Source organism: Chaetodon auriga, chromosome 10 (genome assembly GCF_051107435.1).
Source record: "Chaetodon auriga isolate fChaAug3 chromosome 10, fChaAug3.hap1, whole genome shotgun sequence".
Taxonomy (NCBI): Eukaryota; Metazoa; Chordata; class Actinopteri; order Chaetodontiformes; family Chaetodontidae; genus Chaetodon; species Chaetodon auriga.
In genome coordinates, this window is record NC_135083.1 from 27,473,984 (window position 1) to 27,741,491 (window position 267,508).

The 267,508-nt window shown below is 41.2% G+C and overlaps 7 protein-coding genes and 3 pseudogenes across 13 annotated transcripts; 5 read left to right on the forward strand and 5 right to left on the reverse strand.

The window, feature by feature from the left end:
* Positions 1-1,132: 1,132 nt before the first annotated feature.
* On the forward strand, positions 1,133-21,390 carry rcc2 (regulator of chromosome condensation 2). The gene is made up of 13 exons (XM_076740592.1): positions 1,133-1,287; positions 4,278-4,492; positions 5,114-5,207; positions 8,274-8,417; positions 8,612-8,743; positions 9,077-9,165; positions 14,374-14,488; positions 14,866-15,032; positions 16,084-16,264; positions 16,476-16,581; positions 18,047-18,119; positions 18,261-18,338; positions 20,315-21,390. The coding sequence occupies exons 2-13, from the start codon at positions 4,292-4,294 to the stop codon at positions 20,417-20,419; spliced, it is 1,485 nt and encodes a 494-aa protein (XP_076596707.1). The 5' UTR covers positions 1,133-1,287; positions 4,278-4,291; the 3' UTR covers positions 20,420-21,390.
* A 346-nt stretch (positions 21,391-21,736) lies between these two features.
* On the reverse strand, positions 21,737-24,103 carry LOC143326749 (large ribosomal subunit protein eL22). Of its 2 annotated transcripts, none has more exons than XM_076740599.1 (4): positions 24,050-24,103; positions 23,269-23,379; positions 22,866-22,990; positions 21,737-21,937 (listed from the first exon to the last, which is right to left on the reverse strand). In XM_076740599.1, the coding sequence occupies exons 1-4, from the start codon at positions 24,059-24,061 to the stop codon at positions 21,793-21,795; spliced, it is 393 nt and encodes a 130-aa protein (XP_076596714.1). In that variant the 5' UTR covers positions 24,062-24,103; the 3' UTR covers positions 21,737-21,792. The 2 variants fall into 2 exon arrangements, with proteins under 2 accessions (XP_076596714.1, XP_076596715.1); XM_076740600.1 differs by having other exon boundaries at positions 23,269-23,376; positions 24,050-24,087.
* A 5,273-nt stretch (positions 24,104-29,376) lies between these two features.
* On the forward strand, positions 29,377-35,721 carry LOC143327436 (THAP domain-containing protein 6-like; annotated as a pseudogene).
* Positions 35,722-38,254: 2,533 nt separating this feature from the next.
* Positions 38,255-45,507, reverse strand: icmt (isoprenylcysteine carboxyl methyltransferase). Its single transcript, XM_076741468.1, has 5 exons — positions 45,269-45,507; positions 44,298-44,386; positions 43,751-43,920; positions 41,933-42,150; positions 38,255-41,761 (listed from the first exon to the last, which is right to left on the reverse strand). The coding sequence occupies exons 1-5, from the start codon at positions 45,485-45,487 to the stop codon at positions 41,582-41,584; spliced, it is 876 nt and encodes a 291-aa protein (XP_076597583.1). The 5' UTR covers positions 45,488-45,507; the 3' UTR covers positions 38,255-41,581.
* Positions 45,508-46,173: 666 nt separating this feature from the next.
* rtel1 (regulator of telomere elongation helicase 1) lies at positions 46,174-98,288 on the reverse strand. 2 transcript variants are annotated; one of them, XM_076740587.1, is made up of 33 exons: positions 98,006-98,288; positions 85,281-85,479; positions 79,291-79,384; positions 78,940-79,021; positions 78,639-78,699; positions 78,308-78,383; positions 75,154-75,238; positions 74,734-74,799; positions 74,252-74,408; positions 74,050-74,088; positions 73,861-73,936; positions 71,211-71,308; positions 68,403-68,458; positions 67,806-67,877; positions 67,607-67,688; positions 67,105-67,237; positions 65,665-65,778; positions 65,246-65,286; positions 64,872-64,957; positions 64,661-64,738; positions 61,268-61,345; positions 58,602-58,748; positions 58,272-58,387; positions 55,143-55,266; positions 53,786-53,945; positions 53,512-53,669; positions 53,215-53,310; positions 51,855-52,065; positions 51,272-51,409; positions 50,477-50,608; positions 47,557-47,745; positions 47,314-47,436; positions 46,174-46,814 (listed from the first exon to the last, which is right to left on the reverse strand). In XM_076740587.1, the coding sequence occupies exons 1-33, from the start codon at positions 98,105-98,107 to the stop codon at positions 46,744-46,746; spliced, it is 3,540 nt and encodes a 1,179-aa protein (XP_076596702.1). In that variant the 5' UTR covers positions 98,108-98,288; the 3' UTR covers positions 46,174-46,743. The 2 variants fall into 2 exon arrangements, with proteins under 2 accessions (XP_076596702.1, XP_076596703.1); XM_076740588.1 differs by lacking the exon at positions 85,281-85,479 and having other exon boundaries at positions 98,006-98,263.
* A 1,375-nt stretch (positions 98,289-99,663) lies between these two features.
* On the reverse strand, positions 99,664-116,421 carry ndufb11 (NADH:ubiquinone oxidoreductase subunit B11). The gene is made up of 3 exons (XM_076740598.1): positions 116,222-116,421; positions 100,939-101,069; positions 99,664-99,865 (listed from the first exon to the last, which is right to left on the reverse strand). The coding sequence occupies exons 1-3, from the start codon at positions 116,393-116,395 to the stop codon at positions 99,736-99,738; spliced, it is 435 nt and encodes a 144-aa protein (XP_076596713.1). The 5' UTR covers positions 116,396-116,421; the 3' UTR covers positions 99,664-99,735.
* A 41,054-nt stretch (positions 116,422-157,475) lies between these two features.
* On the reverse strand, positions 157,476-163,832 carry LOC143327445 (tubulin alpha-1B chain-like; annotated as a pseudogene).
* Positions 163,833-167,318: 3,486 nt separating this feature from the next.
* On the forward strand, positions 167,319-167,933 carry LOC143327447 (tubulin alpha-4A chain pseudogene; annotated as a pseudogene).
* Positions 167,934-181,301: 13,368 nt separating this feature from the next.
* On the forward strand, positions 181,302-263,842 carry LOC143326775 (paired box protein Pax-7-like). 5 transcript variants are annotated; one of them, XM_076740652.1, is made up of 10 exons: positions 181,388-181,577; positions 181,718-181,786; positions 182,471-182,706; positions 183,048-183,192; positions 183,301-183,429; positions 214,765-214,964; positions 223,932-224,097; positions 228,286-228,479; positions 248,774-249,041; positions 259,922-263,842. In XM_076740652.1, the coding sequence occupies exons 2-10, from the start codon at positions 181,732-181,734 to the stop codon at positions 260,035-260,037; spliced, it is 1,509 nt and encodes a 502-aa protein (XP_076596767.1). In that variant the 5' UTR covers positions 181,388-181,577; positions 181,718-181,731; the 3' UTR covers positions 260,038-263,842. The 5 variants fall into 5 exon arrangements, with proteins under 5 accessions (XP_076596765.1, XP_076596767.1, XP_076596769.1 ...); XM_076740654.1 differs by adding an exon at positions 258,126-258,160 and having other exon boundaries at positions 181,388-181,786; positions 259,922-260,009; XM_076740650.1 differs by having other exon boundaries at positions 181,302-181,786.
* On the forward strand, positions 240,537-244,013 carry LOC143326976 (uncharacterized). Its single transcript, XM_076741069.1, has 3 exons — positions 240,537-241,471; positions 241,784-241,985; positions 242,165-244,013. The coding sequence occupies exons 1-3, from the start codon at positions 240,537-240,539 to the stop codon at positions 243,869-243,871; spliced, it is 2,844 nt and encodes a 947-aa protein (XP_076597184.1). The 3' UTR covers positions 243,872-244,013.
* Positions 263,843-267,508: the final 3,666 nt, after the last annotated feature.

Sequence of the window (267,508 nt, forward strand, 5' to 3'; positions counted from 1 at the left end):
ACTTGAATGGTTTGCAGCATACAACCATGAGGCCGCACTAATCAGAGCTAATTACACTACGCCTTTGATTAGTTTGGAATGTGACATATGATATGTGTCATGTGACACATGATTTATGTTGATTGTAAGCATGTTTAAGCCCTTCCCAGATCCTGGCACACCTCACCTCAAATGTTTCATCATTACTTTGTTCCTTCATTTTTAAAAGATGTTTCAAAAAAATTCTAACTTGTAATTCGCAGTTTTGTGGAAAAAACACCTTGTATAATGTAATGAAAACAAAGACCCTAAACTGAACAGAACAAAAAAATGACATAATGATCAATTTGTGGTCTTTTGAGTACATACGTATATTCTGTCCCCAATGTGTGTGTCTATACACAAATCACACGAATCGACAGATACATGACAACATTCAAGAGAAAGCTTGTGCCAGATACTGGATGCTATATTAATGACATAATATCTGCATAGACATAAAATAATGTAGGTGACAGCTACAAAGTTACAACAAACAAATACCACATTCAAGTGATATGTAAATAGGTGCCCATGACATAACTTTAAAAAAAAAAAAAAAGGTGTCCCATTAAGGCTGAATCTTTACCGCAGTGACCTGGGCTTGAATCGGGCCCCCTTCGCTGCATGTCATCCCCTCTCTCCCTCTACTGTAATGCTTGTAGCTATGGGGCACCTTTACATGAGATATTTTCAAGTTCTTTCCACAGCATTTTAAGATGGCTCCAGTGAACAATTCAGCAGAACAAGAAAGTGAAATGTCTCTTACGAGCAAGAGATTCTTGTCCTGACGCACCGTTTTCACATTAACAGAAAATTTTGCAGACACATGTCAGACTGAAGAAAATGCAAGAATGGTCAGAAATTGTATCACCAAGTAAGTAGCAAAGAAGACAAGCAGGTCTGAGAGTGAAACAGTCAAACTATTTGAGAAGCTTAGAGGGGAAACCACCTTTTTGTGCAACTGGTAACAACTCATTGACATCTGACTGCCTGTTTTTTTTTGTTTGTTTGTTTGTTTGTTTTTTGGCGGGGGGGCGTTTGTCGGTGTCAGTTATGTTGAGGTCTTATTTTCAGTATAGTCTGTAATTGTTGACGAGCTCCCCGTTTTTGCGTCACAGCCCTGAACGGCCAGTTGTATGAGGTTGCTTGGTTTTCTCTATGAATACTTAATGAAACCCACGTGGTCTGAAAGCAGACTGCAGCTTCTTTTGTTCAAATCAATCAAACCGGAGACGGCAACAGAGCTGCTGAATCAGGAAATCACCGGTACATTTATTTATTCCTAGCTTTATCAAATTACAAAAAAAGCGTGTTTTCTAAATCACAAAGGTTAAACGTGCGCTAATGTAAAAAGTGTCCTGTTAAGAAAATATCGAAAAAGTTTGTGTTGTAGCATCGTTTCCTTTAACGTTAGTGTCTAGCTTTATTCTGAATCCCTGTTAGCTTACAGTAGCGAGGTAACGTTAGCTTACTGAATACTGTCAGTCGGCTGTTAAGCAAATTTCACTCTAAATTTTTAAGCTATTCCACTCTGTGTTGAATAGAATCACCCATTTCAGTATACTGTACAAACTTCGTCTTGCTTCTTTGTCTCGCGGCAAACTATATAACTTCACAAGTTGAGCTTTAGCGTATCAGCTAGCTTGCTACCCAACATGATGTGAACAAAGAACGACGGTGGTTAGCTGCTTAGCCTAATGAAGCTAGCAGATAGCTACTAGAGGGACACCGGTATATGTCTTAGCTAATGTAGTCTGCTGTTTGTTTTTGGTTTGTGGCCCTAGTTTCCACTTGCATTCCATTAGACTGCCATTGAAGAACTTAATTTGAGAAGACAAGCTAAATTTAAAAATTTACCTGCTTGTAGTTGACAATAAAGCTACTCTGCGCTAACGGTACTTTAAATCAGCTAGCTTACATTAAACTTGCCTTTTAACGTTAGCTCATCGAAAGATACAGTAACCTAGTCCGTAGCGTGTGAGTTCAAGCGTGTTTTTACAGGTAGTTAAATCTGAGTTGTTCACTTGCTTAAGTTTGTAAAGTTAATTTAACGAAAAGCAGAAGTGTGAAACTTATTGCTTTAGAAATATCCATTGTTCCACAGCTTGCTCATGAGTTGTAGTAGTTGGTATCTGCATTAGTTGATGTTTAAGTACGGAAGCCGAGAACGGCCGTGCTTGCAATTTTTTAATGCCATTGTCTTGAGCTCACGAGTTAATTAGGTCATTATCTCGAGATAACACCTTATTTTCTTGTGATAACAAGTTAGTTCATCGTCTCGATAAACAAAAGGCTGATTTCTTGAGATTCTTGAGCGAGAATTTTTCTCAAGAAAATGACGTTTCTCTGCTTCAGCCAGCGTTTGCTCAAATAAAGCCTCTTACAGTGACAGAGTTAAAAACCTTATTAAGGCTATCCGATTTGCAGTGAGACTTGAAGGCTGTCCAACTTTACATATGGGGCTTCTCCATTGGTACTTTTGGCTGGGTTAATTCAAACCATGCCACATTGATTTATGATTCCATCACCAGTTTAAACACGGGTTGCACCCAAGAAGGATCATTCTGGAGTCTGGTTGAAGCGTGCCTGACTGCCTCCAAATGGGTTGTGGTGACATCATGTTGGTTTTGTTATCATTAATGGACGATTCAGTGACATGTTTTAATAGCCTCTGCTGCTGTTGCCAGACACAGAGTTTTAACCAGTTTCAATCATCCTGTCTCTCTTTGAAACGGTAAGCAGCAGATGCTAAGCAAAATCGTAACAGCCTGAAAAGCCACGATATGTAACTGGCGACCAACAACTGTTGCACAGTGTAAGAGTTAACAGCCCTGAAGAGGGTGCCTTTCTATAAACCCCATGCCTCAAGTCAAGCATGATCAGATAAAGATACACCTTCAATCTGGTGTCCTTGTAATGGTAAATTGTAAATGGACTGCATTTATATAGCACTTTTCTAGCCTTACCGATCACACAAAGCACTTTACAACACAAGTCAGCATTCACCCATTCATGCACACATTGAAACTCTAGAGGCAGAGGTTACTATGCAAGATGTCGCCTGCTCACCAGGAGCTATAACCATTGACATAGCGATGGCATAGCATAAAGAGCAATTTGGGGTCCAGTATCTTGCGGAAAAGTGATTTAGATATGTAGACTGAAGGGACCAGGGATCAAATCAGTGACCCTCTGATTTGTGGACGAGGTGGAGCGGGAAATGCAAATCTGTGCTGTGCTACGCTGACGCACCAGGTGAAATAGAGTTGAGCCAAGTCAGCACATATGTATTAAAAAACCCCCAGACACCGGGTGACCAGAGACTTTTATCAACAAATTTATGGCATAACCTTTTTAGCAGGGTGTTTTGTGTACTCAAATGAAAATGCATTACATTCACACTCACTGAAGAGATGACAGAAGATTGATGATGCCAAAGTATTTCAGCAAGCTAACTTTTGATGCGTTTTGGTAATGGTAAAACTAATGGGTACTCCCTGATCTGACATTTTCACCTTAAGTCAGTTGCTACAGTTGACAAGATCCTATCTGTGTGATGGGATGGCATTCCTGATCACTGATAAACAGATGAGGAAACAAGCTTTTGTTTTTTCAAGACAATGAAATGATTAAATTGTGATCTTGAGATAATGGCATAAAAAAATGATTGCAAGCACGCCTGTTTTTAGCTTCCGTAGTTACGCAGGCCTACTTAAAGTATTCTCACCTGATGTTTTTAGTATGCTATATGTAATATCTCTGTTTTGTTCTTGGTACTTTTTCTTGCTGTGACTCAAGAGTGTCATTCAGAATTCCTGGTAGCTTACAGCAGCGAGGTAACGTTATCTTACTGAATACTATCAGTCAGCTATTAAGCAAATGTTACTGTGAACTTTAAAGTTATTTCGGTCTGTGTTGAATAGACTTTCTTTATAATGTACAAACTTTATCTAGCAGCTAGCAATATAACTTCACAAGTTGAGCTTTAGCATATCAACTAGCTTGAGACCCAACCATGATGTGAACAAAGAATGACGGCGGAATGACTGCTAGTGCTGTTATTCTCACCTGATGTTTTTATTATGCTATATGTAATATCTCTGTAATATCTCTGAATTGTTTTTCCTTGATTTGGCCCAAAAGCTCCCTAGATCATTACATTTTCATTGTTTTGAGTTCTGGTATAGTTAGTCTTAACTGCACATTATTGTTATACCCTGTATAAACTGATCACTTCCTCTTTACCACAAAAACAGCTTCTGATTGAAAAATGCCACGTAAGAAGGTGACAGATGTCTCAGGGAATGGTGGGATGAAAAAGAAGAGGACCACCGGCAAAAGGAAAGAGAGGGACTTCAGTAGCGACGATGAATTTGATTACGAGCAGGAGAACAACAAGAAACCTGGCAAGCCTTCTACCAAGAGTGGTCTCCAGCCTGTTACTGTGGCAGATGACATCAAAGAGAAAATAGTGGGTTGTATTCACTATCTGAAAATGAATTGGCTTAAAAAAATTTCATTTTAAAATGTTTCTGGAGTTTATCTATTGCATGATCTCCCATTTATGTGTTTAAAATAGGTTTATGCGGACAGGAAAATCTCATGATTCTGATTGAATATTGAATGAATACCTCAGAACAACAACTTCCAGCTAGCCAGTCAGCCGCTTTTTTGTCTGTACCTGTATTTGTGTTTTATTATTGTTTTCCCCTTCATAGAGGACAGTCTGACCCTTGGAAAGTTTCTTCAGCATCTTTTATCTGCTCGCTAATAAAAGGAAATATTCACTGGAAAAACTTTCATGTTCACTTAAAGTGTCTTCCAGAAACTTAATTATATCCAAAGTATCTACAAGGATTGAATGCAGAATGTTGCTTGCAGTGTATTGATTTAAAAGAAAAAAATCCTTGTTAAAAAGATAAATGGGCATGTCTTTAAACTGCATGATCAAGATGGCAAAAGTGCTATTTTGCAAATTTCAGACTGACAAATTGCAGATGCTGTGATCCAGCTGTTGTTGAAATAATTTGCTTTTTGGGTTTGGAAAACATAAGCTTTTTTTGTCACTGACCTCATTTTGTTCTTTCTACAGAAACTTGAGTGCCCAAAAGTTAAAGGTCAGCTGCTCATCTTTGGAGCAACCAACTGGGACTTAATTGGAAGAAAGGAAGTGCCCAAACAACAAGGTATTTTTATATTAAATAGCTGGGTTGGGTCTAGAGTAGGACCTGTGGCTCTTAACGTCCCATTTTTGTATGCACCTAAATTTTTGATTTACATACTTTCTTACTGTATGAATTTTCACAATAAGAATTGTGTATGTTTATTTGAAAATAAGCGTGAGAGAGATGAAGTGCAATATGATGTGGAAATATATGAATTCCAATTAATTATATGGCAATATTAAATACATTTGAATCAGAATCAGAAATACTTTATTGATCACAGAGGAGAAATTGTTTTCATTACAGGTGCTCCTTGCAACAATAGAAGAGATCGAAGAGATTTAACATGTAGTGCAATTAGAAGAGAAAAAAAAAATTGTGTGTTTGTGTGTGTGTATATAACAAAATATATATACTGAAAACTATCAGATATACACATAGACAAAATGGCAAAAATAGATAATAAAGAGTATATACAGTTAAAGAATGCACTTTGTTTTGAACAATAGTATACTGATATTGTACATGCTTGTTATTATACATATATACTGTAATAGAATAATTATTGCACAGGGTAATTGCACTGTTGGTTATTGCACATGATTATTGTATTAAATCAGCAGTGAACTGCAGTATAAATATGAATGATCTGACAGGGAGTAAAAAAGTCCAAGAGCCATTCAGAGGGAGGAGTTCTACAGTTTGATGGCCACAGGCAGGAACGATTGCCTGTGGCATTCAGTTGTGGATTTTGGTAAGATGAGACTCTTGTGCCTGACCAGCACATCAAGAAGTGGGTGTGAGACGTTGTCCAAGATAGTCCGTAGCTTAGTCAGCATCCTCCTCTCTGACACCACCGTCAGAGAGTCACACTCCATTCCCACAACGTCACTGGCCTTGCGGATCAGTTTGTTGAGTCTGTTGGCATCCGCCTTCCTCAGCCTGCTACCCCAGCAGGCAACAGCATAGAAACTAGCCACCACAGACTCATAGAAAATCCTGAGCATAGTCTGGCAGGTGTCGAAGGACCTCAGTCGCCTCAGAAAATAGAGACGGCCCTTCCTGTAGAGAGCGTCAGTGTTCTTTGCCCAGTCCAGTTTATTGTCAGTATGTACCCCCAGGTACTTGTAATCCTCTACAATGTCCACACTGACCACCTGGATGAAAACAGGGGTCACCACTGCCTTGGTTCTCCTCAGGTCCACTACCAGTTCCTTAGTCTTTGTCACGTTTAGTTGCAGATGGTTCTGCTCACACCATGTGGCAAAGTTGTCCACAGCAGCCCTGTATTCATCCTCATCACCCTTACTGATACATCCAACTATCTTAGAGTCATCAGAAAACTTCTGAAGACCTGCCATCTTCAGAAGTTTTCTGATGACTCTAAGATAGTTGGATGTATCAGTAAAGGTGATGAGCTTAAGGGTGATTTGAGTAAGGGTGATTTGAGCTTTGAAGACACAAAAATAAATTGCATTGCCAATCTATATTAGATTGGAAAATACAGCATTTACCTGATATAACACAATTTCCAATATAAATATGAATTAGGGGGACTTCAAGTCTCTAAATACAGAGACAGATCATTTTCTTGGTTACATGAATACAGATAACGATGTCTCTGTGCACCTATGGATTACACAACCACGATTCATATTAATCAGTGAGCAGTAGAGATGTTGGTAGGTGTATTTTTTGAATTGTCCTGAGTCCCTCTCTGTACTTAACACACAGACATGAAATTTAGATCCATCCTCTCATTTCACACTTAAAGAAACGGAACAAAGTCAAAGTCACTTTTATTTGTCAATTTCTTCACATGTACTTAACATACAAAGGAATTGAAATTGCGTTTCGCACTTTCCCGGCATAGACAAGACAACAGTAGGTGCAGAAGCACGACAGGACAACAAGACAACAGGACAAAAAAAAAAAAGAATCTAAACCCTAGGTAATATTAAATAAATAAGTTGTAATTAAATAAATAAGTTGTAGCAGCAGTAGTATAATAGTGTTGCAATGGTAGGGAATAGCAGCAAATGTGTGCAATTTGCATGTGCAATAAGTGTATTTCCCTGAATATTGAACTGTTGTGCTTTTATTAAACGAAGAGACTGACTTGCACTGAACATCTTGTTCATCACAACCAATAACCAGTAACCTTGTTACCTTGTCAGCCTGGTATGAACAGTTGGCTATTTTGACAGATTTGTTCACCAGAGAACGTGGTGGTACAGTACTTTCACCACTATGATGTCAATTGTAATGTGGTGTTCACTGTGTTGTGATGAAGTGTGTCGAATATTGACCTCCTAGAGTGAGATGTCTCTGTGCACCCCTATAGATTACAGAGACACCTGTATTAAGTTATAGGACACAACGTGAGGTTTTGATTTGAGTCATTGATTGTCTATATCTACACATGTATACACTCCTGTATTTTCCTTAACCCTGAACGGGTTGTAATGATAAGATGTAGGAGGTTGTACAGCCAGACAGAATCAATAAAAGATTAAGATTTTTTTCCAGTGTGTCTGCAGCAGAGAATGAAATAACTAAGGATGACCACACAGTAGTCGTGCACGTGTCTCTTTGTTTGGGTTGCAAGGGCCACATAAGTGTTACAGACTGTAAGACTCCATAAATTAATTGTGACAGTAATATCTTTGTAGATATGCTTATTCTGTGCTGCCCCCTGTTGCTGGCCCACTGATGCCTGGGGCAGGCTGTTGGCTGCCTCACTACTCTGGTACACACTGATGAATCTGCACTGATGACATTGGATAGGGGGGGTGGGTGTCAGCAGGAACAGCTGCATAGACAAAAACCATCCCTGGGGGAGGGGTGAGATACTGTGCCTACCAGAACACTGAAAATGCGTTCCAATAATTCTTAACATGGTTTATAGCTCATCAGACATGTGGCAATATACCAGGTCTGTTTCATTCATTGACTCTGGTCATGTTGTTCTCTCCTCTCTTATGCAGTGGTCAGGGAACGAAATAGTAAGAAGAAAATAACATGAGACTGGTGTTGAGAGATGGTGTGTGTATTAAATAGATATTGTCATGTTTTGTGTGTTTCCAGCTGCTTTCCGCAACCTGGGCCAGAATCTGTGGGGTCCTCACCGCTACGGCTGTCTGAGTGATGTACAGGTTAGCTGTGTGGTGTCTGGTCCCTGTGCAGCACACAGTCTCCTCATAACCACTGAGGGCAACCTGTGGAGCTGGGGTAAGTAACATGCTGGATTCAGGCACAAACGATTTTCCAACTAAAAATATCGCCTAAGACACCCCCAAAGGTTGTGGATTTATTCTATGCAAATACAGCTCTGATTACTGACTGTAAGTGGATTTGCATGTAGGTTTGTGTCACACAAACCAGCAGCTATCCATCACCAAGCTCTTGGTTTCTGGCTTCCCCAGGTCGTAATGACAAAGGGCAGCTGGGTCATGGGGACACCAAGCGTCTGGAGGCCCCCAAGCTGATTGAGGCCCTTGCGGATCTTGTGATTGTTACTGCAGCCTGTGGACGCAATCACACCCTGGCACTCACAGGTAGGCCAAGTCATGATGTACGTTATCATAAGGGGTGTCTGTGTTTTCATTCAAGCCCAATACTACATCAGCTGATTACAGTAATTTAGTTCCTGTAGTTAGTGAAATCTTCTGCTTGTAGTCATTGGTTCGAATGAAAACCAGCATAATCTGGGGTCATAATAATTCAACAGAAAATAGATTTGTTGCATTCGTTGTCACAGGGAGTCTTCCAAAAATTATGGAATCCAGTTGTTATTTCTCTTCATTTTCAAATGTATCTAAACCACAGTGGACAGATTGTGTGAGTTAGTATGTGCTGCTGCCTTTGCTGATGTCACTCTTTCTCCTCAGAGGATGGCACTGCATACTCGTTTGGTGAGAACAAGCTGGGCCAGCTCGGCCAAGGCAGCCAGACCGATGCGGTCCTCAGCCCAGCACCAGTAAGCCATCCCTGTCACGCCTAGCACACACTGAAATTCCAGTCACTTATATATCTGATTATAGACCCCATTTTCTCATGTTTTTGTGTCCAGCTGACTAATGGAGACAACACTTCTTGAAGTTTTTCCAGTATTTAGTTGGAGTGCTGTCACGGGCAGCCACAAAACAGACTGCAATGTAATCCCCTTGGGCATTTTTGCACTGTCCGTGTAAGTCCACAAAAAGTTCTTGCCACTGACAGGCTCAGATAGTTATTCTAAGTGTCTGACAATATTATGGAAAGGATCGCAATAGAGACTGACCTTTTTGTTGATGGGTAAGATCAGTTTTGTGTAAAAAATAAACAGCTGTTACATTGCTCTCACTAAAGCCACCAGAAAGCCTCTATTTACAGAAACTTTAATTTTATCATTGTAAAATACACTTAATTTGAAAGTGACAGAAACAAAATAAAACTGGTCTAGTACATAATGCAGTAAACAGTTTAACATAGGAATACATTTATATATTCACATAAATGTTTGTGTGTGGAAGTTTACCAACACAGATGTACTATGAACTGTGTTTGTCTTTGACCTCTTAAAACCTGTTATTGCTTGGTATATTGCCACATTTGACATGTATACAGTGGTACCCAAAAGTTTGGGTAATGTTGGTCAAAATTAAGGTTACTGTGAATAGCTGAGAGTAGAGATGACCTAATGTCCAGTCAGAATAAAGTTAAAGATTACCCATTTCTTAAATGTTTTAAACAACATTATCTATCTACAGTTTTAAAATAACAAAAAGGAAAAGGGCCTAAAGCAAAGGTTTGGGTACTCTGCATGGTCAGTACTCAGTAACACGCCATTCGGCAAGTATCACAGCTTATAAATGTTTTTTGTAGCCAGCTTTGAGTCTTTGGCCTTTTCAGTACAAAAGCTTCAAGTACAGTGAGATTATTGGGGTATGTCGCATGCACTGCTCTTTTAAGGTCTATCCACTCATTCTCAATGATGTTGAGGTTAGGGCACTGTGAGGGCCATGTTAAAAACCTTCAGCTTGTGCCTCTGGAGGTAGTCCATTGTGCATTTTGAGTTGTGTTTAGGATCATTATCCTGTTGTAGAAGGCATCCTCTTGTCATCTTCAGCTTTTTTACAAATGGTGTGATTTTTGCTTTCAGAATTTGCTGGCATTTCACTGAATCCATTGTTCCTTCCACCAGTGAAATGTTCCCCATGTCACTGGCTTCAACACAAGCCTAAAGCATGATCAATCCATCCCCATGCTTAACAGTCAGGGATAGGGATGGGAATTGATAAGATTTTTACGATTCCGATTCCATTTTCGATTCTGCCTAACGATTTGATTCTTTATTGATTAATAGTTAGTAATAGCAGGTTTTACGATGAGGCAAATGGCACTAACATAATAGGCAAATGTTCTTTTCATCAATTTTGATACCCTTTTTCTCTGCCCATTAAAGCCAAAAAATTCTATTTTAACTTCATCTGTCCACAGGACTTGTTTCCAAAACGCATCAGCCTTGTTTAGATGTTCCTTTGCAAACTTCTGACACTGAATTTTGTGGTTAAAATGCCAGAAAGGTTTTCTTCTAATGGCTCTTTCATGAAGGTTAATTTGTTTTTGCACAATAGAACAGTGCATCACCACTCCGGAGATTGCTTAATACAGTGTGTGTGTGTGTGTGTGTGTGTGTGTGTGTGTGTGTGTGAGAGTGTGTGAGAGAGAGTGGGAGAGAGTGAGAGAGAGCGAGAGAGAGAACCACTCAAAGTGCTTTTACAGCACAAGTCCACATTCACCCATTCACATGGTCTTTACGAGCGTTAACCGTTCACACACACACTCACACACCGATTGCACAGCATCTGGGGCAATTTGGGGTTCAGTATCTTCAATATGTAGACTGCTGAGGCCAGGGATCGCTAGGAGGCTTAAAACTGGGTGAGGAACAGCCAAACTGCTACCAAGGTGAGGTTGTGGAAGACAGTTTCATGTTACAGGTCATACACCATGGCAAGACTGAGCACAGCAAGACACGAGATAGTTACACTGGGGAAAATAAGTATTTGATACAACACCGATTTTGCAAGTCTTCCCACTTACAAAGAATGGAGAGGTCTGTAATTTTCATCGTAGGTACACTTCAACTGTGAGAGATGGAATCTAAAAAAAAATCCAGAAAATCACATTGTATGATTTTTAAATAATTATTTTGCATTTTATTGCATGAAATAAGTATTTGATACAATATAAAAATTGAACTTAATATTTGGTACAGAAACCTTTGTTCACAATTACAGAGGTCAAATGTTTCCTGTAGTTCTTGACCAGGTTTGCACACACTGCAGCAGGGATTTTGGCCCACTCCTCCATACAGATCATCTCTAGATCTTTCAGGTTTCGGGGCTATCGCTGGGCAACACAGAGTTTCAGCTCCCTCCAAAGATTTTCTATTGGGTTCAGGTCTGGAGACTGGCTAGGTCACTACAGGACGTTGAAATGCTTCTTACAGAGCCACTCCTTAGTTGCCCTGGCTGTGTGTTTCGGGTCATTATCATGCTGGAAGACCCAGCCACGACCCATCTTCAATGTTCTTACTGAGGGAAGGAGGTTGTTGCCCAAAATACATGGCCCAATCCATCCTCTCCTCAATACGGTGCAGTCGTCCTCTCCCCTTTGCAGAAAAGCACCCCCAAAGCATGATGTTTCCACCCCTATGCTTCACAGTTGGGATGGTGTTCTTGGGATTGTACTCATCCTTCTTGTTCCTCCAAACACGGTGAGTGGAGTTTATACCAAAAAGTTCTATTTTAGTCTCATCTGACCACACAACATTCTCCCATGCCTCCTCTGGATCATCTAGATGGTCTTGGCAAACTTCAGACGGGCTTGGACATGTGCCGACTTGAGCAGGGGGACCTTGCACGTGCTGCAGGATTTTAATCCATGACGACGTGACTGTGGTCCCAGCTCTCTTCAGGTCATTGACCAGGTCCTCCTGTGTAGTTCTGGGCTGATCCCTCACATTTCTCATTATCATTGATACTCCACAAGGCGAGATCTTGCATGGAGCCCCAGTCCGAGGGAGACAGTCATCTTGAGTTTCTTCCATTTTCTAATAATTGCACCAACAGTTGTTGCCTTCTCAACAAGCTGCTTGCCTATTATCCTGTAGCCCATCCCAGCCTTGTGCAGGTCTACAATTTTGTCCCTGGTGTCCTTAGACAGCTCTTTGGTCTTGCCCATGGTGGAGAGGTTGGAGTGTGATTGATTGAGTGTGTGGACAGGTGGCTTTTATTCAAGTAACGAGTTCAAACTGGTGCAATTAATACAGGTAACGAGTGGAGGATAGGAGGGCTTCTTAAAGACGAACAAACAGGTCTGTGAGAGCCAGAATTCTTGCTGGTTCGTAGTTGATCAAATACTTATTTCATGCGATAAAATACAAATTAATTATTTAAAAATCATACAATGTGATTTGTGGGTTTTACAGACCTCTCCATTATTTGTAAGTGGGAAAAACTTGCAAAATCGGTGGGGTATCAAATACTTACTTATACCACTGTATACTGCATCAGCAAGGTCTCTCCCACACAAGGTGTGCTGTTCAAGCTCTTTTGAAGAAGCACAATGAAACGGGCAACATTAAGGATCGTAGACACAGTGGTTGGCTAAGGAAACTTAGTGCAGCAGATGAAAAACACAAGCTTATTTCCCTTTGAAGTCGGAAGATGTCCAGCAGTGCCATCAGCTCAGAACTGGCCGAAACCAGTGGGACCCAGGTATACCCATCTACTGTCCAGAGAAGTTTGGCCACAGGAGATCTTCATGGAAGAGTTGCAGCCAAAAAGCCATACCTCCAACATGGAAACAAGGCCAAGCGACTCAACTATGCACGAAAACATAGGAACTGGGGTGCAGAGAAATGGCAGCAGGTGCTCTGGGCTGATGAGCCAAAATGTTAAATATTTGACCACAGAGTGAAGGCAAGCAGTTAACAAGTGCTCAGCACCTCTGGGAACTCCTTCAAGATTGTTGGAAAATCATTCCAGATGACTATCTTGTGAAGCTGATTGTGAGAATGCCAAGAGTGTGCAAAGCTGTCATCAAAGCAAATGGTGGCTACTTTGAAGAATCTAAAATATAAAACATATTCTGGTTTGTGTAACACTTTTTTTTTTTACTACATAATTCCATATGTGTTCCTTCATAGTTTGGATGTCTTCAGTATTAATTAGGTGTGGTGTGTCCAAACTTTTGACTGGTACTGTATACACACATACACATTTTGTAAGAACACATGCTGCTTGGTATACATGAACATTACAGTAGTCCAACCTGCTGGAGGTGTAAGCATGTATTAACTCTTCTGTGCCTGTCTGGGAAAACAGAAACAGTCTTATATTTTAGTTACGTGACATTTAGTAATGCAATGTTCAAAATTTAGGTTGGAGTCAATGATTACACCAAGGCTTTTAACCTTTTCCTTGGTGTTTAGTAGTTGGTTTAAGTTAGTTCAAGTACTTTTAGCTGTGTCTCTTTCTGAGCTTTTGCTTCCATAACTAGGATTTCAGTTTTGTCTTGATTTAGCTGTAAGAAGTTCTGAGTCATCCACAAGCTAATGTCAGAAACCCACATAATAGAGTTGTTAAAACTTATCTTTTGAGCTTACAAACAGATATAGCTGATCAGACAGCACATATGTTATCATAAACTATAGTTCAGAAATAGCATCACAACAGCACTCAGCCAACACAGTGGTGTCAATTCACAATCCCCGCATGTACTTAGATGATGATAGACACATGAGTGCCTCTGTATTAACAGCCACAGCCATAACAGTAGCCATAATCACAATAGCAGCGCCCATATCTATATCCATGCCAGTCTACAGCCTTGTTGCAATCACAACCATGACAGAAGCCATATTATATAGAACCCATAGTAAAAGGAACTTGATAGTTGTTCAGTTGATCTCGTAACATTAGCTTTAATGATACAGGCTGAGTTACATACCATGACCATGGCTATAGCCTGTTGTGGTCACAGTCAGAAATGTGGATCAGAGGGAATGCAAAGTGATTTTTTTTTTTTTTTTTTACATAAAACCTGACCATAGTAAATCATTGTGACCTTTCAGATGCTTCATAGTAAGAATGTTAGTGTACCTTGTTTATAGTCTGCCTTCTCTTTTTCCTTCAAGATTTCATACAATGGCCAGCCCCTGGTGAAGGTGGCTTGTGGTGCTGAATTCAGCATGGTGGTGGACTGCAAAGGAAACCTGTACTCCTTTGGCTGCCCAGAGTATGGACAGCTGGGTATGCTCACAACATGCAAACACATCTATTGTTTTTAATATATCAGTTTCGTTTAAAGTGTGTTTGAATAATGGTCAGCTATTTTACAAAACAAGCTTATCACAGCTCTCTCTGTATCAGCACCTGCACATCATCTAAGGTCATTTAGAAACAGTGTCTCCATTACAGTTTGTCTGCCTGAGAGCACTGACAAGTTGATTTGTATATTTTTTTATGTGAAGTGTTAATGTTATAAATGCAATTATTGGCCAATACATCCTATTTTTAAAACTGAACACAACATTGGCATCTGCCTCAATAATATTGTATTGGTTAAGTTATTTTGTTTCATGTCTTAATATTTGTATAATATTGACCCCTCATCTGTCTCATTGCAGGTCACAACAGTGACGGGAAGTTCATAGCACGCGCCCAGCGTATTGAGTTTGACTGTGAGCTCATTCCTCGCCGTGTCGCCATCTTCATCGAAAAGTCCAAGGATGGCCAGATCATGCCTGTGCCCAACGTTGTGGTCCGAGATGTGGCCTGTGGGGCTAACCATACAGTGAGAAAATGCACTTTTTGTTTTCATCAGAGTCAAATCAAATTATACAGTTTTTGTTTCCGTACATGTCCAGTCAGGCTGTATATAAACTTTTTTCCCACGTAGCACTGATGCTACTGAGGTTGAAAATTTGGTACCACAAGAAATGCAATTCATCACTTAAAACAGGCATGTAACTAGCAGGACATAATGTTGCATATAGGGCACACAAAATCCAATCCGCTGCTTGCTATATAAAACACATATATATCACGCTCCAAATCAACAGTACAAAAGACAGTATTTCTATCATGTACACAATATTAATTTATATTACATTTTATTTTGATCATACAATGTAAGTCAATGAAGTGTTTTTTCTCTTATTGGTGATTTACAAACAAACATGGGAAGTGGTGTAACAACTAAAAGTAGAATCCAAAAGATTTCTTGGTTTTCAAGAGAATGCAACAGATTTAAGTCATTGGCTGCAACTGGGGTCTGTGGGCAGACATCACAGAATTAAAGGATACTCACTGTGTAACATTCATTTCCTCAAATCTTTTCTGGAGCCATGCATCAAAACAAGAGTTTCTGTTCCTTACTGAAGTTTTCTTTTTATTTCACATTTTTATTTCTTAGGCGTTACTGTTACTGTCTAAATAAGAAAATATTTTGGTATGAAAAACCACATTTTTCAAACAAGTATCCTGTATCATAAAGACATGTCTAGCATTTGTAATAAACCCAGTTGGTTGAAAATTGAGTGAGTTAAGATGATTTTAATTGTGGATAGACATCCTTCCTCCTTGCACAGCTTCCCGGACCAATATGGTGGCTGTGTTGCCACATCACTTGATCTGTGTGTATGTGTCTATGGACTCACTGAGTAAACAACATAGAGGCAACCGGAATGAAATGAACACATCACAAAGCTGTACTACACAGGCAGCACAGCTGTAATTTGGTTCTTCGCACAGACCTGTATGTCTCACTGTGATTGGTCTAACAGAGTACACAATCTAATGCCATTATTCACACTGAGCATTAAATCTTACGTTTGTGTTTGCAGCTGGTACTGGACTCTCAGAAGCGAGTGTTCAGCTGGGGTTTTGGTGGTTATGGGCGTCTGGGTCATACAGAGCAGAAGGACGAAATGGTTCCACGACTGGTCAAGTTGTTTGATTTTCCTGGACGTGGGGCCAGTCAGATCTGTACAGGCTACCAGTGTTCCTTTGCTGTCAGTGAGATGGGTAAGAAGAGATCATGGTGAAAAGACATTTCTGGATGCAGTCTCACTCAAATAGGCTTAGTTACATTGTTGTCTAATATATGTAGATTCCTTAACTTTTGCTGATGTTCTAGCATATAATGCTGAATATCAAATGTCAAAGTAATAATTCTAAATAATCATGTTTGCATGCCTCTGTGTTTGTGGATGTCTGATCAGTATTTTTCTTGCAGGGGGACTGTTTTTCTGGGGGGTGACAAACACTTCCAGAGAGTCTACTATGTACCCCAAAGCTGTGCAGGATCTGTGTGGCTGGAAGATCCGTAGTCTGGCCTGTGGGTAAGTGCTCACATTACCTGTCCCCACTGTGCCAGAGTGTTTTTTTTTCCCCCATTCCCCTTAAGGGTCAACTCACCCAGGGTCATGCGCACGCACACACACGCACACACACGCACACACACGCACACACAGTTATTATTAGTCAAGTGAAGTACATTATTTGGTGAGGCTGTGGCTCGCAGGGTCGAGTGGTCATCCACTTGCCAGAAGGTCAGTGGTTCAATCCCTGGTCCCTAGTCTACATATCAAAGAATCTTTGGGCAAGATACTGCTCCCCAAATTGTTGTGCCATCAGTGTGTTAGTGTGTGTGTGAAAACTTGCTGCTTGTAATGAGCAGGTGGCACCTTGCTGCCAGTGAATGAATGTATGTGTGAATGGGTGAATGCTGGCTCATGTTGAAAAACCTCTTTGAGTGGTCATTACGACAAGAAAAGCGCCACATAAATCCAGCCAATTAAGTATATTGACACATCTATAATAATGCATGCATGCAACTTTAGCATAATGTTTCATTGTTAGTGGTAAGTGTTCACAAAGAATCTATGTTGCATCATAAGTGATTATTATGTAACACACCAGAATACAGAGAATTTCAAGTAAATTTTGTCTGCCTTTGGAATGGAACCATTGTTTACTCTATTGGGGGATCTACCATCCCCTGAAAGAAACAAAATATTTTATTCATGTTATGCTGTATATTTGGACATTTATGTTCAGGCACCTTTATTTTGAAAATCAGCATGAGAGTCTTTACTGTGTTTTGCCCCCCAGATATGGCTTGTAATTCTCTGCATTTTGGCATGATCACTGCATCACTTATGATGCAGTATAGATTCTTTTAAATGCATGAAAATGCATTAGATCAACAATGAAATGTTATTATGAAACATGCATTATCATAGATGCATCAATATGTACTACACATACAGTGACCACATATGATATCACATGGGCTACTATAGCATACTATGAGTCCTACTACAGTTGATTGCTGAGGTGACTATCGGTAGTCATAATGGATTGCAAGTCAGTCAGCTTCTAGTTTATAACTAGTCAAGAGTGTCCATAAGACACTTGAAGTTGTAATTAATTCTAATTCACATCTATAATGTTTCATGACTATTGATGCAGTGCATCAGAAAGCATTGTGTGTTTTTGTGTGTAGTCATGAAGCATTATGAATGCATTATAATTCACTTTGAATGCCCCTGTAGCACACTATATATGTGGTTCATAGAAAGTGTTACCAAAATGTTTTCTAGACAAACTCTGCTGTATAGGCACTGGGAGACACTGTTGTATAAATACGATCGTACAAGGACAAAGTATGTAATGGGCAAGGTAAAGTGTTGGTAAGTCCTTATGGGGCTCTTTAGTGACTACTAGTTTTCCCATCCCTAACTCTATATATACATGTGCAATAGTTCCCTCACTGTGGAGTTTGAATGTTTTTGTATTTAACAGGAAGAGCAGCATTGTTATTGCTGCAGATGAGAGTACAATCAGCTGGGGTCCCTCACCGACATTTGGAGAGCTGGTAAGACCTGAGGCCTCAATAGTGGCTAAGTCATTACAGGATACACTGTTCCTCATTCAAAGTGGTACAATACCATTGACAGGAATATTGGCCGTTAGTCAGGATCTCATCGCTGATTGAATCTTATCATTTGTCTTTAAGGGATATGGAGACAACAAACCCAAATCCTCCACCACCGCCCAGGAAGTCAAGACCTTGGATGGCATCTATATTGAGCAGGTAAATGGATATATGAATCAATGGTTTTGACCATATCAGATGAGGGGGACTGTAAGTACATCACACATCACCTAGAGAGTGTCCACACTGAGTCATCTAAATTTAAGATGCAATTTTCTCTCTTTTGCCTTACAACCACACTAGGGCTGGAAAGGAAACTTTTTGAAAAGGCTCAAATGAGTGGATGAATCTAAACAAGAGTCAACAGCCATGCCAGCAGTTCTATAAGGCGGTACTTAACCCCAGCGGTGCTTTGAGCTAAATGCTAATGTTAGCATGGTAACATGCTCACAATGACAATGCTAGCATACAGATGTTTATCAGGTGCAAAACTGAAAATCCTCACCATGTTCATTTAGTGTGTTAGCATACAACACTTTGCTAATTAGTATGGAAGCCTTATCAGGTTTTGGGGCTTTCCTGTCTATTTGTACTGAAAATAGATTCTTTGGATATGATGAGTGATCAGAGGATGAGGGAGGAAGCTAAGATGGTTTGTTGAATAGAGTGATGGCCTTAGGGAAAAACTGTTAAGTTGTCTATTAGTCCTGATCCTGAAGGTGCCCAACCTGCAGCTGGATGGTAGCTTTCTGAAGAGTAAGCAGTGAGCCGGGTATGATGGGCCTGCCACTACCCTACTGGCCTGCTGTCTAGCTCTAGCTTCATGCAGAGCACTGACAGGCACTTGATCCTGTCATATGATCCACCTGGCTGTTGATATGATTCGTTCCAGTCTGTGTTCGGTGTGGGCAGGGGATGCAGGGTACCACACAGTGAACTGGGTCAGAGGAAGAAAATCCTCTGGTGAGCTTGCTTGATTACATGAGATAAGCTTGCCGGTGATTGTGGCGCCCAGAAACTTTAAACCACCATCTTTACCACAGTGTTGTTGATGAGTAGTGCTACAGCTGCAGGTACCCCACCTGCAGCTGTAGCAGCTTGTTGTGCAGATGGTCAGGGAGGATAGCATTTGTACATTTCTTTGTACACAGCACTGGGTCTGTAAATGGCTCAGGCCAAGCAACAAAGCACTGTTTCAGCATTCAGCAACAGGTGGTGCCAGTGCTCGTGCACAGGACAAGGGGAGAAAGAGGGGAACAAGAGGCACAGTAAATCTGGCACATGTTAACATGTAATTGCATTGTGAAGAAAGAACGGTTATGGTCTGGCCAAGGCGACGGAGCCCTTTTAACATTGGTGAGGCTTTCCAGTGGTGGAGAAACATCAGAGAGCTGAAAGGCATGTAGGTGGATGTTGAGGTCGCTCTGTTTTTCTGCTATCTTTGTGATTTGTGGTGAGGTAACGTTGAATTACTTGCCCAGGGACACTTAGTTTATTTATTAGTTTGCTGAGATATGTTGCATGTTACATGCCAATGTTAGTGCCAGGAGAGTTGTGAGTATCGCTGTCTGTAGCTGGTGTGCCGGTGTGTGAAAGTATCATGTCCTCTGCATGTTAGCTGTGCATCTGTGAGCTTTGGAGGGTGCATTTGTTTGGATGTTGTTAAAATATCACCTATTTTTTCCAGAATGGCTCAGTCTACCTTAAATGGAGAAATCCGACTGTAACTGAAGTGCATTTAAGCGCACCAAATGAAACATTTCCAGTTTGAACTATTTTTTGCACTGCCCAGGAAAAATGTGCGTCTGGTCAAGTTGACTTATATCTTTGCCTTAATTTTATATCCTGTCATAGAGAAGTTGGCTTTGATTTTGTTTTGTACAGTTTTTAGCCTCCAGCAGTGATGGGTCAAGATATTGGCCTAAAAGGCACACCTGTGATCTTCAGCAGAAAAAGCATGACTGCTCTACTTTCACTTAGCAGAAGTGTCTATTCATAGTTCATTAGACCTGGTCAAGAAGGTTCCAAGGAATAAAATATGAAAGTGAGATGCTTTGTCAGAGTTATAGGTTGAAGAAGCAAAAAGTACTGGTGCTATGGAAAACATTACTGAGTGTCGTGTGTTGTTTTTGCAGGTGGTGATGGGCTACTCTCACTCGCTGGTTATTGCCAGACAGGACACTGAGCAGGAACAGGAGAAACTCAAAAAGCTGCCTGAATACAACCCCCGAACAATCTGATTGGGCCCCGAATGGCAACACCTCAACCTTCTTCACTTGAGCAGACCAGCAATGCTCAGCAGGAGAACCTGCCAGTCTCGGTGGTGTAGTAGTGTGATGGCTGAATTCAGGGGGGAGGCGCTCACAGGTTTGAAGGATATCCACACATCTCAACTACCAGAAAATAGCTCCACACCAATTTGGACACGGAAATCAGAGAAAATGGAACTGGAGACAGAAGTCCAGGTCTCACAATGAACGGCCAAAATATCTTCACTTTCCACCTCGAGTGAACCTGCAACAGTTTGCTCCGAGCACTTCACACCTAGCAGAGTAGTGCTTCCCAAAAAACCTTTTCTATTTTGTAATACAGCCAAACATTCATGTCTTTGTGTATCTTGTTTTCTTTGTTGTGGTATTTGAAATGATAAAGTTGTCACATTTACGGGTGCTACATCAGGACCCTCAGTCTTTTCTTACTGAGGGGTTTTCAAAGACCAATACTCCATACCTGTGCCTTTTTCTACATGTTCAGGATATGGAAGTCTTGTGTGTGTTCAGAGGATCAGCTGAACATTATGATTTAGTTTATATGGCAGTATGAGCAGCCATGTGTGGGCAGCTGCCAAAGACTACAATCAGTATTTGGAACATGACTTAATGCACTCCATTCAATGTTACATTCCCTTTGTTGTCCTCTTCAGTGTTTGGATCAAGGATGCACACCTCAGTCCTTCCCAGACCACCGTCTCCTAGCTTTTGTCTTTGCTAATTTGAGTAATAATTCCAATGCTTATTGGTTTCACAAGCAGGTCATAATATTTAGAACCAACAATGGAATGTGAGGGAATGGTCAGTGTGAAATGAAGGCATGTCCTTAAAAAAAAAAAAAGTTTTTTTCCTCCTACTTGTTCTGCATTCTTTTTTATGGTGAAAATTCTCTGGGTTACAATTTTGTTTTCATTGAAAAATAAAGATTGACATGAATTTGATTTTTCTCCCTTTATTCCTACAATGGTACCATTTACTTATGTCTACAGTCATGTTTATTTTTAATACTTGAGTGCAGGAAAAGATGGTGGGAGTCTTCTGAGTTCACAACTCTGTCAAAATCAGTAACTGATTAATATATCATCTAAATGCCTTTTGGTTTCTAGTTGAGCATGGAAGTTACTTCTGTACCTTGGGAATAAGTTTATGTGGCTCAAATTCAGCAAAGAGATAATAGGTAACAATTACAATTAAGACCAAAATGTTAAACCTACTGTAAGGTTTAGGTTGTCCGCCTGTACTCAGGTTAGCCTGTGAGCCATGCTGACCAAAAACTTGCAGGACAAGTTTCTGTACCGTAAACAACATTTATTTAAATGTACAAAATCAGATGAATCGTCAATTTAATCTTCATCTTCCTCCTCCTCTTCATCCTGGTTGATCTGGAAGTAGCGGAGCTCGTAGCTCTCCTTGGTGTTTGCCACAACGCGCAGCCAGTCACGAAGATTATTCTTCTTGAGGTACTTCTTGGTCAGATACTTCAAGTATCTGCAACAGGAGACAAGAGCTGTCATTCACTTTCACATGAATCACTTTCAGTGCTTCAGGTGGGGACAGTGATTACAATATCAAAGTCTGATTGCTCTGTTAGTTTAGCGCCATCTCACCTCCCCACTTGTTATTTATTCTAATATTTACATGCCTTTAATAACAACAATAATAACAAACAACAACACATTAAATACACTAATGTACAAGGCGACCAATATTCAAACCTGTTATGTTTGCACTCTATAAAATCATTTGTGCTCTACTGTAAGAAGGTCATTAATGTATTTGGCCCCACTAATCAATGATTCAATCATCCCATCAAGTCCATTCTCACCTGATACTAACATGGGAACTGTATCTGGATACTGACATCTGATCCACTGGTCTTTACATTCACAGCTACTATCATTAAGTGTTGTTGTTCATTCTGCTCACATGTTTTATTATGCAAATTAGCTAGGCGGAGCTGTCAACAAGCAGAGCCTCACAGGTCAAAGGAAGCAAAATCACCGACAGACATGATCAATTTTGTGCGGGAAGACAAACTAGTTACTGCTGCTACTTGCAGCTTTTACCAGCCATCTTAAGCTTCAGGTCAAGCTGGCTGATCTAACCAGATTTTAATTATGTGTTTAACTGCATTTACACCTGCATTAACATGTCTTTTTCCTGATCGAGATAGGATATTCAGACACAGAGTGCGTGTTAACACCAGGTGGAAATGGGCTCTGTATGATCATCAATACACACCTATTGTGGCCAATAGGGCTGCACTAGTGTCCTCCAAACTCTGCATTTCTGAACACTGCATGTCATCAGATGTCTGGGATAGCCTTATCAGCCCATGCGGACGTATTAAGTTTAAAGTTATGCTGTGACCCTTGTACATTTTACCACAGAAGCATAATCTACATGTGTTTCTAACCTTTTGGAGAAGGGCACCTCAGAAGAAACCGTAATCTTGCTCTTGCTCCTCTCTATGGAGACCACACCACCACCCAGGTTGCCGGCTTTTCCATTCACTTTGATGCGCTCCTGAAGAAACTGCTCCTAGAAACATGTTTACGGAAACATCACACACAGACCACTGACAGCCATTTGTACACTACTTCGAGATCAATATGCTCATTCTAAATACCTGCAGTCAGTGACACATATCACATATTCATGGATTACTAACACAAGCAAATTTTAAGTCTCCATTAGTTGGTTTTCATATTTTGTAACATTCATTTCTGCCTGGGAAAAGTCGGCATTAATGTGGACAGTATATGATTTGTGCAAAACAGACTAAAATACACTGAGAACGTCTGATGAGTGGGGCTTACAAAGTTGGCAGCGTCCATGATGCCATCTTCAACAGGGTGGGTGCAGTCCAGAGTGAATTTCAGGACCTGCTTCTTCTTCTTACCACCTTTGCCGGTGTTCTGCTTTTTCTGCTAGAAAACAAACAAAAAAAAAATCTATTTGGCTGGAGTGTGGGGTTAGCTACAACTACAGGACTTCACTTTTCACAATTCCAAACGCTATACTGGAGAACGTCACGGTAGACACCATTTAAAGTTAACACACTGAGGGTTTCTTGCTTGTTACAAGTCTTACAGAACATTGTTGAAAATATACTGTAACGAATCAGAACGTCAAGAACAAATCTATACATTCGGTACGTGTTATGAGGCGCGTTGACTTGCCAGTAAGACAAACCATATCACTAGATCTACTTTCACTGTTCAACGTTCAAGTGTCGGAGGCACAGTATAAAAAAGGAGCAAACATTTATCTCATTAGAGATCAACCGCTTCCTCAACTACATAAACTGGGCAACTTGTTAAACAAACTGCTGTCATGCAGCAATCCGGACATGCTAGCCGAGTGAACAACGTGGAGAACCGAAGTCCCTACCGACGCTAGCTTGAAGGCAGTTGTAGGCCATAGAAAAAACTCATCTACATATGTGCTCATAAAACCACTTCCAAGCTGAACCCAAACCCTGCTTTTTGACCATGACTACTACAGCAGCACTGCCAGTCCATCCTGCTTGTTTTCTCTGGCTTTCACACTGGAACGGCTACAATGTAGGTAGAATTATCGACACGCAAGTTTACTTACAATAGGCGCCATGACGGAGAAGCTAGCAGAGAGGAAGAGCAGACAGTGCGCATGCGTTACATTTACAAATCGAATGCCAAATTATTGATTGAATCCGTGCATCTAAGGTCGATTAAGTTTTTGCCACTAACCGTAAAAGCGTGTGTAAGGCCAATATTAAAGAATACGGAGACCTCCTTGGGTCAAGGCGAGAATTTTTTATAGTGTTCTCGTGCGATACCGTTCTTCTTCAATTCCTTCCGAGACATATATTTATTTACATATGTATTTTTGACATTTATTTGGAGCAGGCTACCATTCCTCCAATAAGAGGAATCTCTACGAAAGCAGTGTATGGAGTTCTGGACAGGTCTATTGACCTCAAAGATAACAGTTGAACATCTGAATTATTCTTTAACGCCATTATCACTCAATTGCCCCAAAAGCATATACAAGATGGCTAAACCTTCAATTTAAATGTAAGTTTTTATAGATGGGGTGGTTATATTAATTGCCATTAATTAATTTACCTGAAATTACAATGAAATACTGATGTAAGGAAACCTCTTGTTGTTAATTAGCAAATTATTGCTATTTTTCGAATTACTTTGTAATTTTGAGGCACAGTTTTCTAATTGAAAGAAGGCATTGTAATTCATGTTGGATAACATGAAAAAATCATGTATGACTTACTATCCTAGGATGACTTACATGAGACAGCACAGGTGTGCCCTTCACACATGATCAGGCCATCAAAAAACATCAATGATCCAAGTGGCAAGCCGAGTCTTATGCAATGCCAGAGCTTTACGGAACCAGGGACTACCTTTCACCTGCCAATGATAGAGATCTGCAAATCTGCAGAGCTGCATCCACCTTTCACCAAAGTGTTCCATGCGACCAACACATGTATGACATATGGAACATCATCTGGGCAGATTCGCATCTGGTTAGTCCAAGAGACGCATATGAGGCAATGCACTTATACATATATTTCAATCAGGAGACATAAGTGAATGATGTGAAGATAATTTGTTAATTATGACAGATGATAATTGATAAATAAGTCTCATAAGAGAGTCTTTGGTGCTTACACTCCACAAGGAGATTTTGTAATCAAGGGGCATCACCCTGAGCAGCAGCAAGATAAATCCCCCCATGGATTGGTGGTGGTGGTGGCTTATGACTGTTGACTGATAGACTGATGAGGATGATGAAATCATGAAGCCGAAGATCTGCAAAGACAGGTCACTGACAGGGAGGTGGAGGGATGCGCATAACAGCATCATGAAAGAACTAAGACAAAGAGAGTCATATTCAAAAATACGGCAGCTACATAATAGGCTAATGATGAAGGTGTGTTGCTGTGCCATTGGATAAATGTGACCACCTGATGACAACAGCTGATATCTTAATTGACTGCCCCAGACAATGACAGCAAAGAAATTATGAATGACCATGTGAGTGTAGTGAATTACAGGCCTAAGCATGTAAAAGAATAGTCTTCCTGACTGAACTTCCACTAGAGCTTCATCTGAGAGATGTTATTCTTGCTTGTCTGTGGCTGTGTGTGTCTATTAAAGCTACCGCATATACTTGAATATACTCTACTCATACTTACTAAATGGCCTTGCAATGTTATGTAGTTGTTTTGCAGATGTCGTGGAGAATTTCCTCAAAATAGATTTCTAAATCTGAGTGTACAGTGCTTGAATCATGGTGATGAGATTTTAACAGTGTTGACCAAGGAGACTTAATTGAAATCTTACATAACCACAGCTAGAGGATGCCAACAACCAACAGTGTCAATGAAATTATCCAGGAGTTTGCCCATGCAAGCCTTGTCCAGGGGCTGCCTACATAATCAAACAATGGGCAAAAACACTCAGCATCGCTGAGCACGGCCTTCAGGACATCATAACAGTATGCAAAACCCTGCAACCAACAATGAGAAATGTTGTGAAGTCTCTCACCTCCCAAACACAATGAATGTCCAATAGAAGGATATTCAGAAGTACCTGATCAGATGCTTGAGGAATACTGATAGGCAGCATCTGCTTTTGCTCCTAAGATTCTGCAAAGGATCACATCTATTCCTAGGGGAGAATGTAGTTATTGACATTACCCAGATTCAAGGCTTTCAGGACCTGTGGCTCATATGTGTGCCTGTGTGCTGGAGTTGTCAGTCCATTATGACAGCTATCCATAGTAAAATGAGATGTGGGACCATGGTCTCTGAGGAATGGGCAGAGGATGACAATGAACAATGATAGAAAGTAAAACATACTGAAATGCATGAAAGTAAGTACTACAAAACAAAACAGGAAATGCAGTTAACTATAGTCCATGCAAGTTGTCATAGGCACACCCAGGATGTTTCTTATCTGCTCTCTACCCAGCCCTCCTGCCCCTGCAGTCTGTGCTGCCTGGGTGCCATCATCATGTCACTCCATTCTCTGATTCTGATGTCCTTGTGCAACCAAGGTAAGAATATCCAGCCAAGGATCACATTCAAGGGAAAACAATTTGCATCTTTATTACACATTCTAAGCCTGATCCTATCTATATTATGTATCTGTATTAAGAAAGGAATTCTGCAGTAGTAATGTTTGGAGGAATTCATTCACTTTTGGTTAAGAAATCATGTGTATTATGTTAAAATCTCAATCAAGAAAATCATGTTTGTATAGTTTTTTTTTTATTATTAATAGTAGGATTATTTTAGATATCGTTTTCTATTTCAGTGTTTAATGTGTCATGGTGGGGGACTGATAAGCAACTTTTGTGTGTGAACGGAAAGATGAATGGATGAATCGATTATCCAATCCATTGCGTAAAGTTACTTATAGTTACTATAGTTATAGTTACTTACAATATATCTAAGAATCTTTCAAAAAATAAAAATTTGGAAACTGTCACAGTTCTTGAGTGAAATCAATGTCTTTTCTTCTTTGTTTTGTTAGGAAATGGCAATGTTACCATATTATTGTTGTATCTGTTAGAACTGTTGCCATGTACTGTGTGGTAATGTTCTTTTGTTAGCAACGTTTTGAAAAATTTAGTAGTGTACAGATGTAGTACAGATGCATTCAAGGCATGTGCAAGGTAACCTACAGGTGCTGAAAAATGCTTGACCCTACTTTCTCTGATTTAAGATCACGATGCCATAAACAGTAAACTGTGGATTTGTGGATTCATCAATTAATCAAATCAATCAAACTTTATTTATATAGCACTTTTCATGCATATTAAAATGCAACACAAAGTGCTTTACAACAGTTAAAAACAATATAAATGAAAACAGAACAACAGTTAAAACCCATCCCTCCCACCCTCTGTATGTACTAAGATATACCCTCAGCTACATACATAAACACACACACACACACACACACACACACACACACACAAAGATACTCTCACCACAGACAGTTGTAAGAGTTGCGAGACATGGCAAGGCAGCGAGGATCGAGGAAAACGCCACCTTTGGGGCCATCCACACTGAGAGGAGTCTTCACAGACTATGAGCACAGGGGGTGCCGGCACCCGGGCCCCCCCGACCCTGACAGGCAGGCGGACCTCCACACCAAGGTGGGGAGCCCCCCCGATGGCCAGGCTGAAGGGACCCAAGGACAGCATCCCCAGCAGCAGACCCGACACTGCTCTCAGCATGGAGGACCCCCCTGAGGAAACACTGGAATTTCAAAAAAAAAATAAATAAATAAAAAATAGATAAATAAACAAATAAAATAAAATGAAATAATTAATTACATAGTTAAAAGAAGAGAAATACATAAGATAATAAGTAAAGTAGATAAAATGGAATAAACTAATACAAAATATGAAACAGCAAAAAATAAACGGCATCAACATAGATAGATAGATAGATAGATAGATAGATAGATAGATAGATAGATAGAAAACTTTATTGATCCCCAAGGGGAAACTGCTTTGCCACCCGATAAAAATACATACATCCACTTAACAAACAATACAAACAATTCCATACCATTGCACAAAAACAGCTGTATCGACATGATTGGATACTTCATATGACAAAGTACTCAAAACAAGTGAATTAAATTGATACAGGCAAATTAAAAAAAAAAAAAAACAAAAACAACGAACAACCACTAGTTAGTGATGTTGTTAAAAAATCTGACTGCTGCAGGAACAAAGGAGCATCTCAGTCGTTCAGTAGAACACTGAGGCATCACTAACCGCTCACTAAATGAGCTTTTGAGCTCCTTAAATGTATTGTGGAGCGGGTGGTTTTCGTAGAGAAGGACTGTTTTCAACTTGGTCCTTGTTCTCTTCTCCACTATTACCTCAAGCTTGTCTGGGTTAAAACCAATCACTGAGCCAGCCCTCTTGATCATCTTATTAATCCTGTTCTTGTCGTCAATAGATATGCTGCCTCCCCAGCACAGAACAGCATAAAATAAGACACTAGCCAGGAAGCCCTGGTAGAAGATGCCCAGCAGCCTTGGGCTGATGTCAAAGGATCCAAGTTTCCTGAGAAAGAAAAGCCTAGACTGAGCCTTCCTCAATAAGACCCCAGTGTTTTCCTTCCAGTTGAGCTTATAGTCCAAATGGACACCAAGATATTTGTAGGACTCGACAAGTTCTATTTTTTGATTATTAATTGTCACTGGGACAGCCTCCTCTCTTTTCTTCCCAAAATAGGATTAGGTTAAGGTCTTTTGTTTGAACATTCAGCTGTAAAAAATTTGTATCGCACCATTTGGCAAATGAGTGTGCCTCTTTTCTGTAGGCCAGGTCATTGCCATGCTTAAGCATGCCCACAAGTGCAGTCTGAAAACTTCTGTATTAGAAAGGATGGCTGACTATGTCTGTAATCAGCTGTATAAAGCGAAAATAAAAAAGGAGATAAAACTGTCCCCTGTGGAGCTCCTGTATTGGTTAAAATGATGTCTAAAGCTTTGTCAAGCCTGACATACTGGGGACGTGCTAGAAGATAATCTAAAAGCCAGGCAATGGTTTTGTTATGCAATTTAAAATTACTTAATTTATCGGCTAAAATGTGTGGCTATATTGTATTAAAAGCACTTGAAAAATCAAAAAACAGGATCCTGACAGAACTGGCTGTGGTATCGAGGTGACTGTAAATGTTATGCAGCATAAAAATTAAAGCATCATCTACTCCCACACCCCTTCTATAGGCAAACTGTAAACGATCCAAAAAAAAAAACAAAAAAACAGACACCTGCCTAGTGAGATGATGCAGGACCACACTCTCAAAACACTTCATGATATGAGACTTACGGGCTATTGATCTCAGGTTAGCAAGGTCACATGACACATTGGCTTTCTTAGAAATGGGAACAATGCAAGAAGTTTTCCACACAGCCGGAATCTTAGAAGATGGCAGTGACAAGGAGAACAGTGAGGTAAGAACAGAGCACAGCTGATCAGCACAAACTTTTAGGGTGCGGGGATGAATACCATCAGGGCCAGCAGCCTTGCTGGCCCTAATACGCTTTAATTGCTGGCGCACCTCCTCAGTTTTTAAAACAATACATGGACTACAGTCCTCAGAAGTAGAAGTACCCTGCATAAGAGAAGAGAAAATTGTGTGTCTCAGAAAAGTCAAGATTATCAAATCTGGCAAAGAACGCATTAGCATCACTTACTGTTATGCCTGAGCCACACAACCATGATTGCTTGTCTCATAGCCAGTGATGGACTTCATGCCGTTCCAGAGCCCTCTTGTGTTGTTTCCTGACACGAGCCCTTCAACTTTAATCTTATATTCACGTTTCCCCTGTCTGATTACTGCTTTCAATGTTCTTTGTGTATCTCTGATTCTGTCTTTGGCACCGCTGTTAAAAGCTGCTTTTTTCATGTTAATAGCAGCTTTCACTTCGCTTGTCACCCAGGGTTTGTTATTAGGGAATATTCTGATTTTCTTACAGGGAATGACCAAATCGACACAGTAGTTAATGTAACAAGTTATGGCAAGCCGTTCCTGCCAGAAATACGCCACATTCAGTCGCGTTTCAACTTCATTACGGCGCAAAAAACGCCGTTTTTTCAGATTTTACGCCGTTTTTTACGCCGTAATGCGCAAAAAGAACGCCGCTTTTTACGCCGTAATGAAGTCCTCCAAGAACGCGCGTAAAAAACGCCGTTTTGCGCATCAAAACGCGCACCACAACGCGCGTAAAAAACGGCGTTTTCCTAGTATGATAATAATCTCCACCCTTCTTTTCTCTCAGCCACTGAACTTGAAGCGTCTGCGCCCAATCGCTGATCAAGACAAGCAGACCAAATCAGTTCAGCACAGATCTCCTTTGTGGCATAGTTTGTCCTGACTTACCTTGTAGTTTCTCGTAGGTTAATATTTTGGGTGATAGGCAGGAACACATCCCATAAATTAACTTCGTCATCCTCTTCCATGCGTACGTATGTATGTACGTATGTACGTATGTATGTACGTATGTATGTATGTATTGGTCAATGCTTCTATGTTATTGTTGATTTTCACTGGTTTACTCCCTGGCCAATGAAGTGAAGAAGTGGTACAGTGGTTAGAGCTCTGGAGACACACACACACACACACATATGTATGTATATGTATATGCAGCCAAAATATATGTCTATATATCCTAACAATGCATGGAAGGGGAGTTTAAACAACGACAGAAATGAGAGGAAGTACAAGTACACACAGGCTTCTGCCACCATGTTTACTAACACAGGGCTGCAAAGTCAGTGGGTTTACATCCAAACAAATACATACAATACAAAGGATTCGAGTAATTAATGCCACTCGCACCTGTAAGCTAAAAGGTCTCTGTTTCAAAGTCCTGAGCTCTAACCACTGTACCACTTCTTCACTCCATTGGTCATGGAGTAAACCAGTGAAAATCAACAATAACATAGAAGCATTGACCAATAAATAGATAGATAGATAGATGGATAGATAGATATGCATGGAAGAGGACGACGAAGTTAATTTATGGGATATGTTCCTGCCTATCACCCAAAATATTAACCTACGAGAAACTACAAGGTAAGTCAGGACAAACTTTGCCACAAAGGAGATCTGTGCTGAACTGATTTGGTCTGCTTGTCTTGATCAGCGATTGGGCGCAGACGCTTCAAGTTCAGTGGCTGAGAGAAAAGAAGGGTGGAGATTATTATCATACTAGGAAAACGCCGTTTTTTACGCGCGTTTTGATGCGCAAAACGGCGTTTTTTACGCGCGTTCTTGGAGGACTTCATTACCGCGTAAAAAGCGGCGTTCTTTTTGCGCATTACGGCGTAAAAAACGCCGTAAAATCTGAAAAAACGGCGTTTTTTACGCCGTAATGAAGTTGAAACGTGACTGAATGTGGCGTATTTCTGAATGTGGCGTATTTCTGGCAGGAATATGTCAAGCCGTTCCTGCAAGGTACGGCAGGAATATGGCAAGCCGTTCCTGCCAGAAATACGCCACATTCAGTCACGTTTCAACTTCATTACGGCGTAAAAAACGCCGTTTTTTCAGATTTTACGCCGTTTTTTACGCCGTAATGCGCAAAAAGAACGCCGCTATTTACGCTGTATTGAAGTCCTCCAAGAACGCGCGTAAAAAACGCCGTTTTGCGCATCAAAACGCGCGTAAAATACGCGCGTTTGTGCGCACCACAACGCGCGTAAAAAACGGCCTTTTCCTAGTATGATAATAATCTCCACCCTTCTTTTCTCTCAACCACTGAACTTGAAGTGTCTGCGCCCAAACAGACCAAATCAGTTCAGCACAGATCTCCTTTGTGGCATAGTTTGTCCTCCTGACTTACCTTGTAGTTTCTCGTAGGTTAATATTTTGGGTGATAGGCAGGAACATATCCCATAAAATCACAAAACAGCGTTTTTTTTACGCGCGTTTTGACGCACAAAACGGCGTTTTTTACGCGCGTTTTGATGCACAAAACGGCGTTCTTTACGCGCGTTCTTGGAGGACTTCATTACGGCGTAAAAAGCGGCGTTCTTTTTGCGCATTACGGCGTAAAAAACGCCGTAAAATCTGAAAAAACGGCGTTTTTACGCCGTAATGAAGTTGAAACGTGACTGAATGTGGCGTATTTCTGGCAGGAACGGCTTGCCATACGGGGGATTACTTTTCTCAAGTAAGACTGAACATTACTATTGGTCGTATTTTGTGAATTGAATATTACTGTACTTTATGCCTACCAGCGAAAGCTAGGCTATGTTTAGTGCCAGTGTTCACCCGTCTATGAACTGAGACTTTATAAGTCATATTCCATAACACTGACTTAGATTACAACTGACACAAGAAATAAAACGCAGAAATAAAACAAATATTACAGGTATAATATTGACCAGCAAATTTTACACAGGTGGCACAGACTGTATTATTTACATGTAATTCACCCTAACAACAGTAAGCTACCTCTCATGTCTCATACCCAGCCCACTTACTTAAAAATACAGACAACTGAACATCTGACTGTAGAATAGTTTGCAAACAAGCTTATTCACAGTTTTAGCAGTTTTGGTTCATTATTAACAGATATGCATCAAAATAGGAGTTTTGTTGAAGAAAGGTTGTAAGAAACTTGAAGGAAGAAAATAAGCTTGACCTCCTTTGTAAAATGTTTTTGTGTAGACTCTCCCAAATCTTCCATTTTCATTTTGAAGGTTTCCCAAATACAAAGATGTAAGGAAGAAATGGGAAGTGGCTTTGAGGAGGGAAGGATTCACTGCAAGTAATTCCTCAGTGCTTTGCTGTGAACATTTTAAGCAGGATGGTTTTGATAGGACAGGTCAGATTGTCCGACTCAGAGATGGTGTTATTTAGGTGTTATTTATATCCATCTTTAGCTTCCCAGTTCACCTCCAAAGAGTAGGTGTATCATCATAAATGTAAATATTCTATTATCAATCACAGGGCAGGGTGAGATACTTACCCCTGTATATTGTTTTTCATTTTAGCTGGAAAAGGGCAAGACTACTGTGACGGTTTGCTGTGGGCATGTGAGGGGGAAGTTTCTTTTAGGGCGCCAGCCAGGTCTCTCTCCTGACATATAAGATGTTTGACTTAGTTGGTCAGTTAAGTCTTTACCTATTGTTATTTTTCATTTAACCTGACACATTTCTTTTCCCCACATCAACACACACAAAGGCAATACATTTAACTATGCACACCTTCACTCATGAAAATAACCTGAGCAACACAAAATCACAACAGCACAAAATATCAAAGTTAACGCAAACACTGTATTTATGGATCTCAGAGTCACAGTGGCAGTTCAGACAGTTCAATTCAGTCGAATATATATATATAGGCGCTTTTTGTTCTTTATGAATTTTTGCTTATATATATATATATATATATATATATATATATATATATATATATATATATATATATATATATATAAAGAACAAAAAGCGCCTCAGTCCGAGTAAAACTCGGGACCAGAGTGGTATTTGTCACAGTCAGTCTTTGTCTTTGTTTGAGGGCTTTCAAACTGCTCCGGAGGGGTGGGGTTGCTGAGAGCGAGATGCAGAAAAAAAAAAGTGGAATGAGGAAATGAATGAACTGAGGGAATAAGGGCACTCACTAACTTTTAATAACGGAGATGAATGAAGACATCAGGTTACCTGAGAGGTTATGGCAAAAGGGACGGAAATATGAAGATGTGGCAGGAGTGGATGTCGGATGAGGTCCGGGTCACAACTGAGAGGTGAAGATGTGGATGAATGAATGGATTGCCGTTTGAGGTCCGGGTCGCAACTGCAGACGGTGCGGGAACGTAGCGGTACGAGGGGTGAGGATTAACGGCTCACTTTTCTGCACAGGAGTTCCGACACTTTATGCTTCACACTATCTGGCATCAAACTAACTCTGGAGGTGGAGATTTTTTATGAAGCGGCGCCATCCAGCCTCGGCAAATCGGTGCCGCACAGTGCTTGGTGGTTACAAGGGCATGGGCAGGCTGGTCGTCACACTACATCTACCTCCAGAAGAGCTGAAGAGAGCCTGTCGCCTCTCGGGATGATCCAGAAACTGGAACCTCACACTCACAACCTCAGCCTAATGATGTGAGTATTTCTACTGTAAACATAATATCATAATGGTCCTGGACCTATTAAAATCTCACTTGTTTGCTGCCACTCATGTTAAACACACTCACACATAAAGCCATTCACACGCAATTGAAGACATGTTGAACATGCGCACACACACACACACACGGTGCTGGCAGTGGCTTTGACAGGTGATGACTATAAGAAAGAAGGTGGGCCATACACTAGTGGTGTCAAAGTGATGTGTGTGAAGTGGAACATCACTCAAGCCATGTTCATCCCTTCGTCAGTGCACAATAACATCCACTCAAATGCAAGTTGAACTGATAACCTGATCACATCTCACATTTTTCCTCTGTTTTCATGTGCAGTTGGCATTTTTAAATCACCTCAGTGTGTGTGTACTGTATATACCATAATGTATATAACACGTGTGCCATATTTTCTTGTCCTCTGACTTCTTGCACTTGTAAGGGAAATTCTCCTTGTTGCTCGTTGAGAGTTGCTAATTCTCAGAAGAATTACAGACTCGGTGTGATGAATCAGGTCTACATGCAGCATGGAGGGAAGACTCATGTAGAGTGTTCTCTGCAGATCTCCACAATGTCTTGGCTTTTATACTGTTTGGCAACAAAAAGGACGACTGGTTGTAACATGGACCTGGTATTGGTAAATCAGTCCCTTAAAACAATGGCGGTGGGGAGTGCACTCATCCTGTTTCCCAGGGTTCATACTATACCATAATCACACCTTAAACTTACCCCGTCATCCTGTTTCCCTCATTGAATGTCCTTTTGTCCTCTTTCTCACCTTAGTGAGAAAGGGCCGCAAAGACTTTTACAATTCATAGACTGATTTCTGGGAAAAGTAAGTCATCTAATTCCTACACACTCTGTCTTGTTGTTGCTGTAACATGTGAATTTCCCCCATTGTGGGATAAATAAAGTCTGTTTTATCTAATCTTATCTCTAGGATTATGACTATGCTTTGCCTGCTTCTCCTGCCGCTCTTAAGTCCAGACTCAATGAAGCCCTAGCAAGAGTGGAAAGTCTGGAGCGAGAGAAGAAGAACGCCATGGCCAGAGAAAAGAGGGCGAAGACCACAGTAGAGAGTCGTTTGGGGGATTTGAGGGAAAAGAAAGTCATTAATGAAGAGCTCAAAGAGAGGCTTGAATTCTACTCAGGTAAAACGAAATTAGCACTCCTTAGTTATTATCTGAAGGGGACTTATTAATTTTTGCTCATAAAATAGATTCAATAAATAAACTTCATGGCAAAGCAGGGCCATGAGTGTACAAAAGACTACAGGGAGTTTGCGCTTACGCTCCATCTACATGGTCCAAAGGCATACAAGTACCTCAGAGAGACTCAACATTTTCCCCTCCCACATCCACCTACATTACAAAGGTAGTCTTAATGTTGTCCAGTTGAATTTTTGGATATTACTGATGCAAACACGTTAAATAGCTGGTTCTCAATTTTTATTATTTTTTTTACAGGTGGCTGCGTTCGGTGGATGATAAGCCTGGCCTGAACAAGATGATGCTGGATATGCTGGAGAGAAGACCAGGCTAAACATGGATGTGTTGCACTCATGTTGGATGCCATGGCCATCAGAAAACATGTGCAATATGATCCAATATGACCCAGTCAATATATGTATGAATTATATTGATACTCTATATAAGATATATATATATATATATATATATATATATATATGATAAATTTCTCTGATATATTGATTATATTGATACTCCATATGATTTATATATATCATTTTCTCTGATATATAACTTTTATCTATTATATATATGTATATGAATGATATTGATACTCTATATATGATTTATACATGTTTTCATTTTCTCTGGGCCATGGGGGCCCCCCCCACCCCTCTGATAGTTGATGTAAGGTGAAAAAACATTATAGTTACTGAAAGTAGCATGCCACTAACATGCTTAATTCAGTCCATACTTGCTAATAATACCACTGTGTACAAATAACATAATTATGTATTTATGTATATATTTTTGTTTGTTTTTTACAGCTGGCGTAAGAAACTATTTGAGCACCAGTCAACAGCAGCTGCCAGTGAATTCAGCACACCGGATGAGCTGTCTTCTCCACGTAGCTACTTTGCCCAATTTTTTGATGACGATCTGTTCCAACATATTGCTGAACAGACAAATCTGTAGTGGAACAGTGGAAAGAAGAAGGGAAGGCCTTCTAAGGGAGGGGAGGAGAATGTGCACAGCCCCACCAGATGCATACAAAGGCCAACAACCCCAAGACCCAAGGTTGATGTCCGCCATGATCAAGTGGATCACTTCCCAGCTTTCACAGACAAGGGAAGGTGCAGGCTTTGCCCAGAAGAACAGACAACAATCTACTGCACAAAATGTGGTGTTCGTCTGTGCATCGCCCCTGGAGAAAAACCCACGCAACTGCTTCCAAGTGTTCCATAAAAAATGATAGATGATGATAGAGATAAGATTAGAGGCCTTTTTCACTCCAAGTGGTGGTGTATTTGGGTGTATATAGTTATGTAATTACTGTATCTGTTGAGTCTATTGGTTTTTGTTTTTGTTGACCTGTATCGCCTCCCTGAGGGCAGAAGTTCAAAAAGGATGTGGCCGGGGTGGGAGCTGTCTCTGGTGAAAAATCTATAAAATATTCTGGAAATATAGACAGCAAAAAAAATAAAAGTTTCTCCAGTGTTCATTGACAAAATGAAATTGCAGTGTTGTTTTTTATGTAATCTTCAATGCACAAAAAGTTCATATGTTCATCATGAAATGTTCAGTTTTTGTGTCACTTTTTCATGAGATTGTTTTGTTACAAGATTAAGATGGATTGGTAAAAATGAACAAAATCAACTTTAAAAGTGCTATGTGTAATGTAAATGACCAAGGAATACAACAATTTATAATTTATCCTCATCAAATTGAACAATAATATGTTTATCATTTTGGCTCTTAATAGGGCAACGTATCCTGGGAGATACAACTCATAAAATCCAAATATTGAAAAAAAAATAAATAAATATAAATATATATATATATATACACACACACACATACACACACACACACATATATATGTATATATGTGTATATATACATATATATGTATACGTGTGTGTGTATATACACAAACAAACACACACACACACATACACGTATATATATACACACATATATGTATATATATATATATATGTGTATATATACACATATACACACACACGTGTATATACACACGTGTGTGTGTGTGTGTGTGTATATATATATATATATAAATCGAAGATTTACACAAGTGAAAAAGTTACACTGCAAACAGGTAATAACACCTTAACCCTAAACCAGACAGGAGTGGAAAAAAAAGTTGCAAAAAATAATACATGTAGCCCACATTTAAACATTTAAATTACATCAAGGTTTAAAGTTACGCATAATTATGGGCTTGGCTGCTTTGAGTGACAGCAAACCGCTAAGTTTCAGCAACCTGGCGTCATTAGGCTCATCTCAGCAAATGCGTTTTTGCATTTAGCCAGGAGTTTGACCTGTAGGAGTTAGGCACTGCGAAGATGGTGAGGGCCGGAGTCTCTGTCACCGAGCTTCACTATGGCTCTTCAGAAACCTATAGGTGACGTCACGGAGAACATCCATGTTTTATCAATTTCTAGTCTTGTCCAAAAGCAGCTATGTTGGCAGTGGGGTCTGTTACGGAGCAGTGACCTCCGTAGCGCATTCTGACGCCTTAATTAAAAGGGGTTTTCCTAAAAACTCACATTGACTGAAAACTGTGTGTGTGTGTGTGTGTGTGGACCAAAGGGCGAAATACATAGAAAAAGTTGCATACCCTTACATGTGTAGACTACACACAAGTCATTATTTTGAGATACTAACACATTATTTTGAAAACCGCAGTCTTTTTTCCCCATCCCATTGGCACAAATGGTCTTCCATAAATGACCATGTTTGCTTTTTAATACTTTGACAAAATTACCATCATAGTCATCCATCATTATAGTGCAATGCAAGAAATGCACTGGATTACATTTTATAGTAACCGTTACTATTGGTCATGTAGATTAAGACTTAACCATCAAACAGCAGCCAGCTTGAAAATCATTTCAGCATCATGAGAGTAATACAGACAGAGCCTTAATAATAACTGCTTTTATTTCACACAAGAGCTGTTGAGAAAATCTTTGTGAGTAAATGCACAGTAGTCCATCAACAGTTTTCACTCAGTGACTGTTAAATACAGGGCTAAGCTAAATGGTATTCTATACTGTAAAGTACAACATAACCAACATTAAACTCAGGTTTGCCATGTCAGTCTGCTCGTTATCTCAACACCTTGCATAAAGATGTTTCATCATCCACCCCACTTCACAAATGTGCTACAAGTCTGTCACTTTAAACTCTAACTACACTGTTCATCTCTCCAAAACACACACACAAGCACGCGCGCACACATTATATGAACTTGACATATTCTTTTCATGGAAATTAGGAATCTAGATAGGTTATTTGGAAAAGAACAAATGCAATGGAAAGATATTTCTCCTACCCCATATGGTCTGGCTAAATGCTGAGATTCTCACAGTGAATCCTGTAATGGCGCCTTCAATATTTGCCAGTGCTAACAAACTTCTTCCTTCAGTGAGGTGTGTGATGAAGCCTTTCTAGTGTTTTTGACAATTTCTGTCATAGCTTTTGGCTGAAAATGTTTGAAAACGTTGAGGGGTGCAGTGAGACACAGAGGCTGAGAGGACTGGTTTTAAGTTGAACGAAGAATGATTAACCAAAGATGTTGAACCAAGAGCAGACTGTTGAGGACTTTACAGTGCAAATTCAGAGAATGGTGTTTTTACAGGTGAGTACATCCACTGCATTGTCTTGCAACATAGAATTGTGTTGTGCGGTGTGTAAAAACTATGCAGCTCTCTTTGCTTTATTGTGTGTTCATGGCTGCAGCTACTACCACTTGCTGCTGCTCTTAAAGGGGCAGTTAAATCAAGTCTTAACATAAAATTAATGATTTATGTTATGGGGACTTGCATTTTGTCCCCCAAAGAAAGGAGTACCCACAATGCGACTATGCAACAGATTTATGTCCCCACGAGTAATACAAGCCCACTCATTAGTTTGATCACGTTTGGGGAAATTGCATACTTACATTCTTTTCCTGGAGACTTACCCTAACCCTATCCCCAAAATAAAATAACAATTTGTACCCAATTGCACAAGCCATCCCCAAGTAACTGGTCTTGAGTCTGAATTGTGTCCCTGAAAATGCTCTCTCTCTCTCACCAGTTGAATTAGTTGTTGTGTTAAGTGTGTCACAGTAGTCCTGAGTGTTGAGACAAGTAGCATTTAGCAAGCTCTTCAGCGTAGACTTTGTAGTGATAGTAATTTCCATGTTAAAAGTGTAGCTTACAGAACTTTATGTGATAAGTTTGTGGATACACAAATATTGAGTGAAACTCAATCACAATCATTCATACAGGAGTTGACCAATTGGACAATCTTTAAATTCCTAAACATTCTGAATAAGAAAATTAATTTTCTTAAACTCAACCCTGTGAAGCATTTATTGTTCAAACCTCCACCCTTTATTTGTATTTTACTGAATTCTTCACTGCCTGTCATTGTGTGAGATATACAATGACACTTGGGTTTTGAGAGCAGATAGCAGCTCTACGAAGCAACTCAGACAGGTGTGAGTATGTGTGTGTGAGAGAGATACACAAAAATGAACTGATGCTGATAGACATGGTAGGACATTACTGTTCAGCATGGTGATTTATCACAACTATTGATTTATATATTAAATGGCAAAAAACACAAAACAGGCTTAAACAAGAAGTGATGTCAACACTTCCTTTCCCATAAAGATAATGTGCAGGAGGTGAAAGCAAGTCTTATTTTCTCCACTGAAACAACGTTTAATCTTTTACCATGCCTCATGCCCCTGTGTACACAAAGATCTCAATGAAATGACAGAGAAACAAAAAACATTTCAACATATTGTGACTTAAGTGTTTTAGCCTGAGTGTTCAATGAGGAAGTGGCCATCAGGATTAGGTATAAATCAGGCCACTATTAGCCCGAAATTAAATTAGCCTGTAAATGATGGAGCTTCCTCACTAACTGCATTCAACAGTCTCAAAAACCTGATAGAAACCTTTATTTTCTTAAGATGTTGTATTAATTCTATCATAGATAAATAATGATTCTGTGCATAAATTCTTCAATAAAAAAATCTAGTGTCACCGTTTGGATGTACTGGTTCACCCTGTGTTCAAGAGCTATTAACTCCTTTTGATTCCTTTTGGTTTGATGGACATCTTTAGCATACCATGGTCCATTCTATTAAGGTGGCTTTTCCACCTTAAAAAAAGACAGAATTATTAGGGACAGTTAAGGGAATACTTATGGAAAGTATTTGGATTCGTATGTTAACTGGTTCATAAATTAACGCTAACACACAACATGTACCAGAGCTTTTGGGTTATGGGGAGGTGATGTCATGACAAAGTCCAGGTTTGGCTCTTAAGCAGTGAAACCAAAGCAGATAATGCTGCAGGAACTGCCACCTTCTCCAAAAGAATAAGATACAACTTTTCAGAGAGGCCTTTCAAGACTGCACTGCAATTTAAAGAACTGTACCTATCCAAATTGGTCCTGAGGATACAAACTCATGTCGTTGATTCTGCACATTTCACACTTTCCATTGGCCTCTTAACGATGAGCCACAATCTGAGACCTGCAGCAATACAATGGGACCTTACCAGAACCGATCAGACTGAATATCATTTTGACCCATCTTGTCTCATGTCCATTGATTTATACAGTGGACCTGTGAAGAGCTCAGCTGCAGCAGATCACTGATATTTGAAGGAGAGCTTCAGAGGACTCCTTTAAGCATTTGTTTGTTAGGCTAAACTACTGAAATTTGGAATAAACTACAGATACTGATGGCAGCTTCATGAAAATATTGATAATTCTTCTAAATATTGCTAATGTTAACATTTGAAGAAAAACAGTGAACTTGGCAGTTTCCTGTGAAACTAAAACATCTCAAAAGGTCTGCCCTTAAAAATTCAAAGAATGGTTATTTAACTCTCTGTTGACATATGATCCCAAAGGGCCCAGTGTAGAATCATTTTTCAAATTTGGTCCTCAGTGAAAATACTAAGCATGGTCAAAGCATGCAAACAGAAACTCAACTGAAACAGATGGCTCTCATTGGAATAAATGTAGTGCAGTGGAACATGTCCGGTCCTAGCTGGATTTTGGAAGTTGGGTAGAAAATCAGCAGCCCTGCAGCTGTCACTGTCCCTTTCTGTGAGCTACAGGCTCTCAGCCAGCTGCAAGGTTTCGCTCCAGAGGGCATCTACCATGGCAGATGTCACACACCCATCAGGTCTGACCCGCTTTAGTGCTTTAAGTTTGATGCATCCAGCATCCAGCTCCTTGGACTAGTTGACACGGATGCCTGAGATAAATGGCAGCCCAGTGGGGACTTTCTTCTTGTACTCCACATAATCCTCAGCAAAGAAATGGATGAGGGAGAGCTCCTCCTCTTCAATCCGCTCACGGAAGAATCGCCAGCTGGCTATCGTGTAGCCCAATATACACACCGGGTTACACAGCATGACCTACAACAAGACGGTAGTCAATCAGTCACAAAGCAGAACATGTGGAAAAGGTCTGTTCACAACCAGACAGAGTGTCTGAAAAACGTACGTATGATATTAAACTATTCCACAGCCATACTGTATATGGAGAGTGAATCAAACATGAGGCGGAGCAATGCTGTTGTAGCTCACCTGTGTTCCTGTGCTCCAGTAGAACCAGCCCACATAAGAGGGGTGTCTGAAGTAGGAGTACACCCCGCTGGTGACCAGCACATGGCTCTGGGCCTTCTCATTCTGGACAATGTGGTTGAAGTTGGAGCCTGCCGTCAACATGGCCGCCTTACGCAGGCCCTCACCACACAGTACCATGAGCAGACCCACAAAGCTCAACCAGTTCAACTGTTTTAGTCCTGAGGGGGAGGACATACTGATGAAACACTGGTGGGCAAATGAAAGTCTCACAATGCAGGACCACAAGAAACTCTAAATTATACGCGCACATGCACAAACAAAGAGGAAGAGGTCATATCATAATGAGAAATATTAGCTGTTTCTGGGTGAATAAAAGTTAATGTTCTGTATGAAAAGTGAAGATTAAAAAAAGGAGGGAAGAATGCTGAGCTTTCATGGTTCATTAGGAGTAAACACATGTCAAGCACATCATGTTTAGGAAAGTAGTTTACAAGCATGCATGCAAAAGGCAACCATTTACTGAATACTGCCATTTGAACCGAGTACAATTAGCCTAATCACACAAGACTGAATGTATTTCTGTGCAAACTTCACAGATTTTGGACATTTTTGCCTCAACATCCTACCAGTGTCCATTGGTTAGCTGTGCTAATCCAGTTGGAGAAGACCATGGGAATGGCAAGTAGATCATTTTTAAAATGCCAAGATTTCTCTTTAAAACACTGTTAATTCAATATATAGCATTGGAGAAAAAAAAATAGTGTACATTGCCTGTATGTGTCTACAGTGAGTTAATAATTCATTTATTAGCATGTTGGGCTAAATCACAATGATCATTAGGAAATGCCACAAATTTCAAAGCTTTATAAATACTCTGACTCTTCAAACCTTGTCCCAACAATCAGCACCTCTACACAGCTGACTAACACTGAAAATGAAAATAATTCAGCTGTACAAAGCAGAAGGCTATTAAAAAACAGCAAGGCATTTTCATGTAGCTGTTTCCTCTGTTGGTAATATAATTAAGAAATGCCGGGTGGAGGTCAAGCTGAGGTCTGGAAGAACAAGAAGACTTTCAGACAGAACTGCTTGTAGGATTGCTAGAGGCAATTCAAACTCTGTTTGACTGCTCAAGAAGTTCAGGAGATTTAGCAGACTCTGGGGTGGTGGTGCACTGCTCACTGTTCTAGCAACACAAATATGACCTTCATGGAAGAGTCATAAAAAGAAAACTTCATCACAAAATTCAGCATCAGAAGGTTGCAAGAACTTTTTCGGTTTGGCTCTCGGCTACAATGAGCAAAGGTATGTTTGGAGAACAAAATGGTGCAGTAGAAAAGAACACCTCTCCAACTGTTAAGCACAGTGCTGGATCAATAACATTTTGGGCTTCTGTTGCAGCTGTTGGCACAGGGAACATTTTACTGGTGAAGAGAGAAGGGACTCAGTTAAATACCAGCAAACCCAGGAAACAAACATCACATTGTCGCTAAAAAAGCTGAGGATGAAAAGAGGATGGCTTGCAGAACCGGATAATGACCCTCAACACACCTCAAAATCCACAATGGACTACGTCAAGAGGTGCAAGCTGAAGGTTTTGCCATGGCCCTCACAGTCCCCCCAACCTAAACATCATCAAAATCTGAGAACAGCTCTAAAAGAGCAGTGCTTGTAAGACAGCCCATTATGCTATTAACTTGTCCATGCTCTGCATGTCCAGTCTGCCCATGTCTTGAGCCACATGTTACTTTATCAGAGGTTACACTGACAGGCAAACCTTGTGTGTGCCATTGATGATAAGACCGATGATTGACCAACCTGGAACTGTCAGCTTCTCCACTGTGAACTCCACCCATGACGACACAGCAGCCAGGGTGTACTCCACACTGTGGTTGAGCAGGAACGAATCAAGTGACAGACTGCGAGGGTTGATGATGGCTGTCACCAGGTACTCAGAGTAATGGAAGAATGAGAGGGAGCACATATACCTGCAGAGACGCACATTACCACACACGTTCAACTGCAGCAGGCCTAGGTTACCAGATAAACACGGCTCTCAAAATATGATACATGCCCTGATTCATTGTGTATCTCTCTACAGCTGAACAATTATCCAAGATCTATATATCAATCAGACATACATTTCAGTCAAATTTAATTCACTGTCATTCAGTGGTGTTGTATGATATAAAATAAAACAGCCTGGTGAATATTAAGGGGTGGGTACTCTTTATAAACATGAGTATAAATAAAGGCCAAACTATACCAATTTAATAAAAAACTAAGAATGAAATACATCAGTAACTTCATGTTACGTAAACTGATCATACTAAACGAAAAGTAACATCTGAACATATTTACATACCAGCCAAAATGTGTCCAGGTGGTCTCAGAGAAGCTTATAATTAAGCCACAGCCAAAAGTAACTCCCAGAAAACAGGCTCTCACAGCAACCTAGAACGAGTTGGGACACTCAGGTTATCCCTGATCGAAAAGCAGCGTCACCTAAACAAACCCAAGTTCTATCTGGCTAGCCTTAAGACCAGTTGGCCACATTGCTAATTCACAAAACTAATCTGCGGCCTACACTGCGGATCCCGTATCCGGTAGCGCCCGCGGAACTCAAGCTAAATATCTGGCATTTTGATTATGTGTTACCTGTTGATAAAACTCCGTAACTAGCATGTTAGAAATTTTAGCTGAAGAGAATACACTTTTGAATTCGGTTGCTTTTCTCACCATCTTCAAACAACAATTCAGAGCAAATCAACTCTAGAAGTTTAAGTACGTAATTTTTTTTTGCCATAAACATAAATAGTGTGTGTTTTAATCAGTGGATCACACCGAATGGTAAATCATCAATAACTTACGTCACCTCAAACCTTATTACAGAAGCAAATTACATTCTGCACAAAGCAAGGCAACACTGAAACACCATTTTTTGGTTTGGGTTCTTGGCCACATTCTTTCACAGCACATTAAGAACCTGTCAAGGCTAATTATAGAATAAAATTAAACATAGCAAAAGACAGGAAAGGAGTTAACGGTATCCACTGCAGCTTTACCTGGCTTAGACCAGCTGTCTCGATCCTCTTTAGCTAATAAGATTAACTAACGCAAACGTAAATAGGTAGCTAATGTTAGCTAGCTCGGGCATTCACTTAGCCAACTTTAGCCGTACAACGTTCAAGTTTAAATGGCGAAATAAGTTGTCATACTCCGCAAAATTAGCTTATAGTAGATGAAATACTTTGCTTCTGGATAGTAACTTACTAAAACTCACGTGCACTTCACTCAACATGGGATAACATCAGTCACAAGTCAATAAAAGCTTACCTTGTATAGAGGTCCCCTGTATATGATTAGCAAGAGGCCGTTGATAACTGCAATATGGACACAAATCGCTGTTTTCCCCGGAGTTTCCGTCAGATAATCAAACACCCAGTCAATATGTCCGAACCAGGTTCTGATCAATGGGATTAAAATCACGCTAAGCCCTAATATAAAAGCGTTTATACTTATTCTTCCTTCTAGCACCAACTTACTGCCTGCCATGATGAAAGTACTGTGCTGAGGGAACTCTCGCGATACCTAAATGACAACCTTGTGACGTCCTTTTCATGGCTTTCATATTTTGCCCGCTAGAAAAGCACAGTGGCAGGATTCTTTGGGTTTGTATATATTATTTTGGAAAAGGCCATGGACACTAGGTGAAATTTATTTATTTACTTAAATAAGAGTTTTGACATGTTTCAGTGAAAATCTCACGGGATTTTTAACAACTCTGGCTGAATGCAGGGACACTCCTTGAGGAGTCTACCCTGGAATGTATGAGAGGATAAACTCCAGTCAAATGTCCTTATACTATAATTGGTGGTGATATATTGTACCACTATTCAATCACTTGTGTTGAAAATAGTGGCGAAGTCATGTTTGCCCTGGCATCCCTTCGTGGGTTAATTCAGTCCTCAGTATGATGCACCATGGCTGGGTGTGCTGGGTCACCAGAATACATCAAATTCCATGAAAAGGCTTGCGTTGTTCAGCCATGTTTTTCCATCGATCAAACCCAACATTGAAGAGTATATCAAAATATGGTGTGGACTAGTTTGAAAGTGAGACGTACAAACAGGGGTCTGTCAGTTTGGAAAAGGAAGATGCCCCTCATCTACAAATCAGCAGGCTACATTATACAGATAGTAAAGCACTGTGGTCACAGAAAAAGAAACCAAAGGCATATGTAGATTCAATCATTTAATTACCTCAAAAATACATAAACATTTTTTTCTGCATAGTACATTTTCACTTTTCGTGACATTAATTTTATACAGAACAGGATTCATTTAGCTGTTAGAGCCTTTGTGCCAAAATTCATTGTAAGTTAGTAGTGATATACTCTGCTTCATTGTTTACACGGTGTTACTCTCTCTAGATAGAGAAAAACACAATATTGTGTTTTGGGTACTGTTGTTCACTCTTGAGTGCTGAGTTTATGAGACATCAATGTTAGTTCAGTTTGCTCTTAAATACATTTTTCTGCAAGTAAAGGGATAGTCTGCAGGAGTTCTTTCTTCTCTTATACATTCTCATTTCCTCATATGCTCCGGTCGTTAAGAAACTGAAGGTGTGCATGAGTTTTTATGGTTCATATCATTAATTCAGCCTGCCAATGAACAGAGTCCATCCCAGTGTTCAGTGTTCAGATACCTACACAGCCAGATTACTGCACCAGAACAATTATGTTTATGGTTTTTGTCAGCATTAACATTAACTTTTTGAAGTGCATAACCAATGATGCTGTAGTTCAGATCCTACTTTCTTTGGCTGCTTGAGAAAAAACTGGAAATCTTGCTTTGTGTCTTCAAGGTAGGTGATGATGAAGCTGAAAAAAACAAGCAAAATGTGTTGTAAGGTCTCACAGGTGTCACTATTGTTGTGTCTGTTAAAACTAAAACATGTGAGAAACACATCATCTGCAACGTTTTTTTCTCCCCACAATGTTGAAAATATCCAACTTGTACCCCCCAGTGATGGTGTAAAAGGAAACACAGTGGCAGGCTGATGTATGTCTTTAAAAGGAGTACAGCAAGTCTGGCTATATTTTATATTTTTCTTCTTGTAAACAAATCTCTCAAAAAGACCCAAAACAACACTGAATGCATCTACTAGTAAGTATTATGTGTACATCAAAGCCTGATATATCTTCTTACTGATATATCTAGCATAGAGCTACATACAACACATACCAAAAAAATTAAAGAAACATCATTAAGCCTAATGGTTTCAGTGACCTTCGGAGGACGATACAAAAAGTATTAGGCAAGATATGACAGAAATACAAACACCATTCTATACTTTATACTATAATACACCAGGTTTACCTTTTCTTTGTTGATCTTCACTCACAGCAGGAACATCAGCAGCAGAGACTGTCTCACCTACCAAAGCATCCACCATCTGTTTGTACTGTGTCTTATGGTGAGGACGAATAAACATGCCAAATCCTTAAGGAAAGAAAGATGAAAGATGTATTTGAATAGTGACAACTGATCACAAGAAATTCTTGTTCAACCCTCCAAAATTTAAAAGAATGTAAATATATGTTGTGATTTGAAAGAACTTACTGACTAGAAGGGGTAAGTCCTCATCTCTCTCTGTGAATAGGCTCACCACTATGGTCACCAGGTTTTCATAGTTGTCTGTCTTTTTGTAGCTGTAAATGGCCTGAAAGAGCTGAGCTGATTTTTCTTCTCCAAGGGCTTTTTTCACATCAGCCAGAAAAGTAGTGTGGACTTCACTCTTTGGAGCAGAACCTGAAGAGAGTACTGGATTTTATTTCATGCTTTATAACCATTCATTTAACACATGGAATACACTTTGTGTCGTTATGCTCACTAAACTACATTATTCTTCAACCAAAGTATACTAAAACTCACTAGTTCATAGACATGTGTATCTACATTGACGCTGTGTGATATGAGAACATGTGGAACATGTTTGTTGGCTGTGTCTACTGTGTTTGCAGATATATATCTGTATTCCAAAGATTGACAAGACAAATTTCTTCATGCCTCTATAATATCTTCTAAGTGCTTCCATCTATAATGCTTCTATAATATCCTTGTTATGTGCTCAGTATACTAATTTAGAACATTCATCCATTCATCTTCTATACCGACTATCCCTTTCGGGGTTGCGGGGGGGCTGGAGCCTATCCTAGCTGTCAACGAGCGAGAGGCTGGGTACACCCTGAACCGGTCGCCAGTCGATTGCAGGGCCACATATAGAGACAGACAACCATTCACGCTCACACTCACACCTAAGGACAACTTAGAGTCACCAATTAACCTAATGAGCATGTTTTTCGTCTGTGGGAGGAAGCTGGAGTGCCCGGAGAGAACCCACGCATGCACGGGAAGAACATGCAAACTTCACACAGAAAGGCCCTGCCCGACCTGGGGATCGAACCGGCGACCTTCTTGCTGTGCGGCATAATTTAGAACATGAGGACGGAAATGTATTTGTTTTTTGCCTTTACTGGCCATAGTGATGAAGCAAATAGGCAACAAGAGAGGAGAGAGAGGGTGGTATGACATGCAACACAGGTCCCAGGCCAGAGTAGATCATGGACCATGGTTATGTGACATGCACTGCAAGCATTTGGCCACCTGCATGGATATTTAGTCTGTAATCTGAGTGTGTATGACAAAATAATCTCAAATCAAGGTGCACTTACTAGCTTTTTTTTTTGGAACAATTGTATTTAAGGTTTCAATATATATAACATCCAGTACATCAAACACTAGATCTTTGCACCCATCCTGCTCAAATAGGGAAAACAACCAAACAAAAAAGCAAGCCAAAAGATGGACAGCACTCAAATTATTAGCATATTTGCCAATGATACAGGCTTTGCAGAATAAGGTAAGCCACAGGAAAGTCTGTGATCTTTCAAAGTCTTTCAAAGGAGTTTAGAGTGTATGTCCTTATCCAGACCATCAAAATGGTCCCCAAATCTAGTTTAATTTTTCCAAAGGGGCCAGTAGTGAAGTTCCTCCATCTATAGTGAGAGCCATCTCATCCAGCCACAAGTAGATTTTCAGTTCTTTATGATCAGGTTTTCTGGTTGAAACAATTACAAACATAGTTTTTTGTCTGTGCATGAACAGGCTGCAACAGAGGAAAGAACCAATTCATAGTCCACCTTTACCCTTCTATCATAAATAAAATAACACCAGTGAAAATGTCCTCCCCATATGGGCAAGTGTGTGTGCCTTCCAATACTTTTTTCATTATTTTTTTGGGCTTTTTTAGCCTTTATGATAGCGACAACTGAAGGTACGACAGGAAAGGGGGCAGAGAGAGCGAGGGGACAACACGCAACAAATGAGCCGCAGGTGGGAGCAAAACCTGCGGCAGCTGCAGAGGACTGACAGCCTTAATACATGGGGCGTACACCCTACCAACTGAGCTATAGGGGCGCCCCAAGTTTGACCTCTTTCCCTCTATCACAGATAGGCCATACTGCTGAATATATTAACAATGAACCACTTTGATTCACTGAACATGTATCCTTTTGAAACCTCCTTTCCAAACACACTTTTTTGCTCCATGGCACTTTGAGATGATCTGTAGAGGTAAGGAAGCAAGCTAAGAAAAGTGACACAAACTGGAAAAATGTAAAAAGTTCATGCTATAGTGATATTATATCATGAAAGTAGGGCATTTAAGTAGAAGCATGCAAGGGTGATTTCGAACTGCTCAGAAAGCAGACATCAGCCACAAAGTTGTCGCCCAGTATGCGATTCAGGTGTCTGCTTTTTTTTTTGCTTGCATCTGTGGAGAAAAGTTGTAATCTCCTCTCTGAGATCACAGAAACGCTCCAGTGCTCTGCCTTTGGACAGCCATCTGACGATGTACAAAGTTGGTGTGCAGTAGATGTTTCTAACAGAAACTGGGGGAATAAGTGGTGTTGGAGGCTTGATGTGGAGCGAATAAAATTGATTGTGGCCATAATGTTGTCTATTGATGTTTTAAGCTGCCTGCTTAGCTTTGCACACAATACCGTTTGGTGCACAATGCAGTGTAAAGATGTTAACTGAGGTGTAATAGCGGACCAATAATACTTTACCAGCCATGGATGGAGCCCCATCTGTCACAAGCATGCATACACACTCCATATCCAGACCACTGTCCTTGAAAAATGCTGAAACTTTCTCAAAGACTATCTTGCCAGTTGTGTTGTCCTTCTAACAGCAGTAGGTCAGGCAACTCCTCTCGGAAACTTTTGCTGTCAAAAAAACTGATATGCATGCACAATTGTGCAGTGTCACGTCTGTCTGTGGACTCATCTAGCTGGCTGGCTGGACTGTGGGCTGGGCCACTTGCGGGTTGTTTCAGGGCTGCATGTGGCTCACGGGCCGCTATTTGAGTAGGCCTGATCTAGATTGTCTTCACATAGTGAAAGTCTTATAATTAAAACTGCAAGTGCATTGAATACTTCATAATGACTGTATTCAAAGGTATATGGATGTAATGTCCTACCAGTCTGAGGCTCTCTCAATCCTTGCTGGTTTAGGTGCTGTCCTCCTTTGTTGAGCTGCTCTGTATTCAGCTGACTGCATGTAGATGTCCCACTGGAGGATGTTAGATCCAAAGTTGTTGGTCTGTCTGTAGCTTCAAGACAACAAAACATATCAGTTAGAGAATTTGTCTTCCTTTCCTCCAGTGCTGTCGGTTAACTGTTAAGTCAACAGGAATCAGTTAAGCATAGATAAGCCCTGTTCATCTGTTCTGCTTTTAACAATTAAGAATGATACAAACACAGCAATGCACAGCAATGCCAGCGACAATGATGGCTTAGTACATCAATGATAATGATACATATATGTAGTAGTAGTATATAGCATGATATATACATATTTGATATACTTTTGTATGTAATATATGTACATATTTGTAGCAACTGGTCATACTAGACTAAATAAGGCTATAGCAGGAAAATGGTGTAGGGATTCTACTTTTTAAAATCAATTAACTGTCATTTAAAAGCCAAGCATTACAAAGTGAGAATTTTTTCCTCTTCTCTGCATTATTTTATTGTAAAGTAAATGTTATCATTGGAAATGACATATCTTTGAGTTTTTGTATGTTGGTTGGACAAAATCAGTAACATCATATCATCCTAGACTTGATGGAGTAATGCTCATTTCAGAGACAGGCTCAATTATTAGTACTTTAATTAAAAAAAATAGTGGACAAAAAAATATTGCGTCTTTGAACCAGTATTCTCTGTGAAACACATTTCGTACACATAAAGAAGAGTGCAGTGTTTCATACTATCGTGCATCGTGAGTGTTGTCCTCTTGTCCTTAGTCAGTGAGTGATCAGGTTTGTATCCACAGCCCTGCCCAGTCAGCTCCTGGCATTTCTCATCAAACCTCTTCTTGTGATGTGGGCGAACAAACTGGTACATGCCTGTGACACAGTGGCTGCATGAGAGCTCAACTAGTGACAAAGTCAACATGGAAAGATGCACACGCATACATATTACCATCCTTTTAAACTAGCACTCCTTCTATCTCCTCTTGTGTCATTTTTTTCTGTTTATTATCTATAAGCACAACAGGTCTTCAACACTGAGCAGTGATGAAAACGGTCTATGCATGCTGAAATGAAATGAATCCAATACAACAGACTGAGAGACTCTTTGGCTTTACTGAGGCACAGGTTGGTGCTGTGAGCTAAATGCTAACACATCTTAGTTTAGTGTCAGACAGAGCACCCCTGCTAGTATGAGACTTTGTAGTCTGTTATTTACCACAATTTAAAGCTCACTGATAGACTGAAACTGTGTGCTTATAAATCACAGTGTAAAGGTGGAGGTTACATAAGATATTGTGTTGTTGAGCAGAACTCTTACCCCGGAGCAGTCTGTGAGTATTAGCATCTTCAGTTAAGACAGCTGTCTCAGTCAGCAGGACATCCAGGATGTCGGTCTTCTTATAGACCTGCAGAGCGTGTACGATGTTGTCAAAGCTGACCTGGCTCAGTGACTTCTTCATCTCTACCAGGAAAGTCTTTGCCTTGGTGGCTTTACCTTCCTCAGACACATCCTCTGCCCCACTCATTTTCTTAAACAAGGATAGAAAAAAATTATCAAATAATTATTTTATCTTAATGTGCAATTTTCAATTATCATGTGCAATTTAATTCCATATAGAGCTGCTTTTTCTCCAACAAGATGTTCAGAAAAACTTCAGGGCTCAATGAAAAGTGGAGAAAAAGTCTGACCAGTAGATTAACAGATGTTTAACAGTTCAGTTAGCAAATAACTGAATTGAGTGAGGACTACCATGGAAACAAAATGGATGGAACACATTTGGACTTTTAATATTTTGTAGAGCCTGGAGAGCACTAATTATGATCAATTAGTAAGCTAATAAATTATAAATTAATTAACTAAACTTGAGAGGCTGATTAGTACTCCTGATAACGAGTCAACTGACCTGTACTACACTTTAATACACATCTCATTAATTGATTGTAAAACCATTAAACTAAAGATGATATTAAGTGTGTCAATTATCATTAATCATTTTGAAATGGAAGAAAATATAAATTCTAATGGTTCTGCTAATATTCCATCTCAGTTCATTTCTTTCCTGCTTTAACATTTACGGAAATTGTAAATGTTAAATCGTGTTGTGATTATTTTATTAGAAGACAGCTCTCTACCATTTAAGAATGTGTAATACTATATAGCGCTTTTGTAGTCCAAATAAGTCTGCATTCACCAACTCACACAGTAGGTAGCTAGGCCACCTGCTCATTACGAGTGTTAATCAACATCAGGAGCAATCTGAGGTTCAGTATCTTGCCCAAGGATACTTTGATGTGTAGACTGCAGAGGCCAGGGCTCGAACCACTGACCTGATAAGTGGACGACTGCTCTACCTCCTGAGTCACAGCTGCCCATCATCCCACAAAGTAGGATGAGAGGAGCAGCGAGGAGGTGTGATTGGTCAGGGGTTACATGCTGGGTCAGGCCAGCATTCCAGCCATTATTACCTTAGTAATTGTGTTTGACAAGTCAAATTTTTAGTTGATATCTTAAAGTGATATATGAATATGTTCAGAAGTGATAAAATGCCAGCAAGTTGGCTGACAGTTGTCAAGGTACCTGCATGTTATCATCCTTACCCCCTTGTTTAAAAACAGTTCTAAAAACAGGGAATTTAAAATCATCAAAAACTGTTGCTGTTCTTTAACTTAATACATACCTCTTCCTGGACCAATTTGATTTTACGTTTGCCTCCCCGCAATTCATCATCCATCCTCTTGTCATACTGCAGGGATAGTGCGGACAAACGATTTGCCTTCAAAAGAAAATGCACAAGTGAATATTAACATTGTGGTTTCATGGCATCAGTAATAGTTGTATTGACCCACCATACATTTACCACAATTAAATAAGGTACTGCCTTATTTTTTCACAAAGCCTCTCTTTTGACATGTACAAACAACGGACATGTCAAGGAGAGTGCAGAGGCCACAGTGTCTCACAGACAACAAGCTACCTTTTCCTCTCCCACAACAGCATCATTGTCCTCTCCACTGCAATGGTCACCTCGCTCCAGAGCATCCAGCAGGTTGACTGGTCTCCTCTGACTCTCCTGCACCTCACACTCATACTCAAAACAGACCCTGGCCATCCCATGTGCTCCAGTGTGTTCATCTGATCACAGAGCCCAGACAACAGCCAACAAATTAATCAAGAACTAATATTTGCTTTTTGACATGTTTCAGGATTTAAAGCTGGTGTGGAAATGGTCCCTTTATCTTTTTACTCACTGAGTCTCCTCCTCTTCAGGCTGGGAAGGTGGGCTTCCAGCACCTTGGCCTTCTTGGTGTGGGAGCTTTGGGAGGATGAGCAGGAAGGGAAGGATTGAGTGTTTGGTAAACACACTGTCCCACAGGTCTCTGCTGCAGACATCTTCGCTACCATAGGCCTCTGGTACATTCAAAAACAACCACAATCAGCTGACAAATGAAACTGTAATCACCTTACATAATGAAGTGCCAACAGACACTGAGGTCTGATGTTTCGAGACTGTTGTAGGCACAGAGCTTTTCAGGTGCACATGTGATGTATTCCACCACAGACACTTGCGCACTTGATGTCACATTGACATGTCATTTTAGCGTCTGCAGTGTGCATCTCTCTCATTGCAAAACATTTTAGGGAAGGTCATATTATTGGAACTTTTGTTGTGATTAGGCAATATAAAAACTGAATTGAATCACATCAAGTCAAAATTAACACTGTGCAGTCAAAATATACATTCTTTAAACTTGGTGAACTGTTACCACCTGCAAACTGCACCTATTGAGGCTTCTGTCACCTGCAGAATGTGGCTGGATTATCACTCCCACACTCACACAGTGCAGAATCTGACTGCAGAATGAGCTGCTGCCTGGCTGCAAATTTATTTGCACTTTGTAAATGTGGCCCTTAATATACTATCAAGCACATTTTTTCCATAGTTGTTAAACTTCTTCGTAGGACAGATATCTTCTATTAGAGGAGTCCATAATTCACTGAGCGGACATTTGTTCTACTATGCAACACTAAAAAAACAACAAGAAATATGTCACTGGAGCTCATGCTTTGTCACTGTGGTGGCCACGGTCAGCATTCAGAGACCTGACAGACTGAGACCAATCCTGCAACCAAGGACTTTACACTTAAATTGGACAAATAGGCACATGTATTTGTGTGTACAGAAATAATACAGCTGATGAGTGTACTTTGACAGCAGAACACCAATCTCTGGCTATAATTTTGTAAACCTTTTTTTATTATTGTAACAACATGATATGTCAGCAGATGTTGATGTTGCTGATTCAAATATATAAATATAAAATATATATTTCAAGATATATATTTTGTGCTTTCAGCACCAAAAATCAGATATCAGAAAAAGCTTTATTGCCAAGTACAATTTTAAACAAATTCCTCGTATGTGTAAAATCGTACTTGGCAATAAAGCTTTTTCTGATGTCTGATTCTGATTTCTGATATAACAGTCCATTGATGTCATAGTAGTCCAGTCACCAGTCCATGCAAAATCACAGCTGTTTTGTGTTATTACAGCAGGACAGTTACTGCGTTACTGCAGTTACTTACAACTGTGTGAGTAGAGCATACCTTTTTCTGTGCAACCCTGAAGAATTGAGAGACATCACGGACCACATTCCCAAAACTGTCATACAGACGCATGTAAGGCCTGACCCATGATGGAAGTTGAGCCCTGGCATCAGGGTTTTTAAACCTGAGGGAAAAAAGTCATATATTATTCTAGTCATGTGAAGCTGGTAAGAAGTGGGCATTTAGGTGGCAGGACTGAATGAAAGCCACTATCCAGTTGCATTGTGGGAAATATAGGACCCAGTAGCATTGTGAGCTTGACCCATACTTGACACTATGGCCTTATTCAGACTGCCAGCCCAAATATGTTTTTTGGTACATTCGAATTGTATCCAGATCTGAAAATATGCAGCAAAAATAAACCACAAGAAATAAGATGTTTGCAAATTGACTCCAAGCCACATTTGTAGGTGGTTTGAAATGCGATTCCAATTGGATTTCCACAAATGTGTCTCCATCTGCATGCTCTGTCCAATAAAGGTGTTTTGTGTCAGTGGCAATGAAACACTCAAGGCCAGTGTGACAGAAGTGCATCAGACTGACAAAGCAGAATCCATGCTTCTACTAGCAGAGTGGTATGGAAGACAACACAGAGAACAACAGTCCATGGACTGTAATCACTAACAAATATTAGTACAGATAGTCTGTCTTATAGATCAGACTTAAGAAGGAAGTCTGATTTGACTTCACTCTGAACAAAGCCTGAAATTCAGGATTTTTCTGCTTCATCCCTCTAATATCATGAAGTCCAACTCAAAAGGACTTTGTTGGAGAACTCAGTAGAAAATGTGGTTAGCATTAAGCCTTATTGTCCATAAAATATGCTGCAGAAGCACTAACCTTGAAAAAAATTGCTTCTGTAAGGGGAAGAAACAACAGGTACAGGTGTGGGTGTGGATGAACAGACAGGGACGAGACAAGATGGTTTACTTAACTGTCTGCTCTAACACATCTGCAAGTAAGAAGAATATGCCCATATTTGGCAATAGGGGGTAGTGTCCATAGATGTACTCGGAATTTGGGTTTTATGATGGGGTGACTGAGGCTCAATATGTAAAGTGGGTTGTCCACAAATCAGATGATTGGTTGTTTGATCCCTGGCTCCTCCAGTCTGCAAGTTGAAGTGTCCTTAGACAAGATGCTGAATCCCAAATTGTTCCTAATGGCTGTGCTATTTGGTGTGTGGCTGTAAATGCAGTCCATTTAGGACATACAATGTGTCCAGATTGGTCCCCATTTCAGGGTATTCAAAATTTTAAAAAAACTGTCTATCAGCTATAGAGCAGCGTGCCAGACGGGTCTTTTTGTGTGTGGCTATATTGTTGGTGGGAGAGGCAAATCGAGTTGTGAGAGGGACTGGGCCAGGGCCAGTTTCAATCCTGATGCTGTTGTTTATGTTAAATTTTAGCTAACCCGAGAGGGTTTTGTTTTGGATTGTTTTTCGTTTATTAGTTGTAGCTTCAGAGAGTCCTCTTTTGGGTTTGATTCTTTTTTTTGATTTATCAAGCTCTCGCTGGCCCAGTTCCTTTTAGTGTTGCCTCAGTCCTTGGCTGTTAACATAATTTTCCTTACCTTTCTAATAAATAATTTTGCTGTACCAATTCCAACTGGTCTATGTTACTTCCCTTTTTCCACCACAAGCTAAGGGTCATAACATTCTGGTAGTAACACAATCTTCCAGGATTGAAACAAATACAAGAAGCCTAAAGGGTGCAGGGTGGACATTAGGACAATGTCATGCTGGCAGTACCACAGCACCACCTGAGCTGCACTATCGCAGCATGTAGATGTAGTCATGCCAGTCCTGACATGAGGCATCATTAACATATTAGTAAAGAACAAAGATAATGAAAGCTGATTTTGACACCTTTCAACATGCCAGCTGTTGAAATCAGAGGACAAAAACATAATAGATTAAGTAGTATAGTGGTATCAGACAACCCTAAACAATATTACAATAAGTATTAACATTAAAGCTGCCAATGACGTGGCAGCCTTAACAGAGGATGACACTGGACAGAGACCAGCATAAAGACCTTGAGCAGCCAGCTGATGGAGTGAGAGAATGTCCCTAATAACCACAGTAAGCTGCCATGCCAAAATATGCTAATGAAATCATAAAATCAAAAACTAGTAAAACAGCAGCCATGGTGATGATATGGTGAATAGAAAATTAATTTTGCATTACATATGTTGCATATTTTATTTTAGTTAATTTAAGGAAAATAATAACTAGTACTAATAATAACTAGACTCATTCAGGTAGTATGATATCTGATTTTGTCCTCTAGAGATACTGAGGCAAACTATCTGTACATGACTCATACAAATCTGACCCAGTTGAGAATTTTGCTTGGTGGGGCAGCAGGTAGTGCGCGTGCCTCACAGCAAGAAGGTTGCTGGTTCGAACCCTGGGTCGGGCAGGGCCTTTCTGTGTGAAGTTTGCATGTTCTTCCCGTGCATGCGTGGGTTCTCTCCGGGCACTCCGGCTTCCTCCCACAGACCAAAAACATGCTCATTAGGTTAATTGGTGACTCTAAATTGTCCGTAGGTGTGAGTGTGAGTGTGTGAGTTGTCTGTCTGTGTGTCTGTGTATGTAGCCCTGCGATCGGCTGGCGACCGGTTCAGGGTGTACCCCGCCTCTCGCCCAATGCTAGCTGGGATAGGCTCCAGCCCCCCGCAACCCCGAAATGGGATGCGCGGGTATAGAAGATGAATGAATGAATAACCTTATGATTGTATTCTGGATTAACTGATTAATTATTACAATGCACAAAGTGTCAAAAATTTCTGAAAAACTGATGATCAGAATTTCATACAGCCCAACATGACGTCTTCAAATTACTTGTTTTTTCTAACACTCCAGAACCAAAAGATATTCAGTATTATAATGTAATCAACACAGTGCAGCAGCTTAACTAGTGAATGTGGTATTTTTGGCATAAATGTGACTGACACTGATTATCAAACAATTTTTCTGCTGACTGAGTAATTGACCAATTGTCAAGATCACTCATCTGTGCCACTTAAGAACTGATCTGTTGGTAAGAGTGGTGCTTGCACGAGGTCTGAAGTTCTATGAAGGTCCTCAGGAGAAGTAAAGATATGACTGACAGCTCCATGTCTGACCTCTGATCACACAGGAAGATGGCTCCATAGTCCTCCCTGTGGCGAATGACTCTCCCAATGGCCTGGTTCACGGCTCGGAAAGCCTGCTGTTTGTACCACTGCTGCCCGGACAGGTACTGCACACACACACACACACACACACACACACACACACACACACACACACACACGCGCACACACACACGCGCGCACACACACGCGCACACACGCACGCACACACACACATGCACACGCACAGACAGACAGACAGACAGACAGACAGACAGACAGACTGAACCACTGCAACAACATCAAGCCTGTTCAGTGACCGAGTGAGCAGTTTCCTCTTACCTTTAGCCCAGGAGTATTCTTCTTGCACATCTCATCCAAGAACTGCATCTTCAGGATGACTCGAGGGTCCATCTTGGGAGGATAAGGAAGGCCAGTGATGACAACACCCCGACCAAAGATGTCTGCAAAATCCAGACCCTCGCTAGCCTGACACAGGAAGACAATGAAAGAAGTGCTATGACTGGGCAGCATTTGTGTAACCATACATGTCATGCTGAATAACAATGAAATCTGTGACTGTGATAATGTTACATATTTTTACTGTAATATATGAGATAAGTGAAGCCATAAACAATTTTCCACAATAACCACAATAACTGTGATCATAACCATAACCATTCTCATAGCCAGAAATGATAATAATCATAACCACAATCATAATTATAGCAGTACCCATGATCTTAACAATAAGAGTATCCACAACCATAACATCACCATAAAAATAATCATAAAAATAATCAATCATAACCACAACCACAACTAATCATAATCCTAACAATAATCTTACATATAACCATAATCATAACCTTAGCTGCAAGAAGGGAATCCAAGAGGTCTGGGAGAACACAAGTGAGCAGCTCAGTGGGCCAAACTTAAAGTCACAAGCAGCAATGAGCAGCATTCCGGCTTCACAAAGGGGAGTAAAGTCACTTCAGTTTTTTAATTTTGTTAAGCCAAGAAGTCAAACCAATCACACACTTGTTCATCATCACAAAGCCTGCAGCATTTCAGCAATTGTGCACTCAGTGGTCCACCATTTTTCCCTTCATCAAATTTGAACAAAAAGCAGTAGAAATGTTGTGGTGGTCTCCAGTGAGTTTAAGCAGGATTGCTCATTTTGAGGCATTGTGAGTTATGAGCAAGTATGTGATAGACTGGTGATTCTCAACTGGTGGGTCACAACCCAAAAGTGGGTCACGGACCCGTTTTCAGTGGGTCGTGAGCCTTTGTCTGGGGAAAAAAAAAAAAAAAAAAAAAAAAAAGTTAAGAAAAAAAATCCTGTGCTTTTAATTTGAAGGGCATTTTTTTATGCAGTGGAGTGCCGTCTATTTGTGTTGCGGAATGGGTTGCAGCTTGTCATTAAGGGGTGATGGTGAGTCCTGAAGCCAGACCAGTTGAAAGCCACTGTGATAGACTACACCCACTTGCAATCAATATGGATTTTTATTAGTGTACCCAGACCATAGGTCTGGCACGGTGACACGGTGGCAACACTGTCGCCTCACAGAAAGAAGGTCCCGGGTTCGATTCTCGCTGCCTGCTGCTTGAGGAAAAAGGCCTTTCTGTGTGGAGTTTGCATGTTCTCCTGGGGTATCCTCCATAATAAATATACCCCCACTAAAAAAACATGCAAGAAGATCACCACCTGACCAATGGTGACAAAGGAACTGGGTCCCCGGGCACCGGTTGGATGGCAGCCCACCGCTCCTGGTCTGCCGCGGAGGAAGGACGACCAGGATGGGTTAAAGGCGGAAGATAAATTTCACCAGTGCATGTGTGTGGGCATGATGCATGTATCTGTGTGACGAATAAAGGGGATTGTCCCTCTGATTCCATGCACACCAGAATTGGTGAAATTCTGTTTTGAGAAACACACTTTTGTTTCTAGTGGCGCCTTCTATGGGTTGGGTTCAAAATGTTTCATTAGGCCTATCCCACACATGGCCTGAAGATATCTATCCAGATTTATGATGATTGGGCAAATAGTTAATGAGTTATTGCCATTTCCCCAATACGCTCCACCCCTTGAGACTTTCTTTGGTTGATGATCTTCAACCAATTTGGCTCATTTATATTACAATATATTGTATCTCAGTCCCATGATGCTGTATATCCATTTTGATGTTTACAGAGTCAAAATGCTGTTAATGTTTCTGTTTTCAAAAAATTCGAAATGCTGGAAAACCCATCACTTTTATAGTGCAAGAGGCTTTATTGTAGAGCACATTGAGCTGGACATCTGTGTCCAATTATAAGTCAATCAGACTTATGGTGTGAGGGGCATGGCCTTTCCAAAATTGCATTTTCAGGGCTTAATTAATGGGTCCCTATTTGCCCGATTCTGCACATATTTCTGGACAAGCACATGCACATTATTTTCAGTTACTGAGTTTAACTCTAGCTCATTCATGCTCTAAGAAATTTGGGCCACAGCATAAGACAACAACAACAACAACACCAACAACACCAAATAATAATAATAATAATAATAATAATAATAAACTGGCACAAACACAATAGAGTTCTGTCACTTCAGGGCTTGAACCCTAATAATTTTTATCATGACTGTAATCATGTCTACAACTGTAAACATAACAATAACCATACTCATATCCATAACCAAAATCATAACAATAACCAGAACCATATTAATAATATTAATAACCAGAATCATACACAGTAAGCCCAGTGACAGTTTTTGTGTGCTTAAAGACTGTCCAGAAGCAATAAAACAATGTTTAATCTCATTGTAACACAAGAAGAAAAGTGATGGGACCAGTGGAGACATGATATCGCCTCTAGATGTCATGCATAATCCATAATACATTTCATGGCAATACACTCTATTTATCTGAAATGCTCCATTTGACCATGTTGTCAGAAAACCTTTAGTTGTAGAAAGATTTCAGACTTTTCCTGACTCCATGGGCACACATTAAGCTCACCTTCCCTCGACACACAGCGAAGAAGGTTCCTCCTTTGGATGCTGGATCATTGACTTTGTTGTAATATCCGTCAATAACCTGAGAATGGAAAGAGATACAAGATCAGCTGTTGTTAGCAGTTATGACACTGACAAGTCCTTCAAGGATGCATTTCTAGCTCATACCATAATTGGCTGTGAGACCTATAAAGAAAGCTGGAAATTGTGTCAATTGAGGTTTCATAGTTGTACCATGAATCAACACGGATGCTTATAAACATTTAGTATCTTTTAGTGATAAATGAATTTACCCTCCCTGAAGTTGTGGTCCACATGGCCTCTGAGTCAAGGAACAGGCTTGCAAGAATCATGGTGGATGAACACAGGAATGCTGAGCCCTGGTTTGGCAGGTGGGGACCTAAGCCAGTTTATTAATTTATGACCTACTTTCACAGATCAGTCCTGATACCAACCTACAACTGACCCTTTTAAAAACTACTATTCCATGATCTGGACTTAATCAAGGATGTACATGTGAAACAAAGGACAAAGGAACTGATTTTGCAATGTGCATTAATTGATATGCATGTTTCATTAACTACATAAAAGGAAAGTCCTAAGTTTTGTTTCAACAAAGATGCTGGTACAACAAACCCACTCAACTGACAGGAACGGTTTCCTTATGTTAAGGTGTGAAGTCTTTTTACAAAGCGTGGCCATTTTGTTGTAGTTGAAGCAAACCTATTTTTCAGTGATATTGTTGATAATTTGGGAAACAGTTTTATTAGTGTAAGGCCTTTCTTCATCAATATTCTAAATTGATGTCTATTTTTGCTTAACCTCAAACATATGTCTCAAGGTTTCTTTATGTCATTATAATGCTTATGAAGTTAGATACTACTAATACACTAATTTCATGATCTTTTTGTTATTCATTAAGGTGAATAAGCTGAGCCTTTAAACATGGAAGCATTCAACATGTCATAAACCTTGTTAATTCTTTAGGAAAGAAATTGGAAGAAAAGAGAAGAATTACAAGATAGGTCTCGTGACAGGGGTGGTAAAGTTTGGGACCTCTGAAACCAGACATCTGGCACCAGGCACTGACCCCTCTCCACAGAGGACTATGGCAAGCAGAAGCAGAGGCAAAAACTTCTTCAGTACATGCTTTATCTGGTCCGACTTCAAAACTCTTCAGCCTCGTCCCTGGCAAATGGGCTGCTGACCCTTTCATCCAGAGACGAACTTCCACTGCGCACAGATCAGCTGAATCTGAAGCCACACCGAGCAAGACAATTACCAAGACATCCAGCTAACTTAAAAGAAAGAAACCTTCTTGGGAGTGCTCCAGTCCACTCAATGCCTGAATTTCTAACTTGATCAAAGTTTGAAAAGTCAGAACTGTGACCACACTCCACTGCACACAACTTTGTGCACTGTGAAGAGGTTATCACATGTAGTTGAACTTATAGATTGATAGAAATAGTTAAGAACAATTTGACCAAAAATTAGGACTTCCCATCAAGATAGTTACAATATCTTGTTATTTCAGACAATTTATTTTGGGCTTCCCAGACCTCTCTGCTGCTTTAAGCCTTACTTCAAAGTTTAATCTCACAACATTTCCACTGGTTCTTTGGTGTTTCCACAAATTGGTGCATTCATTAATTATTCATTAATTGTTCATCACAGTATTCTTTGTATTTATTCATTGTAGCATATCACCTATTAATGGTCTCATTCATTTGTTCATTTATTTGTATATGTTGTAGTCACTAGTTGTATGTGTAGTCTGTAGTTAGAAATAATTGTGTTTTGCATCGTTATTGTGTGTGTAGTTAGTAGTAACAAAGATTTCATTTATAAAGACACTAGTAATATAACTCAGTGTTTATGAAGCTTTATGTACATGAGTCAAGAACTCCAACAATATAGTAACCTTCAGATGGAAACTGAATTAATTAAATGGCTATCAATTTTTACCCCTTCAAAGGAAAGCTCCCTGAGGTGAGTTTTCTGCAATTAAATTATGTTATTTAATCTAAATACTGATTATTTATGTTAGCTGTGGGTGGGTGGGTGGGAAGTGAGTGTAAATCCACTAATTCTTCATAGCAAAATAAGGTTATTTGCTGTAACAATTTAAAACTGTTCAGGTAAAATATGCTACATAGTCCTGTAGCTAGATCAGGGGTTGTCAAATGTATTATTCAAAGGTCTGCATCTGGTTTTTATTCAAGGTCAGAGGTCGGGAACAATTGTTGAAAACAACATAACATTTAATCAAATAATTGACATAACATCTCTTGTGACTAGGCCAGCATGGAACTGAGCTGAAAAACACTGAGTTTGGATTTTTTAAATTTTCTATTTTGTATTCTATTCCTTTCTATGTCTTTTTATACTTTATACTGATATTACTGTTGTCTTATCTTATCTTAGTCCATATTCATTTCTGATTTCTGACATATTCTTTTAACTACATTTACAGAAGTTTTTCTGTACTAGAGAAAAAGAAATACATTCTGCATCTGTGATTTAGGAACTGATACCAAATTCTCTGGTGCGAGATTAATGTGTGAACTCAACTGCAACAACACACAACACTCTCTCCAGCAGTTAACGTCATCATTACAAAGATGTCAACAATAGGGAAATCAGCTACATGAAAGTCACATTCATTTGGGGACAAGATCACAGTGAATGATCTCCAGCTACACTGAATATTCAATGCCACTAACAATTTATTGATCAATGGTAAATTTTCAAATTAGAAAATATTACACTTAATAATGTATTGTAGTCAATTTATAATAATAGAAGGTGTGGCAGGGGTCCTCAACCTCATTTGTCCAAAGGCCAATTTTTCTGTGGGGGCTGGACTTTTGGAATTTAATGTAAGTTGTAAGTATATGTAAGTATGTAGTATGTAAGTAATGTAAGTATTTTTATATATATAAATACACAGAAAATGTCACTTTCTTTGAAAATTAACGTTTTTTTTACGAGTCAATATCAGTGTGAACAGACTCCTTTCTGCTCTTAGACTTCCACCAAGGAGGCAGTTTGTGCTCAATACAAAACAGTTTAACTACCAATGAATGCGTCCTTATCACAACTAAAAACTCCTCTTCTGGGACTCAATACAACAGTTGCCAAATGAAAATAAACCCTTGTGACACTTCTTGCATCTAATCGACGGACAATTTGTGAGTCTTCAGGACTATCCACAGAACAGATGAACTACTAATTGGGGCTTTGTGGATGTGTGTGTGGACGGGAATGTGGCGGGCTGGATGTGACCCACGGGCCGCCAGTTGACAAGGGCTGGGTCTGGACTGACTTGCCGTCTGACCTTTGAGAAGCCCTGATCTAGATATTTATATAAATTTTCTATACTAAATAAAACACTCACCTCAGTGAAGCTGCCCTTTCGTTTCGGTTCAACAAATATGGGTTTTATGGTGTCAATGCGATCTGCATGTCCATTAGCCTGGTGAGACGACACACATGTACCTGATTTTATACAACATTCAATCCAGAAATCATTTGGAACATCCGAAATAAAAACAATGAAAAAATACCCAACAGTATAATGACAGGGATTTTACTGAGTCTCCACTTACTCTCCAGAAGTCCAGAGTTTTTTCCATTAAAGGGAAAGAGGGAAAAAACACTAAGAGACCATGAGGAACCACACGGCTCAGGTTGGCTGAGGAGAGAACACAGTAACCAACACATTCATGTTACGACCGAGACAGAAATGATGTAAAATATCTTACTAGCATCCTACAGACACAATTCAAACTAATGGTAAAAAGCTAATAAGCCTCCTGTTCAAATAGGACATGTGTAAAATGTAAATAATTGGATCTCATTATTTCACCACAAAGTTAACTCCAAACAATGACGGTGATCATGTCAGATAGAAAAACATCTTCAGAATGAAAACTTTTATTATACATATTAAAGAATACATTATAGAATTGCCTGATCTTACCAACAGTGTTGCCTAAAGATGCCATGTTTTCAGGAACAAACCTGTTAAAGAAGAAAGGTTTATTGGTTATATTTACACCATCACAGTAATAAGTTCAACAATCTGTAGAGTAAAAGTATTTTACTATCAAAGTTACTGCTCCATGTCAGATGTAACAAAACAAACACATAGGATATAGTTAGTATAGAAAGAGATGTCTATTTCCATTTTAAAGTCATGCAAGCTCAGCAAAACAAATCAAAAGATGAGAAGAAATAATATCAAACCCACAAGAGGAAAGATTACAAAACAATGTGTAACTCTGCCCAATAAATTAGCCACTTGTTAGCCATGTGCCTTCCCTTATATTTGAACAGACATATCAAAAGAAAAATACAAAAGGAAGCAATTACTTACATGTTGTGAAGTGTAAAACTAACCTTCTATCAAAGGCTGAACTTAACTGCACTCCATCTGGGCCTTGGTCAATGACGCTCACAAAGATTTGGTCCCGCTCAATCACATGGCTGTTCTCCAGACTCACTGGGAAGTCTCTAATCCAACAACAGCAAAACACACTGGATCAAGGTTGACTTGCTGTTAATACAACAAAAATAATGTCTTCAAAGAATAATGTTTATGGTTTGCTTAAACCTTTAAAAGGTGATATTTTGGAAGACATTTCCCAAAATGCGGTAGTATCTGGTGTGAAAATTCTTTATATTCGAAGAAGAGGAGCATAAAGAGTTACACCAGATTTGGTTATGAATAAACATAACTGACAGACATACCTGCATGAAATTGTTTCATTAAGAGCTGCACATTTTTCCTGAAATGGTTTGAATACAAAACGTGATGCAGAGCAATGCAGCTGTGTGGTGATCATGCCTGTCAACACTGGGATTTGAAAATAAAGAGAAATTTTCCTGCATCTCATCCTGAGCCATCCCACCACATTTATCACTGTCCACATAACCCTTACTTTTAGACTAGGGTCTAAAAATACAGGGAAATCCCTGGAAAAACAGGAGAGTTAAGTCTGGTGGTGATGTGTTCAAGACCGTCGTGTAAAGACAATGGTTCAGACTGTACTGCATTTCTAGCAAGTGCCAGTTGCTGGTATCTCGTCAAGTGCAGCTTCGACTGCATGTTATCAGGCTCAGCTGTCTTTTGTCAGTTTTACTATGTCAGTTTCATATCTAGTCTCTGCTATTTCAGCCTGGACCAGTGTGTTGGACTGCCAGGCAAACTGACATAAGGATGGCCAGGTAGAACAGCACCACTGTCTATTGACCTACCAGTGCTAAAAAGCACACTGATCTGTACTTGGAATCAGGCAAAGAGTAACTTAACATTAAATCCACTTTTTTTATTTTGTAAATTATACTGTATGCACAGTCCCTATATTATACTTTTGATTAATTCTGGCCCCAGTCTATAGTACTCATTGCCATGATAGTCAATTTTCTTTTCCCAGAGTGAATCCAAATAATTTGTCCACTAGATGCTGCCTGGTATTCCACATGACCCTCCACATGGAAGCGCAAGAAACACAGGCCCTATTTTCATTGTGAAAGCACAAGACAGGTGTGAGGTGGTATATCTGTGTGGAGCATAGCCAATGTCCTCAGGAAAATACCAAACTGTCAGAGCCTCGTTTGCACTGGTTGTGAAAAATTGGGCAATCACTTATCAAGACATATAGAAATAGAAATCAGCTGTAGGTTTTCCATTCTTCCTAACTGCCAAGATGGTGGAAATCCAGGGATAACATACCATCTTTAACTTGTACCACACATATTACTCAAGTCATTGGTGAAGAAATGTTATTGTGCAACTGTGTAGGTAAAATGTGCTTTGAGGAGTGAGAGGTAACTTACATCCTCATCTCAGAGGTGAATGAGGACAGAGGAGAGAGGGTACCACTGGTCAGAATGATACAGCGAACACCTTGATTTACCAGATCGTGCATGCTGAAGCCAGGAGAGAAGCACCAGTAACTCAGAATGTTGCCTACAAGGTGCAAAGAAAGACATAAAGACCATTTAACCAGTTTTACTCAGAAAGTGTGCAGCTCAATGAGAGAGAGAGCAATGACAAATTAAAGACAAACTTTCAAGGGCTCCGCCTATGGGTCTGATATCCACACAGAGAACTTTATGACAGTATGGTCATGTATTAATTTTGAGATAATTTAAAGAAAGGCCGGTCTTGCAGTATGAGTGGTTAATGCTTAATACACAATACTACACAACTGGAAAAAATAATGGTATTCAGTATCTAACTTTTCTAACTCAGTGTCTGAGTAAAGGGCTCAATGATTCCAATGCTGGAACTATGTGAGTACTATAACCCTGCATGTCACAGACGGTGTATCATCACCTTGTTTCTTTGATGAGGACGAAGACCACACATCAGTGCTCTGTTTTTTCTTATGATAGCTGGTGTCTCGATGGATATGAACCTGAACCACACAGACATATACCAAAGCTGACACTGTCATTGGATCCATAATGAAAGAGTGTGTGGAGATGCACAAACATTTCAACATGGCTGCCTTTGGCTTTTAATGAACACACACCTTAAAATGAGCTGTGTTGGACTGCATCTGCTGTTGTCTGTCCTTTTCTGATGATTCTCCACAGAACACCAGCTACAAGAAAGGAGGAATTAGTGTTGCTACTGTAAAACGAAAATGAACTGCTGTTCATGCAATTGATTAAGGATACGTCCTAACATCAGATGCAATGTAGTGCAGGAAGTCCTGTAGGCTACAATAAGTCATTTTGGGAAATATGCCCAATTGCTTTGTCCCCCAAAGTTATGCTTTTGTGCAAGTTACATATTATGTGCAATTTCTTAAGAAACAATGGTGCACTCATCAACGCAGCTCTTCTGTTCAGTTTATCCAGCTACAGTACACTTAAGCTACAATATCATGCTTTTTTAAAAAAGTATTTCTTGTATTTTCTTTTTCCCCCTTTCTTCTGTTATTTTCAGCTGGTGGTATTGTTGTTTTGCTCCTATATATGTTTGTGTGTGTATGCAGAAAGAAGAACAAAACAAGCTGTTTTTACGTTTATGTTTGTGTACAGGTTAAACAAACCAATACATGTTAATCAGTAAGCTTTAAAAGTGTAATTTTGAACTATTCTGTTAACTTCACCATGTAGCATACCTGTATGATATCAGCCAGCTTCTGTAGTCCACTTGTGTTCAGGAATATTCCTGGTTCTGAGAACAACATACAACTTTTTTGTTGATTATACAAATGACTACACGTGATTTTGTACTGTCACAAGGTCTGTATGATATTCAGAAAGGTAGAGCGGTCATCTGGCCTCAGCAGTCCACATACCTAAGTATCCTTGGGCAAGATACTGAACCCCAAAACTGCCGCCAATGCTGTGCCACCAGTGTCTGGACTCATATGTACGTCGCTTTGGATAAAAGCGTAATTGTAATTGTAATTGAACCATGAACACAGGAGCGGGCCTACATCCTGTGCATGTGAATGTGATGTGAGGCTGCCTGATCACCACATGATCGGAGTATGACTTTGTGGCAGTTGGATAAATTTTGAGGTTATCAATAAGTTAATGAAGTTAAGGTCAGTGCATGCATACCTCATGACTTCATACTAACTCAAATGTTAGTTCTTTGTCTAGATGAAGACAATAGATATGGTCTCAAACACATTAAGAAGGCAAGGAATTCCAGAAATTAACTCTTGACAAGGCACACCTGTCAACTGAAAACCATTCCAGGTGACCACCTCATGAAGCTGTTTGAGAGAATGCCAAGAGTAGGCAAAGCTGTCAACAAAGCAAGTGGTATATATAAAACATATTCTGGTTTGTTTAACACTTTTTTTGTTTACTACACAATTCCATATGCGTTCCTTCATACTGTGGATGTCTTCAGTATTAATCAACAATGTAGAAAATTAAAAAAATAAAGAAAAACCATTGAATGAAAAGGTGTGTCCAAACTTTTGACTGGTATTATATATATACACACACAACATAAAAACATTAGTTTAAGAATTTATCATACACTTGGTCGTAATACGATCACCACTTCAGTTGCCAGCAGCTGTCAGAAAGATCTTCAAGGTCCAGCAAAAATTCTGCATGAAAAATATGGCGATGCTGCCTGTCATACAATTGTTGCCTACATGGCACAGAAGGCTTTCTAAGGCAGGAGCTTTAATCATGTTTCTCTGAGGTCCTTGAGGAAAAGGATCTCAAAACAATTTGAGAATAGAATCAAAGAAGCTAAAATACATGCCTCAAAAAGGGTTAAAAGTAATTGGTCACAGCAGCTTGTAAGTTTGAAGCTGTGGAAGCTTTTAATGTATTAAAGCATTTGTTTCCTTGCACAAGGACAATGCACATGATGATTCTGGTGCAGCTGACTCTGAGAACTCTTGTTGATGTCCAGGAGGAAGTACAGAGGGGAAAATAAGTATTGAACGCGTCAACATTTTTGTCATTAAACATATTTCTAATGGGGTTATTGAAAAGAATTTTTCATCAGATGTCAGTAACAACCCAAGTAATCCACAAATACAAAGAAATCAAAACAAATAAGTCCATAAGTAAACATACAGGTAGGTGGAAATTCCTGCTTGGCATTTCTGCCTGTCACACATCCTCCAGGAAGGAGGAGGCTCTTGGACAACTCTTTGGATTATTCTTTTGACTCCTCTGTTAGAAATCTTGCAAAGAGCACTTCGTCATGGCTGATTTAAGGTGAAATGATGTTCTTTCCACTTCTGGATAATGGCCCCAACGGTGATCACTGGAACATTCAGAAGTTTAGAAATTCGTCTATAACCAATGCCATCACTATGTTTCGCAACAATGAGGTAGTGAAGGTCTTGCGAGAGCTCTTATTTTCTTACTTTTAATACTTTTTGCCTGTGTCATTCCACTTTATTTCACATAACTTAATTTACGGACTTATTTGTTTTGATTTCTTTGTATTTGTGGATTGCTTGGGTTGTTACTGACATCTGGTGAAAAATTAATTTCAATAGCCCCATTAGAAATATGTTTAATGACAAAAATGTTGACACATTCAATACTTATTTTCCTCACTGTATCTGGATTGGAAGGCCTATTTCTTGCTCCAATGACAGAATGCCCAAATAGACCTGGAGTGGTTCAGCATCTTTATAGAGCACGGAAGATAATGGAGCTATAAGCTTCCAGATCTTAAGAACAATGGGAACACGTGTGCTCCATAAAAGATGGTCGTGCAGGGCAGACCCACTTGAGTAGAACTGAAATGCATTTGTGTGACAAAAATGGTCTTGCCTGGGGTGAGGTTAAACCAGCCAGCTGGGATTTAACTGCTCCATGGCCTATTGTGAATGACTCTCCTTACCAAACTCAGCTGGCAACTTTACATCCATTGGCAATGTGTCTGTGAATAGACTCTTTGGAGACAGGAATTAGCCATCACAAAGGTCAAGACTGTCAGTGCAAGCCTCAGAACAACAAACAAGAATTTCAGCGGGATTATAAAGACAGCGAATATTCTATTTCCTCAGTTGGAGAGAAAAAAAAAAGTGGTAGAGCATCATTCAGTTGTGCTCTGGCAGCACTACATGTACAATCTTGTTGGTTTCTGTCAACAACATGCTTTTTCTTAGTCCATTTAATCAACTGAGCATTACAAAGAACTTCCAAGGAAGAAGTCGCCTACAGTAAGTTTTGAAGGACAGCCGAAATACACAGTGTTGTCTCTCTACCCCTCTTCTTGCGGTGTGCACAGGCAGTCAGTGTGGCAATATCAACCGGCGGGTGACTGATCAGGGCATCCTTAATCAGGACTAAAGCATAATACAGCTGTTTTACCTAAAGATCCTACTTCCTACCACAACATAGATGTGAGTATGATGGAAGCTGAAATGTAACAGATACTAAAACAAGTGACATGTTGTGTGAACAAAAATATGAAGAAATCAAAGCATACTGACGTCCTGCTATGTATCCACTGATCTGCTCCAGAGCTTCATGGACTGCCGTCTTACTGCTGTAGGTCAGGTGGGCTCTCTCCAACAGCTCATAGATGAAGCTTTGACAGGCAGAGAAAAAGATGGACATAACATAACTATCAACCAACTTTCCCTTAGAAGTCAAAAAGAAGACAGTGCCTACAGAATCCCCCTTGAACTTTTAAATACAACAACAACCTGGAATTCAAATAGACTTTTGGTGGTGTTTACCATTTGATTAATTCAACAGGCATAGTGCTTTGGTGATTTTATCTTATCTTTGAATGTGTAAAATACTTACGACAAGACAAGAAAACAGACAGCATGTTGGATGCATGCTCTACCATGTTGACTACCTAGGTGAAAATAGCTCAAGCTACGTCAGACGAGATGGATACACATACTCATGTAGTCTCTCACATAAATTGCAGAGCCACAAAATGACGGTTACACAATGGACCACTTTTACTAAAAAATGTATACTGCTTCATTCCCTGAACACGCCTTGTACACTCACATCACTGCATTATACAGATGGTCCAGACATACAGACAGTAACTGAAGAGGACTACACCATCTGGGACTACATTATGGTAATGGACTTCAGCAGCAACTGACAAGCTTAGGGACTGCATACAGCACACTGACTGGGAGTCTGAGAGGCCCTGAGGACAACAACACATTTATAAACACTGTATGCTAGTACATTAATTTCTGTGAGTGGGTCTACCATTGAAAGGTACAATTACCATAAGCCCTGGTTAAAATAAACACCTCAGAGAACTCAGGTGCCACAAGGAATAGGCATTCAGGCAGGGTGACATGCATACATTCTGGCTGGCTAGACAGAACCTCAAGAAGGCCATCAAATCAGCCAAAGAGGAATACAAACGCAGGCTGGACTGTGATTCAAGCACCAACAATCCTGTAGCTGTCTACACACATAGCCTGAATGACTACACACCTATTGCTCTGACATTTGTGTTGTGATGAAGTGAAAGACTCATCCTGCCCTTCCTCAAACCAGTCACTGACCCCTCTGTGGACTCTTCATAGTTTGCCTAAAGAGCCAACCACTCTGTGGATGATGCTGCCAACCTCAGCCTCCATCACATACTTCAGCATGTGGACAAATCCAGCACCTATGTCAGAGCTCTGTCCCAGGACTTAAGTTCAGCCTACTATCCTCCCTGACCGTCTGCACACCAAGGTGCCACAGCTGCAGGTACCCTACCCCATCTGCAAGTGGATTAGGGACTTACTAACCAACATGAAGCAACAGGTGCAGCCTGGAAGCCCCCGTCTGCCCCCTTCATCACCAATATCGGAGTTCCACAATGTTGTGTCCTCCCACCATATTTGTTCTCCCTGTGCACCAATGACAGCAATTCCATTCCAGCCAGCCTTCCATCAGCTAAAGGTGGCAGAGTCTGTAAAGTTTTGACGATTACCAGCGACCTGATCTAATGTCATCAAGTGAGCTCACCAGAGTATGGTCTTTCTGAAACTGTTCCAGAAGATGAAAATCTCAGAGAGGGTCCCACCTCGGCATGCACCTTGACAACAGACAGAACTGGAAAACCAACATCAACGCTGTCTACAAGAAGGGGATGAGCAGACTCTATTTCCTAAGGAGGTTCAGATCATTCAATGTGTGCAGCAAGACGTTAGAGATTTGCTACCAGTCTGTTGTTCCCAGCGCACTCTTCTTCGCTGTAGTGTGGTGGGGGAGTAGCATTGGAGCTGCAACAGACTGAACAAACTGGTCAGGAAGGCCGGCTCCGTTATTGGCTGCAAATTAGACACCTTTGAGGAGGTGGTGGAAAGGAGAACACTGGAAAGACTGGTTTCCATCATGGATAACCCTCAAGATCCTCTTCACCACCTCCTGGACAGGAAGCAGAGCTCCTTCTCCAACAGACTGCTCCACCTTCGCTGTCACAAGGACTGCTTCAGGAAATCATTCCTGCCATGAGCCATCACACTGTACAACAGCAACTTAAAGAGTTCATCTCCATCAACCTCACAAACTCCAACAGTTCATATTTGTACTACTGCAATATTGCAGTATATACTTAGTTGTATTGTAATATATATTATATAATCCGAATTATATACCATGAGACATATTATAAATTATATTATTATAATATAACAATTCTATAATTATATACCTAGTTATATTTAGTTACATTTTTAAGAATTGCTGTTGCTATGTTTCTGTATTTAGTTATATTTCAGAACATTCTTTTCTCTTTGCTTTAGTCTCATCCTTATTCTTCTTTATTATATATATTTTATGTGTTTGTTTAACCTGCTGCCGCAACAAAAGAATTTCCCAAATTGGAATCAATAAGGTGATAAAGAGTGTCCTCCATCACTGCATGGTACCACATACTATGCTCACACCAGACACTGGAAATAATGAGACTAATGCAGGTCAAATGACATGTCATATAAATTAACGTGTAACTGTGTGAGGTATATCACACCTGGGAAGTGGTGTCAAGATGGACTGGAAAGGGTTTTGTGGAAGTTGATACCAGATGTCATGCAATCTAACCGGTAGATGAAAACATTTGTTCTGGAGCAAGGCCAGATTGAATACACTGAATACCACACTCTCACACACATTCCAGGTTTTGTGATTCCTCTGTCATTTGGAACATCATAGGAATCGATGGCAGCCTCCAGATCCAGCAGTATCTCTATAAAAGCAGGTTGTAAAAATCCGACAGAGCATTGGTGAATGGCTGAAACAAGTTCATGAGATACTAAAATGAGGCTTATTTAACTTCTTTATATCTTTAAGAATACTTACGTTTGATCTTAGCGATGGTGGTTATTTCCATTTTCCAACCTGAAACAAAACAATACTACCACCTGAAATACTGGTTGGACAGCAATGTAACATTCAGATATGGTTTCAATTTTGTGTCGATCAAATACTATAATAAATTCAATGCTTTAATTCCTTTCCCCATGTGTGTAACCTCAATGACTGACACAAATAGCATTCTGACCAGAGTTGAGGGAGTCTACATTGAAGTCTTCAGTGACAGAGTCTCCACGGCTGACATTTTTAGCCTGCTCCACCAGCAGCCTGTCCACAGCATTAATGGCTGAAGCCACATCATAGGGAGTCAGGTCAAATGATGTTGATTCTTCACATGTCTTCTCCTGCAGATAACAGAAACATCATTCTAGGGTTTCGGTAAAATGAAACACAGCATCATTAGATTTTTATGGTTTGCACCTCCACTGCAGTTAATGTGCATTAGACTATAAAAGTCGCTGGCATAAACTTGTGCAAAATGGACAATTCCCAGCGTGTCAGTTCTTAGCAGGTGTGTGAGGGCTTGTATGAACAATCAAGTGCAACATCATGACTGTCATATATATATACACACATATATATTTAACATAATTAATGCTGACTGTTTAATGAATCCCACGCAATCTTCAGTGAAGAGTGAGAGTAAATATGTCCAAAACAAGGTCTTACCACATTGTGAGCTTCATCAAAGATGACCACAGCTCCATTTAGCTCAATGTTGTGTGCCCTGCGGCTCTATAGAACAAAGGGAGAGAACAGAGTACAAGCATTTATTTGGATATGTAATGATGACACTAAAGTGTTAATGCAATTTATAAAATCCTACACTGAGCATTAAATCAATTCCTGCCACAGAAGTGGATAAACATATATCCAGCTTTAGCTTTAACACTGTCAGATGTGATTTAACAAGAATTTGTCATTATTACCAGCAGTGGACAGCATACCATGCACAATTGAAATGTTTGTGTCTTATTTCACAAAAGAAGGTGAACAAAGATGTCATCTGAATCTTTGCGTTTTTTCATAACATTTAGTTACTTTAAAGTACCAAAGCAGAAAATGAACAACCTCTGTGAGTGAGCTCACCTTTGGATCCAGCAAATAGTTGTATGGCATAAAAATTACATCTGCTTGCTGTTTCAAGGAACGGGAGAGGTAGTAAGGACAGACCCTGCAGAAAAATGTTCAACCTTGAAGTGAAATGTGCACACTGCATGCAAAAATTAAGACTGGGATTATTCAATTTAACTTGTCCTTAACAACAGAGATGCTGCACAAAGGATGAAATAACAGCATTGTTTGTCCTGCAACATCAGCAATGTTTAGCAAAGTCGCTAAAATACAATATATAAGATTACTGACATTAAAATACAGAGTGAAGTCTAAACAGAATGAAGAAATTAGTCACCATCACTCATTCATCCTGTTCTCCGTCCTCTCTCTTACAGCTGTTATGGACTCACTGCCTGGCAGGTATGAGGCTGGTGAAGGGAGGAAGGGCTGCTGCCTCAGCCAGAAAGTCTACAAGAGTTTCCTCAATTTTGAGAGACGTGGCTAAATAGCCACGTCTCTCCAAATTGCATGAGCAGTCTATGCATGAGCACTCTATGCATGAGCACTCTATGGCTAAATCATAGCAACAGTGAATAAAGGACTGTAGACAAAACAGTAAAATGGTTTTACTGCATGTGCGATAAGAGGCATAGTTGTTATTAATTGGAATAATATCTTTCTCTTCACCTGGGTTTATCCTCTCGTCCATGGCCTCTCTGCTGTGCTGTCCTCTGTATGTATGATGGAGGAGCTGAGCTCCACCCAACACAAACACAGAAAGAAAGACAGGGCTGGGATCACGACCACAAATTACAACAGGTTTCTGGGGTGGTAGGGGGTTGCTAGGGTGTTTGAGTAGTTGCTGAGGTGTTCAGGTTTGCCAAGTGATTGCAACAATACTTAGGTTGTGACCACAGTTGGGGTGTTGTGCCTGCTTGCTAGGTATTTGTTAGTGGGCTAGAAATGTATTTGGGGAGGCTGATGGGGTATTGCTAGGTGGTTACTTGGGTAAAATAAGTAACTGCTACATTGATTCTTGCTTCATCATTGCGTCATTTTGCTGGCTCCACAGTTGATTACATAATTGCTATGGCACTTCAAGACTAGTTTGATTTCAAAAGGAAACTAGAGCATTAATAAAGTCTAGTTTGCAAAGCTTGTACCTACCTGGATAGGCCTTTATACAAATGCACACATTTTCTCTCTGTATTGACAGCATTTTGTTACTAGTTACATGCGCTCATAACTAAAGCTTGTAAACTTCAGTTATCGCCCCTTCAGGTTAAAAGGGCATTTCTGTCACTTTTCAAATACTTTTATTCTTCCTTCCTTCCAGCCAGAATGATTATGTCTTTAAAATGTAGTTTGTGAAATTTATATAGTTTGACTGATGATATCAATATCGATATTTGTGAGAGTTTGCAAAATCCAATGACAACATATGGGTTGATTTTAATTTCTGGATTAGGATCCCTTAATTTGGCTATTACAAAACTTTGACAAAGATTTGTATTCCACCCAACATTTCACAGTGTAAAAATAAGACAAAACTTCACGTTTCAAATTACTGCCAATATATCTTTGCAGTTTCTGCACTTTGAGCAGCCAGCATGTGCGCTGACACTAGGGCTGTCATAATCATGAAATCTTAGTTGACAAATAACTCTCATACAAAAAATTGTGAACAATGATTTTTTTTTTTTTTCTGTTCATTTTATGTCACACAGGTGTTGTGTTTGGCTTTGAAACTAGGCCTAAATCCATGTTGTAAATTGGTACTCAGTTTATCTTCAGTATAGTTTCCAAAACAATGTTTGATAGAAATAACCTATTGTTGGTAAAATAGTTAAAAAACGTGGACCACATAACAGAAACCCCCGATCTGGGACTTAATGAAGTAATGAGCTTTCTTGTTGCCACTCCACTAGAACTAGAACAAATTAATTTATGTTAATTAACATAAAATTAATAAGCAACTATTATGATACTCAATTACAGGGTTATAGGTCTTTTTTTTCTTGTGAAAAATGCCAGATATCATAGGATGGGATAGAATCTGCTGGTTTTCTTGATCTCATTTGATAGTACAATTTTGATGTATTTGTTGGATTCAACAAGTTGTTTTAAGAAGTCAAGTCGGGCTATCGAAATTGTGATACTTTCAGTGTTTCCTGACATTCTATAATTCAAACACTAAATAATCCATCCATCCATCCATTTCCACCCGCTTTATGCGAGACCGGGTCGTGGAGGCAGCAGTCTAAGCAGGGACGCCCAAACTTCCCTCTCCCTGGACAGTTCCGCCAGCTCATCCGGGGGGACCCCGAGGTATTCCCAGGCCAGCCGAGCGACATAGTCACTCCAGCGTGTCCTGGGTCTTCCCCGGGGCCTCCTCCCAGTGGGGCATGCCTGGAACACCTCGCTAGGGAGGCGTCCAGGGGGCATCCGGTAGAGATGCCCGAGCCACCTCAGCTGACTCCTCTCGATGTGGAGGAGCAGCGGCTCTACTCTGAGCTCCTCCTGGGTGACAGAGCTCCTCACCCTCACCATCACCATCTCTAAGGGAGCGCCCCGCCACCCTGTGAAGGAAACTCATTTCAGCCGCTTGTATCCGGGACCCTGTTCTTTCGGTCATGACCCAAAGTTAATGACCATAGGTGAGGGTAGGAACGTAGACTGACCGGTAAATCGAGAGCTTCGCCTTTCGGCTCAGCTCCTTCTTCACCACGACAGACCGATACAGCGACCGCATTACTGCTGCCGCTGCACTGATCCGCCTGTCAATCTCACGCTCCATTCTTCCCTCACTCGTGAACAAGATCCCAAGATACTCAAACTCCTCCACTTGAGGCAGGATCTCTCCTCCGACCCGGAGGGAGCAAGCCACCTTTTTCCGGTCGAGAACCATGGCCTCGGACTTGGAGGTGCTGACTCTCATCCCAGCTGCTTCACACTCGGCTGCGAACTGCCCCAGTGCATGCTGAAGGTCCTGGCTCGATGGAGCCAACAAGACAACATCACAATAAATAATAATTTATAAAATAATTTATAGCTGCAGCCCAACACTATGCACAAAACTATGGGACAAACACCATGCACCAGCTGTTCCATTGGTATTCCAATGAATTAGGACAGTGACTGGTTAGTTAAATAGACAAGTAAGTGATCATGAATACATCAATCCCACCTTTGTTTGTTGCCAAATTTGACCAAATCTTCCACGTCAAGGATAGAATTCACCAAGTCTCTGTCAGTGTTCTTCTCTAAAGAAGAAAAGGCCATACAAAGAGATTCAAGTAGCATTTAACAAACAGATGTTATGTCATTACCAGATGACACTTTAACTCCACTGCTGGAAGAACACCAGTTGTGTTCTTTCAGAAATGACCCAATAATCTTACTGTGGTACTGATATTGGTGTTAAAATAGCACATGTAGTTTTCAACTCATTTGTGCTGTCATGTGCTGCCTTTTCAGACCTCTACTGTATGTGGTTCTTCCAGGTGTTAAACCATTACCTTCAAAGTTATTATAGAAGACACATGACCTAGTGGAAACTTTTCCTCTGCACATATGGACCTGAAAAAGAGTTGATACCATCTAATCAACAGTGTGGAATAGTTTCAGATCTGTACAGCATAGGTCATTACCACCTTTTCATCTCTACTAGAGCTACAATGTTTTGCGTCTGACTTGCTGCTTCTTCAAAGAGAAATTGCAACACTTACTCACCCAATATCGATTTTGTGCGTCAGCAGTTACAATTCACTGGAAACTTACTTGGAGTCTTATGACAAACTAATGTTGATATTTGCTTACCTTGACGTGGTTGCTCTCCTGACGGATCACTTCCTGGTTGATACACAACTGCTCTCTTGATCCCAGCACACACACTTTTGGCCTGAAACAAGACATTGGGGTTACACTGATATCAGGGTTTAACAAAAATGGCCTAAAACTCTGAACTCAGCTGAACTGCATTGTACATCTGAAAAAAAGGTACTGCGTTTCAGTCAATTTCAAACATTTTCATGTTGGTTAAGGATCAGCAAATCATCAAAAGCAAAACTTAGTCTGAAATATACTTAATCCTGTTGACTATACACATGACCATACATAAGCCAAGAATATATCTAATATCCCGTATGGTTTATAAATAGCGTAGTTTACCTGTATGAAGTGTTCTTTAACTCACTGATGACCTGTGCAAGCTGAGAGTGTGTCCTGGATGCATATATGATCTTTGGAACATCTGTATAGTTGGCTGGAAGACAAGAAGAAAATACAATGATTACATTTTGTACAGTTACATGAAGCACAACAGCGAAGAGATGTAGTTGTGTCAGTGGCTAAATGACCAGTTCTGGCCCTGTGATATTAGTCCATTAGGTTCATAAAGGATTTTCAATTTAACTGGAATCCCATGAAGCAGTCTCTTCATTGATCTTTACACATAATCTATGATTTGGTATAGCATCCAACAGTGACTTGGGATGATGTAACACATACACTATTTCATCAATCTGTTTACAGTATTAAAGTCTAAAGTAATGACCATCATGAGTTTAAGATACACTTGACCCATTTCTTATAGTGAATTAAGTGAGAAATTTTATCATCAATTTCATCATTTATTGGAGAAATCAGCGGCCTACTTTATAATGTCTTACAGTGCACAAACATAGAATAACAAATTCTTAATTTGGGGCAATTCCTATTTGCTCACATGCTATATGTAATGTGCATGGCCGGGTATCCAAAATTGAAAATGGAGAGAGGGAGTGCTAGCCACAATGGTCTGAAGGAACAATACACCGAAATAAAGGCATGCCTGTCAATATTGGGATTTAAAAAGAAGAAAAATTTTCCTGCATCCCATCTCCAGCCATCCCACTGCTCTTACCACAGTCCACATACCCCTTATATTTAGACAAGGGTATACACAGTGAATCCTAAAAAGACGGCAATTACGAAAATGGATGGCAGTATAAATGACAGTTTAAATGCAGTCATTGGTGGAGCATATGTTTATGCCTCTTGGGCATACTTAGTCAGATCTGTCACTATTCCCTCCATGTGATACACTAATATCCATGTGGCATATTTAACAACAGTATGAATGACTGACATTGCCCTTTCTGAAGTACAGGCATGCCTCCTCCCATCTGGTCAGATAATTTCACAGCTGTTTAGTCTTTTGACAGGTACTCCATCCCTCGCCTACTCCTCCATGTCTCCTCCTCCTCCTTCTTCCTCTTTGTTGCCTTCTTCTTCTGGCAGGTGCCGTTTGACTTCTTGTTAGTAGACGTTACAGCACATTCTCCACATAACTACATACTGCCACCTGCTGTACTGGAGGGGAAAGCTTAAAAATAGGGGAAATTTACGTAAAAATACTTTAACAGAAGGACAGTGGGAGAGAAGGGTAAAATGTGGCAGAATCCTTGGAAAAACAGGAGGGTTGACAGGTCTGAATATGTATGTGTATTTTCTATCTCTATGTCTAATATATTTACTGATTCAACCAGAAGGTTTTCTATCAGGGTGAAGTTAATTTATTATTTGATATTCCAAAATGTGTTCACAGTTTTGATCAACTCGGAATCACCAAATATGACCATGCTGTTCGGAGTGCAAAAAATGGAATGTCTACCCCACGCAATTGTCAGTGCAGGTGTAGTTAGGGACTGTCATAAAAGTGCAATATGATCCATTTCAATTTTCAATAAGTTTTTTGTTTTTCAGCATAGAAATCTCAAGCCATTGACATTATACAGATGGATAACCCTTAAACATTTTACATCAATAAGTTTGTAAAAACAATGATACAAAATATGGTTATCTATTTTTATTTCAATAGCTTGCTCATTTATAAAATATACTGACAACAAGCAGTTACTCCAGGATTCCATTAGGCACAGCTGTTAGCGATCACGGTTTTCCAGTCCTCCAGACTGCTTCAAACCCCGCTGTGAGTATTTCAGAAGAGGAGCTTGTTGCCTGCCAGGCTTTGTTGCCATTAGGAAATTCCTCAACATCATAATCAGTGACTTACTGTCTAAAAATGCAGTTTTCAAGGTTGGAATTTCAATAGCTTGCTCACTTATGAATATCTTCAAATCAAATCACCTCTCATATGTCTTGACATCCTCTCACACTTTCACAGCAGTTGGTGAAAAAGCCCATCGGAAATCCGTTAACATTATTGTTAGTGATGTATTGCCTAAAATATGCATTCATGCATATATGCATCAATATGCTATTCAATGCTGTAATTTCAACAGCTTGCTCATTTATATGTATATATTAACATCAATTTACTCTTCAGATGTCTTGGACCTCCACTTCATACTTCATACTGCAATCCTAAGTTTGTAAAAACAAATAACAAAGTAAAGCCAAAAAAAAAAAAAAAGCCAAATCATTTAATACAATTACCAGTGCATACATTTCACAGTCGTAATTTCAATAGCTTGCTCAATATTTGTATTTCTTGTGATGTTAAGTTTGCACATTATTATGGACAACTTATAAAAGCCAAATAATAAAATAGAATGTTCTGATTGTGGGACCCATGACCTCATAAGGAGCCCTTCTGATCAGCAGGTTTTTTGTCCTAAGCACAGCAGGGTAACCTATTTGGTGTGCTGTGCATTTTCCCTCTAAGTATTTTTGTACATATTTTGTTACTCATTTTTGATTACTCATGTTGTGCATTGTATGTACCAGTTTACATAAAATAAATCAGCATTGTACCAAAATATTACCTATATTTTATTTTCACTGGGACTGAGGTAGGGACTCACACAAACATTTCATTGACAATTTATGTCACTGCCTCACTAACTCACAGTGGATCGGCCCCATATTTTTCAGGGTTCTCACACAAAGCATGAGAAGTCGTTTGATGTTCATATATTGAGAAATGAGCAAACTCTTGAAATTAGAATCTTGAAAAGGGCATATTTTACACAATAGATCACTGATAATGATGTTAATGGGTTTCCTAAGGGCCTTTTCACAAACTAACAGCTGTGAAAGTTGTGACACGATGTTCAAGCGTGAAATCTTCATAATTAAGAAAATATCGTAAATGGACTGTATTTATATAGCACTATTCTCCTCTGATGACCACTCAAAGTGCTTTTATAACACAAGTCTGCATTCACCCCTTCATACATACATTCATAAGATGGTGGCTAGGCCACCCTCTCATTATGAGCTTTTATCCATTCACACATTGGGAGCAATTTGGGGTTCAGTATCTTGCCAATATTTTGCTGTTTTTAAATATATTTACAAACTTATGGATGCAAAATGTTTAAGTGCTGTCACTGTGTATAATGCCACTGATTTTAGAGTTCTATGTCGAAAAATAAAAAGCTATTGATTGTATTGCACTTTTAAGACTGTCCCTTACTATGCTTGTACTGACAGTCACGTGGGACAGACATTCTGAGCTTCAAACTGTGTGGTCATCTTTGTGATTTTTAAATGATCAAACCTGTGAAATGTCTGTCAAATAAGCTCTCCAACATATCCCACAAGTGCCGGAAATCCAGGCTTTGACATAGACCTATTGAAGGTAATAGCCACAAAAAAAAGAGAGAGAGACTGGGAACAGAGGCTTCTCCATGACTAATGTAGGAGTCCTGAAATTAGGACTGATGTGGTACTCATTAATGTCTTCTAACTCAGCTAGTTAGGAGCCACTATTTTGTACGTTTAGCCTTACACTTGTCTTATGAATACAAACTCTAACTTGATAATATTGTTCTTGTGACTTGTGCTATTCAGGCATAAGATAAGTTATGGTGCAAGTCTGAGAGAGGCTATAGTTTCAAGTGTTCTACTGGAATGCATTATACCGTTGGTGTTGGGTATAGTGGAAACACCTTAGCATCATTGGCACACCATTGAGGCAGTCACGGTGGGGGCATTTAGTTTGTTGGTTTGGTGGCACAGTGGCACGGTGGCAATACTGTCGCCTCACAGCAAGAAGGTCCCAGGTTTGATTCTCGCTGCGGGCACCGGGGGTGTGTCCTCCACTATGCCTTCGGTGCCTGCTGCTCCAGGAAAAAAAAAGGGCCTTTCTGTGTGGAGTTTGCATGTTCTCCCCGTGTTCACCTGGGGTATCCTCCGTTAAATATACCCCCACTAAAAACATGCAAGAAGATTACCACCTGACCAATGGTGACAAAAGCTGGGTCCCCAGGCGCCGGTCTGGCTGCCCACCGCTCCTGGTCTGCTACGGAGGAAGGACGACCAGGATGGGTGAAATGCGGAGGACAAATTTCACCTTCGTGTGCAGCGTCTGCATGATGTGTGACAATAAAGGGGAATGTCTCCCCCGATTCTTCTTCTTCTTTGTTTATTGAGGTTTGTTAAACATTGCGGAGGAGTCATCCACTCCCTGGAAAAGACCAGCTTCTATCATGACAGAGAGATTTACAACAGAGGACTGGTGGGATTAACAGGATTCATTAAAATTGACTATTTGCTTCCCCAGAGAGGAGAGAAGAAAGCATTAAAAACAGTGGAAGCTTCACTGAGGTGTGAACTATTACTATTACGGACCCAGTAGGTAGGACAATAAGTATAAATCTGCTGGCATACCAACAGTGACTTGAACACTAACACCTATTCTTTCAATACATGTTGGAATATAGAGTAATAATTTGCAATTATGGCAATTCTTTGTAAGAGCTGTACAACTCCCTGTCAGAGACCAGTCCCAATCCACAGCTTGTGAAGAAACCTTTTAATTTTCTCTAGATTCCCTGCCACAACTCACGCCGACTGCCATAGGCATGTACCCTGAAGCTGCAGTGGAATCAGATGGAGCAGACTCATCTATTTTTGATAATTCCTGATCTACCGCAGCCAGCCAACTTTGGTAGCAATGTGCAAGTCAAATTGGGTGCCCAGCTGGACACGGTCTATGGTCATTCATGCAAGTTCATTGTGACACCACCCGCACTGACTGAGAACCCTGTTGATTGCCTCCATATCAATGTAAATCAGACCTAGTCATAACACAGCAGGCATGCTCAACTGTCCAAGGACCAGAGCTTTTTCAAGCACGCTGTGGGGACTGGACTTTCAAATAAAAGTAATTTAACTGATTAAGGCACAATTAGCCAATTATTGTTTAATATTTTTACTTACAAAATCCATGTTATTTTTATCTGCCTATAATAATGTTACAAAACAATTCCTAAAAAAAAAGGGAAAATCCATAAAAATGCTTTCACACCTCTACAAGCACTCAGTGCTCAACACAAAATATTTGGTAATAATGCTAGGAGGAATTCATTCCCTTTTGGTTAGGTAACCGTGTGTTATGCTGAAAGTTGTGAATGATATGCCATCAAGGAAAATACTATTTTGTATTGTATTTGTTTTTACAAGTGAAGTCGTTGCAAAACTGATTAAAACTCATTATAACATTTTTTTTTTTTTTCTCATTACCGAACTTTTGCTTCAAGCCCTTTGAAGGTTTTCCTTCATCCGGCTAATGCAAAGTCTTTCATAAGTTATCTAGCTAAAGACAAGAATAGTAAAATTCATTCATTCATTCTCTACACTGACTATCCCTTTTGGGGTTGCGGGTGAGCTGGAGCCTATCCCAACCGTCAACGGGCGAGAAGCGGGGTACACACTGAACCGGTCGCCTGTCGATTGCAGGGCAACATATAGACACACGCTCACACTCACACCTAAGGACAATTTTTAGAGTCACCAGTTAACCTAATGAGCATGTTTTTGGTCTGTGGAAGGAAGCCGGAGTGCCCGGAGAGAACCCACGCATGCACGGGAAGAACATGCAAACTTCACACAGAAAGGCCCTGGGGTTCGACCCGGGGATCGAACCAGCAACCTTCTTGCTGTGAGGCATGCGCATTACCTGCTGTCCCACCGTGCCACCCGAATAGTAAAATAGTATGGTTATTTCACCATCAACCAGCAAGAAATCCATGGAGACAATACATCTTCCTATGACTGCCTACATGACCAACCAAGCTGTACACTGTCAGGTGATGCATGAGCTGAGCATTTCCAAACTAGCTGTGGTGTTCACATGTGTACTAGGTGCTGAAGAAGACAGCCATTGAAACAATTCAAACTACACTGAGCTGTCAGGTCTGACATGAACATACTTGGTGTGTCACCATCTGTAGCTGCCATTCCCCAGGATGACAGAGGTGTGGTTGGGAGCATCTCCTCACTGCCCAGCCTCTCTGCTATCTTGCGGGCTGAAATGGTGTCCTTGCAGTGCTCTCTCCACGCCAGGGTAGCACACAGAAGGCACAGGGTTTTACCGGTACCTGTGGGACTCTCCAGAACACCGTTCACCTTCTGGAACAAACAGTCAGACATGTACACTGGTTTCATTTTTTGGACGCAGATTCTACCAAAGTGATGTTTTCTTGCTTATTGTTCAATGTTAACCCCAACTAGGTATTTTCCAGACTATAAGTCGCACTTTTTTTCATAGTTTGGCTGGACCTGCAACTTATAGTCAGGTGCCACGTACATATCAAAATATATATAATTTAACATGTTTTTAAATGTTAATTCATACTGACTGACATGAACCAAGGAGTAAACATTACCGTCTACAGCCACGAGAGGGCGCTCTAGGCTTGTGACAACTATATGCTGCTCCTGTACCACTGAAAAAATTAACTGAATGCTGAATGCCGAGTTTGACGACAGCCGCGCGGAAGAAGACGATGCTTCATCTTCCTCCGGAGTTGGCGGAATTGTTCAGAAGCGACACTGAGGATGAAGAATTCAATGGATTCAGTGATGCAGAATGAGATCAGGAGCTTGGTGAACTTGCTTACCGGTAACTTGCTTGTTGGACTCGCTGGCTTGTTATGTTAATTTAGCCTACTCTGCTAGAAAAACCAGCATAGACCAGCATGGAAATTATGCTGGTCTATGCTGGTTTGGTGCTGGTTTATGCTGGTGGATCAGCATGGTGATGCTGGTGATGCTGGTGGACCAGCATGGTCCTGCTAATGAAGCTGGTGGACCAGCATGGTGTTGCTACTGATGCTAGTGGACCAGCATATAGTCTATGAACTATTGGGCTTTAGTTCCGCAGAGAGTCAGTGGCAACCGACAAAATGATCCATCAAACTACACAAAAACAAAATAGTACTCCTCCATACTGCTGGCCTTCACAAGTCTCTTGCTGCACTTTGAGGAATAACAAACTACTCCGGAGTAGGCCTATTCAACAGCATGAGGGTGAGTCGATAATGACTGAATTAAATTTTTTGGTGAGCTATTCCCCGTCACCGTCTGGCTTGAGGAATGTCTGATGTTGATTGTAATACGCACACCTCTCCTCTCTGACGTGGAAGCTGTGTCGCCAATTCTTCCCTTCTTCATTACCTTCACTAATTTAGCTACTCTGGTTTGTATGTGGTTCTAGTATACTGGTATCCCATCCTGTGCCATATCCCATCCCATGCTGGTCACCAGCATAGACCAGCATAAACCAGCATAAACCAGCATAGACCAGCATAGACCAGCATAGACCAGCATCAAAACACAACAAATGCTGGTTTTTGCTGGTGACCTGCTATGCTGGTCTGTGCTGGTTTTTCTGCTATGCTGGTCTATGCTGGTTTTTCTGCCTAATATATTCAGCCTCCCAGGTATGTTCTTTATGCTATTGTGTAACTGAATAACTGCTAATGGGTTACGTTAACATACCGGACACCTATTCAGCCTGTTGTTCTCTGTGCTCTTGTGTAGTTGAATAACTTGCCTTTCCAGATTAAATGTCTGTTCTTGGTCTTGGATTTTGTGAAATAAATTTCTAAATAAATGCGACTTATAGTCCAGTGCGACTTACATATGTTTTTCCTCTTCAAGACGCATTTTTTGACTGGTACGACTTATAGTCCGGAAAATACGGTACAAAGGATGATCATCGCTGATTAATGCATTCAGAAACTGAGTACAATTAGCTGATAATTAGCCTGATTAGATACCGTCATTTAACAATACAAACACACATTATTAGACTGTAAACCACTAATTAAACCAATAACCAACCACAGACTGACAACCTTACCAGACTTTAGCAGGTACCTTGTGTTTCTGGTGTGGTGACAAAAAATATTAAAAACTAGAGACACAGTCTCAACGGAAGCTCCCTGCACTCTCTGGTGAAAATACCACATCTTACTCCCTTTAAGAAATACCATATATTAATAATTGCTCACATTTCAGCAAAAACTCTACATTAAAACTAAATTACTCTCGAAACACAAGTCAAAACGTGCCACATGTCAACAGTCTTCTTGTCAGTTCAGCATCAATATCATCCACAATTACGATTTTGTTGCCTCGACTCCTGACCAGCCTCTGTTGGGAAGCTGTGCTATTTTTGTGGGAGATGAGTGAGGGAATAAGAGGCTAACTCAGACAAACATTTTCTGAAGAAAAGAAGGCCAGGTTCAGTGTTCTCCTTACACAGACAGTACAGAGACGAAAACTCAAAGGCAATTAAAAATATGCTTAAAGCTGTCACGCACGCTGTCAGGGACACAGTAACCATCTCCAGCATCACTGCCCAGAGTTCAAAAGGAAATACCTGGATGAATGACGAAAATATGTTAAGGAAAAGACACTCTCCTACTGCTGCCTAAAACCAGGCCACAATGCAAAAGATTGTCACCACTGACACTCATGTGACAGCTGTAAAGGAAGACATCCTATGCCTCTTCATGACGACAGCTACACTAAAACAACATAACAGTCCCAAACCAGAATGGCACAGATGAAGCAGCAATAACAATATCTCTCAGTGTGGAGACCAAAGAGCTGCCTAGCACCTCAATGACTGTACCAGTATGGGTTTCCTCCATCAGCAGTCCAAGCACTGAAAAGTTTGTATACGCTCTGCTTGACAATGACGCAAACTAACCAAGACACATCCTGGAAGGCTGAAGCTAACTACAATGATCAGGATCTTATAATCACAGATGGATGGACTTTACTACTCAGAGCTACATTACAGTCACAGCTCATGTTATTAGACTTAGACTCAACTTTATTGATCCCAATTTGGGAAATTCTACACATAGAATAAAACGAGAAAAGAGTGTTCATAAAAAATACAAATAAGTATATAAACATAGAATAGCAGCAATTCTTAAAATACAACTAAATATATAAGCATAGATTAGCAGCAATTCTGAAAATATAACTATGTAAAATATATAAAATACAGCTAAGTGAATAACAAATATTAACATCAGTTCTTAACGAGAGAGAGAGAGTCAGAGCTATAAAGTATGCCCCAGAAAAAATATGTGCAAGCTGCAAATGATAAATAAATGTTAACAATAAACAGTATTGTGCAACACTGCAGTAGCGCAAATAATATATAAACACTGAATATTGGGGTTTGTGAAGTTGTTAAGAGATTAATCGTTTAAATTACTATTGTACAGTGTGATGGCTGAATACACAGTGGTTGTGTGGTCATCCTGTTCCTTCTGAAATCAATCACCACCTCCTTGGTCTTGGCCACATTAAGCAGCAGGTGATTTCTACCAGACCATTTCACAAAATCGTCCACCACTGCTCTGTATTCCTCCCCTCGTCCATCCTACCCACCACCGTCAAGTCGTCCGAAGACTTCTGTAGGTGGCAGTTGTACTGGAAGTCTGAGGTGTACAAGGTGAAGAGAAAAGAAGACAAAACAGTTCCCTGTGGCGCTCCTGTACTACTATCCATGGTCTCAGATTGTGGACAGTGGTGAGGTGTGAGGGGGAGGCTGAATGCAGGGCCACTCCTGGCTATGAGCTAAACCTGTTGAAAAAAGGGGTTTAGCTTATTGGCCCTTCTCGAGGCTGCCAGCTGCTGGTCTGTCTTTTGCCTTGAGTCTCATGATCCCCTTCATTCTTGTCACTCCTGACGCATCCTTCACTCTATTCTGCTGGAGTTTGGCCTCCAGCTTCCTCCTGTGGGCATCTCTGCTCTGTCTCAGCTTCTTCCTCAGCTCGTGCTGAACACTCCTCAGCTCTTTTGTGTCCCCCAACCTGAAGGCTTGGTTCTTCGTATTTAACAGACTTTTCAGGTCACTAGTGATCAGGGCTTGTTGTTGTGAAAGCAGCGTACAGTCCGGGTTGGCAGTATGGTCTGTTCACAGAATTTGATGTACTCTGTGATAGGGATGTCCCGATCCAGCTTTTTGCACTTCCGATCCGATACCGATATTGTATTTGCACTTCCGAGCCGATACCGATACTGGTGGCCGATACCGATACCGGCCTATCCGACCGAGCATGTATTAAAGTTTAAAGTTATTTAGCCTTCTTACTTAGTTATTAGACTCATATTGAAAAAGTACTCTTGATAACAACTAGCCAGCTGACTTAAGTGAGTTTGAATACACAATGGTTGGTAACAAGAAACTGACCTGTTTATTCAGGGATAAACAGAAAATAGACAACATTAAAAATAACAAACAAGGATGGCATCAGTGGTCAGTAAAAGTGCAAATCAGACTGTAAACTGTATGGAAAAAAAAAGCAAAACACACAAATAACCTGTGTGTAAAATAGTCTATTAACTCAGCATCAGTACTCTGCTCTTGAGCAGGTGTAAACCAAGACTTTAAAAATCAGTGCAAATAATATCGTTAACTATTTAAAAACAAAAATGCCTTCTACTCCCCAATCTCCTCCACACTTTTTGCTCCATCTCTATCTACACACTCCCTTCAACTGTTTGCCCTGACTGCAGTCCGAGCATGGTGGGGAAATTCTTTTTTACAAAGACAAGCATTTCAAGATGCTCAGGTGTCAGCCTGCTCCTGTGTTCATCAATGATGAGTGAGACTGCGCTAAAAAGCCTCTCACTCTCAACACTGGTGCAAGGAGCACTGAGGAACTTGGCTGCTGTTGCTGCCAGGGAGGGTAGTCGAGCCTGATTGTCTCTCCAGTAGTGAAAAGGATTGTTCTTACGCCCAATTGGAGGCTCACTGAGGTAGCTCTCCAACTGAAACAGTGCCCCTTGGGTGATCTGCTGCTCAGACGGACCTGCTCTGCAGCTCTCCTCCAGTATCTCGTCAAAGTAGCTGCTCAGGCTGCTGGTGGAGCTTCCAGCCTCCATTCCTGGTGTTCGCATTACTGTCTCAGCCTCAGCAACACCTTCTCCAGAGTGCATGGTCTTCAGTTCTTGTTCCATTTTCATCACCTCTACCTTTAGTGCCTCCTTTGCCTGATCCAGGTTGGTAGCATTAGTGAAGAACCTTAATATTTGGATAAAATGTAATAAAGATGTATCTATTATTTTATATGGTTCCAGCCAGTCTCCACATATTAATGATCAATGACAACAAGTAACACACAAAATAGATCACAAATGATCAGCAAATGATCAACAGTGACATTAATGTCCTCATCAATCAGATAACTGAAGAAAAAAAAAAACATTATATACCTTATATCTAAAAAAGCCAATATGCTAGGCCAACTAAAATACTGACAAAAAATAAATGCCAGCTTTAGAGTAAAATATTTTCAATATTGTACTAAAGCTTATAGCATGTTCAACAATTATAAAACACTTACTTACTACTTACCTACGTCTTTGTAGCGTGGATCTAGCATTGTTGCCACAGCGTAGAGGGGCTCAGTTTCCACTTCGTCAAAACGTGTGTGAACCGCATCGAGTAATGTGGCCTTCATGGTTTGAATCCCTCGGTGTTCTTCGCTCTCATTGTCCAGGAAGCGTGTCAGCGCACGGACAGAGGGGATAACATCGGCTGCTGTGGCGGAAGCTGCACTGACCTCGGCTGTAAGCTCTTGGAATGGTTTAAGGACCGTCGCCGTTTTCTCTAGCAGCGACCATTGGTTGCCTGTTAAAGTGGCTGGCAGATTGCTGGCGCTATCCGATGCATAGGACTGCAGTGCCCACTTACAATGCAGCAGGCTGTCGATCATCATCTTCGTGCTACTCCATCTGGTCTTTACGTCCTGTTGCAAACGCTTCGGTTCAATATTCAACTCGTCCTCAACATCCTCGAGTTCAGAGTAGGCCTTGGAAGTGGGTCACTATTTTTCTCCCGTTGGCAATGGCATCACTTACAGCTTGCTGTGCCAATAGACCATGTTGGACAACGAGCTGTAAGGTGTGCGTAAAACATCCCAGGCTGGGCACTCCAAGCTGATCCATTGCCTTTTTAATATTGGCCGCGTTATCTCTCAGAAATACATGGACCTTCTTTTTGTCAATCTTCCAAGCACGTAGCATATGTTCCATGGCGTCTGTGATGGCATTCGCTGAGTGTGTGCCTCTAAACTCACGTGCATGTAAAACAGCGCTCTTTGGGGAGAAGTCCGGCCCAATCCAGTGTGCAGTTAAACTTAGTAAAGCTAAAGGGCGGTGATCACAGCTCCACATGTCCGTTGTGAAACTAAGAGCATTTGTACTCTCTACTTGTTTGGCAATGTCATCTCTAACATCTTTGTGAATCTGGGGGATAGTTTTCTCAAGGATGTAATGACGGCTGGGCATGTTGTACCTTGGTTCCAGGTGTTGAATGGTGCGTCTAAATCCCACTTTACTCACGAGAGATAATGGCTCGTCATCTAGAATGATTTCCTCGGCAATGACTCTTGTTATTCCCTGGGCTTTGGGACTGTTCAGTGCCAGTTTGTCACGCTTAGCAAAAGTTTCTGTCAGTGTTAGCTGTGTAGCTTTCTTTTTGTCTTCGGTTTTCTTAAGATACTCGTCATGTTGTTTATGGTGGTATTTCGCTAAATGCTTGATTAGATTGGTTGTATTAAAACTCCTTACAGCTTTACCACCACGCTTGACTTTGCTGTGGCATATGTTGCACTCCACCTCTTCGTCTTTGTCGTCATATAAAGTAAAATGATCCCACACAGCTGACATTTTTGCCGATAAACTTTACATAAAATGTAGGCGATGCCTCAGGTAAACTGGGAGACGCTAATGCTGGTGTGCTGGAAAATGCGGACTGGATTTTAGGGAAACCACAGCAAAAAACTGGAATGGATTATCTGAATCGGTGCGAAAAAAAAAAAAAACCCGGACCGGACTTTTTTTTTTTTAACGGATCAGATTTTTTTCCGTGCCGCCGCGCCGATACCGATACGCATTTTTTTGCCAATATCGGCGGCCGATCCGATGCCAATATTGGATCGGGACAAGCCTACTCTGTGAGGCTACTGATGTCCTCCCCATGTGACTCACACAACACATCCCAGTCTGTTGTCTCATAGCAGTCCTGCAGTGACTCATTAGCCTCCTGAGTGCACCCCCTCACTATCCTCGTGGACACAAGCTCCCCCTGGACAATAGAGACATACTGAGGTGTTAACAACACTGTACTGCATGCATACTCTGCATTAGCATACAGTACGTCCAGTGTGGCGTTGCCTCTGGTGGGGCAGCTAATAAATTGGTGGAATGTTGGCAGAGTTCTGTCCAAAGAGTTGTGATTAAAGTTCCCAGTAATGACTACAAACATATTTGGTTGCTGTGTTTGTAGCTCCACTACGTTGGAGTGCATGACATCACACGCTGCTTCCCCGTCAGCCTTCGGAGGGATGTAAACAATGATCACGATGGCAGACGTGAACTCCCAAGGCAAATAATAAGGCTGCATCCCCACAGCTAGTAGCTCAATGTCCGGGCTACAGAAACGTTCCTTGACGGTAACATCCATTTTATTTGCCAAGGAACCCATGATGATCACCGGAACGGACGGTCTGTATCTCCATGCCTTCACCCTCCGTTGGACTCCAGCTCTGCAGCCCCGACGTCGCCTCTTCAGCTTATCTAGGACTACAATCCTCTCTCCAGATGACAGCGTGGGTTTACACAAAGCGATCAGCTGCTTGCATGTGTAGACAATGCCCCCACTCCTCTCTCTATGGCCCTCCGTTACGAAGAGTGCAAAAAGTAACAGTAACAGGGCCACCAAAAACATTGTAAAACTGCACGCAAATATCGCGACACAGTTACCAAAAAGCACAGTTAAAGGACAGAATTAAAAAAAAACTGAAAAAACACACTGAACAAAAATGAACGCAAACAATAGCGCTATGCACTATGACCAGCGAATGACACAGTAGACTCATAAAGCTCGATATGAAGAGTAACAATAATCATCACAGTTCTGCTGTCATTACAGACAATGCCCAAATATGGATGTAGCGGTGAGAGAGACCAGACCTTGCAACAAAGCGAGTTTGAACATAGGCCGTGTGATTGGTAAAGTGAGGCATGTAGCAGCATTTTTTCACCACAGTTCAACTGCCAGAGTTGTGCTGAGCACAAATCAATGATTGGTGGTCAATGCTGGCAAATGAATCATTGAACCATGTACAATTTCAAAAATGCATTGTAAAAAATGATGAATACAAAATGCTGTATATACTCATTTATTAAAAAACAGCATTTTTTTTCAAGTTTTTTCTTTCCTTTTTTTAATATCTTAATATCATATCGTGGCTTTTATATTGAGATATTATCGTACCATGGGTTTTTGGTATTGTTACATCCCTAAAAATAATAATAATAATAATATTACAGAAAATTGAATAAAAAGTTCCTAAAAAGATCATGGAAACATACAAACCCATATCCATGCCCTACCCTGCAGAAAAATACTGATGCAAATATGGTTTTTACCATTACAGATTCTACTTTGAAATTCAAAAAGTCAAAATGATTTCTTATGGCAGTGCTGGTAATTATGGAATTCCAGTACTTCTATTGTTAAATGGTAAATGGACTGCATTTATATTAGCACTTTTCTATTCTACCAAGCACCTTGAATAAACCATGAGTTTGGCAAATGCTGTGGTATCTAAAGCATGTTTGGCTGGAGTTGCTGGAGTAAAGACTTACCCAAAACAGCACAACTGAGCTCCTATCATTACTTGAATTGTAAAATAGCTGCATTTTGCCTCACGGGTTGATATCTGTTGTCAGTCCTAATAGTGAATCTGTGCCAACATTTGCTGCTGACACGAGAGTAGATAAAGACAAAGTTTAATTTTGTCAGGTTTTAGGTTTCTGAAGGACTAAAAAAGAAATCATGCCACCCTCCAAACTCTCCAGATATCAACTGCGTTCAAGGCCCAATCCTCTGTCAGGACTGGGGAAAAAAACGTAATGTAGCATAATCATCACATAAAACCAAGTGGGGGAAAAAAAAAAAAAAACATTTGGCACGTTGCTAATGTTGTCAAACATTGTTCAATGAAGACAGGCCAAAAGAAAGGGTGATGTTGAGCACAGAGGAAAAAGTGGGAGCATAATTATTTCTTTGTGGAGTTTAAGGGGAATGCCACCTGCAAATAAAAAATTGCCGTGCTTAAGGAGTAGAACCTCAAGCAGCATTATTCAACCAAACATGCAGAGCAGTATGCAAAGTACCAGGGGAATGAGCGGACACAACGAGCTGCACAGCTAAAGAAAGGGCTGTCATCGCAACAAAATTTCTCAAAGAGAGCAAGAAAGGAGGCCGATGCGGCACTTGAAGCAAGTTATGTCGTGAGTGAGATGATCGCCAAAGTGGGAAAACCATTCACTGAAGGTCAGTTTCTGAAAGACTGCACGCTGCAAGTTACAAATATTGTCTGTCCAGAAGAAAAGAGTCAATTCACCAACACAGTGGTAGAGCAGATCACTGGATATCAAGTGACATTTATGAACAGTTGCGTGACAAAGGCAAAAGTTTCAGCGCATACTCTGTGGCCCTGTTATTAATGACATGGCTCAGCTTGCCATTTATGTCTGCAGCATTAATGAGAAGTTCGAAACAACAGAAAAGTTAGTAAGTATGAACCAGATGCAAGGCCGTACCACAGCCAAGGATGTATTTCAGCTGCTGTGTGACTAAATTGAGCATGTTGGCCTCTCCTGGAAGTCACTGGTAGGAATAATGACAGATGGTGCACCGTCAATGATAATGAGGAATAACAGACTGGTAGCGCTTGTTCAAAAAATTGTAGGAGGAAGGGGCAGATTCTGCAACTGCTCTGCACTGTAAAGCCTGACAGGCCTGCCAGTGCATAGTTTGAATTACGAAGCTACAATTAGACAGCTGCTATTCAGAGGGGTTTTGTAAAGGGTCAGTTCCCAATGACATTTCCATCCAACGCAAAGGAGACTTGAACATGACAAAACTCCACACACAGCTGGAAATGCTCCTGAGCCTTTGAACATTCCAAAAATCTGTGCTCAATTCTACATTCACAAAAGTCACCAAAATCACCACCCTTGTTGTTGTTCTGCGGCAGGTTTTTTTAGTGAGGTGGATATGCTACTGTGTCTCATCTACACTGTGCTGATGTCCTTGATCGAGTTTCTCAAGTCTCCATCATCTGAAGCTATGTCATTGGCATCTTACTGTGTATAGTACATACGGACAGTATTCCAAAACGGATTAAATTCCATTTTTGTCTCATCAATCTACACACAATATCCCATAATGACAAAGTGAAAAAGGTTTTTCAGAAAGGTTTGCAAATTTATCAAAAATAAAAAACTTAAGTATCGCATGTACATGTATTCACACCCTTTACTCAGTACTTTGTTGAGGCACCCTTGGCAGCGATTACAGCCTCAAGCATTCTCGGGTATGCTACAAGCTTGGCACACCTGTATTTAGGGTATTTCTCCCATTCTTCTCTCCAGATCCTCTCAGGCTCTGTCAGGTTAGATGGCGAGTGTCACTGCACAGCTGTTTTCAGGTCTTTCCAGAGATGTTCAATCGAGTTCAAATCTGGGCTCTGGCTGGGCCACTCAAGGACATTCACAGATTTGTCCCGAAGCCACTCCTTTGTTGTCTTGGCTGTGTGCTTGGGGTCGCTGTCCTGTTGGAAGGTAAACCTCCGCCCCAGTCTGAGATCCTGTGATTGTCATCTCAGAAAGAGCTCTTTCTGAGATGACATGTATCTTAGATACACTATCTTTGTAGACAGGATGACTTTGTTCTATCATCGGAACAATGTCGACACAATAGACACGTCATAATCTGTTGTACAATCAGGGACAAAAGGTTCACTTAATCAGCGCATAATAACATATGTGGTGTCATGGTCAGCAGATTATGGCACATGCACACACCTAATCATTTGATATGATTATTCATTTGGCTTTAAAACAGTGAATGCTTATGATTGAGTAAAAGAGAAGATGAATAATAAGAATTTCTATTACAAAAGTTAACCTGGCTCATCAAATCCTAGTAAACTTCTACCGCTGCACCATCGAGAGCATCCTGACCAACCGCATCTCAATATGGTACGGCAGCTGCACAGCCTCCGAGCGGAAGGCCCTGACAACCACCCAGTACATCACCGGTGCCCAGCTAACTGCCATCGAGCACTTCCAGCGCAAGGGGTGTCTAAGAAGGGTGTGTAGCATCAGCAGAGACAGCTACAAACCCAACCATGGACTGTTTGGCCCCCTCCCATCTGGCAGGAGGTTCAGGAGCCTCTGTTCCCGAACTAGCAGGCACTGGAACAACTTCTTCCCCAGAGCTATTACCCTGCTGAACTCCGTCCCCCAGTTGATGCACATAACTCAATTGAGAAAGGATTTTCAAAAGGCTTGGTTTGTTACAAATGCCAGACATATTTTTTTTTTTAATGATTTAAATAAAAATTTAGGTATTTGTACCAAAATTCTTATGTAGATAGTAGCAGTAATATTCCTATAATATTTAAAATTAACTTATCCCTCGTAATTAGTTTCAAAGTATATTCTTTTTTCTGAATTCATGTAAATTGGCTCCTGTGAAATAATTTTGCTCATAATTTAGGAAATAAATGAGGACTTAATAAAAAAAAATGGACATAATTACAACAAACACCACAAGATTGTTAAAGACAGAGTAAATTTCTGGTAGGGTTCACTGCTTTTAATTGCACTGAAAAATAGGACTGGGAGGAAAAAGGGGACTGTGTACACGGGGCCTCATATGACAAGTGCCCACAGAGATAGCAGAATGAATAGCCATAGAACAAAAACATTTTTCAGTTTTATACTGTATGGTCAATATGAATTTAATAAATATAATACTGTATGATGATATAAAGTTAGTGAGATTTTTACTGCTCATCTGAAACATAATATAGGGATGGTATATATAGCAAGGGCGTTGTGTCCCTGAAATGTACGATTATGGGCAAATAAAGAAAATGCTTCTTGTTAAGGTTCGAATGGTGCCCCATATTCAACAGTAATGTTCTTTGCCAGTCCCATGCCTGTTTTAGATGAAGTGTACTATTTGAGGTTGTTTATATTGAGGGTAACAGAGGTTATATACTAGTGCCACAATTTTGAGCTTTGTAATACAAAACTTTCAGCTTCTGTAGCACCACAGCTATGTGCAAACAGTTCAGCTGCAACCATTGAAAACCCAGATTCTTTCAATGGTTTAAAATATCTGAAACTTAAACCTGAAGAGAGCGAGGGAGAGACAGCGAGGGAGAGAAGTTCGGAAGAAAAAAGGAGTAGATTAAACAAAGTACAATTTTACAGAAACACGTATATCTCACGGTAGCCGGCAAGAACAAATAGGCAAGAGCCGGAAGCATGTCCAGTGTGAGAAACGTGCCGCAGTTTCAGAGACGATGCCAACCAATATACAAAAATTCGGGGGAAAAAAAAGAACATGATAAAAACGTGCTGCCGAATGGCAAATACATCGACATCAAACACACTGAGAAGTCTTCAAAGTCTAAAACACACAAGTTAGACATAAAAACGCCTCTTATCGAGTCAACAGAAAGTGAGTTCTCCGGGCCTCTAGCTACATGAAACAGCTCTGCTGTTTTCGTTAGCAACATTAAATGTAAATACTCACCTTCTGAAGACATTCAATCACTTTGCTCATGTAGTCCTTCTGACAGTCATATGGAGGAAAAGGGAAATTGACCGTCACTCCATTCAGAGTCAGTAAAGACATCGTGTTAGCAGCAGCATTAATTAATGTAGTGTTAAATGACACACTTCACGTTGGCTTGACTGTCAAGATGTTAAAAGTCTGTGAAAAGTGGTCAAACTAACAATTAATAGAGACCGTCCAGCCAGACTTCTCCTGCCGTCTCAACAACCCCGTGCTTGCCGCCTCACTCTTTCAGTCCATTGCTCATGCGTACTGTGATGACGTAGGCTGGTGCGTTCAAGTACTCACAGAATAATGAACCTCACATACCACCGGGACTGTCGACGGTTTTTCAAAGTAGACCATAATGGGCCATATAAATATATATAAATATAAATATATATATATATATATATATATATATATATATATATATATATATATATATAATATTTTGGTAACAGTTTAAAAGGCCAATAAATGAACCACATCAACTGTGCTTCAATGTGTCATAGATGGATTAATACTTGGGATGAGTGAGTACACCACTATCTGTATCTGTATCTGTATCTGTTCAACCATCTAAATTATCTTTATCCGTATCTGTACTCAGAGTGGGCGGGGCCTAACGGAAATGGGTGGGGCTTAAATCGGTACATTATTTTAAGTCTGAAATTGATATACAAAAAAAATATTAATATCGGCTACTTTGTGTATTCAGCTATATGTGTGTAAGTGTGTAAGTGGTCTGTAAGACTGGTTATTTTTCAATGATCTGTGTGAACTTGGTGATTCATGCAAACATCCAATGATGGCAAACAGGGAATAATATGTCAGCTTTGTTCACTGTATTCTTCTCAAAAGCACCGCGTTCAGTACGAGCCGTTTTCAGCTCTGTCTTGTCAAATGCACCGCGTACGTTACGAAACAAGTTCACCAAGTAACTTTAAATATCATACAAACCGAAATAGAGGCGCGCTGAAGAAAACCTTAGGAGTACTGAAGAGAGCAACGTAAGCTAGGGACGTATCCGTGTAGGGAGGGGCGGGCGCTGTGTGACTGGCCAATCACAGAGCGCGAAGACAGTCAGTTACCCAATGAGGATTTTCCTTCAGCACGAGCACGGATAGTGACTGGTTTTACTCGTATCATGCTCGTACTCGTCAAAAATGCTTTATCCGTAACGGATACTCGTCTGAAACGAGTATCCGGCTCAACCCTAAGTAATACATTGTGCAAAAAGGGTAACTGACAAAAGCTGTAACGCACACTAGTTCAGGTTCACACAGACCATTAAATAGAAACACCTCAAACCTCTTCCACATATTCAGAAGGCAAAATGCATCTTATAGTTTTCTGAGGGCTCTATGACTGGAAGTTGTAACATAACAAAAATATTGACACTGTGAATATGGCACATAGCATAGGTTTTTGAATGATAGTTATCATTTGTAGGATTGGCTATCAGTTCTTTGGTACTAACCACAGAGAAAACTGTCAGACACTGAAAGAAAAATTAAAAGATTATATTAAATTAAAAAAATTAAAAATTAAAAGGGTTCAATAACTGCAGATTTGCCTTTTTTTAGTCATTCAGAAACACTCAAACTGTATGTTAATAACACATTGTCCACATGTAATATTCACATAGTTTATTTTATCATAGTGAAATGCAAGTCATTAAATGCTGCAAGTAGATGCCGGACATCTTATGCCTCTCCAGCTGTGGGCAGAATGATCTTGTTTGGGTCATAGTAGTTCTCCTCAATGAGAGGAAGATCTTCCTTCTCTCTCTGCTGGATCACACGCTCTGCCTCCCTTCTGGCCCACTGGCGCATGCTGGAACACACAAACATGCACGGGACACACACACACACACACACACACACACACACACATGTATTAAGAATTTCACACTGTATTCACATGTATTAAGAATTTCACACTGAAAAACTCAGTTAAACTGCATCATCAGGAATGTGTGGGTGTGGTTTGATTAGATCAAACAACCCACCAGCTGATGTGGGTTGTTTGTTGCTAAGTCCTGATTGATGCCTGGAAGTACATGACATTACCTTAAGTCATGCCCCTTCAAATCAGTGAAAAGAGCAAGGAGACAAAAGTAAAACAAAAATCTGATATGTGAAATAACCTAAGCTGTTCTGACTTCAGGGGAAAATGTTGAGTTCAAGAAGTCTATCACTCATAGCGAGAAGCTGATTTAGAAAATACATTTTCGGAGCCTTTAAATAAACATTATAATATTCATTTTCGGTATGGCATCAGGGTGAGAGGCAGCATAGGGTGAGAGCTCCCAGACAGGTCTACTATAGTCTCCTAAATTAATTTAGTTATACACATTTTGTAATTAAAACATAAACATGGAAGGGAAAAAGCAACTAAAGGATAGAAGCAAAGTATCCCAGAGACTTTAAGAAAAATTAACAGACAGTGGAAAAAGACAATGACCACAACATTGATGAAATCTACGCTGTGCATCAGCGGAATCATGGTCAGATTTAAGGCTATCCGTTAGATATTCCTACATGTTTAAACACAATGAACCTAGCTTGCTCAGGGCTTGAACTTTGGCCAATTGAGCTGCTTCCTTCTGTAGAACGAAGGGTTTGAACCCGGAATTGACTCTTACTTCTTGATTTATTTTTGGTCAAGAAAAGTAAAACAAGTCTGCTTTTGATATATGTAGTTATGTGATGTAGTCAAATATTTCTGTATAAAGAAAAGCAAAAACATGAAAAAGAAAAGCACAAGACTTATACTCTGCTCACTGACAGAAAACCACAGCTTGGCTGAACCTTCATGATGGTATGAGCCTAAATGTCTTGTCATCTCATGTTTGACAGGGAACCACAAATACCACAAATGAGAAGATGGAAAAACTGAGAACTCACCCATGATCTGGTAAATAGTGGATAAATGTTCCTCCTATAACAAGAGCCACTGAAATGCCAAAGAAGAAGCCCACCCTCATGTTCCACACATCCACCACAGGGTCACTGGAAAAGCCATGGTAATCAGGATTCTGAAAAGCACAGAGGGGGACGAATTATAGAAGAGAGGTTTCACTGACATGTTTTCCATCTTTATTTTTGATTAGTTATGCCAACTTGGATCAAGACAGGACAGGAACATCCTCTGATTTACGAATAAAAGTAAGACACTCTCTCCCATTGGCTGATTCAAGACCCAAAGGGACAAAAACCCTTTTGTGCTTGTGCTGCTTAATTATTAGACAGAAAAAGCTAGGAATGTGAAACTCGGCCTCATAAATGGAAATGCCGTTTGTTTGCGTCCCAAGAAATCTGAGCCGAACTGGCCAAATGGTGTTTCGGTCATTAAGGCCCACAAATTTACTTTTGAAAAGGCCATACTCCTCACACCATAAGTCTGACTGACTTGAACTTGGAATTAGAAGTCCAGCTTGATGTGCTCTACAACAAAGCCTGCTGGGCCATAGAAGTCCACCATGATGGATTTTCCACCATTTTGACCTAACTAAAAAACATTAAGATAACATCAGATAAGATAGACTTTAGACAAACTTTGTCATTCAGTAAACAGCAAGTGTACACCAAGCGAAATTTCATTGCAACAGGCTCAGCACAGGATAGAGAATGTTTAAAATAAATAAATAAATAAATAAATAAAAAATATATATATACACACACACACACACACATATGTATGTATACATATATATATATATATATATATATACACATATATACACATATACACACACACAGACACACACACACATATACATATAGATATACAGATATATATAAACATCCCTTCTCGCCCCTCGTGGGCCGGTATTGTGCCTCCTTCAAGCTCGGGTCCTCTACCAGACGCCTGGGAGCTTGAGGGTTCTGCGCAGGATCTTGGCTCTTTCCCAGGAGTGCGCTCTTCTGAACAGAGACCTCAGATGTTCTTCCTGGTATCTGCTGGAGCCATTCTCCCAGCTAGGGGGTTACCCCTCCAAGTGCCCCGATCACTACTGGGACCACTTTTGCCTTTATGCCCCACATTTTCTCCAACTCCTCCTTGAGACCCTGGTATTTCTCCAGCTTCTCGTGCTCTTTCTTCCTGATGTTACTGTCACTTGGGATCACTACATCCACCACTGTGACTGTCTTCTGTTCTTTGTCTACCACCACTATGTCTGGTTGGTTAGCCATCGCCAGTTTGTCTGTCTGGAACTGGAAGTCCCACAGGATCTTGGCTTGGTCGTTCTGGCGTCTTCCACCTTGACCCGGGGATTTCCAGCCCATACTCTGTACAGATGTTCCTGTGTACGATGCTAGCCACCTGGTTATGGCGCTCTATGTATGCCTTCCCTGCCAGCATCTTACACCCCGCTGTTATGTGCTGGATTGCCCTCATTGTGGGATAAATAAAGTCTATCTTATCTTATTGTCTCAGGGGCATCTTTGCACAGCCTGCACCTGGGGTCTTGTCTGCTGTGGTAAATCCCGGCCTCTATTGACCTTGTGTTCAAGGCTTGCTCTTGTGTGGCCATGATCAGTGCCTCTGTGCTGTCTTTCAGTACAGCCTGCAAACCACCTTTTTCCGGTCGAGAACCATGGCCTCAGACTTGGAGGTGCTGACTCTCATCCCAGCTGCTTCACACTTGACTGCGAACCACCCCAGTGCATGCTGAGGGTCCTGGCTCAAGGGAGCCAACAAGACAACATCATCCACAAAAAGCAGAGACGAAATATGCCGGCTCCCAAACCGAACCCCCTCCAGCCCCTGGCTGCACCTAGAAATTCTGTGCATAAAAATAATAAAGAGAACCGGTGACAAAGGGCAGCCCTGGCGGAGTCCTACATGCACCGGGAACAGGTCTGACTTACTGACGGCAATGCAGACCAAGCTCCTGCTCCGGTTGTACAGGGACTGTACAACCCTCCACAGAGGGCCTCCAACCCCATACTCCCGGAGCACCTCCCACAGAATGACGCGAGGGACATGGTCGAATGCCTTCTCCAAGTCCACAAAACACATGTGGACTGGTTGGTCAAACTCCCATGAACCCTCAAGCATCCTGCGGAGGGTATAGAGCTGGTCCAGTGTTCCACGGCCTGGATGAAAACCGCATTGTTCCTCCTGAATCCAAGGTTCGACTATCGGCCGGATTCTCCTCTCCAGTACCCTGGAATAGACTTTCCCAGGGAGGCTAAGGAGTGTGATCCCCCAATAGTTGGAACACACCCTCCGGTCCCCCTTTTTAAACAGAGGGACCACCACCCCAGTCTGCCAGTCCAGAGGCACCGTCCCCGACTGCCACGCGATGTAGCAGAGGTGTGTCAACCAGGACAGCCCTGCAACATCCAGTGACTTGAGGTACTCAGGGCGGATCTCATCCAACCCCGGAGCTTTGCCAACGAGGAGCTTGCAAACTACCTCAGTGACTTCAGCCTGGGTGATGGATGAATCGACCTCCGAGTCTCCAGTCTCTGCTTCCTCCACGGAAGACATGACAGTGGGATTGAGGAGATCCTCGAAGTATTCCTTCCACCGCCCGACAATATCCCCAGTCGAGGTCAACAGCTCCCCACCTCCACTGTAAACAGTGTTGATAGAGAGCTGCTTCCCCCTCCTGAGGCACCGAACGGTTTGCCAGAATTTCTTCGAGGCCGACTGGTAGTCCTCCTCCATGGCCTCCCCGAACTCCTCCCAGACCTGTCGCATGCTTGGCCTGCCGGTACCCGTCAGCTGCCTCAGGAGTCCCATGAGCCAACCAAGCCCGATAGGACTCCTTCTTCAGCTTGACGGCATCCCTTACTTCCGGTGTCCACCACCGGGTTTGGGGATTGCCGCCACGACAGGCACTGGCGACTTTACGGCCACCGCTACGGACGGCTGCATCAACAATGGAAGTGGACAACATGGTCCATTCGGACTCGATGTCTCCAACCTCCCTCGGAATCTGGTCGAAGCTCTCCCGGAGGTGGGAGTTGAAGACCTCCCTGACAGCGGGTTCCGCCAGACGTTCCCAACAGACCCTCACAGTACGTTTGGGTCTGCCAAGTCTGTCCCGCTTCCTCCCTGCCAGCGGATCCAACTCACCACCAGGTTGTGATCAGTTGACAGCTCAGCCCCTCTCTTCACCCGAGTGTCCAAGACATACCGCCGAAGGTCAGATGATACGACTACAAAGTCAATCATTGACCTCCGGCCTAGGGTGTCCTGGTGCCACGTGCACTGATGGACATCCTTATGCTTGAACATGGTGTTCGTTATTGACAAACTGTGACTAGCACAATAACAGAACAATGCTCCAGTTCAGATCGGGGAGGCCGTTCCTCCCAATCACACCCCTCCAGGTATCACTGTCGCTACCCACGTGAGCATTGAAGTCCCCCAGCAGAACGATGGAGTCCCCGTTTGGAGCACTTTCCAGTACCCCTCCCAGGGACTCCAAGAAGCCCGGGTACTCTACACTGTTGTTTGACCCATAGGCCGAAACAACAGTGAGAGACCTATCCCTGACCCGAAGGCGCAGGGAAGCGACCCTCTCGCTCAGCGGGGAGAACTCCAACACATGACGGCTGAGCTGGGGGGTTATAAGCAAGCCCACCCCAGTTTGTCGCCTCTCACCACGGGCAACTCCACAGTAGAAGAGAGTCCAGCCTCTCTCAAGGAGTTGGGTTCCAGAGCCCAGACTGTGCGTAGAGGTGAGCCCGACTATCTCTAGTCGGTACCGCTCAACCTCCCGCATTAGCTCTGGCTCTTTCCCCCCCAGCGAGGTGACATTCCATGTCCCCATAGCCAGAGTCGTTGTCCAGAGTTTGGGTCGTCGGGGCCCACGACTGCCACCCATAACACAAAGCCTTTCTGGTCCTTCCTGCGAGCGGTGGGCCTACGGGAAGGCGGGCCCATGTCGCTCCTTCGGGCTGTGCCCGGCCAGGTCCCGTGGGCAAAGACCCAGCCACCAGGGGCACGTGACATGCAGCGTTTAGGTGTATGTCCTGAATGGAGGGGAGAGATGTCCAAATCTGCTGTCCTCACCACTCTCCTCATATTCTTTCAGTCAGCGGAACTGCAGCCTCTACACCACACAGAGATGCATTTGGTCAAGATACTACTCTATGGTGCTTCTGTAGAATGTAGTGAGGACGGGCGGGGGCAGGTGGGCTCTTTGCATCCTGCGCAGGAAGTGCAGACATTGCTGTGCCCTCTTGACCAGTGACACAGTGTTCACAGAACAGGTGAGGTTGTGATGCGCACCTCAAGGAAATTGGTGCTTCTGACCACTTCCATAGCTATGTTTGTGAGGAGAAGTGGAGCGTGGCTGGGCTGGTTCTTCCTGAAGTTGACAATGATCTCTTTGGTTTTGTCCACGTTCAGGATCAGGTTGTTGTCATTGCACCAGCCCACCAGCTGCTCCACCTCCTCTCTGTAGGCCAGGTCGTTGTCGTCCCTGATGAGGCCCACCACGGTTGTATCGCCCGCAAACTTCACAAAGTGGTTGGTGGCAGCCCTTGGTGTGCAATCAAACGCTGAACTGAGGTCCAGAAACAGCATCCGCACGTGAGTGGTCTTCTGGTCCAGGTGTGCAAGGCTCAGATGGAGAGTGGAGGAAATGGCGTCCTCAGTGGAGCAGTTAGGCCGGTAGGCAAGCTGGAAGGGGTCAAACATGGGAGGGAGTCTGGAGGTGGTATGCTCCTTTACCAGCCTCTCAAAGCACTTCGTGATCATCATAACGGGAGTGAGTGCAATGGGCCGGAAGTCATTGAGTGATGTGATCTGACGTTTTTTGGCACTGGGATGATGGTGGCAGACTTGAAGCATAATGGGACTTTGGCTTGATCCAGTGAGGTGTTAAAAATGTCCGTTAGAATGTAAGCCAACACATTCCCTTAGCCAGGTGTATTGTCAGGGCTCGGGGCATTCCGTGAATTGACTCTCCTCAGAGACCTCCGTGCATCAGCTGTGTCAAGACAGAGTGCCTCTTTATCTTGCTGAGGAACAGTTTTCTCCACAGGAATGCTGTTTAGCGCATCAAACCTCCCAAAGATATGATATTGAGATCGTTGAGGAAGTCTGCATCATCATCACATGCAGGAGGGGCTATCTTGTAGACCCGTATGCCTTGCCACATATTCCTGGTGCTAGTGCCATCATGGAAAAAATCCTGGATTTTTTTTGCTGTGGGCACGCCTTGCTAGCCTGTTGGCACAGTTTAAGTTGGCTCTCACTGTTCTCAGTGAGCTTCTCAGAGCTGAGGTCAGGGCAGGGGGCTGCTCTGAATGCATCCTTGATGTTTGTGTATGTCTTGTCTACTGAAAAAACCTGGCTTAGACCCCAACAATTTCAATAACTTCCACCCCATTTCTAACCTTCCCTTTATCTCCAAAATACTTGAAAAAATAGTTGTCAACTCCATTTCCATCTTACCGAAAATAGCTGTTACGAACAATTCCAGTCTGGTTTCCGCCCTCGCCATAGTACCGAAACTGCTCTCATTAAAATAACGAACGACCTCCTCATGACAGCTGATTCCGGTCTACTCACAATCCTCATCCTCCTTGACCTGAGTGCAGCCTTTGACACTATTTCCCACACTATCCTCCTCAATAGACTCTTCTCCATCGGTCTCACTCACACCCCCCTTGACTGGTTTTGTTCTTATCTCTCAGGCCACACTCAGTTCATCTAACTCAAGACTTTCAAATCCCAAACCTCCCCTGTCACTTCTGGTGTGCCCCAGGGCTCTGTCCTACCTCTATCTCCTCCCACTTGGTAGCATTTTCCGCAAATTTAATGTCCACTTCCACTGCTTCGCGGATGACACCCAGCTCTACCTCTCCACCAAACCCAACTCCTCACTCCCACCTTCTGCTCTCATCAACTGACTATCTGAAATAAAATCTTGGGCCACCTCAAACTTTCTAAAATTACACAGTGACAAAACTGAAGTCCTCCTCATCGGCAGTAAGTCCACACTCTCTAAGTCTGCCAGCTTCTCCCTTACAATCGACAGCTCCTCAGTTTCCCCCTCCCTTCAGGTGAAGAGTCTGAGTGTCATCCTCGATAGCTCACTTTCATTTCAATCTCACATTAATAACATTTCCCGGTCTGCATATTTCCATCTACGCAACATTAATCATCTCCGTCCCTCCCTCACCCCCCATACTACTTCTATCCTCGTTCACAGCCTTGTCACTTCCCGTATCGATTACTCTAATTCTCTCCTCTTCGGTCTTCCTCACAAATCCTTCCATAAGCTCCAACTCGTGCAGAACTCAGCCTCTCGCATCATCACCAAAACCCCCTCTTTTCACCATATCACCCCCGTCCTACTGCAACTCCACTGGCTCCCGGTCAATTTCAGAATCAAATTCAAAATCCTCCTGTGTGCATTCAAAGCCATCCACAACCTCGCCCCTCCCTATCTGTCTGATCTCCTCCATGTTGCCACCCCCTCCCGCTCCCTCAGGTCCTCCTCCTCCATCCACCTTACTGTGCTCCCTGCCCGCACCATGGGGAGCCGAGCTTTCAGCCGCTCTGCTCCTCGACTCTGGAACTCTCTGCCACCGGACATCCGTAACATTGACTCTCTTCCCCACTTCAAATCCAGACTCAAAACCCACCTGTTCAAGAAAGCATACTCCCTCTGATTGCACTGTCGAATTTTATAGCTCTTATCTGTGTATAGCTTTAGTTGTTGTTTTACTGTACTTGCTCTGCGTTTGTAAAGTGTCCTTGAGTGTCTAGAAAGGCGCTTTTAAATAAAATATATTATTATTATTTATTAGTGTGTTCACTCCCCTGGTTGCACAATCCACATGCTGGGGGAAATGTGGGAGAACTGGCTTCCCTGGTTAAAATCCCCAGCAGCAATGAAGAAGCCCTCAGTGTGAGTGGACTGGAACTCACTGATAGTCCAGAAGAGAACACACATAGCATCCTTTGTGTTAGTGCTGGGGGGCACATAGACAGCAGTGATGGAAACTAAAGTAAATTCCCTGGGCAGATAGAATGGTCTACAGAGTACAGTCAAAAGCTCAATGTCTGGTGAACAATAGCTTGAGACAGACTTAGCATTATTACACCATTTGTTGTTGATTTAGATATATTATAGATATTTAGATATCAATCACCATCTCCTTCGCCTTGCTGGCATTTATGTGTAGGCGGTTCAGTCCACACCAGTCAACGAAATTGGTTACAATCTCCCTGTATTCCAATTTGTTCTCCTGTGATACGCGCCCAACAATGGCTGTATCATCGGAGAACTTCTGGATGTGGCAGCTGTTGGTGTTGTGTCTGAAGTCCAATGTGTAGAGGGTGACGAGGAAAGGGGAGAGCACTGTCCCCTGTGTAGCTCCCATGCTGCAAACTACCACATCAGATAATATGAATAGAACTTGACGGGTTTTGATGGCACATGGACTAGCACCAACTGGAAATTCAGCACACAACACGACTTTCATTGAGTGAAAATATAATGTAGTGAAAAGTTCAACAACTGTACATTTTTTTATTTTGACCTCTTTATGCCAATGTGCTTGCTCTTTCTCATACTAGCTGGCTGTAATGACTAAATTTCCCCAGTGTGGGATCAATAAAGTCTTATCTTAACAACACAGTATAGGACCTTATTTTATTGATTTTATAACGTGTAGGTAAGAGACGTGTATACAAGTAGCATCACTCATTTTGTATTATCATTATTATGCCTTCTTATGGGCATAAAGAAAAAAAATTTCAATTCAATTGTGGAAATTAATATTCAACTGTGAAAAAAGCAGCACTACCATGAGAGCTACACATACAAACCAGTGTGCAGCTACCAGCCCCAGCAGTGCTGACAACCCTATTGTAGTCAATCAGATTTGTGTACTGCAGCATACACCATAAGAGTTATGTGCGTGAAAATGTCAGGGGTCATATAGAACGGTGTGCACTCATTAGACACCAAAAAGTACATTCAAAAACCTTGCATGCCTGTATTCCCTGAATTTGGATGAATCTCATGATATAGACTACACCATCTGTAATTTTTTTTTTCAACATTGCAAACTATGAGAATGTACTTTTTAAGTTAATTTGACTCTATCTTCTGGGTTTGAAGAAGAGGAGGAATTATCCTTTGCAGCTGTTTTTATAACTATCGTTATTTCTTGTCTGACGTGGTGGGTCATATGTGCCGTCACCCAGGGTGAGCTAGAAACATGAAACTCTGATCAATAACTAGAAATGATGTGCTTCCCAAGATGGCCAGACAGTGGTGCTGTAATTAAAGCCCAAAAATTAAATTTTGGAATGCCCACGGCCCTCACACTGTAGGTACACTTAATGTGAAACTGGACACAAACCCAGATCAATGTGCTGTGTCAAAAAGCCTCTTGGATACACACCCTATGAATAGATTTTGTTGACAGGGAGGAAGTGGAGGGCAGCCGAGGCAGTCCAGCAGGCTGAAACTCGACTGAAGCACTGCCAGTGCGAGGGAAAGGCAGAGGCTGGTGCAGGAGGAGGTGTGAGCTTCAGTCGAGGAAGAGCAAACCAGCAGAGCAGTGGCCATGAGGCAGCATTGCGCATGGATGAAGTGGGAGCAGGAGATGAAGCGGAGTGTCACCTGGAAGGATATCTGGAAGTGGAACCCCCAGAGGATCAAGTTCTTGATTCAGGGGGTCTATGATGTCCTCCCAAGCCCATCCAACCTGTGCAGATGGGGCAAAATTGAAACACCTGCCTGCCCTCTGTGTTCCAAAATAGGGACACTGGAACACATACTGAGCAGTGCTCCATGGCGTTGGGTGAGGGCTGGTATTAATGGAGGCACGACCAGGTCCTCAAATCCATCGCTGAAGCAATCAGCAAGGGGATCAAGGGAAGCCGATACACCCAAGCCACAGCAAAGGCCATTTACGTTGTCAAGTAACGACAAAGGCCGGAGAAAACATCAAAGAACTGTTCTGCTGGTTTGCTCTACGGCCCGGGACTGGGTGATGACAGTTGACCTGAAGAGGCAGCTGAAAATTCCACCACACATCACCCAATCCAGTTTGAGACCTGACATCATCGTGGTCTCAGAGGCCACAAAACAAGTCGTCTTGCTGGAGCTAACGGTTCCCTGGGAGGAGAGGATGGAGGAGGCACATGAAAGAAAGAGGGAGAAGTACCAGGAGCTGGTGGAGGATTGTCGGAGGAACAGGTGAAGGACCAGGTGTATGCCAGTGGAGGTGGGCAGTCGGGGATTTGCTTCCTGAGCAAGGCCTTACGGCACACTGACCATAACAGGTGCCAACCAGAGAGGAGCCATAAGCAACAACATGGAGGCAGCAGGAAAAGCCTCCAGATGGCTCTGGTTGAAGAGGGGTGACCAGTGGGGGCAATAGCACAGCATGCCACTTGGACACAGGCCGGGGTCTGATCAGACTTGGTCAGGTCGCCTGCGAGGAGGGTGTCTGTTGTAAGACCTGAAACACCCAGTGACTCCAGGAAACAACACTGATGATGTGTTGAAGGCTGTGCATCAGTAGATGTATTGTTAACTGTTGGATTTTGACTGTATCAACAGCAAAATGGGTGTACTGCATCGTAGCACTGAGATACACATTTCCCTAGTAATTGAGCAAGACCTTTCAATAAACGTGGCTGCAATCAACAAATAAACCTCACAAGGGGCGAGACTTAGCAGGAAAATGGCCATTTCTTGTCAAAGATTGGTCAAATCATCATAAATCTGGGTACATGGCTTCATACTGTGATTGACAACAGGCCAAATTTTGAGTGCACACCACTACTGAAATACTGCAGGCTTTGTGATGATGAAACAAGTGTGACTGGTCTTACTACTTGTTTAAACAGAAGCACACTAGCTGAAGAGACTGCTCACCCTTGTGAAACCTGAAACCCGGTCCTTGCTGCTCACAGCTTTACTTCTGGCTGACTGAACTGCTTCCTTCTTGAACTTCAAGCAGCCAACTGCGGCTATATTGTTATGTCTGTACTTCTATTAGCCCTGTCCGTTGTGTTTTGGTTATATTAAGGATAAACATGTGTTTCAGGTCCAATCTGGGCTCAGCTTGATTGGACTCAGCACCTGGACAAGATCCTGTGGCTTCATTTAAATCAATTTAGTAAATGGTTGATATCGCTTTGTGACTCCTGTCAAGAGCACAGAGACATCCCCTGTGGACATTGTTAACCAACAAAAAGTATTGAAGCTCAACATGTCAGTAGCCTGAGTTTACTGTAAGTTAGTGCTGCATATAACGGTGTTCTTACTGATATTTGGTAGCTACCTGATACAGTTCACATTGCAGTCAAGCCAGTTGTCATTCGCAAATCCATGGTCAAATCAGCTGCCCCTAACTTAGGGGTGCGCAGATATTCTCCCTCTCCCAGAAAGAGTTAGCTACTTTATTCTGCCAGATTTCTCCTTTTCCGAGTACGTTGCAGACTTTAAGTCTTATCTGAAGAGAAACTATGAAACCTTAACTGTACCATAGAATCACGCATGCATCACAATTTAACAAACTGCGTCGGACTTTGTGAAGGGAGCGTGAAACTGAATGGGACTTGGTGTTTTCAAAGTAAGATATTAACGCAAACCACTAAATTAAACATATGAACTGTGTCTCTAAAAAATATCCTTTGAAATAAAAACCAAATATTTTTATTGTGGACGGCATGGTGGCGCAGCAGGTAGTGCACGTGCCTCACAGCAAGAAGGTCGCCGGTTCGATCCCTGGGTCGGGCCTTTCTGTGTGAAGTTTGCATGTTCTTCCCGTGCATGCGTGGGTTCTCTCCGGGCACTCCGGCTTCCTCCCACAGACCAAAATGACTCGAAATTGTCCTTAGGTGTGAGTGTGAGCGTTTGGTTGTCTGTCTGTATATGTTGCCCTGCAATCGACCGGTTCAGGGTGTACCCCACCTCTCGCTCGTTGACAGCTGGGATATGCTCCAGCCCCCCCGCAACCCCGAAAGGGATAGTTGGGTATAGAAGATGAATGAATGAATATTTTTATTGTATCAATTTAGAGAACATGAGCTGTTTTTCAGGCAGTAGGGATTATTCCAGTATAGACAGATTAAAGAGATAAAGTATGCATTTAGCAATCAGTAGCACTGAGAGATTCAGAAAACGAGCATCCAAATTATCCACACCAATCGTTCCCCTTGCATCATATGTAAGAAGAGCATCAGTAACATTCCAGGTATACTAAAACTTGAAGAAATGGTACCCTGTGATTTAGCCCAGGATTCAATATTATGATTCAGATTACTAAAATTGTTAGCAAAAAGATGAGCAGAGGCCCAAAATGAATATTAAAAGCAGTGCAAATTTCTTTAAGATCTGTTAGATCATTGTGCCCTCTGCAAATGTGAGTTGGAAATGAGAATGCAGGTAATAATCAGACTTGGCTTTTCTTAGTGCAGTAGTACGGCAATTCCTCAGCTGTCTAAATAAAAGCCAATGGGAGGGGTTTTTGGCGCATTCATCTTGAACCCAACCTCTGTTTCTTGAACTTAAGAGGTCAGCTAGGTCAGCAGTGAACCATGGACTAGATCTGGCTTTTACCCTAATTTTCTTAAATGGAGCATGTTTATTAACAATTAAATTAATAACATTAATTAAATAATTTAAAGCAAGATCTGTGTCTCGGATTTTGATTGAGCTTCGGTACAAATCATGAAGAAAGGCTTGATTGTTAAAATGTTTTAGATTTCTCCTAGTAATCATATGTGAAGTTAATTTCCTCATCTCCGATGCAGGCTGTAAGATAGTGATCACTTATTCCAGGATCAAAAACACCAATAATTTATCAGGTTTTTTTAGAGAGTATGATTTCAACTAGGCTGGATTTTAAGATGTCATGTGGATTTGGTCATATGGGTTCAGAAATTAGTTCGTCAAATTCATACCAACACAAAATTATTTCAGCTTGTTTGATGCAGATGATAACCAGTCAAAATTGACATCACTCAAAATAACTACCTCTGTGGTTACTAGAGGTGACAGGAGCTCAGCCAATTTATCCAAGGCCTCAGCTGGGACTGAAGGGGGCCTATAAACACCTTCAACTGTTATGGGATTGTTGTGACCAAGATCAACCTTTAGGACAATAAAATTAAAAAAAAAAAAAAAAGAAAGAAAGAAAGAAAAAAAAGGAATTGAGATACTCTTTAAAATTTCAACTCAAAGTCTGCCTTTCAAATAAACAGCTACACCGCCAACCCTGGCCACCTTGTCAGTTCTAAATAAATTATAGTTATAGCCACCTCAGCATCACTAATACATCTCTTTAGCCAGGATTCAGAAAGAACAAAAATATCTGGCTCCATCTGAGATACCAAGGTGCTTATGTGATCATTTTTATTTTTCTGTAATAGGCTTCTTGCATTTCTAAGCATTAAGCCTTAAATGGATGCAAATTTATTGCATGGGAGGAAGAGCTCAATGTATTTTGGACAGACTGGTAATGCCTACAAGTGGAGGCATGGGTAACTGGAATTAAAATATTTGGGTTCCTTAAATTAATCTGAGTATTCAATGCATCAGCCAGCTTAGCTCTGTTCGAAATTCTGACTAGAATGGCCATAGGTGTGTGAGTGGTGTTCGACTCAGTAACATCATAACCCATTGGGTTGAAAGCAGTTACACTAGGATTACAAGTAAAACTAAAATGGGGTAGGTCAAGGACATCAAGATGAGGGCAGCATTGCCACAACAAATTCAAATTGTCAATAAAACCAAATTGTAAGCGGCAGCACTGAGACTGAAGCAAGTTGTTCAACTGCAACAGTGTCCTGAAGCATCAACCACAACGGCTGAGAGTCGGGAGAGGACCGGAAGATAAAAATGTCCCTTCTCAATGAGCATCAGGGGGTTAAAAAGATGCTTAAGATCACATTTTACGAGGACTGCCGGGAGATGTCATTAGTACCAACATGGTTAACAGCTTTCTTAATGGAGGTATGTTGACACAACAGACTAAGAAGTTGTGCCAGAATGTCATTTACTTTGGCCCCTGGGAGACAGTGTGTTTGTGATAGCCTGCTGGACCTGAAGTCTGAGATAAGAGAATCTTCCACAATCAGGACTGAAGGCTGCAGAGTGTGGAGAGGGTTTGGCAGATTTGCCTGCAGCAGGGGATGTGGGTTTTCACCTGTGTTTTTATACACCCTCAATATTAAGAAATTTCATCTTGTCAAGGTGAACAGATATTTAGTCTGGGATTTCTCTAAATTCATTCAGTAAAAATGTTCGGTTTTCATTTCAAAGGATACTTTTTATATATGTAATTGACACTGTTCATATGTTTCATTTTAATCTAATTAAACTTATTTCTAGGTATATATTTGCTATGTGCTTAGTATCTTAGTATGAAAACCGGACATAGTCACACGTCTATCCTCACGCTCCCTTCACGAAGTCCGACACGGTCAGTTAAATTGAGATGCATGTGTGATGCTCTGGTAAAGTGGTTTCATAGTTTCTCTTCAGATAAAAAGAATACGCGTTCACTCCAAATTTAGGGGTGGCTGATTTGACCACGGATTTGCGAATGGCGGCTGGCTTGACCGCAGTCAGTTCACTGCGGGTCAACTTTACACTAGCAGGACATAATGAAATTTAGTGCATATTTTGGTTGTTTCGTTCGGTCACCGCTGTCTGCATGTCTGTCTATTGACACAAACCTGATTTTTGTTCGGCTAACGTTATTAACCATTTACAAAGTTTTTTTTTTTTTTATTGAAATGTTTTCATTACAAAAGCAGTTATTATAATGTACATTTGTACAAACAATTGAACATCAGCCAGGGGGTAGGCTATTAGATAAATACAGAAAATAAAGAGCACAGGTGGTATGTTTTCATAGCTTTCTTATAGTTAGAGTCACAAATACTTTCCATGTACTGTTGTTTCCTTTTGGAATGCAATAAAACAGGGGGTTGAGTGACTAAATTTGGCTTTATGTATGTGATATTTACCCAATATTATTATTAAGTTTATGACATACAGTTCTTTTTGTTTTTACTTTTAACATCATGAACCCCCAAAAGTATATTGTTCCATTCCAAAAGGAAGTCTGAGTCAATCTTCAGTGTGATGTAATGCAGTACTTCTTTCCAGAAGGTGGCAGTATAATGACAGTTCCAGAACAGGTGCAACATAGTTTCAGGCTCAGATCTACACAAAGAACAGCTTACACATACATCCCTCCCAAATCTCAGCAAACAGTGTTTGGCAGTATAGTATTTATGGATTATTTTGTAAGACACTTCTTTAACTTTGTTTGTAATCAAATATTTGTATGGATGATTCCATATATGGACCCAGTTCAATCCATTAACAATATTAGACCAGTACTGAACAACATATGGGGTAGTGGTAATATCAGTTTGAAACAATGATCTGATGAGACAATTTTTTTTCTTAGTTTTGATAGAGAAACACATATGTCCCACTGATGTTAATGTGGGGTCTAAAGGAGGACCTACTGGTTTTCCAGTACCTCTTAAGAGTGTTAGGATACCAGAAGGAATGGCATCCATTACAACTGCAAAGTCTTTGGGGGTAACAGGAATACCATATATTTGAAGGAATTCAAGTGGATGTAGGATTAGGTGAAAACTGCTTTATCTAGTTAACTTTAAAGGTATTGTTGAGGGTAGTAAAGTCAAGAAAGTTTAGACCACCAGAGTCATAGGTGTTCATAACAACAGATTTTTTCACATAATGCGTCTTGTTAATAAAACTCTGCCTTTCAAAGATAGATCTCTTTGAAGCCATTGGTTCAGTTTTTGCCTTGTCTTGTCTACAATCATATTAAATTTTTCAGAACATCTGTCTGTCTGATTTTTAACAATGGTAATTCCAAGGTAAGTGAGTTTGTTTTTAATAGGAATATTGTAGATCGTGGAGTCATCGCAGTCTTTAAGAGGGAACAGCTCACATTTCTTCAGGTTTAAACAAAGTCCAGAAACTGCAGAGAATAAATCTATTATATGGATAGCAATGGGAACCTGTGTGGTATTTTTTAAGAAAAGTGTGGTATCGTCAGCCAGCTGACTTATTTTAATTTCTCTATCTGCAATAAAGATACCTTTTAATGAGCTATTATACATATATATATATTATATACGATGAATAGATAAGGGGCAGCAGGACACCGTTTACGAAGACTACCATGGAGATGAACTCACCTTGACATACTCGCTGACCTCACCGTGTCCAGCCTTTTCCCCTGCTTGTTGCAGCTCCGTCACAGCGTTCGAAGCAGCGGCACCAGACGTGCTTGACTGGGAGACGAATCGAGCCGCGGGATTAGCCAGTAACCGCGGCAAAGCAGGACCGAGACGTGACAGTTGGGTCAACATTTCTCCTCTTCGTGAACTGTTGACCCGGAATCGGAAACAAGATAGTTTACCCCTCTTCTTCCTCACTTCATATAGGCTAGAGTGCACATTACCACCACGTAGTGGTGATCGGCGGTAATGCACCATAGGGAATCTACTGCGAGCACAAGGAGTGGTATAACTGTCAAAAGTAAAAACCATGTCAGATATGTAATACGTCCAATGTCTTTTTCGAACACTTTTCCTTGCTCTTGATGGAAAACATCATGAGGTCAAGGGAAGACATGAAGGTGAATTCATAAACATTTAGGAAACCATGCAAGGTCTGCAAAGTGTGAAAGAAACAAAGGTGAATGAGATCAGAACAGAAAATGCTCCATACACAGAAACTGCACAGAAAAACAGCTTATCAGAAAATGTGCTTGCACAAGAAAGGATTTCTGGTATTCATCGCCATGGTTATTAACTGCTGAAGTACAGGGGACATCAGAGAGGATTAAAATGGTGTTTGACACTGTGTTGTATATCGATGATGCAGCAATGAAGTGAAGATGATGAAGAAGTTCTCCGCCGATACTGTCTTGTTCATAAAAGTTTATTGAAGCAAGTACAGCATCTCAGACAACATGCTATGTCTGGGTGGTTTCAGCCAATAGAAGCAACACACACATACAGCATCTCGAACATGCATTATATAGGGGAGTTGTGTTGACACAACTAAATACAAAAAGTTAGAAAGACCTAATATGGTCGTAACAGAACATATGCTGCACAACAGGTGAGGGCCTAATATATTCATGGCCTCTCCATCTTTAGGTTAAAGGTATTTACGAGCAACAAGAATCTCCAAGCTCAGGGGAAGGGATGCCCAAAAAGATGAGCAGATACTACAACTGTGAGGAGATTCTTGAACATTATGGACATATCTGGAGAAGATCTAGATGCTGCTCTGAGGGAAGGACTTGCTCCAACTCAGACAGCTGGGTCTGGGCTATTGGATACTGTAAATAGCTGTTACTGTAAAGATGTTACAGTCCAGTAGGTGACGGTAATGCAACTTATATGGATGCCAACCGCCGTGAAACTCAACAGAAGAAGAAGGACTTGACCTTTTTTCGAACTTCATTCGGAACAGAATTTACCATTTATATGGGCATCCGCGAAACATACATAACATTAAAAACAGAACAATGGCAAGATTACATAAATAAATAAATACATCTCTCTCATATATTTGTGTGTTTGTATGTGTGTGTGTGTGTGTGTGTGTGTGTGTGTGTGAATGTATGTGTGTATGTATGCACTGTTCTAGGATTTTTATGTTAAAGACATTATGTTAAAGGCAATTATACTGGAAATATAAAAGTCTTATTACACTGGAAATACAAAGGTCTTATTGCACTGAAACTATGATGTTATTATACTGAAAAAATATGATGGAAATATGATGTTTAACTTTAAATCATGCATAAGTTGAGCAATCAGTAATGACTGTTCTTGCAGGACCCCGGGGTCCACTCAAGTGTTTGTTCAAACTATCTTTGCTTGGAATAAACAACCTCACATCATACTTTGAAGACCTTTTGCAGCCCATTTTTGAAACCTTCATGAAGACACCAATAATTGAGCCAGAATTTTTTTAAAATGAAATATTGGACACAGTTGCCTGACCATATCTGGCCCAAAGGCAGGCAGTTTTTGTGATCCAACATTAATTGGCGAGCCAGCCAGGAGGACAAGAGGACAGTCACCAGCCTGAAAGCGGACCACCCTGCACAACAGAGGACACCCGACGCCACCCAAATTAAGGTTAAACAGAGCTTCTTTTTTTTTCTACATCTCAAAAGGTGTCTGACAAAGAGCAGTGGTGTAGTTGCGCCCAGGCTGGGTGGGTCCCTTTCCAAAAGAACCAAGCTAAAATACTGTCTAAAAGTGAATAATAGCCTATCACCAATTGAAGTAAAAACTAACACAAGAATCAAATCAAGTTCTGATTTGAAGAAGCTTGTGTATTTTACATGTAAAGCCATGGTGCGGACAGTGTGAATGAGACTGTTTTGTGTGTGCTGATAATTTGCTAGCTTGCTGTTTGCGCTCTTAGGAGTGTTAGTTAGACTGTTAGTGATACCCTATTATAAAACTATAAAGGAAAAGAGTAGATAAGAAACTAAGGTACGAAACCAGACTGTAAGGGGTCTGGAAAGCACCCCCCTCACTAAGGTGAAAACTTAACATTATTGTCAAATAAAAAAGAATGGACTAATGCGGGAAGTTTGTTATTTTGGTTTGGTGCTTTTATTTTGACTAGCTTCTCTCTCTTTGAGGTTGACTTCCGGGTGGGGGTGTGTTTTCATGAGCTGTGTCCCAATTCAGGGGCTGCATCCTTCGGAGGATGAATTTGAAGGCCGAGTACGACATAATGCTGCGCGAAGGCTGTCACATTTCGTCCAAATTCGAAGGATCTTCCAAATGCAGCCCACAAATGCGTCCTCCTTTTCCCTGTATTCGGAGGACGCATCGCTACTATCCTTCACAGCCTCCCATATCCCAAGATGCTTTGCGCACCGATTTTTATTTTTTTTTGATAATGGTGACCTGTTGATACGAGGAGCTTAGCTCAGTTAACTGTTATTAAAACCCTTCACTTACAAATGTTACAAGCTCGCATGTCAACTAATATCCTATTGTAACTGTGGAGATATTCACATCAGGTCAATTTGTAAGTTGTATAATAGGCTACATTTCGCTCCTCTTACAAGCGATAGGAGCTGTACGGGCGCATCTCTGCACCCCGTACGTGTGTTTTTCCCGGGTTCGGAGGGAAGAAGTTATGACGTCGTGACGCAATCACGAAATGCTCCGAAGGCTAGACCGTTCCATTTACCGATAGTTGATGCGGCCGACGGAGGACCCTCCGAAGGACCCAGCCTCCGGAGACCGTGTAGATTGGGTCCTCCGAAGGATGCAGCCCCTGAATTGGGACACAGCTCGTGTAGACTGGGTCCTCCGAAGGATGCAGCCGCTGAATTGGGACATAGCTATGTAGTGCACACATGAGAATGCAGAGGCTTCCAGCAGTTCCAAATCACCTCGTTAGGGCATACCAAGGTGGAAGGTAGAGAGAGGGGAGCAAGGTGTTAAGTTGGGCTTTTGTTTGTTGTTTCTTCAGTTTATTAGGTACTTTAGGTTAACCTGTGTTAGATAAAAGTTCTTTACATTTGGCACAAAGTGGTATTTGACAACACTTTATGACAACGGTATGTTGTTAAACAAGTTGGTGTCAGGAGGGGGGCCCCTTCACATGAAGAATGGTACGGGCAAAATTCAAGCGATGAGGATAGCTTGCAGGTGAAGGAGAGTCCTTTTTGTTTTTAGTGAGAAGAGGTAGACTGGTATTGTGAGTTATTGCAGGCTGCCCAGTGGGAACCCTCCTTTGTCCAACATTCTGCCAACCTTTGGATGAGACTGGATTTTTTTTCTTGTTGCATGTTTGTGGTCACCATCAAATATAAAAAGAATCAGAGCTCTGAAGGGAAAACCTGGTTGTCTGATGCTGCTTTTTTCCACACCACGCTCTACACCTCAATCCCTCCGGCTCTCATCTGTTTGTAGAGGTTCGCCACCATCAAAACCCTACACAGACTTAATAATTATAATTAATAGAAATAATCTTGACTCAATTCACTGATGAGATGCTCTCCCGATGGCAGAAAATAAAGTATATTTTCTCCAGAAGGAGACACTTTTCCTGCCCATGGGAAAACAGACAAAAAGTTAAAGTTAATGATAACTGATTTATGAGCTGTTGCTTCTGAGGGGCATGAGCAAAGCGCATATCTTTCCAAAAAGGGGAGAGGTGCTTTTCTTGCACACGGAGGAAACAGACCTTGAGAGAATGGAAATCTATGAGCCAGCCACCCATCCTTGCTATTGTAAAGGCAGAGTGGCAAGTGGACATTGTTAGAAGATAAAAATCCATGAGCCACCTGGCCTGCTGCCATAAGGGCAGGGCAGTAAGTGGACATTGTCAGGGCATATAATCTTCCAAACCAGTGAAGGAAGAATCTCTAAAACAAATTAAAACTGTATCCAAATTAATAGTATATGTGGGAGATATACTGGTAGGTAGACAGATATTATAACTTGGCAGGAACAAGTTATATGAAGATTGTGATCAGGTTAGGGATCCTGAGACCTGGTGTTACTTCTCTGATGTTGAAGAGATAAAAGATAAGAGATTTATGTTTCACTCATCTGTTGTTGGAGTAGTGTATTCAGATTGAGTTAGAGTCCTAATAAAGTGAAAAGTGTATTTAGACTAAGTGTTGAAGATAAGTGATTTAAGTGTTGCTCATCTGATGGGCGGCTGTGGCTCAGGAGGTAGAGCAGTTGTCCACCTATCAGGAGGTCAGTGGTTCGATCCCTGGGCTCAACAGTCCATGTACTGAAGTACCCTTGGGCAAGATACTGCCCCTGATGCTGTGCCATCAGTGTGTGAATTCATATGTACATCTCTTTGGATAAAAGCGTCTGCCAAATGACTAATTGTAATTGTGATGTTGAGGAAGTAAATTCAGATTTGAGTTATAGCTGGTGTAGATGCTGCTCTCAGTCTCTGAACCATTGCAGGCAAAGTGCCACAGCGTTTCAATGAGAAGAGGCCTGAATGGGTGCCGTGGTATCAGCTGTGTTCACTCATACTGTGAAAATATTTAGCTCAGGTGACTTTCAACTTAAGGTGCAATATATCAATCTTTCAATCAGGTGTATTATTACTCCTATGTGCAAAATCAATACTCCAGTCAGGAGTACTATCATCCAATTACAATATTAGTACCTATTGTTCGTATTTCATTATTCCTTGTTTATATTGTTTATATTGCTTGTTTGATATTTAATGTCCTTTTTACTGATGCCCTCTATGTTTGCTATCCACTTTGCTGCTGTAATATCTGAAATTTCTCCACTGTGGGACTAATAAAGGTATGTCTTATCTTATCTTATCTTATCACCTTCCATCTCTGTGTGTTGCAGCTTCCCAGTGAAGCTAGGGGCTGAAATGGTAGAGTGGCTTATTGCCTAAGGAACAGGCAAGCGCGCAGTCACGAATGAGACAGTGACTACTGGCCAGAGGTGTAAATAGTGCTTGTTAATATTGCTACAACAACATAGAATTAGCTAGGAAAACTGTGTAAAAACTGTGTACATGATGCTGGACCAACTGTGTGGAAATCCAACTGCAGTTGCAACCACCCCACTGGGCCCACTTCTCAGAATACCAGGGTGACACGGAATAGAAGAACAAAACTGGGAAGTCCTAGCTCCACGACTGAGTATCACTGTTGTCCCAAGAAGAGTTGAGTGGGAAACAGGGAAGTGGGGCTACATTACAAGACATCCTGAAGAAGGAGGATCAGAGAGGTTAGAGTACAATCCTACGAGAGGCAGAAAACGTAAGCCTGGAGTGACTGCAGTGGAAATAATAGCGCTGATGTTAAATCAAACAGAAGAAGAGGCAGAAACACCCAGAAGTACCAGACTAGGCTACATGGGGGCCAAATTAGGAACCATAGGAGCAATGGAGCAGCAGAGTTCATAATGAAAAATCACCCAGATTACAAAAAGCACATTCAGCAGTACATGAAGAAATGGCATGGCAGAACTGCAGGGAACCAACAGTGGCCTAAAGAAGGTATCTTTAACATGGCATGTTGTGATGAAGTGGAGGGGCAAGGACACCAGTCTCAAAAGAGAAAGCAAGAGAACCTGAGAAAGAGAACTGTTAAGGTGGTATAGGCAAGAAGGAGAAAAAACATCAACAATCAGTGTGAGCAATGAGGAAAATCCTGGGAGAGGAAAAAAGAGAAAAAGAAGAAAAGGAGGCAATGACTGACAGCAAGGCTCTACAGATGCCAGTTGCTGCCACAGCACCTCCATTCACACCTGACCAGCCATAGTACCCCGACAGGAAATCAGTTAGGGGAGAACAGTCTGTTACAGCCGGCAAGAAAGGCGAGGACCCAGGATGCAGAGAGGAAGCACGTACACAGTTTATTAAACAAAAAGTTCAACACAAATCTCCAGAACGGGAAAATGCAGCTCAGGCAGATAACAAACCAAAAACCAATGCTGTAGGGAGGAAACTCAACAGCCAAAACAAAAAACTCCACAGGGGGGATAATGCACTCAGACAGACAGAACAAAAAAACCCTCAACTGGAGGAAAACTCAGCTACCGCTGGTATGAGAACAAAAAATCACTGTCTAGGGGAAAAAGGGCTCTCAGGCCGGCACAAAAATGAACTAACACAAGAATACAAAGAATGCAGTGAGACAACTAGCGATCTGGAGAAGCGTGGCAGGGACGAGGAGATCTTGTCCGTAGTGAGACGCTGGCGACAAGTGCTAGAATCATCTGGCACAGGAGTGTGGGAGAAGCCAGCTTAAAAAGGAGTTCTGTTATAACAATAACAATAACAATAACAATAACAATAATAAGAATAAGAATAAAAGTAAACTGCACACAGACATACATACCCACACAAAATAATATAATGAATTAAATTAAATTAAATTAAATTAAATTAAATTTAAATTAAGTCGTCACACCCAATAGCCCTAGAGATAGCTATGTTCTATTGTTGCTTGATAAAGTCCATTAAGGGTGTCCACACCTCTTCAAATTTGTGTGCTTTACCCTTGATTACATAGGTAAGTTTTTCTAATGTAACATGCATTGCCATCTCTTTTATCCAAGATTGTGTAGAGGAAACTTCAGTCTCTCTCCAAGACAAAGCAACCATCCTCCTGGCCTGCAGGAGGCCAAAGTTAATCAGAGTCTTAGATTTAGAGTTAACAGAAAAGTAATCTGGGTATATCCCTGAAATACAAAGCTTTGCTACGCAGGGTATCTGGGTACCTGTAATTCTGCTTAGAATGTCAACAACCATTTTCCAAAAAGCTACCAGTTTAGGACATTCCCATACACAATGAATCAGAGTGCCTTTCTCCGTCAAACATTTTACGCAGGTATCTGGAGTGTCAGGGGACCATTTATTGAGTTTCTCAGGGGTTATGTATGTCCTCATTAACCACTTGTGTTGTAGCAGTTTCATGCGAGTATTAATGGTTTGTGTTTGAGCTTTCATACAAGCTGTCGCCCACTCAGCTTCTTCAATATCTTCCTTAATATCTAAACTCCATGCTCTTCTTCTGTCATGGCTAGATTCATCATCATGTGAAACAAGTAGTGCATATAATATAGAGATTTGGCGTTTCCCATTCATATGTTTCAACACAATATCAAGGCAGGACAGCGGCGGTTCTTGTGTGTCCTGGTGACTCTTTGATGAAATGAAGTGCTTCAATTGTAAGTATTTAAAAAAGTGTTTTTTTGGAATTGGATATTTCGCACAAAGGTCGTTAAAGGTTAATAGAGTACCCTGAACATTAAGGATGGGAATTGATAAGATTTTTACGATTCCGATTCCATTATCGATACTGCTTAACGATTCGATTCTTTATCGATTCTCTTATCGATTATAATTTGGGGAAAAAGGAGAACAAACAGTTTGATTAGCATCAATTTTTTTTACTTAGAAGTCATGACCTTACTCTCTCATCACGGTCATCTTCTAAATGTAATGCAGAAGGCATTCGTTTAATAGCATAGCGTTAATGTTATAGCATGTTTTACAAAGAAGCACATAGGCAGTGGGATAGCTACTTACCAGCGTTGCCTTCCGTAGTAACCGCAGAGGTGATCATAGCTTGGCTACTGCCGCTGCTGCTGGGTTGAGATCCATCAGTCCGAAGCGCGTCAAAAACACGACACTCGTTTAACATTATTGCATGTTGTGTGCGCAAATGTTTCTGCATGTTAGTCGTGTTCCCTCCCGATGCTGTTATCTCCACTTTGCAATGACTGCAAGTCACCTTGTTGCCATCTTTCTTCGTGAAGTGAAGCCAAACTTTGGAGCGTTTGAACCTGGTGGGCGCCATTGTTGTTTACAACTGCAATGCACGTGCTAAACCGGCGTAACTTAATCACGTAAATGTTTTCTGGAATTGAGTGTGCGTAACTTGCGTAAATTACGTGAGATTCGTGCTGGTTGGAATCGATAAGAGAATCGCTAGATAAACTGCCAAACGATTCCATGGAATTGAAACACACGGAACCGGTTCTCTACAGGAACCGGTTCTCGATTCCCAACCCTACTGAACATATAAGTCTCCAATTTTTGCACCCCACTATCGGCCCAGGCCTTGAAACCACCGTCTGCCCTGCCAGGAGTAAACTGCTCATTTCCCCAAACAGGTGAAAATTGAGAGATGGTAGGTGTGTCGCCAATATGTCTATGAGCTTTGTACCATACATCAATAGAGTTTTTAAGGAATGGATTTGTAGTTTTTTTCTTTAAAGTTTTCAAATCTGCTGAATATAAATATAGACTTAGTGGCAGTTTAGATAATGATGCTTGTTCAATATGAACCCATGCTGGAGGGGAATGTGTAACAAAATAAAACATAGCACTGCGTAGCTGAGCGGCCCAATAGTACCACTGTAAACAGGGCATCTGTAATCCCCCCCATCATATGGCAAATACAGTAACATGAGTCTTAATCTAGGTTTTCGGTTATTCCAAATAAACCTACAAAATGCTTTGTTAATTTCTTTAAAAAAGGATTTTGGCAGTGGCATTGGAAGTGATTGAAACAAATGTAAGAATTTCGGCAAAATAGTCATCTTGATTATGTTGATCCGGCCAATCACTGATATTTGCATTGTTGTCCATTTTTCAAGTGATTCTTGTACCTCTTTCATCCATGGGTCATAGTTTGCATGAACCACTGTACTAATTTGAGGGGTAATCTTAATCCCAAGATAGGTAAAGCCCTCTCTCGCATCGAAAAAGGGCGTTGTTATAACTGGGTTAATTCTTTCATCTTTGTTCAGGAAAAGTATAGAGGATTTTGCATTATTAATACTGTATCCAGAAAATTGACCAAATCTGTTGATTAGATATAAAACTGTCTGGACACTGTTTGATAAGTTTGACAAGAAAAGAATTACGTCGTCTGCATATAACGATATCCTGTGATCATAATCTCCAATTGTTATTCCTGACAAATTGGCTTCAGTTCTGATGGACATGGCTAAAGGCTCAATGGCTAAAATGAACAGTAGTGGGGAGAGGGGACAGCCCTGACGGGTTGACCTCTCTAGCGTTAACGGGCTTGATAAATTGTTATTCGTCATTACACGTGTGGTAGGGTTGGTATATAATAATTCTATCCATTTCAAGAATTTTCCCCCAAGTCCGTATCTTGGCAATAAGTTGAACAAATAATGCCACTCAATTCTATCAAACGCTTGTCTAGCGTCTAGAGATAACAACGCTGTATCCCTGGTATTGTTTTTAGAATGAATTATGTTGAGGACCCTTCTTATGTTATGAAATCCCTGACGAGTCTGTACAAACCCATTCTGATCACTATGTACCAAAAAAGGGATATGTGGATCTAACCTTTTAGCAAGAACTTTACACAATATCTTAGTGTCTACTCCCATAAGACTAATAGGCCTGTATGAGGAGCAGTCAGTTGGTATTTTCCCAGGTTTTAAAATAAGGATTAGTGTAGCAAGTCTTAAAGTTGGTGGTAATATCCCATTGTTAAATGACTCGTTGAACATATCCAAAAGTGGAGTTAACAGTTGCTTTTGGAAGGTTTTATAAAACTCTATTGGTAGGCCGTCAGGCCCTAGAGCTTTGCCTGAGTTGATACTTTTAATGTCCTGTGATAGCTCTTCCATTGTTATGTCCTTGTCCAGGTCTTCTTTAACCTCCTCTGTGAGCGATTTGAGCTGTAGCTGATTAAGAAAGGTATCCCTACAAGCAGGCATGGGGGAGCATTCTGACCTGTACAGTGATTGATAAAATTCTTTAAATGTATTGTTAATATCTTCAGGATTGTTTGAAATCTCCCCAGACTGAGTGGTTATGCCATTAATGGCTCTTTCAGATTGTATTTTGTATTTTTCACGCGAACAATTTGCCAGCCTTTTCTCCCTGGTCATAAAAGGCTTGGTTCAGCCACAGTAAACTCTTTGCTGCTTTATCAGATGTTAATTTATTATATTCCGTTCTTAAAATTAGTAGCTGTTTTTGTTTTTCAGGGTCATCATTGTTGTTTATATCCATTTCTAAAATTTTTATCTGTTTCTCTAATTCATTAATTTCTGTTTTATGTTTTCTGTTTTTAGTAGTGATGAAACTAATAATTTGTCCTCTAATATATGCCTTGAAGGCTTCCCATCTAGTGCATGCATTAGTTTGGTTGGTATTAATCTGAAAATAGACATCAATTTTATCTTCTAGATATTTAACAAATTCAGGATTTTTAAGCCACCTCACTTGTAGACGCCAATTAGGGGGAGACTGTTGAAGTTTGTCTATTTGTACAGACAGAAATGGGGGAGTGATCACTAATGGCTATACAGTCATACCAGCAATTCTTAATTTTGGATACCAGTTCTTGTGATACTAAAAAATAATCAATGCGAGACCTGGACTTATATATTCCTGAGTAGCATGAGAATTCAAATTTATTTGGGTTAAGTTTTCTCCAGATTTCAGATAAGTTCAAGTGTGTAATATATTGTAAAATTGTTTTTCTAGATTGTTTTTTGTGGGGATCGTTTTTTGTAGAGCGGTCTACCAGCGGATTCAACGTGCAATTGAAATCCCCACCAATGATGTTTAGTCCATACAATGAAGATAGGGTTAAGAAGAAATGCTCAAAAAATTTAGGATTGTCCTCATTAGGACCATATATGCTGACCAAATTCAATGCGAGAGACAAGATCCCACCCTGAGCGATTACAAATCTTCCTTGGGGGTCTTGGATTATATTAGTAAATTGAAAAGGGATTGTTTTGTGAATAAGAATTAATACCCCCCTAGCGTGATTGTTATATGTAGCATGTATCACTTGACCAGGCCACCTATGTTGTACTTGTTTAATTTCATTAACTGTCATGTGAATTTCCTGAAGAAAAATTATTTTAGAATGTAGGTTTTTAAGTCTGTTCATTACCTGTTTCAATTTAGTTAGCTTATTGAGTCCAATGACATTCCAGCTTGTAAATATTAAATCAGACAGTTTTGGACTTTCCGTGTTGCTTCAAATACAGTAGGATACATGACCATGTTGAGTGTGACAAAAAATAAAAAAGAAACAACTGAACTAGACACACACACACACACACACACACACATATATATATATATATATAAAAAAACAAAACAAAACAAAAAACACTTAACCTTGCCCCCCCCTTCCCTTACTTAAACTAAACTGTGTAAGGGCAAATACCAATGGAGTGGTTTAACTGTAGGCACTTCACTCAAACAGCCCACGTGGTCCCCCTCAACTCTGCATCCCAACCTGAACATTCAAACACTTGCTGTCCTAGAATAAATATGAAGCATAATATTGTGAACGCTTCCTGATTTAACTGTCTCAGTAGCCTGTATTAAATAAACAAGTATATTGCCTATAATAGGTGCATAAATTAAAGTGTCCATCAAATATGGTAGTGACAGCTCTGTATGTAATTAAAATAAATTAAAAAGTACAAAATTTATATAAAAATAGCTTAGCAAAACCTGTATCAAGCTACAGTGCACCTATATTGTCCATACCAATTATTTTGTGGTTAGGCTACCTGTACTCCTTTGCATTTAGATGTCTAGGAGTTTGGAGGAAAGTTCTCAGCTTCTTCTGGCGTGGAGAGAAGGATTACCCACATTTTGCAAGGGTGTAAGGTGAATCCCCGGGGACAGCCCTGACGGTTCAGCTTCAATGAACTTTTTCCTCGCTGCACCGAACTGGCTCCGTGCTTTCATAGTTTCCACTGAGAAATCTTGAGCAAAGAAGATTTTGTGACCATCGTGAGTGAGCGAGCGTTGTTTGGCTGTGTTGAAGACAAACTCGCGGTCTTGAAATCGTAGGAAGCGAATGATCACGGCTCTGTTCTGGCCCGGTCTTGGTCTTGCCAGCGTGCGGTGCGCTCTTTCCAAAGTGAATGACTTAGTACCGTCGAGCTCCAACCAGACTGGCAACATGTGCTGGATGTAGTCGGTCATGGGCTGAGTCTTTTCAGCGTTTTCGGGGAGCCCAACCAGCCTTAGGTTCTTCCTCCGAGCACAATTTTCCAGGTCTTCTGTCTTCGACTCCAAGTAGGCGATGCGTTTCACGGCGTCAGACAGCTCCGTTTGCACCTTCTGCAGGTCGTCTTCGGTGTCTCCTATGCGTCCTTCAGCCTCCACGAGCCGCTTAGCATTAGCGGTGATATCTTGTTGAAGATCCGCAAAACTCTTTTGCACAGCGTCGACCGAGCTATTCATCACAACTATGCGTCTCTCCACATTGTCGAGTTTTGCCCCGAAGCCTTCAAGGGTATCTTGGTGTTGGTCGCGGTAACAGTAGTGCGAAGTGACTGTAGCTCTTTTAGCTCCGCGGCTAAATCAGCCGGTGGGCTAACCAGGTCGCTATCAACATTGGCTGCAGGAGGAGTTCTGGGCCTCTGATAGCTACGAAGTCTGGAGCTGCTCTCGCAGTCTTTGATTGTTGTTTGTCTTGACATCTTTGAGAATAGTTAGAAGCATTTATCACCAGGACTTTATAAACTTTTAGCAGAGTTATGAGGAGATCCACTCTAAGCTGCCATCTTGGTCCGCGGCTCCACAGCGCCCCCCTAATGAGCCCAGATTAGTGACAGGTGTGTCCAGCCGCCGCTCACCTCAGAGGAGATCGGCCCCGCCCCCGCCACGCTCCAGCCCTGGAGAGACCCAGAGTCAGAATCAGAGCAGCCAGAACACAGCCATAACACAGTCTATACAAAAACAACAAGATGAAGAACTCAAAACAGGGGGTGAGCTACAGGGAAAATTTGTACTGACACTAAAAGAACACCAGCAAAAGAAGAAAGAAGGAAAAGAAGGAAAGCAGCTACGTGAAATGAAGAGGCAAAAAGTAAGAAGGGAATAAGAGTTGAATTACAGTGATGACTCAAGAGAGATAGGTGGATGCACCACAGACGAAGAGTCAGAAGAAACAGATATGAACACATCGACGACCAGAGACAAAAGAGAATATGCAGAGAGAGTGATGACAAAAGACGCCTGCTCCCCAGAGAAAAGGATGAAATACAACGGCATAGGCAAGTCCAAGCTCAACAAAACCCAAGACAATGGCAAGACACAAGTGGCAGCATTAGCCCAGTCACGCACAACTTGAGCAGATGACGGCTGAGGTTGACCAATTACTGGGGGACCTCAAGCAATACCAAATGTCATCACCCTTACAAAAAACATCTAGAACAATACAACATGAAAGTCATGATGATACAGAGACACCAGAATGATGCTGGGAAAATGGTGATACATCTATCAGGCACAGTGCACAGAGAAGACTATCATGCAGCAGAATGGCTTGCACTGACAAGTGAAAAATGAAGGCTAAGGGACCAGATAAGAGAACAAGTGCGTGACCTGCATACATATAACTGAACGGCTACGAGTACAGATGATTCAGGATGAGAGATCAAGGAGCAGGAGTGGACAGCTGTATGGTGCACTTTACGAGGACAGAAAAAAAGAAGAGCAGTTTGAGGCATCAATGTGTCCTATAGTAACCACAGGACCAGCACAGACTCGCTGTTATGTGCCATGGTCATTTATGGACATGATTGGCCCAGCTAAAAGGCTGCCTGCACTCACTGATGGGGCAGATAAATTGACTGGCATGAAATTGGCTTGTGGAGACGTCAAAGCCCTGCTGATGCACATGACAGGGAAGCATCCTGCAGACAACATCTTCAAAAATGTGAATTTGTGAATAGTAGTGAACAGAAACATAACAGACGATGTGGATTTTTGGAGGACATCGTAATGACGTATGGAGAGAACTGAGGAAACATTACAACCTACACATGTATTGGCAGGACTGGCTCCACTCTTCCCCTCTCAAATTCATCCGTCAAGACCGTAGGCTTCTCTGGGAAAACCCAAGTTATACCTCTCACACAGCCAGTCCCTAACCGAATTGCAGGAAGATCCATACCAGTCAATTTGCTAGGAGGAGATATTTTGTGCCTTCTCAAAGCTAAAAATCATGTGCACCCAGGATGGTCTCTGTGTAGACTTCCCCAATGACCCACCATCAGGCATGATGCCACTAATGATCCAGCAAAGTGACACAAGTATCGATTGTGTGCAATCACTGGTATATTGGCTGCAGCTCACACCACAAGTGTCAGCACCCTTCCTACAGTGAAAGACATGGAAACCCTGGATAAAGGTGAAGCTTGGAAAAGCCGAAGGCGTGAGACTGCTACTACACTGTACTCTTCTGTATGATGAGAACAAGACCACAAGGACTATGGCACCTGCTGGGAAGAAATGATCAACAAGAAATGATACTCCATCATAGGTCATGACATTTACCTAGGACCACAAGGAGCAGCAGCAGCTGTGGAGCTCCCACAAGGTCTTCAAGAATGGTTTCAAACCAAGGCTCTACACCCCACGTAACATTGATGATAACTGAAGGACATGAGTCTTATGAACTGGGTCCAATGGTGAAAGCAGCCCTACAGGTGCAGAAATGGGAAACCACTGAAAACAAAAACATTCATATCACTCCAGACAAACAGTACATAAGGAGATCAATGAAATCGTATGATGTAGGAGGAGCAGAGAAAGTCATACTGAAGGAGGGACCACCAAGTCAAATGTCATTAACTGCAGGAAGAAACTACTACTGAACTGAATACAATACCATCAGAAACACAATACCATCAGAACTGTGGTCAAAACACAAGACAGATGTTGGTTATGTCAAAACAGCACAGCCAGTGAGAATAAAATCAAAACCAGGAGCTAGATGACTATATGAATGACAATATCCGCTCAAGCCACATGCCATGGAAGGGATCAGACCCACAATTTAAGGTCTGTTTGAAGCTGGAGTCTTAAAACAGACCAAAAGCCTATCTATCAATTGGTACATCATTTAAGGGCATTTAACGCTGTCGTAGATGTCAAAACCCCTGTTGACCCTGATCCACACACGTTGCTCTCCAACATTTTTATATAGATTCAACATTATACTGTCACTGATCTCTGGTCTGCATTCTTTTTTCTCCAACAATATCTTCATTAAAATTTTTAAATTACTTCCAACAACAAAGACACAGGTTTGTTCTCATCCAGCAAGAGAAATATCAAAAGACAGAAAAATAATTGTCCAACATTGAAATTGGACTTCTCTTATATGTCAGACATTTGGAAAACAACTTAATGCAAAGAACAATAACAGTTTCAAAACAAATGAACAACAGCAAATATAAAAATAAATAAATAAGGTCAAAAGGTCAAAAAAGTTTCTCTGTTACGGGTTGAGGAGAAGCAAGGCCAGGACCCAAAGGCAGAGACGTCAAAACAAGGTTTATTGATGAAAAACTCAACCAAAAAAATCACCTGAACCAGGGAAATACTGCTCGCAAGCAGAACTGAAAATCACCACAACGGGGAAAAAGGCACAAAAAGCAAGACAAGAAAAAAACTAGGCATTTGCAGGAAAGTAACAAAATAATAACTCAAAACACACCAAGGCTGGGACGAGCAATCTATAACGCTGAACAAAAGGCGACTGTGAAAAAGCCACAGTGAGAATAATCAGAGGCAAGAGGTTCACAGGAGGCAGGAGGAGCGAGACGAGAGAATCACAAGAAAAACTCTATGCGAGCTGCAAGCGACCTGGAGCTATGGGAATAGTCCGGCGCCGGGGCAGAGCATGAGCTGGCTTAAGAAGCCCAGTCGATTAGGTGATGAGGTGCAGGTGTGTCTCATGAAGCTCGCATCCAGAGTGACTTGGCCCCGCCTCTCTCTCGCTCCGGCCTGCTGAGAAGAGGAAAGAAAAAAAAAAAAACATATCAACAGGGGAAAATCACCTCGAGACCACAGCCCTAACATTCTCTGCTTTTTCAAAAGGGTTCCCCTATTGTTATCATGTCATTACATCATTTTCAAACTCAAGGACACAATTTACAAAGAAAAGAGTAATCAAGTATCAAAAGGAGTTAGTTCAGACATCTGCAGAGGACCACGTATATTTATATTTCATCTGCCACATCCATCCCACTACTTAGATCCACATTCTCCATATATTGTATAAAAGGACCCCAATTTTGTTCAAAGAGTGATTGTTTATCTTTAGTAATGTAAGTGATCTTTTCCAGAGGTAAAGTTATAGACAGTTTTTTTTAATCCAGTCAATACATTTTGGTTAACCGGTCCATGAGGGTGATATGACTCTTTTTGCAAGCAATAAACAAAGATCCAAGGCAACCATAATTCTGGTAGGAGTATAATGTTTATCAGGATGTAAACCTAAAATGAAAACCTTGGGGTCAAGTGTTAAGTGTACACCCAATATGTTTTCCAGGGCTTGTTTAATCTCCCTCCAAAACTGCTGAATTTTATCGCATTCCCAAACACAATGAAAAAAGGTCCCTTTTTCCTGCCCACAACTGATACACAAGTCCCGGATAGCACTATTGTACTTGTTTAACTTTTCTGGTGTCACATATGTCCTCATCAGCCAATTATATTGTAGCAGTTTGAGCCTAGTATTGACAGTTTGCGTTTGTGCTTGGGCACATGCTGCTTCCCAGTCCTCAGAAGAGAAATTCTCTCGTAAATTCCCTCTCCAGGCATCAAGTTTTAGTAGAGAAGTGGTCTGCATTCTTTAGTGTACCAGTCCACCCAGATTCACGGCATTTATTTGCATTCACGTACAAAGGCCAACAGTACATGTAACCCTCAAAACAGCACCACTGCATACCTTGATCAAAGCTGCAAGACAATCTAACAGTGCCACCAAATTGCTGTGGTCGGAAGAAGCCACGGGTGCCTTTCAGGCACTAAAGGAGGAAATCCAGATGATTCAAAACCATTTTAATTTGTACATTGCTGAAAGATCCTGCTATGCATGTGCAGTACTGATGCAAGATTCCCCGACAGGAAAACATCCATTAGCTTATCACAGCACCAAGCTAGATTGCACTACATTGTTGTCTCTGTGTTGCAGTCTGATGATGACAATAAAGTTGAATCTAATCTAATGTGGTGGCAAGGCTGCCACCCTGCTACCAGGGTTTGCCAGCAGCTGTGTTTGCTTTTCTGAACGCCTCTTCATTGACAATGGGCCACCCAGTGACACTGTATGCATCCCATCAACTGCATGCATTACTTACCAGCCCGAGGTTTGTTTTGACTCAAGCCAGGAAGACTGGCTATGAAGTGATCCTATCTGCACCTGAACTCACTATCCAGCCCTACACCACCATCAATCCTGCAACCAGGATGGTGTTACCAATACCTGCAGACCTAACGTTTTTGTCGACGAATCCTGCTTTTGTGATGCAGTGGGAACACACGCAGGTTATGCTGTGGTACAGCTGAATGAGGATGGCACAACAATGTAAGACATCCAAACAATGAACATTGCTCAACCGTGTTCTGCCCAGTTTGCTGAAATTAAAGCTTTAACTGCCTGTCAGCTAGCAGCAGATATAAGACTCAATGTATATACAGATTCAGCATACGTGTATTTTGTGTGCCACATCCATAATAACAGATGGAAAGAAAAAGGCTTCTGTAGAGCTGATGGCACACCAATAACACAAGAATGGCTATTTCCGATTTACTAGAAGCAATCCACCTCCCAACAGCTATAGCTATTATAGCACACCAGAAAACACACACTGTGATAGCTAGAGATAACAACGCAGCCGATGATGCAGACAGACGAGCTGCAACACAGGGCACAATGGGGCCATTGATCGTTGAACAGGATCTGGCACCTCTTATAAACTTGCAGTCTGTTATTGCAGCTCAAGACAGAGCCAGTACTCAGGAAAAAACAGTATGGTTAAATCGAGGAGCATTTAAAAACACAGAAGAAGGCCCACAGAATGGCCTATGGAGAGGCTTCCAAGGGCAGTTTATACGTCCCACATCACTTGTGTGTTTTACGATCAGAATTGCACATGAGAGTCATGTCTCGAGGGGGGAAATACTGAGACGTGTCCAAAGTGTGTGGTGGTCACCATATTTAGCTGCTATAACAGTTGGAGTGTTGAGAGAATTCCCCACATGTGCAGGACATAATGTCAGAAAATCTTTTTCAGCTCCTATTGCACACATCCTACTACCAGATGGTCCTTTCAGACACTTGATGATGGACTATATTGACATGACAGCACTTCTGTGGGTGAGAAAGATGAGGTATGTCCCAGTGGTAATTTGCCGTTATAGCAGATGGATAGAGGCAGTTCCTACTCAAGGACCAGATCCTAGATCAGTAGCAAAGTTTTTGTGCAGAGAAGTGTTTCCCAGGTTTGACATTCGAGACACAATCAGGTCAGACAACGGACCACATTTTGTGATAATGAGTTTTCAGCTTAACATTAAAGATGTTGGGGATAAAACAATTTTTTTTTTTTCCCCGAGGCATACACAGAAAGAGCCAGGGCAGCATCTCCTGAGTCACAAGGGGAAGGTGACACCTCCCTGCAGGAACAAGAACCAGAGCGACTCAGGGAAGGGGACGGCGATGCCGCCCCTCAGGGAGTGAGACATTCATGGAGGTTGGCTACTAGGCAAATGAGCAGTGGTTTCTTTACACCAGCAGATGATGACAGACCCACAGACAGTGGAGAAGAAGGACCTTCAGGCTTGGGGGTTGCAGAAACAGAATCCACCACAGGATTAGGCAGTGCTAGTCCTGCAGACACAGGGAGAGGATCTGACAGAGAAATCATGATCAACCAGAAGCAGCACTGCTAGGGAGAAAGCTAAATAAGCAAGCAGCCCAAGTAGCAGTGCAGCAGGGAGCCGGAGTACTAGCCCAACTAGCAGCACAACTGGAGGCCACAGACCAGCAGAAGGTGAATCAGGCTCAACTGAAAGGCAGGCGGCAGAGGCAGGTGACAGATCAAGTCCAGGAGAAAGTCAGAGTGAATATACCCCTGATTCAGAAGAATCCTCAGAATAGGGCCATGAGGTTTAGGGAAGGAAAGCTCAATCAGCTGAACCCAAGGCATGGCTAGTCGGAGTAGCCATCATGATGATGACAATACTGGTAGTTCTGATAGGCAATGAACCTCAAATGCAGAACCCAAGCAGTGCACACGCAGAACAGGAGGAGAAGCAGTTAGCTTGTTGTGCATTGGCGGTAGGAGTAATGGTTGTTGATCAAAAGAGACTGACACTGAGCATACCAGGAAATCTCACCTATGTTAGAATCCAAACATATGGTTGGACAGTAGTGGAGGGCCCAGAGGCCAAAACGATCCAAATTTATCCAGTCGACAGGAGGTGTAGTAAGAAGAAAGCAGTGAGAGTACGGATTAACTTCACTCAATCCCATTGCACCGACCTTGACACTAAAGAATTCATGACCAAAAGAACAAGGAACAAGGGGAGATGTTCAATGGAAGTAACAAGTGACGCTAGAGAAATTAAGAACTATAAAATGGGAAGCAAATATGTTCAACCAGTGGATAAAGTATTTGGCAGTACAAGTGGTAAAAAAAAACTTGTAACATGTTACAACAAAAGGCTTCCCCAAGTATGTCCAATCCCAGAGGCAAACAGTAGGATATTGCTTTGCCCACGGCATGAAGGGCAGGAGGGAATGACACTGTATTAAAACAAATAGATAAGGCAAGACATCAATCAAACTGCCCAGAGAAATTAAATAATGTCCTGGAAGCAGAATTCAAAACACCACCTGAATAGTTTTCGGATGCAAGGATGCAGACCAGAGAGGATTAGAAAACAATTAAAAATATATATTTTTAACGATAAAATTGCAACAGAAAACGCACTCATAAGGAGTGGACAAAACTAACATAAAGTGCACTCCATAAGGAATGGAACAGAACAAAGAAAAGCGCACTCAAAAAGGGGGTGGAGGAAAACTAAGGGAGCTCCAATGAATCGGGTTTGAGGCAAGGCACAATGCTGAAGACGCAGGAAGGCACTGAAACAAAGCACACGATGACTGGCTGTCCAAGAGAAAACCAACATTAACATTAAGCACAAGAGGAGAGAGACCTAAACTGCATACTCACACTGCAAGAGCAAGGGAACCGCCAGAGATTCAGGACAATCCAGCAACGGGTAAGAGAGAGCTCTCCCCTTTTGTTCTGTGTCTTATGAATGTCAGTTGAATCAAATGGTAAAAAAGGTATGCAACACCACAAGTTGAGCACAAATCCAATGCCAACTGAAACGGGTGTGTTTTGGACCCAAATGCAGTACAACGGAGAGCAGGATCAGTTGGTAATGACTTTTATTTAATACCACCAGAAACAAGGTATGGATCAGAGTAAGTTCGTTCTCCGGGCTGAGCGTTCTCAAAATGTCTCTGGGGCTCAAGCGAGGGAACGAGAAGTGGCTTACCAAAGCCGCTGATGACGAGGAGGAAGCTCCGCAGCCTGGAGAAACAGCTGATCGAGCCAGCGTGCAGCGGAGTAACCTTCTTCAGCCGCTGATGACGAGGAGGGAGCTCCGCAGCCTGAAGAAACAGCTGATCGTACAGCGGTGCCGGCGAGGAGAGAGCAGAGGGGTGGTCGGAGGCAGGCGGGGGGGTCGAAGCCAGATGAGCAGTCCACGGAAGCAGAAGTACCGAGGGGGAGCAGTCAAGAGGAAAGCCGAAGCCAGGCGGATGAACCGTTACCAGCAGAGCAGTCAGACACCAGAAACGCTGAGGCAGAGCACGAGGTCAGGGACGGAAGGCAGGTAAGTTTACCGGGAGGCAGACGAGGAGAGCAGGTCGGGGACAGGCAAGGTCGGCAACGGGTGATCAATCTGGAAAGCGCTGGAAAGTCTCGCATACTGCAGAGGAACGATCTGGCAACGGGTGAGAGTGCTGGAGAGGCTTAAATGCAGGGCTGATTGTGATGAGCTGCAGCTGTGTCGGCAGGTGAGCAGAGTAGAGCTGATGAGGTGGGCGTGGCTGGCAGGTAGAGTGGAGCAGAGGGAGTGAGAGACCGAGACTGTGACACCAACAGGTTGTAGCAGGTGGAGAGTGGATTGTCCGAGTCCACGGAGATACAGCATATCAGTTTGCAATTCCCAATTATATAAATGGTATTTACCCAGTAGGGGATGTGTTCTAGTTTTGTAGAATGGACAGGGTAATTAGGCAAGTACCTCTACCTAACTGGTCAGGCATATGTGCATCAGTCATGCTGACGAGATGGGTGACAGCGCTCACTTTCCCTGACATGGCAAAAAGGACTAAACAGAGATCAATACAGCAATGGCAAAAGGATGATAAAGTGTATGTGGCATGAAACCAAGAACCCCACGGTGTTCCAACTGAGCATGTGGCCATATCCGAAACATGGATTCAATCTGGCCAAGGTTTAGGCTCTTTCTTTGCAGCAGCAAATGCCCAGGACTTAGCAAGATATTCTAGATGAATAAATTACTTGTGGTATAACCAACAGAGATCTAACTATACAGTGGAAATGGTGGAAAATGTGAAAGAACAACTGCATGCCACTTCAGTAATGACACTGCAAAACAGATTGATGATGGACACCCTAATGGCAGAAGAGCAAGGGGTGTGTGATCGTATTGATGACGAATGCTGCACGGCCATTCCCAGGCACACTGGTGAAGAGGGTAACCTTACCAAAATGCTAGAGCAATTGAAGGGCCTGGGGGGAGAGCATGTACATAATTCCAATTGGAACACAAACACCAACTCAGTGTGGTGGTGGCTGCTTAACCTGTCCTGGGTGAAGGCACTGCAAGGACTAGGAATATTTGTAGGTGTGTTATTAACAGCAATGGTTGTATCATGTTGTGCTTTCCCATTAGTTCATAGCACGATAACAAAAGCACTGGTAACAGGTCAATTCCCAGTTCAGGCTGATCAAGCTTCAATAGTGGATAGTGAGTGGAAGGTAGGTGATAAGGAGATATTTGGTAAGGGACAGACAAGTGTGGCGGAGGGAGGAGCGGGTGGTATTGAGTAATGCAAAGGAGGAACACCGATAACCCCACCTGAGGAATTGCACCCCAGGAAATACTACCTCAACACCTGATAGTAGGGAAATTTAACTGGTAGGACACAGGTTCGTTTCTGAGACAGGAGAGAGACGATCCTGAATAAACCAAATGTTCTTTATTTATTTTTCAAAACTAAACAGGCAGGGACTGGAGCTGCAAAAGAGAAAAAGATTTAACAAATCACAACAAATCAATAAGGGGAGTTAGAATTACTTTTATTATCATTTTACCTCCTAAAATGGCCTTAACAATACAATCTAAAAATCAATGGATAGATGTTAAAATATCTAAAACCCAGTCCAACATAAACTAAGCAAACTAAGGATATGTTGGGCAGAGGCCACTAGTGGAGAGGCAGACTACACTGAGGGGTGCCGAGGGGTGCTACCACTACTCACCTCAGTGAACACAGCAACACTGCAATCCTCACGGCAAATATAGTGTAGTCAACAATTGTGCCCTGGTGCTTTCACTCACATGCATTAGGTGTAGGAACCTCACCTGGGGTGCCTAGCCTCCCCAACAAAATGGTGCTCCGTCTCACTCAAACAAAAGAACTAACAACAAAATTAACACATACAGCAACCCAGTCAATTTAATATTCAAAAGAATAACTCAATACAAAAAGTAACCAAGACAAAACAATACACTAAGGCAAAACAGGGCAAAACAGCAGCAAATCCAAAAGGAGGCCTACAAAGTACAGAAACTAAAGTTAATGTGGCTCACAACCTGTATAATTTAGGGGCCATAACCCTACTCACCACCAAAAAGAGGGAAATAAACTATGTGCAAAATGGGTTACTGTCAACTAAAATGGCTTCCTCTCCTACCTGCCAACACACCACACAACAGGGGCCACCATGTGCACCAGGAGCAGGAGTCAAACTTGCTCACTGGTGCTTTATATAGCCTGACCCTGATTGGAGAGAGTGAGGTCTGGTAGGAGTGCAGCCTGGAGGTGCATTCACAAACACTTCCTAACATGTGTGCTGTGTACTCCACTACAATCTACCCCCTGGTTTTTAAATCTGGCCCAGGCCAGTAGCACCGCTGACGGACCAAGTCAGTTCTTTCAATGCCTTGATGTCCATGTTCTTGATGCAGCTGCTGCAGGACCTGGCCTTTGAGCGACATTGGCAGTACCAGCTGAAGGACCTCATCTCCGTTAGGGCGACAGACTCTGCGATGGAGCACTCTGTCCTTTTTCTCTATCCGGTCCCATTGTCTGACCAGCACAAGAGCTCCCTTGGAGGATTGCCGTCATTCACCTGCATCAGGGCCCTTTCTCCTGGTCCAAAACCTCAGGAATTCCTTGATGGTGGGATCTGTTTCCTGCAAATGATGTCGGTCAGTTGGAGTGTGGGAGGGGAAAACTGAAATGGTGGCCTGAGTAGCCTGAAATGTTGGATTAGCCCCAATCGCCTGTTGCAGTGGTTCTGGAAGTGGAATTCCTGAAGCTACATAGTCTGATGTACTTGCACAAGCTGAATATTGCCGGGAGAGCGAATCTGCATTCTGGTTACTTCGACCAGGCCTATACTTGATGGTAAAGTCAAATGTAGCCAGTTGTGCAGCCCAACGTTGCTCTGTAGCACCAAGCTTGGATGTTGATAGATGACTAAGAGGGTTGTTGTCTGTGTACACCACACATTTCTGTCCCAGCAGATAGTCTCTGAACTTTTCAGTCATTGCCCATTTGAGGGCCAGAAACTCCAATTTCATTGAGCTATACTTGCTCATGTTCCGCTCTGTAGGCTTAAGGCCACGACTAGCGTAAGCTACAGGTCTGACCTTACCATCCTGTTCTTGCGAGAGCACGGCACCCAATCCAAAGGAGCTGGCATCAACCTCTAGAATGAAGGGCAAGAAAAAGTTTGCATAGGCCAAAACTGGAGCAGACACCAACCTACTTTTAAGTCCCTCAAAGCTGTGCTCATACTCCTCTGTCCATGCAGCAGGTAGGCTCATCCCAGATGATTTGTGGGATTTTGTGCCAGTCAGTTCAGCAACCAGGTGATACAAAGGGGCAGCCAGCTTAGCAAACCCCTCAATAAAGCGAAGGTAGTAGCTTGCAAACCCCAGGAAGGAGCGCAACCCTGAGACATGGTTAGGTTGCTGCCATTTTGAAACCACTTCAATTTTGCCAGGGTCTGTCAACACCCCATTGTTGGATATGATGTGGCCCAGATAGCTCACCTCTGGTCGGAAGAAAGAAGACTTCTCCAACTTCGCTTTGAGACCCTCTCGCTGCAAGCGGCCCAACACAGCATCCAAACGCCCCACGTGTTCTGCTACAGTGGAAGAGAAAACAACAACATCATCCAAGTACAGCAACAATGATTGGCAGTGCTGATCCCCAAATATTCTCTCCATCAGCCTCTGGAAAGTACTTGGAGCATTGCACAGCCCAAATGGCATCCGGTTCCACTCCAATAGGCCGAAGGAAGTACAGAATGCAGTTTTCATCTTGTCACTTTCAGTGACTGGTACTTGGTTGTACCCGGCAGCCAGGTCCAAAGTTGAGAACCAGCGGGCCCCTGAGAGGGTGTCAAGGGACTCTTCAATATGTGGCAAAGGAAATGCATCCTTTCGTGTCTTGCTGTTCAAGAGTCTGTAGTCCACACACAACTGAAGGCTGCCATCCTTTTTCTTCACTAGCATGATGGGAAAGGCAAAGGGGCTACTACTTTCCATGATCACCTGTGCCTCTAGGAGCTGCTGGATGTGGGCCTTTGCTGCCTCATACTCTGACGGAGGGATACGCCTATATCTCTGCCGTACAGGTACTTCATCCATTAGAGGGATATCATGGGATATAAGATTAGTGCAACCTATATCTCCCTTATGAGCTGAAAAGACACCACTGTACTTTTCCAGTAAGGACCTAACCTGACACTGCTCCTGCTCTGAGTGCTGTTAAATCAACTGCAGCAATCTTGTCCTGCACTGAACTGCTTGCAGTCTGAGAGGAGACTGTGGCTGCTACCTCCCCCTCTTTAAGACCCGCAGGTGAACTCACAAGGTGGGCCTGACTCAGGGTACCAAGAACAGTACAGTACAACATCCTGGGTTTCTACGTTAACAATGGGAATGTGAACAGTACCTCTGTTCACACGGACCAGCACTGGGGATGCTAGTAGGCCTGCAGGCAAACCATTGCTAAGTGGCTCAAACAATGCATCTGCTAGGTGATGCTGGGAGCATGTGGCTGCTACAATTTTCATGGTACCCCCTGGAATTCTGCAAACCCTCCCTCCCTTCACCTTCACCCGGCCTGAACAATCAGAAGGGGCATTAGCCTGGATCTGGTGACATTTCTGGAGAGCCTGCTGAATAGGGGTAGGGGCCTGCAACACAGAGGAAAAGTTAAAGAGAGCTGGACCATGCTGCACAAACAACTCCCAGTAACATTCCTTAATAATTTTCATTCCTAGCACACTGGGAACTGAAGACACACTGTCCGGGGGATCCCTGACCACCAAGACCCCCCTCTTTGTAATTACTTTCCCACAAAGCTGCACATCCAACTGCAAGTAGCCTACATAGGGGATTGCTAGACCATTAGCAGCACTTAGCTTCAACCAGTTACAAGAATGGAGTTTTTCTGGGCCCCAGGGTTCAAAATGCTGTTTGAAGGAACTCTTGGTTATAGTTGACACCATTGACATGAGCTGTGTCCCAATTCAGGGGCTGCATCCTTCGGAGGATGGATTTGAAGGCCGAGTACGTCATAACGCTGCGCAAAGGCTGTCCCAATTCATCCAAATTTGAAGGATCCTCCAAATGCAGCCGACAAATGCGTCCTCCTTTTCCCTGTATTCGGAGGACGCATCGCTACTATCCTTCACGGCCTCCCATATCCCAAGATGCTTTGCGCACCGATTGTTTTTTTTTTAATAATGGCGACCTGTTGATATGAGGAGCTCAGTTAACTGTTAGCCTTATTAAAACCCTTCACTTACAAATGTTACTAGCTCGCATGTCAACGAATATCCTATTGTAACTGTGAAGATATTCACATCAGGTGAATTTGTAAGTTGTATAATAGGCTACATTTCGCTCCTCTCACAAGCGATAGGAGCTGTACGGGCGCATCTCTGCACCCCGTACGTGTGTTTTTCCCGGGTTAGGAGGGAAGAAGTTATGACGTCGTGACGCAATCACGAAATGCTCCGAAGGCTAGATCGTTCCATTTACTGAAAGTTGATGCGGCCGACAGGGTATCGACTGAAGGGTGTACAGGTGCGGATGAACTTGCTGATGCACCACTAGTCCCAGGCTGGTTGGCTTGTTCCTGGCGCATCCGTCGATTCTCAGCTTGCAGCTGTGCAACCAAGTCCCTTAACTGAGAGAGTTCCTCCTCCATTAGGAAACAGAAGTCGAGGTTAATAGAGTACTGGCTTGCAGTCCGGGGATCTGTCCAGGATCTACTGCTGTTTTGCCCACAAACACAAGCCTATGCAATACAAATAAATGAATAAATCAACTGGGTTGCAAACAAACAAACAAACAAAAAAAGAAAACGTCTTTGCCTGTACAGAATCCTGCCGACAATGCCAGAATGTGGTGGAGGGAGGAGCGGGTGGTATTGAGTAATGCAAGGGAGGAACACCGACAACGCCACCTGAGGTATTACACCCCAGGAAATACTACCTCAACACCTGATGGTAGAGAAATTTAACTGGTAGGACAGGTTCGTTTCTGAGACAGGACAGAGACGTTTCTGAATAAACCAAATGTTCTTTATTTATTTTTCAAAACTAAACAGGCAGGAACTGGAGCTGCAAAAAAGAAAAAGATTTAACAAATCACTACAAATCAATAAGGGGAGTTAGAATTACTTTTATTATCATTTTACCTCCTAAAATGGCCTTAACGATACAATCTAAAAATCAATGGATAGATGTTAAAATATCTAAAACCCAGTCCAACATAAACTAAGCAAACTAAGAATATGGTGGGCAGAGGCCACTAGTGGAGAGGCAGACTACACTGAGGGGTGCCTAGGGGTGCCTAGCCTCCCCAACAAAATGGCGCTCCGCCTCACTCAAACAAAAGAACTAACAACAAAATTAACACATACAGCAACCCAATCAATTTAATATTCAAAAGAATAACTCAAAACAGTTACCAAGACAAAACAATACACTAAGGCAAAACAGGGCAAAACAGCAGCAAATCCAAAAGGAGGCCTACAAAGTAAAGAAACTAAAGTTAATGTGGCTCACAACCTGTATAATTTAGAGGCCATAACCCTACTCACCACCTTCAACGTGGGGGGTCACTATCCTGTGGGCCATCCAACTCTACAGGAAAAAAGAGGGAAATAAACTATGTGCAAAATGGGTTACTGTCAACTAAAATGGCTTCCTCTCCTACCTGCCAACACACCACACAACAGGGGCCGCCATGTGCACCAGGAGCAGGAGTCAAAGGGAGTGATCACTTGCTCACTGGTGCTTTATATAGCCTGACCCTGATTGGAGAGAGAGAGGTCTGGGAGGAGTGCAGCCTGGAGGTGCATTCACAAACACTTCCTAACATGTGTGCTGGGAAGCAGAGGGTGGTCGGACGGAAGCGGATGCGACGAGATGAAAGTGGTAGGATTGAATATTTGGCGGATTTGCATAAACTGTACTCTGACTGTAACATCATGTCAACTACGTCAGATGGGTGTAGTGAGAATGAAATGGAGTGGATGATATCTCGGTCTTCGAGGCTGAAAAGAGACTTGAGAAAAATAGAGAGGCAAGATAGAATGGAAAGTTGGTCAGAGGGGAGTGTGTCATGGCCTAGTAATAACAAAAAATCAAGGATAAGCCCGACAAAGCAAACACAAGTGGATCAAACACAGGAAAGAGAGTGGAAAGTAATGATTGAATTCAATCAGGACAGTGGGCACTACTATCCGATCAAACTCACAAAAGCGATTCAGAAAGAAATGGGGAAAATCAAGTACGCCAAGTTTATGAATAACAAGCGGGTGCTAATACATGCAGTTCGTCGACAGCAACAGGAAAAGATACTCAGAATGACATCACTAGAAGGGGAAAGGATGAAGGCCTATATCCCTGGAGCACAAGCCAAACTGAGGGGTGTAATCTCAAGAGTACCACTGATTATGACAATGGAAGATATTAAAAATGAAATCAAAGGTGGTAAAATAAGTGAGGCCACAAGAATTAAAAGCGAAAGGGATGGTGTGCTTAAAGAAACATTGTCAGTTATCCTAATGTTCGAGAAGTGACTCCCTAAATCGATGTGCAGATGGGATACATGAATTATAATGGGAGGGAATACATCCCCAAGCCACTCAGGTGCTATGCATGCCAGAGAATGGGGCACACGGTGCAACAATGCAACAGAAAGCTAAGATGTGCAAGATGTGGAGGGCAACATGAGTATGGGAAAGATGCCAAGGTAAAATGTTGCAACTGTGGAGGAGAACACAGTGCAGCATATGGAGGCTGTATAGTACAGAGAGAAGCCAGAGAAGCCCAGAGAGTTAAAATAATGGAAAAAGTGTCATATGCAGAAGCACTAAAGAAAGTAAGAAGTGAGGGAGCAAACAGCAGGAACGATAGTGGTGTGACCCAAAGTAATGCAGGACAAAGGAAAAGGAATGCACAGGAAAATCAGGCTCCAACCCATGTAACACCAGTTCACACTCAGAGTGCCTGTACACATAAATGCAAAGTGGATGAAAACATAATGGTGGTGAGAAAGATCAACTTTGTAGTCTTTTTCTGTCACACCATTAATGTCGCAGCAATGATGAAAAAGAAAAGTGATAAAATCAAAACAGTTGTGGGGGCAGCTGTAAAGTTCCTTGACATGAAACACATCAACGCAGAGCAGATACATGCAATGCTAACAACAACAAGATGAGAGTTGAAGCCTTAATCATGGTTCTGCACATATTACAATGGAATGCAAGGAGCCTCATAGCCAATGGCCAAGAACTTAAAAAATATATCCATGTTCTAGAAACAGTTCCAGATGTGGTATGCGTGCAGGAAACTTGGTTACAACCTCAGTTAGATTTTGTAATTCCCGGATTAAGTACAATAAGACATGATAGAGTTAACAATCAAAATAGCGGAGGATACGCTACATTCATCAAAGATGGGTTGGCCTTCAGGGAAATTCCCTCCCCGGAAGACTCAGAGTGTGTGATAACTGAGATTTGTGGCCCAAAGAAAGATGGCAATATGAAGACAATCAACTTTTATAACCCATGTAGAAATCTTACCATAGATATGTTTAGGGAAATAGCTGGGACAGTACACAGACGAGTAATATGGTGTGGAGACTTTAATGCTCATAACAGCTTGTGGAGCGGCAATCACACAGACAGCAATGGGGAAATAGTGGAGGAAATGATGGATGAAAGATCACTGGTCTGCCTTAATGATGGACGGGGAACAAGAATAGATGTGAGGAGAGGGACGGAGTCATGCCTAGACCTTACACTGATCAGATATATCGGTGAATGCATGTGAATGGTGTGTCAAGAGTGACTGCACTGTAGGGAGCGACCACTACCCATTATCAATTTCAGTAAATACAAATGTATGCATAGAAGAGGGCTATACATTCACCAGATGGTGCATTAGTAAAGCTGAGTGGCAGAAATTCAGGATATGCTGTGAGGAGTCTGCAAAGTTAATAACACTTGAAGGATGCATTGAAAAATGTACAACACAAGTAACTGAACATATTTTAAGTGCAGCAAATATGAGTATTCCAAAAAGAACAACAAAGGGTGGGAAGAAGGTGGTTCCTTGGTGGGATGATGAATGTAGCAGAACTGTCAAAGAACGAAACAAAGCATTCAGAGCTCTACGGAAAAACATGACGCAGGAGAATCTGATTGATTATCAAAGGAAAAGGGCAGTGGCTCGTAGGACAATTAAAGATACAAAAAAGAAAACTTGGAGAGAATTCTGCTCCACCATAGGCAGAGGAGTGAAATTAGGAGATGTCTGGTCTATGTTTAAGCAAATGAGTGGGAAAAGGAAGTCAGTTAAAATCCCAGCACTGATTAATGGAGATCAGCTAGCAGTGACAGATCAAGAGAAGACAGAGGTGCTAGAAAAGACATTTGCAGCAGTACATAATGGTGAACACCTTGACAACATTCACAGGCAGCAGAAAGAGCGAGTACTCAGAGAGAACAGAAATGTGAGGGAGAAGAGAGAGGACTTCAGGTCAACAGTAGATATGGATTTTACAATAACAGAACTCAAAATAGCATTACCGGGTACACAGCCCCAGAACAAGATCAACTTTGTTATGCCATGTTCAGGCAGCTCCCAGAAGCATCACTAAAGCCAGTACTAAGACTCTTTAATAACATCTGGAGAGATGGGATGATACCAAGTTGCTGGTCATACAGAGGACTCATTCAGGATTTTGTGGACTGGTGCCAGCAGAACCACCTCCTGATTAATGCGGATAAAACCAAGGAGCTGGTTGTGGACTATCGTCGGCGCCCGTACTCTTCACCATTACCAGTGAACATCCAGGGAAGGGACATTGAGATGGTGACATCTTATAAGTACCTGGGTGTTCATCTGAACAATAAATTGGACTGGACTCATAACACCACTGCACTTTACAAAAAAGGACAGAGCAGACTCTATCTGCTCAGGAGGCTGAGGTCTTTTGGGGTGCGTGGGGCACTCCTGTTGTGGACTATCGTCGGCACCCGTACTCTTCACCATTACCAGTGAACATCCAGGGAAGGGACATTGAGATGGTGACATCTTATAAGTACCTGGGTGTTCATCTGAACAATAAATTGGACTGGACTCATAACACCACTGCACTTTACAAAAAAGGACAGAGCAGACTCTATCTGCTCAGGAGGCTGAGGTCTTTTGGGGTGCGTGGGGCACTCCTGAAGACCTTCTATGACTCTGTTGTGGCCTCTGCCATTTTCTATGGTGTAGTCTGCTTGGGGAGCAGCATCACTACAGCTGACAGGAAGAGGCTGGACAAACTCATCAGGAAGGTCAGCTCGGTCCTGGGATGCCCTCTGGAACTGGTGGAGGAGGTGGGGGGAGGGGGGGGGGGGAGGATGACAGCCAAGCTGTCCTCCATGACAGACAATGACTCCCACCCCCTCCAACATGCACTCACTGCACTGAGGAGCTCCATCAGTGACAGGATGCTACATCCAAAGTGTGTGAAAGAGCGGTATCGCAGGTCATTCCTCCCTGCAGCTATCAGACTGTACAATAAAAACTGCTCCAAGTAATCAGTGCAATAGTCTGTGCAATAAGCTGTGCAATAAAACATGTACATAGCAGTCTGTAAATACTATGTACAATTTCTTACAATTTTTTACAATTTCTTTCTTTTTTTTTTATTTAAAAATTCTCATTCTTTTGTATATATTCTGATATTAGTTTCTAATTTGCATGCACTTCTTATATTAATCTGCTCTACTGATGCTGCTGTAATCTGGAATTTCCCCTCGCGGGACAAATAAAGGAATATTGAATTGAATTGAATTGAATTGAAAAGGGCAATAATCTTACCATTTAACAAGCCAGGGAAAGACCCTTCAAATCCTATTAACTATAGGCCAATAGCACTGACATCTCACATGTGTAAAGGGTTGGAGAAATTAATAGTGAGTAGATTGACATATGTACTGGAACAGAAAGGGCTGCTAAATAACTATCAGTTTGGATTCCGAAAAGGTCGCTCCGCTGTGGATGCACTTGTCAGAGTAAGCAATGACGCGGAACAAACATTTAAAATGAAAGAGATAATGGCAATAGTATATTTTGATATAGAAAAGGCATATGACTCAATGTGGAGGGAAGGGTTACTGATCAAGTTAAGTAAAATAGGTATCAGGGGTAGGATGTACAACTGGGTAATGAACTTTTTGACAGATAGGAAAATTAGAGTCAAGGTAGGAGCAGTTTGTTCAAGGGATTTTGAGATAGAAAATGGCATCCCACGGGGTAGTGCAATTAGCCCGCTGTTGTTTAATATCATGATAAATGACATTTTTGAAAAGGTAGATGGATGTATCAAAGCAGCGTTATATGCAGACGTGGGTTTGAATGGTCAGAGGAAGAAATGGCAAAAAAGTATGGACTGGAGGCCAAAGAATTCACAAAGTCCACTCCAGTTAGCAGTTTACCACCATGGCTTGTCCTTGATGCTAAGGTTGACATGAGTGTTCTGGAAAAGAAAAGAAAATGGCATTTGAGTGAAGTGGGAGTCAAAACAAGTGTATACCTGAAAAACACCTTCTACAGATATCTGGTTCTAAGGACAAGCAGGAGCATGTGGGAATTGGTGTGTGCATACCGGAATTCAAAATATGCATATCAAAATGACTGTCAGACCAGTTATCTGTATATACAGCAGAAATAGTGGCAATAATTATGAGCTTACAGTGGGTGGAGGAGGTCAGACCAGACAGGGTGGTGGTGTGCACTGACTCAAAAGCAGTAATAGAAAGTATCCAATCAACAAACACTACAAGAGAAGATTTAGTTATTGAGATTCAGCATAGTTTAAGACTTCACAGGGGTGGTGTTGATGTTCATTTCTGTTGGGTCCCAGCACATGAGGGGGTAAAAGGTAATGATATGGCTGATAAACTTGCAAAAGAGGCCCTGAAAAAGGAAATATCAGTACCAGTTCAACTTGGAAAAGGAGAAGGAAAAGCGCTAATCAGACAGAAAGGAATGGAAATATGGCAGACGATGTAGGAGGATGACCTGAAAGGAAGGGCATATCACAAAATTCAAAAATCAGTCATAACAAGATATTTCAAAGAAAGGAACAGAAGAGATGAAATTATTATGACAAGACTCAGGGTGGGACACATGGGATTGAATGACACAATGTTTACCCTGGGGAAAAGAAATAATGACAGGTGTTAGAGTTGTGGAAAATGTTGAACATGTAATATTGCACTGTGCCAAGTATGTAACAGAAAGAAAGAGGCTTCAAGAAAAGGTCAGAGAAACAGAACGAGAATGGAATCTTGAAGGAATACTGGGAACAGAAGGAGAGGGGATAAGAGATGTCAGGAGGGCACTCCTTACTTATTTAGGTAATACAAGGCTGGCAGGCAGAATATGAGTTTCTTTTCTTTTTTTTTCCACTGTATTATTTAAACATCCACATTTAGGCAGAATATGTAATTGACATGACGTTGCACACGCTTGTATAGTAGGTGGCGGTATGCACCTTTCAGCTGTTTGCGATCCACCAAAAATCAGAGAGAAGAAGAAGAAGAAGAACATGTGTGCTGTGTACTCCACTACACAAGGAAGGTAGATGATCAATCAAGGGATAGTCTCTATCAGTCAGGTGATAATCTCTACCTGACCATGGAGCCTGTTCAAGGACATACACATGTTTTACATGAAAATCCCTTGAGTATGTACTCCATAGCCTATACACGGTTGTGATGTCTCCAGACCAAACATCTTGGAAACTCTGAGTATGAGTAATAGTGCAACAAATCACAAATCGGAACATTAAACTGATAAATGTAGACCAGCAAAATGCAAAAAACAGTACAACAGAATATTGATACCAATTCTGAATAATTTGCCTTGTGGACCTGTATCTCTCTATCAGTGATAGGCATGATGTTGGCTGTCAAACTTTTCAGTACAATTGCATAATTATCCACTGCTTCGCAAACCCTATGAAATTCAAGTAAAAGGTGCCCATATGGAAACAACATACATTTGATATATGGGAAGGCCTGACCTCCGAAATAGTCACTGTAAAGCTCAGATATCAAGTGATCAAGTCCGCTCAAAACCTGAAAATGACATTGTTGCGTACATGCGCCGTGATGGTGCTTGCATACCGCTACTCACGGATGGTGACATCAAAACCATAATCACAGTGAAAGCAGGTTCTTTGATCTTCTTCTCCACTCATGAATAATTGGTGCGCCTCAGACTCTGAGGATTACAGTAGAAGGCAAGGCAGATTAGAATACAATACAGCCAAAACACGGGATGGTATAGCATAGACAACCCAGGACTAGTGTACATTCCTTAAATTATGACACAGGAGAAGCAGTGGATGACAAACAGGCCTATCTCGAAGAGGAGACACAGTGCCTCCAGATAAAAAAAACTAAAGACGGACACGACGTAATACACAGGACAATGAAACAGCTAAAAAAAAGGAATAGTACTGAAGCCACGAAGCCACTAGTAAGTGCCCAAACAGATTGTAATTAGTAATTTTATCTTTTTCTTGTGTTGTCAGATAATCATGGCAGAAGGCTACTAGGCAAGGGATGATCATGATCATGATCATGACTACTACACCTTCTCAGGGTATTACCCGACCCCACAAATGCAATCTCAGGGGGGCCGAGGAATGCATCAAGAGGCACCAGCTAACCCACAATTGGCTCAGTTGCTCCAGAGAATCTATAATGATTGTATACCACAGGGCAGAAGGGACCAGGCACAGCCACAGAAGGGACGCTATCTACCACCACCGCAACCATTGGATGAGCCATCCTGCTCACAGGATTGCATGCCTTCCTGCTCACAGGATTGTATGGTGTACTCCAGCAGTGGATCCAACTCCCCTGACTCGTCAGCAGTGGAGACACTGGCAAACATGCCAGCAACTGCCTCGGCAAGTGTATTGGAGATCCACCGGCAGCTGAACCAGCTGATGCACCAGCAGTTGTACAGCAAGAGAACATCGCAGACCCTCAGGAGTCAGAAAGGTGCTTTCCCAGGGAACCCAACAAGGAGGCAAACATGCCACAAGCAGAAAGGGCACCCTTCCAACATGTACCTGACATTACCTTGCCACAGCTTCTCAACGATGTTTGTATGATGCCAAAACAGATCTTTGTAGCCACAATCAAATGCTACCCACAATATGTGGGTGCACGTTCATGCACCCTCCAGGTTTAAATATCAGGGAAGGATTGCTGCAACAGCCCGTAGAATGAGAGTCAAGTCAAGTTGTTACAGCTTCAGAGAGAGGCAACAATCACCCAGAGCAGAATAATGGAGCTCTGGTGGAATACACCAAGAGAGATGAGTGCAAGGAAAAACAAGCCCTGCAAGACCATGTGCGCACCTTGAAAGTCCGGGGCTACAGTCAGAGCACTTCACAAACCAGCTCACAGAGCTGAGGCTCAATTGGATGACATAAGATGGCAGTGTGAGCGGGTCAGATCTCCTCTCGTTCGTCTGACTACACTCCAGTTAGTGGAGGGTGTTACCAATGGTCAACCAGCCAATGAGCAGTCTCTGGAGGTGATGACCCTGAAGTGTCAAAAAGAAACCTTGGAAGCACAAGTGTCCTCTCTCATCCAGCTGTTTGCTGTGTAACCAAAGCTGAGACACAGCATTACGAGCCACAACTGAGGCATACAGCAACAAGATGATACAGACCCTGATGGGGTCTACATGGCAGACCTTCATACACCTCCAACTGCCACTATACACACCACCCATGTGATCAACCATTATCATAGAGAAATGTATTATGTCACTTTCACAAGCACATAGTTGACCGTGACCACTGGTTTGGTCAAGAGCATGTTCACTTTGTATTCACTGATGTCACTAAAAAGTTTGTTGTGTGCTTTGCTAAATGATGTGTAAATGATGACGTGGTGGCATGGCAACACTGTCGCCTCACAGCTAGAAGGTCCTGGGTTTGATTCCCAACCTTGCCTTCGGTGCCTGCTGCCCCTTATCTCGGGCCTTTCTGTGTGGACTTTGCATGTTCTCCCTGTGTTCACCTGGGGGATCCTCCATAAAATGAAACTCCACTCCACAAAACATGCATGAAGATCACCACCTGACCAATGGTGACAACAAAGAAAACTGGGTCCCTGGGCGCCGGTTGGATGACAGCCCACCGCTCCTGGTCTGCCGCAGAGGAAGGACTACCAGGATGGGTCAAAAGCGGAGGAAAAATTTCACCAATGCATGGCGTGTGTAGCATGTAGTGCGTGGCAAATAAAGGGGATTGTCCTTCTGATTCTTCTTCTTCTTCTTCTTCTTGTCCCTCTGATCACGTGTGGTTGCCATAAATATATATTTAATGTTTGCATTTTGAAAGTCATAAACCTGATGTTTGCATTTAATGAACATACCTACTGTTTAGATGTTTGCATTAACAGATCATGTGACAAATACATACTCAACTTGTTGTTTTCCTGTCCCCAAGCCAGATAATGACTTTGTTTTAGTTACATTGAAGGATGTGACTTTTCAGTCACACAGAAGGGCTGTCGTATGATTTTTATGTTAAAGGCATTATGTTAAAGGCAATTACACTGGAACTATAAAGGTCTTATTACACTGGAAATATATTATTATGTTATGAAAAAAGTTATTCATGATTGAAATGGATCATATTGAAGTTTTGCGATAGTCCTTAACAATGCCTGTACTGACCGTCTCGTGGGACAGATATTTCGTTCTTTGTGCTCCCAACTGTGTCATTATCTTTGGTCATTTTGAGTATATCAAATTTGTGAAACCTGGGAGAAAACTTTGGCTTTGAGACAGGGCTATTTAAGGTAACAGCCATGAAAACAGACGACAAACATGTCAGTTAAGAGGCTGTCCAAGCATCTCCTTGGTTTGCATGATTTAAATGTGAGTTACTGTTGGAAAAACAAAACAATAACATCCTGACCAATACTTGTCAAGGACACTTATGATTTGTGTTTGTATTTACATACTGCTGCATTATAACCATTCCACAAATAAAAAATACAAACATTTATTCTGTAAATCTAAGGGCCAATGTATATGAGGACATAAGCTTTTACTTTATTTCATGATCTGGTTTGTCTGGTTCTGTTATTTCTGTTTTATGTTGAAACTCCTCATGTGTCATCTTTTGCCTTACTTACCTATGTTTTCCCACCCTTGAGTTTGATTCATGTCACCTGTTCCTCATTTGTTTTCACTGTGCCTCATCCCAGTGTATTTAAGTCTGTGTGTTTTCCTTAGACTTTGCCAGGTCATCGTCATACCTCTTGTGCCAAGCGTTCCGGCCATCCTTAAAGTTGACCAGTCTTTCCCAGTGTTTTGTTGTTGTTGGTTTTTTTTTGCATTTATGGACTCTATGCCCTGTTTCTTTGGTTTCAACTTTTGCCAGCCTCACCCTTCCGTAAGTCTTTGTTTGGTTGCCTGTTTGTGTACATACATTTATTGAACTGCACCAGCCCCACCTTTGTTGGTCTGCATTTGGATTCAATCCCTGTTCATCCGTGACACAATGATGACAGTACGAACTGGCCACAATGAACCCAGTAGACCATAGTTCTCACTTGAAAGAACTTAGAGACATGGTCTCCATGTTAGATAATATGGTTCCTTGTTAGTGTTTCTCTACTGACCCTTGAGTCAGCTAGCTAACAGCCTCCTTGCCTCCACCCTTGTCCTGTTCCTGATTTGGCTCCCACAAGAAAGAAGCGGGGCTCCCGATGACGTCCTGCCACACCGCTGGCCAGCTCCTCATCCATCCCTCTTCAAGATGGCGGCACGGAAGGCTGCGTCTGCCTGTTGGTGTGCATTGTTTTGTTCTGTTTTGTGTACCTGGAGCTCTTTCACCAGAGAACAGCTCATGAACATCAGGGTAACAACACCAGTGGATTTATTTCCTAATTTTCTGCTTCCAACATTGGAAAATTTGGATATCCTGGTCAAAGGTGCACTCACCTTTGCTCGCGCAGCGTAATGCCGGAGGAGAGGAAAATGGGCCGGTGCGCTTGTGCGTCTTCGCCAGCGTGGACTACGCACTGCATTACTGGGAATATTTCTCTCTAACATGCAGTCACTGCCCAACAAACTGGAGGAATTGTGACTGCTGTTTGGTAAAAACAGGGACTCTTCTTCATCTGCGGTTTTGTGCTTCATGGAGCTGTGGCTGTGTAGATTAATACCGGACCCACCCCCTCTGTCTCACATCATGTAGAATCACACAGCCCTTCCTTTAATAAAACGTTTTTTAAAATGACTTTTACAAGTATATTCTATGTTTTAAAAAGGCAAAATGAATAATATAGTCTGAAGTGAGTCACTAAAATGTAAAATCTGCATGAAATAGTCAGATTAGAAATGTCCTACGTTGTCTACAGTTGCTAATAGCTGACATATATCCGGCCAGGGGCGCACACATCTTTCCCCATTGACTCCCGTTATAACTTTGACATGTGCAGTTCGTTCCTCTTCAATACAAGAGAGACAGCCCCTGTCCCTCTGATCGCTATACACACCACTGGCCATGGGGTGGCAGCAGAGAGTGAGCAGTTTGTTTTTAATGTTCCTTTAATTGTATTTTATTTTTATTTTTCTATTTTCTTCTAATCTCTTTCTTTCTTTGACATGTATGATTTTAATGTATTTTTATGCTTCTGTAAAGCACTTTGAATTGCCTAGTGTATGAATTGTGCTATACAAATAAATTTGCCTTGCCTTGCCTTGCCTTTTTCACGGAGCTGGTATGAGAAGACGTCTTGGCTAACTGGATGCAGTGAAGCAGGTGCTTTATTTTGCTTCCCTTGCCTGCTTTTCCAAGCCAAGGGAACTGAGCGTGATCAAGCACTTTTGGCTTAAAGCCTAATGGTTTCAGTTATTTTCTTTATACAAAGTGACAATTTTTTGTTGCTTTGATAGTCTTAAATATGAGGATTTGCTGTGTTTTCATTGTCATTTAAGGTTGTTAATATAAATGTTAGCTAACAGAAGCACTTTGGGCTTTAAGCCTGATGGTTTGATTGTTTTTTTTAAACAAAATGTCCAGTGTTTGTTGGTTTCATGTGTATGTATTTGCTGTTTTTTTTCTTTTTTTTATTTGAGTATGTAAATATAAATATGTTGTTCCAAACAATTAGCTGGATAAAAGAAGCACTTGGTACTCTTGGAAGCTGTGAAAATGAATTGTTTCTCTTTTTACTTTTGAAGTAAAAAATATATTTATACATTCTTGGTTTGTTTAATGATGGAAAAGGAGATTTTAAGGATTTGTGTGTACCAATTATATCTTATCCGGAGCCAAACAAATCAAACACTGGGGAGATAAATTCAAATTCACTAACTGGTAACATTCACCTGCATTTAACTGTCTATTTGTAAACATAATATACATTAATTCTTGTGGTCCGGTGTTGCCAACACCTAATATTGGCAAAGGAAGAGGCCTTCAGGAGTGGGGACAAAGACAGATTCAAAGAGGTGAAGTACAACTTTGGCAAGGCGGTGAAAGAGGCTAAATGACTGTACTCTGACAAGCTTCAACACCAGTTCTCAGCTAACGACTCTGCGTCTGTCTGGGAAGGGCTCAGACAGATCACCAACTACAAGCTTAAAGCCTGATGCCTAGCCAACGACCTGCACGAGTTCTACTGCCGCTTTGAAAGACAGACACCAAAGACCCCACAACACCTCCCAACAGCTCCAGCTCCAGTCACCTCCACCAATGTCCACCTTAAAGTCCAGAGACCTGCAGGTGGATTACAGACTTCCTGTCTGACAGGTGCGTGAAGCTGGGGGAACACGTCTCCTACTCAGAGACCATCAGCACCGGATCCCACCAGGACTGCGTTCTTTCTCCTCTGCTGTTCTCCCTGTATACGAACAGCTGCACCTCCAGTCACCAGTTCGTCAAGCTCCTGAAGTTTGTGGACGACACCACCCTCATCGGACTCATCTCTGATGGGACGAGTCCGCCTACAGGTGGGAGGTTGACCATCTGGTGACCTTGTGCAACCAGAACAACCTAGAGCTCAATGTATTAAAGACAGTGGAGATGGTTGTGGACTACAGGAAGAACTCAGCCCCCCTGCCCCCATCACCCTCTGTGACTCCACTATTGACACTGTGGAGTCTTTCCGCATCCTGGGAACTATCTCCCAGGACCTCAAGTGGGAGCCGAACATCAGCTCCCTCATCAAGAAAGCACAGCAGAGGATGTAATTCCTACGGCTGAAGAAATTCAATCTGCCAAAAGCAATGATAGTGCACTTCTACACAGCCATCATTGTGTCTATCCTCACCTCCTCCATCACCACCTGGTACACTGCTGCCACCCCCAAGGACAAGGGCAGACTGCAGCATGTCATTCGGTCTGCAGAGAAGGTGATTGACTGCAATCTCCCGTCTCTTCAGGACCTGTACACCTCCAGGACCCTGAGGCGTGCAGGAAAGACTGTGGCTGATCCGTCCCACCCCGGACACAAACTCTTCGAGACACTCCCCTCTGGCAGGAGGCTGTGGTCCATCAGGACCAAAACCTCATGCCACAAGAACAGTTTTTTCCCATCTGCTGTTAGCCTTATTAACAAGGCCCGGAACCCCCCCCCCGACACTCTTCACACTCCACCTCTGCCTCTACTTGTCACATTGACATTGCCATGACTCTATGCGTTACAATAACAGTCAGCTTGGATTTTCTTGTTATTTTACTGTATCACTACCAGCTGTACGGCTCTTTTTATTCTGAAAAACAGACTGTGTATGTATATTTATATTGTTATTTTTTTTTTTACTTTTCAACAGTTTACTTTTAGTAGATTTGTCATGCACCAACATCACCAAAACAAATTCCTTGTATGTGTAAAATTGTACTTGGCAATAAAGCTTTTTCTGATTCTGATTCTGATTCTGATTCTGATCTTGATGCGCAGCTCCTTCTGCTTAGTGTTCCCAGAAGTCCTGCTGCCCAGCATCCCAGAGGTCCCACTGTCCAGTGTCCTGGTCTACACCTCTCCAGTTCCTGTGCTGCAGCTATCTCCGGAGCTGCAGAGGCCTCCTGTTCTAGTGCTGTAGCTGTCCTCAGTTCTTGTGCTGCAGAAGGCCAGAACTGCAGCTGTCTCTTGAGCCAGGGCTGCAGCCGTCTCCACTTCCTGTGCTGCAGTGATTTAAGCACATTTAAGAACCAGTGGACTCCATTTTAATACTCCCCTCCTTCCTCCTCTCCCTCACCTCCAATATAGTCGATTCCAACCTCCTCCTAATCCTTCTCCCGAGTTACCATATCCTCTCTGGCTTCAGAGAACTCTCCCTCCTCCATCCCCTCACCCACATACCAGTGAACAAAGGCACGCTTAGTGTACATTAGGTCAAACTTGTGGTCAAGGTGAGCCCAGGCCTCGGCAATGGCACTGTGGATCTTGGCCAGGTCTCCACCAGGAACGAAAGTGGGCAGCTAGTAGTTGATGCCAACCTTGAAACCAGTGGGGCACCAGTACACAAACTGGATGAAGCCCTTGGTCTTGATGGCAGCAATGGCAGTATTTATATCGTTGGGCACCACATCACCATGATACAGCAGGCCACAAACCATGTACTTGCCGTGGCGAGGGTTGCAGTTCACCATCTGATTGGCTTGCTTGAAGCAGGCGTTGGTGATTTGAGCCACTGAGAGCTGCTCATGGTTAGCCTTTTCAGCAGAGATGACAGGGTTAGGGTTAGGGCCTTAGGATCAGTGTAATAAATTAAATGTTTATTGTGTGCTGGAGAAGGATTATGAGGAGGTTAGTACTGATAGTCAAGGAGAAGAGGATGATAAAGGAGAGGAGTATTGAACATGTATGCATTCCATTGTATTGAATTCTGATCTGTGCCTCTATTGATGTGAAAAATAAAGTTTGTTCACTGAATGCAGTACTGTTTCTTTGAACACTCATTTTATAGGGCAGAAGTGCTGTTGGAGAGCATGTTTAATATAGCAGTGCAGATTGTTCTGTTTGTCATTTAATGTAGAGGAGCATGCTGCTGTCGTGAGCCTTGTCAAACTGGTTTGTATAGGTTCAGACGGTACAGTTCTTAGTGATTTTATTCTGCTCACACTACACTCAGCCACTGTGAAACATCTGAAATAACCCAAAGTTTCTATTATCGTTGACAAAAATCTAAAATGTTTGGTCTGTAGTTGGTCTTGCTGCTCTGCTCACTTTTGTCACTTGGGGGCAGTGTTATTCAACAGATGTTTGAACTCCACTCAGGTTGAAACTGGCTGTAAATTTCAAATTGTTGCAGGTGGCCTGTACTTTACCTACCAAATGACTTCAACATCAGGTGCATCTGTGCACCATTTACAGATCTCACATCTGTTTAAAAGTGTGATTTGTTCTTTACATGCACAGTCTGAGAATAACTGAGGCCTAACTTGGTCAGGTTTGGTGTTGAGTCAGCTGTTAAACTATGATTGCAAGTTAAATTTTCATAAGTCAATTGACTTCTACTGAGATGCCTCATGGAGTCCATTAACTCTCCTTGAAAGCTTTTAGGTTTGTCCTTTCTGATAGTTTTCTTGTCCCGGGCAGCATGAACAGAGACAGGAAGAGACTGAACAAACTGGTTGAGAGAGCCAGCTCTGTCCTGGGCAGCCCACTGGACTCCATCGAAGAGGTGGCAGACAGAAGGATGTTAGCCAAGCTGACATCCATCATGGACAACTCCTCCCACCCCCTGCACCACACTGTGAGGACCCTGAGCAGCTCCTTCAGCAAAGACTTGTACATCCCCAGTGCAGGAAGGAGCGCTACCGCAGGTCATTCCTGCCCACAGCCATCAGACTGTATAACAGTGCACAATAACATCCACTCAAATGCAAGTTGAACTGATAACCAGATCACATCTCACATTTTTCCTCTGTTTTCATGTGCAATCATCATTTTTAAATTACCGAAGTGTGTATGTATTGTATATATTGTAAATTACCATAGGGTATATAACACTTGTGCAATATTTTTTTTGTCTTCTTGTCCTCTGACTTCTTGCACTCTGTCTTGTTGCTGCTGTAACATGTGAATTTCCCCCATTGTGGGATATATAAAGTCTATCTTATCTTATCTTATCTTATCTTATCTTTCTGATAGTTTCTTTCTGTGTTGTACAGGAACCATACCACTGTTCTAAAATGTTGTCAAAAGTATTACATGTCACATTTATTTCCTCATTTAGGTATATCGACATGCAGAGATAATTTCTCCCACCGATACAGTGAAGGTGAATGAGGTTCAAATTCTGGTGCTCAAAGCAGTGTTAAAAATAACATTGGACAAAAGTCATTAGCAGCATTGTTTCCAGAAACTGTCGGTTTAGTTATACTGGGGTCTGCTTTGTACTTTATGGTGTAATTCAACCAGGAGAGACAAGTGAATGAAGAAAAGATCATTTATAGCATGTGATAATCAAGTCTTGTCAGAAAGTCTCTGGTACTTTGACTCTACAGGGAGATTTTGTAATGGAGGGGCATCTGTCCTGAGCATCAGTCAGATATCTTCTGTTTTTCTTTGCAGAAAAGTACTGTAGTTAACAATGCTTTGTGGGATGCTTAACTTGGAGCAACAGGACAGAGGCCCTAAACAGTATGCTGATGTTTTAAACTACAGACACTACAGTTTTTTTTGGAAACTGAGTGTTGACTGGAGAATTTGGATCACGGTCAGAAGTTTGATAGAACGTTAGTCTTTTAATTTGAGGCTACTGCTTTTGGTCAGTTTTCTTTAAACAATACAGAAATAATTTGCCATCAACTCCTGGAGGGACTTCAGGAATCATCATTTGGATAAGAGATTTTCCAGAGAGAAAGAGGGCGCACAATTTAGATGTGCTACACATCATCGAGTGTTCTCCATCAACATTGGGTCTTGCATCTACAAATTAAAATCTTAATCATATTGCCAAGAATGTTGATATCAAACTGATGCTCAGGAGCTTGTCTTGCTAGAGATTTGAACATGTCATTTATGAGTGAGGGTTAGATTTGAATAGCCAAAACACTATTACTTTTGGGTGGTTTTTTGTTTCATTTTGGGATCATTAGACGAACGTCTGCATCCAAGGAACAACACTTGTTAACCGGTAAGAGAGGCCAATCGGCAGATGGAGGCAGCAGGAAAGTATTAGGTTACTGGAATAATTAGCCTACATCTTGCCTAGTGATTAAGGATTTATTTCAACCAAACCATAGGATTATTGGAACATTGGCTAACCAAGATGGTTTTGGTGAGTTTTATGCATCAAGACTAATGCATGTTTGTTGATGAAAAGGAACTTACCATTGGGCAGTGACAAAATGTTCCCCTGTCAGAACTGTTTGTTATAACTGTGCCACATGAGAATTCATAAAAATACACCTAATTTAACTTTTAAGTGTGTTTTGCAAGATTGCAGTCAGACTTTTCAAAACTTTTCAACATTTAAGTGTCACACTTACAGACATAACAAACGTGTAATTAGGCCTACTTTGTCTGGTGTTGAACTAACATGTCAAGTTGATTTCTGCAGTGCAAGGTGTGACTTTGACGGCATTTTACTCTCATCTGAAAACATACATTAGAAAGGGGAAAACAGTCACTTGTCCATGTAGACACTGTAGCAAGAGCTTTACAGTTTTATCAACATTCACATCACATATGAGTCAGAAGCATAAAAATGGTGCTGAGTCTGTTGTGAATCCTGGCGTTTCCCATGAGAGTGAAAAAGATCAGTCAGATATGCAGATTGATCCTCCCAGTGATGCAGGTGATGAACAAGAGATTTACCCAGAAATTGCTGATGAATCACAGTTCTTTAAAAATTTAGCCCTTTTTTAGCAAAGTGTTTGCTTCCAACCTCTGTCATCCAGACCATTATTGAAGATTTTCAGGAAATACATGATATAAGCCAGTCATATTTGTTTTTCAAACTAAAAGAGGAGTTGATTACACTCGGGATTTCTGAAGCTGACATAAACAGTGTGATTGAAGTTATGAAAACTGGGGATTTCTTTAGGACCTGCAACACCCAGCCACTGAAAACTGAACAGAAAAGTAAAACAGTTTTCAAGAACAGCTTGCCAGTTCAGATCTGTCTAGGTCAGAATGAGGCAGGCAAAGAGTGTTTTGCCCAGCATGTTTCTATTAAATAGACAATTGATTCTCTATTCCAATGCCAATCAGTGCAGTAACAATATAAGCAAGTACACTCCAGTATTGGTCCTAAGGATATTCGTAAGGATGTGTGGGATGGCAAAATTAAGGCTGAGAATGTGCTCTTCCAGATGGAGAGCTCATCACTGAGCTTGATCCTGTATCAGGATGCATTTGAAGTGGTAAACCCACTGGGATCTGGAAAGATAAAACATTTGACACTTGCAGTGTATCTAACTCTTACAGATTTAATGCCACACAACAGATCCAGCACTGATCAAATGCAACTTGATCTTCTCTGTAAAAGAACACCATTTTAAGTATTTTGGTCAAGACTTATGGGCACCCTCGTCAGTGACCTTCAAGATCTTGAGCTCAATGGTGTTACCCTGTCTGATGGGAAGGTCTACAAGGGAACTTTGTGTGCCATTGCAGGCCACAACCTGGGCCCACGAAACACAGGAGACTCTGTGGAGAACTTCAGCAGGAGTTGACACTTCTGCAGATATTATGATATCAGCAGGGAAACATTCCAAGCAGATCCTCTTATCCAGGGCACAAAACGCACAGTGCAGTCATACAGGGGTCATGTTCAGAGCAGTGAAGGACAATCTACATCTAGTGGAGTTGTTAGATTTGACTACGCTCAGATAAGCCCATGTATGTCAGCCAGGATTTCCTCCATGTCTTGGCCACGATCTTTTTAAAGGTATTGTATCCTCTGATCTAGCACTGTACATTAACCATCTTGTTAAGGTGGATAAAATGTTTAGCTATCTTGAGTTGAATCGATGAATAAATCAGTTCAAGTATCTCGGTAGGGATGCTAATGACAAAATCGTGTGAGGTTAATCCAGAGGGTGGAAAACTTGGGGGACATGCTGTGCAGAATTGGTGTTTGCTGAGAATGTTGCCCGTTTTGATTGGAGACAAAGTAAAAAATCCAGGTGACAACAAAATATGGCAGTTGGTTTTGCAACTTGGGGAAGTTGTGGACCTCAGTTGTGCACCTGCAATTTCAAATTTCAAATGGCCAGATAGCCTACCTAAGAGTTCTGATTGATGAATATTTGCATTGCCGAATGCAAATCTTTCCTCATAACCCACTGAAGCCCAAACATCATTATGTCAGTCCTGATCCTGAGCTCATTACCCAGTTTGGGCCACTTATTCGCCTATGAACTATAAGGTTCGGGAGCAAACACACATATTTTGAGAAAATTGCGCAACTTTAAGAATCCATGTTCTACTCTTGCAGAGAGACATCCGCTTCTGCAGGCCTTTCTGAGTGCTGGTACCTTCTTCCCTCCAGGTGTTTCAGTGTAGAGGGGCACACAGTTTTTCTCAGATGACTACAATGATGTAATCAGAGAAGCAGTTGCGCATCACGATTTTGAGTCCACAAGCACTCTGATAGCCATTGAAGTGACTGTGAAAGGGACAAAATATAGAAAGAACATGCTCATTATGATTAATGATGATGATGATGAGGGGCTTGTTACTGGAAAAATCAAAGTGGTTCTCATTCACAAGGATTCAGCAGTGTATTTTATTGCTGAAAAGTATGATATCCTGTGTATTCCTGTCATGGCTGTTTATAGCCTCACACTGATGCAGAGAAGCTACTGCTGTATTAATCAGGAGAATTTGCTAGATTACTATCCTTTGTCTGAGTACACTGTCCATGGCACACCACTGATAATTCTTCACCATTCTTTCCCTCTAGTCCAGAATGATGGCGAACATGAGTGAAGAAATCAAAGAGATCATCTGCAACACCTTGCCAAATCTGTCTGAAGAGACCCATTGACAAATAATATTGAAACTTCAGAGCTCCAGCTTAGAGTCAAAAGAAGACTTAAAATATGTACAACAAACATTGCTGATCTGTTACCTGTTATCCAGCGCCGAAAATTCCTGGATCCATTCAAATTAGGTAATGTATGGTTAATTTAGTGTGGCATTCTCTTGTTATATTCTCTTGTTTATTCAGTTGTGGAATTTATTTTTCTAAAACTAGATAATGCACCTTTAAACTTTTCAAAAATGCCTAATATAAGGAGAGTTAAGTAGACTTTTGGCCAACTGTCTGCCGTGACTCTCATATAGCTTATTAGTTATGTGCCCTAATTCTTTTTTTGTTTGTTTTTTAGAAACCGAGACAGCTACATTGGATTTTCAAGTCATTCAAACTTCGTCACTACTGAGTAGTGATTGGTTGGTGTCTGGGTCTTCATCACCATAATTATGCACTCCGCCTAATTCTAGCTCATCGCCTAATTGTAACTCACAACTATCGGCCATTTCATCATGTTCAAGCCAGGCAAGACACAGCGAGCCAAGCAACAGACCTTCTGCATCTCAGATACTGAAAACATGGCCAGAAACATTCTAGGTCCCTTGGGAACAAATGCCACATGAAATTCGTTCTGCAATTGCAAATGGCAAGAGACCTAAGCCAGACGCCAGATGATACGAGTACTTGCGGATGAAATGAGAAGGTATGAAGCTAACCCCACTCGTGCACAGTGCCTTACTGTGGTTCGAAATCATCAGGCAGTACCCAAAGAGTTTTACACCTGGTGGGTCACTTTTGTGTGGAGGTTATACATCACTTTTGATTCAAGTGAAAAACCGCATTGAGAATGTGAACCGTGACAGAAGCTTCTCATGCCACCGATCCTCTACAGGCAAGAGGGGTCCAACTGACACATATGCATGTACATGATTTCAGCAAGAGCTACCCCCAGAAGAAACTGATGAGACTGTGGAGCAGCACCGCCAGAGACTGGAGGAGATTTACAGACAGGAGGCTGCAGGTGGAGCAGAAAGTGCAAATCTAATGGAGCTCACATTCTCTCCACAGCGTCGCCATACGAATACACTTCCACCACCTGACATTGAAGATGTGAAAAGCAAATGGCCTTTTCTTTTCACGCCAAGGTATATATATGTACATTTTGAGTTGCTCACAGACATCAATGTGCTTCATAGCTTGGAACTCAGTATGGAGGAATGTTGAAGAGCCATCACAGAAAAAATGTCAAGAATATCCTCTCTAATGGTGAAGATAATGAAATGGCACTTTGTTGCTCATGGCACACTTTGGATAAGACCTAACCGGCTGATCCTTCTTACAGATGTAAGTTTTATGTTTTCTTTCTAACCCTGTGTTTTAAAGGGTGACTCCACCAATCTTAAGTGTCCAGACACCTAATTTGGGGAGTACTACTACATATATGAAAACAGTAGTAGAAATTCTTTTGTGGCTCAGAGGAAGCTGGATGTAAACTGATAAATTATCTCCATGTTGTCACACAGTTGCTAAATTGCATCATGGGTAAAGAAGGTGCAAGGTTTTAAAAAGTATTTCACTTGTCTTCTTTGCCCTACTATGGCACTATTAAAAATCTTATTATGGTAAGCATAATGTATTTGTTCCCTACAAGTGTCTGCAACTGCAGCTGACATTGAGACAACTCTGAGTCTTCCTGCAAGTCCTCGCCTGATACTGCCTGGTATACATTTCATTTACATTCATTGATAGACACATTATATATCATATCAGCCATTCATCTTGAGTTTACAAATGTTTACACAAGGTAACATGTATTTCCATGTTGCTGTCACTTGAAGCTTCAGGTGCAACAAGGCAAGTCACAATTAGAGGTTGGATGATCACCTTGGAGGGCCGTGTAATCTCTGAGGGCATGACACCAACATTTGCAATGGGACTTGCTGCTATGTTTGCAATCTATTATATAATCAACCTTCAGTATCAAGATGAGGCAGCCTGCACTCTGGAATTAATTCAGAGGTAAAACCATTCCTTGTCATCATTATATGGATATATACAATTAAATTAATGTGTTTGTATTTTTTTTGCACAAAGTGGTATTAGTATGGTACAATCATGCCACAAAACACACACACACACACACACACACACACACACACACACACACACACAGAGACTGGGTATTTTGTTGAACTATAGTCTTTCTTTATTGTAATTCTATTTGATGTCACTTCTATATGTCATTCAAGTCCACTCTGTGCAATGAAGAAAGACAAAAAACAATTCATTGCATTTAATTGAGCGTTGCCATGCTACTGAAGAATCTGCTTGACTTTGAATGGAACTTCATATAGATCGGTGAGCTCTTTAATCTCGCTCTCTTTGTTTTGACAGTCTGGTATTGCCACATTAAGTCACAAGAGAACTGGTATTATTAACTTTATAAGAATTAGCTTGTAGTGTGTACTGTACATTCCTGATTGTATAGTTTATTTATTATTTTGATTATGATTGTTTGTTGTTGTTTGACAGTAGCAACACTGGAATACTGCTGCAGAGAGGAACAGCAGCTACCAAAGTGATGGTAATCTCTCCTGGATCTACAAGAACTAAGACGTAAAAACACAAGCCTACCACACAGGACAATTTTAAGAGGTAACCTGCAAGTCTAGCTCACAGTGGCACAGGTGCCTACCTTACAGTTTCATTCCTAAATGTTTTTATTGATGCATATTATTGATGCATATTGTCAAAATGTTGTACTGTACTGTAATTTTTTCAAAATGGCCTTAATGCACATTTTCAAAATGTTCTTAAGTTTGTTTTCCAAATGTTGCCAATTGTGCCAATTGCATATGTTCAAAATGTTATTATGAAAGTATATTTTCACAGATAGCAGAGAATACATTGCAGATTACATAATGTAAATCTTTTAAGTTGACTTTTGAGGAAATTTTAATCCTACTCATACAACTATTAAACACAATCCTGTGGGCATTTTTTTTTTTTCCAAAATGTGCCAAAGATGCTTGTTTGCCAAATGTTCTTCATGTAATCAAAAAGGTCTTAATGTTCCTTAAATAGTCTTAATAGTGTAGTTTTCCAAATATTGCTAATGATGTGTATTTGTTGCCTTGGTCCTTTTCTTAGACCCATTGTGTTATTCAAGGTAAAGCTTAAGTTACTGTAGGTAAGATAAATCACTTATGACAAGACTTTAGTAAGTGTTCAAACTTATGTCTTAAATTAAAAAAGACAACTATAGGTTATGCTCCTCATGTTTGGTAAGGGTAAGGGGCAGTCTCTGATAAGCAATTTAAGAATTTATGTTTATTGCCACAGTCTAAAGCAGATGCTAGGCTGTTTCTGTTTGCTACTAGAAATCTCCTTTCAGCGTTGTCCAACAGGGTTAATTTTCTTTTTTCCATTTTTTGAGAGTACCAGTATTCATGTTGACATTTACATTGCTCTTTGAAATAAAATAATAAATAATAAATAATAAATAATATTCACAATAATGCATATCTTAAGCAACTGTCTACAGCCCTGAGAATAATGAAGTTCATTGCAATCAATATTGATTGCAATGAAGACTGATATTTTAGGAAACTGCTGAATTTAGTTATTGTATTATCTACTGTTCCTGTCTACAGTAAACTGTGGGAAGTTAAAGTAACAACCTAAACAGAATATTATTGTAATTTCCAAATAATCACAGAAATATGCTGAATTTATTATTTTTTTTAAATTTATTAGACTGTGAATCATTTAACAGTGTGAATACAGAAATATACTGTATTTCTGGTTTACAGCCTACTACTGTTAAGTCATTTTACAGTATGGATACTGAAAAATTACGGTATATTGCTGGCGTCTTTGCTGCCAGCTCTTTACTGTAAATAGTAGAAATATAGAAATATACTGTTTTTCTGGTTTACAGGCTAGATAGATAGATAGATAGATAGATACTTTATTCATCCCCAAGGGATATTCACAAAAAAAAAAAAGAAGTAATTTTACGTATTAATACTGTAAAAATAACGGTATACTGCTGGGGTCCCTGCTGCCAGCTCTTGTTATGTTATTTTACAGGAAAATTATTTACAGTGCACAGGTGACCACCACTGTGGTAGAGCCCTACAACTCTGTCCTTTACCACCCACTCCACCCTGGAGCACTGTGACTGCTCCTTCATGGTGGACAACAAGGCCATCTGCTGCAGGAACCTCGACATCGAGCGTCACGGATACACTAACCTGAGCAGGCTGGTCAGTCAGCTTGTATCCGTCACTGCTTCCTTTTGTTTTGATGGTGCGCTCAGTGTTGATTTGACAGACTTTCAGACCAACTTGGTGCCATATCGCCGTATCCACTTCCCTCTGGCCAGCTATGCTCCTGCCATCTCTGCTGAGAAGGCTTACCATGAGCAGCTCTCAGTGGCTCAAATCACAAATGCCTGCTTCGAGCCAGCCAATCAGATGGTGAAATGCGACCCTCGCCACGGCAAGTACATGGCTTGCTGCCTGCTGTATATGATGTGGTGCCCAAAGATGTAAATGCTGCCATTGCTGCCATCAAGACCAAGCGCACCATCCAGATTGTAGACTGGTGCCCCACTGGTTTCAAGGTTGGCATCAACTGCCAGTTGCCCACTGTTGTTCCTGGTGGAGACACATACATTCATGATTGTTAAGAATAGCATTTTTAATAGAGCAGTGCAGATTGTTCTGTGTCTGTAGTTTAATGCTGAGAGAATGCTGCTACAGTTTTTAGTAATACCTTGTTCTAGAGGGACAGTTAGTCTCACACTATACTCTAAGCCACAGTTAATCATATGAAAAAAGTTATTAAATATTGAACATCTGCTGTCAACATTTAGGTTAATACCTGCATTTGTTTGCCAGTGTATGTCGTTGATGGCTAGTAAATAAACTGCATAATTAAAGTTCAAATTCTGTGTTTTCATTTACTGATACATGATGTGAGGATGTGCCCTTGAGACACCAAATGGAACTCATTGCTTCAGGTGGATATCTTTGTTACTTTACTGCCTGAGGTATGTTCTTTATGAACAGATGTTTTCATGATTTGATCTGAGAAAGGCTTTTATAGATGCATCTAAATTCATGTATATCTTCATGTAATCTATGAAATGTTGTTCATCTTAAATGTGAATCATGCAGGTTCTACAGCTGACTTGAGGACTGTGTCAGAGAATAATATTTAGGAGGTTTGATCTGAATCCTCGTCAAAGGCATTTGCTTTTGCTCTACTGACATCGTCATAATGCCTGAAGACAATGGCTAAATAGAATCCTTTATTAATCCAAGTGTGTTACTGTAATGTTACAGCAGCAAACTCAGAAATACAGAAAGTGCAGGTACTCAAAGAGGTGGATCAGAGAAAAAACATGCAAATATCTAAAATTTTGACTAGAAACTGAACTAAAATTTTAAAATTTGAAATAGTGCCTTGTAACTTTTTGACAGCAGTGCTTTGGTCACATGATACTGAGCAATTGTATAGGAGGGCAAATACTACATGGCAGCATTTATAAAGCACTTTCATCCAAACTATTTTGATTTACCTCTCATTCACACACACACACACACACACACACACACACACACACACACACACACACACACATTCTACAACCATGGCAGCGAGGTACCATGCATGGCCATCCTCTTTGACATGTGGAAGAGAGGAGCTGGGAATCAAAGCACCAGTGTATGACCTGCTCTACCTCCTGAGCCTCCTGGGCCACAGCCACCCAGATGCTCTCTACTATGTGATGTCGTCCTCAATCTTATTCTGGCCGTTCACTGACTGTAAGTGACTTTTGACCAGCTTCCAGTCAACACTGTGACTATGATCGGAGCAGCCTCCATTCACTGTTGTTCATGACATGCATTTGAAAGTTAAAAAACCAAAACTAACAAAAACCCTAAGTGAGATTTAGCTGCCTTCTGTTCATACATACATCTGGCCTGGGTCCCATTCTCCATACACGGCATTTCCAATCAAGGCTAACATTTCAGCCAACTAAAATGATCCGGTTAATTCTCATCCAGTAAACTCAGTCCTTTGAACACAGGTTTGATTTGCTAATCTTAGATTAAGTTATGCTGATTATCAATGTGCTCTTATTTTGAAATGAAGATGATATAAGCAGAGAGTTGAAACTGGTATCAGTGCTCATGTGATTGGTTGATTATTAAATGAAAACACATTTTTACTGCAGGTGCAGGTCATTTAAGGGACCCAATTAAACACTTTCATCAGGTTTAGACACCAAAACTACTTGGTTAGTTTTGGGAAAAGATCATGATTTAACTTAAAACAAATACCTTAGTTACACGTTACTTACAATACTTAGGTTCCATTGCTTCACTTATAAAAGAAATGAACCTTCACTTCTGGTTTCACGCAGGACATGAAGCCCACTCTCCTGAGTGAAAGTCCTGCACTTTATCTGTCCAACCACCCCACCTTACTCCAAATGTGGACTTTTGTTACTTGTTATACTATACCATTTGACTTGTTGGGCATGAAAACGGGCTGTCTATTGACATCTGTCCAACGATGCTGCAAGTTGAAATAGGGGAACCTAGTGCCTTAAAAAGTGATGTCAAGGCGTCCTGACCAAGTGTCTGTATGTGATGAGTTTAAAGTGAGAATGGAATGGTTTTATTGTATAACCTTTTTTTTTTTTTTTTGATGATTCTCAGTAATTTGCATGTTATTATCTGAAAAAGAGTTCATGTTTGAGATTCATGTTGAAAAGTGCTAGTCACTTAATTGTGAAGAAACAGGACTTGCCCTCATGGCAGTTCTAGATACGTTTTAAGATCCTTTGAAGAACTGAGAAATCTAGGCTGGTAAATCAACATTCACATCAGTTTAACTCAGCAAGCCACATACAAAGGCCCAAGACCTGCTAGCTCATTCCACACTATTATTCAATATTTGTCAGTGGATGAAGCTGGAGCCTATTGAAAGCCTTATAGTTTGTCTTTTCATCTTATTAATCTTTTTTATTATTACCCTGTTCACTTTATTGAGTTGATTTTGTTCCTTATATTTCAGTGTTAACCGTTAGCCTTTTTTATTGTCTCTAATTTAAGAACAGCACTTTTTAATAATTAGTGTTATTGTTATTATTAATGTGCAGTTTAAGTAAAAGAAAAGCCCAACTCTATAGTGGTGCAGACATGAGTTCAACTTAGGAACAAAGACTGAAAACTTGCATGATACAACATTGAAGCAAATGTACCAAATGGATCTTGTGCAGACTGGAGATGTTATTCAACTGCTCCACATCATCATCATCATGATATCCACATTTACCCCTGTGAAAAATTGCTCAATGAATAGGCGCTTCAGACAGCTATTTAGCAAATGAAATGCATCTTGCATGGTGGATCTGCGTTGCTTGATCAACAAAATGGCAACATTGATCCTGGAGGTGGCTCTCAGCCTCATGAAGGTCCCATGCTCTGCTGGACTGTGAGCCCGTCTTGTTCTTGCTGTAATCGCCTGTGAAAAAACAAGTTAGCGATGCTTTCGACAGAGTTGTAACACGCCAGCAAAACAGTAAAAAAATACCCGACCATAAGAAATTAGCTATGTTTCCAGTGATGGCTTTGACTTTAGGAAGACTTTGACTTTATTTTTGTATCACTCACTGAGCTCAGTATGACAGATTTGCGTCTTTTCCCTTCAGTAATGCTAAATATAGCTACCTCACAAAGGGACGATGAAATGCCATATGTCCACTCTAATCACTGATTTCAGAATATACAGTTTGGCACATATTTGTTGTTCACCTTCAGTCTCCTTCTTTCATAACATTGTTGTTTATAAGCAGAGTGAGCTGGTTCTCTTGTGTGTATATTCATATTGCTGTGGGCCTTCATGGCCCGATGAGATTCTATTTGTGGGTTTGAGGTGTGGTTCCTGAACCACGTGGAGAGACAACATTTGAACTCCAAATGCACCACATCAGTTTGAACTTTGACCAGACACACACCAGGCTTGTCTGGCATCCTGTTGTGGAACTCTGAAACCAAAACAAAATTATTGTGACCAAAAATGCCCCCCCCCCACACACACACACACAAAACGCGAAAATGGATGTTAAAATCGTATGGAAATAATTCCCTCCATCTGAAATTGGATTAGAGTTTGAGCTAACGTTTGTGTTTCGCTTGTTTAGTGAGACCTCCATGCTTTCTGATGCTGAGGCAAAAAGGCTACAGTGAATTTAGCAGCATAATTGTGTCTGAGTATGGAACATCCAGTCAAATAGTTTGGAATGAATCGATACAAGGAAGAAAGAGAAGCAAAGAGATGCAAGAAGAATAAAATGCTCTGAACTACAAACACATTTGACTACAAATGTGTTTAGGAATGTGCTGCACTGAAATGGTTCTTTCCTCTTGAAGCTGTGCTTTGAGGAGGGTCACTGTGTCACGATCAAATCTAATCAAATCTCCCATATTTCACTGAGATGTTGCATTACCTAAATGTATGCATTTATTCAATTGGCCACACAGCAGATCTTTGGGGAATGTATTATTCTAGCATAATAATACCATACACACTGCACAGAGAGGGGAGGAATACAGATAAGAAGAGACCAGCAGCTCATTTTTGCCCTGGAGCCCGTTCGCAGGTTAATCCAGATATGACGGTAACGTTTGTGCTAGACTGGCCTTTGATTCAAATGCTGCCATGTTTCAGGAGTAAATATGTGTAAATAATAATAATGCCAGTGGTATGAACTAGTGCTTTTAGGCTTTACATTTCTCCTGACCCTGAATGATGCTGTCTGAATATACATTTACAGCATACATATGTTTTCTGTTTTTTAAAAAAAGATGAACAGAATTTTATCCCAAAGTGGATTTGATATAACTTGAAATATTTCAAGTATATTTATTATTCCTGATTTTGAACATGAAAGTCATGTTGTTTGGAGCAGACAAGCCTGGAACTTTTGCTGTTTGGTGAACTGGGGCATTCATGGCTCGGTCACCAAGATTGATTAAGTGAAACCAATTGACACTGTGCATGGTGAATGGGGGCTGCTACTTTCATGTGGCTCACACAGACTCTTTTCTTTTTTGGCATTTATGAGGGTGAGCCTGATCTAACTGGTTAATACAAAAACAAGCAACCAGCCCATCACATGATATGGAGGCTGCAGGACAGGGCATGTCAGCAGGGGACATGGGGAACAGATGGAACTCTACTGTCAGAGAAATCTCCATTAGCAGATATCATAGCCTGTGAGTCCCACAGTGAAACACCTAAAGCTGTTTTTATGATTGAGAATTAGTCTGAAAATGCCATCATATTAGAGTGAAGTGGTTATCAGTAATGTTTAGAGGCCAAAAACATCAAATTATACAGTAATTCACAAAAATAAAGTAAAGTAAAGTAAAGATTAAAGGAACATCAGGAAAAATAAAATTTGAAATGTAAAATTCAGAATAAGCATATACTTAAAAAAATCAGTGAAGTTGATAAGGTTAAACATTCAACATACTGGGGCTCTATTTTCATCCCCGCCGCTGGCGAAGTGCAGGTTGCGCACCCCGCGCAGTGGTATTGTCGTGCAGCGCAGGCGGGCGCGCAGCGCACTTGGTATTTTGGTAAACCGAGGCGCACAGAGGTACGCCACTTCCTCTTACGGCGCATTGCGGCGCCGTAAGAGGAAGTGTCGGCAGGATCAGCCGGCGGATTTGGATTTTCGGTCCATTTTGGTCCACGCCAGTGGCGTAAAAGTGCGCTGAAAGCTCGCCACCCCAGACCTGGTTTCACTCTGTGCGCCAGCGGCGCGCCGCTGGGCAAGTGGATTTTCGTAAATACCTCACAGGCAGGTTTCCACAGTGTCTGGCATTTAACTGCGATCAATAAACAACAGCCACAATTCAATGCAACGATCTGAGTCAGCACATACAGTCAGACCTAAATTTATATATTTGGACATGAGTGAGCAGGTGTGCAGGTGGGCCACGAGAATAACGCCTTCAACACTGTAGGCTTTGCAGTTTTCTTTAATCATCTACTCTTTTGCATTTCACAGGAACAAAGCATACCTGCCAAGGGAGGTCGTCGACGTGGTAGCGCGCATCAGAGGCCTCCGATGTGCACCCCAGCTGCGCTCTCCCGGTCGCGGTAAGGGTGACAGTGGCTCTGACCTTCGCCGCCGGGTCTTTTCAACATACCGTGGCCTCGGTAGTGGGGATCAGTCAGTCCGCTGTCTGCTCGGCTATACATGCAGTTTCGTCCAGTCTAGTCCGACATACAAATGACTTTCACTTTCCCTGCAACACCTGAGAGCCAGCTGGAATCTAAGTGTTGAAATTTGGATTCCACGGGGTCCTGGGAGCAATCGACTGCACTCATGTGCAGTTGTGTGCCCCAGAGACCCAAGCCCACATTTATGTGAACCGAAGGGGGGTCCATTCCGTCAATATTCAGGTGATCTGTGACTCAAATTGCCTGGAGCCAAATGTCTATGCCAGTTTCCCCGGGTTGGCACATGACTCGTTCATCCTGGCGAATTCTAGCATCCCTACAGTCTTTCAGGGGGACACCCCTCTGGATGAGAGGATGGCTCAGTCATCCTCGAAACTTGCCATGCGCCTCGCCAGCAGCGTTTTTAAAGGTGAGGCCTGGAGCTGGTGTGATTGGAGAGGATTGGACTCGGCAGTGTCAAACCCACTCCACGCCTTCTCCCCTCCCTCCTTCGAGTTGCGCCGCTGGGTGGGACTGAGATGAGAAGGGGGAGTAGTTGTGCCTGCAGCGCATTGCACGGAAATACCAAAGTCTGCGCTGCCACGCCCCATTGGCGAAGCGCACCTGACTTTGCGCCGCGCCTCCACCGCGCCTGCGGCGGAAACGAAAATAGAGCCCATAGACTTAGACTTTTACTTTATTGATCCCAATTTGGAAAAGCAGCTAAAACTTACACATAAACACAAAATATATACAATAAAGAAGAATAAGGAATGAAAACTAAGAGAAAAAGAATGTTCTTAAACAATATAACTTAGCGTATAAACATGAAATAACAGCAATTCTTAAATTATAACTAAGTCTAACTACATATATAGTTATATAACATGTATTATAATATATAATACATATTATAATGATGATTGATAACTCTGCCACTGTTGACCTCATCACAGATGGGGACGACAGGTCATACAGAGGACTCATCCAGGATTTTGTGGACTGGTGCCAGCAGAACCACCTCCTGATTAATGCGGGTAAAACCAAGGAACTGGTTGCGTACTCTTCACCATCACCAGTGAACATCCAGGGAAGGGACATTGAGATGGTGACATCTTATAAGTACCTGGGTGTTCACCTGAACAACAAACTGGACTGGACTCACCACTGCACTTTACAAAAAAGGACAGAGCAGACTCTATCTGCTCAGGAGGCTGAGGTCTTTTGGGGTGCGTGGGGCAGTCCTGAAGACCTTCTATGACTTTGTTGTGGCCTCTGCCATTTTCTACGGTGTAGTCTGCTGGGGAAGCAGTATCACAACAGCTGACAGGAAGAGGCTGGACAAACTCATTAGGAAGGCCAGCTCTGTCCTGGGATGCCCTCTGGAACTGGTAGAGGAGGTGAGGTAGAGGAGGATGACAGCCAAGCTGTCCTCCATGACGGTCAATCCCCCCCCAACACAGACTCACTGCACTGAGGAGCTCCATCAGTGACAGGATGCTACATCCAAAGTGTGTGAAGGAGCTGTATCGCAGGTCATTCCTCCCTGCAGCTCTCAGACTACACAACAAAAACTGCTGCAGGTAATCAGTGCAATAATGTGTGCAATACAACCTGTACATAACATTCTGTAAATACTATTTACAATTTTTTAGGATGACGTTTCTTTTTATCCCACTCCTTTGTATTTACTTGTTGTTTTTAATTTGCATACTACTCTATCCGCTTTATTGATGCTGCTGTAAATTGGAATTTCCTCTCGCACGACTAATAAAGGAATATTGAATTGAATTGAATTATATAATATTATAATAATACTATAGAAATACAATATAACTAAGCGGCGGCACGGTGGCGCAGCAGGTAGTGCGCGTGCCTTAGGTGTGAGTGTGAGTGTGAATGGTTGTCTGTCTGTGTGTTTGTCTATGTTGCCCTGCGATCGGCTGGCTGGGTGTACCCCGCCTCTCGCTCATTGCTAGCTGGGATAGGCTCCAGCCCCCCGCAACCCCGAAAGGGATACGCGGGTATAGATGAATAAATAATAATGAATAAAATGAATGAATATAACTAAGTATATAAACAAGTAAAGAGAGCGAGAGAGCCAGAGCTATAAACTATATACCAGAAAAAATATGTTCAAGTTACAGATAAATAAATGTAAACAATAAAAAGTAGGTGCAATATTGCAATAGTGCAAATAACATGCAACATTGAAATATTGGGGTTTGTGAGGTAGGTGGATTAACTGTTTAAGTTACTATTGTACAGTGTAATGAAGCGGTCCTTGTGACAGCGGAGCTGGAGCAGTCTATTGGAGAAGGAGCTCTGCTGTCTTTCCACAAGGTGGTGAAGAGGATATTCAGGGTTATCCATGATGGACAACCCTGAACAACTGCTCCTCATGACAATGTTAGGACTAATAGAGCTTTGCTCCATTAATTTTATTTATAAGTTATTTTAAAAACCTTAAAGTTTTGAGCTATCCACACCGCACTGTTGTTGATGACGATGAAGGTCCAGTACAACGAAGGTCTAGTATGGCTATTGCTGATACTCCACAGTCATTCATTCATTAATCTTCTGTACCGCCTATCCCTTTCGGGGTTGTGGGGGGGCTGGAGCCTATCCCAGCTGTCAACGGGCGAGAGGCGGGTACACCCTGAACCGGTCGCCAGTCGATTGCAGGGCCACATATAGAGACAGACAACCATTCACACTCACACTCACACCTAAGGACAATTTAGTGTCACCAATTAACCTAATGAAGCATGTTTTTGGTCTGTGGGAGGAAGCCGGACTGCCCGGAGAGAACCCACGCATGCACGGGAAGAACATGCAAACTTCACACAGAAAGGCCCTGCCCGACTCGGGGATCGAACCAGCGACCTTCTTGCTGTGAGGCACGCGCTACCTGCTGTGCCACCGTGCCGCCCCTCCTCCACAGTCATATATGATATTTTGAGAGTCTTTGGCAATCAAACTATTCTGTGGTTTAGGTATTTGGACATGTTGGTCTGAACATCGATCTTGCTTGTTGGTGGCCTTTCGACCTGCAAAAGAGCTGTTTCTGACACTACCTGAAAGCAAACCAAGATGAATGAAACAAAAAATACTTAATACACACAAAGCTTGCTTGATTATTGAATTCTGATCCATTTTCTTTTTCAACAGAGGATGACTACAGGTGCCTTTTTTATGCTAAGCTGACATTAGTAACTCTCAAATGCTCCTGTTTTCTCCTTTGCAGGAAGCACAATTTAGACCAATCTCCTCAAGTCAAAACAACAGAATATTTAATTGGAAAAGATTTACCCATATGAGGGATTTTTTTGATCTGACTGATACCTGATACACCACTTCTAATGTTTAAGGATTGCATTTTGAGGCTTTTTGGGTTAGCAAAGGATCATGGTTTAGCAGAAGGGAAATAATGGCAGAAGCTAACATTGACTACTGGTAGGAAATAGGACAGAAACTGTGGTGTCCCATTCTCAGTCTACTGAGACGCCCTCCTGACTAGACTTTGAGCCTCCATATTACATTATGCTATTATCGCCTCTGTGTCTGACAGCCTTCATCAAGAACTCGATGGGGGTTGTGGAAGACAATTCTGGAAGCCAACTCACAGCCAATTGCAGAAGTGAGTGTCAAATGTGGTATATACCAAGGAGATGCACTGTCCCCCCTGCTGTTCTCCATAGGCCTAAACCCCCTCAGCCAGATCATCACCAAGAGTGGCTTTCAATACTGATTCTGAAGTGGGACAACAATCAGCCACCTCCTCTGCATGGATGACATCAACCTGTATGCCAAGAGTGAGCATGACATTGACTCCCTCACTCACCTCACCAGGATATACAGCAATGACATCAGGATGTCATTCAGACTGGATAAGTGTGGACGGATGGTATGCAGAAGAGGGAAGATGATCACCACTGAGGGGGTTGAACTACCTGAAGGCAACATAGCAGATGTTCAGGACAGCTACAAATACTTAGGGATCCCACAGGCAAATGGCAATCATGAGGAGGCAACATGGAGATCAGGCACAGCCAAATACCTTCAGAGGGTGGGGCAGGTCCTGAAGAGTCAGCTGAATGGCAAGAACAAGATCCAGGCAATAAACACCTACGCCCTGCCAGTAGTCAGATACCCTGCTGGTATAATATCCTGGCCACTGGAATAAATGGAAACCACTGATATCAAGACAAGGAAACTCCTTATGCCACTATCCAGGAGGAAACAGCAAGCCTCTGGGAGTACATCAGGGAGATGGCCCCCAATGATGACCCGCTGAGTGAATGCCTCAGGCAGCAGAAGCCCAGTAAGGAGGAGCCAGAAAGGTTGGCATGGACAGACAAGCCCCTGCATGGCATGTACCATCGACAACTTGAGGAAGTGGCTGACGTAGCGAAAACATACCAGTGGCTGGAAAAGGCTAGACTGAACGACAGCACAGAGGCACTGATCATGGCCGCACAAGAGCAAGCCTTGAACACAAGGTCAATAGAGGCTGGGATCTACCACAGCAGACAAGACCCCAGGTACAGGTTGTGCAAAGATGCCCCTGAGACAATCCAGCACATAACAGCAGGGTGTAAGATGCTGGCAGGGAAGGCATACATGGAGCATCATAACCAGGTGGCTAGCATCATACACAGGAACATCTGTACCGAGTATGGGCTGGAGGTCCCAGTGCATTAGTCTGGGCAATAAGCTGTGCAATAAAACATGTACATAATAGTCTGTAAATACTATTTACAATTTCTTACAATTTTTTACAATTTCTTTCATTTTATTTTTATTTAAAATTCTCACTCTTTTGTATATATACTGATGTTTTTAATTTGCATGCACTTCTTATATTACTCTGTCTGCTCTACTGATGCTGCTGGAATTTCCCCTCACAGGATTAATAAAGGGATATTGAATTGAATTGAAATTGAATTGATCAAGGTGGAAGACGCCTCCAAAGGTGATCCAGCCAAGATCCTGTGGGACTTCCAGTTCCAGGCAGACAAACTGGCGATGGCGAGCCAACCAGACATAGTGGTGGTAGACAAAGAACAGAAGACAGGTGACTGTGGTGGATGTAGCGATCCCAAGTGACAGTAACATCAGGAATAAAGAGCACGAGAAGCTGGAGAAATACCAGGGTCTCAAGGAGGAGTTGGAGATGATGTGGGGCATAAAGGCAAAAGTGGTCCCAGTAGTGATCGGGGCACTCGGAGTGGTAACCCCCTAGCTGGGAGAATGGCTCCAGCAGATACCAGGAAGAACATCTGAGCTCTCTGTCCAGAAGAGCACACTCCTGGGAACAGCCAAGATCCCGCGCAGAACCCTCAAGCTCCCAGGCGGGGCTAGAAGGGGATATATACGTATATATATATATATATATAGACACACACAAGCACTGTATATGTATATGTATATATATACACACACACACACATACACACACACACACATATACATATGTGTGTGTGTGTGTGTGTGTGTGTGTCTATATATATATACTGTATATGTATATATGTGTATATCTATCTATCTATCTATCGATACATATATATATATATATATACCAGTGTGTTCGTGAAAAATAAAGGAAGATTTAGGAACAAGATACATTAATATTATCAGTATGTTGGTATTTTCATCTTGATAATCTTGTCTCATGCTGATCCATTATTTTATGGCTGTGAAACCACTTGGTTAATTCTTTTTTTTTCAATTTCAGTTTCACCAAAAAACACCAAAACCCCGCAAAAAGTGTGTGTGTGTGTGTGTGTGTGTGTGTGTGTGTGTTTGTGTTTGTGTGTGTGTGTGTGTGTGTTCACACAGTGGAGGCTGAACACTTTACTATTTCATTTGACATACTTGGTTGTTTTCACTTGAAACGTGAACACAAAGACATCATCACAGAAATTTTTTTTGATCATGTTGTAGTCCAATGGATCACTGTAGGGTGTTTACAGTGTGCTTAGTAAATCCACATTATTTCCATGTGTTGTATATTGATTTTATTATAATATATTTACATTATTTTAACCACAATCATATTGTGCTATAGTTTATTAAGGTAAGATGTTCCTAATATTTTGACCTGCCCTGTATTTCACAATTTGCAGTGTTATACTGTTACATGCAGTGCAACAAAACAGGGCCATGGATTTAGTGTGGAAGTGGTGCTTGGGATGGGCTACAATGAAATCACAGATTTCATTGGTTTGTATTTCTTTGCTTTTGTATACTTTTTTCATACACAACTAATATAAATATATCAAATAACACATTAGGATATTATGATATAGTATAATAAAAGAATGAGATATTCTGTGTGAAAAGTTGCATTAATAATGCACTAGCCCTACTTAGCCCTCCTTGCTTGGAGTCCTTATACTTAATGATAGACTATATATTTACCTCTTCACAAAGACCGCTGTCCTTTACTTCCACATTGATGGTTTTTTTTTGGAAAATATCACAACACCTTGTCAGCTGAGTAAGAACTGAATAATTTATTTCTTGGAAAGCATGCAGAGTACTTTAAAACACAAGTCAGCATTCATCCACTTACACACACATTCATACACTTGCAGCAGAGGCTACCCTGCACCTGCTCATCAGGAGCAATAACCATTCACATGCGCAGTCACACACTGATGGCACAGCATCAGGAGCAATTTGGGGTTCAGTGTCTTGCCCAAGGACACTTTAACATGCAGACTGCAGGGGCAGGAATCAAACCACTGACTTTCTGATTAGTGGACGATATTGTATACAATATTGTTTTACTGCTGTGCAGTGTATATTCTTAGATTTTTCTGACTGACTTTACATTAAACTGCATTGCATTTTCACTTTACCTCTGAATTTTTTATTCTTTGCAATGTCCATATTCACAATTTTCCTCTCTAGAGAGCTCTATATTTCATATCCCATATTTATTATTCACTACCTACCACTATGTACCTAACCAGTTACTGCATACTGTAGTTTGCCTTTGCTCTTTGTTTTTCTTATGTTCTTTTATTTTGATTTGCTCTTTAAAAACCTTTTTTGTGTAATTTCCTATATTATATTACACTTCACAAAAGTGTACACTTTTTGCTAGTGTAACTCCATCAATCACAACGATAGTGCAGCCTGTATGTAGCCTATAAGTGAGGAAACAGAAAGATGGTGCACTCCTGCTCATACAAGTTATTGCTATGAACCACGGTCAAGACGGAGGAGGCCCAGGTGAGCTTTTCAGTCTTTTTTTCTTTCATCTGGATATTTACTGCTCGACATTAGCTGAATCGGTTGCTGTTAGAGAGAACTGAATAAGCCAATCAAAGTAAAAGTGTAAATGTATTAATATTTAATATTAATATATGCAGTGTGCACTGCAATACTGCGCAGTATTTGCTTTTTTTTTTTTTTTTTTTAAATGCTACATTACATTATTGAAAGGTGTTTTTGCTTGCTGCAGCTGTACATACAGACGCGAGGAGAAACAACACGTAGCAGCTGCAGTCTCAACAAACACTGATAAATAACCTGCAGCTGTTTATTGCAGAGTTATTGCATGGGATTGCATTATATTTGACAGGTGTTTATGTCTTTGTGTCCACCCTTGCGAGGAGGCTCTTCGTGTGTTTTACAGACCTATGATGTAGAGTTACAGTGTGAGCGCATTGTGTATGTGGTATGCTGGCGGTATGTGTGAGTGTGAGTGTATTTCTTTGTCCCTTCATTCCCATTGGCTGCTGAAACTTGTTGGAGCTTTTCCCTCTCGAATAAGAGAAAGCCCCAAGAACCTATCGGTGCTCGCGAACCGTCCCCCCTTCTCGAGCACGCCTGGTCCAGACTTGTACCATCAAAGTAGTCCTTCGCACCGGTTAAATAAGCTCATGTCAGAGACACAGCAGTTCCATATTGTGAACACATGACCAGTGCGAGGACTCCCCGCGCTGCTCTGGTAGCTTGACTGCTTCGGGGTTTCGTTCTGATAATTCATCTTTTCTCCGCCAAACTCCGGATCTGTCCCACATTTCGGCCAGTGACCAACAAGTCTACGCGTGAACGGGACGTCTAGAAACTTGTCCGTTGTTTTTGGTTTAGTTTTGTTTTTGTAGCCTCTCTCTCTCTCTCTCTCTCTCTCTCTCTCTCTCTCTCTCTCTCTTTTGTTGTTTTTTTTTTTTTTGTTTTTTTGTTTAAATGCTACAATGTCGTCTTTGCCAGGAACGGTACCGCGGATGATGCGCCCGTCTCCGGGACAGAACTATCCCCGCACAGGATTCCCTCTGGAAGGTAGGCTTCAGAGGAGAAGCGGCCGGAGATCCGGCTTCACAGCAGCCTTGAGGGCCCTGTTTACTGGCAGACAGAAGCTTCTGAAATTTGAAAATAGAAAATAGAAATATGCTAGGCTAAACATTAGAGATTTTAGCTTCACACATGGCCATGGCCTTGGCTGTACATCAGTACTTTACTGATTTTTTATTTGCCATTATTTTTTTTTTCTCATTTCGAAAATGCCTTTCTTAGCTGACAAAAATTCTAATAAAATGTTACACGAGACTAAATATTAAAGGCCCTGCACTTGTGTGCGTCATCCTCAGGAAAACCAAGACAGAGTCTGTAACTAAAAATGTGGGATTTCTTCAAGTGTCCTGCGTCTGGAAATGTAAATCAAATAGCATCCAAAACAAAAAGGAGAAGCAGAGGATTACATCAATATTTGGAGAGCGTGATGGTGAATAAGTGAGACGGACAGAAGGGGCTCTTCACCTCCTCTTCAGGGTCGGATGGAAGTGTGAAGTGCCGTTAATGGCAATCTGTTAACGAAAAATGTCATTCGTTTCCACACTTGAGACATGGTCAGCTTTAGGAGTGAATAGCTTACACCACAGAAAAATGCTAGAGGAAACAACATTTACATTTCCTCTAACTGTGTCTTCTAGTGAAAAGCTGAGTGTGACCTTGTATCGTCCACAGTGTCCACTCCTCTGGGCCAGGGACGGGTCAACCAGCTTGGAGGGGTCTTCATTAACGGCCGACCGCTGCCCAATCACATCCGACACAAGATAGTGGAGATGGCCCATCACGGGATCCGGCCCTGCGTCATCTCCCGACAGCTGCGGGTCTCTCACGGCTGCGTCTCCAAGATCCTCTGCCGCTACCAGGAGACTGGCTCCATCCGGCCCGGAGCAATCGGAGGCAGCAAGCCCAGAGTGAGAGGAACTGCCAGAACTGCTGCTGCTGCTGTTAATAATAATAATAATAATAATAATAATAATAATAATAATAATAATAATAATACATTAAGCAACTGATATTCGTAGTTAGTGTATTTATTTACAGTCCGATGACAGTTCATATTTAATGCTGTTATATTGTTCTTTTCGATCCGCTTGACCAATAAACAAATAAAAATCCATAAAATTTAAAAACAAAACAAAACAAAACAAACAAACAAACAAACAAAAAACTTTTACTCCCCTGAACATTTCAGCAGCCTGCGCTCATCACTTGTGTCCTTGTTCCCCTGCGGGTCACGCTGTCCCACCTGCAGCAGGTGGCCACGCCGGATGTAGAGAAGCGGATAGAGGAGTACAAGCGGGACAACCCCGGCATGTTCAGCTGGGAGATCCGGGACAAGCTGCTGAAGGACGGGGTGTGTGACAGAAGCACAGTCCCTTCAGGTGAGGCCTCCTCTGGTAAGCCACATTTCATTACATTTTTCATTCTTCGCTCTGTCTTTATTATTATTATTATTATTATTATTATTATTATTATTATTACTGAAGCTGCCTTTCTGTTCGCAGTGAGTTCGATCAGCCGTGTACTTCGAGCTCGTTTTGGAAAAAAAGACGATGAAGACGAGTGTGATAAAAAAGATGAAGATGGAGAAAAGAAAACCAAACACAGCATCGACGGCATCCTCGGCGACAAAGGTAGGCGAGAGGAGGATACGGTAGGCTGATCAACAGTTTCAGCTGTTTTACCGTATGGACAGTTGCTGCTTGGGCTTCTGTCTACATGATGAATTGTTTACAAATTGGGCCTAAACAGGCGTTTAGTCGCTCCGGGTTTTCCTCCTTTAAGCTGTTGTGCCAGCAGACACAGGAGTCGCTTAATTATTTATGATGGGGAGCGCTGGAGCGGATCGCGCTCCTGTGGCGCTGCTTAAACGCTCCCTTGAAAGCAATGCTGACAGATGACCGACGTGCCAGTCAATATCAATTACAGGCGGTCTGACAGCCAGGGGCCAAGGGCCAGCGATCTGTCCGGCCTGTTCACGAGCTGCGTGTGGACGTCAACTTCACCCGAAAATCAAAAGCAGGTTTTGCGCTGGAGGCCCTGAAACAAACAGTTTAAAAACAAAACAGAAAAAGAAGCATGAATTCTTGTGATGACAGCGAAATGTATTTAGCTGATCAAATTTAATGCCGACTGGTAAAAAAAAAAGGACAAAAATCTCAAATGAAATGAAAACTTTCCACTCTTCCATTTTTAGTAAGATTTTCCTGACATTTTCCGACATAAATGCTTTTCAGGGATATGAGAGTATTTATTTAGCCTTAATAATTAAGACGGACTTTAAGTTAGGCCTACATTTAAGGGACATTCCTTTCAGATTACAATTAGAAAATGACGACATATAGGGCCTATTTAGCATTCAGCTGTTTATATATATTTTGAGATATTTTTTTACATTTTTTATAGATGTTTCACAGTTTTATATTTTGTATTCGCTTTTTATATTTTGTATTTGTTTCTTAAAGCTTGGTGCTGTTCTCACTCAAAGAGCAGAAGCTGTAAAATAACCTCTATACTGTTGTTTGTCTGGTGAGCCTATTTGATTGGAGCATTTTGATGCAATCGACTGTCCATTAATTAGACTTAAGGCCTGTAGCTCCCAGTGTTTCCTGACCACTGGTTTGACTGGTGACATTTTTTGTTCAAATGCTATCAGCTGTCCTCCTTTTCATGTTCTTCAAAAGATCAGCCGAGCTAGTGTCTTTCTGTCATCCGGGCCTGGCATTTAATAATTTGAAGACTTAGCCTATTACAGCTGGTAATGAAACCGATGTCTGTTGAATAGGCGTCTGTGTTGGAGAGGGGTGTAATAGCTGGAAGGCATGGTAAGAAATATATTTATCCCCTATCAGCCCTCACTCTCACAGTTCCAGGCGCATGCATTCTGTTGAAGGGCTTTAAAGCAGATTAAATTGAGCCTTTTATTTCTTTTCACTTTCATCTTTCAGTGGCTCACTTCATGGTGTGCAGCTCGCGGCGCAAATTCATGAGATTTTAAGGTTTCCTCTCGTGTTGTTTAGATTGTATTTTTAAATATTCATTTCATTTCACTTTTATGGGATTGTTTTTGGTGGCACGTTGGCAGAATCTCAGGCAAAGTCAGAGTGTATTTTAGCAGCAGTATTAGGCTGAATGAAAGAGGTGTGACAAGACAAGACAAACATGGATGAGTACTATTTACTGTCATTTTTAATCAGATAAGACACTGTTTTTCCACGTGATATGCTAGTACTATTACAGTAGGGCTTGGCAACATACCACAGCAAATTAATCAACTTTATTTCTATAAAACTGTTAAAAACCAGTTACAAACTGCTCTTCAGATACACATAAAAATCCAACACAAGAAAGTACATTAATTATTTAAATTTATTATTTTATTGTTATTTATTATTTAAAATGAAATCTTTACAATTAGCAAATTTATGCTTAGCTAATGGTCTGCTCTTAAATCTGCATTTTCTAACAGAACTGACATTTGCATATAAGAAATAACTCCATATACATTTATATTTTACAGTACATGTCTGTACTGCATATCATTATATATGACTGTAGATCATATTTTTAAAATATTCAGTTATGATAGATGTTAATGTTTGGATAATATAGAATGAAAAAACTTCTAAAATGTTCTACTAAATAGAAAAGAGAACTCTATGGGTACAGTACGGCTGTCCACAGTCTGTGATGAGCTTTCCATTAACAATGAGTAATGCAGTCTTTTCATCTGCAGTTTAAAGCAGCATTTAGTCAATATGCTGTTTTCCAATATGCACAACCTAGTATAGAAGAAAAAACAGTGGCAAATTTGGAATCCAGAATAAATGTGATGGAAAAAAAGAAATAAAGGTCGACAGTGAGAATGGAGAGAGTACTTCAAACAAATCCAGGGGAAGTGACGAGAAGGAGCTTTACAGAGGGCACAGGCAGTGGGAAGTTCTATTGCAGCTATTAATAACACTTTTCCCCCGGCACCCACACTTACTCCACTCCATCTGCACTTTCTCCCAGCTATTTTGCCGGGTTGAAATTGAGGGAGACCCAAATGTTGGCTGGAGATAACACAATCATCACAGCCTCGGTTCTGGGCTGTGCTTCAGTGTATTAAACTGGGATTAACCTCCCCTTTCTCCCCCACTGCCTCACACCAAAAATTCACATTTTTAAGGGACATATTAAAAAAAAAAAGTCAAGGGGACTGGAAGCTACTGCAACACAGAGGAATGGTATCAACAGTAATAATGGTAATTGTTGTGTTAAAATGCACTAATCTCTCATGATAATCAATTGATCACTGAATTTGTTTATCAAGTAAAAATCCCAAATGTTTCTTGATTCCATTTTTTGCTGTCTTACTCTCTTTAAACTAAACAGCTTTGGGTTTTTGGATTGTGGGTCAGTCCAAATGAGCAGTATGAAGTTGTTGCGCACAAAACTGCACATGGAGTTATGATTACTAAACAAATAATTCAAATATACATGATGAACCTATATGTAACATATTTTTTAACTGCAGCCCTAGTCTAGTCTCATGTGAGTCAAACAGCAGGAAGTAATTTAAATGTACAGTAAAGTTGCAGATTTGGAACATCTCTAAACAACCATAGAAAAATCTCAGAGATGAGCTAATATTTAGTTTGGTAGAGATTTATTTCAGAAACCAGCACAAATATGTCCTATTATCCATAACATCCGCACATTCATTAGAGTATTCCGTAAAAAAAAAAATGCCTGGAGTGGGTGATTTGGATAAAATCATTCCATTATTTTTTATTGCAACAACATAATATGTTGTCATATGAGTCAATTTTCTGTAACAAAAAAAAAAAAAAAAAAAAAGTGGCGATCTCAGAGGAAAAATATCTGACAAGTGAAGGAACATTGATGCAACACCCACATAAAAATTCAATGTTACCATGAATTAGTCCTGATGCAACCAGATATATTAAGGGACAGATTACTTGATATAAATGGTATAGAAAAATCAGTGATGAGAGACAAATTTGCTTCATTTTTGGTACATGTATTATCATATACCTGTAGTCCACACCCAAATGTTCACAATCTGACAGTTTGGTCACTTACAGTTATTCATTTATCTCGTAGTTTTGTTGTCATTGATAACATTCTTCCGACTAATAATTCTTCAGGATGACAACATCATAATTTGAAGTCTGCTCTTTCATCTGAAAAAAAAAATGCCACACCATGCAAAAACTAACTATTACTCATTTATAACTCTATCCAAATAATATTCATAATATCCAATTTACTTAACAAGTCTTCAGATAGACATGTGCTCGATATCAGCACGTTGAGGTTTAAGGTGATTGGGATTGCTCACTTTGGGGGGTATCACTCATAAGAAATGGCTTCTGTGAAATGATATGGATTTTGACTCTCCTATATATGTATTGTTTAAATTCAAAAGCAGTGCCATATGACATGGAGTCCACACAGAGATGTTCATGCACACAAGTATGCTGTCATTGGAGTATGGAAGTAGTGAGCATGATGAACATTCATGCTGCAGTGGACAGCAGCAACTGTGGTGGCATGCTGACCTGAGGACAGTGTTTGTGCACTGTGTGTGTGTCACACTTTTAGAGCAGACGAAGAAAAAGTATGTGCGGAAAGGAAGAAGCTGCTGGAGCAAAGTGAGCAGCTTAGAGGCTTTGCTCCTCTGCTGCTTTTGCTTATCAGAAACATTTGCGGTGACACTACCACAATGAGAGTTCATCATTTTAGCTTGTGCCAGCGCCGCTTTCAGGCTTGCTTGCCTATTAATTAAAGCCCATTTGCAGCATGAGGCATGACCTGTCTGGGCCTCTGTGCCCCCCCCAATACCATTGCTGTGTTTCTGTTTAGAGGTCTCTTCCACATGATGGGTGAAATAATTGTGTTCACTCAAACAACACTTTAAACAGCTAATCAGTTTAAATTTTCAAATGCCTAAAATTAAAATTAATATGATACTGCTTTATCAACATTGTCAACTTGTACTTAGTCAAGACACCAAATACATGTTTGATATAATTGAGCCTGAATGCTTCCAGTTGCAACTTATGACTGTTTGGAATATTTCATCACTTTAGGCCAAACTTCCTGTGCTAAGGTCACCCTCTCCTTATATAAACTGTAAGGGTTAATGGTTTGATCAGGCTGTTGAGGCTGGCAGGGACGGCATTAGAAGATCACACACTGATCCCTGTGAGGAAACTGGGTCACTGTGGCAGTGCAGAGGAACACAGTAAAGCAAAGTAATAGAAGACATCCACGGAAAATAAGAGAAATGAGAAAATAACATGAAGGACTAGTAACCTTACAGCAGAATGTTTTATTTGTTAAGATTTGTAATAAAATGATTTGAAAAACACCAAGAATTGAATAATGACACATTTAATAAGACCATCAATTAACAAGTCAGTGACTGTAAGAAATTATGGGGGTTTAAGAAGAAGTTTAAGTTTTAGCTTAAGATAGGTTTCAACTTCTTTATTATACAAAATGATCCATTACAGAAAAGCACATGTGAAGCTTTCACATGAGTAACACATTCCACACATTTACCACAGCTGCATGACCATTTCACATTTTTCATATGATCTATATTTTCACATATTTAACATGAAATTTTAATTTAAGACATCATGTGTAAACCTGGATTTCATACTATCACTAATTAAACATACTGTACATAATTATACCTTGTTCATATGTAATTCTACATGATACAAATAAATTATACATTCTAAAATTATACATCAATGTTTTCCAATATGTAGATGTATCATGAGTTGGCAAAAGAATGCAGTCACACCTAAAATAATCAACCTGATGTTCTGACATGAGGCCAAACTCTTTGGTCTCAGCCTCTGATTTTCAAAGTTTGCTCTGAATCATTGATTTGGACAATAGAAAGGCATAGAAAAATAATATGCTAAGATCAAATCATATTATATGATGATAGAATTCTGCTGAAAGCTGATTAATATTGATGGTAAATTAAAAGTCCACCAGAACATGTGATTTCTGAAAATTTCACATGTGAACTACAACAACAACAACAACTACTACTACTACTACTACTAACAACAACAACAATAATAATTCTTGTAACACTTTGAACTTCTCAGCAATGTCTTTGAGAAAACAAATATGTATAAAGGGGAGCTGCTGAACTAGGAGGGGGCTTTGAATAGGAGAATAGCAGCCCACTTCTCTGCCATGGAGTGTTCAGTAGCCATCCCTTAATCCTCCTTTCATTTTGCCGACAAATGCCAAGAATCTTGTCTGGTGACCCAATGGGAAGCTGATCAGCTAACAAAAGAGGAGCAGCACACAAAGAGCAAACAGGCAAAATAGGGTTGAGGGCAGTCAGAAGCCTCGGGCATCCCATTAACAGGCCATTTGCAAAGGATACACACAGGACAATGGAAAACAGAGCATTCACAACACATGGCACAAATTATATGGCAACAACAAATCAATAAAACGTCAATGCTTTGGTTGAAGCCCTCATGTGGAGAACTCCTAGTTATAATTTGATATAGATGCTATAAATGAGCAAGTTTTAAACAAAAACATTTAGTGGTCAAGCTTTGTTTCGGCACATAGAACTTTATTTCAAATTAGTGGAGATCTCAGAGTTTCCACACACACACTATACTGTATATTGAATATGAGCATTTCCATTTGATGCAGTCCTAAAATCATTCTGGGATTTTAATCCTTTTCAATAATTCACTCAGTGATTGTTTTCCTAAAAAATACAAGAAAAAATTTTAAGGGAAAAAAATCAAGGGTCTAAGAGGTTTACTTGCTATGTTATGTCAGGGAGACCTGCTTGAACCCAACTCATTTGGCTGTCCAGAAAAACATGGCTGAGAGCCTGCTACAGACATACAACTGAGAGAGGTTCTTCCTCTGCCTCGGCCCCCTCTCAGCGAGCTGCAGGATCAAACACGGCTGGCTTTAAAGACAAAATGGTTCTGCCCCAAAATGCTGCCCCGTTTTGTAAGACGCTGTCTTTCAGGTTTATTCTTTCATCTCAACAGAATTTATTTTTACACAAGAAACAAAAGTATCTGTCTCTTAAATTACTATAAAAGATCATCTGCATATTCTTCACATCTACGGAAGATTACATGTTGATTTGTGTTATCTTGCTGTCACTAGCTTTTCAGCATGACAACACAATATAGCTTTTGATCCCTGAAAAATAGAGAAGATGGCATTCAGAATAAAAAGAAAAATTGCTGATGAAATATAAATAAATAAGGCCATAGGCTAGACTATAGAAATACTGAGGTCACAAGTCCAAGTCCTGTGTTTTGTTGTTAGACTAAATATATAATATTAATTCCAAACATTGTGAAATTCACCTAGAAACAACTATATAATGTAAGTCGCTCCACATGGCTGCAACCCTAAAAACCAGATACAAATAAATACAGATAACCTGAAGCATGAAAAGAAATCATTTGCTTGCATGCCATAAAAATATCAGTGGTAGTAATTATTCTAATTTTTGAAAAAGGAAGCTGGATATTGTATTTTTAATCCTGTCATTAGCTGCTTTCTTTTGTTCAATTTAAGAAAAGAATTGGCCAGATATGACCATAAAGACGGTGTGAAAATAAAACTGAAGTGTGTATAACTGATTATTCATATTAGCAGTGAATGCAAAGATCCGGTGTTGGGGAAATGGCTGAAGGAATTATTTAGCAAGCTGCTAAATGCATCTCTAAAATCCTGTTTGAAATTTCCATACAGAGGTCTGTGTGCTTGGATCTATTAGTTGGCTTATTCATGGTTTTCTCCATCAATCCATGGAGGAAATCACATTCACCAAATGCAACCATCCAGTGTAATTGGTTAGAAAATGACCTTAAATATACAGAGATTATTGGGGCATAAAGGCCGGTAATTTTTGGTTGGTGGGGGGTGGTGCACAGTAAATGTTCACGCCCCTGAAAGGTATGAAAGTGGATTAATGGCCATTTCTCCATCACTGCATTAAAATCATTTTAGCCACATATTTAACATACTCTCAGGCCATGATGGGAACTGAGCATTGTTCAAACTGCATGCAGTATCTTGACTTGACTTGATCTTGACCAGATTTTTGGAAAGTCAGACAGTGTTTCTTCTGTCAGTAGCAATGTCTTATAGACTGCACCTTGCTCTTAATATCTTTGGTGCAGTTAAATATAATAAATATATTTGTCTAAATAACCAATCACAATCATAATTATGTCTGGTAGGATTTAATGAACCCCACAATCCATGTTCAACCTTTATCTCTCTCAGCCACACAGACTAATACCAAACAGATTGTAGGACTTTTTCTTTGATATTAACAGGGTACAGTTTCAAACAAAAAAAAAAAAAAATCACCTCTTTTGTCTCCAAAAGTGCTACTTTGAAACCAGTTGATCTGTGTACAAATAGTGTATAATTCTTACTCATCAAAACACCTTTAAATTAATTTCATTTATCAACACTGATTAATGTGATTTGCTCCATATTATACTTGTCAACATTGGGATTTGAAAATAAGGCAGCTTTTCTGGTAGAGCTTCTTGGGCTGCCCCGACACCCTCACCATTGTCCATATAGCCCTTACGTTTAGGCAAGGAATCCTAAAATGACTACTAGACAACCACTTGCTTCTAGTCATGCTATCAGAGCAACAAGGATTGAGTTAACTAGTTCCGACATTAAGTGACTACAGTTAGGTGGTCAGAATCAGATACCTGGTTGAAAGTGAAATGTTGCGAGAATCCCTGCATTATATAAATGAAAACACTAAATTAAGTACTCAATTTATTTATGTGTCACTTGAAGAATATGTACACACGGCTTACACGTTATGATTTAGTGTGAGTTTAAGAGACACTGCTGGTAAGAGAGACAATTGTTGGAGAGGGTGATTATGAAAATGAAGTCATTAGCCGTGTTTCCATCGAGGTGTTTTTATGTGCATTTTGAAATATTTGACAAGCTTGATGGAAACTACAGAATTTAAAAAAAACTTTTGTTTGTTGGAAAAGTGTGGATGTGCTAAATGGGAAACGGAAACAAGATTGCCAAACAAGTTCTGACATAGAAAACATAACTCACATGACTGATCAACTATTTCTGCTACAAAACCCAAAGAAGAAGGAGCTGATAGTCCCATAACATGCTGGTTGTACCAAGAGCAGACATGTGAAAACATGGCCAGTATGAGCTGAGATGAAAGAATAATTCCAACTTGTCCAAACAAAACAAATTCCTTCAGAATTCCTGTTTCCGGTTTCTAGCTTTCTTCTTCTTTTACTCTTCTTTCACTGTTTATATATATATATATATATATATATATATATATATGTGTGTGTGTGTGTGTGTGTGTGTGCGCGTAACTTCTGATGAACCTACTTTTTGCCGAGCCTAGTTTATTTGCTCCAAACCAATTTATGGAAACAACCCCTCTAATTTGCATCGTCTTTGTTCTTCCTTTTTTCCGACTTTCATTTAAAATTCGCCAGTGGGGGACCATCTTTTTGTGCCTCTTGGGGAACTTATGCTTGGCAGATTTGTTACTTTTCCCTCCTAAAATCTGTGAGGTATATTTTACAAAAAACATGACATTGAGTGACATTGCTCTTCATTGAGTAAGCCTCCTCCCATTTGGTGAGATACTTGCACAAACTTTTAGCCTTACTGGCAGGTACTCTCTCTCATGTTCATCCTTCTTCTTCTTCTTCTTCTTCTTCTTCTTGTTTTATTCGCGGGGGCTGTTTGATTGATTCACCTCTTGTCACTAGATGTTAGAGCTAATGTTCTACATGCTGCATTAAGCTGTACTGATGGGACATTTAGCAAAGATGTCAAATAGGTGCATGATCTGTTTTGCTAGTTGCAATGATGGTCCTGGAACAATATTAATTATTGATGTTGTAGGAACAACACCAACATGGCGATATCAAATACACCTCAAATAGGCAGCATTGTTTATCAGTTTTAGGCCTGTTCGGGTAGGTATAGATGATGAGTATGTGCATAGAAAGCAACCTGTATGTCTGCTTTCTGACGTGGTCTGCTGATACACAAACTGTTGAAAAGGAAAAGGAAAAGGGGCGAAATCTTTTCAAAAATGGACTAGCAGTCCTGTTTTGTGCCTGCATTTACCATTGAAGCAGTTGAAGTTTATTAAAGAGAAGGAAACATGAACCAAACGCTTGAGGCAAGTAGGCTGACAGTTTATAAAGTGGCGGCCATTGTGGCCTGAAGGCAGATGCATGAATACCTTTGAATAGACTCCCTCAAAGTGACACGATTGAGCTAGACAACAGCAAAACGCTGAATGGAAAGCTTCTCTGTGCTGCTGAGCTCATCGGCATTTCTAATGTTCCTGCTTTGAATGAATGTACATCTGCAGTGGGAGGGTTTGTTGTAGTCCACTCACTCTACTTTTTTGCTGCTGTTTGGGTGGAAGGAAAACCCTTGTGCAACTCCAAGCAGCAGGTGTCTTCATACTATTACTTCTGTAGTACAAATTGTACATATGCAAAGTATAGCATAACATTTCCTGATTTCAATTCATTTGATGAAGGAATAATGTGAAGGAGAGACAAAATGTGTCACTGGGAGAACAGATGAACTCCTGAAAGGCTACATATATACTCTTCTCGCTGAAAGTGAAACATTACAACATTGAAACATTCCAGAATTTGAACAAGATAAAAAATTTTTGTGGAAAAACCATATCAGACACAAATTATTGTTCAAGCCTAGAGGAGGTTTAAAGTGGTATTTACATCAGTAGTTATTGTTGTTTTTTAATTCAAATTAGACACAAACATCTGTTAGTTAGCTGTTCAGATCAATATGACACTCATCTGTTAACATGAAGAAACAATAGCTCAAAGTCCACTCTCTAGCATTTTCTGGACCTTTCGACCACATCACTCTAGTCAGTGGACCTTGAGTTAAGATTATTTTGTCAAACTAGATAGATAGATAGATAGATAGATAGATAGATAGATAGATAGATAGATAGATACTTTATTCATTCCCAAGGGAAATTCACAAATTCCAGCATATTCCACAAATTTAAAGTAAAGGGCATGCAATAAATAATCCAAAAGCACAGCAAGCAAATAATTAAAAGTTAAAAGAAAAAATGTCCAAACGACTAGTTCCAAGGTCAGGAATAAATGGACAAAAATATCTCTGCCTCGCCAGAGGTGGTTGGACGGTGACAAAGCAATGAGATAACCCTGTAGTAAGCTTATTATGATGAGTTGATGCTACGAGTGTGCCAGAGGGGAGCTGCTTGTTTTATTCATCAATTTTCTTGATATTCTGTCAATATCTGTGGTCAGATTGGGCTGAGATGTTGTTGTGTGAGATGTGATTGACTAAGAACAAAAGGAAACTGCATAGGCAGATACATATAAGAACTGCTAATTGAAACTTGGACATCAGCATCTCCACCCAAAGATGACACTCCAGGGAAGGACATGGGTTCATTTTAAGAAAAGGCTTTCTCCTCTGGGGACCATGCTAGTCATCTAGCTTTTGCATTGACATGACATATCTTGTCCGATATCAAAGTGACCTTTATGTAGAAAAGGACAGCTTGGCCTGATGAGAGGTCAGTGCCCAAAATGGACAGGCTTCATCCTCCTTGGGGCATGAATTTGCTCAGTAAATTCCATGACAGTCTACTCAATAGATTTTGGCATTTCGTCTGTTGAAATGTTGCCCTGTTGGTTATGCTAGAAAGGTCAGGGGGTTGTCAGCACATTCAGAGGAAATGTAGGACAGAGCCACTGACTAATCTCCACTTTACTTAGTGTAGTGTGGGTCGAGATAACTGAGAAGCTGACAGCAAAAATGGCTGACAGTGAATATTTGTGGAATTGTCTGCATTTGGATCAACAGGCCAAACATGTCAGTGTGATGGGTGCTTGCAGATATTTCTTGCCATCAAACCCACTTTCTTCTGGTAACTTAGGCCCTGTTTACACGACAACACAGGTGAAATGACAAAATATTTTATTCGATGCGCCTTTCGTTTAGACGGCAACGCCGTTTTTGGGGCTTAAAAAGTGAAACCCCCCTCCAGAGTGGAAATCTTAAAAATGCTCCACCGTTGCATTCCCATCTAAAGGGTAAAAACGCAAAAGTGTGCTCCGATCTGCCAGAGCCTGTCCCTTACATTATCTGGATCTGCTCACGTCGCGTATGCGTTTATGTCACAGGCTTGCGTATGCATGCAGATTTCCCCCCAAAAATGCTTGTATAAACGCAGAATAAAACGTGAGAAAGCAACGCCACTTTTGTGTTTTCTGTTCAGATCATTTCCGTGTAAACGTAGCCTTAATTAATTTTTTTTTTTTTTTTGCCCAGAGTCAAACAGCATCAACAAGCAGAGTTGATGGAACCACTTACAAGCAGAGTTTGGTTCATTCAGTAGAATACGTCTCTGATCTTGACTGTGAGCCCATTTTTAGATCATAAGGTCTTCATGACTTACATTTTACTTGCGCTCCTACAGTGGCAGTTACTGTAAATGCTGTTAAAGTTTCAGATTACATTTTAGTTACAACTTGTGAAAGCTGCTGTGAGAGTGATGGTCAGTGCAGAGTGCAGCCATTTTGTGGCAGCCAGCTGTGAGAATAAGTACTCAGCTTCAGATATTAGGGTTTGTCTTACACTTGAAACTACTTCGCTGATTTAAACATGCACAGACTCTGGGCAACTACACCCACCCATCCCATTTCCAAACTTCAATCCACAACTATGTCTGAAAAAGCTCCTAACTACGAGATTAAATATACCTCACATGTTGCTAGGAGTCACATACACTAGGCCAGAGGTTTGACCAGCTGTTTTCAAATAAATGCCATTATAAATGGCCCATAGATAAAAAGAAGTAGAATTTTAAGTCTAATAACCAACTTTTTGGGACAAATGACATTAAAGTGGTTATTTCGCTTAAATGCCTTGGATGCTTTTAATTCATACAGTATATTCCAAAAGCCACTACTGTTACTGAACCTGCAGACTTTTGTGGCTGAAATGGTCAGCAAACCACAATTTAAATGATAAGTGTCTTGATGATAGTCTATATTTTTCTCAATGAATCTCATGTGCAAAGCCAAACCAGCAGTGAATGCACTGTATCTACTAACATGTATTGTGTGTCCAAAGCCTGATAGACGTATCCTCTTCTGCTGTGCCATAGAGCTCCACTGTTGTTGAAAAACAATTAAAATCACATCAATGAGTCACACTGTTGCACTGTGTGACATGTTCCTTTATCACCATAAACACACACTATAGTTTATTTTGACTTAGTCTCATCTCACATACACCATCCTCTTTGAAGCACCAAATGTGGATTCATCCGCTGCTGAAAATAATACCCACCAAATGCACTATTTCCTTCTCTTTGAGGAACCTTTGATAAAAAAAAACTACATTGAACAACTGCTTTAGGAAATTGGTGAGCCTTTTTTTCTTCCTTTACATTGGTGAGACTGGTTTATGACCATATAATGCACAGTGCATGACACACATATGAGAGGCCCTGGAAAGGCTCGGGTGACATCAGCAGAATTTTTTCCCTCTGGAGTGACAAGCAGCAGATGAAAAGCTTACCTATCCCTCCATCTCCTACAAACACATCAGAGTGCATTTCAAGGCTTTTTAACCAGAATCTGTAAAGAGAGTCAACAAGCACAAATCACTTCATTTTCTTTGCACTGCTCTGATTGTTAATCTACTTTCTTTCAAAATAAGATTATTCTATTGCTCTTTAAAACTTTCTGCAATTGCTTTCTTTAAGCCTGCAGCTGTCCACTGAGGGCTTTGCTGTGTCGAGTATATCTTAAGAGTGCCTCTTATTATTATATTTGCTCCCAGCTCTAATCTTTATCAGTGTTTATATTGACAGTCGGCAATTTTTGTTTATGGCTATTTTTTATCTACTAAATAAAGACACATGCATGCCAGCGCCTGGGGAGGAAAGAAGATAAAGACTTTGCATTAATAGCAGTTTGCTAAGACATAATGCCCTGATAAAGCCAGCATCTTTGTGTGGGCCGGATTGAGTTGAGTGCCAGTTTTTTGTAACGTTTACTGTGAGCACATAGCTTGTCTGTAATAACTCCTATAGCTTTCTGTGAGACCATACGTTTATAACTGCAGTCAAGTATTTTTTCATAGTGAAACAACAAAAGTTGGGATTTTTTTCAGCACAGAGAGTGTATGGAGTTCCTAATTTTTTTGGCAAATATGTTACTCATCATTATAAAACTGCCTACGTTGCACACACTCCACTTCTGCTGCTTACTATACACTTTTGCTGCATTTGTTGTGACTAAATACCATTGTGTTGGAGCTGTATTGGAACAAAGGCAGGAACAATGCTGAACTGTGTGAATGGGAGTGTGTGCAGAGGCAGCAGTGGCAGCACAGCGCTGGTCTCGGCTGCAGCTCAGTTTTGCCCACTTGGGCTTGAATTTGAGGCCTTTGTTGACAGAGCGGTTCCTGGTGCCAACTGGCAGATTTTATTTTACTTTCCTTTGTGTTTTTTGAATAATTTTTAAAACTTTGGCTTCAGCCTCAATTAGTTGAGTGTTCAGACCCTCAATTCAAGGCTCTGTATTGTTGGTACATGCATAAAATCTGCAAGTCAAATGAAAATATGTCATTGCAGCAAAAATTTAATGAACCTGTGGCTGATACAGTAAGCTGTGATACACATTTCTATTGAACAAAAACCTTCAGGCGCCCTGAGAGCTGTTTATCTATAGAAGACATTTTGTAGAGTTGGTATGAATTAAGTTAAATTCCCATTTCAATAGGTGACATAAATATTCTTAAACGCCTGATTTGCATTGGCAGACACACAATGTATTCATACAAATAAACATATATAGGTTTAGAGAAACACATAACTGTAATAGGTGCAATTATGTTGAAAAATGACGACTTTCATTCAATCTTGCTGATATTTTTAAATACTATGAAACTTTAATATGCAGCAATACCTAAAAAAAGAAACAAACAACAACAACAAAAAAAATCATTCATGTTCCAACAACCTCCCCTGTCTATTTGTTCCATGTCATGCCTCTGCAACATTTGACCTCTTTAATTCCTAAATATGCAGGCGGCACTTTGCTCCACTGCTCAGCTTTAGTGACTCAGTCTGGAAGTGTTTACTGAAGTCCTGCAGAGTGCAACAGGGCTTTCATGGCCTGTGGCCCCCTGCGGTGCTGCCTCTATTGGCCCTGAAAGGCCCTGGGAGGCTCCCAGGCCTCTGTTGTTTAAGGTGAGCCCACTTTGTCATTGAGGCAGCTGAGCAGAAAGAGGCATCCAAAGAGCCTTCGGAGCCAAGACAAGACGACTAAAAGAGCCACAGGCAGGAGCTCTTTACTCTGTCTGAGTCCTGTGTCCTAGAAATGATCTTTATATACTGTACAACTAATTAGCAACAGCAAATATGAAGGAATGTATTATCAAATAATGGAATTTTGTTTGACTTTCACATGACAGTCATGCATACACTTATCCATGTTATAAAGTACGTGAGAATATAGCCCTGATTCCAAAAACAGTGGAGATATGTGTGAAATGTCATTTAAAACAGAATGCCATCATTTGCAAATGGCAAAGTTTCACAAACTGTTCCTGAAACCATGTACTTATATCCTATCCTCCAGTCATGTGTTCACAAAGTGGTGAATCTCTCTCCATCTTTGCTTCTGAACAACTGAGCCTTTCCAGGAGGTCCCTTTCATACTGAATCATGATACTATCATCTGTTACAATGAACCTGTTTACCTGTGGAATGTTCCAAACAGGTGTTTTTCGAGCATTCCACATCTTTCCCAGTCTTAAGTTGCTCCTGTCCCAACTTGTTTGAAATGTGTTGCTGCATCAAATTCAGAATAAGCAGATATTTACAAAACTCAATGAAGCTGATGAGGAAAAACATTAAACATACTTTCTTTTTTCAGTCTTTGGACTGTTTTCAATTGAGTATATGTCAGAAAGAATTACCAAGTTATCACATTCTGTTTTAGTTATGTTTTACAGTGACCCAACTTTTGTGGAATCAGGGTTGTACATGACTGACACAGAGGTACTGAAGGCAGCACAGTTTTCTGTGCTTCCAAGCCATCTGCTTAAAATTACTTCTATACTACTTATTTGAAACTATATATTATTAATTAATATATCTGCAAAGTCACAAAATGCAAAGTCATAAAATGTTGAATACACATATATGTCACATGTTTATTGTCAATATATTTCTTTCTGAAAGTGAATACTCTGAACTCAAGATAACCACACGCAGTACAAAAACCCATCAGTGGTCCTGTTTTTTTGTACATCCATCCACCTCCTCCCTATGACTTCTGTGAGGTGCAAAACTTCAGAGATTGGAAAAAAATTATGCCAGTGAACATAACTGAGGCAACCATTATGTTTCCTCCAACATGTTTTATGGCAATAATACGGTGTGGTTAAATAAACTAAAAGTTGATGGGGGTGATACAGGAACTTAGTTTTCAGTTTATTTACCATCATCACCAGGAGAGAGGGTTGCTACTTTGCTATTTGTGTGGTCGATCTGTGTAATGGACAAATGAAGATAAAACTGATTTCCACCTTCTCATCTGACTCTGGTGTCTGTCAGGAAACAATCACATTTCCCCAAATGCTGGAGAGGTCTTTGGTTGGCCATGAGAATGCTGTTCTACAGAACCAGTTCTACCATTTTTATTTTGATACAGATGTTAATTTAATTAAATTTTCTATTTTTTGTTTTTTTTTGTGTGTGGTGTGGCATGTTGATGAGCTCTGGACAACAAAATTGACCTAACAGTGAAGGGAAGTTGAAAGGAAGTGTGTATTAGCAAGTCATGGTGTGAAAACGTAAGTGTCGGCAGTGAGGAGAGCAGGCAGGTGGGTTAAATCCTGCCCTAAGGCTGAGCAGATAGTGGAGAAAGATTCTTATCAGAGACAGCACACTAGAAAAGATTTTCTCCTTCTTTTATCTCTCATGCACACAAATACGACAGCTGTGGACAAAACTGGAGTGTCAACAGGCCATTTTGTGAGAAGGGCTTGGTTTTGCACTAATAAATTCATCAACTGTTGAGCCAGTGTAGTCTGTTCGACTGGTCAGAGCCTATGGAGCAAAACTGAAAGCAGATCCTGGGTGTAATTATACTGGAACTAATATGATTTTCAAAATGACCCATAATTAGTTTCATGCTGCTCTCCAGAGCTCATTCAGTCTTTGTCCCCACGTCTTGGTCAAAGTGGGGAACAGTATTGTCAGTATTCTCCACCCAAACCCACAGTTTACAGTCTCAATGACTGTCACTCAGTACAGGACTTGTGCCATCTGTCTGCTGAGCAGTTTGATGAACAAAGGCTTTAGGACCCCTGTCCTCTCCTCTAAAATTAAATCATTCAAACAATCTTGTCTGTTCCTGCAAAAACACAAAACACCTCAGTCAGTTTCAGTCAGTTTGGTCATAGAAGGGATGAGTTCTTGGCACACTTAGCTGTATCAACCAGTTGGTATGTACACACACACAAACACACACACACACACACATCTCCCCAAGCAAATACACAGCACAATAGCTAAATCTACTAAATATCTACCCTCCAAAGGATGTATTTCATAATGCAAATTTCACCAAGGCTTCTGCAATATTGACTTACACACTGTATGTTTGAACTGAGAGACTGCCACCAGTGCTAACCAATTTTCTGCATTTGCTTTCTATACTGTTAGAATGATCCCAGTGGATTTAGTACTAACAGACATCTATAATCACAATCAAACAAAGACACTCACAAGTTCAACATTAGGCTGATTCTTCAACACAGGAAAAGTCAAATAAAAGCGACATTTGAAAGCTGTAGGCTCAGAGGGACTGCACACGCTCTGATCTTGAAAAACATAATTGGTTATTAATTTGGTGATAAACCACTCTCCAAAGAACAGGGAAATCAAATTACAGCTATCATTAAGTAATCAGAATGTCCCATTTTACTGTAACAATGAATAAATGGCTTTGGACCACAATTGTTTAATTAGATTTGTTTTTTTTGTTTTTTTTTGGAGGAACACAGTGTGTGTGTGTGTGTGTGTGTGTGTGTGTGTGTGTGTGTGTGTATTTGATGTTGCTGTGCACTGCCAGTGATAAGATAAAAAATAAAGCATGGATGTGTTTCTATACTAATCATATTCAGTCTGTAGCAAAACCAGACTGTTGTGTAAAACTGAAGTGTACAGCTTGTTTTAATACTGCAGCACATTTGCAAACCCTGTGTGTGTGTGTGCGTGTGTGTGTGTGTGTGTGTGTGTGTAAGGAGCTGCACCGTGCTCCCATTTTCCTGATAAGACATAGCATGCCAATTGAAGGATCTGGTGGAGACAAAGATGAAGTCCAGGTTTAGACACTCTATCGGCTCTAGACGTCTGTCTCATTACCATAATCTCTGCTTTCCATTATCAGCTGGAGAGAGGAGCTGACCCTCTTGATCCACCGGTCCGTCAAACTTTATTCTCCTTCATCTGTAGGATCCTTATTGTGCTTCCATCCGAGTGTGTAGCTGCTGCAAGCATGTAATAGCAAACCGTCAGTGCTGTTGAGGTTGTCACTGCTAGCGATACTGCGCCTTGACGTGCACTTTCATTTACATGTTTCGCTTCGATCCCAGCTTTGTTTTCAAATCCTCTCTCAGGTGACCCAGTGTTTAAAAAGTCTCTACTCTGGCAAGACAAACTTAAAATCAAAACACATATTATTCCAGTACAAATGAAATTTTATTGCCAAACACAGGGACATATAGGGTGCCTCATGCCAATTTTAGTGCCTTTAGTTTTTTTTATTAGCATTATTTATTTATTTAGTTTGTACATAGAAAGTAGTTCTGCTAAAAAAGATGTTCACAATGAGGAGTATTCAGAGTAACAGGAACTGAAATGTGTCTCTGGAAAGACAGAGACACAGAGTGCAACAATCTAAATCTCATGCTCCATCATTGTATGGACGGGGGGCAGATACCACAAGAGGAAAAGGTTGCCACACTGAGTTGATGCTCTGAAAATGCGTCCAATGCTTCACACCACAAAGGTAGGGAACACATGATAAAGTAAATGCTGTATGCTGTATATGATGAATCATGTATGATCTGTTGCCCCCCTCAATAAAGGACAGACTGACACAGCTCTCTTCCATTTAGGAGGCCAGGCCACTGGTTCAAGAGACCTATTGGGACTTTCAAATGCATGCAAATCACTTAGAATCACTACTCTAAAATATGAAACAGAGGGAATTTGTAGATCTCAAGACAAGGGAACTAAATAGAAATAAACTGTCTAACCTGCCCATGTGAATGGGCACATGGGCATATGAAGAGGCATCTGAAAGATGGAGTGGCAGAACATAGATATGCTGTAAGAACCACTAATGGAGATTACCACATGACTTTGTGGAGCAGTCTATCAGAGATGGTGATCATCTTAATAAATGACTTCAGAGAGAGACTTAGTGGATGCTTAACTGCTTTGGTGTATCCAGTTCTTGATGAGGAAATAGATTGCAGACACTGGCTTTTTGTCAACTGGCTTAGTATTTTCACTGTTGTTGATAACTGTTACTGATCACTGACTCCTTTTCCACATAGTTCACTTGAGGTATGTTTACGGTGCTGGTGTAGTTTGGCCTCCTGACTATGAATTTTCTAAATAAGGAATCATGGCATTTCACTGATGTTGACTTCTCTTTGCAGCCACGCCCTGAGGAAGACTCAGTGTGGTTCAAAACCAATCTGCGTTTTCTTTCTGTGAAATATTTTTTACTGAGGTATGCACTTACTGATGAAGGCTTTTAAACTACATCTTTGACTTGGTGCTAGTCTGTCTGAAGTTAGCCTATGGCTCCCTGTTTTCTACAACAGTAATTTTCTTTGGTGGTAGAGATGCTGCTGAGAATATTCTATCAATATGTATATGAGAACTTGCAAAGTTCTGCATATGTTAGATGCACACACTGTCTGCCCCCTGTACTGGGAATGTGTTGACTGCTAACATCACTCCTAAAACTCCTAAAAAAGAAAGCTAAGGTTCCTGGTTTGGAAGAAGTTGATTCAAAAGAAAAGAATATAGGCAATAAAAAATAACAAGCCTAACAGCAATTTTTCTCAGCCAGGCCAAATCCACGTGTGGGGCTGATGGAAACAGAGTGGAAGAGTCAGAGACTGAAAATACTGTGAGGCGGGGTAGCTGTTTTTTCAAACACATCCCTCCCTTCCTCCCACCTCTGCTCCTCTCCTCCCCTAAATCCAAAAGCGTGTGGAAGGAAAACAAATAGAGTCCATCCCATCGCAGCAGCACCCGGAGGACTCAGAGGTGCCTTTTGGAGAGTGATCCCAGCCCACTGCAGCAGCCTCAAGTGTTGTCATGCTGAGTTAGTGCCAAATTGCTTTGCAGAAACTCCCCCCACCCCTACCACCACTACTACCAACCTACTAGCGACAAACAAGACATTTTTTGTATATGGAAACTTTCTTTAAAGATTTGCATGTGTAGAAATATAGTTGTTTTTTACCTTGGCTTTTAGGAAAACAAATCTTTGCAGGCACTAACTAGTGAAATAATTGATTTAATTAATGCAGCAGCATGTCCTGTGGCCGCATGTAATCCGTTGAGAATTCACCCGCAGGAGCTTTCAAGGGGGGCATCTAGGGGGAGTACAAAAAAATACTCTCCCTGAGACTCTTCCAGTGGCCTGTAATGGGAGCTTCGTGCTAATCCCATAATTCCTTGTTTAATTAAACTACAAAGCCAACCCAGTAGTTGTCTAGGCCAGTTTGATGGTGCTTTTCTTTCTTACTTCATCACCACATGACAAACTTCTGCACAAAATGAATGCACTCATACAAACAAATCATTTTTTTGTTCATGTATCGAAAAACATCCATATCCGCCCTCCGCTGTCCGTGGTCAAAACCCATAATTTGTTGCTTCATAATGCATTTATATGACACATATTTACATGAAATACAGACTGGTGTACTGTATTTGCAAACCTCTGCTCCACCGAAGCCTTCTTTACTGTCCAAACCTATTATTATTAAATTACACAAGTAATTCATTCATTCATTCAACAGCTAAAGCCTACTTTGGGCAATAACATGAATCTTGCAGGTTCATTTTATTAAGATGTATCTAAAATCTTGGTCTCAGTCTCTCAGATTGGGAGATGATGCCTGTTGAATTTTACGTTAAAAATGTGAATAGAAAAAACACAATACAGTATGCTAACAGAGACATGTCATTAACTCCCATCGTCCATTATCCATCTGCTGTCATGTTTTTCAATGCATCAAAATCCAATGAAAATCGAAAATCCATGAAGCTGGCATTTACAGCTGCCATGTTCATTCATTTCACCACCTTTCATTCCATAGTTGTTGAATTGTTTGTAGACATGGGTCATGTTAAGAGATTTTGGTCTTACATTTGTGTCAGAATTTTGATAGAGGCAGTTCTTGGTTTACCTGCCTAACAGTGATCTTGGTCCACCATTTTGGACTGACAACCAAAAAATTCACCACATTTTTCTCATGATTGTCATATTCCATCCAAACAGCCCAGAATCACAGTGTGACAGCATTTTTTCATGGCAACATAGCCATTTGGTGTATTTGCATTCAGCAGCTGCCTTTCTATAAAGCACTTTTCTTTACCACAAGCAGTCGGGAAAGCTCGAACATTGGCAGTTGAGATGTTAAGGCACACATTGCTATAGTATTGAATTTTGGATTTTATAAGAAATGGTTGAATTTTTTGCATGGAACTCTTTATACATGAGTTTTTGAGCAGCGTGCCTTTATTGTTGTATTTATTTTGTATATCCATTAGTTTTTTTTAGTTTAGTTTTTGAATTCACCTCTTTTCTTTCAAGTAAAAACTCAGACAGGTAGAGAATTACATAGGACTAAATTCACCAACCTGAATATATTATTGCGGTATGTGGTATATGGAACCCTAACCCTAATTTAATGCAGAACTATTAATCAACCTTAAGTATGGCCGTAACGTAACCATTTTAAGTCCAAGCTAATAGTTAATCCAGATGCAACACCTAGACTTAAGCCTTCTTTTCACAGAACATTGTAAATATTTCACTTAGTCAGGAGGAAATATAAATCAAAATCTAATGCAAAATCTAATACAGATATGTAACCTGCATAGGCTACATAATACAGATTGTTGTTTTTATGTATCAGTTAATATAAAATAGGCAATAGATTGTTGCTCAATTTTAGTTTAGAATTAGAGCAAACAATATGACTGAAAGAGATGTGACAAGTTGATACTTTCTATTCTGTGTGACAGGACACACATTAATCAACAGAACTGTGTGGAAAATTTAGTGTGAACTGAATGATGTTTTGTCAGAAATAATGTGTGTGTGACAGTGCACTGCACTGATCCATCCAGCTGACTTTTATGTTCCATTAACGAGGCATATCATTCATTGAGACACAGTGTAGCCAACACACTGGAACAAACAGAGAAATAGTTGTTTACACACAGAAATAAATAATAATGATAAGGCCCAAATAATTAAGGATTTGCCATAGAAAGTGTTTCACACAGTTTATAAAGTTTCTCTTAACAACTCACAAAATTGCGCAAATTTTCAAGGGAGTCTGGGGATAATAGAAGAAATACACTGGTTATTGTATTTGTAAAATCTGATGTGTGTAAATTATGAAATCATTTCAAAACGTCCTTTCACAATCTGATAATGTTGAAAAAGAGAGTGGAGACACTCCTATAGACTTCTGTTGGAATTTGGGAATGTGGAAGTTACATGTGCTGTGGAGCAACTGTCAGTTCTAAACCCTGAATAGTTCCAGCATTGATCCCCTTTCATTTTCAGTGTTTCCTGAGCGTGCTCACTGGTAAGTTGATGAAATACCTGCATTCTTTTGACGTTTAAATGCATTAGCTGACCTCCCATGAATCTAGGTAATGGTGGTATTTTATGTAGCCAGCTTTGGTTAATGTTTATCATAAGATAATAGCTAATAATTAAAAGACTTTTTTCTTTGTCTTTTGGAGGTGATAGGCAAATGTGGAACAGCTCTGCCATAAATTCTACTTTTATGAAGATGGTAAAGTTCAGTTTAGTTGACAGAGTCAGAAATGTGCAAATACAATTATGTGTTTATTAATTGATAGTTAGGTGGTGGTGTTGTTGTGCTGAACTACATTTGTCCTTCTAATTTACATTACAATTACAATTAGTCATTTGGCAGATGCTTCTATCCAAAGCGACATACATATGAATTCACACGCTGATGGCACAGCATCAGGGGCAGTTTTTTTGGAGGGGGGAGGGTTCAGTATCTTGCCCAAGGACACTTCGGCATGTGGACTGCCAACCTCCTCCACCAAGTCCTGATCAGTGGACGACCGCTCTACCTCCTGAGCTACAGCGGCCCCAGCTTTACATGCATGAGGGGGACAGAATATTAGAAACACTTGAATATAATGCAGCTTAGTGCAACACCACCAGCACAATGACCTTGATGCAAAAACATATAATTGAATGAACACCTTTATGACAGCATAAAAAACTCTGAACATTATAGGCAACAAGCACTGAGCTAACCTGCCACCTAAATCACAGCAAATCTCCACAGTGACGACCCACAAAATGCAGAATAGATTGTTTCCGTGTTGTTACTTCTGTTATCAGGGAGATTGTTTGTCACCAGACCCATCTGCATGGTGTTGCACAGTGGTGGTAACAAGTAGAGGGAACTGCTGAAATGTTGTCAGGGATTAACCGCTGACCCCGATGGAGGGGAACACGTCCCATGTCCTCAGTTTCTGAACCCTTGTAGTTGGAGGAAGCAGAAATTTGGGTGTTGGGCCAGCCTACAGGTGTGAGGTTGATTCAGAGTTTAAAGTGGAGACTTTCAGCTTTAGCATGAGGGTATTTATCATTTGACCATCAAATTCAAAGAATCTTCAACCAAGTACTAAATGTGACCATTTTATTTAGGTTCATAGGAACTTGATGTATCTGAAAATACCCACAAATTTAAGAGGAGAGTTTACACTTGAAGTCCATAGTCAGTATTTCATTTCAGGTTCTGTACTGGAATACAGAGACTGAATAATAGATCAGCCAATGTCTAAACACTGAGTGTAGGTGTGTAATCTCACATCTGTAATGCCAACCTCATGAAAATGTTTGGGAAACACTGGCTTCGGTGTGTATTTATGTCCTTCGGTGTATTGACCTGAACACTGTGTCATCTTTCTTTACCTGTCTCAGTTCTCTCCAGCAGCAACAGGCTGGACTCTAGTCAGGACCTGATCTCCTCTGGGTCTATGACGTGGTCTGCTTCTGGCAGTGGAATGCTCTCATCAGATCATTCAAGAACCTGTAGCATTACTGGTGGTGTGGACTTGAATGTTTTTGCTGTCATTGTGTGGATCAGCAGTTGACTCTGTGTGTGTCTGGAGATGTTTGGAGCAGTGATCATCCAGTGAAGTTCATTTAGCTCTCACAGTCAGCTGTCCACATCTCCTTTTCTTCCTACTTTTGTGGTGGAAGAATGTTAAGGCTATTGTGAACACCTGTGTGTCTTTCCTGGCTGGCTTTCTGCCATGTTTCTCTACCTGAAGGAGCAAAAAAGAAAAACTTAACTACCCTCTCGCTGGATATAGTCTAGAATCAAATGTTTTGTTGGATGCAGCTGGTTGCTTTGTTTATTTTGCACTGATTGACAAAACTTCTTTATTGGCTTAAACTGAACAGCTGCTTACAATCATTGATATTCACTTGTTGTGCATGGTGATGTGAGTTTTTTACATCAGGATGTGAGTCATTATGACGATAGAAGCATGAGAAAAATATTACTGCATACATACTGTAAATGAGTGGTGGGAGAAGTACTCAGATCTTTTACTGAAGTCAAAGTAACAATACTACAATGTAGAAACACTCTGTTACAAGTAAAAGTCCTGCATTCAAAGTTTGACTGAAAAAAATGTACAAAATATTAAAATCAAAATATACTTCCAGTACAAAATGTAGAAGTACTCATTATACAGAATATGTACTCATATGGAAATATAGCCCATTTCAGAATAATGTATGTTATATTATTGAATTAGAATTATTGATGTTTGAACACATACATGACTTTAATGTCGCAGCTGGTAAAGGTGGAGCTATAGCCTGTGAATTTCACCTTGGGGATCATCTTATCTTATCCATAATACTACTACATCATTTATTTCTTGACTAGATTTTGCATCATTAATCTGTATCTGCACAGTAGCTTAAGTTATACTTATGGTGGAGTAAAAAGTACATTTGCCTGTGAAATGTATTGGCCTGGACGTGGAAAGTGTCTGAATGTGGAAATACTCAGATAGTACAAGTACCTCGAAACCGTACTTCAGTTCATTAGCTGCGTTCCCCTCACTGTTGCAAATGTATTCTACCATACGGGAGCAAGATCCTTCCCTCCAAAATTATTCAGAAAAACTGATTAATTCTGTGTCTCTGCTGCTCCCCAGAAAAAATGCTATATTGAAAAGTGTCTTTAAAAGGTGCTGGTACTAGGATGCCATGAACTGACACAGTATTTTTTAATAAGGAAAGAAACAATGTATTACATTTAATGTCCAATTTAAAATATGGCTCAAATTATTAAGAATTTGCTGTATTCATTTTGTAAACTTTATGAAGTTCCTCCTAACTCAACATGCCTCAAATTTGCAGGATTGTTTCAAGAGAGTCTGGGGATATTGAAGTTACTAGGTCAGTGGTGAAATCAGATGAAACAGCCGAAACAAGCGCTCACAAGTATCTGTCCATCTATTTTGTTTCAACAACCATTTATGTCCTCTATCATTTTCCCTAATTCGACCGCTTCTTCTGTTCGTTATTTTTCTTGTGGCTGTACAGCTCTATTAATTTTCTTATCTAAATGTCCGTGAAATTGCCTTTTCTTATTGTCTGATTCTCCGTAACACTGATGGAAATTAGAAATGACAGCTGCAAATTAGCGAGACACCAGGAGATTGTTAACAATGCATCCTAGCAACGCACGCTGCTATAGGTAATAGCCATAGTTGTATGGGCCTACACATTGCTTACACTGGGCATAGTTAAGACTAGGCTTAAGTTTTGGTGGTCCAACTCCATTGTAAAGACTTGCCTTAACAGAGAGCAGCCTAGCAGTTAGGACTGGGCTTCGTGAAAACGTAGGTGCAACTCATCCCAGGGCATGTGGAATGTGATGCAACAGACTTTCAACTTACTCCAATAAAAAACCCATCCTTGCAATATTAGATGCTCAGAGCAAGTCAGGTGGCGTAATATAAAGAGCAACAAAGTTCACGTAGGCAGGAGTTCAGGTTGTTTGGATGGGTAAAAATCAGGCCTTTCACCCAAAGAGACTGCTGTCCCATTTGAAATTAAAAGTTGATACTGACTTATTGTTTTAAGCCAAACCCTAACCTTTTCTGAACATAACTAGGTAGTTTGGGGGGCCAAAGCTAACCAAATTGTGACTGTTTCACAATGTTAACCACGCACTAAAAAGGCTTGGCAGAAAGGCTTTCTCGCAAACTTATACAGAAAACACAGGGTACTATGTACGTTTGTCTGAGGTGCCAAGGGTCACGACAGAAACGTTGCTCGCTCTCAATGGTTACAACAAATCACCATCTTTCAACCTTCAATGATTTCAAAGCGGACAGACAGCAGCAGTATTGTTGGTCAGTATTAAGGCATCATATTCACTGACTTTGATGATCTGGGAATGGGAACAGGATGATAGTTTGTCATTACAAAATCTGAGAAGTCATGTAAACCTCCCATATGAAATCTGATCTGTTTTCATCTGAACTGCAATATCATATCATAGTTCACACTAACAGTACATATGTCAAACTCAAGGCCCGCAGGCTGGTTTTGGAATCATCTTTACCCCGCATGATAATATCTAATTATTATTATTAGAGCTGGCTCGCCGATATATTGCACGCACCACTAGTACTACAAGTCCCACAACACACTGCCAGTGCGTTGGCATGTCAATCAAAGGCCCACGAGCGCGAGTCCCTGCCCCACTTGTTCATCAGCAGCCTGATGCAGGTCATTACCTGTGATCAACTTTCAGCTACCCTCTCCCCGAAAAATGGCTAAATGGACAGTGGATTTTGAAAACAGGGGTTTTCAAGGCAGGTGGGAGGCAGAGTGTTCGCGGATATGAAGGACAAAGCTGTTTGTCTTCTGTGCAGAGACAGTGTGGCTGTCATGAAAGAATATAATGTAAGAAGACGCTGTGAAACGAAACTCTGTGACAGGTGAATTACTCTGGAAAAGCTGCATAAAGAGCCATTAAAAATGAATGCAACTGATTTTTCCTTGTATTTAATGTTTAATGTTGTTGTTTATAGATAAAAACAGTCTTATAAGCTGCTTAGTTCCAGGTTCAAGTATCTGGCTTAGACTAGTGTGCATGAGAGAGCAGCACACTCAGTTTTTAATATATGTTGACTTTTTGCACTCTTTGGGCATTTTGGTTTTCATTTGATGGAAATAATTTTTTGGCTGTTGTTGGCCTGTGGGAAAATGTTTTCATTTGAAATTACTATGGAAAGCTACAGATAAAGCCATAAGAAATGAATGCAACTGATTTGTCATTTATGTAATAATGTTGTTTTATAGGCAGTAACTTACAGGCTGTGTTAGTTCCAGGTTCAATATGTGCAATATGGTCATATCAATCAGTTTTCAATAAACACTGAACTAGTCTGGCCCTCGACTTGGAACATTTTTTTTTATTTTGGCCCACTGTGTATTTGAGTTTGACACCACTGGTATAGAGCATTAGAGCATATCTCAGCGTAACTGCTCTCCAATCCTGGTACAGTAGGCAGTCTCATTTGAAACAGACATCTGCATGTATCAGATAATATTCCACAGCTCCTTCTGAATGGCAGCATGGACACATTGTGTGTGTGTGTCTGTGTGTGAAATCAGCAACACAATAAATATGTTGGGACTATTTTCAGCCTGCCAGCATGTTTGTCTGGGCTGCGCTGAGGCTCACAGTGACAGAATAGTGCTACACACATCACCAAGGTGGTCTGGAGAGATTAGCACCCCTCATTCCACAACTCCCAGCACTATGCCCTGCAGGATGCTGGTTTTGATATAGAATTGTACTTACCAAGTACAAGAAAATTGTTTTGTCATATAAATAACCAAACAGAGAAATCATTGGAGGCCATGCTCATTGAAGCATCATTTATCCCTCCTTCCTCTGCGCCCTTCTCTTTGTAATTGTAGGAAATTGTGAACATGCCTAATGCTCTGTTAAGTCTTCATCACTTCCACATGATGTGACTTGGCTTTGAAGCACTGAATTCGTTATTCATAGACAATAAATCCAATGTTATGAGATGGTACTAAACAGCTCTCCCTTGTGGCCTTGCTTGGGCTCCAAGACAGGGAGACAGAATACCTGTCAACAAAGGGATTTGAAAATACAGGAAATTTACCATTGCCCTGTCATGGGCTGTCCTGCCACCCACACCACTGTCCACATAGCCCTTACATTTAGACAACGTTAAACACAGAGAGTCCTAAAATCACCACTAGACAACCACTTGCTTTAAAATATCAAAGTAACAAGGATTGAGTTAACTAGTTCCTACATTTAGTGACCACAGTAAGGTGGTCAGGATCAGATACCTGGTTGAAAGTGAAATGTTGTGAACATCCTTGCATAATATAAATGAAAACACTAAAGGACATATAAGTTAAGCACTTAGTTTATTTATGTATTACCTGAAGGATATGTACACACGGCTTACACGTTATGATTCAGTTGTGATTTTAAGAGAGCCTACTGGCAAGAGAGACAATTGTTGGAGAAGGTGAAAAATGGATGGGTGAACTTATGCTTGGCAGATTTGTTGCTTTTCCCTCTGTGTGATGCTTTAAAGTCTGTGTGGCAAATTTCACAAAAAACAGAATGCTGGCTCTTCTATTGATGGTCTACTACTGTCAATTTGTGGGAGACAATGTCAATGTCCCTTACAAAATGTGCATACACACTACTAACTTAGTTTGTCAAATATTTTTCTGAGGCAGTGTGATTGCTGCCTGAATTCTGTTTACTCAGTCAGATCCATACTGTAAATGCTTGGGTATTGTCTTTTTCTTCTTCTTTTTTTTTTTTTTGATAATTAACCATTGCGTGTCTCTCATGCTTTCCTCCTGCATATTTTTAACTGATCTAAAGTTGACCATCTATTTGATGTGTTCCCCTCTGGTACAGCAGGTGGCATTATGTAGAACATGAGCTGTAACATCTATTGAAGGTAAGTCATTCAAAAATTCAAACAGCACCCACCAAAAAAACAATAACAAGAACAAGAAGGTTGAACATGAGAGGGATGGAGTAACTGCCAAAAGGGGGAAAAGTTTGTGCAAGTATCTCACCAAATGAGAGGAGGCTTGCTCCTTAATGAAGAGCAATATCAGTCATTGTCATGGTTTTTGTAAAATATGCATCAATAGATTTTAGTGTATCACATGGAGGGAAAAGTGAGAAATCTGCCAAGCATTAGTTCATCCAAGAGGCTCAGAAACATGCTCTGCCAATGGCTGTATTTATATCTCTGCCACACATTTTCACAATCACCCTCTCCAACAATTGTCTCTTTTGCCAGTAGTGTCTCTTAAACTCACAGTGAATCAAACATATCATATATAATCATATCTATATCTATATATACAACAAAAACTGCTCCAAGTAATCAATGCGATAATCAGCGCAATAATCTGTGCAATACAACCTGTACATACAGTCTGTAAATACTATTTGCAATTTTATTTTTTAGGACGGCGTTTCTTTTTACCCCACTCTTTCGTATATACTTGTGGTGTTTAATCTTGCACTTGTTACACTACTCTGTCCATCTATGTATCTATCTATGTATCTATCTATCTATCATCAGAACCTGTTTGGCAACGTGTTTCCATTTCCCATTTAGCACATTCACACTTTTCCAACAAAAGTTTTTTCAAATTTTTGCAGTTTCCATCAAGCTTTTGAATATTTCAAAATTCCAAAAACACCTTGATGGAAACATGGCAAATGACTTCATTTTCATAATCACCCTCTCCAACAATTGTCTCTCTTGCCAGCAGTATCTCTTAAACTCACAGTGAATCATAATGTGTGAGTCGTGTGTACATATTCTTCAAATGATACATAAATAAAGTGTTTAATTTATATGACCTTTAGTGTTTTCATTTATATAATGCAGGGATGTTCACATCAATCATGAGAAATTGTTTAGAAAGTTAAAAGAGCGAGGGGTTCCCTCTTATTTAATACGTAGTCTACATTACTGGTACACACACCAAACAATGCAAGTAAGATGGGGTAATGTCACATTTGAGCCTTTCCTGGTAACTAATGGGGTTAGGCAGGGTGGGATTCTTTCACCTATGCTTTTTAACCTGTACGTGGATGAGCTCTCTAAAAGGCTTAAAGGGTGTAGGACTGGCTGTATGGTAGGAGAAAAGCTGGTAAATCATTTACTGTATGCTGATGATCTGGTCATCATGTCTCCTTACTCTGCTGGTCTGCAGGAGCTGCTTAGAGTCTGCTTGGACTATGGAAAGCAGTTTGATGTTAAATTTAACTCCAGAAAGAGTGTGATTATGATCGTTAGAACAAAAGAGGACCAGAAAAGAACTTTCCCTTCTTTCTTCCTGGCAGACAGAGAGTTGAATGTTGTTGATAAGGTCAAATATCTTGGTCACATTATCAGAGATGACCTTTGTGATGATGATGATATTCAAAGACAATATTGTAAACTGTATGCACAAGCAAACATGCTGGCACATAAATTTTATATGTGTACTGATGATGTTAAAATTGCTTTGTTTAAAGCCTATTGTACTCCATTGTACACTGCCCACCTGTGGTGCAGCTACAGTCGGGCTAAATTTCATAAGCTGCGGGTGGTGTACAATGATGCTCTTCGAATTATACTGAGGCTCCCTCGGTGGACGAGTGCCAGTCAGCTCTGTGTGTGTAGTGGTATTCCCACCTTAGATGCTGTCCTAAGGAATTTTATGTTTAATTTTATGGCGAGGTTGGACAACTCCAAAAATGAAATTATTATGGCTTTAACCATGCCTAAAAGGAGCAGCACCAGATATTACTCTGGTTTCTGGAGACACTGGCGAGCATGTCTGTATGTATGTTAGGTGTGTGTGTTTTTGTCTTTGTTTTTGTTGTTGTTTGTTTGTATTATTTTTTATATGGACCTACTTTTGAGTCTGAAATAAAGATTGATCACAACATTTCACTTTCAACCACGTATCTGATTCTGACCACCTAACTGTAGTCACGTTAGTTGATTAACTAAATATACTACATATTCTTATATTGTATATGTGAATGCACACCTTATATCTTAAAGGTTAGATGTTTGTCACTTTCATAATTTTGAGCCAATAATGAATAGTGAAGCAAGTGGTTGCTAATGATCAATTATGTAGTATTACTGTTATCAGAAGGTACCCAGGAAAAGAGGTAATCCAATGAGAATATTTTTAGCATTCAAAATGATGAGCCTTTTGATTGAGTGAGCTAATTGTCAGAAATGTTTTTGGGAGAAACTTATGGCAAGTAGTGTGATGTTGTTATATTGTTGCATGAGTCTCCTACCATCCACAGAGCTGATTTGGGACAGATAGATTGTACATCTCAGTCTTTTGTTCACTATGTTTTTACATATTCACAATATAAAACATGCTGACATGAAGTCACCCCTAATGTGTCGCCTCCATGTGTTTGTCCAGGCAGTCGGATGGATGAAGTATCAGATGTGGAGTCAGAGCCTGACCTCCCACTGAAGAGGAAGCAGCGTAGGAGCAGAACCACATTTACAGCAGAGCAGCTGGAGGAGCTTGAGAAGGCTTTTGAGAGAACCCACTACCCTGACATCTACACCAGGGAGGAGCTGGCACAGAGGACCAAGCTCACTGAGGCCAGGGTCCAGGTAATACACTGACATCCATCCATCCATCCATCCATCCATCCATCCAGGCTCTCTCTCTGGCTGTTTCTTGCCCCACACCACACACAAAGAAAAAATTGCTCATTTTCTACATGTTGAGGGGGAATTTCGATATTCCATGTTCAGACCAACGTTAGCACTGCTTGAAAAAAATGAAAGCCCTCATTCACTGAATGTGGATCAGTTTTTGCTTCTATGTCATTCAACAAAGTACTGCATTGGCAAACAAATCCACCTGGGCAAAGTCCTGGTAGATAACTTTGTAATGTGATAAAATAATTTCTGCCAATGATAACTTCCCAGAGTTGTAAAATCCTGTCTAATATAATTATTATAAACTGCTGTGCACTGTTCGGGCATTGGATAAGCCTTCAGACTTGTGGATGTATCACTCAAACTCGACTGCATATCGGAAGCAGCCACACAAAAACAGACTTAAATCTGACCTGAATCAGTCCCATCTGTGCAGATGTGGCAGGATATGAGCACCTCTTCCAATAATGCTATGTGAAAAAATGTCATACATTGTGTACTGATAACAAAATATGCTGCCTGAGCTCAAGGATCAACATATTGATATAGATCTGAAAACTGTGTCCCTTAGATAAAAATGTAATTTGAAAATGAACAAACCGAGGAAAGAAACAAATTTCTGTCACTTCACTTGTATTGGGGCGGAGACACATTGCCAGACTCTGATTTCTTTATCTCACTGAGTTGGTGCCACAGATCCATTTGGACACCATTTCTAGCCATTATACTAAATGCTAAGCAAAGTACTGCCTAAACATGTCACCTGGATACCACTTCATCTTTGTTTTAGGTGGTAAGCTGACTTTCCCCTTAACCTTGATTTACTTTTCTGTTCCGATACACAGAAGACAGTTCTTCTCAAGCTGTTTCGTTAACCTCTGTGATTTGATTTATTTGTATTGTTGTACAAGAAGTCACATTATAGTTATAGTTTACAGACCAAATCCCATATTTACCCACTGTGTCCAACTATCCACACATACATGTAATATAATGGTGGAGACACTGCCGGCTGTTCACATCTCAGCTGAGGAACCTGTCTTTGGTTTCTGTTAGGTTTTGACAGCCCCACAGTGTCTGGAGAAAATACTGTGGAGTGCTAACAACAGCTGTTAGGTGTTTAGAAATGGGGTGGGGGCTGCATTCCTCATGCATGTCTCACTCACCAACATCTTGGCTGGAATCTGTTTTTCCCACCACTTTCAAGCCCACCACTCATTGTAAAATTCACAGCAGATCACAGAAGGGTCTGGGCAGTCTCACGGGAGCTTTAATCCACAACAGCCACGTGGATCAATCAAGACCCAGCAAAACTGAGAGTGAGAGAAACCAGCATGGCATGGAAATGAGTCCACAATCTGCCACTTTGTTCTTTTAACTACAGAACTCTGAATGATCTATGCACCTCTACATGACTGGTCTACATTTGTTCACACAGGTTTCAGTGATATTAGATATCCAAAAAAAGAACAGTTAAAAACTCAAGGTCCACTTTTTCACTTGTTCCAGGGCTTTCCATCATATCACATAGTCCTCATCCATGTTGACTATCATGTTGAGTATCAGCTGGCAAGAATAAACTGTCATTGCAATTGGAGAGTCTGATCATGTATACTGTCCCATAAAGGCAGAGTGCGTAACAACAGAAGCGGTAAAGTTGAGAAAAGGGAATTTAATGTTTCCAGACTGCACATCAAACTGTAAAACAGAAAGGTTGTAATACTTTCATTTGATGTGTTTTAAGGCTGATTTTCTAAAAAATCATTGTCAAACTGCAGTATTTACCAACAACATGCATTCTCTCAGCTTTCTGATCCATTTTAAATTTGTTTAAAAAAATGAACTTTAGTTTGATTGTTGTTTGCAGTCCATAGCTTAGAGGAATCAAGTGTGTCTGTGTTTGGTGAAGTCTCTATCTGTCAGAGTATTTTTAATATTTATATTGAAGTCAATATAATACATTAATTTACAATTTACACATTTAATTGTGTGATTTAAAGGGAGCTTAACCCCCAAATCACATGAAATTCACTTTTTCTCCCCCATGAATTGATTTAGCTCCTGCCTAATTGAATTATGTTGAATAAAAAAGTCAACAAAATGTCAGCTCATCGAAATTGATATAACAACTAGAGGAAAATCAATGACTAAACATAGTTTACTTTTACCTAAGGCTAAGCCTTATCTCACAAGCTAGATTCCACCTGACATAGCCATTAGCTGCCAAGTTAGTTGTCGTTCTGTGGCAGAGTACAGAGAGTTCAATAACTCTCTGCAGCCCAAGCATTGATACACAGCCAGATTGTAGTAACTACACAGATAAAGTGCAGAGTACTACCTTTTTACTTGGTTTTAGGTCCACTGTGTTGTTACTACAAATTTTGTAAGTATTTTTGATGGAAATTAAACATTTTTATGACATAATGTTTTTTTCTAAATAGTAAAATATATGTCAGAATAAACGTTAGAATTAAACTTTGACTAAATTTGTAATTAGTGGCTTTTGCCTTTGTAGGGCAGCATAGTTCCATTACAGCTGAGCAAAGTGAGCAAACTCAATCTGCTGATAAGGACGGAAAGCTTCAAAGGAAGCAAGTATGTGGACCTTAAGCTGTGACCAGTTTTTTCAATTGCTGTTTCCAAGGTCAGCAAATGAACAGTCAAGTTCAATTCAATTCAATTCAATTCAATTCCATATTCCCTTAATTAGTCCCGTGAGGGGAAATTCCAAATTACAGCAGTGTCAAGAAAGCAGATAAAGTGCATGCATATTAAAAACAACATCAGTATATACAAAAGAGTGGGAATTTTAAATAAAAAATAAAAAGAAACATCCTAAAATTGCAAAAAATTGTAAGAAATTGTAAGTAGTATTTACAGACTGTTATGTACATGTTTTATTGCATAGCTTATTGTACAGACTATTGCACTGATTACTTGGAGCAGTTTTTGTTGTATAGTCTGACAGCTGCAGGGATGAATGACCTGCGATATCGCTCTTTCACACACTTTGGATGTAGCATCCTGTCATTGATGGAGCTCCTCAGTGCAGTGAGTGTGTGTTGGAGGGGGTGCATGTATTAACACAGTTTTGCAACTTCTGAAGTAAGCCTACTGGTACTTCATTAAATTGATATATAGATGCGTCACAAATGACCAGAAAAACCAGGAATTTCAATGCTCCTTGGCATCGATTCTCTAAGGGATGACATGACTGTTTTTTCTCCTGTGATGAACACAGTGCATGGCCGAAGAAAATAAAATTCATCCACTGACTCGAAGGTATGTAAGGAGTAATGGGGAAATTCATAGAAATGCAGTGGAGACAAAAGTACAATATGTATGTGTAAATGTATGTGAATAAAAGTCCTATCTTTCCAAAAAAAATTAATACCCAAGTACAGAATAGATATTAGAAAAATGTACACAAGTATAGTACTCAAGTTAATGTACTTTGTTACCGTCCACCCCTGAATTCTGCTACATACTGCATATCTGGCAGCTATAAAAGAACAATATGTAACGGCATTCAAGTGTAAATTACTATTCACTCAAACTACAACAACTTGTAAATTGTGTGTAAGATACTGTTAATGTAGAATGTTCAACAGTCTAAAACCTGAATTCATTCATTATTCGATTACAATGACATAAATCAGTGAAACACAGCAAATCGTCATATTGGAGAAACAGCTTATTATTTACCTGTTATTTACATAAGTATGACTTATATGACATATTAAATATCATGATTATGAAAATGATTGTGATTATTTTGTGTTAATGGACAAATCAATGAAATCATGATGAAAAATTACAATTTGGAGGTTATGTGGTGAATTAATTTATGGCTAGAAGCAGTATCCTCCACAAGTCTCAGCTGGTTGCATGGCAACTGCATCTGTCCATGTTTTCTACTACCAGATTTTGAAATTTAATCTTGACCTTCAGATTTATTTTTCAATTTTCAGTTTCATTTTAAGTCTTCTAAACCTTAACATACAAATTCAGTCAGAGTATGAAATATGATTTGAGTTTAATCAAATTCTATTTGAAAGTTAAGGCCCTTTTGTGTAGAATTTTTTGAATATCAGCCCAGTTTTTGAAAATATGAAATGCATTTTCTGATTCATTTGATTTAACACCTGGTGGCACAAATACATGACTATTGATGCACACATACAGTAATACATTCTGTCTTTAGAAACCAAACAACAATGAAATAAACTAGTGGCATATCATGGCAGCTGCATTGCTGTTTCTGCAGCTCTGGGCAGGAAGAGGTGACAGGATGAGAAGTGATATTCTGCTTCCTGTCACTCTCATGCCTTTGCTCTGCAGAGGCAGTTGCACTGTTGGGTTGATCAGTCAGACTCTACTTCTTCTGCTTCTCATGCAGTGGTACCTTGGGGCAACAACACCTGTTCTAAGTATAAGTCTCCTCTTCAGAAATAGGTTTCCAAATGATCTTCTCCACTTGAAAGGCATGTTTTCATTTGCTCCAAATGAAAAAGGAGGATTCCTGGAGAAAGTGGGTGGATAGAAAGCTGGAGGCAATACATAGATTCCTGCTACTGCTTTGAATGTATTATGTGTATGTGTGTGTTCTTGTCTTAACTCATGTGAGTGGCATTGTATGGTTTGATTCAAATGACACAATGGACAAAGGTACAGTTAGTTACCTGTTTGTCCTAATGTGGGATAGTGTGTGTGAGGAGGACATGGTGGGACAGAGACAGATGGACAAGCTGATACTTGCTCTGAGCTTCTATCTTTTTGCTGGCTTTAATTAAGAACTTGGAAATTAGTGTCATGCTGAGTTGAAAAAGAGGACAGTTTGGCTACACACTCTTTTATGATTTCACAATCTGCCTGATTTCACTCACTTTACAGGGCTAGGGTATGTGTGTTTGACATGTCCTTATTTTTGACATCATTCCTTTTCTTTTCAGGAAGTCATGTAAAAGCATACGGTGTTACCTCACTCACTCCTGCTGGTTCCACTTTAGTTGGATTGTATCTTGACATATGTACTCAGAGGTTGCTACATCCACATCCTTACCTATGACCGCACTATGTAAAGGAAACTGTTAGCATTGATATTAAAGGTTGAAGTTGGACAAAAAACGGCGTACTGGAGAATCAAGCAATACATTTGGATTTCTTACATTGACTGCATGATCTCAGCAATGAAGTAAATCTTAACAAGAGGTAGTATTGAACGGATCTTAAAAATCTTTTTTTTGGCTGACTGAAATCTTTTTTTTTTTTTTGTCTTGTTTGCTTTTGTAATATCTAGTAGATCTAGAATTCTAGCAGTAACTAGAATTATTGTTTCCCAAAAAAGAGAATTCCAAAGCCTCTATACCACGTGTAAAACTATAAGGTTGTAAGTGTGTTAGCGACTTTGATCAGTCATGTGTGAAGTGTTCAGCTGTGGGATGTTGACCCCTCCTCTCCCTCCTCTTTGGCCTCTATTCATCCTATTGAGGCTGCATTCAGCTGTCTAAAGTCAATGAGGAACAACACGATTAACCACACACACTCAGTCCATTTGCACATAATAGAGTGCACACACACTCCATTGACATACCATTTACTTTCTCTTCCATGCCAAATCAATCACCTCTTTTTTGTTTTTGTAATTTGCAAATTTCTTTACTTGAGCTCCTCTGATATAGTAAGACTGGAAAAAAAGATTAAAGCAACATAAACATGGCTAATTCTTTTTTTTCCCTAGCCTCCAGTGTTTTAAGTTCCCACCTTGCTGCGATGATGTGAAAGTGTCTTTCAGAACGTGCCAGTACACCATGACACTATTGTTGGGTGTAGTTAAGGTTATCTGAGTACATACAACAACACCCATCAGTGATACTGGGTTTGCGTTTGGAGTATCCAGCAGTAAATATGCTTATGCCATTGACAGAGATAACTCCACAGGAGCGATGAACACTGTGCACTACACACTTCCAGTTGCCTCAAACCACTAACCTCAAGTCAAATACTTAATAACAGAATAAAACTTAATGGAGACATGGCTCAAAGAACAAGACTTTCAGTCCAATCTCGAATTAGACGGCTTCAGGGAGCCTTTCCGCCTGGACGGAGACCCCTCTGTGGCAGGCAAATCACTGGGGGGGGAGTATGTCTCTATGTCAACAAAAACTGGTGTAACACAGTGATTATTAGGGAGACACTGTGCACACCTGAACTCCTCACGGTGTCTCTTCGACCCTTTTATTTACCTCGTATATTCCCACAGTTATTTGTAACAGTTGTTTACATTCACCCAAGGGCTAATGCTGAGGTAGCTACCCAGGCTATATCCAAGACTGTGCAGCAGTTGCAGGCTTTGTCCCCTGATGCGCCGATTCTTGTTATGGGCAATTTCAATCACTATCAACTAGGGAAGACGCTATGTAACTTTTCACAATATGTGACTTGTCTGACCTGTAATGGCAAACACTTAGACCTTTGCTTTGGTTCAGTAAGGGGTTGCTACAAATCAGTCTCTCGAGCCCTGCTTGGTTTGTCGGATCATGTATTTACTTCTGTCCTACAAACCGGTCCTGAAGAAGCACAAGCCGGTGTGACGTTTGGTTCTGGTCTGGTCAGAGGAGGCAATCCTCAGTCTGCAGGACTGCTTCAGTTGTACAAATTGGGATTTATTCAAAGGCGCATGCAGCAACCTCTCACAGAGACAGTCACAGCATACATAACTTTTTGTGAGGACTTGGTCATCTCCCGTAAACATATTTCCATCTATCCCAATAACAAACCCTGGGTGTCCAAATCAATCAAAAACACAATTAACCAGCGCAATATCTGTTACAACCTCGGCGACGCCACCAGGTACAGAGAGCTACAGAAACAAGTTACAAGGGAACTTAAGCTTGCCAAATGTAGCTATAAAGACAAAGTGGAGTCATTTCTCCGCAACAATGACTCCCACCCAGCCTGGGATGGGTGAGGTCAATGATGGGAATACAGTCCAGGAGAGCCCCAATCTCCCTTGGAAATAAGTCTGACCGCAATCTGTCCAATGAACTCAACAGTTTCTATAATCGTTTTAACATTCATGATTTTAGTTAAGAACAGTCCCCCTTTAAGGTTGCGGCACCTGGGCAGAACTCCATCTATATTAGCAAGGGCATGGTCCAGACGCTTTTCAGGGCCACAAAGGAGAGGAAAAATTCGGGCCCCGATGGCATTGGTGGCCACACCCTTAAGAACTGTGCTGACCAGCTGGCAGAGATCTTCTCTTTCATTTTTGAATGTTCTCTCAATCTCCACAAGGTCCCCAGTCTATGGAAAGACTCCACCATTGTTCCTGTGTCAGTGCACCCAAGCAGCTCCACGACTATAGGCCTGTCATTCTTATCTCTTTAGTGATGAAAACAGTTGAAAAAATTGTGAAAAATGCTCTTTTAAACTCTGTCAAAGATGATCTGGACTCTCCCCAGTTTTCATACTGGTCAGGTAGGGGGACTGATGATGCAGTAAGCACTTTATTGAACTTGGTATTGGCACACTTAAAGGGGGCTAAAACTTTTGCATTTTTCTTCTGCTTTTAATTGTATTCAGCCACAAATTTTAGCAGAGAGGTTAAAAAATGTACACAACAGTGACTCAGGAATTTTGTGCTGGCTAATGGATTTTTTTAACTGACAGATCTCAGCGTCTTAGAGTCAATGTTGTTTCTGGAATTTCCCCTCGTGGGACAAATAAAGGAATATTGAATTGAATTGAATTTATCTGATGCTCTTATCTCCTCCACTGGTTCACCTCAGGGCTGTGTCCTTTCACCTCTTTTATTTGTTTTATATACCAATACGTGCCAAAGACAACACCAAGGACAATTTAATGTTAAATTTGCTGATGATTCTGTCGTGTCTCTTTTAAATTCAGATGGCCAAGACCATGGCCCCTGTGGTGTCAGATTTTATCAGCTGGTGTAATTTATCCTTTTTAGACATCAATGTGAACAAGATCAAGGCAATGATAATTGATTTTAGGAAAAAACAGGATGCCATCTCCCTTGTAGTTATTAATGGTCTGGCTGTGGAAATTGTGAGAATTATAAATATCTTGGGACTTTTACTGACAATAGACAAACCTTTGAGCATCAGATTGACCAGGTATGCATGAAAGCTCACCGACGCATGTATTTTTATCGCAAACTCAGGCATTTTAATGTGGACAACACTTTTATGAAGCTGTTTTACTGTTGTATTATTGAATCTATTCTTACTTTTTCTTTTATGTGCTGGTATGGGTTTTTAACTTTAAAAAACAAAAAACGTCTGCATTGTATCTGCACTATAAATGAGTGTAGCAAGATTGCTGGGGCTACCTTAAATGACCTGCCATCCATCCATAAGAACAGAGCCATTAAGAAGGTATGGACCATCCTGGATGATCCCAGTCACCCCCTGCACCCAGAGTTCAAACTGCTTCCGTCTGGCCGTAGATTTGTATCCAACAGTTGTAAGACCAACAGATACAAGAACTCTTTTATACCTACTCTCACTAGTTTTTTAAACACCATCATATGAGTGTTTCAACTAGTTCTATTTTTTGTTTATGTTGTTTTTATTGTATCATGTTTTTTATGTTGTATTATTATGTCCACTGTCTGGTGAGTTTTCATGTCATATTTAAGTCTATGTATGTATGAATGTGTTCTCTCTGCTGGCTGCACAACAAATCGCCCCATTGGGGATAATAAAGACACCTTGATACCTTGAAATTGCCCTAAACAAACATATTTTTTTCACTCTGACACTGACATAGTATGTGGCACAGTTTAAGTTTCCAGCTAACGTGTAATTTCTGAAAATAAAAGAGGAAAACCCATTGTGAGAAAAAGTTACTAATGAAACTTACGCTTTCAGTTTTGGTTCTGTTTTTTTTCAGGTGTGGTTCAGCAATCGAAGGGCCAGGTGGAGAAAACAAGCAGGAGCCAATCAGCTAGCAGCATTCAACCACCTGTTGCCAGGTGGATTTCCTCCCACAGGGATGCCAACACTTCCTACGTACCAGCTGCCAGAATCCAGCTACCCAACCAACACTCTGTCCCAAGGTAGAGTAGCTGACACTTTTGCATTGATAATATACAGATGGGACACAAAGCAGTGTGGTAGTAAAGAGTTGTTTGACCACAAACTTCCACAACAGCTCCCCTACTGCTTAACATAGATTCTCCAGGTGTTCGTCGAAAACCTGGATTCGTCGAAAAGGTATGCCCTCATTTGGTGTTTTGATGATGATGGTGAGAGAGAGCAATGATGTGTTCACACAGAAAGTGAAGGGAATTTTCACCTTGGGCGAAATTGACCGTGGGGTCATTTGTGTTGATTTGCATTACTCGTGTGAATTTTACTACTGAATCGTCCCAAACCCAATATCTCATTGTGCATTGAACTTCTCCCGCTTATTTGGCTTCAGAACCCCCCCCAATGTCTATGAAGTGAAGTACATTTCTTTCCAGTCAGCAGTCAACAGAGACTAATTAGAGTACATTATAACAGCCGACAGTGGAGGTCGGAACCTCCGGAGCCCGCTGCTGCAGACAGGTTGAGAAGTGAGAGTAAAGATAAATCCATTTTTAATCCCAAAAGTTTAAAAAATTAATTTTGAGCTCTCCTCCTGCCAGTAAACAGCTCTGTTCAGAGCAGAAGTGGGAGTCTGGGTGTTTCCAGCTCCGGCTCTGCCCCGGGCTATTTCCTCCAGATCTCCCTGGTGCTCAGCAGTTGTCTGTTGGCGAGCAGCAGCTCTGTCCCGTTGCTCTGCTCGGTCCTCCCCACACAACAGTCTACAAAGCCCTGTGACATGCAAATTTTTCACACAAGTTGAGTATTTACAGCTCATTAATAAGTCATTTGCGTCATTCATGTCACCTGTCTTTGAACTGAGTTTGTATGTAATTGTGCCCTGTGAAAAATTCACTTTATGACTGCCAAAGTACAAAGTAGGAAAAGTGGGATGCAAAAACAGCAGACTGCAGTTTTAACACATCTCTTATTAGAAATTTCCTGAGCAATTCAAAATGACACATCTACTATCCTAAGATCCTATAGTTGGTCCATTTGCTGCCAGACCACAAAGTCTGGAGGGTTGTAAAGGCCAAAACTAAATAGTAAAGTACATAAATAATAATATAATTAAATGCTTAAATTAATTAATAACTATGTAATTATATAAGAAAATGCTTAAATGAATAAATAAATAATGATGTAATTCAATGTTTGAATCCACTTTTTTTTTCTTAATTCAAGACGGCAGCACTCGGTGCTGATCTTAACAAATTATTGAGTGCTGTGATGGTAGATTTATTGGCTGTAGCATAACAGATGGAGGCAAATGCCAACCCTCTGCTTTATATCAGAATTAGGGCTTCATTGAACAAATTGGAAGGATATCATCCCTGACTGACACAGAAATTAATGAAGCTATATTCACAATCCTCATGAAGATAGTACAGCAACTGAGGCTGCAGGGTGATGGAGGGCTGCAACAGAAATGCTGGTCAACCTGGCCGTCCTTCTTTTGATTTTTGCGGCTGACACAGCTGAACATTATTTGCCGTCACCTGACAATCCAAAGCTGTCTGGAGTATATGACTGTACCATTATGAGGTGAATGGAGCAGACTGGCATCAGGTCAGTGAAGGTTCAGTTGGATACCCATTTGCATGTAGCGTAGTGTTCCATATCACAGCCAAGCACAGCAAGATAACCATGGTAGCAGCTGATATGCATCATCAGCTATCATAAAGGGCAAAGGCAGGCTTACTTATTTATTAGTCCTGTCAAAATTACTGTGTTAATGTTTTAATTGAATGAAATATTTAACAGGTTAAAAAATCAAAACATGATTGCTGTCTTTCAGAGTTTGTGGCAGGCTCAGTTTTAAAGCTGTTGCCAATGTACTGGTGTCATATGAGACTATACGACTCCTCTTAATGGTTTGCTAGGACACAAACAGCTTTGGATTTTTTTTCAGGCAACACAACATGTAATGTTTAGCTGTGTCATTCATTCATTCATTCATCTTCTTTACCCGCGCATCCCATTTCGGGGTTGCGGGGGGTGGAGCCTATCCCAGCTAGCAATGGGCGAGAGGCGGGGTACACCCTGAACCGGTCGCCAGCCGATCGCAGGGCTACATACACACACACACAGACAGACAACTCACACACTCACACTCACACCTACAGACAATTTAGAGACCAATTAACCTAACGAGCATGTTTTTGGTCTGTGGGAGGAAGCCGGAGTGCCCGGAGAGAACCCACGCATGCACGGGAAGAACATGCAAACTTCACCCAGGGTTCGAACCAGCAACCTTCTTGCTGTGAGGCACGCGCACTACCTGCTGCGCCACCGTGCCCTGTTTAGCTGTGTCAGCCGGTAAATTAAAAGAAGGCCGGCCAAGTAGACCAGTGTTGCTGTTGCAGCCCTCCATTACCCTGCAGCCTCATCTGCTGTAGAAACTCCAGGGGGATCATGAATACAGCTTCATTAATTTCAGTCAGGCCTGATATCCTTCCAATTTGTTTAGCAAAGCCCTCCATCTAAAAAGCACAGGAATTGGCGTTTGCCTTCGTCTACTGTTGCTGTTACAGCCAACATATCCACCATTGTAGCATGCAAGACTTCATTAAGATCCACACTGGAAGCTGCCATTTTGAAATGACAATTGATGGATGAAGTTGACAAATTTATTTATTTCACTGTAACGATTTATGTATAGTAAGTACAAGTATACAAATAATACTATTAAAAAGATAAATGTGTGAATAAATGACTAAATATATGAATTAATAAATACAATTAAAGATGGATAAACATATAAACATAAATATAAATGAACAAACAAGTAAATTTAACATTTACATATTTATTGTCTCATTTGATTTGTGATGTATTTATTTATGGTGACAATTAGCGTTAAATTACACAATTATCTATTTTTATTTTATTTAAGCATTTTGTTATATATAAAATATATGTTATATAATATATGTTCAAATATATAAATATATACACTGAACAAAAACATCAACGCAAAAAACGTTTGTTTTTGCTCCCATTTTTCATGAGCTGAACTCAAAGATCTAAAACATTTTCTATATACACAAAAAAACCCATTTCTCTCAAATATTGTTCACAAATCTGTCTGAATCTGTGTTAGTGAGCACTTCTCCTTAGAGATAATCCATCCCACCTCACAGGTGTGGCATATCAAGATGCTGATTAGCAGTGGCGTTGCTAGGGTCTCGTGGGGCTCCAAGCATGAAATCCCTGGGGCCCCCAACCCACCTGTGCATGCCGCAAAAATTTGGTTTTTGCACACTTGGAGCTCCAAGCAACTGCCTGGCTTGCCTGTCCACATGCCCCGCCCCCGCTGATTAGACAACATGAATTTCACACAGGTGTGCCTTCGGCTGGCCACAATAAAAGAACACCTATGGGGGAATTCTGAAGAGACAAGTTGAGCATCACTCCCCATACAGCATCCAGGCTCTAAAAGAGGTCGTTCTTGAAGAATGGAAACAGATAGATGTTGCAATATGTCACCAACTTGTTCATTCCATGCCTAGAAGACCTGGTGCTGTCCTTAAAAATCATGGAGGTCATACAAAATACTATATGTAGTAGTTTTTGTTGTGGGGTGTGTTCATTTTTGCATCAACTAATTTGAGTAAAACTGAAGATTTTGTGATCTAAGTTATATTATTAACCTTCTTTCATGTTGTGAGTTTGAAGAAATGTTCTATGAAACTCAGTCTTTTGGAAATTGTTCTTGTGTTCAATGAGATATTGATTAAAATCTTACTTTTCAAAGGAGGTGTACTTGTTTATGCTGAGCACTGTATGTATATGTGCACTATGTGCACACATATACATATATATATATGGGGCGTGGTGGCTACAGAGACAAACACCTCCTCTCATTTTTTTAAAGTATTTTTTTTTCTTTATATATATATATATGCAAATCATGCTGCCATGCCTGCTGTCGCGCTGCTCCCTTGAAAGCCATGTTGTCACCTTCTGGCACTGTTCATTGATATATCCAGAAAGTGTCTAGTCCCATTGACTGGCAGCAGGGGCAAACTGCTAGCCATGTTCCTGTTGTCCTGTTCTGAAGAAGTGAAGAAGTACCATGGTATACAACAACAGGGTCCAAGAAGAGTGGGTGTACAGGTTTTTATATTATGAATCTTTAGGTGCTCAGCTATGTGCTGTTGTATTTTGGTCTTCAGATAGTGGTGGTACAGTTCACCGACCCCAGCCATTACCTCCATCCACCATGCACCAGAGTGGTGGCAATGACAGCACCGCCGCCTACGGTCTAGCCTCCAACCGCCACAGCTTCTCCAGCTACTCTGAAACCTTCATGAGCTCTGCAGCACCTAGCAACCATGTCAACCCTGTAAGCAATGGACTCTCCCCACAGGTAAGACCTGCTAGACTACTGTAACATTTATGCATGAGGGTCAAGTAAAGTAGAAAGAACTAAACATTAACCTCATTGGTGTTGAGCTGTCATGCATTGCTGTAATCCCATTAATGCTTCATTACTCTGACATTATGGTGGGTCAGTTTGTTTGCTGTCTTGCTGATAGATGATCCATATGAGTTTAGTCTTTGTGTGTTTGGTGTACAGACTGGTCTCGGGACGTTCTAGGTTTGCATGTGGGATAGAGGTGGGGAGAGGTGGCCAGCCTCCATCAAAAGAGTAGGGGCTCTATTTTCGTTTCTGCCACAGGCGCGGCAGAGGTGCGGCGCAAAGTCAGATCCGCTTCGCCGATGGGGTGTGGTGGTGCAGACTTTGGTATTTTTGTGCACTGTGCTGCGGGCGCAACTACTCCCCCTTCTCATCTCAGTCTCACCCAGCAGCGCAACTTGGAAGGAGGGAGGGGAGTGGGTTTGACACAGCCGAGTCCAATCTTCACCAATCACACCAGCTCCTCGCCTCACCTTTAAAAACGCTGCTGGCGAGGCGCATGGCAAGTTTCGAGGATGATTGAGCCCGCACAGGAAACTGTCCAACGCCCAAACTTCTCTCAGGAAGAGACCGACGTTCTGGTCTGGGAGGTCCAGGCACACTGCCGTCTTGTTGAAGGTGTGATATATGGTGGCATCAACCACGCTTTCAGTGGATAGCCGTAATCACCAGTCCAGAGGGGTGTCCCCTGAAAGACTGTAAGGATGCTAGAATTCGCCAGGATGAACGAGTCATGTGCCGACCCCGGGAAACTGGCGTACACGTTTGTCACCAGGCAATTTGAGTCACAGATCACCTGGATATTGATGGAATGGACCCCCCTTCGGTTCACATAAATGTGGGCTTGGGTCTCTGGGGCACGCAACTGCACATGAGTGCAGTCGATTGCTCCCAGGATCTCGGGGAATCCAAATTTCAACACTTAGTTTCCAGCTGGCTCTCAGGTGTTGCAGGGAAAATGATGTGCTCATTTGCATGTCGGACTAGACTGGACGAAACTGCATGTATAGCCGAGCAGACAGCGGACTGACTGATCCCCACCACCGAGGCCACGGTATGTTGAAAAGACCCGGTGGCGAAGGTCAGAGCCACTGTCACCCTTACCGCGACCGGGAGAGCGCAGCCGGGGTGCGCATCGGAGGCCTCTGATGCGCGCTGCCACGTCGATGACCTCCCTTGGCAGGTGTAATATTCCAAGGAATTATGTGCATATTGGATGGTTCTGCACCTGCAGACATTAGGTGATCATTTTTGGACATAAAAAAGCTGTCTCCTTGAACGCAATCCAGAGCTTTGCAGAACCATTCAATATTGACTACGTTTACATACAGTCAAAAACCCTTTCATAACCGGAATATCAGCAATAACCCGGTTGCGCACGGCCATGTAAACATCTTGAATAACTGGAATATGCTCATATTCGGGTTTTTAAAAACCCGAATAAAAACCCAGGTTTTTAAAAACCTCATATTCGGGTTTTTAAAAACCCGAATATGACCCCTGGGTTACTCCTTTTCTAACCCGAATATTTGGTCATGTATACGCCTATCGGAATATCCCCATCAACGGAACATTAATTTGTATGTTTGCGCATGTTGTATTCGCAAGGAATCTTGGTCTTTTGAGTGCAGGAACTATGGCGAAACGGAGGACACCACACTTTTGGAGCGAGGAGGAGACAAATCACATCGTAAGTTTGGTGAAAGACATGAATATCATGTCTTTTGTAGAAAGTAGAAAGTAGAAAAAAAAAAGTAGAAAGTACCAGGATAGCGAGATATACAAGAAGGTGAGCGAAAAGTTACGCTACGTTAAGCTGAAATGACGCGCATTGCGTCATGACGACGTTCTCCGTGCGTTGACACGTCGTCCGTGCGTCGCTGTTTCGATCGGGATATCCCAATTGATTATAATTACCATGTATACAGGAATAACCCTGTTTGCTCACGCATGTAAACAGGTTATTCGGAATGTTTCAGAAACCGGAATATTGACCATAACCTGAATATTGACTGCATGTAAACGTAGTCACTGATGTTCTTGTCTTGTGATAGGGTTTTTGTGTAATGATAATGTTTGTCTGAGCACGGCTGTATTTAGGCTGTAGTACAGTTTCCTGTGGACAAACAGCATCAGCGTGTCAGTTCCTTCCTGTGATTGTCTTACTGAAGTGTCATGAATCTTCACTTCAAATCACTCATTGCTAGATGTTAACGCAAAGAGTTGGAAGCAGAAATGTGTGTGTGTTCACACTAGCAGGGAGGAGAGAGGGACTCTCCGTGTTATCTTGTCATGGTCTAACAATAACCATTCCAAATGAGATGTTGTGTGCTGATGAGGGATTGTTCTCTGTGGTAGAATAGATGACTGGTTCGTATCAATATACATCACTGGCTTAAGAGGAAATGTAATGCAATTAGTCACAAACACTGGGCAGTGCAGCCAACCCTAAGCAACATGATCCTTCTAATAGGCAGAAAAAAATATTATATATTGAAATGGTGCTTGAAATAGTTGGAAAATCCAATTGAACACCACATTTGTTTGCAATTACTGCTCTCTATTATTCTTCACATTGTATTTGACAGTTGTTTTTTCAGACTGGGTTGGTTTGACTTTGTTTGACATGAGGATTTGGTGATAAAAAAAGAGATTTTCTGTTGTACTGGAGAGTTGGGGTTGTGTTTCTACAGCACATATTTATTTATCATTGTGTCTGTGATTAATAATACAAAAGGAAGCTATCAAGAGGCCACCTTCATCTATTACAATCATCCACCCAAGTATGTGAAAAAGTGCTGGTTTACATTAGGGCAGGGGTCTTCAACTACATTTGTCCAAGGTCCAGAATTTATTTATTTTTTTCATACAATTTACATTATTTTTATTAGCCAATATCAGTGTGAACAGACTCAAAAAACATGGAAGGTCCAGGGAATGGCCAGCCAGGGAGCTGGGTGGTTTAATGGTGGGTCCACAGAGTCGAGTGGATAAGTTGGAGAATAATCTGTTGAATAGATGAACTATGAATTAGGGAATTTTTGGCTCATTGCCAGCAGGTAGCAAGCCAATCAACGATCACTCTCAGCTCACTCGCATCTTCCACTGGTGAGTTAGAGACGCGCATTTTCTGAATTCAGTAAATGTGTCCATTTGTATTTTGCAGCACCAGGCAACCTTCAACACATACATATTATACATATTATACATATTACATATTACTGACATCACTCAGTGAAATGAACTTGTTGAAGAAAATACTGCAGCCCTCTTCCCTCAGTTCACTGAATCATCAGGTTATATTGAAGGACACAAAGCACAATATATATTCATGTGCTGAAATGGTACATCCATTAATAACATGTTCTCTTAAGTTTCAATATCTCAGTCATCTTAAGTATCATATACAGCAACTTAAATAATGCAGTGGAATGAGCACAAAGATGGTTTACAACTTCAAAGCCACTTAAGTGGAAAATCACGTCTGAAGAGATGAAAATGTTGCCATTGTAAATGTAGCTAATAAATTACATTTATGTTGTAGTTTCTTATTTTCTGCTGTTTTATTTGTTTTAAATAATGAACATCAGAATTTTAAATGGCTGCATCTTCCTGCACATTGTTCAAGTATATTTATGAGCTAAAGGCAGGACTGCTTTTAGACATACACTATATACTAGAACAGAGCACCAACATATGAGTTAACTGTGGAAGAAATCCCATCAAATTTATATCAAAATAGCTTCAGTAAATTCATTTGATTGAAATTGTATTCATTCCTGACACGAAATGCATCTGCAGTGAATGCTGCTGCATCCTGTATTTATTGTCCTTTCAGTCTGCTCTGAATGGCTCTGAGTCCCAGCTGAAGCTTTTCCATTATGGGTTCACTGCTGTTGACCCTTTCATCATGTTCCCAGGCATTTACATGAGATAACAATGTAGGGAGAATTTCCTAAGATCCCACTTCAAAATTGTAGGAAGACCATATGCTGTACGTCTGACAGGCAATAATTCAATTTGAAACAGCTATATTGCATTTGGAATGTAATTCACACAAGCCATTTCAGCGCCTCCTCCTCTCAAATTGAATGGAAAAGAATTAGAGGCTGACTTTCATATGAAGATGGAGTGTGCAGCCAATTCCAAGTCTTATTGACAGAAAGACAAAATGGCAGAATGAAATGCCATCCCTGCGATGGCATTGCATGTGTAAATAGAAACCCTTTTCACAGCTTCACCCCTCCCCCTAAGAAAATCCTGCAAAAATAAAGCCTTTTTAAAAATCACACTTTTTGACAAATTCCCATAAATCTATTTTGCTGTAGAGACCTGAAGGTGGTGAGGAGTTTATTTCCTCAGTCAGATGGTCAATGATGCTGGACTACTAATCCGTTTTAGTCAGGTCAGACAACTTAGCAACCTGCCACTGAAGATGAAGCTATTACTTCCCACAGTGACCCCAACACATCAACACATCACACAAGTAAAGAAGAACACATATCTGCTCTTGCACTCTCATTTCCTCCCCGGTTTGTTGTGAGAGGAAGATTTAGCCTGCTTTGGAATGGTGGAGCTCTTTGGCTTGCTATTTGATGTCAGGGTGAGAGAAAGAGAGAGCGAGAGAGCGGGCGAGTAAGGATAGAATAGAGTGGGTTTCAGTGTTGGGGGATCAGAGCTGCTTTGGTTCTCCAGCTCTGTCTCTTTGATCCATATCCCCAGGCCTGCCTGCCTGCCTCGCTAACTCAGGCCTCTGCTCGTGATTCCTGACAACTGTCGGCCTGAGATAAGGAGGTGGGGTGGGGGATGTGGGGGGCCTCTCCTACTCCCCACCCCCACCCCGCACATTGCACCACTTCCACATACACTTCCATTAACAACAACCTATTTAAAAAAATCAATGAGGAGAAGAAATGTGTTGAATTATATTCAAGAAGCCTGTGCACTGAGGGACCTCATCCCTCCACCCCCTCCCCTAAAAAACTCTAATAAAAGCACCCCCAGTACTGTGCCCGTCCTCCTGCAGCAACCAGTTCAGTGTGTTGACATGGCTGTGTGCACCTGAATGTCAATGAGTGTGGTGCCTAATATTAGTCTCAACTGCTATTAAAATTTGCAGTACTAAGCCCTTTGACTAGGCTTGCTGTCAACTGGCATGCTCCCATGTCAACAAATCAAAAAGGATGAGCACATATATTTACATCATTCCCATAATGAGGAATTGAGTGGAGGCAGGGGGATAGATGTTAATTAGAAATTGCCTGAAAAACAGATGCTGCTTCAGTTTGGCAAGACGCAAAGCAAGAAGCTTTATAGCAAATAAATAAATAAAAGACAAGACCTACTCAAGAATGCTGCCAGAAAAGCAGAGGAATTTAAATCGTATCCACTGATGGAATGTTTGTAGGATATATTTTTCTTTATCACTCACAGTGTTCTCCTCTCCTCCTCGCTCAGTGGAAACTAAACAGAGCCCAGGGTGCTGTCTGACTAACTGAGTGGGTAGAAAAGTGTTAAGCCCCTCTAGTTCCTGTGGTTTGGATGAAATGTAGGCGTTGACTGGCTGCAGCACATGAACCACAACATCTGTTTTTATTACATCTGTTTTTATTTACATACAGTATTTGATCAGTTTTATAAACACTTGTACCATGACAACAGCTAATACTTGAGTGTGATTGGCCAGAGGGTGGGCATTATTTCTAGATACTTTCATAGTGTCCCCTTCAGTGTGACATACAGCTGAAATGGTAAAGAGCTGTTCTGCAACCAGCTCCACAGAATTCAGGTATAGGTTTTCACAGACTGTTGAAGGCTAAAGAGGAGTGAAGTGAAGCGCTATCTCAGGGAGCCATACGAAGGAATGCACATTCCTCTGTCGTTCATTTGAACAATTTGTTAGAATCTGTAGACTCTCCACTTCTGAGTTATTTTCACGTGTCACTCAGCAATTGGAGGCCGAGATGAGAGCTCAACACACATCATGTGCGTCTCACTGTGCGTAATTGGTGGATTTGTGTGTCCATCTACATTTTGTGTGGTACAAATCAATGGATACTCATGAAATTACTATGGACCTTTCCGTTACCTTACAAACTCAGCTTACAAGCTGAGAAAATGCCCTTAGACCTCAGAGGGTGGGTCCCCATTAGCTTCAACAAAGTAGTGGCTAGTCTTGTGCTCCTCATTAACACAACAGCAAAAAAATACAAATTAAAATCACACTGAATCAAAAGACCAAAAAATGCAATATAAGTCAAAAAATAAAGATCAGAAAACAAAATTAATACCAAACACATAAAACAACAACACTAACCCAATAAAGAAACTAAACCGAAATTGTCAATAACAAGGCACCAAAAAATTAATAAAAAACAAATAAAAAGGTTCCAAAACAGCCAATACCAGCCAATAATAATAATAATAATAATAATAATAATAATAATAATAATAATAATAATAAGAAGAAGAAGAAGAAGAAGAAGAAGAAGAAGAAGACACCAATAACATCTATGAAAGATTACTCAACTTGTGTTTAAGTGATTTCTTGAAAGAAATTCTATTTTTGACCTGTCTGATGATATTAGGAAGCTTCCTCCAGCCAGAGGAACCTCTATAGAGAACAGTTCTCGTAATATAATTTGTACTAAAGAAAAACAAAAGCTGGCACATACTGGTTTTTCACAGAAGAGCTGTGGTGTATTATTGCATATCGCACTTTACATGAACAGATTTGAATTTAGCCTCCACAATTAGACAGGTTAGTCGTTAATGCATCTCACACACATTAGTACAGAAAGAACATTAAAGAGCTAATCTGACAGCTCTGCTCTGTACAATTAGAAGTTGTTTTTTTTTTTTTTTTTTTTTTTTTTTTATAGATATTTTTCAGCAGCACATGACCTAATGCCCGGGCAGTACTCCAGGTGTGACAGAACAAGTGACTTAATGACACCAGTCATAATAGAATATGAAACATATGCAGAACATTTCCTTGAAATAGCAGTGCCCTTTAACATCTTGGAGTCAATGAAATCCATCTGGTCAGACCAAGACAGTAAATTTATTTCATTTAACACCCAGTAATTTGGCTTCAGTGACCTGCTCAACTGATATCATATCTATAGACAAGTTGAGCACAGTAGTGTTAGGGAGAACATTCTGACTACTAAAATACAATGCATTTAGTTTTGGCAGTGTTCACTACTAACTTGTTCATTTTCACTCATTTAGTAATGGTATGCAACTTGATGTGCAGATTCTCTCTGCTCCACTACAGTTGGTGATGCACAAAACAAAGATGTGTCATCAGCAGAAATAACTACATGGGCTTTTTTCCCCCATCTTATAAATCATTCATTCATTCATCTTCTATACCCGCCTATCCCTTTCGGGGTTGCGGGGGGCTGGAGCCTATCCCAGCTGTCAATGAGCAAGAGGCGGGGTACACCCTGAACCAGTCGCCAGCCGATTGCAGGGCAACATATTCAGACAAACAACCATTCACACTCACACTCAAACCTATGGACAATTTAGAGTCACCAATTAACCTAATGAGCATGTTTTTGGTCTGTGGGAGGAAGCCGGAGTGCCCGGAGAGAACCCACACATGCACGGGAAGAACATGCAAACTTCACACAGAAAGGCCCTGCCCAACCCGGGGATCGAACCTTTTTGCTGTGAGGCATGCGCACTACATGCTGCACCACCGTGCCGCCCATCTCACAAATCACTTATGAGAATTGAAAAAAACTGTGGCCCAAGGAAACTCACTTGCGGAACACTTCAAAATGTTTTTTTTTTTTCTGTCATTTCAAAGCTGCTATTGAAAATCAGTTGCTATGTTCCACCGGAGAGGTAAATCTAGAGCTAAAGGGGAAAGGCATAGCATTTGACTTCTGCAATTCTGTGGTCAATGACATCAAAAGCTGCAGTAAAATCCAAGAGAACCACCCCAACTAGTTTCCTGTCATACATGTGTTAACTATTTGTCAGTCATGTGTACCACTGCAGTGCTGGTAGAGTTCCCTGGCCTGTAAGCATGCTCTGCTGACAATTTAACATTTGATTGAAAATATCTTCTCATGTAGCTTACTCAGCACTGGGAGTACACTAGGTCTACAACTCAAGCCAGTGAAATCTGCTTCTCCTTCATAGGACATAATGATTCTAGACTCTTTCTAGAGCTTTGGAAAGGTTCAGTTGAGTAAACATCTATTGAAGATATGACATATTGGTTTGTAAAGCAGCCTACCTGCAATTAAAAAAAAAAAAAAAATCATCCAAGTTATCTACACCAGGAGATGTTCATTTGAAAGAGAGAGCAGCATCTCAACTTTGTCTTGGTTACCCTCATCACATGCAAAACAACATATTTTATCACTTATAATACTGTTAACACTTTGTAAGTTAACGTCATCCAGTTACATACAAGATCTCAAATTGTGCACTTTGTTGATAAAACTGCTACTGTCCTTTACAGACCTTTTTCTAAGCAGTGCATGTGTGTCCACCAACTTCACTAATCTGCCTATGAAACATTTACATATTCTTCACACACACACACACACACACACACACACACACTATAGAAAACCTTGGTGTTTCAGTATCCTCATACCACATTGTTCTGGCAACAAGCCAACATCTGGTTGGGAGGACAAATTTTCTGATGGATATTTTACCAAGCTCCCAAAAAATGGGATAAAATGTTTTTTACCCCAAAATAAATCAAGCCATAGAGAGTGAATAAAAATATGACACTTGTAAAAATAGGATTCTAGTAGATGTCACAACCTGTGTAAGATTGCAAACATTGGCCATTGACAACAGCTTTTCATGCAACAGACAATTTATGGAAAATTAGAAAGTCTGTCTGTCTGTAGACATTTTATTGTCCGTCTCTCTGCATTGCATCCAGGACCCAGCTGCCTGTTGTTTGCAGCACTACTCTGTCAGCCTCCATCTGAGAGCCATCTCTCTGCTTATTTACATGTCTTTATGGTGAACTAGAGCAGATATTAACACTGTCAACTGCTGTTTGACCTGACATCCCTCAATAGGCTAACTTCCCGCTGCTTGCATAAACAGCTCCTGTTTGCTTCTCTCCTCTGACTCGATCTCAGGCTGCTCTGATAAAGAGCCTCTTGGCCTCAAATTATTAAAGGTTACCAGTTAGTTTGGAATAGTGGCAGAAGTGGTGCTGGAAGGAAAAGCAGTGGGAGGTGTGGGTGAGAGGGGGTAGGTATAATTAGGCTTAGTGTGAAGCCTTGCACAAGCGGGAACATTGAGCTGCTCACTGTTTTCACATAAGGAAAACACCCAAATGTGAATGTAGTGGTGCACACTGGTTATCTGGAAATGTGTTTGGACAATTCTTTCTGGCAACCTGAACAGACTCAACCACCGCTAACATGGAAATGTTAGCGGTGGTTGAGTCTGTTCACTTTAAGAACTGGACATCATCTGTACATCATTGTCCATCAAAGTGAAAACAGTCAAAAGAAAACAAACAAAAATAACACAAAGACTTCAAAAAAGAGATTCAGGTCTTTGCAAATTTTATTGTAACATTCAAATTATGGTCTCAAATATAGGTCTTATAAAAGGCCAAGTAACATGCAAACATGGTAATGTTCATTTCTTGACACAATTTCCACAGCACTAATTCACAACAGTAAAGTCAGTCATTAAATAGACCATTTGGGAAAAAAAAAAAAAGTATTAGTAATGCCTTTAAATAATTGTTTCTGCAATTCAAAGAAGAAATAAAATGAACGACTTTAACTTTGTGTTATTCAATTCGATGTCTGCCCTTTCACAGTTCATTTGTTTCCCTCTATAATATTTACTTTTTCCATTTCATGAGCACTTAATTTGAAGACAGCTTTCTCTTATTTAAAGATGTGTAAGCTGTGGACTGCCTCGACCAGTTGGGTTAGAGAGAGAGAGAGAGAGAGAGAGAGAGAGAGAGAGAGAGAGAGAATGAGAGAGGGTGTTATGACCCTGTGGGTCATTTTTGAGTGTGTATGTGTTTTTTTTCTTTGCCGCGGTGTCTCCTCCCCCGGTGTGTGTGTGTCTCTTTCCCTCTCTCTCCCCAGCGTGAATGGAGCATGATGATGGCTGCTGCAGCGTGATTGGTCAGGGGTTGGATCCCCGGTCTATTTGAACACCGGCAGCCTACATTCCCCCCTCCCTCCAGCATTTCCACCACAAGGAAATGCCAGCATGATGTTTGGATTGTTTGAGCTAGCAGACTCTGAGTGTGTGAAAAGATTTGAACTTTTGTATGAAAATTAAGTTTTGAACTTTTGTAAATATTGTAAATAGTTGTAAATAGTTAGGGCAGTTAAGTAGAGGGGAGAAGGCTTTTGTTTTGAACCCGTTCTCTCCTGTGTTTTTATGTCAGGAGCTTAGGTTATAAATTTGTCATTTATTTTCCTTTTATTTATTAGGAAAGTGTAGGGTGATTTAGTTTGTTCTGTTTGTTATGTTGGCCTGTTCTTCCCCTGAAGCTAAATAAAACTGCACCTTGTTTGATTTCGGCTTATCTAGTTGCTGGCCTTCTTTGGAGTGGGAAGACTGGAGGGAGCACATCTGTTATGTCAAGGTTCCCCTAGACCGGGGCATAACAGAGGGGGAGAGAGAGAGACAGAGAGAAACAGAGAGAGAGAGAGCGACTGGGACAGAAATGTAATCACAGTAAACAGTGACAGCTCTAATAATAGACTTTTAACTACATGTAGTATACATAGCATAGTATATGCATATATAATATATTTATGTGTGTGATATATGTGCATATTAGTAACAGATAGTATGTGTACATGATACAGCACTATGGATGGAATAATTATGGAAGTATGACTAATAGTAAGGGTGGCACGGTGGCGCAGCAGGTAGTGCGCGTGCCTAACAGCAAGAAGGTTGCTGGTTCGAACCCTGGGTCGGGCAGGGCCTTTGTTTGCATGTTCTTCCCGTGCATGCGTGGGTTCTCTCCGGGCACTCCGGCTTCCTCCCACAGACCAAAAACATGCTCATTAGGTTAACTGGTCTCTAAATTGTCCGTAGGTGTGAGTGTGAGTGTGTGAGTTGTCTGTCTGTGTGTCTGTGTATGTAGCCCTGCGATCGGCTGGCGACTGGTTCAGGGTGTACCCCGCCTCTTGCCCATTGCTAGCTGGGATAGGCTCCAGCCCCCCGCAACCCCGAAATGGGATGCGCGGGTATAGAAGATGAATGAATGAATGACTAATAGTAGTAGCAGTTGCAGTGGGATGTCATGGCAGTTGACGTAGCTATAATACACAGTCCAGGTTCAGCCACTATCCATGGGAACCTGCAAGACGAAAAAGCACAGTTTCGTTTTAACTAGTACAACTTTCAATGATAAAACTTTTCATATTCCATGGTGGTATTTACCATTTTGATAACATCACAGGGTCAGTGCTGCTTGTCTCAGGGTTGTTCCTCACATAAGGTAATATGATATTTGACTTTCAGTTCACTCAGCGTCTGAATGCACTTGTTTGATGTTAGAGCTCTGTAGATTTTGATAGTTCTTCCTCATGACATTGAATTCTAGTTCTTTTTACATCACTGATGGGGGAGATGGGATTTTCAGGATTATAGCTTCTGACAAAAACACATCTGCTTATACTAAAATAGCATAAGATGATAGCATAATTACCTCTGATTGCATCAGATTTTTTGCAGTCCGCACTGACAGGAAGATAGTGAGAAATCATGTCAACATCACCCATAATCCCAATCGCTGTGTGCTGCTGTGCACACTTTTTGACACCGTTGGACACCTTATGGATACTGCTTCAGTGAAATGCCTGGAATGTTCAAGAGGCCCTGCATTAGCTCCTGGCTACAGTACCTGTATGTAGTACCGCTATCAGTGGACTGCAGCTGCAAAAGCAGACTGAGCTTAGAAACCAACAAAGAAGAGGGTTTCCTCTGGTGTGGAAAACACTTACCCTTCTGTCAGTCTGGAGAGAGATGATGGCGCCTGTGTGTACGGCTGGCCGTCTGCTCCTCCTGCCATATTTGGTGTTTTTACTGTTTTTATCCATCGGCACTAAACAGATCGAGTCTCTGTTGGTGTATGATCGCCAGTCCCTTTTGTTTCTCGGGCAAAATGTCAGAGATGTAGATGCGTTTAATCATGGTGGACAGAATACTGTGCCTCCGCTCTTGGCGGCCATTCCGCGTCACCTGTACCGGGCCTCGGCCCTACGTTCCCGGCGGAAGCGTCCCCGGCGCCGCGGCAGACGCGGCGGTCGGTTGGTGAGGCTGAAACTCCAGCTGGCATGCCCTTCGTCCATTTCCCGGACAGAATATGGATTATTCCCTCCTTTTTCTGTGCCCCGGCGTTTCCTGGATCCCATCGATGCCTGTCTGGTACCTGTCTCCGGCTCACCTGAGGGACCCCGGCCCCGCCGCCTCTGCCCTCTTCGGCTCTCTGAGCGCGGGGTGAACCACCGACTTCTCAGGACGCTGCCCCGGGTTCCCCGATCCACCGGATCACAGGCCCCGGCTACCACCAGGGTTGGCTTGGTGAACGCTAGATCCCTCGCGAACAAGACCTTCATCGTGAGGAATTTCTTCAGCTCCCGTGGCCTGGACTTCCTCTGTATGACAGAGACCTGGATCAGTGCCGGTGAGTGCAGCGCTCTGGTGGAACTTCTACCTGCCGACTGTTCCTACTTTAACTCCCCGCGGATGTCTGGTCGTGGAGGAGGAACGGCGACGATCTACAAAAATAACTTTAAATGTAAGCAGCGCACCGCCTCGTCCTCTTTTTCTAGCTTTGAGGTGACTCTATTTGAGGTGGGTCGCTCCGACCCGGTGCTGTGCGCCGTCATTTACCGACCCCCCAAATATAATAGGGATTTCGTGAATGACTTCGCTGGCCTACTGGCCGAAATTATGCCCAAGTATGACCGTGTTCTCCTTCTCAGGGATTTTAATATTCACGTGTGTTGTCCTGATAAGCCTCTGGTGAAGGACTTTTTAAGCCTTATTGACTCTTTTAATTTGGCGCAGTGTGTGTCTGGTCCCACACATGAACATGGACACACACTAGACCTTGTCCTCTCTTATGGATTATCTGTGTCTAACTTGGAGATCTGTGACGATGTGATTTCTGATCATATGCCTGTGTTGTTTGAAGTTACTTTCTCCTGTGCTGAGGTTAAATCTAGCGCTCCTGTTCAGAGACGTTGGATTTTTAACTCTCGTACTACCAGTCAGTTCTCGGTGGCTTTTGATCAGCTCTGTGTCCATCCTGCCTCTGTTAACACAGAGGAGCTCAGCTCCTGGTTTCACTCCTCCTGCCGAACCATACTGGACTGGGTGGCTCCATTAAAAACTGTGCAGCCCAAAGCTAAATCTGAGCCTTGGTTTAACGAAGGAACTCGTGCAGCTCGACGGGAGTGCCGCAAGGCTGAGGCAAGTGGAAGACGGACAAGCTGCAGGTTTCCTTCCAAATCCTAAAGGACTGTTGGCGCTGCTACCAGAGCACTGTTAAAGAGACCAAAAGGAAATACCTGGCAAACATCATTGAGTCCAATCGTCACAACCCACGTGTGTTATTTAAAACCATTGACACTGTTCTTAATGCCCCACAGCCTGTCAGCTTGGAGGCATCTCCTGAAATGTGCAATAGCTTCCTGCACTTTTTTATTGATAAGGTTGCCACTGCTAGGGCTCTCATTTCAGCTCCTGCATCTGATCCCTCTGACCCAGTTCCATTTTCTGTGACTCTCGATAAGTTTGAGCCCGTGACTCTGTCGTTTTTAGAGGAACTGGTTGGCCATATTAAGCCATCAGGTTCTCCCTGTGATGCTGTCTCTCCTCGTCTTTTCAAAGAGGTTTTCCCTAGTATAGGGGAGGCAGTGTTAGCTATCATTAACAGCAGTCTGTCTTCCGGTGTTGTTCCCCTAAGTTTTAAACATGCAGTGGTGCAGCCCCTACTTAAAAAACCTGGCCTTGATCACTGTGTCTTGGCCAACTTTAGGCCCATCTCTAAGTTGCCTTTTATTTCTAAAATTTTGGAGAAAGTTGTCCATGCTCAGTTAAAATCCTTCCTGGATGAGCACGGTGTGCTGGAGGTCTTTCAGTCCGGTTTTAAAACCCTGCATAGTACGGAGTCAGCTTTATTAAGAGTTTTTAATGATATCCTCCTGGCTAATGACTCTGGTGACCTTGTAATTCTGGTTCTGTTGGACCTAACGGCAGCTTTCGACACTGTGGACCACAACACCCTGGTGGCTCGGCTACATCACCTAGTGGGCATCCGTGGTACTGCACTGGAGTGGTTTAAATCGTATCTGGCTGACAGGAGTATGACTGTAAGCCTTGGAAATTCTGAGTCCAGCTCTGCTCCACTGCTGTATGGGGTTCCACAGGGGTTGATTTTAGGGCCCCTGCTCTTCTCTCTGTACTTACTCCCTCTGGGCTCCATCCTCAGAAAGCATGGCATCTCGTTTCATTGTTACGCTGATGACAGTCAGATATATGTGCCACTGAAAAGGAAAAATGCCTTCTCCCTCACACCACTTCTGTCATGTCTTGAAGACATCAAAGCCTGGATGGCCTTGAACTTCTTAAATTTCAATGAAAAAAAAATGGAAGTGATGGTGTTTGGCCCCAGTGGCCCTTGTGAACCCCCACCTGTTGACTTGGGCCCTTTGGCAGGCTATGTTAAGCCAACAGTTTCAAATCTTGGTTTTAAGATGGACAGTGATTTTAGATTGGACCGGCAAATTAGTGCTGTAGTGAAGTCCAGCTTTTTCCAGATTAGGCAGCTGGCAAAGGTGAAGCCTTTTCTTGCACATCAGCACTTTGAAACAGTAATCCATGCCTTCATCACATCTCGGCTGGATTACTGTAATGCACTTTATTTTGGAGTCAGCCAGTCCTCCCTTGCGCGCCTCCAGCTGGTGCAAAACGCAGCTGCTCGCCTCTTAACTGGGGTGCGTAAGAGGGAGCACATCACTCCCATCCTGGCCTCCCTCCACTGGCTGCCTGTGCACTTTAGGGTCCATTTTAAGATTCTTTTATTTGTTTTTAAATCCTTACATGGTCTCGCCCCGCCCTACCTCTCTGAGCTCCTTCACCCCTATGCTCCTGCTCGGTGCCTCAGGTCAGCTGATCTACTGCTCCTGGAGGTACCGAGGTCAAAAAGAAAGCTCAGAGGGGACAGAGCCTTCTCTGTGGCGGCCCCCAAATTATGGAATGAGCTTCCGTTGCTTATTAGACAAGCCCCATCACTGTCCACTTTTAAAACTCGTCTTAAGACACACTTTTATTCCTTGGCTTTCAACCCCACATGAGACTCTGCCTTGTTTTAGTGTTTTATGGGTTGCTTTTATTTATTGTTTTATTGTTTTTGATTGTTTTAAAAACAATAAAACATTCATTTTAGTGTTTATTTCTGTTTTATTTTACTTATTTTATTGTTTTTATTGTTGTACAGCACTTTGTTTCAGCTGTGGCTGTTTTTTAAAGTGCTATATAAATAAAGTTGAGTTGAGAGTTGAGTTGAGTTGACATGAGCATAAACAAAATAAGACTTCATTATAACAGCTGATAACAGCTGCTTTCAGTGTCCTGAAGTGTCTGCCCGAGGGCAGCAGTATTGTTAGCCCTCCTGAAGCAGCAGGAACTGCACAGATCTTCCAGGGTGGGGAGAGGGCAACTGATGATCTTTTGGGCAATGGTGACGACCCTCTGGAGCGCTTTCCTGTCTGTGTGGTTCGCCAGCTGTGCAGCTGGCGAACCACACACACACACACATGCAGTATGTCAGGATGCTCTCTATGGAGCAACGATAGAAGGACACAAGCAGTGAAGTACAGTCTCTGTTGTGCCTTCTTGATGGTAGCCGTGGTGTTGCTGCTCCAGGTTAGGTCATCCTCTATGTGGACGCCCAGAAACCAGAAGTCTGTCACCCTCTCCACCCGTTCCCCCCGATGAACAGGGGCTGAGTGTCTGTTTTACTTTTCCTTCTGAAGTCTATGACCAGCTCCTTGGTCTTAGTGGTGTTCAGGGCCAGGTTGTTGTCTGAGCACCACACTGACAGCTGCTCCACCTCGTTCCGGTATGCGGACTTATCCCCCCCAGATATGAGCCCCACCACCGTGGTATCATCGGCGAACTTGATGATGGCGTTGCTGGGGTGGGCGGGGGTGCAGTCATGTGGTAGGGGGTAGGGGGCTCAGCACACAGTCCTGAGGGGAGCCAATGTTCAGGCTGAGGGGTGAGGAGAAGTGGGGGCCTACCTTCACCCTTTGGGAGCGGTCAGACAGGAAGTCCTTGATCCAGAGGCAGATGGAGTCAGATATTCCCACGTCTGACAGTTTTGTCACCAGTCTGTTGGGGAGGAGGGTATTGAATCCCCATCCGGCCGGCGCCCGGGGACCGAGTTCTTTTTGTCACCATTGGTCAGGTGGTGATCTTCTTGCATGTTTTTGGTGGGGGTATTTTTATGGAGGCTACCCCAGGTGAACACGGGGAGAACATTCAAACTCCACACAGAAAGGCCCTTTTCCTTGAGCAGCAGGCACCGAAGGCATGGTGGAGGACACGCCCGTGGCACCCACAGTGAGAATCGAACCCTGGACCTTCTAGCTGTGAGGCAGCAGTGTTACCACCGTGCCACCCGTGCGTAGCTCCCCTGCTGCTCCAAGTGGGACAGAGCAACATGGAGAGCTGTGTTGATAGCGTCCTCTGTGGACCTGTTGGTTCTGTAGGCGAACTGGTGAGAGTCAAACCTGGGTGGCAGATTTGAAGTGATGTGTGTCCGGACCAGTTTCTTGAAGCACTTCATAATGACTGGTGTCAGTGCTACTGGACGGTACTCATTTAGGCTGCTCTTTTTTGGGAGTGGGACAATAGTGGAAGACTTTAGGCGGGGAGGGACGGCAGCCTGAGACAGTGACTGTTTGAAGATCTTGGTGAAAACCCCAGCCAGTTGGTAAATGCAGTCTCGTAGCAACTGTCCCAAGATGCTGTCGGGTCCTGCAGCTTTCCTCGGGTTCACAGCCCTCAGCATGCGCCTCACCTTGTGCTCCTCCACTGTGAAGATGTGGCTGCTGTGGGCTGTTGGATGTAGTGTGGCTGTGTCCGGTTACTCCACCTCGAAGCGGCAAAGAAGTGGTTCAGCTCCGCCAGTGAGGTGCCACTGACATCTGCCGAGGTATTGCTGGATCTGTAGATGGTGATGTGCTGGACCCCCTGCCACACCTGCCTGGAGTTGTTGCTCTGGAAGCATTCCTCAATCCTCCTCCTGTAGACAGCGTTGGCCTCTCTGATGCCTCTCTTCAGATTGGCTCTGGCAGCGCTGTATAGTGCCCCATCAGGTGGTCAGGCACTGCACCTCTTTTGTCATCCAGGGCTTCTTGCTTGGATAAACACAGATGCACTTATCCACAGTGACATTGTTTGTGCAGTATTTGATGTATCCCAGGACAGCTGTTGTGTACTGCTCCAAATCTTGGTGTCCAAAAACATCCCAGTTTGTTGACTCAAAGCAGTCCTGCAGCTGTTCAGAGGCAACTTCGGGCCAGGTTTTGACAGTTCTGGTTGTGGTAGGAGCACTTTTCCTGAGGGGTGTGTATGCTGGAATTAAGAGCAGGGACATGTGGTCTGACTGGCCGAGGTGAGGAAGTGGTTTAGCTCAAAAGCCCAGCTTGATGTTCGAGTAGACCTCGTCCAGTGTGTTTGCTCCCCTGGTAGCACATTTAATATGCTGATGGAGTTTAGGGAGGACTGCCTTTAAATTAGCTTGGTTAAAGTCTCCTGCAATGATGTGAACAGCCACAGGATACATACTCTGCTGGCTGGTAATAGTGTCATGTAAATGTCCCAGGGCTGAGCTAGCATTAGCATCCAGTGGAATATACACAGCCGTACCCATCACAACAGTGAACTCCTGAGGAAGGTATATGGGCCTGCACTTGACAGTTCCATACTCTAGGTCAAGACACTAGGAAGCGGCGGTTTGTGTGGCTGCCTCCATAGCCTCACCAGTACACCGGCTCTGCAGCCCCACTTTTGTCTCCTCTCCCTGCGCTGCCTTTGTCGCCTTCCCACGGGGATGGTAATCCACGAAGAGCCGGGGCACCTGCCGATATCCACCGGGATGTCATGGGAGCGGAGAAACTTGGCTGTAACAGCCTCTCGCTGTGTAAACCAATTTCTAGGAGATCGTGCCAGCTGTAAATGTTGTTCACCCAGCAGGATGTTATGAGTATGATGAGTAACAACTCATACACAAGCATCCAAACAAAGCACCGAAAAGGAGAGTACTGAACCGCTGCATCTATGCGCGCTGCCATCATCTGTCTGAATGAATCCCTTTTGTAGCATGTCCAGATGAATCATGCACTGTAGGTTTCTGTCTTGTGTGCTGATATATCAGCTCTCAGGACTTCTCCAGTAACTTCACAGCAGAAGGAAACAGTGTGTGGAAGCACCAAGACACACAGACTGATGGAGCAGGGCTCAGGAGAAACATTCTCTAAGTCAGGCCTACACTCTCCACCTGCCTGTAGACCACCCTTAGCTTCTTATTCCCAGACTGCTCAGATGGACATCAACTTCCACATCTTATTTTCTTTTTCCAAAAGATTCCGAAATGTGTCAGCCAGAGATAGAGTGAATCATCCATCTTTATGGACGCTTAAGTTTTCTCTTTGCTCTGCTATGATGGCAGTCTTTCACTCAAGCATCCTGTAGCATTTAGTGGCTGGAGCAGTACACCTGGAGACCAGTCAATCCAGTTCAATGTCAATCAGCACAGGCCTGAGTATGAAGAACAAGCTGTTTTAAGGCACACAATTCATCTGACAATATTCCAGCTCTTCTCTGCCCCTGGGAGGAATTCTGGTGCTTTCTTGAATTATGGTTGCCAAAATATTTCACCGAGTAATCCAAGTGCAGTCAAAGTCAGCAAGTTTATGCTAAATATGAATGTTTGGATAATTTTCAAGTTTCAAGTATCAAAATCGGCTGTTCTGCAGTGACAGGCCACCTCGTTATTGGCCTGAATAGAAGTGTCATGCTACTAGAAACCCCTCACCTCCTCGCACAAGTCAAACGTTGACATCTCCTGGGGTCCTGGAGGCTCGACTTCTCTACCTGTCTTTCTCTCTCTCTTTTCTCTCTGAATCTGAACCACCATCAGTACCAAAACAAAGAAAACAAGGCAGATAATATGTTGGAATATTATTTCTCAAAGTTGTCAAAAACAAGTGTAATATCTACAACATAATTTCAATAAATAACGGGTAATTTTGTTGAAGAACTTGTTTGTCTGTCCAAATCATGGTTACATGCACATAATAAGTTGATTGCAGTGAACATCCTGATGACATTAAAAGCTCTTTTAAGGCATTCACACTGTTGATAACAACATTGATCAACAGTAATGGGAAAAATTGTTAATCAACCTGCAACATTTCTGATTAGAACAAGCCAAAAATCTTCTAACGTAGAAATGACGAATAACTGGAGTAAGTACAGTAAGTCAAAGCTAAAGCAGGAAGTGGGTCTCTAAACTCTGATGGATGTTTACAGCACACAGTTTTATTGACAACTGAAAGTTTGGATAATAATTTTGCTGTTCACCTTCATTTTCTCTTTCAAATAAGTTTGCCTTCCCTGTTTCTTGCTCCTTGCCCCTTGGCTAATATTATCACTGTAGCCCAAAGTATTAACAACATAATGACCATTTAAGTATTTTTGACGTTTGCACTCGATGTGTGGCTAAGATTTAAGGTTTCCCCTGAGGGGAGCAGCTGAGAAAATGGCATGTGATTATTACAATAAAAAGGGTTCATCCTCTGAGATAAATATATGTTTTCAGCAAACTTCAGGACAATTGGCTATTAGATTATGAGATGGTGTTGATGACACTAAAGAAAAGTTCAGGTGGTCACCAAAATGGTAAGCATTTATTGTCATGAATATTCAGAACAGATTTCATGTTAATCGAACCAGTGGGTGCTGATATCAGAAATTAGAATCAGAATCAGAAATCAGAAATCAGAAAAAGCTTTATTGCTAAGTACGATTTTACACATACAGGGATTTTTTTTTGGTGATGTTGGTGCATGACAAATCTTCTAAAAATAAACTATTAAAAAGTAAAACATATAACAATATAAATATATATACACACTCTGTACCAAAGAAAAATCCTGCTAACAGAATCTTCTCCTCTGTGTTTGCAGGTGATGAGCATCCTGAGTAACCCCAGTGGTGTTTCTTCACAGACACAACATGACTTCTCCATCTCACCACTCCACAGCGCCTTGGACTCCTCTCAAACCAATGTCATCTCAGCCAGCTGCAGCCAGCGTTCAGCTGAGTCCTCCATTAAAACAGTGGACAGCCTTCCGTCATCCCAGTCCTACTGCCCCCCGACGTACAGTAACACTAGCTACAGCATGGACCCAGCTGTGGCTGCTGCTGGCTACCAGTACAGTCAGTATGGCCAGAGTGAGTCCTGCTAGTTCATACTAACCAACTACAACATTTTGATATTAACCTTGTTTGTTTACTGACAAGCAATTGGTTGTTAGTAATTCCACCCTCCATCAGCAAGTGTATCCCACATGCACTGGGTCACATAAATACCAAACAATAAGTGTGTCAGCAGGTCCTCGGTGCACTGGGCCCAACACACCTGACTGCACTTTGCATCCTGTGCCTTGATTACCAAAAACTGCACTCCAAACACATGTGCTTACTCCGTCAAACAGAACCACCACCCTGGTGTCACATTTAGTAGAAGTTGATTATGTAGTCTGCTGGATTCACTGAGATCACACAGTTTATAACAATTTAAGTCAGTTTTTCAGTGAACATTCTCAGCCTTTCAAGAGCAGATGTAAACATAGCTCAAAGGGAATTTACAAGAGCCACAGTGAAGGTTGTTGTGGGGAAAATAATTGGCTTGATTCAGGTTTTATATGACCACAAATGAGAACAATGTAGCAATTATGCTATTATTAATAAATACTGTATCTTATTACTGTCAACTACTACTACTACTACTGAATTTGAACTTGGTGAACTGTAAAATCACCAAAGGCTATAACTTAACTTTTGTGTGCGCTTGGCTGCATTCACCTCAGGAATAATAAATGTATCTTATGTCAACATAAGAATGACAAATCCAAAAGATGTCCTACTGCTGACCTGCACCTATGAGCTCTCCTTCACTCATGGTTTTGCATATGGAGGGACAGTCCAGGAGCTGACTGCATAATTAGCTGGTGTCTCAGTAAACACTAAATACAGCCACATTGTGGCTGCAGGCTCAGTGAAAAGTGAAGTGCACATTTGCAAAATGCCATTTTCCAAGGAAATTTGGCTCCTCTGTGTTTAGACCTCTGTTGGAACCACACACACTGCTTAAGAGGTGATTTTATGCGTTCTTGCATTTGTAATACTGTGTATTCTGAAATTCTAGAAAACAAACTGTATTAGAAGAAGAAGAATAAGAAGAACAACTTATTTATTTATTTATTTATTTTTTTACACATATTTTTATTGGGAATCAATGCATTACAAAAATCTAGTTTGGAATTAAAGGGATGTGTTCCCCAGTGGTTTTTCCCAGCTTTTTTAGGAACAGTGTGCTGGAATGAGAACAGGGCAACACTTTCCTTCCCCATCCCACCCAACCCAGAATCCTAGGGGAATAAATAAATAAATATATAAATAAATAAATAAAATCATAAGAGCAGTAATAATAATAATAATAACCACAACAGTAGTAATAATAATAATAATGATGATAATGGTAAAGACGACAATAGTGATAAAAATAATAATGGATGTAAAATAAATTAAATTAATTAACAGGAGCAAAGGGGAAAAAAAAAATAATAGTAAAAGGAATAAAGTAAAGTAAATAAGGTGAAGTACAACAGAGGGAGATGTAGAATAGGAGTGCTAAGGGTGCTCGTTTTACAGGATACCAAGAATCCGAGAGTCAGTTGGGTGAAGCAAAAGCAACGACATCCAAATGTGACCCTGTCAAGCTGGTTGGTATTAGGGGTACACCAAAAATGGCTATCAACGGATCATGTTCCAAAGTGATATTGAGGGCTTTACCTAACGATTCAAAAAAGCAGGACCAGAACTCGGTAAGTTTTGGACATAAGAAAAACATATGCGTATGGTCTGCCGGCGCCTGACCACATTTGTCATACACATCGCTCGTACCCGGAAAAAGTCTACTGAGCTTAGCTTTTGTGAAACACATCCTGTGAAAGACCTTGAATTGAATTAGGTTCAGGCGGGCACAGGAGGAAGTATAATTGACCCTGGTTACTGCCTCATCCCACCATTTATCTGACATGGTAAACCCGAGCTCTCTTTCCCAGTTCCCCCTAACCCCCGCCAGACAACCCAGACCTGAGAAAGATATGGAATTATATAAAATTGAGATCCTACCCTGCGCCTTGGGGAGTAAGACAACCTCAGTAAGAAGGGAACCCTGCGGGAGCTGAGGGTAAGGGTGAAAGTGCGTTTGAGCTTAATTACGAACCTGAAAAAAATGGAACATATGAGACTGGGGTAAATCGTATTTAACTTGTAGGTCTTTAAAAGTGGCAAATGAGCCTTCGAAATATAAGTCTGAGAAATGGACCAGGCCTCTTTCTCTCCACAAGGCAAAAGTAGCATCTGAAATTGGGGGAGGGAACAGATGATTGTTGCAAACAGGGCTTTGTGGAGAAGGGGCAGAGAGTTTGAAATGATGTCTGAACTGTTTCAGAATTTTCAAAGAAGAGAGCATGTCTGGTTTTTAATATAACTTGGACAAGAAGAAGTCAGAGGGGCGCACACCACAGCTGCCAGAGATGATGGGCGGGATGTGTATTCCTCCATTGTGCACCAATCAAGATTAGGAGAGTTGCACTAGTCATGATTTTTTTGTAAATTGACTGCCCAGTAGTAAAATAAGAGGTTGGGCAACACAAGGCCTCCACTCCGCTGACTCCTCTGCAGCACTGCTTTGCGTGCTTTAGGATTTTTACCAGCCCAAATAAATTTTGAAAATACCTGGTCTAAGTTGTGAAAAAAGGATTTTGGTAAGAATATGGGAAGACACTGGAAAAGGAACAGAAGTCTGGGCAGGATGTTCATTTTAATAGAACTGATTCTGCCCATCAATGAGAGAGGGAGAGAGTCCCAGCGCTTCAAATCAGCTTTAATTTCCATCACCAACTTTGTGAAATTGTTTTTATGAAGAGAGGGAAATGAGCTAGCAACATTAACACCTAAATAACGGAAACTATCATGGGCTAGTCGAAAAGGTAGTGTGCTTGACAGAATTTGTTTGGCTGCTTCATTAATAGGAAAACACTCGCTTTTGTCAATATTTAGTTTATAGCCCGAGAAGGACCCAAAGGTTGTCAGAATGTTTAAAATGTCGTCTACGCAATTAACCGGGTCTTTGACATACAACAAAAGATCATCGGCATAGAGAGAAACTTGATGCTCCAGACCAACAACTTATTAATCACAACACAACATGCACATGCCATGCTTCGGTGAACACAACAACAACACAACATACACATGCCATGCTTCAAGTAACCCATCCTGGTCCTTCGTCCACGGCAGACCATGAGCGGTGGGCTGCCAGCTGACAGTGGCGCCCGGGGACCCAGTTCCTTTTTGTCATCATTCGGTGGTGATGTTCTTGCATGTTTTTAGTGGGGTTTCTTCATGGAGGATACCCCAGGTGAACATGCAAACTCCACACAGAAAGGCCCCTCTTCCTAAAGGGCAGCAGGTGGTGAAGGCATGGTGGAGCGCCCACAGCGCTCCAGGCGGGAATCAAACCCGGGACCTTCTAGCTGTGAGGCAATAGCGTTGCCACTGTGCCACCTTGATTATTCTGATTATGGTTCTGATCAATATTCTTGCAGGGTCTTTGTAACTGGGCTGGATTGCATGTTAAAGGCAGACTGAATAGGACTTTCTTATTACTTGTTGTAAGCACAACATTCAAAGTTGGGCCGTCCTCTCTGGGTCACTGGCTTCTCTTGAACATGCGTGTGTGCAATTTGGCATGTTTTTATAGAGTTCCGTCTTCACACCTCCTGTGCTGTTATTGGCTGGTGACTACACACCATTGCCCAAAGGTTGACACCCAGAAACATCCTGAACACAGCAACATAAGAAAATACAGGCAGAGGACAGGGTCTCTGTGAATACAGATAGTTAAAAACATTAACGGTTGCATTGTAACAGAATGCAAACTGCAGTCAGATGTGCTACATACCCATCTACCACTCTGATCTCTGCACTCTTTCTTTCTCCTTTGCCATATAAAGGGCGTAGACGTAAAGTAAGCGCTGCAGATTCATTCAATGTAAAAAGGACTGTTCGGGGAACTCTACTGTATATGCACATTTTATGTTAGAATGTATTCACAACTGTAGCTCGTTCATTTGGTCAAGACCAAGGAAAAAATTGATAAATTGTTGCATTTCAGTCCTGGTTCAATTCCTGACTTAAAATGAACCAAGAGGACTAAACATGAAGTTATGAAGACTGACAAGTAACTTGTTGATTGGGCAGTTTTGGGCAGCAATAAATAATGACTAAAGCTGTATGATTTGTGCCCATTTCTGACCATTCATTTTCTGATCAGTGATCATTCTTGATCGTTTTTGAGCTGTTTGCTGTTCTGTGTGCAGTGAGCGAGGACTAATCATAGTCCAGTCAGCTGCTCCTGACTGGCTGTTGGATGTTCAGCATGCATGCCTCTGTGATGTTTCTTCCTCCTCCCACAACCAATATCGACAAGAGAAACTTAAGCAGGAAATAGCTGCTGATCTCTGGCTGCCTGATGCTATTTTTTATTCTGATTTAACTAGCTAACTGGGTGTGTGTGTGTGTGTGTGTGTGTGTGTGTGTGTGCCTCAACAGACCTGACCTCTGAGAACAGACAAACTTCAACTTGCCTCAGAGCTTTCAAATGAATCTTTATTGATAATTGTCAGTAGCCAGAATGGTTAACGGGCAGATGGGGTGTTTTATTTTTTATTTTACACATGCAGTACATGTGCAGCACTCTGGTCGTGGCTTGAAGTGAGCACATAATTGTGAGCTTTGGCTTCACATCGCAGATGTACTCATACAGGAGGAGATGGAATTAAATAACAACATATCTAAAATTGTACATTGTATGCCCAGTTTAACAGGTAGAGAAAGGACAGAAGTAGGCCTGTTGTACAGGAATGGCTTGGGGTTCATAACTGTGGGACTGCTGTCACTTAATGACCTGACCAAGTACAAGGAATAGGATATAAGCATAGAAATTTGAACAGCTTCTCATCTGTTAATCAGGGAAAATACCTGTGCTGACATGTATATGTCCCATGATCCTTATCACAAGTGTTGTGTATTGACACCTGGAGTTTATCCCTTTAACATATAGTCACACCCCCCTTGTGTTGTGTTGATGTCATTGTCATCAGTCCTGAGTTGAAGCTGGTCTCGTCTTCCTTCATTATTAGTTGTAATACCGAAAGGTATAGTGAGTATACAACAAAACTGGCAACGAGGTAATGCGTCCTCATGTGGGTTTTGTTATTTTCGGTACAGAGTCCGAGTTTTACGAGTATTTTGTCGTGTGCATGTAGCGCGACGTCGCCGCTGGACGTCTGCTGCCTGCATTGTGGATGAGAGGACACTGACAGAGGAGGGGGGAAAAGGAGGACTCTCCGCGGTGGAAAGGAGACTGCAAAAAAAAAAAAAAAGGAGGGAAAGTTGCAACTGGACCATGACGAAGGGCGACTGCAAGTAAAACGAAAATAAATATCTGAAATAAATAAAAATAAAAATAAGCTTAAAGAAGCACAAAGAGAAGAATAATTGTTAAAATCAGAAGGAAATAGTAGGTATTGCTTTAAAATGGCTGGACTAGGTGGAAATATTGACCCATTTGAAGAAAACACAGAACAATGGAGTTCATACACTGAGAGATTTGAGTATTTTGTGCTCGCTAAAAAGATTGAAGAGGATGTTGTAGTACCAACTTTTTTAAGTGTTATGGGAGGAAAGACATTCAACCTACTGTGCAGCCCATTGCAAACTGGCAAGCCAGGAAACAAGTCCTATGATGAAATAGTGTCAATATTACAAAATCACTACTTTCCTAAGCCACTGATTATTGCAGAGAGGTTCAGATTTCATAAGAGGAACCAGGAGGAAGGTGAATCTGTTGCACAGTTTGTAGCTGTGCTGAAGCAGTTATCTGAACATTGTGAATTTGGACTCTCACTCAATGACACCTTACGTGACAGGCTAGTGTGTGGCCTGCGTAGTGAGGCTATCCAGAAACGACTACTAACTGAGGCTAACCTGACACTGGAAAAGGCTATTGATATAAGTACATCAATGGAGATGGTCACACGAGAGGCACATCAGCTAAGTGCATCAACCCAAAGTGCACAAATTGTCCCTTGAACCCAAGAGCAAGGCAGCTTCTACCAAGCCATGTCACCGTTGTGGTAAAACAGGACACCAGGCATCAGAGTGCTGGTGTAAGGACTTAGACTGCAGAAACTGTGGTAAGAAAGGCAACATTGAACGTGCCTGTAAAAATAAAAAGACTCAGACACACAAGCAGCACACTGAGACAAAGAAAAGTAGTTTCTTCAGAAACAAAAAGAAACATGTGAACAGGATGGAGCATGAACAGGATGAGCAGAGTGACTGTGAATCTGATGATGATGAAGAGACAGTTCATGTTCTATCTGTAACTGACAGTGATGATGAATACTGGGTCACACTTCTGTTAGAGAGTCAAGCCGTGCGGATGCAAGTGGACACAGGTACACGTAGTGCTGTGCGATATTACGATATATGTCGTAATGCGACAGAAAAATGTCTACCATACGATATAATTCTCTATTGTTTATATCGTAATTTTAACATGTGGGCTGTGGTTAGCTCAGCTAATGTAACTGCAGCAACGCTACTGCTTTGCGGTAGCAGTTTACGTCACCTGCAGGAACTCCTTTACGGCACTGCTAACGTTTTCAGCCATGCGTGTGAGAGCCAGTGGGAGCATGGACGTAAACAATGTAGCAGAGATGGAGAGCACAGTGGATGCTGAACCAACAGAACCCAAAGAGGAATTGGTGCTGAAAAAAGGGAACAGGAACTCCATTGTTTGGCACTGGTTTGGATTTAAAAAGGCAGACAATGACCAAAAAACGGTAATCTGCAAAACATGCCGCCAACAAGTTGTTACTAGCGACTCGAACACGTCTAATCTTTTCTATCACTTAAAGACACAGCATGAAGAACAGTGCAGAGACAGCATTAAAATGCGACAAACTACTAAAGTTAAACCACAACGTGATGAAAAGAAAAACACACACCAAACGAGCCTGAAAGAGTCAATGGTCAAAGGCACTGTCTATGACAAGCAGCCCCACAGACACCACGAAATTACAGATGCCATTTCTAAATTCATGTCGACATGGCCCCACTATATCGGATATATATCGTTATCGGGATATAAAATTACATATATCGAGATAGAAATTTTTATCCCGATATATGCACTAAGTACACATGTATCCATGGTATCAGAAGCTGTTTACAAGGAAAAGCTACAGCACCTCACTGTTTGAAAGACAAAGTTGAAGTTATGGACCTACACTGGTGAACCTGTCCATGTGTTAGGCACTGTGGATGTAACTGTGAAACACAATGAACAGAAAAAGATGCTTCCACTGTACATCATTCCAGGAAACCGTCCGGCTCTGCTAGGCCGCAGATGGCTGAGAAGACTCAGACTGAACTGGCAGGAAGTGTTCCTGTTTAAGGATGGAGATATAAACCCCCCCTACATGAGATCTTAAAGAAGCATTCCAAAGTCTTTGATGGAGAACTTAGAAGCATGAAGGACATTACAGTTAAGCTGACAATCAAACCAGGAAGCACACCAAAGTGTCTAAAAGCTAGACCTGTTCCATATGCCATCAAACCCAAGGTAGAGGCAGAGTTAGATTATTGAAGAGTGGAGTATTGGAAACGGTGGGCACAAGTGAGTGGGCTGTACTGATTGTTCCAGTCATGAAAAAAGATGGAACTCCAAGGATCTGTGGTGATTTTAAAATGACTGTGAGCCCTGTCCTGACGGCAGAACAGTATCCATTACCCCTGATTGATGATCTCTGGCTGGAGGACAGAAGTTTAGCAAGATAGATTTATGTCAAGCATATCTCCAGATGCATGTTGATCCTGAGTCACAGGAACTGTTGACCATAGTGACACACAATGGTCTACACAGATACCGGAGGCTCCCTTTTGTAATAACCTCTGCCCCAGCACTTTTCCAAAGAGCAATGGACCAGATTCTAAGTGGGCTTCCCGGTGTCCAGTACTACCTTGATGACTTGCTCATCACAGTCTCACTTAAGAAACCGTCTCCCATAGGACTCATACAGTTGTCACTACATGACACGGTGACTGACATACCTACAGGTCGTACTTAGCCTAAAAGAGACAGACGACCTCCTGATAGACTGTCATTCTAGCCTAGAGACTAACCCTTGACATTAGGGCAGAATAATCCCCAGGGTTTAGTCTAGGAATTGAGGTAGTCTACCCTCTTTCCCCAGTTCAGGCAAAAGTTCATGAAAGTTGTTGAAAGTTAATTATTGAAAAAAAAAGGGGGGGGGGCTTTATTTGAAGCAGAGACTTTAAAGAGAAAATATTGTGACAGTGAAATGTTTTACTTTCGTTAAGGGAACATCAAAAGTAAAGGGGGAGGGATATGTTGTGTATTGACATCCCTTTAACATATAGTCACACCCCCCTTGTGTTGTGTTGACGTCATTGTCATCAGTCCTGAGTTGAAGGTGAAAAGTAAAGTACACCTGCCACGTGCAACTCTCCTTGGTCTAGACTTCCTTCATTATTAGTTGTAATACCAAAGAGTATAGTGAGTATACAACAACAACAACAACAACAACAACAACAACAAGGTCACCAAATGATTTGCACAAATTAAATATATGGCTTATATAGATAGCTTCTTGAACAGGTTTAACAATCAGCAGATGGATTTTTTAGTAGTTAAGCTTTTGAAATCATGCTAAAATCACACATGTACCATCACAAAATGCTGATGGTTGATCAATTTGCTTTCACATCACAAGCATACCACTCTTTGGTTTGACTGGAGGTAAGGTCAGACCATCCTTTCTTGGTGATTTCAATCCTCTTGTTTTGTCTCGCATTCAAGTGCCATTGCTGTGTTCACATATGTCCGAATGAACAGACCTTTGGGGAAAAACGCTTCTGTTTTTGAATCAACTGTTTAAGACTAGCCAGGTGTGAATACACTCATAGCCCACTTGCTATCCAACCCTATCACCAGAAAAGAACATTAGTATTAGATGTTTCTGAAAAAGCCTTGAACATTTTCAATTCCAGTATTTTTAAATTCTCATTGTCTATCTGAGCATGATGACTATACTATAATTATGTTTAGGGAAAGATCGTGGTTACAGTGAATAAAAAGGCAAATGTTTATTGCAGGTCTGTGATGCGATGTGAACTCCACTTTGCTGCATGTAAGTCAGATGTGCTGTAGGCCCATCCACCACCCTCATTCCCACACCCTTACTTTCTGGTCTTCTCCATGAAGAGCACATTTCTCCCTGCATTGCCACGAAATGTGGGCATTGAATGCTGCACATCCATCTGTTATGATGACATTTTACTCACCAAAGTAATTGGTGCGACTTTCCTTGAAACTGTGTTTGATCTCTGTTTGATAACCAATGTGATTCCAAGTGTTGCAGAAATAAGATGCTTTTATTTAATATTTTATGCAAGTTATATTTTAAAAAACATTTCCTCACAAAATGTCACTGGTTTGGCTATGGCCCTTCACCCCCACCTCTCCCTGCAGACAGATTAGACAGTTTACTTCAGACATTTGACTCTTCTCTTGTTCTATTGCAGGAAGCTCCTGACAGATTAAAGTACATACTGTCAAAATAGCTGAGGCGCGTGAGAGTGTATGTGTGCACCTGTGTTTGTGCATGTGTGTTAGTGTGTGTTATCAGATAGGCTCTATCTTGGAGGCAGAGGACTCTCAGTGTGACTGCTCAACAGGGATTTAAGGTATAAACCTGGTTGACAGGATAAACAGCTCCTTTAGAGGGCCTCGTTAAACCCTTGTGAAACACAAACACACATGCGCACACGCACTCTCTCATACACACACACACACACACACACACACACACACACACACACACACACACACACTGCTCCCCCACTAGCTGTCTGGGTGACTGGCATCTTGGCAGACAGACCTGCCCACCCATAGGTGCTCTTCTTTCTCTCATTCCTCAACACAGAGTGACAGCTTCCTTTCTGTGCACGCTAGCATCCTAACTGACATGCCTTACTTATCTCCCCCCGATAGCTACAACACACACTCATGCACACCCAAACACACCATGTCACATCACATCTGCTGTCAACCCTCCTCTCTCCTGCCCTATAAAAGAAAAGTTATCACCAGCTGAACCAGGGAGGGGCGACATCCACAACTCCAGGGAAATATATGCTGAGCATTAACGCCATCTTTCTAAGAAGCACAGTTATTCTAGCGAGTACCTGCCTATCTGTCTCTCTGTCTGTGAAGCCAAACTATTGGCTCCCTTTTTCTGTCTGTCAAGCATAGTGTTCTCTTGTATGTGATTTGCCACATAACAAACAATTCTACTACCATACAATACATATGAAAGGTTAAGGCTGTTGATATATTTTGTGTTGTCAACAAATGTCCTGCACAGAGCCAAGTCAAGACTGAATGTATCTGCTAACTAATGTTGTGTGTGTGTGTCCAAAGCCTCATATATCTTCTTCCTCTGTGCCATAGGGCACAATTGTCGTCCAAAAATAATTAAAAACACATCACTGAGTTACACTGTCGCTCTGGGAGACCATCCTGCTGTCCCATAAATCTCACTAGAGGACCAAACGATCCAGTGCCCTACAAATTACATTTGTACACAACTCATTTGTTTTGCTAGGTATGTTTTGGAGGAAATATGAATGTTGCCTGTTAACTGGCAACAGTTTTTACCATCTATGAATATATCTATCTATCTATATATAGATGCACACATGCAACATACAAATGATTGTATGTAGAAACCGTACAAAAAAGTAGCTTAAACATTTTGAATCCTATATATTTACATTTTGACCAGTGTTGCTAAAACATCTGCTTTATGTTGTTACAGTACTTAGTGTCTCAGTAGCAGGTGAAGAGGACTGTCAAATGATCACTAACTCTCCCTCCGTCTCCTCTACAGCTGCTGTGGATTATCTGGCAAAGAACGTCGGTCTGTCCAGTCAGCGCAGGATGAAGCTGGCCGACCACTCGGCCGTACTGGGACTGCTACAGGTCGAGACTGGCCAGGCTTACTAGTACTAACCTAACATATTTAAAGAAGATGACACCTAGTCACCAGCACAACCTCCACCTCCTGCTACTTTCCATACAAATCTCCCAGAGAACATTGTGTGTGTGTGTGTGTGTGCGTGTGCGTGTGTGTGTGTGTGTGTGTGTGTGTGTGTGTTATAGATTGGGTATATGTGAGGCTTTAGCTTTTTCATACTTAATTTTGTGTTACTGTTACTGTTTTTCCAGGGTTTAAGAATGATGCAGCTGTCCAAGCTTTAAACATTCCCCATGGGACCAACCAAATCCACACCAAGGATTTCCACTGTTAGGAATGTTGTTAAGTGATTTTTTTTTTGTTGTTATTTAATATTGGACCAAAATTTGTACACAGTATCACAGTGTGTCTGACTTTTCTGGATGACTACATACTAGTAATATAAATAATTTCCAGTTTAGACTGAGGGTAACCTCTGATCTGCTGTCTAAAATATATTTCACCAAACATGGGACAGATGTTTCTGACGAAGCAATAATTTCATTACCTTACTATAACACAAATCTGAAAATACTGTGTACATGAGAGGATGACACACAAGTGATTTCAGGTTATTTTCAAAAATGCTTCAGTCATCCAGTGATGGAGCTTTATGACTGAAGCACATTTTTTGTGAAGTTGAAAGATGTTTAACTCACAGGGATGCGTTTTTGCCTCAATTCACAGCATTCTGACACAATGGATATAACATTTGCATTTTTACACAGCACTGCATTGCATTTAATGTTGTGAAGTGACCTTAAATGCAATTGTTCACATCAAAAGACTCATCTTTGCGTTCAGTCTGAACAAACCTTAGGGAAACACAGTTCAGTTACTTCTAGTCTTCATAATTAATTTTCCTGCTTGTGTTGTCGGACAACTGCATATGTGATTTGATTATGGCTCATGGTTGCTACCTCAGATTCAGGTATGTTGTACTTCTGACCACACAGAGTATCATAGATGGGTGGTGAGAATTTAAACCAAGCAAAAACAAGATTTTTAGCTGCTGTCTTTAAAACATTGCAACCCAACTAGACGTACTGGTCCTGGATGAGTTTAGTGTTCCAAGTTTATTTTTCATTTTTTACCTTGAGAAGAATAAAGTGCAGGGGGCAACTCTAAATACTTTCTATTTTTTATGTGAAACTTATAGATACTGAATATCAGCACAAAATATTGGCAGCTTAAAAATAAAACAAGGTGCCATCCTTCAGGAACCCTTGTGTAAAGAGGAGCACCTCTGTAGCAGACTGATATAGACAAATTCTGCCATTTCTGAAGCGATATGTCTGTTTTGACACTGTAGTCCATGTTATCAACAAGGCATCCTGACAAGATTTATCAGTAGTACGAGGTCAAACAAGCTCCTGACTGAGCAGCTGGCATCCAGTCTGACGATCACTCCACAGTTGGTTGGAGTCAAGTGGGGAGTGAGACATTTCCTAATTTCTTTTGATTTTAGTTCATGTAATGTCTACTCCATGCATTTATCTATCAAAAAAAACAAAAAAAAAAAAAAAAAAAACAAGCAGTGGATAGTACTATGAAAACCAACATCAACTATCCATAATTACCATATTAATTTAATCATTACAATTGGACTTGTTAACAGTGTTGTTTAGTTAACCAGTGTATTTCCTACAGTTACTTTCATAAATAATAAATACGTGCAAAAGGTGATCAATGAGGAAATGTTATGCTGTCTGACAACCGGTTCTCATTCCCAGGGGTCCAAATACTGACACTTTGTCACGACCTTCAGAGACTCAGAGATGTACAAGGCACCTTTTAGGGTCTGTATGAGACATACTGGACTTTCAACTAACTTCAATGTAAACCCATCTGTGGCAGTATTAGACACCCAGAGCAACTGCTCCAGACATCCAACTGTTTCTCATCACAGCGATGCACAAAGTCTTCCAGCCAGAAAGTCTCTAACACGTGGTTAATGTTGTATCAAAACTACATGGTTAGGCATCGGAAAAATAGTTGACTTTTGCTTTCACCTTTGGTTTCTTACAGGACACAAGCTTTTGTTTCCCCTGGGTAAAGGTTGTGAGCATGACCCACCACTCTACCCTGACCTCCACCCCTCTCAGGACTTTTTTGCTCTTTATACTACATCACCTCACCCTGAGTGTTTAAAATTGCCACAAATGGCTTTATAGTGGAGTTAGTTGAAAGGCAGGTACATCTCATACAGACACACCTTGTGTCAAGGGGTGTGACAAATGCTCTGGGAATGAGAACAGGCTTGTAGATTATGTTTCTGTTCAACATATCAAACAGAATGTTCATATTGAGCATACCTGCCAAACGTTTACTGTCAATGTTTTCATGTCATATTGTAATCTGTCATGACAACTAAAGCGTGGTTGAGAATGGTTACAGATACAACATTTTACTAAAATGGCTATGTCTGAAATCGTAAAGATTCCTCTTATCTCAGTGTTGATGTGCAGTGTGTCAGTAAATCAAGATGCTATAAATGGTCAAAAAATGCACTTTACATACCTCAACTGCAGAGTGACCCAGGCCTTCATTTGAAACAGGCTTACATTAGAGACAGATTGTAATTTCCCCCATAAGTATATGCATTTTATCACATTTCAGTAAAAGAAACCTCCCTGTTTTCTGATGTGATCTCCTTACTTTTGCTGTTGACGCAAACTCATACTGAACAATCTTAACAATCAAAAAGCTCAAGAGTTTTTACCTGGCCATTATCTGAATACCAGCCTTCATTTGAGAATTTAAGGTATATAAAATATATGAGTAATGTTCTAAAAACTGATTCATAATGTGGATCTAAACAACACCAAACACCACTCAGATTATAGAAATTTTGTCATGTCATAAAGGAATGACAGCCTCAAAAATGACTGTCATACAAACCACAAGCAGAGCAGGAGTCCATTGAGGATGTGTACTGCAGTCAGAAGTATTTGACCTTCCTCACCCTAGTCACCCATAGTACCCAAGGGGAACCTTCTTGCAATTCCACTCCTCCTCTCCACAGGTACCACTGCACTGCTCAAGGGAGGAACAACAATGCTACAAGTTGCACTCTGTTCTTCAATGGAAACCACTGAGAGGTTAATATGTTGGTAGATAAATATAAACCAAACAGCAAATCATTCCCCCGTCACATTTTTCCACACATAAAAAGCATTTGAACAATCAAAATATGCTTCTGCATTATTAAAGTTTCTCTTTCTTTCTTACACTCTTGGTTCTGTACTTGTTGCCATTCCAGAGGCAGGCTCAGTGTTAAATTCTTGCTTCACGAGGCCACCATAGATTTAGAGATGATGCCATGAAATTAAACAGAGCAAAGTTTGATGGGTTCATCTCCATTCCCACTGGATGCTAGTGTCCATGTATACCTTTAGTGAAGGCAATCATCACCATCTAATACAGAGGTTTTTATAATATCTCTGCACCTCCATAAGAGCAATGGAAACTCTTAAACTAACTCTTAAACTCTCAACCTGTTGTGTATATATTTTTTTCAATGACAACAAACCAAGGAGAATATTAAGGAACAAATGTGTAGATATGCTCATTCATGCCCACCCCTCTTGTTTACCTCTTCGTCCTTTCTCTGCTTGTTTTGTTCTGCTTTCTGTTTGGCATGTGTGTATGTTGCCATAGTATAATTTATTGTATGTATAGGAAGTATTAGACTAGTGAGAAATTTGTATTGGTATTTACTCCCTTCAGCCTCTTGGTGTGTCAAATGTAACACTGGCATAACTGTCTGTTCATTAAAGCTCTACAACTGGACCAAGACCACAGGGTTGTACTGGCTTCCTGCTCTTCATTAACAAACACTGAAGATATTGCTGTTTGTAAGCAGTAAAATGGAAGGAATGAATGGAATGATTCCATTCAGCATTCAGCATTCAGCAGGAATGATTCCATTCAGCATGCTTGAGATTTTAATCTGAGGTATGAAGCACCATTTATTCAGGTTTATCCTTACATTTGTCCGTTATTCAGGACAAATTTTTTGGAAAGCTGGACAGAGGATGGATGGATAGGTATCTCCACCATTAGGCTCTGCCATTAACGGGGTGGGGGTGAGGGGTGGGGTGGGCGGGGTGCAACAGAAGACATAATCATTCTATTGTTCCAAAATAGGAGAAAAAAGGAATAATTAAGCAATACATCACGACAGGCCGCTCATTATACCACAGCTAAGGGGCGTTCTTCTTCCGAAAACCCCCTTAGCGTTTTACAAAACGGTTACCAATGATGGCAATATGAAAGAGGAATACACAATAATTTTCATGTAATTTTTAATTAAACAGAAATACATATTATCTAATAAAATAGCCCCGCTGTGAAAAAAATAGTCCCACCTCTCCGTACGTTAGCCCTGCATGTCGTCTATTCCTCACCTTTTTTTCGGGAGAAAGTGACTGCTCAATCAACTCTACCATTGTTAACCCTATCTGGAGGTGAAAGTTAACCTTAAACATGTGAATTCAACTAATTTAGTCTATTTGTTAACATTGTCAAAACACCGCAGCATCTTTTTGCTACCTACTGTAACAGTTTGTTGTTATGGATACATTGTTGCTTCTCTGACAATCAGCCCCGTAACGTAAACATGTGAGGCCCCCGCAGTTAACTATGAGTGAGTGGTCCGTGAGAGATTTTTTAATAGTTTTAGCTTTGAGTGATCACTGACTTATTAAGCCGACTATATGTTACATTGCGGCAGGCACCTGGAGACGCAGCAGCGGCATCTGAATATCATGACTTTAAAAGCACCAAATTACTTGCCTTAACGAATTTCGTTAGTAAATAATGTGAAGAATTGTAAACTATCATTTCCATGAGGCTGTTCAATCAGACAGTGACAGATCACCCTATAGAGCCCCAAGTGTCATAGTCGCTGTCAAGGTGCTGATCCTGTGACTGTCATTATACGGGAGCTGTCCGTCGTACTCCGCTATTTGACTCCTAATTACTCATTGATGCACAGTGCAGGATTTTATAATCTAATCTAGCTAATAATGATACGGCCCAGCTGACAATAATGACAACATTGTTGCTTCCCTGAAGCAGAGTGATATGCTGTGATAAGGCTTTTTAGAATAGTAGCTGTGGTATACACTCATTATATCACAGTTAACAGCCAATCAGATTGCCGGATTTCACCTTTCCGTTTAAAAGTAATGTAGCAAACAGGTGGTGACAATAGAAACCCATTTGGCTGTACTCACAGACATTATTGTGTTCAAATGCATGCTTGTCACTCCAGCACAGACAGGATGTGCACATGCACGTGGTTCAACTACAAAAGCCACTTGAGTCTAGAGGTGGCAACGATTGTGATGTAACGACTGTATGTAACAAGTAGAGGAGGCAACCTGATGTAGGCTTAGGGTGGATTCTCACAAACAAATAAGAAAAGCTGTGGATCAGAACTTTACAAAGCTAGTGATGGCACCAAGGAGGGCTCAAACTGCAAAGACAGCAAACATATCTGGTACAGAGTTAGATACATAAAGCTGTGATGTGCTGGGGAGCCAAGGACAACCCTGAGAACACTGTCTGAAGGCATGGGGCAGGAAGAAATACAGTACTGCATGTAATGGAAGCGAGGAGTTCTGGCAGAGAAAGGTAACATGATGTCAGCAATTCCCTGTTTATGCTTTTTATACTTTACATTTATAATTCTCATATATATTCAGTTGATAACATGGAGCAATGTAATGAAGATAATCCAAAGGGAAATTATTTTCCTATTGCATTGATGACATAAACCCTAATCATGATCTAAGCCCCCTTTGATAATCTATGGCTCTCCAGGCTTTGAAGGCTTTGACGACAACTCCAGTGATTGAAGATAGTATAAATCCTTTGTAAAGGCTGAGCAGAGTGAATGCAGTCATGTTAATGAAGAAAACTGCCTAAGCCCACAGTGCAGCAGTGTTGGCTGCTGCCTGGGGGCCTGTGACCCAGTCCTTACCACAGCAGGCTATTTTGAAGATGGTGCAATATGCCACTTGCAGGGCAGGGGCTGAGTACAGGAGCAGAGGGAAAAGCCTTAAAAGACAGCTGAAATAAAAACAGATTGAACTGATGAAAGGATGTTTTCACATTAAAATCATGCACATTAATCATGCAGGACAAAAACCAATAAAGAATACATTTTTTCTGGTTACACAGAATCTTGGTCGGTGAATCCTGATTGTATTCTAAAAACTAGTTTAAGTTCAGGATTTCAAGGTGAGGAGGAGAAATTAGCAATTGCGGTCTCATATTGGGAGGTTGTGCAGGTTCAGCATAGTATCCTTGAAAGCAGCTCCAGTATAGTCATTATTTTAATACTAACAATGGATCACATGATAACATGTATGTGGAAGGAGTCGCTCATAGTAATGGACCAACAAAGAATTCTGCAGCTCCCCTCAGGTCTGTGGTGAGTTTTAGCATCTTCGTGTCACGACCCATGACCTCACTGTTTTGGTTCACTCTCATTCCTGCCAACTTTCACACCTTCACAAACATGATAAAGATTTGATTCATAGTAAACTAAGGACCCTAGTTCTTTGAGAACCCAATCTTTATGTATTGTTTACAGGGTACACTATTATACAATGACCTCAAATTCAGGTGCTCTAGATGAGTGATCCTCAACTTGCGGGCCTTTGCCCTGGCAAAAAAAAATGTTAAGAAAAAAAATCCTCTTTCGCTGGGTGGGGTATGGAACTTCCTTTGCTGCTGCCTGGCTAAATTAGAACCAAAACAACCTGCCTGGCTTTTGTTACAATAATAATAATAATAATAATAATGTTACACAATATCAGAATTTGATTTTAGTGAATTTTCATCATGTGTGACCAAACACATTCCGCACTTTGAATGAACATTAGTTATAAACATAAAGTTGTGTTTGTCCAGTAGTATTTGAATATTCCACTTTTAGATGAAGTGGTACCAAATCCTCTTTTATGCTTTTGTACAGAGAGAGAATAAGATCTAAAAGACATTTCATGGATCAAAAATTTGAATTGGAAGCAGTATGAGTTATATATTTAGAAATCCATGTGATGTGCAATGAACAGAACCAGAGATAAAGTTAAATAAGATTATATAAAGTTAAATAAACTGTAGGACACATAAAGCCATTCAGCCAAATAAAAAATATATTGTTTTTTTAGTCAAAATAGAAGAAAAACAAGAGATTCAAGCGTGGCAACTATTTGGCAACATTGGACTTTAGCGATTCTGACTAAGAGCAGAAAGTGCTACGGCGAATGCAGTGCTTAAAGGACATGTCTGCAGATGCCCCCCTGCAGCAGGCCCAGGGGTATTGTGCAGTGGGAGTACCGCTGTGCTACTGTGTCAAACACTCAACTCTGTCACAATGAAAGCATTAACAAAGCCTAACATCTCCCTAAATCCCATAATTATTCCAGGATACATTATGTACCTGGG

Coding starts and splice junctions, on each gene's coding strand:
- icmt (XM_076741468.1), bottom strand. CDS start 45,487: ATGGCAGGCAGTAAGTTGGTGCTAGAAGGAAGAATAAGTATAAACGCT. Junction 43,921..44,297: donor ACCTGGACACATTTTGGCTG/GTATGTAAATAT, acceptor GCGTCTCTGCAG/GTATATGTGCTCCCTCTCAT. Junction 42,151..43,750: donor GGAGAAGCTGACAGTTCCAG/GTTGGTCAATCA, acceptor CCTCCCCCTCAG/GACTAAAACAGTTGAACTGG.
- ndufb11 (XM_076740598.1), bottom strand. CDS start 116,395: ATGTTGACCCAACTGTCACGTCTCGGTCCTGCTTTGCCGCGGTTACTG. Junction 101,070..116,221: donor AGGTCAGCGAGTATGTCAAG/GTGAGTTCATCT, acceptor TGTGCTTTTCAG/AATCCTGATTACCATGGCTT. Junction 99,866..100,938: donor CACTATTTACCAGATCATGG/GTGAGTTCTCAG, acceptor TGTGTGTTCCAG/CATGCGCCAGTGGGCCAGAA.
- rcc2 (XM_076740592.1), top strand. CDS start 4,292: ATGCCACGTAAGAAGGTGACAGATGTCTCAGGGAATGGTGGGATGAAA. Junction 8,744..9,076: donor TCACACCCTGGCACTCACAG/GTAGGCCAAGTC, acceptor CTTTCTCCTCAG/AGGATGGCACTGCATACTCG. Junction 16,265..16,475: donor CTTTGCTGTCAGTGAGATGG/GTAAGAAGAGAT, acceptor TTTTTCTTGCAG/GGGGACTGTTTTTCTGGGGG.
- LOC143326976 (XM_076741069.1), top strand. CDS start 240,537: ATGGCGCCTGTGTGTACGGCTGGCCGTCTGCTCCTCCTGCCATATTTG. Junction 241,472..241,783: donor CTGGCCGAAATTATGCCCAA/GTATGACCGTGT, acceptor TCGTACTACCAG/TCAGTTCTCGGTGGCTTTTG. Junction 241,986..242,164: donor GGGAGTGCCGCAAGGCTGAG/GCAAGTGGAAGA, acceptor AATGCCCCACAG/CCTGTCAGCTTGGAGGCATC.
- LOC143326775 (XM_076740650.1), top strand. CDS start 181,702: ATGTCGTCTTTGCCAGGAACGGTACCGCGGATGATGCGCCCGTCTCCG. Junction 181,787..182,470: donor CACAGGATTCCCTCTGGAAG/GTAGGCTTCAGA, acceptor TATCGTCCACAG/TGTCCACTCCTCTGGGCCAG. Junction 228,480..248,773: donor GCAATGGACTCTCCCCACAG/GTAAGACCTGCT, acceptor CTGTGTTTGCAG/GTGATGAGCATCCTGAGTAA.
- rtel1 (XM_076740587.1), bottom strand. CDS start 98,107: ATGTCTTTACTGACTCTGAATGGAGTGACGGTCAATTTCCCTTTTCCT. Junction 68,459..71,210: donor CAGTGGATACATAGCAGGAC/GTCAGTATGCTT, acceptor TGTTGTTCTCAG/AACCAGGAATATTCCTGAAC. Junction 65,287..65,664: donor AGTTCAGCCTTTGATAGAAG/GTTAGTTTTACA, acceptor CTTCTTTAACAG/GTTTGTTCCTGAAAACATGG.
- LOC143326749 (XM_076740599.1), bottom strand. Junction 22,991..23,268: donor TCATGGACGCTGCCAACTTT/GTAAGCCCCACT, acceptor ACATGTTTCTAG/GAGCAGTTTCTTCAGGAGCG. Junction 21,938..22,865: donor GAGGTGCCCTTCTCCAAAAG/GTTAGAAACACA, acceptor CTCCTGTTGCAG/ATACTTGAAGTATCTGACCA.